At 51.0% G+C, this 258,499-nt stretch overlaps 1 protein-coding gene across 2 annotated transcripts; it reads left to right on the plus strand.

The window, feature by feature from the left end:
- Positions 1-1,788: 1,788 nt before the first annotated feature.
- On the plus strand, positions 1,789-230,709 carry GLIS1 (GLIS family zinc finger 1). 2 transcript variants are annotated; one of them, XM_060624603.3, is made up of 11 exons: positions 1,789-1,870; positions 2,921-3,221; positions 139,786-139,963; positions 146,710-147,592; positions 208,621-208,782; positions 213,358-213,468; positions 217,135-217,261; positions 221,880-222,036; positions 226,917-227,095; positions 227,715-227,882; positions 230,174-230,709. In XM_060624603.3, the coding sequence occupies exons 2-11, from the start codon at positions 2,963-2,965 to the stop codon at positions 230,329-230,331; spliced, it is 2,382 nt and encodes a 793-aa protein (XP_060480586.2). In that variant the 5' UTR covers positions 1,789-1,870; positions 2,921-2,962; the 3' UTR covers positions 230,332-230,709. The 2 variants fall into 2 exon arrangements, with proteins under 2 accessions (XP_060480586.2, XP_060480588.2); XM_060624605.3 differs by having other exon boundaries at positions 213,358-213,456.
- Positions 230,710-258,499: the final 27,790 nt, after the last annotated feature.

Below are 258,499 nucleotides of genomic sequence, written 5' to 3' on the forward strand. Positions count from 1 at the left end.
TGGCATCGAAGTGAGGAAGCCTGGATGCTGGTGCCACACCCAGTCACATCCTCTCTCCTTTGAATGTGGGGGTAGTCTAACTAAATCTCCAAGGTCCTTCTTAGCGCTATTGCTCTCTAATTGTAAGATGCTATATTTAGTCAATTACAGGAAATCAGATTTTGGAATTCTAGGATTCTAAAATCCTGGTTTCCCAAGATTCCAGGGATGCTGCTTGAGGTCTCTTACTCTGTGCAGAATCGTCTATTGTGAGACCTGACTTGTGTCATAGGGAGGGGTTCCATATACATTTTTCAACTTGAGAGCAGGGCCAAAGAGGTCAGACCGCTCCCTTCAGAGAGTGTGAAGCCAGACAGGTCCCTTGGAGCCTGCCCAGGTCCCTAGCAAACAGTGCAGAGGGGGTGAACTGAGATGAAATGCAGAGACCACCTCAGGGGCCCCACTGGGCCCTTCCAGTAGCCCTGGCAAATAGTCCAGTCCAGCTTAACAGCCCGGTTTTGTACAGGAGGAAACTGAAATTCGGAGAAGGGAACTGAGCCACTGCTACCGGTCACCCTGAAGTCCTGTTTGTGCGGTGTTCTTTCTATACATTGGACAGGGATCCCTGAGACACTACTGTCTGTGAGGAGCCCGGAATGCAGGCGAACCGGGTTCCAGGCCCGGAAGGGACTTAGAGGAATGCGTCTAAGCCTTTACAAGTCTGTGAAGATCTGGGAGCTTGCTAAAAAATCTGGGCGCTGGGGCTCTGTCCCCAGACAGATTTACAGATTTAATTAGAAAATATCGGGGCACCTGAGTGGCTTAGTCGGTTGAGCCACCCACTCTTGATTTTGGCTTAGGTCATGATCTGGAGGTTAGTGGGACTGAGTCCTGCCTCCAGGTCTGTGCTGACTGCACAGAGCCTGCTTGGGATTCTCCCTGTTCCTGCTCTCTCTCTCTCAAAACAAATAAATAAACATTGTGTTTTGAAAAAGAAAATATTGACCTGGGCATCTGTTTCTGTTTGTCTTTTTTTTTTTTTTTTTTAAACAAACATCTTTACCTTTCTAATTTTTTTAAGTAAGCTCTACGCCCAAAGTGGGGCTGGAACTCACCATCCTGAGGTCAAGAGTCACATGCTGTACTGACCGTGCCAGCCAGGCGCCCCTGTTTTTGTTTGTCTTTTAAATTTGGAGTTTGAGACCCTCTAGCCTGGACTCTAGGGTGAAAAACACCACAGAAACGAAAACGTTAAGAAAAGTGGTCTGAGATCCCTGAGTTTGCGTCCCAACGTTGCCGCTGACTGGCTTATGAAATGCGTGCAAGTGAGCCGCTTGGATCCTGCAAGAAAACTTTTAAAGCACTTTTCACATCTGTTACCTCCGCGTGTAGGTTTCGCCGGTCCCATTTGGTAAGGAGAAAACTGACCTCGGAGGAGGGAAGGGTCCTGACTCAGTCGCTGGGACAGGCGGGGACACAGCCTGGCTCTCCTGACGCCCAGTGCACTCCGCCGCCCGGCCAGTCCAGCTCGGACGACAGAGCCCAGCCTCTCCCGCCTGCGGCGCCGCCCTGCCCGGCGAGGCGGCCGGAGGGCAGCGGACAGCGCAGGGCTCCGGCAGCCGCCGCCTGTCAAACCCTCCGCCCAGCCCCGCGCCGGGCCCTGCCCAGGCCCCCCAGGCAAGGAGGCCCCGCCCTCGCGCCGCGATTGGTCTCCGCGAGGCAGCCGCAGCTAGCCAGTGGCTGGAGCGGCTGTCTGGCAGGTCGGAGCCCCGCCCCCTCCCGGGATGCCGCTCCGCAGGACGCCGCGGCAGCGGCGGCGGCTGCGGGGGCTGCGGCGCCAGTGGAGGCGCGCGGAGCGGTGCGCGCCGCGAGCTGCAGCCGCAGCGGCGAGGTGAGAGGGGGCGCGGCCCGTGACCCGGGGAGGGGGCGGGCGCCAGGGCCTGAGATCCGAGGCTGGGATCCCAGCGACGCTCGAATCCCGGGAGCTTTGGAATGGCGCGGGGAGTGCAGAGAGGAAAGGAGAGTTTGGGGGCCCCGGGCCCTTGCTCCAGGAGGGATGATGGAGGGGCTGAGACTCTGTGGAGGAGGACGCAGCCCGCGTGTTTGTGGAGTGTGAGCCAGTGACGCTGCTAGTGTTGCTGAGTGAGCGGGTGAGTGAGAGCAGGACGTGTGGCACACTGTGTCCCCGGCGTGCATTTGCGAGGGTGTATGGTATGCGTTGGAGCCAGCGTCCATGGGCGTTACAGACTTTGTGCGGGTTTGCGCGTGCGATGGGTTCATTTTCTCTGCTGCGCGTGGGAGTGTGCGTGTCTCTGTGTGCTCGTGATGGGTTTGTGTCGCGGGAGTGAGCGCCCATCGTCGGACTCGCATTCTCCTGGCTTGGGGGGGGGGGGGGTCTTGGTAAGTCTCAGAGGGTTTGCGCCCCAGGCTGGTGGGTGCACAGTCTGTGGTCCCTACGTGCAGCCGGGTCCCCGGAGCGCTCAGGAGGCGCGCAGCCTCTGACCCACCTGGAGTAGCCTCCGTGGCTTCGCCGGAGCCCTGCCCAGGGAATACTAGTTGCCTCCCGCTCCTGCCTCACTGGGTGTCACCGCACAGCCACTCTCCCTTCTCCAGGCCTCAGTTTCCCTTTTAAAGCGGGCTGGTACTGGTGGAGGTGGATTTGAGTGGGAGGATACACGGGCCCCTCGGAAAGCGCTGTGGCAGCGGGTGGCGGGGGCCCTGGACGCACCAGAGAAGAAAGTATGAGCCACTCTTGTGCCTGGAAGGGGCTTTTGCGGGATCAGGTGGGTGCGTCAGGTTAAGGTAAGTGTGGTGGAGCTAACTCATTTTAGAGACAAGAAATAAACCGAGGAGTGGTGACCTGCCCAAACCTCCCCCGGGACACCGTAGGGGCTGTTCCGTCCGTTCCTACTAATGCGCTGATGCTTTCTCCCCTCCCCAGGAGCCCGGCGCGACACCCAGCGGCGCGCCCTGCCCTGGCGCCATGCACTGCGAGGTGACAGAGGCGCACTCAGACAAGAGGCCAAAGGAGGCCCTCGGCGCCCCGGGTTCAGGCCGCGGGCCCACTGGCCTCGGCGGCACGCACATGGCCTTTAGGGTCACCGTGAGCGGCGGCGGCTGCGTGGATGGGGACTCGCGTGACCTGTTGCCCCGGCCGCCCGTGCCGCCTCCGTGCGCCCACGACCTCCTCCGACCACGGAGCCCCAGAGACTACGGTCCGTCCAAGGCCACCGCCGGGAAGGGTAAGTCTGCCCTCGCCAACGTGTCTGGCCGGAGGTGTGGAGAAATTCGGGCTGCCTGGCCTGGATACCGCACACCTTGGTGGGAATTCTCCAGAGAACTTGGTGGAACTTTCAACAGTGCTCCTCAGTTTCTTTCTAGTTGTTTGGGACTCGGTTGTCATAAAATGATGCCTGTTTAGGAAGCATCTCATTTAAAATCAGTAAGCCTATTTTGGAGAAGTGTGTGTATAGAAAGTTCAGATTACATAATTTTACTTATGTGTATTTCTGATAAAAGTTGTGTGAAACTTATCAGAATCTTATAAATTAGGGTGAATAGCAACTCGAGGATCTCTGAACCAGTTGCAGGCATATTTTGAGTTATTCCAATCTCCCTAAGTAACAAAAACCAGAAGCCTTCAGCAAGACCTCTCCCCTCTTGGAACCTCAGTTTCCCCATCTTTCAAGTAAGGAATTAATTACATCAGATGATTTCTGGATTCCTGTTAGAAAATTTTATGAATCTATGATCTGTCCTGAGTCAAGTTCTGACTTAGAAAATGGCTTTTCTCAATTTGAAGCTTCAGAAGCATAATCTTTGGTCAGAAGTTCCTTTGCAATACCTTTCCTCCACCCAGTGAAGCTGGTGGGTATAAGGTGCAGGCCCAAGGAAGGTTTATGGGCTCAAAGTCAGCGATGATGTGGGGATTCTCATGAACCTGTTCTTCTCATCACAGTTAATTATTATTGAGCCATTATTTATAAGTTTCATGCTGACAGATAATTAACCAGAAATTGAGGAAATTGTTAAGACGCTGTGTGCTCCTCTCCCCCTGCCCTTTTTTTTTTTCCTCCCTGAGAGAAACCAAGGCTTGGGATTTCATTATTTCAGCATTTGGAACCTCTTGGTTCTATCCAGGTGATTCTTAAGGAAGACAAAAAGTTTATTTGGCTCTATAGACATCACTTCTTTAGCATCAACCCCAGCAACTTAGGTAGGGTGTCTTGCTTTTAGAGATGAGAGCTTCTTCAGGGTAGAAAATATCCAACTTCCTAATTCAGGGACTGGTAAAACGAAATGAACGCAAACTGTTTTTCTTTTTAACAAAAACATCAGAGTTTGTTAGAAGAGTGCTATTTCTTCTCATTTTCAATGTCAGTCTCTTCTCCAGCAGATAGGGGTCCTGTTTGAAAGGGTAGATACAGAAAAAAAAAAAAAAATGGCATGGCTTTAGAGTATTATTACAGGGATACACATATAAAGTTCTCTTTTGCTAGGGAGAGAGGAGTGGTGTGTAAGACATGAGTAATATTTGCTGCCCTGAACTCCCTGCCTTGCCCGGCTCCACGCATAATCCTCCCTTAAACAGATACCCTCCTGCAACATTTTAAGTTTTAAAAAATCATAGCTGTCAACTGAAGATCGAGTTCTCGGCAGACCTGGTGAATGGCTCTCCTAAACATAGTCTTTGTCCTGAGCCTTGGTTAGAGACCTTTCATCTGGATGTTTTGCCTACGATCTTCCTACTTCCATTCTCCCAACCCCCAATTATTTTTATCCATACTCCCCCGCCCCCACCAATGTCTTATGTATGAGATGTTTAAGTCAGGATTATATTTGGAAAGGACAGAGGAGGATAAAGGGATGGGAGGAACAACTTTTTTCTTTGTACCCTAAGGTGGTTGTTCTGGTTAAGTGTTTGCAAGAGCCTTCTAAACTGTTTTCTTCACAGCCTTCAGCAAGGCTGGTGGGGTAGGATTTATCACACCCATTTGAAAGAGGAGGAAACTGAGGCCTGAGAGTGGAGAAAGTGTCTCCTATGTAAAAGGGCACCCAGCAGGTCTGGGTGGGAGTTCTCTGGTCAGCCTTTGCATGCTGACCTGGGCTTGAAGAGGTTTCCATCCTGGTTTCTGTCTTTCTATGCAAGTTCTTCTTCAAGTCAAGCCCTTCAGTGGCCTGAGACAAAACCAACTTCCAGCAGAGTGTCAGCAGTCCTCCTATAAATGCGTAAGGAACCGGCACCTCTTACCCCTACTCCCACCCAAATATTCCCCAGACCACGTAACCCTTTGAATGTTTGGTGTGTAGCTTCAAATCTTAGGTTTATTGGAAACAGACATAATACCAATTGAAAAATATTTATTGACTATGCCCTGCCATCTATGATTTGTGGGAGTTTGGGGGAAGTTATTTCCCTCTCTGAGCTTAGTTCCCCCATTTGTAAATTTCCTGTGACACTGACTTAGAAAGCCTCAGTGCCTGGTTACTGGGGGGATTACTCTTGTAATGTGTTTATTGTTCTCAACCTCTGGTTCTTCATTTGCATGAGAGATAATAATGTCTTCCTCTCAGGGTAAATCAAACAATGGTTGTAAGAATGCTTTATAAACTAAAAAGCTAGAAGGGATCACTTTTACTATTCATGCCAGGCACCATGCTGGGGTAAGTGATCCTTGAGATAAAGGGTGCAGGGAAAAGAGGGAGAAAGGTTTGATTTTTAAAATGTTGGATGTGAAGCGTACTCACTGGTACGCTAGCCAGAGGAAGCTGAGAGGAGCGAAGCTTCAGGTCTTTTGTGGCCACGGCTGCCCAGTGACCGGAGAGAAGACAGTATTGCTTGGTCTGGGGTCAGGTTTCAGATGATATGCCTTCTTGCTTCAGACAGACCCTAAGCCGAGAAAGGGAGCGAGCCCTTTAGTCCAGCAGCTTATCCGCAAATGCTAGGGCCCTCTGTGTTTCCAGATCTGGAGTCAGGAGGCACTGGGATGATGCGACGTCATGGACTAACATTGTCATCATTTACAATAAGAATCACGATCTGTTTATGGCAGAGTCCCGTTTATCCAGATTCCAAGCAGCTGGAAAGGCCAAATTACCAGATGCTGCATTTTTCTTTCTTCTTATTAAACACCCAACGCTCTGCTTTTGGAAGTCCTGACAAGGAAAGAAGGTAAACATCTGGGCTTTATGGAGGCAGACAGCTTTGTGGCGATGGCCCGATGACGCTTGTTCCCCGTGCACAGCGTTTTACGGTTTTCAACGTACGTTCCCACACATTCTCTCATCTGCCCTCACGCCAGCTGTGCTCTGCCTACCTCGTGGGCTGTTCGGACGGAACAGATGGAGAGCACTTTGCAGTTTTTAAGTGCTGGGCAGATACTGGCTCTTACTACTATGGTTCCCATTTTATAGATGAAGACGTTGAGTTTCAAGGATGTGCTCAAAGCTACAGACAGAAAGTGGCAGTTTCTTAGCCTTCCACTTCCAAGTACCAGATCCCGGTGCCACGGGTTGTACCTTCTACATGTGTGTGGCAGCGGCTGAGAGCTGGCGTACTAGATGGCTTCTGAACGTGCCCGGGGAATTTAAAATATTTTTGCTTTTGGTATCTCTTCTGTCTTGAATTTTTGGAAGTAGTATCTGTGCCATAGTTAGAAGACTTGCTAGTTTACTGTTTTTCCAGAGTTGCTGTTCCCAGACTGAACCAGATAATGAGCTCACTATTTAATTCACAACGACTCTCTGGGCCCTTTCACCACGTACTGAGACTGGACACGTCCTAGCAATAAAAAGAAGGCTGACGATCATGACAAATGTGGACACTGCCATTAGTAAACAGCCATCATAATATGGCTGTAAATGCCAAAAAGGAGTCAATCTTGTAACTTAAAATAATAGCTAGTATGTGTGTGTATGTATGTGTGTGTGTATATATATATATATATATATATATATATATATATATATTATTTTTTTTTTTTTTTTTTCTTGAAGAAGGAAAACAAAATGCCATTCTAGTTTGTCCGCATGGGCATTAGGGGCTGGTGACAGTGGAGAGTAAACATGATGGTTTTAGTGGCCTTACCTGGTAGAATTTCTTCATCTGAATCAGAAGCCACAGAGATGTCCTCGGGAGGCCTTGCAGGGGCTAGCGCATCCATAATAGAAAGGTATGAGTTATTTTGAAAGCATTTACCCCCTCCGGCTCTGGTGGGCAATTTGCTTGCATTTCATCCATTTTAAAGTGCTGGTCCTGCGATCCGGAAATAATCAGATCCAAATTTTTTCGGTGCTTGAGGTTTCAAATAAGGAGGGGAGGGAAACCTGCTGGCCAAATGTCAGGCTCAGTGAGACAAAGAGAGAACCGTGTATGTGTGTGGGTACACAAATACGATAGGAACATGTTGCGTCTACAGGCATGAGAGTTATGTATCCGACAAATCTTTTATAGACGTGTAGCGGAAATATAATTCCCAAAGATTCCCTAAGAATCTTGTGCGGCTAGAATTTCTCTTCCCTTCCTGCCTCCCAAGCTCTCCAGAAGCTGCTAGGACTTGGCGTACAAATGGAGAGGAGACCATCACATGAGATCGTAACTTAATTTAGGCCTAGCTGCCTCTGAGCAGTTTACCTGCCATACTTGGCTGGGCCCAGGTCTCAGGACTCTTCTAGCTGTGGAATCATATCGATAGGCTGTCTTGCTCCATCTGTGATTTGAAAACATAAGTTTCTTTATATGCTGTGGTTTTCCTTCACACTTCTCCTCCTTCTGAGAAAAAAAAAAAAAGCAACAACAAAAAAAACCCACCCCGTCTTTGAGTTATTCATCTCCCTGCGTTACATTTGCGTGAGAAGCTAAATGAGCCAGCACACTTATTTTTACAGTGCGTTAAAATCTCATTACAGGCATAAGTGCACAATGAATCATTTAAAAAAATATATTCTTATGTTCTTTGTTCTGAATGTTGCATAATTATCATCATTTTCTTCGGTTTTATTTTGTGGAGTTTGGCCAGCATCCTAGAAAAGGGGAGAAAAAGTTTTCGGTCCTTTTTTGGATAGGATTAGGAAACAACAACAACAACAACAACAACAACAAACAAACAAATACCAACTTTATTTGTAAGTTGACCAGACTATGGCTAACTGTGGCTTTTGCCTAGAGAGGGTCATTTCCCTTCCTTGTCTCAGTTTTCTTGGGAAAAAAATTCCCTTTTTTTTTGAAGCCGATGTGGTAGTATTTCAACAATCTCACCTTATATATACACGATTGTATTTAAAATTAAATTATGTGGTTTGGTAATTTACTTTCCTAATGCAGATTTTAGTTGCAATTAGTTTGGACCTAGAGACTTGTGTTGTTTCTTTTGGTAGGGGGTAGTTTATTTTTGTGCCTAAAGAAACAAAGACATTCAGTTCAAGGGGGAGAAGAAATGAAACAAATTTTGCAGTGGGCTTTGAAAAATTCAAGTGCATTATGCAGAAAGCACAGCTGTAATACCAGGGCCAGGAAAAAAAGAGCAAACTCCTGAAATATTTGTGCCGAGCGCCTTCACTGTGCTAATGATTCTAGCAGTTTAAAAACGGACTTCTTGTTTATCAACAGTGGCTGCCCGAATTAATAGTTTACAATGAAAAAAAAAAAGTGCTTTCAGCATTCGAAGCAAAGTCCGGGCTGATAGCTGAGTTAGTAAGGAAGGCAGAAAAGGGGGAGGGTGGTTGTAGCTGATTTGGTCTCCCTAGGCCTTATTTATAAGAAACTGAAAGGAAACAGAGACCTGGGGTGGGTGGGGGTGGGGAGAATACATCCCTAACCCAGTGATCTTATAGTTTAAAGTCACTGAAAGCATCTGTTTTCTTCTTTTTCCCGTCTTCCCCTAAACTCCAAAGGGTTATTCCTTCAGAGGGTTTCCGGCGGATTGAGGCGGATTGTGTTAGCATTACGAGCTGTGTTTTTAAAGTCAGCATTTGAGTCAGATGCACTGAGAGGAGACCTTCAGTCCGCTAACTGAATAATGCATTTCCTGTATGGCCTGAATTTATTTGGTGGTTATGGTTGGGCCTGTCTGGAGCAAACACATGCACCATTGTACAGCCTCAATGCATGCAGGCCATGCTCTTGGCTTTGAGTCTGTTTCCCCATCTGTAAAATGGGAAGCAGTGGGGACTGGATGATCTATACATAGTCCCTTCCTGCTCTGATGCTCCGGGATTCCCCATGAACTGGACTGGGAAGTTTGGGAAGGATCTAGGGTATGGGAAGAAGGCACCTTTGTCTCGGGTCAGGTTTAGACTTGATTTCTCCTATGAACACTTGATTCCTGAAGCTGACCACAGAAGAAAACAGAAGAGGAGAGTCAACTAATCTTTACTGAGCACCTACTCTGTGACAGTCTGGGTACATTATAGTTGTGATTGCAGTTAATGATGCCCAATAACCCTGTGAGGAAAGGAGGCATTGTTTTGGTTATACAGATGGGGCAGCTGAGGGTTGGAAAGGTTAAGTCATTTGCCCCAATAATAAGCTCACTATTTAGTTCACAGCGACTTGCTGTACAGGTAGTAAGTTAGTAAAGCCTGGGATTTGAACTCAGCTGTGTCTTACAGCAAAGCCAATACTTTCCCCCTAAAGCACAGCACTCTCAAGGACGGGCTTTAAAACCCAGGCAGTGGCACGGAGTTGCTGTGGCTGCAGAATGTGCCCCCATTTCCGGGGGGAACGTAGCGGAAGGCTGCGGGCTGGGCCAGACAGCCATTCCTGGGAGCGGCCCTTTCCGAGTCCCGGCTAACAAACAGAGGTGTGACTTTATGGGGAGACTCCCTGCATCCATCCACCTCCCTGCTGCAGAAATGGGGGAAAGACAGTGGTTCCCAGCTGTGACACGGGGTTCTCAGGCCAGGCCTCTCTGAGGCTGCGGAGGGATCCTCTAGAAGCAGCTCCTTCTCAGAAGCGGCGGCACACGCATTATGGCGGGTTCTAGTCCCTTTTTGAGCCTTTCACACAGTCTGGGGAGATTTTCTTGCCCAGACCCTGGTTGTGGTCTTCCTTCCCCTGCTTCTGAAGGCATCTGTTGATGTTTGAAGAGAATTCCTCATAAGCCCCTCCATGCCTAGGGTAGAGAATGCATGCTTCACCGGGCACGATGGCTTAAGATCTATTAAGCTATTTCTTATTCAATGATGGGACGGAGAAGGGCTTGGTGGGGAGAACAACCCGGGATCAGGGTCAGCTTGAGAGTTTGCTTGTGGGAAGCGGGGCTTTTGTATCAGATGATGAACACACCAAATGACCCCCACGGAAGGAAAAGTTCCCGCTGCTGGTTTGTGTCTGTGGCCTTGCATGAGGGTGCCTGCGTTCACGAGAAGGTGGACATTCTCAAAGAATCCTACTTATTCTGAGGATGGCTTTGCAGGAAACCTTGTTGCCCCAGGCTTCTTTGCCTTCGGATGTTGACCCTGAGTCTGAAAGGGAGAGGAGGAAGCAGTACCAGGATGGTGCTGGTTGTGATGTGGCCCAGCCCCTTCCTACTTGTGTCTTTTTAACCACTACATTACTCTTTTAGATGTTGTTGCTTTTGTTTTTAAATAACAGGTTTGATGGAAAATAGAGCTTTCGCAAGAAACCAGGGAGAATTCTAAACCTGACTTTAAAAATACAGATCCCATTTGCTGTTTTAAGCTCTCCGGAGGGCTGGAGAGTGGGTTTGTTTTGGAACGTTGCTGGACTATATGAATTACTTCTCTGAGGCTTGGGTATTTAATACCTAGTAGAAGTTTGTATAAGAGCTGATGATGTATTTTGCCGACTTTCCAACCCTGTAAATAAATTACATGTGCCGGCAGAGGCTGCCAGGATCCACTGTGTCAATTGAAGCTTAATTTTTATCCCAAACCACTTAATACTTTTGTCCTAGCGAGTAGGGAAAGTTACCCCGTCTTGTCCAGCAGCGGGCCCATTCCAAGACAGAGACAGCTTTGCGAGACCGTGAATAGGCCTCCGTGGATTCACCGATCTTGACACGGTTTTCTGTGATTAAGTAGCTTCAGCGCTCTCAAACCCAACCCTCCAGGCAGAGGATGATAGTATAATTTTAAGTGTATCGTAAAAATGAAACTCAATCGCTTCCACTCCCAAACCTGCCTCGCTCCCCTTCTCTCTGGAGAAAACGGCCGTAATTATGTGTTTAATCTCAAGACCGCCTGTGCATTTTATCTTATTTGAGTGCAAAGCCCAGGTAATAACGTTGGCATTTCCAGCACGAAACAATATAGGGTTTCTAATTTGGAGACGCTATTAAATATTTCATGCTTCAACCAAACGCAATTCTTTTTTCCTATAATAAGTTTAAATATTAATTCTCTGGAATGTCAGATGCCTAAAGCTAGGCATTTAGTGATCTGCAGTTTCAAGTATCTCGAAGAAGGTTTATGAAACAGGATATTTCACTGGGAGGGATGAGTTGTGTGTTTCAGAGATATCTGAATTCAAGGCAGCGTCTTCTGATTTACTTTTTAAAGGGAAAAGGTCATAAAATAAGTTGCTTTATGTGCTGAAGGATTAAGTGGCTTAGGCTGAAATAACAGCAGGGACTTTACTGTTTTTCCCCTTATATTTTAACAATGCTTTCTGGGGGAGGGGGTGGGTCATTTTCCCGCCTGCTTGTCTCCTCCCCCATCAACCACCCCCCCCCCCCCACCAGCCAGATGGCTTTAATTCTAACCAAATCCCACGCCGAGGCCAAATGATTGATCAAACAGTCATTTGGACTTACGTAGCGTTCTTTGTGAGAATATCTCTGCATTGGAGCTTCTCGGCCGGGTCGGCTCTTCTTCGGGCCTTTAGATGGTTGACTTCCAGCAGACTGAGGGGCTCGGAGAAGTGGGAGTGCAGGGGTGGGTGGGGAGCAGAAGCCCCAGACCTTGCCATCTAAGAACTCCTTGCTTAGAAACTTTCTGTTACTTCCCATCCCTGACAACAGGGGTATCCAAGTTTTCTAAATACAAGGACAAAAAAAATCTTTCCCCGGTTCACATGACAGCAGTTATATATTTAGTGTCTGTTGATGGATAAGATGCCTAAAGAGGTTATTAGTTTTAAGAGCTCTTTTAAACAGATTTGTATTTTATCATTCACTTACCTATCTGTAGAGGTCTCCATATTCTCCAGTCTTTGGTACACGCTTTACAGGTGGCCTCTGATATTACAACTTGGCTTATAGATTGGCAGCTGTTTGGCCAATGGGAAACATCCAGGCCCTTTGATGTGATGTTCAAGGCCTTCCCCACCAGTCCGCCTCATCTCTTGCTGATGCCTGCTTTGCTTGTTCTCTAGCGGTGTCGAACTTTTCCTTATGTAGCTTCAGACCCAGGATTTTCTCTTTACTTGTCCTTCTGTCCTTATACACTGTGAGCGTCTTTTTATTCATCTTTGTACCTTCGTGTCCGGTTCCAAGTCTGGTACAAAGTGCATATCCTAGAAAGATAGGGTGATTCTGATTGAGGTTGTGCGCATGGAACTAGGCCACCAGGTTCGAATCCTAGCACTGGGTACTAATGTGGGGAATATGGGGCATGCTGTGGAGCTTTCTGGGCCTTGGTGTCCTTATCTACAAAATGGGGATAATAATATCAATGATCTCAAAAGGCTGTTATGAGGATGAAACGAGTTAATACATGTATGGGTGCTTAAATATGGGGATTGGACCATGGTAGAATGCTCAATAAATGTTGGGATTATTATTATTGTTATTGCTAATGTAAACGTTTGGTAAACAGAACCTCTTAGAAGGGCCTTCCTTCCCTTCCTTTTCACCAGACTGACTCCTACTTGTTCTTTAAGACCCAGCTCAAGAGCCACTTTCTCCCAGAAGGCTTCCCCTTCTCCCTAGGCTGGGTTTTGCTAGAGCTCTGGCACACATAGCCCTTCTCCTTCCTTCTGCTATAGCACTGGTCTGTGTGATTTTCTATTTACTTGTGTGTTCTTGAGGACAGGGGCAGAGTCTCCTTATCCCTGCACAGCTCAGGGTCTGGCTCAGAGTGGGTGTCTAGGAAGGTTGGGAATGGAGTCCAACGCAGTCTCTGCCCTCCAGGAGCTTGTAGCCTACAAAGGAGGAGCCAAGTTGTATGTTCTTGTTTTTCCCACAAGGTTGAGCCCACGGTAAGCTCTCGGCGCATATGAGAGTCTGATTAAATGTACAAGGAGTTTTCACATGCACACACAGTCACATTCTCTTTCCAGCACCTATTTGGGGCTCTTCATAATGAAGTCTGCCCCTAGCTTGCTAGGTGACCTTGGGCATGGCCTCTGACCTATGTGGGTCTCCCCTTCCTCTCTTTTCTGGGAAGAGTTGGCTTCGGTTATCACAGACTCTTCTAGGTTGCAAGCCTATGGAGTTGCCGGGCCACGGACCAGGTGGAGGAGCTAGGGGCCTGATGGCTGTGTCAGAGTGACTGGCCCAGAATTGGAGGCACCTCCTGCTGCACACCTTCCCTCCCTCCTGGGAAAAATCAGACATTGTAAAATGTGTCCCATCATGTGGTTTAAAGAGCAGATGGTGGTGGTTGTAACACCCAGATTTCTCTACAATGAAGAAGAACCTCGGACCAAGTATTGGAACTGAGGGCCAGGAACCAGACGATGGCTCTCTGTAGTCCTGCTGCGGGGGTGGAAATTGATGTACATACGCTGAATCTCCACTCGAGGTCAGGCTTAGACAGAGCCCCCCGGGGGCATTGTACTGGCCTACCAGCTTCTCTCCAGCCATTGTTGTGGTTTCAGCCCTGTAAACTGGAAAGCTCTGCCCAAATCATTACCGTTTGTTCAATCTGCCTTTGAACAGAGGGGAAGACTAAGTTCAAAGAGGCCATGTTGTTACTTGTGCAAATGTGGCCACGTGGCTTTTGGAGTCAGAACTGGGTTCAGATTCCTAGTATACCACTTGCTGGACCTTGGGCAAATTCCTCGAGCTGTGAACCTGAGTTTTCCTCATTTGTACAATGGAGATAATTTCTGTCTCACCGGGTTGACGTGGGGATGAAGATGAGAAGTCTGTAGAGCACCTAGCTCAGGGGCTAGCACATAGTAGGCGTGAAACAAAGGTGAGCTGATGCTGTTGGTCTTGTTGCTATTATTTTTTTTTAAATATTTTTATTTATTTTTGAGAGAGAGACAGAGCACGAGTGGGGGAGGAGCAGAGAGAGGGAGACACAGAATCCCAAGCAGGCTCCAGGCTCCGAGCTGTCAGCACAGAGCCCAATGCGGGGCTCAAACCCACGAACCGTGAGATTATGACCTGAGCCAAAGTCGGGTGCTCAACCGACTTGAACCACCCAGGTGCCCCAATTTTTTTTTTTTTTCAAGTTCGTTTATTTTGAGAGAGCGCAAGTGAGAGAGAGCACATGTGAGTGAGGGAGGGGCAGGGAGATTTGGAGAGCAAGGAAGAGAGAGAGAATCCCAAGCAGGCTCTGCACTGTCAGGGGGAAGCCCCACGTGGGGCTTGAAACCCACAAACCTCAAGATCACGACTCGAGCCAAAATCAAGACACTCAACCAGCTGAGCCACCCCAGGCGTTTGTCTTACTGAGTGCAGAGCTGGGACAGGTTCCCAGTCCTGACTTCATCTGACGCTCCTCTGTGGCATGGTAGCCTATCCCCTTACTCTGATTCTTGTTTTACTTTTTTCGTGAAGTTAGAAGAGTATGGACTTCGGAGTCTAAGGACTGAGGTTCTCATCGGAGCCCTGTGGGACACAGATCTGATCGGCTGGCATCTGGGCTTCGCTTCGAGCTGGCGGTAGGTGAGGAGCTGTTGTCCTTGCCCAAGTGGGTGTGGGCTGCCTCAGTACAGCTGTCTGACAGGTCCTGGCTCTGGGTCAGTCCCAAACCCTCACTCGGCCTGTGGTGGCTCTGGCGTCCAGCTGGAGCGGGAGGGTGTCTGTGGGCCTGGTCAGGAGGCAGAGCCACCCGCCCCCTGTTGATTGGGTTGGGATTCGCCTTCTGAACAACGCCCAGGTGAATTGCTTCCATTCTGCTTCCCGAACTTGTGATGCCATAACTGTTCTGCTCCCTGCTTCCCCATGTGTGCAGGTCTGTGCATTACTGTAGTGGCTTCCATTTGTTGAGCCCTGTTGTGAGTAGATAACCTGTGAAGCCATTTAATGCTTTCTACATTTACTCTGTGTGAGGGGGAAACTGAGGCCCAGAGAGTGACCTGCCCAAAATTCTGGAGCTGGTGGCCGCAGGCCTGTCTGACTCGAAGACCCAACCTTTCTTACACCTTGCTACCTCTCTGGGTCCCCCCTTCAGGTCCTCTGGACCTCCTTGCTGCTTCGGGTCCAGTCTTATCTGTTCATCAGGGTTGAGAGGCTGCCTCTTCTGGCCGGAATTACCATTTCCTTGCTTCGGCTCCTGACTGCCCTTTGTCATTTTTCTTTCTCTAAACAGGTGTTATAGATGCTTGGGTCTGTGTTTTCCTCTGTGATGAGACCATGCGCTCCTTGGAGTTGGGTCCATAGTAAACACATCTCTGCCTTGTAGAGGGAGTGTGGCAGAGAACAGAGTGAGCGCAGAACCCCAAGAGAATTAATCTGCCCCTTTCCAGTCCAGGTTTCCGAGGGGAGTTCCTCAGGTAGATTTTCTATTTGTAAAATGGGGACGGTGATCCCTGCCCAGGCAATTGTCATGAGCATATGGGATACAGTGTATGAAAGTGTCCTGAAAACGGGGAGGGCTGTACCTGGGTTTGCTTGTTGGTTCATTTGTTCATCAATGTGTATTGAATGGCTGCTGTGTCTCAGGTATTGTGTTGAGCCCTGGGACACCATGGTGGTCTAACAGATGGAACCTTCACTTGCACGGAGCTTGCAGTCTCGAGGGCAGTGGACAGTGGGCGAGTGTGTGCAGGACCCCTCCCAGTCCTCCTCCGTGCAGCTTCACCGCCTTATCACCTGTTTACCGTCCTAAGCAGACTCCTGGGCTCCAGCCAGTCTAAGCCTCATGACCTCGGACAGTCTCTCTGAGCCTTGGTTTACAGGCTTATGAAACAGAAATATTTGCTAGCTAGCTCCCCTTGCAAGGCTAGTGAGCGAATCAGTGAGGTCCGTGGGAAGGGGCTGGACGCTGTTGGAGGGGGATAGTCAGTCCCTTTGCCAGCCCTTTCCTTGTACCAGTAGCCAGTTTTGCTTGCTTAAGCTTTCCTCCTGGAGGGGATGCCCTTTCTCATTGTCTGTGGCAGTATAGGCCAAGAACTTTCCTTTTGCAAAATCTTCAGTCCCTCCCGTCCCAGCTCACACCCCTCCTTGCCCACTCCTTTCAGTCTCTCAGTGACTCTGCCTACTCATATAGGAGAGCTCTTTGCTAGGGAGATCTGGAGGCATGTAAATTCCTACTGTGCGATATTGGGCACATAGATGGGGGCACTGGGGCTATTAGGGGCCCTTCTCCCCTCCCTCCCCTCCTCATTTTCAGTGTGCCGAAGTACCCATTTATTGAGTCCTGCCAGACACTGGATTATCTTTTTAAATTGACTACCTTAATAAAATTCTCCCCCCGCCCCATTTTGCATTCCCACATCTTTGCCAACACTTGGTATTGTAATTCTTTTTAAAGGTAGCCATTCTGATTGGTGGATAGGTGGTGGAATCTTACTGCCATTTTAACTTGCATCTCCCTAATGACCAGTGATGTTGAGCATTTTTCAAATGTGCTGACTGGCCACTACTGTACCTCTTTTGTGACATGCCTGTTCAAGTCATTTACCTATTTTTTTGTTGAATTGTTTTATTACTGAGTTTTTTCTTTTATGAATTGATTTTTTTAAATATAATTTATTGTCAAATTGGCTTACATACAACACCCAGTGCTCATTCCAACAAGTGCCCTCCTCAATGCCCATCACCCACTTTCCGCTCTCCCCCCACCCTCCATCAACCCTCACTTTGTTCTCAGTATTTAAGAGTCTCTTATGGTTTGTCTCTCTCTCTCTTTCTACCTTTTTTTTTTTTTTTTTTTTTTACCCTTCTCCTCCTTCATGGGATATTAGGGGAGTTTTAAATTTTCTTCATATGTTCTGGATAGAAGGCCTTTGTCAGATATGTGTATTGTGAGTATTTTACCCAGCCTGGGGTTTGCCTTTTCATTTTACTAAGTCTTTGGAGTTTTCTTTCTCCTCTTAATTCTTTTTTTTTTTTTAAAGATTTTATTTTTTAAGTAGTCTCTACACCCAACATGGGGCTCAAACCCACAACCCCGAGGTTGAGTCACATGCTCCACCTACTGAGCAAGCCAGGCATTACTTTTTCTTTTTCTTTAGTTTTCAAATGTTTATTTATTTTTGAGGGAGGGAGAGAGAGAGAGAGGGAGAGAGAGAGAGTGCGCACAAGCAGGAGAGGGGCAGAGAGAAAGAGAGAGGGAGACACAGACTCTGAAGCAGGTTCCGTGCTCTGAGCTGTCAGCACAGAGCCCAACACGGGGCTCCAGCCCACAAACTGTGAGATTGTGACCTGAGCTGAAGTTGGACGCTTAACTAACTGAGCCACCCAAGTACCCTTTTTGTGTGTGTGTGTATGTTACAATTTACATACATACAGTATATATACATATAGTATATATTATATATATATATTTTTAATTTAAATCCAAGTTAGTTAACATATGGTGTAATAATTATTTCAGGAATAGAATCCAGTGATTCATCACTTACATATAACACCCAGTGCTCATCCCAACAAAGTGCCCTCCTTAATGCCCATCACCCATTTAACCCATCCCTCCACCAATCCTCAGTTTGTTCTTTGTATTTAAGAATCTCTGGGGCGCCTGGGTGGCTCAGTTGGTTGAGCGGCCGACTTTGGCTCAGGTCACGATCTCGCGGTCCATGAGTTCGAGCCCCGCGTCGGGCTCTGTGCTGACAGCTCAGAGCCTGGAGCTTGTTTTGGATTCTGTGTCTCCCTCTCTCTCTGACCCTCCCCCTTCATGCTCTGTCTCTCTCTGTCTCAAAAATAAATAAATGTTTTTAAAAAAAAAAGAATCTCTTATGGTTTGTCTCCCTCCCTGTTTTTATATTATTTTTGCTTCCCTTCCCTTGTGTTCATCTGTTTTGTATCTTAAATTCCACATATGAGTGAAATCATATGCTATTGTCTTTCTCTGATTGACTTATTTTGCTTAGCATAATACATTCTAGTTTCATCCACGTCATTGCAAATGGCAAGATTTCATTCTTTTTGATGGCTGAGTAATATTCCAGTCTATATAAAAACCACATCTTTATCTGTTCATCTGTGGATGGACATTTGGGCTCTTTCCATACTTTGGCTATTGTCAATAGTGCTGCTATAAACATTAGGGTACATGTGCCCCTTTGAATAAGCACTCGTGTATCTTTTGGATACAGGGCTGCCCCCTCTTTTTTAAAGGATTATTTTGTGTAATCTTAAACTACCCTATGATGTAAGTGTTTTTGTGGAATACTCTTAACATGACAATCAATTTCAATTAATTACAATTCAGTGACATTAAAAATCCAATCCCTCGGTCATACTAGCCACATTTCAAGTGCTCAGGAGATAGATGTGGCTAGTGGCTACCCGTACCGGGTAGAGCAAAGATAGAACATTTCTATCACCACAGAACATTCAGTTGGGCAGCACTAGTTCTAGAGTATCATTCTTTAATTTATTCATTTGTTCAGCAAACACTTTCTGGAGCCCTATCGTATGCTAGGCTCTGTATCCAGCCCTGGATAAGTAGATGTAACCCAGGCTCAGGCTCTGCCTTGGGGAGCAGCTAGTCGAGAGGGCAGACAGGTGGACATACCAGCTTGGAGGTGGGGCCAGCATGCTTGTTACTAGGCCTGCTCCTGTTGGGGATGAGATGTGAGTCCTAGGGTCTGTCCTGATCTCAGAGAGCTTACGCGTCAGCACTGATAGGAGAGATATCAGAGCAGGCTCTCTTGAGAAGCAGTGGCTGAGTGGCTGGTTTCTGCTGGTTCTGCAGAGAAGTAGCCTGGAGAGTGCAGGTGGTTCATGCAAGTGTGTCTCTGCTGGTGGAATCAGCCCAGGGCTTCCTCAGGGCTCTCTGCACAGCCTCTTAGACAGCGGTGGGTTCTTGACTTATGACCCATTGCTTGATGTTCATTATCATCCTTCTTTGGGAGGTGGATTACCCTTTAAAGATAATTTGGCTTATTTTTATTCTTAATTTTTAATTTTTTTCTTTATTTTTTCACTTACATCAGTAGTGCATACTTTAGAAACATTGGAAACTATAGAAACATATAAAGATGGAAATAATATTTGCTTAAAATCTCACCCCTCCCACACAACGGCCACCATTTACATGTTGGTATATTTCATTTGTCTTTTTTTATACTTATTGTATATTAATGTATTTTTTGTATCATTGAGATCCTTCTGAATATGTCCTGTGTACTTATTTTTAAATGTAACATTATAACATAATAAGCCCCTTCCATGCTGTTAACATTCTTTGTAAACATTCAAAAATACATGCATTTTATTAAATCTGTCAAATCATTTTAAATAGGTGATACATTAAAATAGTTTAAAATTCAGAAGATCCAAAAAGGGTTCTTAGGAAAAGCCTTCTTCTTTTACCTCCTCTGCCCCATTCCCATTGCTGGCAATGACCAGTGATGCCTGGCTGCTCAGAGAGAGTTTATGTCCATACAAAAAATCTGTATGTGTATTACTTGTATACTGCATAATGCTCAGAATTTTTCACCACTTCCCCCAGTATAGATCATGCTGCAGTGGATAGCTTTATATAATAATCCCTATTTGCATCTCTGATTATTTTCTTAGGATAGTTCCCCAACACTGAATTGGCTGGGCTAAAGGGTAGTAACATTTGACACACATTATCAAATAGCTCTTTAGATATTGTACCAACGTTCACAACTGAAGGCCTCGTCTTAGGGAACTTGCTTCCTGGCATATTCACCAACATTTCCAAAATAATTTCCTAATTTGGAGGTAGAGATAACATCGGTTATCATTTCATTTTACATTTATTTGATTGTTAGTATAGCAGCACAGATATTGTGTGTGGATTCACAATCCATAGCTCCTCTTTTGCAAGTTGGTATTTTATTATTTATTTTTTTTGAAGTTTATTTATTAATTTTGAGAGAGAGTGTGCAAGCGAGGGAGGGGCAGAGAGAGAGAGAGAGAGAGAGAGAGAGATTGATTCCCAAGCAGGCTCCACGCTGTCAGTGCAGAGCTCAGTGTGGGGCTCGAACTCACGAACTGTGAGATCATGACCTGAGCTGAAATCAAGAGTCGGATGCTTACCCGACTGAGCCACCCAGATGCCCTGCAAGTTGGTTTTTAGGTTGGGGTCTGAATATTTTACTTGTAAAATTTAAACATTTACTCTCCATATACATAGAAAGTAAGCTAAGCATGTTAATTAATGCTTCGTGCATCATATTTGTTGCTGATGTTTTTATGAGTCTGCTGCTTAAACAAGTTTTCAGCGATGATTTTAAAACAAAAATTTGAAATTTTTTGTATAGTCCTATTTCCAAGACATTCCTTTCTCATTTCCTTCATTGCTTTCCTTTTTGTCATTCGCCAAGTGCTGTTGTTTGCTGTTATTACTATTTTAGGGAGCTTGTTTTATTAGCATTCTAAAAATAAATATTTATTTTTAGCAAAATAATGCTAAGCAGTTTTTAAAATCACCTAATACTATAAGACTTTAAAGAGAATGGGTTTCCTTTCCTTCGTGGTCCCACACCCAAGAGGCAGCTGCCTGTAGCCAGGGCTGCTGGGAAGTGCACCTCCAGGGGGCGCCACTTGTCCCCCCATCTATGTGAATGATGCTCCCCAGGTTGTGCAACACGGTGGTGGCCCTGCCTTCAACTTACTTGCTTATCTTTTTCTAGTATTTTCTTCCATATGTCTAGTCACAAAAACAAAAACAGTGGCTAAACAGGGTACTATGGTCCAGTCCTGCTCTAAGCACATTTCAAACATAATTCCTGTAATTCTCCCAACAACCCTGTGAAGGCGTTACTATTATTTCCCCTGATTTGCAGATGAAGAGATAGACCCAGAGGAGGAAAGTGACTGGCTTGTCCGGGGTTACGCAGCTGGTGAGTGGCGAAGCCTTCACCGCTGTGCGCTGCGGCCTCTAAGTAAGATTTGTGCGGCTATTTCCGTATCAGTTGTACCCAATTGTCTCCTGGCACCTTGTTATGAGAGATGAGGATTCCCATCTCTTAAAGCCCTGCCTCCAGTCCAGGTCTTTCCCACTTGCACACCCGCCTTCCCGCTCCTGTCCCTGGGCTGCAGCACAGTCTTTGCGTGAGCCTGTGCACAGGGGCGACTGTGCGTAACAGGATGCCCCGTGGGGATTTTGCTCTCTTGGTTGTGGCTGAGCCCCGACAAGAGATACGATGGGCACTGGCGGCTACCTTCTAAAGCGGGACTTTACTATGTTCTAAAGTGGGGGCTTTAGGTGCCTAAACTAAACTTGGGTTTTGAGATCCTTACCTGGCATACACTTGGGTTGGGGTGGATTTCTTCAAATCCTCCAAAGAGGGGATTTCTTTGGAGGGAGTTGTTGAGAAAGCTGTGACGTTTTCTTCCCCTGTGTCAGGCCAGCCGGGGTGGGGTTGCTCTCTCCTCTTTGCCACTCAGGGAGAGACCCCCTCAGACAAACAGGCACAGCCCCTGAAGCTGAACAATTGTGTTTCTCTGGGCCTGACAGTGTAGAAGAGGAAAGCAGTGGCGGAGTGAAGAGGGGTGGCTGCTGTTGCACCTGTGACGGAGCAGAGGGTTGTGTTCCGGGGGACCTGCCTGATGATTGTTCTCCCACCTACCCTCTCTGTCCAAGATGGCTTTTTGCCAGGCAGAGGCGAGAGACACTGGAGGTGTCCTGTGGCACGCAGTGGGGTAGGGGGTGTCTGCCAACCAGGGGAACTCTCCCACTGAACATCTGAGTCCACAGAGCTCCCACGGTACTGGGTAAGTCAGCCCCTTCCTGCCACCGTGATAGAGTAAGAGGACTGGAGACATGGCCCCTCACCCTGCCCAGAGCCCACAGCCCACACTGTGGGAGGGGAGGAGCTTCACTGTAAATGAAGCTCAGGGTTGAGATTACTAATCTGGATGGGGCATCTTAATTACAACTCTGAGACTGTTTCGGGGACTGATGTGTCTGAAAGACATTTTATGATCGAAGAATGATCCAGCGAGTTAAGTAAGGGGACTTCCAGAGACTTCACAGGGGAGGAGGTGGGAGTGGTGGGGAGCAGGTCAGCAGGTTGGGTTTTAAAAGGGACCGTTGGGGGGGCGCCTGGGTGGCTCAGTCAGTGAAGCGTCTGACTTCAGCTCAGGTCATGATCTCACGGTTCAAGGATTCGAGCCCCGCATCTGGCTCTGTGCTGACAGCTCAGAGCCTGGAGCCTGCTTTGGATTCTGTGTCTCCCTCTCTCTCCGCCCACCCCTGCTTGTGCTCTGTCTCTCTCTGTTTTCCAAAAATGAATAAACATTAAAAAAAATTTAAAAGGGACCTTCTCTGGGAGGTGAGACTCGGGAAGGGGGAGGTAATGATAAATTGTTTCAATAGCTCTCTCTGGGGTCTGCTTTGTCAGCATAGTGGTTACATTTGGAACACAAGTCCTGTACTATGGGAACTTTAACCTTGGAGTACAGCATCTTGTTTTCCTGGGGTTAAATATCACCTCTTTTTTCATTTACTTAGTTTTATATTTATGTATCTGTTACCATTTCTCCCTAAATATTGCATCAGTTTTGTCAAGCGCCTGTCAATCATACTTTCCTAAATGCTCAAACGCATCGGGTTGTCTTGGCTCCATGCCAAGCACCCCAAAAAAGTAGGAGGTATTTGTGCTGTACAACTGACCTCTGGGATTCCCCCTTTGAAGCTCTCCTATGCTGGATTCCCCATTTCTTGGCTCACACCTATATCATACACCGCAGCTGATTTAAGCAGAAAAGAGATTTTATTAAGAGGGTGCTGGGTGGCTCTCCTTATTTCCTACTAAGGCTGGAGAGCCTTGCTCCAAATCCTGCCACAGGGCCGTGCAGTGAAAAGAGTGGGTGGCAGACATTGGTAGCAGAGTCATGACCCCTGGTAACTGGCTATCACTGACTCCTTGTTTTTATCTGTGCAGATGGAGGCCACAAGGGAGGCTGGGAAACCATGTCTTTTCTTCATTCAACAAGTTTTCATTGAGCACCTGCTATGAGCTAGGCACTCTCCTAGATGCTAGGAAAATAAGCAAACAGGCAAACATTTCTGCCCTCATGAAACTTACATTCTAGAGAGGGGAAGACAAATTATCAAGTAAACTGGTTAAATGTAAAGTTTGCTAAATGATGATACATGCTATGGAGAAAAAGAAGGGTGTGAGGGACGGCTGTTTCACAATGTGCTCATGATAGGGTGACGTAAAGCAAAAGCAAAGGATGTAAGGGATCAGATATTTCCAGCTTCTGTATGTATTTTCATTGTGTGTGTTTGTGTGTATGTGTTGAAGTGGAGTGGGGGTGGGGTTGCCTTATAAGCTGAGCAATTTTCCCAGTAGAAGAAAGGCATTCAGATGCTGGGCACTCCAAAAGAAAGGCAAATGCCCTTTGCATTGTGTTTCCTTTTTTTTCTTGGTTTAACCCTATGATTTGCTGCAGCACATCCTCCAATGACTTTGTAGGCAAGGTCAGTAAAGATGTTTGTCTGAAAAGTCTCTCATTCCTGATTGTTTGGCTGGGGAATTTTGATAAGAGTAAGAACTAACACTGAAGTGTTTATTACTGTGTGTTAGGCATAGTTCTGCATGCTTGACGTGGATCCATTCATCCTTACAACAATGCATTAAAGTAGGAGGGAGAGACTATTATTGTGCTCGTTTTATGGATGAGGAAACTGGGATCCAATGAGGTTAAGTAATGTGGCTATGGTCACACAGCTAGCGAGTAGCAGGGCCAGGATCAGAACTCAGGCGTCTTGTCTTCAGAGCTGATCCTGTTAAGAATTTTGACAATACGGGGCACCTGGGTGGCTCAGTCGGTTGAGCGTCCAACTTTGGCTCAGGTCATGATCTCACAGCTTGTGAGTTCAAGCCCCGCGTTGGGCTCTGTGCTGACAGCTCGGAGCCTGGAGCCTGCTTTGGATTCTGTGTCTCCCTCTCTCTCTGCCCCTAACCCACTTGCATTCTGTCTCTGTCTCTCTCAAAAATAAATAAACATTAAAAAAAAATTAAAAAAAAAGAATTTTGACAATACTGTCCCATTTTCTGTCTTTCGGCTTCCCTCCTTGCTGTTGAGAAGTCTGGTGCCATGCTGATTCTGCAGGCTTTGTATAGATAGGTTCTGCCTGATCCCCCCTCCCTGCCCCCAGCTCCTACCATCTGTTTTCTAGAAGACTTCTAGATAAACCCTCCATCCCTGATGTTGTGAAAGTTTCTAGTGATGGGCCTTGATGTGGAGTTTTTCCCATTAATTAGACTGGGTGCTTGGTGGGCACTTTGTGGAGATTCAGGATTTTTGAATCATGAATCTGGAGATTCAGATTTTTTTCTGTACCACTTCTCTGTTTTTTTCTGGTTTACTTTCTGTATCGATCCTCTAATTTTCTTATCTTTTTTGTCTTTGTGCTTTTGATCTGTTTTCTGAGAATTTACTTTATCTCCCATTTTATTTTTTATTTTAGTATTTTTAGTTTGCAAAAGCACTTTCTTGATCTCCAGTGATTCCTTTTCATGCATTCTGTCTCTGTTTATGGTTGTAATATCTTACTGTGCCTCTCTAAGGAGGTGGGATTTTTTAGGAGGTGACGTTGTTAGGATTTAGAAATTTTTTAAATTTATTTTTAATTTATTATTATTATTTTTTTGATGGTTAGGATTTTAAACCATCTCCTCTCCTGTGCCTTATGTTCCTGTTATCCATTTGATTGACCGGGTTCACACTTCCAGGTCGACGGCTTTCCTCCCATGGTGTGACAATTGTCTGACCTCGTGAAGACATCCCATTACACTAACCTTCCCACTTTTCGCTGCCATCACCACTGCCCAACTCACCTGCTCAGAGGCCATCATTTTACAGTTGCCGTTTCCACAAAGCTGTTCTTTGCACCGTCAGGCCCCAGCCGTGGTGGAGACCTACATGCCCCCCCAACCCCCACCCCAGGTGCTCCCGGTCCCCTGCTTTTTTCACAGGCCAACCCATTTGGGGGTTTCCTCTCCTGCAGGGTGAGTTTCGCCTGCCCCAGTGGTCTGTGCCATCGGCGTCCAGATGTGCTGCAGAACCTACGGCCAACATCCCTGCCTCAATGGCACTCCTGTCCCTGGCCTGCTCCACCTCTGCTTCTGCTGAGGGTGAATGAAGCTTCCTAAAGGAGTTGCCTCGGTTTGCAGTCTCTCTTCCCTCAAGTTCATGTCCATGCCCGCCCCGCCCACATTTGCTTGTCAGGGTCCCCTGTGGCCTTCACGAGGCCCCATCTAGCCATCCTGCCTGCCTCCGTGCCACGGCCGGTGCGGCAGTGTTGGGCACAGGGACCACTCTGGGCTCTCTCTGCCTGCTGCCCTGCACTGGCCGTCACTTCCCTCGGCCTCCAGGCTCCGTTCCACACGTGTCTACTGCCACCTGGCCCAGGCCGCTTCCCGGTGCCTCTCCTCTGGTAGCTGTAGGAGTCAGCCTCCTGGCCTCCCTCACCACCCTTGCCTTGCTGTAGCTCATGCTGTCCCCAGCAGCTGGTGTAGGTATGATTTCAAGTGTAAATCATACCATGACACCGTTTAAAGCCCTCCTTTGGTTTTCTGTGCTCCTGCCCTGGCCTTGCCAGGCTGAGGTGATGTCCGCCCTCAGGTACCACATCGCTCTCTGCATCCCTCCTGGCACGTCAGCCATGCTGACCTTTCTGTCCTCGGAACTCAGTAAGCTTGTCCTTTTTTTAGGGCCTTTGCACAGCTTGTTCCCTCTGCCTGGTGTGCTTTTCCAGCTCATCCTCTCGTGGTGGCCTCGGGTGTCTGCTTAAACGCCCCCTCCCTGACCACCAGTTTCTTTTGTCTGATTTTACTCGGTTGCATTTTCCCCAGAGCACTTGTCATTATTGCCTATTCTCTCGTTCAAGGTCAGTCATCCTTCACTGTCAAGAACGGAAACTGGGAGCAGCAGGCACCTCGCCGGGGCCTAGAACAGTGTTTGCAAAGAGTAGGCTCCTGACCCCGGGTGGGCCAAGCGCTCTCCGGTTGCCACTGCCCGTCTCCGCAGCGGTCACACTGTGTCGTCTGTCTCCCAGGCAGGCAGGACTGCTCTTCGTCCATGTCTGTGCCCATCCCTGCACAGAGCCTGGCACAGCATCAGCGGAGGCTGGGTCACTGTAGGAAAAAAGTGCATTTCTTGTTATTCTTGTGTAGGCCTTAGTTCTGATGCTGCCTGCAGCCAGTGTAGGAGAAACAGTGGGGGCCCACGGTGGTCCTGGATTTCCACACAATCCTGAGGATGAGGGCTGCCACATAAAATGTCCCAGTTTTCTCTTCTGTAAAACGGGATGATAATCCAAGCCTGGGTTCCTGTGAGGCTCACGGGAGACACAGGATAGGAAAGGACTTTAAAAGAGCTAATAAAGAGGGTATTTATGGAACCCACTCTGCTGTTCAGATGCAGTGACCATTTATGAGGCACCTACTGGGGCTAGAATGAGCTGCTGTTCTCATGTTACCATAACTCATCAAATCTTTCCAACAGTCTTGTGAGGCTCCTGGTGATTTTGCTCCTGAAGCAGCTGAGGCCTTGGAGGAGGTGATTGACTTGCTGGTACCTCGGGGAGCTGGTCATGGCTCTGTTTTCTTAGGCTCAGCTCAGTCTCCTACTAGTTTTAGATCTTTAGACTGAAAAACGAACAAAACAAAACAAAAATCCAAACTTCTGGGTTTTTCCTCAGTTTCTTTCTCTTCTTTCTTCATTTAGTAACTTTGGGGGGGCAGGGAGGATTGGGGAAGGTAGGGGACATGAAGACAAGGTCTTAGGACTCGCCCGGCCCAGCCACAGTCCCGAAGCCAGGGGTGTATGTAGGTGGCAGGAACAGCATGAAGAGGCTGAAGCCCTCAGGGGCCACAGCGCCCTTTGGTGGGGAGGCTGCCTGATACCTTATGGATTAATGGCTTTCCCAATAGTTAGCTGCGGTCTTAGACGCTACCCCCTCTCCACTTGTAAAAACATCTTTTCTTCTTCCTCTCTCTCCTTGCCTTCTCTCTCACACTCTGGCGTGTACCCTGTCTGCCTTTATACTTGGTTCCTTTTTTCTGTTGGCATTTCTGATTCTTCCTTTTTGGTGTCTCTCTTTACACTGCTTCTGTTTCTTTCCCTTTTTCTCCTCTGCACCTTTCCATGTCTTTTTACCTAGGCTTCTTTCTGCTTCACTTCCTGTGTTTTTTCCTTCCTTCTCTCTGTCTCTGCCTTTCTAGGTCCATATTCACACTTAGGTTCCCGCTACCTGCTGTTTCTGGCAAGTACTACTTTTGTGGTTGTGTTAAGGAAGAATCATCTGTGTGGTGACCCATGACGGCTCTTCCCTGCACCTGAAGTGACTAGAAACAGAGGTCTGGTAGAACGGGACAAGGCTTCATGCGGTCCAGTCCTGGGGACAAGGTGGGAGGAGGGTAGACCTCTGTAGGTCACTTTGGCTCCTGGCCCCTGGGGGCAGGTCTGAGAATGACCCCACTGCCCGCAACCCTATTCAGTTAGGGGAGGCTCACTGACCCTCCCTCTGTGCAAGTTCTGTGCCCGGCACTGAGATACTGCCCTGCCCTCAAGGGGCTTTTGGCAGGGACACGGAGTCAGAAACGGTTTATTGTGGGGAGCGCTGGGTGGGTGATTATCAGTTATACCCACAGGAGGCCTGCAGGGGCTTTATGAATCCTGCTGCAGGTGCAGGCTTCTCAGCGGAGGGGTTGCTTGAGCTAGGCTTGGAAGGATGAGGAGACATTTTACTGGGTGGTGAACAAGGATGAGGCATTCTAGGCTTTCCTGTTCGAAGTGCGGGTTGCAGCGCAGCAGCATGGGCATCACCTGGGAGCCTCTTAGAAATGCAGAATCCCAGTCCCACCCCAGGCCTGCTGTATCAGAATCTACCTTTTTAAAAAAAATTATTTTAATGTTTATTTATTTTTGAGACCGTGCAAGAGAGAGACAGAGCACGAGTGGGGGAGGGGCAGAGAGTGAAGGAGACACAGAATCTGAAGCAGGCTCCACGCTCTGAGCCGTCGGCACAGAGCCAAATGCGGGGCTCGAACTCACGAACTGGGAGATCGTGACCTGAGCCGAAGTTGGACGCGTAACTGAGCCACCCAGGTGTCCCAGAATCTGCCTTTTAACAAGATTCCTGCGTGATTCGTGTGCACACCAAAGCTGGAGAAGGACTGCTCTAGGCCAAGACTGTGCAAAGGCCTGGTTACAGGGAGAGCCTGTGTGCTGGGCAGTGGGGAGGAATTTAGTGTTGCAGGAGCAGAGAAGTAGCTGAAAGTGGCTGGAATGAGGCAAGAAAAGAAGGTTGGACTCAAACTGTAGGGGGCCTTGAATGACCCACTAAGGACGAGAAGGGAGCTGAGGCCATGCCTGCTGCTTCCCAGACCTGCCAGACCCACAGACTGACAGACTTCACCATGTCAGTGAAGAACTTTCAGGATCAGGAGGTCCTGTCTTCCCCTGAGTTGTATGGGGGAAACTGAAGCCCAGAGACCTCAGGTGACTTGCTTAAGGTCACATAGCAAATAGGAGGGATGGGACAGCTGGCGCTGTCTGGGAATGTATTTGTTTGTGATAAGAATGACGGTTACTTAGTGAGTTCACACTATAGGCCAGGTATGGAATTGGGTGCTGGCCATTCGGCGAATGAACTAGGTCTTTTCCCTTTTGTGATCTGCGTTTAACCCGTGGGGAAGTTAAGGCTCTGCGAAATAAAGTCACTTGCCTGAGGACAAGTGACTAAGAACAGAGCTGGACTCTGTACGTTTGGCAGACTCCAGGGCCTGCTGTGGCCTGCCCCTCTGGACGACAGGCCAAGAAACTCGGGCTTTCTTCTAGAGGCAGTGGGAGGCCACAGGAGGCTTTTGAACAGGTAGGATCTGGTTTTGGGGGAGATTGCACTAGGGCAGGGAGCACTCGGCTCTTTGGGTGGCCTCGGGTGAGCACGTTCCTTGTTCTCGGTTTCCTCACCCGCGGGGTTTATGCGGCGCTTCGAGAAGAGGGTCTTGAAGGTCCACTCTGAGTCTGGCTTTGTGTATGTCGTGCTGCGATGCGTATGACAGAGCTGATGGAGGGTGGCTTGGCCCTGATCCCGTGAGGGTTTTCCCGTCGACCTGTATTAGGGTGCGGGTAGTTGCCGTCCTAGGGTGGGAGGTATTGAAACAGGGCTTCAGGAAGACAGAATGGGTGGCAGCTGTGTCAGGGGAGGAGCCGGACCGGCCCCTCCAGCTCGGCCACCATGGCTGACTCCGTCCCACATGTGATTCTGATTAGGCGGCCTGTGTAAAAGTTACCTAAACACCACTCTAATTACTCTGTTTAGGAACATTCACATGCGTGGGAGGGTGCCTGGCACTGGCTTCCCACATGTGCTGGGGGTCTGCGGGGAGTACCACGTTTGCACGAGCGTGACAGGCACCGTGTCGGAGCTTCGCAGCCACCCGGGCTCAGGGGCTCCTGCAGGATGAGCTCGGGGGGGTTCTTCCCAGGGGGCCTGGCAGGCAGTCGGGTGAGAGCATTTCCTCTCGGCACTTGGTTGCAGAGGAGGGCTTGTTTCGAGGCTCTTGTCCTTCCTGTGAAGTAGGGGGTATTGTCCCCATGGGGACTGATTCAGAGTCTCGGGGAGCGTTATCAGCTACACAGCACAGATTCGGATTCCGAGTCAGTCAGCCCGATCCTCTCACAGGTCCCTTTGCCTCTTGGAGCCTCAGGTTCCCCATCTGTCTAAGAGCGCCTGCCTCGCGGGCTCATCGTGAAGGTAAAATGAAATCAGCGTCACGTGAGGGGACTTGAAATGTGCAGCCAGGGCCGCCGTGTGGCACCGCGCCACTCGCTGTGAGTACAGCCCCTGTGCCACACACAATTCCTCACGGTTGACGTGTACGAGGCCGTGGGGCTGTTTATTTCACTTACAGTCGTGTGGGGGAGACGGCTCGGCTGGGTACGATTCAGAGTGCCCCTGGAGATGGAGAGGGAAGGCATTTAGGGGCCTGGCTGAGCGTCGGGCAACACCCAGCCCCTCTCCGAGCTGGATGGGCAGTCCCGGCAGGGGTCTGCAGCTGGGGGACTGTCAGTGTTTCCCCACTACGGTAGGCCTACGTGAGGGGGTGTGGGCAGCAGGCTCTCCTCGGGAAAATCGGGACATAAGTGAAGGTCTCTTGTGCCTTGAACTTCTCCTGCCCAACCTTCCTGTTCTGTCTCCGTACCCCACTCTCGTATATATCAGTGGATATTCCCATGTGCCTCTGCATCTGTTCCCAATAAGGCCTTCACCCATCCAGCCCCACAACCATCTTTGTGCCCGTTTGCATGAATGTCATCGGTATTTTCATACCTCTACCCAGTCACCCATCCGCCAATGTTTACCAAGCCTCATCATGTCCCCTTTTCTTGCACTGTACTAGATCACCCTCAGATGAATCAGAACTACCTCTGGTGAGGGTTCATTGGAGGTGGGTGTGGCTTTCTGTTTTCGACATCAAAGAAGGCTGTAAATTTCTTGACTCTGCTTCAGAGATGAATCAGATCAGAGAGTGAATTCTGAAGGAGTCTTTCCTTCCCAGCTTTCCTTTCCCTCCTGCCTACTTGTCCGTTCTCTCATTCACCCATCTTTCCATTCATGTATCCATCCATCTAACCACCTCTCCACCCACCCACCCACCTACCCACCCATCTGTATAACCAACCATGAAGGCCTCTAACTGCCAGAGACCACCCAACTAGCCTACTACCCACTTAGCTACCCCGCTACCTCTCAACTCATTCACCTGCATACCATCAGCAAACACATTTTTAAGATTCCAACATGTAAGAAGCACCGTATTAGATTCTGGAATAGTAGCCTGATATATGACCTGCGTCAGCTGAGTTACTGGGACTTGCTTTTAAAGCTCTGGTATTCCGGAATACTGTACATGGAAGCCCAAGATAGGGGCCCTACTCTCATTTAATCAACAGATTCATATACACAGCAGCTACTGAGTGCCCACTGCTAGACACTTTCTAGACACTTGGAATCCTGTGGTGAGCAAGACAGACAATCGTTGACCTCATGGAGTTTACATTCTAGTAGGGGAGCAAGTAAACAAAAAAAAATAAAGATTGGTGTCTGTGTTCCTGTGTGCCGGGTGTGGGCTAGGCTCCCTGAGGGAGTTGGAAGTGAGGCAGGTCTGGGATTCCCAGGCTCTGTGCACGTGTGCTGCGTTCCAAACTGGAGTGTGCTTAAACAGCGTGGCCAGAGGGGCAGTCAGTGAGGACGGCCCCAGGATGGGAGACGAGAGTTAAGCCTAGGAAGTCACAATACTGGAAAACCTGCTAAAACATGAGACCAAGTGCCCCTTGACCCTGAGGGCCATCCCAGTGCCCCCGTACCAGTGCTGGCCTCTATACCAACTTGCTGGGTGAAACTAGTCCCTTGCCCGCACTGAACCCCTGTCTAGAACCGTGAAATGAAGGGGTTGTATTAGACAAGCTGTAAAATCTCCTGGAGCATGACTCTAAGATCTATGAATTTAATTAAAAGGGAGACGTATTTATATTATGTTTTATGATAGCATTCTTGAATATACCATTTTATTTACTTGTTTATTTGTTTTGAGAAGGAGGGAGAGGAAGGGAGGGGCAGAAAGAGAGAGAGAGAGGGAGAATCCCAAGCAGGTTCTGTAGGCTCTGTACTGCCAGCGATGAAGGGCTCGAACTCACAAACCATGAGACTGTGACCTGGGCCAAAATCAAGGGTTGGCCACTTAACTGACTGAGCCACCCAGGCATGCCTTGAATATACGTTTTGAGTAATAATCTTTGTAACATTCTTGTGAGGGAGGAGGTTGCTACCTGCATTTCACAGATGAGAAAATGGACATTTCCCACTCTGTCAAGCTACCTTCAGTCTTTCCTTTCAAAGATTTGGGAAAAGCTTTTCTAGGGGTGGGTGGATGTGTGTGTGTCTAAAGGGGTACCTGAGCCCGTCTTTGTCCAGTACCTCATCTAAGATGGCAAATGCTATTTTCATTTGTTTGAGGGGAAAAAAATCAGTAAATGGTTTTGATGTCTTTTTTTGTTTTATTTATTTATTTAGAGAGCTCATGTGCGCGCACACGAGTGGGGGAGGGTCAAGGAGCGAGAGAGGAAGGGAGAGAGAGAATCCCAAGCAGGCTCTGCACCGTCAGCACAGAGCCTGTTGTGAGGCTCGAACCCGTAAACTGTGAGATCATGACCTGAGCTGAAACCGAGAGTCAGATGCTTAACCGACTGAGCCACCCAGGCACCCTGGTTTTGATGTCTTCAATTGCAGGAACACTGCCACAGAAGGTGTTATAATTAACTGCTTTCCTATCAGACAAGACCTTGGCAGCAGCCACTTGGTCTTAAATGACATAGCTGGGGGGGGGGGGGCACCCGGGTGGCTCAGTTGGTTAAGTATCTGACTCTTGATTTTAGTCATAATCTCATGGTTCCTGAGATCGAGCCCCACATCGGGCTCTGTGCTGAAAGCCCAGAGCCTTCTTGGGATCTGTGCTGGAGCCTGCTTGGGATTCTCTCTCTCCCTCCCTCTCTCTGCATCTCCCCCACTCATGCTTGCTCTCTCTCTCTCTCTCTCAAAATAAATAAATTAAAAAAAAATTGGCAAAGTTGGGACTCGAACCCAGGGTTCTTTGACTCCGCAAACCTCATCCTCTTTCCCCTATCTCCATTTCAGAGCTCTCTATACAGTCTGGAAGAGTGCCAGGGAAGAAGGAGATTGAAAGGGAAGAGGGAAGGCTTTTATCATACCATCTTCTCCTACATCCTCTATATGAGAAAATTGAGGGGAAGGCTCTTTTTTAAAAAAGTCTTTTTTTAATTAAAAAAATTTTTTTAAAAATGTTTATTTTTGAGAGAGAGAGAGAGAGGCAGAGCATGAACAGGGGAGGGGCAGAGAGAGAGGGAGACACAGAATCTGAAATGGGCTCCAGGCTCTGAGCTGTCAGCACAGAGCCCGATGCGGGGCTCGAACTCACGGATTGTGAGATCATGACCTGAGCCGAAGTCGGATGCTTAACCGACCAAGCCACCCAGGTGCCCCTAAAAAAATTTTTTTTAATGTTTATTTTTGAGAGGGAGGGAGAGAGAGCGAGGGAGGGGCAGACAGAGAGGGAGACACAGAATCTGAAGCAGGCTCCAGGCTCTGAGCTGTCAGCATAGAGCCTGACATGGGGCTTGAACCCACAGACTGTGAGATCATGACCTGAGCTGAAGTTGGATGCTTAACTGACTGAGCCCCCCAGGTACCCCTTTTTTTTTTTTTTAATTTAAGTTTTAGTTAACATACAGGAAATGCTCTCTTAAAAAAAAAAAAAAAAGAAAGAAAGAAAGAAAGAGGGAAGCTTCTTGGGCTCTTAGAGTCTTTTTGCAGTGGAAATAGCCAGGTTTTGGTCCAGCTAGGAATGCTTTGTGATTTAGCAGGTGCTGTATAGGCAGATTCTTTTGTTGAAGGGCTGTGTGCACTCACACTCTGCAAACGGGACTAGCTCCGGCCTCTCTATTAATTATGAACATTTAGAAATGTTCCTGACTATACCCAGAGTTCCCTCTCGTGAAACTCCACAGGTCAGAGGCCACACATGTTTTGATTTTCTTATTTGAGGTATTATGTGTTCAAGGTAGATTTATGCTACAACCTTTGTTTATTGACTTGTACTTTTCCCTGTGAACCTAATGGAACATGACAGACGATATTTACAAGGCACGTGTTTCCGATTAAATCATGTGAGACATTAAAGCCCGATAAATGAAAGCCCCTTTGAAAGGCCAGGTTCAGAGAGAAGGAGGCAGTCCCTGGTGGAGCCTTGACAGTGGAGTCACCCCCTCAGCTGTGACTGTAGGAAATGCGGAAGGTGGCAGGCAGTCCTTTTGCTTGAATGGGACCCGCTTGTCGCCACTTCCCAGCTGGGGACCAAGGCTGCATAGAGGTCTGAAAACATGGACACGAAGAACCCCTCTTTCTCTCAACTGTCTGGGGAAGAGAGAAGAGAAAAAACACTCCTTTTTAGAGCACCTACTGTGTGCCAGGCTCTGTCACATAAGTGCTTTCCTAGAGAGTCTAGCCGAACCTCACACCAGCTCTGAGGTTATTACCTTCTTGAAGGGGAATCAGTATGGCATGGGTTAAGAATGTTGACTCAGCCCACAGGATGGCTTTTCAGGTCCCAGATGGCTCTGTCATCCACTTTCTGTGAGTCTGGGCAAATTCCTTAATCTCACTAGGCCTTGGTTTCTTCACCAGTAAAATGGGGACAATGATAGTATCCATTACTATCTGTGCTCCATACATTAGCCAATGTCACTATCATTAAATGGAGGCAGGGAGAGGCTGAGTAGCCACGATCACTGCCAGTAGGGGGTTGTAGCTAGAACCCAGGCGTCAGGTTCCAGAGCCTCTCCAGTTGTGCTGAGGGTGCTTCGGTGGGTGGGGCTGTGTGGGGCAGCAGATGACCAGGGAGGGCAGCCTTCACCAGGACATGGGGTATTCCCTCAGCCTTCCCCAGACTTCCCCGGAGCATTAATGGGAAAGCTCGGTAGGCAGGATTAGCCTAATCGGGAGTCTTTCCATGGAGGTCAATTAAAGGATTTGGGTAAATACAAAAAGTGGAAACAGCTTGGGATAGAAGGCTTCCCCCATCCCTACCTCCTGCCTTCTCTCTCCCTCCCACCCTTCCTTCTCTCTCCTTTACCCTCCCCCCTCTCCCTCCCTTCTTCTGCCCCCTGTTGTCTCAGAAGGGGTCTGGGGATGCTGCTGACCCATGGGACTGAGTATTGCCTGAAGACTCACCTTTTTTCCCTTATCTGGACACCTGGTGGCAGGTGAGAGAACTAATGAGAACAGGTTGGATTTTTTTTTTTTTATGCTTAAAATTTCTTTTTATGACCTCTGAGTAGTTTTACTGCTTTATAGGAGTAGCAGTTGACAAAGAGGAGGAATGATACCAACTGTCCCCCCCCCCCCCCACATGGCATAATGAAAAAGCTTGCTTTTGGAAACACTAACTTCTTCTCTACTCAAAAGCCTTTATAAGAATAACCATCACCTGCCATTTTCCAGGACATGGAACTTCTGATTTCCATCCAGCTGCAGGGGTATGGGAGTAATCTGAGGCATCCTGGGGAATATGGCTTTGGAGTTGGCTAGCCTGGATTTACCCTCTAGATTTGCCACGTGCCAGCTGGGTACCTTGGGCAGGTTGCTTTCTCCCTCTGAGCCTCAGTGTCCTCAGATGATAAATAGTCTCCTTAGTTGATGCGAAGGTTCTGGACCAGGGTTGACACCAATACGACATCTGCCGTATCTTCCCAGGAGGCACCACGGGGCCTAGGAAAAGCCCTAACAAGCAAAAGGCCTCCTTCCTTCATTGCCCAGTATCCTGTTAGGTTGTGTGTTGGGAGCAGGTGTGAGTTCATGCTCACCCTGCTCATTTCCCTTCCCTGGCCTCTCTTTGCTCATCTGTGGAATGGGGAGAAGAATCCTCATAGGAGGCATATGAAAGCACTTGAAAACTTGCAAACCATACAAGTAACAGTAATGATGCTTCATGCTTCCCGTGGAAGATTACGAAGGGGCATTGCCTCCTTGAAACTCCTAGCATTCCTCTGGGGGGCGGGGTGGTGGTGTCATCTTTCTCATCGTGAGGCAGCGTTGGGAGGGGGAGGTGATTTGCTCAAGATTTGGGAACTACTGGGTCCCCCAGAGCCAGGCTAACCTGAGGTCTGTCTCCCTGCAGGTCAGGTCTGCTCTGTCCCTGTTCTGATGTCCACTCTTAGACCCTGGACTCCTGGAGTTGGAATGGCTCCTAAGCAGGTGGCTCCTCTAGCTCTCTGTCCTAAACATACTCTCCTCCTCGCCCTCTTCTCTTCCCCCTATCTTCTCCTCCTTCTTTACCGCAGTCCATCTGCTCACCCACACTGAGGGTGATATGTGGCTCAGGGGTACAGGATGGGGGTGCCCATCGAATGGAAAGCTCTATGAACAAGTGAATGACCCCGCTACTGACTTTGTGTGTCTGCAGGCAAGTTACTTTTCTTCTCCATGGCTGGATTTCTCCACCGATAAGACAGGCTAGATAATACCTGCTTAATCCTGCCACAAATTTGTTACAAGGGGGTAACAGCAGTCTGACAGTGAGCAGGTGGGACCCGGTGAAAAGTGCTGTTAGGCAAGGCGCTGGGAATGAGCACAGCGGTCCTGGGAGAATACCCCATGTTCTGCATCCTTGGCTGCGCGCAAACGTTTCTTCCAAGTGAGAAGGATTTTTAAAGGCCACGTATGGTCTTAAATGCACAAGTGGGACCGAGGGAGAGGGTTTTGTTTCTTTAGTGGGTAACACTGATTCTCAACAAGCCAAACAAATCCCCCCCTTATTGAAGAATGTTGCTCCGGGCTAGGCTTGATTAAAATCGGAAAATCTAAGAGGCTTAAATGTGTGCGGTTTGGGTTGTGGAGGGATCTGGAGTGCTTTGCCCTGCCCTGGGTCTCCCTGGCCATGGTTATAGAGTTGTGAGGCCACAGAGGGTCTGCGGTGGTGAGCGGCCCATCCGGCACCCCAGTTTACCAGCAGGGAGCTGGAAAACCTTCTGGGCTCTGACTGCCTTGGGGTGGCAGGTTTGTGTTGAGCGCCGCATGGGGACCGGGTTGCTCCATGGATTCTTTGGAACAAGGGCCATCCTAACACTCTCAAAAACCCCAAGACCTGTTCCCACCTACTCAGGGGAAGGAGGACTCATGCTTTAGAGCAGCGTTGGGTGCCAGGGCCTGTACTAGGTCCCTGTAGATGTGTCTCCTGCCCATCTGTCTGTCATGTTTCCTTCTCTGAAATGTGGGTAATAATAGTATTTATTTCCTAGGGTGATGGTGAAGGTAAAGTGAATTAATACATGGAAAGAGCTTAGAACATTACCAGGCACAGGGTAAATGCACAGTAAATGGCAGCTCCCATGTGGACTCTGCCAGAAAGGGATGGAATTGCTTTTTATGTTGGCTGTGGCTGAGGCTTACAGAGGTGAAGTCATTTGCCCACGCTGGTGAGCGGCAGAGCAGGGGTTTGAGTTTGAGTCCACTTGACTTTAAAGCCAGAGAATGTCTTGGAAGATGAGAGCTCCGATGCCACAATGCTTTCCAGGCAGCGGGGGCACCCCTGCAAGGGGACAGTCTGCAGTGGTCTCCAGTGCCACTTTCCCCCCATAAGCCCTGTGGGCAGGCTTGGCTTCTGAGCCCTGTGGGAGGGGCTTATCAGACTGGTTAGTGCTGAGTCTTTGCTTAGAGTTTTATGACCATGCAGAGAATGACACAGTTGCTCCTCGTTAATTGGGCAGGGTCAAGTTTCAGAGCCGACTGCAAAGTGGCAGTAACCCCAGCTCTGGAGAGCGGCCCCTAGCCTTGCACCCCTGCCACCTGGGGGTGCCATGAGGGGTGCCCTGGTCCTGGGCAATGAATGTGACTTGAGAGTGAGAAGGAAGCTCTGGCCCACAGCCAGGGGCTCAGGGTCAGCCACCTCTTTCTCCCCTGGTCCTATTCCAGCCGGGAGGCCTTGCCCTCCCACCCCACATGCCACAAATCTGTGCTCCCCGCATTTCGGCCAGGGGGCAGATGCAAGGGGAAGGCTCCCTATGGGAGCTGACGTTTACTGTACATTTATCCTGCACCTGGCACTGTTCTAAGTGCTTTCTTTATATTAACTCACTTAATCTTCACCATAACCCTATACAGTAGGTACTCATATTACCCCCAGTTTACAGGTGAGGAGAGAGCCTTGGTATCCTTCTGGAGAGGCAGCTTGGGGAAGGGGTGGGGGAGCATTGATCTTGGAGCCGGGACTGGACTTCTTGCGCCAGCCTCTCCTCCTCCCCCTTCTCTTCCATCTCCCACACCCCCCCCCCCTTTTTTTGTAGTCACATACTGTCACCACACAAAGTTATTACTATGTTATTGACGACATTCCCTATGCTGTGCTTTTCATCTCCAAGACTTATTTTATAACTTGAAGTTTGTACCTCTTAATCCTCTTTGCCTGTTTCACCCATCTCCTCACCCCCTTCCCTCTGGCAACCACCACTTTGTTCTCTGTATTTATGAGTCTCTTTCTGTCTTTTTGTTTGTTTTTCAGGTTCCACATATAAGTGAAATCATACGGTATTGTTCTTTCTCTGTCTGACCTATTCACTTAGCGTAACACTCTCTAGGTCCATCCATGTTGTTGCAAATGGCAGGATATCCTTATTTTTCATGGCTGAGTAATATTCCATTGTGTGTGTGTGTGTGTGTGTGTGTGTGTGTGTGTGTGTATGTGTGTGTGAGAGAGACAGAGAGAGAGAGAGAGACAGAGAGAGAGAGAGAGAGAGAGAGAGAGAGAGAGATACCATATCTTTGCCCATTCATCTATTAATGGATACTTGAGTTGCTTCCCTATCTTGGCTGTGATAAATAATGCTGCAAAGAACAAAGAAGTGCATGTATCTTTTCAAATTAGTGTTTTCATTTCTTCAGGTAAATACCCAGAAGTGGGATTGCTGGATCATACGGTATTCCTGCTTTTACTTTTTTGAGGAACCTCCATACTGTTTCCATAGTGGCTGCACCAATTTACATTCCCACCAACAGTGCACAAGGTTTCCTTTCCTCTGCATCCTCGTCAGCACTTGTTATTTCTTGTCTCTTTGATACTAGCCATTCTGATGGGTATAAAGTGATGTCTCATTGTGGTTTTGATCTGCATTTCCTTGATGATGAGTGATGTTGAGCATCTTTTCATGTGTCTGTTGGCCATCTGTATGCCTTCTTTGGAAAAATGTCTTTTCAGGTCCTTTGCCCACTTTTAGTCCAATTATTTAGGGGTCTTTTGGGTGTTGAGTTGTATGAATTCTTTATGTATTTTCGATATTAACCCTTCATTATATATATCATTTGTAAATATCTTCTCCCATTCAGTAGGTTGCCTTTTTTGTCTTATTGATGATTTCTGTCCCGTGCAAAAGCTTTATATATTGGTGTAGTTCCAATAGTTTACTTTTGTGTTTGTTTCCTTTGCCTGAGGAGACAGATCCAGAAAAATATTGCTAAGATTAATGTACAAGAGTTTACTGCCTGTGTTTTCTTTTAGGAGTTTTATGGTTTCAGGTCTGACATTTAGGTCTTTAATCCATCTTGAGTTGATTTTTGTGTATGGTAAAAGAAAGCAGTCTAGTTTCATTTTTTCTTACATGTAGCTGTCCAGTTTTCCCCACACCATTTATTGAAGAGACTGTCTTTCCCCCAGTGTACATTCTTGTCTCCTTTGTCAAAGATTAATTGACCATATAAGTGGGAGTTTATTTCTGGTCTCTGTATTCTGTTCCTTTGATCTATATGCCAGTGCCATGCTGTTTGATTACTATAGTTTTGTAATGTATCTTGAAATCTGGGATTGTGATACCTCCAGTAATCTCAAGATTACTTTGCCTCTTCAGGGTCTTCTGTGGTTCCATACAACTTTTAGAAGTGTTTATTCTAGTTCTGTGAAAAATGCCATTGGTGTTCTGATAAGGATTGCATTGAATCTATAGATTGCCTTGGGTAGTATGCATATTTCAAAATATTAATTCTTCTGATCCATAAGCACAGAATAGCTTTCCATTTCTTTGGGTCTTCTTCAATTTCTTTCATCAGTGTTTTATGGTTTTCAGAGTACAGATCTTTTACCTTCTTGTTAAATTTATTCCTGGGTATTTTATTCTTTTCGATGCAATTGTAAATGGGACTGTTTTCTTAATTTCTCTTCCTGCTAGTTTTTATTGCCCTGGCCCCATCTTCATCCTTTAGTGGGTGGAAGGGTCCACCTGCTGAAATAGAGTAGAAAGGGGTCGGAAGTATAAGTCACCTATGTGAGCAAATGCAGGGAAGGAGAAATAACATGAAGGCTGTCTGCCTGCCTCCTCTAAACATTTATTAAATGCCTGCTGTTTTCTGGGCATTGTGCCAGGGGCCGGGGCACTGAGCTGACCGTGGAGGAGGCTGGACTTTCTGATAGCACTGAGAGCTGATGGTGCTGTGGTCCTTAAGTTGACAAGCAAAGTGTGTCCCCTGGTATTGTCTTTATTGACTTGAGAGGCAGAAGATCCTGGTAGTTAAGAGCCAGGGCTCTGGAGCCAGGCTCTGAGGTTTGAATCCCTGCTCTACCAGCTTAGGCAATCACTTCTTTCTATGCCTCAGTTTCTGCATCCGTAAAATGGGGGACAATACTAGGGCTTAGACCAGTACCTGGTGCATCATGAGTACTCTCAGTAAGTGTTCCTTTGGGCAGGCGAAGAGGGTGTGGGACAGGAGGGAAATGAGGTGGAGCAGACTCTGAGAGGCTCTGAATCCCAAAGTTCTTCTTTAAGGAAGAGTTCAAAATCCTGCCCAAACCGCAATGAGACGCCACGGCACATCCACTAGGATGGCTAGAATCAAAATGACAGACAATAACAAGTGTTGGAGAGGAGGTAGAAAAACTAGAACCCTCCCACACTATTGGTGGGAATACAAAATGGTGCAGCTGCTGTAGAAAACAGTCTGGCAGTTTCTCAAAAGGTTAAACATAGAGTTAACACATGACCCAGCAATTTCACTCCTAGGTATATACTTAAGAGAGTTGAAAACCTACCTCTTTACAAAGCTTGCACACAAGTGTTAGTAGCAATATTATTCATCATACTCCAAATTTATCAACCCAGATGTCCATCAGCTGATGAATGGATAAACAAAATGTAATTATCTATGCAGTGGAATATTGTTCAGCCATTAAAAAAGATGAGATACTGATACATGTTATCGCATGTGAGAACGTTGTGCTAAGTAAAAGAAACTAGACACAAAGGGCCACGTATTACATGACTCCGTTTATCTGAAATGCCCAGAATAGGCAAATCTGTGGAGACAGAAAGTAGATTAGTGGTTGCCGGAGGCTGGCGGGGAGGGGAAATGGAGAGTGACTTCTGAGAGGTATGGAGTTTGTTTTGGGGCTGATGAAAATGTCTAGAAAATTAGGTAGTGGTGATGGGTATACAACTCGGTGAACATACTAAAATCCACTAAATAACACTCTAAACAGGCGAGTCTGTGGTATATGAATTATATCTTGATTTAAGAAAAACAAATACGAATAACAAAAGCCCTCCCTGGTCTGACCCCTCTACCTCCCCTGGGGACATGCATCTCACTGTGTGCTCTGGGCAGAAGTACCTGGAATAGCCAGATCTGTGCTTATGTGCTGCTCTGTCCCGTTCCTCTCTGGCAGGCTGTCCAGGGCCAAGAAGTAAACACGTCATAGATGATCTCACGGCAAGAAATCTGGAGCTTTGGAGCCACTGAACCTGGCACTCTTGCCCCTTCTTCTGGGTCTCCATTTCCTTACTGGAAAACATGGTGTAGGATCATTGGGAGGGGACATAAGGGCAGGCAGCAGCCTGGAATGGGCATGAAGAGCAGAGCATCTGGGCACTTCATTGTTCATTTGTTCTGCCAGGCCGGGTACTGAGTACATTGTCAATATTCCAGAATGTTTGGGGTAGTGTAGGACAATGGTGGGGCTGAGGCCCTGGCTGAGCAGGTAGCTGGGCTCCGCCATCACCCGATAGAAGCACCCTGGCTCCTCAGAGTCCCTTCTGTGGGTCAGGGAGGCCTGGATTTGAATCCCCACTCTTCTTCTAGCTGAGCATCCTATTGCATATCACTCAACCTCTCTGTGCTTTGGGGTCCTCTTTAGTAGACACAGGTTGTGGTAGGTATGCTCTGGACTGCATTGTGTATGCCCAAGGCCCCCACCTCTCAATTCATACGTTGAAGCCCTACTCCCCAGTGTGCTGGTATTTGGAGATGGGGCCTCCTCTGAATTAGGCTCCGGGTCCTCATGATGCGATTAGAAGAGACACCAGAGAGCTTTCTCTTTTCTCTCTTTCTCTACAATGTGAAGACACATCAAGGAGGTGGCCATCCACAAGCCAGGAAGAGAGTTCTTACCAGAAGCCAACCATCTGTCCCCCTGATCTTGAACTTTCAGCCTCCAGAACTGTGAGAAATAAATGTCTGTTGTCACAGCCCCCCAGCCTGCGATGTTTTGTTATGGTGGTCCGGGCAGACTAAGACAAGGCATTAACGACAACAGTGGATGTAAAATGCAGAGCATTTTCTCTTCTATAGAATGAGGTCAAGATGCTGCCCACGCAGGGCTGTGGCAAGGCTCAGGCCAGATAATCTAGGTCGAGGGGCTTGTAAACTGTGCAATGGCTTGCCTGTGGAAGGGGCTCGGTGTTTATGGAGTAGAGACGATGGGAAAGCCGACAGGAACGTGTGGGAGGAAATGTGAGCAGAGCTGTACTGGTGGCAGGTCTGAAAGGTGCTCTCAACGTGGTCCTTTTAGGAAGTGACTGTGTCGTAGCAGCACATCTGTACCCAGGTGGCAGCACTGAATAGAGATCCCTGGGCTCGGCCCCACCTGCGGGTGTTCTGGGCTCACAAGCATCTTGTCGCTGAACAGGGAGCCAGGCGGAGGGGAAGCAGGGCCCATGCCCAGAGGCAGGATGGGGCAGGGACAACCCACAGACAGCTCGTGACCTTGCCACTAGGCATTGCCTGAACCCAAGTGGGGGAGAGAGAACCTTGGCTTACAGAGAAGCCTTGCAGTCAGCGGCCAAAAGCTGCCTTTAAGGACATGAGTAGACCTGGAAGGGCTGGCTGAGTTGGCTCCTGTTTCTGCTCTGTGACATCAGGGACTCGGAAGTCTTTGGATGGAAAAGCACCGTCTGGAGCTTCTTCCGCGTCACCCTGGAGTGTGTCCCGAGGGGCCCTTGCTGGTCACATTTATCTGCAGAGCTGCGGGCTGAGTTGTCCTCCAGCTCAGACATCCCAAACTGGAGTGGCGGGAGGGGTGTGTTCCCGAGGGAGTTTATGGGATTTTCTGGTTGGTTCTTTAATGGAAGTCCTGTTTGTTTGCTGTCTGGTCTGGGCTGATGGGGTGGGTGGGGTGGGGAGTCCTCGGAATGTTGGCCTGGGCAGCACAGAAGGCCTCTTTGGGGCAGAGGAGGGCAGACGTCAGAAAACAGAGACGGGAGGTTTTCAAACGTAAGGGGTAAGGTTGCTGGAATAACTGGTCTCGCCCCACCCCATGGATCCTTGTATTTCAGAGAGGCGTTGGCTGCAGTGGTTAGCACCACTGGCTCTGTGCCCAGTTCTACCTCTGATGGGCTCTGTGACGTCAGCAAGTTTCTTAACCTCTCTGTGCCTCCATTCCCTTGTCTGTGAATTAATAGTAGCACCTACCTCATAGGTTATCGTTAGGCTGAAGTGAGGTGATGTATACAAAAGCATTTAGAACAGTGTCTGGCACAGAATTAGTGCTAAATAAACGTTAGTTGGACTGTGCAAGAGGCATGAGGACGGGTAGGTCCTTCCAGTAGAACCGTGTCTCCTTCTTCCGAGTTCCTGTTTAGTTCGGCTTCACTGACACTCACTGAGCCCTTAGTGGGGCCACGCCCTCCACTGAGAGTGGAGCCTGTTCTCTGAGCCCATCCATCCAGGAGTGCTCACAGACTGGGCAAGGGGAGGCTCAAGAACAGACAGCCCCTCACCACCCCACCGCCCCCCGCCCAGGAGGCAAGGATCAGGGAGGTAACAGTAAATTGTGGTTTGAAGGATGAATAGGGGTTCCTTGGTGGGGAGCAATTGCATGTGTAAGGTGACTAGATTAGGAGGTAGAAATGGAGAATGGGGTGACGAGGCTGGTGACTGGCTCACAAGGACCTTGAATGCCAAGCTAAGGAAGTCAACTCTGCCCAGTAGGCAGGGGAGCCACTGAAGGATTTCAGACGTTGTCTTTCCACTCACCTTGCTTAGAGGGCCAGTCATTGCATCATTCTTGGAGTCGTATGCCATGTGACTGCCTTCCCCATTACCTGGTTAGTGTCCAGAGGTTCCTTGTCCTGCCTTCTCCCGGCTCCCTTCCCCAGCCTTGAGGGAAGCAGCCTCCGTAGTTACTGAGACAATTTATTAGTTCACCCCGTAAATCTGGAGGCACCTCCTATAAAATCCTGGGCACCATGCTAGGCACAATAGGGGGGGTGGGGCAGCACGGTGTACAAAGTTGCCTGTGCATGGTGGGATAGCACATCAGAGGCCTTCTGTTCCTAGTCTAAGGTGCTTCTCTCATGAGGCTATCATCCAGGATCAAAAGGAAAGGTCTTCACAAGACCGAGAGTATCCCAGGAGTTCCACGAGCAGATGGCCTGTTCCAGCTGGGGGTGTTGGGCAAGACTGTAGGGGGGCGGGGAGGCGGGGCTTGGAGCACTGGCGGGAAGGAGATGCCAGGCAGCACCATCAGCGTGGTCAGAGGCACAGGACAGGGAAGGCAGAGGGTGTGTGTGAGGAGCAGCCATGAGCTCTGCTTGGCTTGAGCAAAGGGTCTGTGGCGGGAACAGAGAAATATATTAGCTTGCAGGGTCTTGAGTGCCGGGCCAAGTGAGGCGGGGTGTGGATGGAGAGGGGAGTTTCGTTTCCCTGTAGACACAGGGAGCCATGGAGAGCATTTAGCTGTGTTCTTGTTACATAGTATAGTTCTTTGGGGGAAGGGGCAAGAAGTGAATTTATCAGTCTTTAAGGTAGGGATGGGTAGCGTGGATCCTTTGTTTGCAGAAAGGTAACTTGTTAGGAAACCATTATAAAAATCCTCAGAAATTTCTGCCTTAATGAAGAAGGCAGTTTTTTCTCCCACAGATTCTTTAATACTTGGGTTTCAAGCAGGGAATAGCAACACATAATTTATTTCTCCTGGTGCTTGATCTGAGATCCCATGGGAAAGAACAGGAAGGAATTAGTGAGCTCTATATTACAATTTAATTGCTTGAAGGAAAAATATTATTTTTTATTGTTAGCCATTAGCTGCTTCTAGTTTTATTAAACTCAACCCTCTGCCGAGTGCAGCATTAGCCGCTTGGAGCTCTCCAGTGCCCCGAGGGAAGGAAAACCCTCAGAATGGTCCCACCTTGTAAAGCAGGGAGTTACTGCTGGGATCTGAGCAGCCTGGGATTCTTGCATTTCTGGCATCTCTGTAGCTGGAGCGCAGCCTTGTGATGGCAGGTTCAGTCCCCATTCTGTCCCTGGCACTGAGACAGAGGCCAAGGAGGGCTCAGGAAGGGTCCCCGGCCAGCGCCTGGGTCAGGCCCGAGTCTCTCCTAAGATGTGTGAACTTGGCTGTATTGCTCTGGTTTTATACACGGGGTTTCTAGGGGTAGTTGCTAGGCCTAAATGAGACTGTATGTTAACTGGATACCCTGGTATTCAGTAAGTGCTTGATAAATGCTGGTTAATGGGTCCCAGTACAGAACACTTCTGGCCATTGCCCTTTCTTTGTTTTGACTCCAGGCTCCAAGCTCTGGCCTACTGGAGCCCTGCTTGAAGGGCTAGCCCCACCTCACTCCCTATGCACTGGGGAGAGAGAGAGAGAGAGAGAGAGAGGCTCCAGCTCAGCCTGACTCTTCCACGGTGTTGCCAGCTCTGTGCTGGCCATGTGTCAGCACCTGAGAGCCATGCCTTAGACAGGCCTGGGCCCTCTGAGAGCTCCCAGCAGGATGGGTGAAGACAGATGCGTGAATTGTGATGGTGTAACGTGGCCAGCGTGGGACCTCGTCCTCCCTGGGGGCCTGGGGGAGGCTTCCTATGCATGCGCCAGGGATAGTTCTGAGGGACCGGGAAGAATGGGTTCACTGCGTCGGGGTGGGGGTGGGGACTGTCTTCATTCCCTGTCACACGGGTGTGTGTCCTGCCGTGACACACACCTTCTCCTGGTTGGAAGGTCTCCACTCACCCAGCTCTGCAGTGTCTCTTTTTGATCTCTATATCCTCCCTCACTCTGTTCCTTCACTCTTTCCCTACAGCTCGTGCTTTTTTGCACCCATCTTCTTGGTGGACTTGCACCACCGCCTTGGAGACTTGTCACTCCCTTTTACAGGTGAAAGGTCACCCAGCTGGGGAACCTGGCCAAGGACTGGTAGAGTGCAGCCGAGCAGGGGGCTTCCCTGGGCCCTTGCTGCCCTGGAAGACCACACAGAAGGCTTTTGCAGCAGATGGGGGCCTACTGTGCACTGTCACGTTTTCACTGACTTACCTTCCCTGACCTACTAGGAACCACTTGCCACTTGGCCCTGGTCCATCGCATCCCTCTGGGGAGGCAGTGAACCCTTGTTTTCAGAGTGGCCCTTGTAACACTGCACTGAGGTTGCCCACTCCCCCTCCCCACCACCCCGTGACCTTGGCTGCTCTCTGTGTCAGAGCTGTCGCCTGCACATTTCCTGCTCATCGAGTGGCCCTATGGCCTAGGATCTTCCAGGATAGCCTTCACTTAGTATGATAGAGTTTAGATCCCGCTGTTCGATACTTAATGGTGTGTGCAGGATGATGTTGAGAGCCTTGCATAACCTGGTCTACAAAAACCCTTTTACTGCAGGTCCAGGGTCTGAGCCCTAGAGTGACTTGGTCACACAGCTATTAAGAGGGAAAACTGGGGTCCCCACAGTGTCTCTCCAGCCTGGACTTTCTTCCTGTATGGCACTCCTGCCTCCTGATGTCTCCCTGTGGCTTGACCTTAATGGGCTGGTCCAGAAGATCAGGTCAGCGGAGCTCTCCTGGAACACTAGGTCCCAGCCCTTGAGAAGGAAGGCGGAAAGGGCCCATCCAGACCAGGGTCAGCCAGCTTGCCACAAGGGAGTATGGAGTCCTGAGCTTGGACCTGAATCCATGGGGATGTGTGGGGACAGGAAGAAGATGGCCATGTTCTGCCCACCTACTGTGTGCCATGTGCCATGTTGCCTCTCCTAGTCACCCCTCCCTGCCAGCGCTCAACTACCCTTACCCTGAAAGCACATGCTCCCTCTGTCTCTGTGCTTCTCCCCATGTTCTCTCTGCCTAGAGTGCCCTCCTTTCCTTCTGTATTTGGCTAACTCCTGCTGGTCTTTTTTTTTTTTTTTTTTTTTTTTAATTTTTTTTTTTTTCCAACGTTTTTTATTTATTTTTGGGACAGAGAGAGACAGAGCATGAACGGGGGAGGGGCAGAGAGAGAGAGGGAGACACAGAATCGGAAACAGGCTCCAGGCTCCGAGCCATCAGCCCAGCGCCTGACGCGGGGCTCAGAGCCTGACGCGGGGCTCGAACTCACGGACCGTGAGATCGTGACCTGGCTGAAGTCGGACGCTTAACCGACTGCGCCACCCAGGCGCCCCTCCTGCTGGTCTTTTAAGACTCATTTCAGGACCAGCCTAGAAGACCTGCCCTGACCCCCAGGCTGGGTTAGGACCCCCTTCTCAGGCCCCCTGAGCACCCCTCCCCACAGCACTGACCACTTGTGTGCTGGTCGCCTGTTCACCGTCTCCCCCACCAGGCGGTAGGTCTTGAGGTCTAGGATCATGTTCATTCTTCTCTGTCCCCAGTGTCCCCCATCCAGCTTGGCTCAGGGAAGTCTTGTCCAATTTGATGAGTAATGATAGAAGCCCCTGTATTGTCCATATTCCGAAGCATGTTCACATCCATTGTCACTTTGAGTCTCACAGCTGTCAGAGTTTGGTAAGGCCGTGGTGATAAGGTGAGGAAACTGAGGCTCAGGAATTTGCTCTGGGACTGAGCTCCAAGTCCGAGGCCTGCTGCGCTCTCCCCCTGCCTGCGCCATGCCGTAGATGGCGCCTGCTTATGATGCCCACACCCTTGGCGACCCCGAGACCAGGACTGCTTGTAATCAGATTGCCTTCCTCCCCACTGAGCTCATGCTGCTGAGAGAATGGAAATTTGCATCAGTGGGTGGGGGTGAGAGGCTGGGTTGGGGGCGGCTCTGGCTGGGGTGCCGGGAGACCTGGACGGGATGGGGGTGCTGGATGGACACAGCAGGACCAGACTTAGTGGTTCTGGCCTCTGGGCCTGAGGCCTGCTGAACACCATCCCAAGTGATTGGCCAGATGCCTACACACATGTCTGAGTGTCCTGAAGGTTTGGGATGGTCAGTAGCAGCAGGGAGATGGATCAGACTTCTCTGGCCTTTTGAGGTGAAGCTGGCCATGATGGTGGCTTCTGGGCACTGACTGCTCCCAGGGAGACCTGGGTTCAAGTTCTCCCTGGTCATGAATGCTGCTGAGTTGACATAGGGGCATGTAAGTCACTTGCCTTCTCTGTGCCTCAGTTTTCTCAACTGTGAAAGGGGACTAAAAGCATTCTCATAGGGGACTGTAGAGAGGATTACACTCTTTTTTAAATTTTTATTTATTTTTAAATGTTCATCCATTTTGAGAGAGAGCATGCGTGCACAAGCTGGGGGAGGGGCAGAGAGAGAGAGGGAGAGAGAGAGAGAATCCCAAGCAGACTCTGTGCTGTCAGCACAGACCCCAATGTGGGGCTCAAACCCACAAACTGTGAGATCATGACCTGAGCTGAAATCAAGAGTCAGATGCTCAACTGACTGAGCCACCCAGGCGCCCCGAGAGGATTATGTCATTACACAGTGTCTGAAACATACTGAGTGCCACGATTACTTCCTTCTCTGTGAAGCGGATATGTATGCTGCCCTACTTATCTCCTTGGGTTGATGTGAAGTCCAGACGAAGCTGTATACATACTATAAAGTGCCATACACTCGTGTTTCCTCAGAAGGGAGGTGGACGTAGAGGAGAGACCCTGGCTGTTGAGCAGCTTCTTTGGAAGGCTAGTCCACCTTTCTGGGGTGGCTAGGCCACTGGGAGCCAGGCTGACAAATGGGCCAGTCCAGCCAGCAAAGAATGAGCATCTTCAGCCAGAGTGCAGGCAAGCGGAAGGTGTGTTCCAGGAAGACCGTGGGGTTTATCTGATGGCAATGCCAGTGGTTTCAGCCCAGTGGGGAGAAAGAAGGTAGAGCTGGGGTGGCCTGGATTTCCCTAACTTGCCTTCCCAGCCCTTTCCTCACTGCAACCCCTAATGCTAAATCAGGGACAATAGTAGCACCCACCTTGCAGGTCATTGTGAGGGTTAATATAACCCTGTGAGATAAGGTAAGTAGTATGTGTTAATATGTATGAAGTACATGGCAAATGCTCATTAACTGTTACATATTTTTATCGTTACATACTTCATATTATTATGCCATTCTTTCCACATAGGTCCCAAGTACATTGGATATGTCTTGTTGTTTTATGGTTGTGCTGAGTACTTTTATCCTTTAGGCAATGGGGAGCCATGCAGGGCTCTTGCGCAAGGGTATGGCATAGAGCTCGGCTTTTAGATGATTAATCTAGCAGTGGGCTTAAGCCTCATTGTGAGATCTGGATAGTTCAAAAAAAAGGATTTCTTACTTTATGGACTTTTTAAAAATGACTTCTTGGGGCTCCTGGGTGGCTCATTCGGACTTCAGTTCAGATCATGATCTCTCAGTTCATGGGTTCAAGCCCAGCATTGGGCTCTGTGCTGATAGCTCAGAGCCTGGAGCCTGCTTCGGATTCTGTCTCCCTCTCTTTCTCTGCCTCTCTCCAGCCAGCGTTCTGTCTCTCTCTCTCAAAAATAAACATTAAAAAAAAAAATGACTTTTCAAATCATTCTCTTTTAGTTAGGGGGAAAAGAGAGTTTGGATGGGAAGGAAAAGAAAGCTTGTGTTAAGAAAAACTGAGACAGGGGTGCCTGGGTGGCTCAGTCGGTTGGGGGTCCGACTTCAGCTCAGGTCATGATCTCACGGTCTGTGAGTTCGAGCCCCGCATCAGGCTCTGTGCTGACAGCTCAGAGCCTGGAGCCTGCTTCTGATTCTGTGTCTCCCTCTCTCTCTCTGCCCCTTCCCCACTCAAGCTCTGTCTCTGTCTCTCTCAAAGATAAATAAACATTAAAAAAATTTTAAATAAACAATGGCCCCAAGTCAGGTTGTGAGTGTGGAAAGAAATCCCCCTGCCCCATCGGCCTCATACGTGTGGGACTTAGGAAGAATTCTAATATACATGATCTCTGTGCCTTCAGGGATGCAGACATTGGGTGGATCCAGTCTGGTGGAACTGGTGGCACTGGAGAGTGCCGCTGGATTGGGGTGGGCGTAGGAGGGAGGTTGGGACTGACCGCGAAAGGAATACAGAGGCCACTTAGAGAAACTGGAAGTTCGATAAGGTGAGCTGTGTGGAGATGAAGGACCCTTTCTTAGCAAATCCGGAGCTCAGCCAGTGTATGATTTGATGCTGGCTGAGTGGCTGCTGGGAGCGGCCAGTGGAAAAGCTGAGGGGAGGCAGGGAGGAAGGGGGAACTGAGGAAGGAGGGAAGTTCAGGGAGCTGGGGGTGTGGGCGGGCAAGGCACTCGGCAACTCTGAATGTGTGTGCATGGGACCCTGGGCCCAGGGGCCTTCCCAGGCTTCATACCTAGGGACTCTGACTCATGGAGTCCTGGGTAGACCCAGAATCTGCATTTTAAACAAGAGTCTGTGGGCAAAAGGCAAAGTCACAGGCTCTGAGGAGTACTGATTTAGGCCCACCTTTGCTTCCCATAGTGGGTAGAGGGGATGATGTGACAGGCAGCAGGAGGTGAAAGGGCTGGGCCTAGGCCCAAGGGACTCCCACTGGCGGGACAGAGGGAGGGGTGGGCCTAGCTTAAGGGGGTGGGAGCAAATGTTTTGGAGGGCTTTGGTTAGAGGCTGGTCGCAAGAGATGGCACAAATAGAGGGTATGTGGGGATCCAAGATCTGGGTGGGGACTGGAGAGGGGGTTGTCCAGGGAATCAGACTGAAGGGTCAGAAGCGGAGGTCCACAGCTAGGGAGACAAAGGAGGGCCAGAGCAAACGTGACGATGGTGTGGGGGGTGAGGGCGTGGTGGCCTTGCCCGTGGAGATAGGGCCGAAGTCAGGGCAGGACCAGTAGCCGCCCTGAGTGCCTCGCTCTGGGTTCCTTGAAAACCCTCACAGATCTTCCAGCTGGAAGCTGTTTGGGTCCCAGAGCCTGGGCGGGGGACGAGCGTGCTCTCCTGTGTGGGGTAGGTGGTCCCAGCCAGTGGTGAGGATCAGGGAGCTAGTATTACAGACGGGGAGAGATGCCGAGGCTCTCCATTCATTCATCCACTTGTTTGCTCATCAAATATGAATTAAGGGCCAGGCTCTGAATAGGGTGCTGTCACATGCTCCCTTCCTTTTTGAGAGGTGGTGGTGCCTGGTGGTTAGGAAAGAACATGCCCCTGGAGCCTGAGTGTGCATCACCCCTGCTCCTTCACCTGCTGGCCGAGCAACCTTGGGAAAGGTACTTAATCTTTGTGTTTCAGTCGCCTCATCTGTAAAAAGGGGGGGGGGAAATAACCGCACCTGCTTCAGGGGGTCGTCATAAGTACTTGGAGTTTAAGTACCTGCAGAGTGGCTAGAGTGGCACCTGGCTTTTGTTATCCCCGCTTCAGCCCCACCTTGCACAGTCCGTGCAACATGGCCAGCGTGTGTTCGTGCCGACGCCAGTCCCTCTGCCAAAATGCCCTTTCCTCCCGTCTTTGCCTTCTAAAGGCCCGGTTCGGATGTGCCGCCTCTCAGTCTCATTTTCTTAGCTGAAAATAGGAGTTAATCCTTTCTGCCCTGCCCGCCTCACTGGGTGACCCAGGGAGAAGCTTGGCGTGCTGGACCAGGCCGTGCAACGTAAGCCGCTCTGCTGTCTTGTCCTTCGTTCATCTACTAGATGTGGAAACTGGAACTGAGAGGTGCTTGTTGCATTAAAGGGCCCTTCCTCCGTCTGGGGGCTTGGCAGGTCAGTTCAGGCCAGAGCCTGACTGCCGTGTCCCGCACGAGGCCGGCCGAAGTGGTCCCCGCTGTGCCCTGCAGCACGGACCTTCAGAGCCTTGAAGATCACCCCTTCTCCATCATGTGGGGCCGGAGTGGCAAGATGGTAGACAGGGCCCATCTCTGCCTGGGGCCTTGAAGGTGCTCCACGATGGTGCTGAGCGAGTTCCTTCATTCTGGCAAGAGGTTCAGGCGACAGCTGGACCTGTCGCTGTTTGATTCCTGTTCTCTGCTCCTTCTGGTCTGTGCTGGACGGTGGGAACCCAGAGATAAATCAGGTCCAAGCCTGTCTGGAGGAGCTCACAGCGGAGGGGTTGGGCATCTGGGTATGAGATAATGACCACACAGAGTGACTTTGGGTCCGGAGTCCAGAGGGAGCACGGAGCCCAAGGGAGCTTCATTCCTGAGTAGATGGGCTGCCCCAAGATCCAGAAACCCTCCTCCCTCCCTCCCTCCTGCTGATGTCTGTGCCTCCCTGGCAGGGCCTGCCTCTGCTGGGCACTCCCTCTACCCCCTCCCCTTGAGGTCAGGACCCGGCCCGGCACACAGTGACTGCCCCCGGCATGCTACCACATCTGTCTTGCTGCCTTTACTCTGAACCACATGCTTCTTCCCCACGGCACTGTGCCTTTCCTCCACCTTTCCCTCAGCCTGGGCTGCCCTTCTTTATGTTTTTGCCCATTTCCTCCCTGATTTACACCGTTTGGCTCAGGTGTCACCTCTGTGAAGCCGTCCCCAAGACTGACTTCCCTCTAAGGGGCTGTGGCCCTGTGTGCTCCACGCCCCCCTCCTTGTTCCTGTGTTTGTCTTCCTGAAGTCTGTTGAATCCATGATTAAGCCTGGGCAATCTATGACTTTGGGCTGCTGTCAGCCTCCCCCTCCCATGGGGGTGGTGTCTATGGACAATCAAGTAATATGAGAGGAAGTACTCAGTTTTCCACAAAGTACTATTAAAGGCAAAAGTGGGATTACCGTACCAATTACGATGACTGTTTTATCTCCGTATCGATGCCTGGCATGGAGTTGGCCCCTGGGCCGGGGGCATGTGGCTAGTGCAAGATGTCCCAACACCTGGGCCTCCAAGGCTCTGCCAACAGGTGCCTGTCCCCCTAGAATTCTCAAGGTACTTGCCAAATGAATTCTCCACCATTCAGTAAAAACTTGAAAACTCTCCAAGTGAGAACATTGACTTACTCATGGACACGTTTAGCAGATTTTTGCTGAGCACCTACCCATGGTTCATGACACTTTCTAGGTGCTATGGGGCTGCCCTTGGGGAGCTGGTGGTCTAGTGGGGAAAGCACGTGTCAGACAAGGGAGGAAGCACATGCTGTGGCGGCTCAGGGAAGGAAGGCATCCTTCCCAGTAGGGGTAAACCAAGGAAAACTTCCTGGAAGAAGGGTCTTTGTTCTGGGCCTTAACGAATGGAAGGGTTTTAGCGGTTAATGGGAGGGAGAGCAGAAAGAGTGGTTGGAAAGGCCGGCACAGAGGCGGGGGGCGGCCTGGGGATGGCAGGGCGGTCGGGAGTGCTCAGCTCACTGCCTGAGCAGGAGCTCACACATCTGCACAGGGAAGGAAGGGGATCCTTCTCCGCTCCCACGTCTTCCCTCTTCCCCACCTTTCCCTTGCGAAGTGCTCAGAGCACATGTTGTAGGGACTAGTCAAAATAGAGACTCAGACAGATTTATCCCCCGTGAGCCCATGGTCGCATTCCTGGGCACAGGAGGGGCGGCGGGCCCGTGGAGATGTTTGCAGAGAAAACAGAGCCTAATGAGAGTCTGATGAGGTGCTCGCCATGAACCAGGGACTGAGCAGGCGTCGCCTGCCACACACAGGGCTGAGCTGGCTGTGCAGGAAACACTGCTTATATGGCCCCCAGTGAGGCGGCCCCCAGGGGGGGCAGGGAAGCTGGGGTCCCACAGGCTTGAGATCACTGTGTGGCCTCTGGCAGCCTGGTTTACCTTTGCAGCCGCTTCCTCACCTGAGACGCGAAGGATCTGTGGCTTTCCCGAGCCAGAGTGAGAGTCAGATACAGGGGAGGCGAGCAGCCGCCCCGGCGCCTGCACCCGCGAGCTTCCACAGGTGGGGGCAGTTGTCACCGTCACCTGGTGACATGGGGCTGCCAACCCCCGTTAACTGGAACCCCCATTAGCCAGAGTTCCTGCCTCACCATCCTCACCTTGGAGAGCAGGTGGCAGGAAGGTGTAGGAGAGACCCCTGGGCTGGTTGACAGGAGGCAGGGACTTTGGCCCAGGGTGGACCCATCATTTGTTGAGCAAGTTTCAGGGGTTGAGGAAGAGAATAAGCAAACCCACTCTCCAGCTGGGTGACCTTTAGGAAGCTCCTTGGCCTCTCCTCCAGGTGAGGGTGACAGGGATATGATAGTATCTGCCATGAGGTGCTATTGTGGGGATCAAACTGGACAAGCCCTGACACGGGGGCTCAGTGCCTCAGATTTGGCAAAAGCTGAGTTCGATGGTTGGACCAGGTGCTAGGTGTTGCGTCCAAAGTTTCCTTGGAATGGCGGGGAAGAAATAATTTGTAAAAGAACCCCACGGGAAACTCTTAGGAGATCCTTTTTTTCCTCCTTCCTGTTACCCCTCGCCCAAGACGGTATCTGAGAGATCCAGGCAGGCAGCACCACGAAGGGTGTGAAAGGTGTTAGGAGCTGGGCCCGCTTCCCTCCCAGCGTCTACAGAAGAGGCGAGTGGCCCCCTTCCACGTCTGGCTCACCTGCCTGGTTTCGGTTCTAGCTCTCACCTCCCCTTGCTCATCTGCCTCCATCCTGTGAACATCTTCCCTTAACTCTGGACCTGCTAGGTTCCAGCCCAGGCTGTGCTCCTCATGGGCTGTGTGACCTTAGCTAAGTCACTTGGTCTCTCTTAGCTTGTGTTCTCACAGCAAAAGTCCTGGCATTGGGATCGCTCTCAAGAACTTAACAGAATCCTACACAGAGCTCTGGATTCCTTTGCATGTCAAGGTAAGGGAAGGGCTCAACACTGTCTGGAAGTTCAGTCAGATGACAGACTGGGCGACCCTGTAGGACGTGGTCTGACCTCCCTAGCATGGTGGACGAGGCACTTCAGGATCTGGCCCTACAAACATACCCCTCCGTCCTTCATCCGGGCCACGCCGAATGTTTTCATCCCCTGGACACACCATGTGTTCTCATGCTTCCGCGCCTCTGGATAGTTGCTCTTTCCTTGGCTGGAGAACTCTTACTTATTTCTCAAAACTCAGCTCAAATATCCCCTCTTTGAACATCTTCCATCTTTTGCAAGCAGAGTCCATTATCCTGACTAAATACAAGCACCATTTACCCTGTGTCCTAGTATTTTGGCTCTGTTCTTTAGCTCCTGATAGGCTTTGAGCTTCCCAAAGGAAAGGAAAAGGCCCGATTCATCTGTGCCTTCAGTGCCCGGCTCAGGGTCTGGCACAGACCAAGCAAAGACCAGTTTCCTTCGCTTGTGAGTTTTGCTCCATTTCCCACCTGCTCTTCTTCTCCCCTTTGGAGGGAAGAGACAGTACTGTGAGTGAGAACAAAGCAGTGTCCTCTGTGGCAGAGGCATAGGAGCTGGCGGGAAGAGGGGTGGGGCTGAGGCAGGGAGGGGAGAGTTGTGCTTTGAGGCACTGAAAGATAAGAAGGGGCCATTATCTGACCTGCCGGTGTGCGGCCTCCATAATGGGCTGCAGGGCAATCTTCATTCATTCATTCATCCAGTGAGCATTTAGTGAGTACACAGGTGCATGTCCAACTCTGTCTGGTTCCCAGGGAAACAGTGGAGAATAAAAGAGCCCCTGCCTGCAGGAGCTCACAGTCTGGTGGGAGAGATGGAGGAAGCAGTGACCATAGGCAGGACTGGGACAATGCAGGGAAGCCCTCAGGACGGTGACGCTGAGGAGTCAGCCCAGCAGCCTGGTGTGAACTTTGGGGAGACGTGAAATAGCTAAAGGGTCTGACGGAGGGGAGGGCCTGTGTCTCACACAACCTGTGGATGAGAGTTGGCATGTCACCGGTGGGGGGTGGGGGGTGGGGGTGGGGTTGCAGGTCAGGCTGGAGGGGTCAGGGAGCAGTTCCTGAGGCCAGATGGTCGGGGACGCCTTGCTTCTGATCAGATGTGGATTGGAGGGCCGAGGAGGCTGGCGGCCAGGGCCAAGGCTGGCAGGGAGGGGAGGAATGGGTCAGGGCCGCTATTTGAGACTTGGCGACTGGCTGCATGTGAAAGATGAGGGTGAGGGAGACTGTCGCAGGCAAGTGGGGAAGTGACAGTTGTCTCAGGAAATAACTTGTTGGTAGAGAGGGGAAAAACACAAAGGGCTCAGCAGGGATCTCTGCAACTCAGGGTAATTTTGGCTTCGGAGAGCTAGCCCTGCTAATCAGATTGTAAAAATCAGGTACCGGGGTTTTTGCAGAAAATGAAGCAGATCAAAGCCAGGGTCGATTAGGCTCTGATTAAACATTGCCGAGGAGGGTCAGACTCATTACCGAGGAATGTACACAGGCCGGCAGCACTGACGGGGGATAATAACAGATCGTACCCGGCAGCGCAGACACCACGGCGCTCTGGGGACGCAGTGCTCCACGGCGGGGTGGCCACAAGGAATGGTATGTCCGCGGGCTCCGATGGGCACGAAGGTGGCAGGGGGTGCGTGTGGAAGTCTGGTCCCCCGTCTGTGGCCTCTGTGGATGGGGACTGCTCCTGGGAGCCGGGCATTGGCAGAGGTCGGCCAGAGCGTGCGCCTTGCTGTTGTCTACCTTTGCGTGCTTGCTCATGCCCTTCCTGCTGGGTGGAGAGCCTCCTTTACCCTTTTCCTCTTTTAAGGCTTCCCTCCAGGACCTCCTCCAGGAAGTCTTCCCTGACCCCCTAGCCTGGGTGAGGTGTCACCCCCTGGATCCCCACAGCTCTGTCATTCTGGGTTGTCATCATCTGCGTGGGTGTGTCTCCTCCCCCCTCCCCCCCCCCGCCCCCCCATGCACCTTGAGTCCCTTGATGGCAGCATGCCTCTCCATGACCTGTGTGTCCCGCTCAGTGCCAGACACCGAGTAGATGTCCGTTCACTCATCTGGGCAGAACCAAGTCCCTGAAACCACAGGAAAAGAGCAAAGCAGGGTCAAGCCCTGCTTACCTGCCTTAGGAGTAACCCCAGGACTTTGGCCGAGAGGTGCTCATGGGGGCGGGGGGGGGGGGGCGCTGGGAGCCCGCTGGCCAGGGTCAGAAGTCCCTGAGTGTCTCACTCTCCTGCTGCCCAAATGAGGAAAGGCAGGTGGCTCCCCCAGCCTGGAGTCCACAGAGATTCATTAGAAGGGAAGATGGGAAGGAGTCCAGGCTGAAGAGCCTGGATTTGATGCTCAGAGCAATGGGGTGCTGCTGAAGGTTTGATTTGGGGCAGTGACACAGACAGAGCTGTGCTTCAGAAGACACCTGAGCTGCTTCTTCGTGAGAATGGGGTCCCTCTGAACCAGCTGCCCAGGTGGATTGAGCTCCCACGGGCTGTTTCAGCTTGCAGTATAAAGCGAGGCACACGTGCACTGGTCCCCATGCACAGCCCTGAGGGGCCCGGGCTGGTGTTGATCACGGAGAGCCCACGTCCGGCCAGGAGTGAGAGGGAGCAGGGCTAGCCTGAAATCAGGCCAGATTTGCTTTACACCCTCCACAAACCTTCACCTACCATGTGGCAGCTCCGTGTTGAGCCCTGGGGGTCCTCTGAGGTTCTAGCAGCCTGGCTCCCTCCAGAGACAGGAGGAGGAGCTGGAATCCAGAGGTCCGGGAGGGGGCTGCCCATCTGAGGAGACACGGACACTCCCAGGGCTGGCTGGGAACGTTTGGGGTTTAGAAAGAAGGAACACGAAAGCCTGTAACCTCCCAGCTGGAATGTGGACACTTCATCCATCCTGCTCTCGCGCCCCTCCTCCAGCCCCATAAATGTCCAATTTGGGGAAAGGATTCAGCTCTAAGCCCCGGCAGAATAAGGTTGATTAAGGAACTGAGCTCCATAAAATTGTCCGTGCTCTGGCAGGCCGGTGAGTTGAGAGAGTCGCTGAACCTCAGGCTTGGGAAGGACTGTCCAAAGCTTCTCATCCCTCCAGGCCAGGCCGTCCCAGGGCCCCGATCCCTTGTGCGGCGTCCCCAGCAAGTGACCACCCCACCCCGCATGTGTTTGAGTGTCCCTGCTACCCACCCTCCCTCGCCATATACCCCTTCAGGGTGTGACACTCATTACCAGCTGAGCATTTACTGGGCACCTGGGTGGTTCTCCATTCCACAAACCTGCCCCATGCCGAGCCTTCTGCCGGTGCTGGGGACACAGTTGTTCTTACCGGGAGCCGGGCACGTTGCTGACGGATTTGTTTGGTGCTCTTATTTGATCCATGTGGGGACTGTCCTTGGTAGCTGGCACTATCATACCCCCATTTCACAGATGGGACCCTCAGAGGTAGAATAACTCACCCAGCTTCACCCACCTCTGCGCTCAGTCACTGTGCTCTGTGGCTCGTCAAGAGGGGGCCTTTGGTGCGGCTCTCAGGCTCTGGAGACTGCCCTCAGGGGTTCAAAGTCACAGCTACCACTTCCCTTCCGTGATAGGGGACTTAGTGGGTATCAGTGCTCAGAAGAGGGCCTGGCTCTTGGTAAATGCTGAGGAGGTGTTAGCGAGGTCTGCCGGCAGTGCAGGTTGGGGAGTGAGGACACGGACCCCCAGATTCCACATGCCAGGACCGAGCTTGTCTGATCATTGTTCTCGATGCAGCCCCCTGACTTGCCACCTCCAGTCCCTGTGCCAGCCCTGTCGTTTTGACTTCCTGAATCTCTCTTGAGCGTGTCCACTTCCGTGCATCTCCACTCTCACCACCCCAGGGAGAGCCTGGCCAACTGCAGTGACCTCCCATCTGGTCTCCCTGCTTCCCCACAGGCTGTTTCCCACCCTGCAGTCGGGGGGTGACCCTGTATAACACAGATCTGGTCGTGCCACACACCCTCACCTTGCTCACGGCTCTGCTAGGTTGCTCCTGTTTTCAGAACAGCACTCGTGTTTTGCACCTTAGCCCTCAGGGTCCTGGGCGCTCTGGCCTGTGGCCGCCTCTGTGGCTTCATTCTTCAGTGGCCTCCCCGCAGTCTGCGTATGCTAGCCACATTAGCCTTCTTTCCCTCCCTTCCAGGGCGCTGTTCCCTCTGCCTTGTGGCCTGTGCACGGGTCGTTCCCTGACTTGGACTGCTTTCCCTTCCTCTGCTGCAGCCTTTGCCCACATAATCTCTACTGCTCTGCGTGTCTCTGTTCAGATGCTGCTCCTGCAGTTCAGAAGCCTTCCCCGACTTCTCTCCTGGGCCCTCATAGCGCCCTGTGCAGGCCCTTTGCACCACCTGCAGAGTTCATTTTGCGTTTATCCGGGTGATTCTTACTCTCTGACCCTCTCGCTAGGTGCTAAGCTCAAGGCAGGGACATCTGTGTAGCTCATCATTATGTCCACAGGGTCTGGCATATAGTGGTCTGCAACAAATGCTTGTTGAATGAAAGTTCAAAGGAAAGAACAGGAAGGTACCCAGGGACCTTTAGGAGGAGAGGAGGAGAATCCAGTGGAGTGAGCCTGGGCCTCACAGGTGGTCAGCATCTCTGGGGACCTTCTCTGCAACAACTCTACCACATTGTGACACTTTACTGGGAAGCTCACCGATTGTGGATTTCTTTGGGTGGGCCAGTATCCTCCTTGAGCCACCAGGACCTCTCTCGGGGAGGCAGGAGGAGTTTGGACTGATGAAGCCAGCATCGACCTTTCTGCTGGGCATCCCACCTTTCTGAGCAGGCCCTGTTCCAGCCTTTGTGGAGGCCTGTGGTAGCTTCTTCTCTTTTTTTGGGCCTCAGTCTCCTCATCTGTAATATGGCAGGGTTGTCTGAGATGATCTTTGAGGTCCCTTTGTACTCTCTGGTAGTATGATTTAATGAATTACTGCTGCTCTTTTGGGTTTTTTTTTTGGGTGAAAATCCTCATAGATTAACCAGTGGTAAAAGGGCCTCTCCTAATCCTTTTCCTCCTTGCCTGACCTCCCTGGCTCTGTGGTTACTGCTCTCTCTCTCTCTCTCTCTCTCTCTCTCTCTCTCTCTCACACACACACACACACACACACACACACACACACACAAAATTCATTCAAACAGGAGCATAGAGGTATCCTAATGAGTGATGCCAGATCCACCCAGGTAAAAAGTTACCAACCTGCGACACCAGCACATGGGGTCACTGCCAGGGCCTTTGGCATCTGCTTGTGCCCCTGCATTCTTTCTGGGGACACATGTTAAAAGGTAGCCCACAGAGGAAGTCCCTGTTCTGATTATGTTCAGTTTATTTCAGTCACATGTATGGGGTGAGAGGTGAGTGACCATTGGCCTGCCCAGACTGTGAGTGAGCTCCTCACATGGGGATGCAGAGACCATGCCTGATTCGCCTCATCCCCTGGCCTGGCCCAGGGCCCGCCGCCAGGTGTCAGCCCTGTCAGTGACTGCTGGATGGCCAAAGGAGAAAAGGAATGGTTGCAGTTGGGGACAGTTGCAGAGTGGGTCGTGGGGTTGGGGTTGTTGAAGGGGTTGCAGAAAGGGAGAGAGGCTCCTCACCTTTACAACAGGAAGCATCTGTGCAGGGTTGGTGCTGAATCTGCCTGGAATGGCCCCAGCTGGCCAGATGCCAAGAGTTTATTGCATGCAACACGGCAATTTCAAATTTCCTTTATTCTCCAAGAGCCGATGAATTAGCTGAAAGATTAAGAACACTTGCAAAGTAGCCGACAAAGTGGTTTAAGTTAGTGTAGTATAAACTCAGCACAGGAGTGTATGTGTGTGTGTGTGGGGGGGGCGGCGGGTGGGGACATGGAAGGTCCCAAGACAAGGAGCAAGTGGCTGGCTGGGTGCATGTGACTCTATGGAAGGATATAATGGAAGATCAGAAAACGGGGGTTTGAGACCCAGCCCTGTTGCCTATCTGCTATGTGACCTTGAGTGTATCACTTAGCCTCTGAGCTATTTGGGAGAAGAAATTTCCGTCATAAGCTCCCGGAGGGCAGAGGCCATGTCTGGGGCCTGTCTGTTCCAGGCGCCCACACCTGCTTGTGGAATGGGTGGTCACTGAGGGGCCACTTCACCCGCCCGTCCTTAGTGGTCCTTGAAAAGCAACCCTCCCCCCGCTCCTGGAGCTGTGGAAGGAAGTCCAGTTCCTCACTTGGTCAGCCTAGAGAGAATGCGCATGTTCTCTTTCTTGGCCGCCTTTGGAGACATAAGCCCTGGCCTGCAGCATCCATTTCTCTCAGTTTGCTCACAGTTTTACATGAATTCTCCCAAATATCTTCTCGGATCCAGGCCCCTCTCCTGGCTCTGACCAGCATATTCCACCCCACTTGGCATCATCCCTTGAACAGTGAGGCCTATGAGGGTCTGTTGTAACAGCCCAGGCTAGAGGCGACAAGGCCCTGAAGCCCCGCCCTGATGGGCTTTGCCCACCACGGGCTGCGTTCCCGGTTCTGGGGAAGAGTGTGCCACGTGTCCCTCACCCTGTCCGGTGACTCACAGCTGGGCACACATCGTCACACAGCCATGGGCTCAGAAGAGAACCCTGCTCTCCTGATGCAAGTGTAGATCCCAGGACAGCAGTGGATCAGATATCTTATTCCTACTGCTTAGTTATTGGGGTGGATCAGTCTTAGAATACATTCAGGTGACCTGAACAGCTTTTGAAACGCCATTCGTTCATTCACGCACTCACCTGTTCCGCAGGTATCTGGAGCATCACAGACACACATTTGCCTGGACCTAACCCCTCCCCAGATAGGGCTGATTTGTTTTCTGACCCTGTGAGTTTTAAAACCTTCTGTGATCATAAGAGAATGATAATCCTCACATCTCCATGTTGTTTACAGTTTACAGAACACTTTCCCTACCATTGTTCCATTTAATGTTCATGAGGTGAGGGTGTTTCTTTATTTCTATTTTGTAGGAGAAGGAAACAAGCTAAGAGAGGTTAAGAATCTTGCCCCAGGTGACACAGCTCTAGAGGTCTCTGGCCGTCTGCTCTCCCCTCCATGTCCTAGTCTGGTGCTGGTGCCATCCGGTGGCAGGCCCCATGCTCGTGACATGGATAGAGCAGGGATTTCTGAGTCGATTTGGGTCTTGATGTTCCCATCCATTAAATGGATGGGATGGAAATCTCTCCCCTTGCCTTTCCTTATGAGGACATTAAGGACAGCCACCATATTTGATATGAAAAGGTTTTAAAGCTATTAGTTGCTAAGATGTGATGGACAGTCTGTGCTGTCAGACCCTTCCTGAGGCCTCCCTCCCGCCCTGTCACCTCCCTCCTTCATGCAACATGTGGCTGGAAACCCCTGCTCTGTGCTCAGCGCCGGGATGGGCACCGAGGACCCAGAGAATTCCCACTTGGTACCTGACCTTGAGGAGTTCACAGAGCTGGAGCACTCTTTTGGCCGTCACTCATTTCTAGAAACCCAACGAGCTGGAGGGGGACGTGGGGATGTGGGGCTGGCACTGCCATCACAGAGGCCCCTGAGGCCGGCACTGTGCCTGGGGCTTTCCGGACCACGGCCCGTTCTCTGCTCACAGCAGCGCAGGAGGCTGGTGTGTGCTGAGGAATGGACTCAGACCAGCACAGTGACTTGTCCTGGGTTGCACAGCCGGCATGTGGATTTTCGTGTCTGTGATTCTGCGGCCGAGACCTCTTTCTGGGACTCCTTGCCTCCGAGTAGCTCTCCACATAAAAGCGGGAAGTCGACGCGTGGAGGTGGAATGCTGGCTTTCTGGGTCCCGAATACCTTGAGTACTGGTTTGGGGCAGGAATCTGGGTCTCTGGGCAGCCCCTCCCCTCCAAGTGTGCAGGGACTTCTGCTGAAGCAGCAGATGTGCAGGTCAGACGTTCAGCCTCCCATCTGGCCTCCCTCCTCCTTTCATCTGAAACCCAACTCGGATTCTCAGTAAACAAACAGTAAATTCAACAATACAATCTTCCTGAAATGCCTTGTAGTTATTTTAAGGCTGTTTGGGGGTTTATTTTAATTGTGGGCCCAGGTCCCACAGTCATCCAACTGCTGCTAGGATGAATGTGGCCGCCGCCTCCCTCCCTGCCCTGTGGACCCCGTCCCCTTCCAGCAGAGGCCCGGGGTGGCCCAGAGGTAGTGGAGGGTGATGAAGTGAGGTATGAGGCCACTCCCTCCCGTGTCCACCCGCTGTGAGGCTGTGGTGTCCAAGAGACCAGCTTCGGATCCGGGCCTGGTGGGAGAAGGACATGGAGGTGAGGGGGCAACCTTCCAGGCCGAGGAGGGGTCGCTAGGGAAGGAGCAGCCAGGGCTGGTCATAGGTTCACACTCTGATTACCAGGATCACAGATACACCTCACTTTATAGCCAAAATGGGTTGAAAGTTGGGTCCAGATAAGCCAGATTTTCTGGCTAGGAAGTGGACGTTGGGGGTCTTGTCCAGCGCTTTCCTCTTGCAGTTAAAGGAAACTGAGGTCCAGAGAGGGAGGGGCTCGCTTCCCCTCCTCACCTCCCCTAGACTCAGAGGTATCACCCTTGCTCTGCTCTCAGCTCATCTTGTGTCCTGGCTGACAGCTCCAGGAGGTATGACCTCCCCCCGCAACACACACACCTTCATGATGTGCCATTTATTTTTTAAAAAATACTTTTTTTTAACGCTTATTTATTTTCGAGAGAGACACAGAGCGCAAGCAGGGGAGGGGCAGAGAGAGAGGGAGACAAAGAATCCGAAGCAGGCTCCAGGCTCTGAGCTGTCAGCACAGAGCCCAACGCAGGGCTCGAACCCACGGACCGTGAGATCGTGACCTGAGCTGAAGTCAGACGCTTAACTGACTGAGCCACCCAGGTGCCCCTGTGATGTGCCTTTTAAGTCAGTGGCTGTGGAAGTCAGAAGCCTTTAAGTCTCAAGGGAATCGGGCACTTGCAGTGGGTGTTAGTACTTGGACAGGCCGTGGACTATGCCGTTACTGCATCACTGCAGTAACCTTCTCGTCGTGGCCTCGGGTGGAAGGTACCAGCTTTGCAGGGAGTCTGGGGACTTGGTTTGCCGCGTGACGCCAGGCAAGTGATCTGATCTCTGGGCCTTGGTTTCTTCATGTATGTAGTGGAGCGAAACAGCCTCAGCCCACTTCAAGGCAGCACCTCCTAAGCTGTCTAAGACGACTCTGGAGCAAGGCTTTGGATGACAGGCTCCCTCAGAGGGTATAATGTGCTGGTATGTGGTGTGGGTCTCCAGGAAGGGGTATTGGGGTATCTTCAGGGAATGGTCTGGTGGGGAACAGAGTTGGGACTGGTGGGGGTTCTCACTACCTCAGGAGTATGGGAGGACTAGACTCAGCCCGTGTGTTTCCCAAGGAGCCTGATGGTGCCAGGGAACAGTAAAGGAATCCCACATTTGGGGGCCATTTTCTCAGTGCCAGGCACGATGGTAGGGACTTCAGGTTTTTTTTTTTTTAATTGATTTTGTTAATGTTTATTTATTTTTGAGAGAGAGAGACAGAATGTGAGTGTGGGAGGACAGGGAGAGAGGGAGACACAGAATCCGAAGGAGGCTCCAGGCTCTGAGCTGTCAGCACAGAGCCTGACGTCGGGCTCGAACCCACCAACTGTGGGATCATGACCTGAGCTGAAGTTGGACACTTAACTGGCTGAGCCACCCGGTGCCCCCAGGTATTTTTATTTTTACAACAGCTCTGGCAGGAAGACCTCATTATCCCTATTTTATGTATGAGGAGACTGAAGCTCTGAGGGGAAAGTAATGCCTGAGGCCCTCACAGCAGGGAGGTGGGCAGCAAATGCCAGAGACCCTGCTTCGGCCCCTGGCCTGGGGGAAAAGGACTGGGGGATCCCCACTAGATGGGCAGTCCTCCGGGTGATGACAGAGAAGAGGGAGAGGAGGTGAGGAGGCACAACAGACCCCAGAGATGGCGTGAGAGCAAGTGAGAAGTGAGGGTGCTCCACACAGCGCCTGGGGCCAGATCCAGTCGGAATGGAGCCCAGGCCCTGGGAGACGTCTGGTCTGGGCCTGGCTGAGGCCCCTCTATTTATTTGTACATCACCAGATGTAAACTAATTTGTTTAGCAAGAAAAAACACATTTTTATTGCCTTCCAAACAGGGCTGTTTTTCCTCTGGCCGGCCGGCGTGCCTTGAACGGCCAGGCTGGGGAGCAGAACTTTTGGGAACACGCTGAGGTGTTGGGGAGGCAGCTGTGTCACTTGCAGGATGTTGGGCTCTAGAGCCAGCAGACCTGAATTCCAGCCCAGCTCTGTCACCGGCTTTGGCAAGTCCTCCTGGCTGCTCCTTTTCTTACCTGGAAGAGGGGGTGACTGTGCGTCCTGCATGGAAGGAGCCCATCTGGTTCCACCAAGCTCGTTTGTGGGGGAAAAGCAGCTTCAGTGATCACTGACTTTCCATACTACCTACCCTGCAGACCGCACCCTGTTGATGGAGCTGTGGACCCCAGCATGAAGCCTGTTCTGCTGCCATGCATTTGTAATTATGAGCTGTAGCTAGTGGGGTGCACTGACCTCACGGGAACTGCACCCTGGGAGTGGGGAGGGGAGGAAGGAGACCTTGGGTTGTTTCACTAGATGCAGTCATTAAGTGGTATCATATCACTTAATCCTTGAGACCCAACAAAATAGGTATCATTGATATTCCTATTTTGTGGATAAGTCGCAGAGCAGCCTTATCAGTGTTGCACGAGAGGTAGGTGGGATTTCAAGGCCTGTTTGTCCAAAGCCCATGCTCCTTTGGGTATGAGGCAAGAGTGAGGGAGAAATTTTAATACCTTCAAGTGGTTATTAAAGTTCCCAGCCCCCGAATGAGGCCGAGGAGGGGGATACAGCCATGGCTCAGCCCTAGGCTGCGGGACCCTCCTTGGGACTTGGGAAGGATGGTGCTTCTGGCCCCAGGACACAAACGTCAAAAACCGAAAGACTCAACCCAAGGGTTGGGGAAGGAATGGGCAGAGGCCTTGCTTCTTTCAGCCTTTCATTAAGGAATTGTGACAGGCCCAGTGGGTGGGGGATTTTGGACTGAGGACTTGCTGTGGATGGGCCTGGGACTGGCATGGGGACCTGCCCGCAGGGTCCCAGTGCCAGGGGGGCGGGTGGGGGAGAGGTGGAAGGATTATCAGGAAGACCAGGGCAGGCTGAGGGAAGTGTGGTTGGAACTCTCAGGCTCAGAGGATCTAAATTGGGCAGCTGTGCCAGGGTGTCGGAGAGGGGGCCATGCTGGTTCCCTCCTGGCAGGCTGGGGGCTGGTCCAGCACTCAGCCGGGGCTGGAGGAGGAGATGGCCCTGGGCAAGAAGGGATGGTTTTCAATCCAGGCCAGGACTGATTCCTGCCTGACCGTCTTTTCTTGTTCCCTGTTCCTGAAAGCCATTGAGGCTGAACCCTTCGGGGCCTGAGGAATGAGGTGTCCCCAGTTTTTTGCTTCCCACGGACTTGACCAAAACCTCAAACCCCAAACCAGAGCAAACGGTGCTAATTTGCTGAATCCCAAACCAAACCTGAGGATTAATTTTTTTTTTTTTCCTGAACTGTGAACCAAGTCTACGATTTCTTCCTCAAAATAAAAGAAGGTTCTGTTCAAGAAGTTTTAAATCTTAGTGGTGCCTCTTATTCCCCTTCTGCTTTTGCCTGGGGATTCTTGGACAGGGTCCTGGTGGCTGCTGGCTCCAGGTTGGACTCTGGGCCAGGTAGAGAGAGGAGGTGGAGTCGGGTGGCGTGGGGGGGAGGGCCCCTGTTCCCGGGAGTGGTTGGAGGAGGAGGTTTGCTGAAGGAGGTGGCAGGACCATGAGAGCCCTGATGGAAAGAACCCTGTCTAGGAGCCGGAAGACCTGGGTTCAAGTTCGGACTTGGCTTCTGTATGCTCTGTGAGAGCTACCCGTCTCTAAACCTCTGTTAAAACGTTGCCTGCAGGGCTATGGGGAGATAACCCTTGCAGATGTCTGGGCCTTGCAGCCAGCAGTGAGAGGTGATCAGACAGTGACACCGCATGTCTGCACATCTCCTTGTTTCCATCTTCTCTTTAGATTTCTCTAGTCAGGCCTGGGAGATAGATGATATTTTCCCTGCTGACTTTGGGACATCTGGGTTCGCTCAGAGTGGGGCTGTGACTTGCCTGATGTGGGACCTAATTTTGGGGGGAGCCAGGCACAAACCCAAGCTTCTAATTCAGGGGAGTGATAAGAGCACAGGTGGAGCGTGAGTTTCGGTGTCAGACTACTCTACTCTTGAGCTGTGTGACCACAGGCAGTTCACATAATGTCTCTGAGCCTTGTCTCTAAAAGCAGAATAATAACCCAGATGAATGATTTTCTTGTCCTTGCTGGGATTAAAGCCATCTGAGCAGAGCCTGGCACACAGGAGGCACTCAGAGAGTAATTGTCGAATGAGTAAGTGAATGAATGTGAGTTTAAGAGTCAGGACTGGGAAGAAGCTGTTTTGAGGGACCCTAGGTTGCTGGAGTGATCCAGAGCCCCCACCTTTAATCTCAGTCCAACAAAGCAGGGGGCCCAAGAGAACCAACCTTCACCTTGGAGACTCTGGCTCCTCACTGTGAATGTCAGCCCACATGAGGCTCCTGGCCCAGAGCATGTTGGGAGTACTGAGTTGGCCCCTATTGTATGTGGGCAACCTGTCCCCGCTGCTCTTGGGCTGAGGTGAGTGCGGGGTCCTGCAGTGGGCACTTCTGCTTGAATCTACTCGAAATCTCCCTAAATTCCAGGCTTGGCTCATCCACAGTGCCTGGGTGACCTCCGGCCAGTCTTGTCCCTCTCTGGCCTTCGTTTCGTCCTGTGTAAAATGGAACTTGCAGGTTCCAGTAGTTTCCTAGCATTCCTTATGGGGGCAGCTTCAGCTCAATCCCAAGGGCCTCTGGATCAGCCAAGAGATTCACTCACGTGGCCCAGCCACACCACCAAACACGTCATCATACCCCCTCAGGTGTACTGGGCTTTTATCCTGAGCGTAAGCCATGGGGGGAACAGAGCTCTGGAGAGCAGAATGGGGCTGTACCTGCTACATCTGCATCCCTCCCTGCCCCTCTCTCCTGCCGGGCCCCTGGTGTAGACATTTAGTAACAGCAACACGCCTGCGACTCTCAGGAGCACGTTTATGGGCATTGTCTCCATTTTGCACAGGTGGAAACAGGGGCGTCGAAAACGTAAAGAACTCAGACCTATGATTAAAATCAGAGTTTCTCAAACTTTCTCCGGTGCAGAAAAATCACCTGACAGCCTCGCTAAAATCCAAATTCCTGGGCCCCACTGCCCAGAGAACCTGTTTTAATAGATCTGGGGTGAGGCCTGGGAATTTACATTTCCAGCAAGTTCCGAGGAGATGCTGATGCCACCTGACTGTGACCCAGACTTTGGGTAGAGCTGTTAGCATCTGCCTGACACCAGGCGTGGTACTTGGCATTAGGGTTATAGCGGCAGGAGGCTTGAGTCTTATTCTAAAGGTGAACAGTAGGCCCAAAGAATCGAACTTTATTTGTTCTTTTGTTTTTCTGTCCATCCGTCCAGCCAAGAGATACCCATTGGTGTGCCTCTGTGTAGGCTGAGCTGGGTATCCCTGACTGGGAAGAAATCCCAGTGTGGCAGGACATGCATGAGAAGCTCAAGGAGGAATGGGGCCAGTGCAGGGAAGTCAGGGAATGCTCCCCGGAGGAGGTGAATTGCCCAGAACCACATGGGCTGGTCAGCATAGCGTCAGGGCTTGAGGCAGGTCTCCCCTGCACTGTGCTGTCTCTATAAAACCCTCTGGCTCATTTTCTCCACGTGGTCTGACTGGAGGTATGGATTCGCATTGTTTTTCCCGTGTCTCTGGGGTTGGGTTTTCCCTGGGCAGAGGGCCCCAGTGCTGATCCAGGCCCTTTCAGAAGCCCTTTATCACTGCTATCTCTCTAAACCACTCCAATGTTCACTAAAAAAAAAAAAAAAAAAAAAAAATCTGTGGGGATGGTGTGGACAGGAGGTTAAAGATACAACGCTTATGGTCCCAAACTGAGCGTGGGCTCCAGGAGACAGAGGAGGCCTCAGGGGGACACAGACTGCAACGAGGCTTCCGTGACCGCTGGCGCCACTCTGCCTTTATAGACGTGAGATTGTGGAGAACATGGCGTGCTTGCCAGCTCAGGGAATAATGTACCCAACGCTGGAGTGATCTGGCAGGGCAGAGACCCGGGGACAGTCTGGCAAGACTGGGCTTGGGGGAGAGCCCTGCACGGCCTTAGCCTGGCGGGTGGGGTAAGGAGTGGCCGAGGGCCAGGCAGCGTGGCCGGTCCTAGCAGAGTAGGGTGGGGCTGTAGCTGCTCCCGGACACTCTCCATGTCATGTGCAGAGAGATTCGCGGAGGTGCTGTCCTCTTACGTGCCTAGCCCTGAGCTGGGTACTGTGGGGCATAGGAAGGAAAGAGAAACGGAGTCTTGTAGAGGGAGGTGGGTGAGAGGAACAGGTAGAAGAGCTGCTCTCAGAGGCTGTAGGCAGACTTTGCAGAGATCTGCAAATGTAAGCCCCTAAAGGCCACGCTGGTTTCAGGTTGGCACAGAGGCCTTGTCCATCCAACTCACCAGTCTGTGCGCCTGGAGATGCATGGAACCTGCTTCAAGATCCACGGTCAAATAAATAGTCCAAGGATAGGGGATGTTCTGGGTACTAGTGAAGCAGAGTAACTCACTCTCGGCCCAAGGGCAGGAGGTGATCAAGGAAGGCTTCATAGAGCAGGTGATATTGGAGCTGGGCCTCGAAGGGTGTGTAGGAGTTCCCTGATAGGCTGGCGAGAGGGCATTCTAGGTGAAACTCCACGCAGCTTCAGCTGGACCAGATGGATGGAATGGTTCCATTTTACACAAAAGTAAGCAGGGCTCAGGAAGGTGGAGAGGCTTTCCATAGGTGGAGGCCAGACCTCCTCCTGGTTCCTCATCTGCTGTTCTGCCCACTGCTCCACACTGCTTCCTAAGTCCACTCTCAGGCACCCAGCAGGAACCTTGGGAAGGCTTAGAATATGCCCTGGACTCCTGTGCCATGTCAGCACCTGGACTAGTGGGACTGGCTTGGTAGGGTAGCTTCAGGGCTGCCTGGAGGCAGGACTTGACACCATTGGCCTTGGCCCTCCAGCCCTGCAGATGGGCCACTGCCAGCTTGGCTGGGGTTTGCTGCATTCCCCAGGCCACACCATAGCTCACGGGTGGAGAAGCTGAGAATTTCCGCATTCTACAGTGGGAGGAAGTCTGAATTAGAATTCAGAGTCCCTTCTTGCTAACGGATGAAATATTTAAGATAAAAGTAGGGGGTGAGGGAAAGGAGCTTTGAGTTGGGCAGATCTGGGTTTGAATTCCTGCTCTGCCTTGGCTGGCTTTGAAAGCTTGAGCATACCGTTTCACCTTCCTAAGTCTCAGTTTCTTTCTCTGTAAAAAAAAAAAAATCTATGATAGTTTAATGAAATAATATGTATTGAAAGTACATTCCAGTTTATATGGATGCTCAGTAACTATGCGTTCCATTTCCCACAGCATACATGAGATTAAACTGCCTATCTCCTCAAAATATTCCCAGTGGAAGGTCCGCAGTCTGTCCCCAATTACTCCTAGTGATAGGGAGCTCTCTAGTTTCTTTTTTAATTTTTTTAAAAAAGTTTATTTTTGAGGGGCGGGGTGTGAGCAGGGAAGGGGCAGAGAGAGAGAGAGAGACAACAGAATCTGAAGCAGGCTCCAGGCTCTGAGCTGTCAGCACGGAGCCCAACACAGGGCTCAAACCTACAAATCGTGAGATCATGACCTGAGCTGAAGTTGGATGCTTAACCGACTGAGCCACCCAGGCGCCCTGTGAGCTCTCTGCTTTCAAGACAGTCCTTCTGTTACATGAAATCTGGTCCCTTGTTGCTTCCCCCATTGATCCTGGTTTTGTTCCATGAGGCCTCAGGCACTGGAGGCCAGTGAGCCTTCCCCTTATTCAGGAGCCACTTCCCTGGGCCATCAGCCGTGGGAACCCTTCTCAGAAAGTAGGGTACCCAAGCTCCTTTCAGGATTTGGTGCCAGGAGCTGAGTCCCCCAGGGTACTCCCCAGCTGGGTGTGGGAGGAGAGTTTTCACTCCTGAAGGTTTCTCGCAAATGCAGCTTGAGTCCTACCAACTTGTTGACTCACGGTATACAGACACCTCCATGCTTTGCAGCCCTCTCTGTCCTTTAAAAACATCCTCTGCTATTAAGACAGGCTTCCATCTTCTGTTCTTTGTAAATTATTTTGGAAGAATTCTTTTTTTATTTTTTTAAATTTTTTTTTTTTTTCAACGTTTATTTTTTTTTTATTTTTGGGACAGAGAGAGACAGAGCATGAACGGGGGAGGGACAGAGAGAGAGGGAGACACAGAATCGGAAACAGGCTCCAGGCTCCGAGCCATCAGCTCAGAGCCCGACGCGGGGCTCGAACTCACGGACCGTGAGATCGTGACCTGGCTGAAGTCGGACGCTTAACCGACTGCGCCACCCAGGCGCCCCTGGAAGAATTCTTTAAAATGAGATGCACTTTCACAAACCCGCCCCCTCCCCACAAAAAATCACATTTCCCCTGCTCATTGATCCTTTCTGTTCACATGCATGGTTTAAAAATACCTTGGATCGTTTGTTTATCAGCTGTAGCTCAATATTAAAGAAAATACACTAAAAATAGTTTGAATCATGGCATAGATGCTTTTATTTTTTTTTAATTTTTTTAAAATGTTTATTTATCTTTGAGAGAGAGACAGAGTGCAAGAGGGGGAAGGGCAGAGAGAGAGGGAGACACAGAATCCAAAGCAGGCTCCAGGCTCGGAGCTGTTAGCACAGAGCCCGACATAGGGTTCGAACTCATGAGCCGTGAGATTATGACCTGAGCTGAAGTCAGACGCTTAACTGACTAAGCCACCCCAGTGCCCCTTGCTTTTATATTCTACTTTGAAGTTTTTCTTCATGAGCCATGTCTTCTCAGAGTAATGGCCACATGGTGTCTCATTACCTGGACACTACCTGGATCCATGGACTCTTTGCTCTGTTGCTGGACTTTTCGGTTGTTTTCTGCTTTTCTCTCACTATTGTAAATAATAATGTGAGGGACATCTTCATTTAACAAAGAACCAGTAAGCTCCTCCTGCAGGCCAGGGGACATGCAGGGTGCTGGAGGGCAGAGATGAGCAAGGCACCTTGGAGGAGCACGGTTGGTCAGGGAGATGGAGGTATGAACAAATGATTAGACCAGAGTCTGGCTAGTTCTCTGCCGGGAGTTTACACAGAGGCTGGAGTTCAGCTTGGAGGACCCAGCATGTAATTTGAACCTCATCATGGGACTTGATATGTATCCCTTCAGGATTTCATCTGGCTTGTGTCCCAGGATTTGAATGGAAGGTGTCTTCCCTTTAGCGAATTGTTAAGATGTAGAAACCATAAGTTTTTGTTAAGTGCCTCTGTGTACTGGGGTCTGGGGCAGAGAAGAAATGAGTGGGGCTCGTCCTTGTCTTTGAACCAATAACAGTCTTACTGGTAAAACAGGTGGACATCCCAGAAGACGTGTTCAGAAGCTAGAGGGCTTAGAAGAGGGATCAGGTTGGAGGTTGGGGGTACCCTCACTTTTGGGGATTTGGGGGAGTTGTCGCCTCACTTGCAAAACGTGGCACCGCCTGAGCTATTCTGTCTGTGTTCGGCCAGGTGCTCTGTGACTCAGGAAGCCATCTCCGCACACGGGAGATGTGGGTTCAGGCTGGGGGAACACTCAGTTCCCGTCAGCTGAGCCATTCATACCAGATTCTGGTTGAATCCAGAGAGAGAGCCAGTCCAGAAATAGGATTCCTGCCTGGGCTGGGGCTGCTGGGCCACTTTTGTTTTATGCTTTGGGTCACTTAGATAAAAGGGGATAAAAAGCCAGACCAATAATCTCCATTTGTTGTCATGCAGGCTGTTCCATTTCCAGTGCCTGCTGCCAGCCTGACAAAGCAATGCTGGGCTGCAAGCCCTGGTCAGGAAGCACTCTCCAGACATCCCTCACCCCAGTCCTTGGATGCCCCATCTCTCAGTTCAACCAGTAAATGGTCTACTCCGGGCCAAGCTCATGCTGGGGGCAGGGCGTGGGGACACAGGGAGGAGTTAGATCTGGACTCTACTTTCGGGGTGTGCTCAGTCTTTGTGGGACAGATACATACCAGGCAGTGACCATGTTGTGGGAGGGGCTTAGACCGAGGGAACACGGGGGCTGTAAAGCTTGGACATCCTGCCAGCCCATAGGGTACATGGGGGCTGGGTTGTATCTGGCTTGTTCTCCATACTACCTGTAGCATGCTGCCTTGGACAGAATAGATGCTCAGTAAATATCTGTGAAATGAATGACTGGGTAGTACCTAACCCAGCCTAGGTATGCGAGTAGAGGGGACCAGTCATCACCTACTCTTACCTGGTAGAAAATAATCTGTGTTCTCTCCTTCATCTTTCCTTCATCTATCCCTCACTGAGCACCTGCTGGGATCCACTGAAGTCATGTGAGCTTGGAAGAGACAAGTGAGAATGTTATTTTGAAGCCTCGCTTGGGTATCAGGGTTGAGAATGGACCATGGGGCCAGGCTGGAGCTGAAGGGTCCTGAACCATGGCAGGGCTCCCCACCAACTGGCTGGGGGCCCCTGGGGATATACTTCCCTGATCTGGGCCTCAGTTTCTTCATCTATAGCATGGGAATAATGAGGCCAACCTCAGGAGCTATGAAAGGTGGTTTGCATGGGATCTTGGCCATGGTGGGGGGGGGGGGCTTATGTTCAGAGGAGGAGGGTGTGGGTTGATAAGCATCATACCTGGAGTGGACCATGTACTACTGTGGGTGGGGCAGATGCCACTGGGCTTATGGGGGAGGCCCAGGGTGGCACACGTACTTGATATGGTTCCCACAGTGCTTTAGCCCTTTGAATCTCTTTTATCCTCATTATAACACTGAGAAGTATACATTATTATCTGCATTCACTGTCCATTGAGAAACCGAGCCTCAGAGGTTCCTAGGAAGAGAATGGATGGATGAAGTAGTACAGGGATAGGGCAGCACAGGAAAGGTTCATGAAAGGAGGCGAATATGCTCTGAGGACAAAGGCCAGAGCGAGCCACATCTTGGGAGAGGACTAGTCCCTGGCTCTGGGGCAGGATGAGTCTGCAGGGAGAGGCAGCGTTGCTAGGATAGAGGCGTTGGGAGCGAGGCAGAGTCTGACTTCCTCACTCTTGCCCTGTGGCTCCCCAGCCTGGCTCAAAACCAGCAGAGGGGAAGGGGTTTGGTAAAGTGCTGTAGAGGTCGTGGGGACTGTGCCTGATTATTTCCTCCATTCAGGGGCGTGCCTGGGCTCTGTGCCTCTCTGTGCTGGACTTCAAGTGTGCTGGCCCCGGGGTTCGGGCCCACAGGAGTGGCTGACTGCTGTGGGGTGGGAGGTGGGCTGAGGACGAGGCTGGAGGGGAGGTAGGCCAGACCTTCAAGGACCCAAGAGCTGTCCACGGTGCTTGAGCTCTCTGTCAACTGGTGGGATTTGGGGACCCCAAGTCAGGGTGGTTGGCCTGGTCCCTGCCTGAACAGAGTACCTGATCCAGTGGGACCCAGGATGTCATCCTGGAAGCTATCAATGAAGGGCACAGGCATCAGGGTCATCCTGACCAGGGCCCAAATGCTGGTCTCACCTCTTGCTAACTCCGAGCCCAGGTTTCCTCATGTGCCAGGTAGGGAAGTAACAGACCTGTGTAGTAGGTGAAGGGGAGATAATGCTGTTGGGTGGTGTTTGTGAGGGGCTAGCCCCGGCACACAGCAGGTGCTCCGTAGACAGGTGGCTGTGTGTCTATCAGAGTCAGCCACAGCAGAGCAAAGTGGTTGGGACCAGCGGCCCTAGAGCCAGCCTGCCCAGGTTCAACGTTTGGCTTCACGCTTGCTGGCTCTGCTACCTTGGGCACTCCGGTTAGCCCTCTCCGTGTTTCTCTAGTTTTGTCGTTTTAAATTTGAAACTACTTGAAAAAAGTCATATTGACCTCCTAGGATTGTTGTGAGTAGGACATGAGTTAATACTCACTTTCTGTCTTCCATTCTCTCCTGGATCTACTCTCACGCACACTCTCACCCCATCGTGGAGTCACCAGTGCCCTCCGGGTTGCTGGAACCAGGACTGGGTTCTTAGGTCTCAGTGTCCTTGGCCTTTCGGTACCATCTGACACACGATCGTTCACTCCCTCCTTGAAACATGTTCTTCGTTTGCTCTGAAGACACGTCTTGGTTCTCTTCCTGTATCCCTGGCAGCTCCTTCTTACGTGCCTTCTCTGGTTCCTCCTCCTCCCCACATCAAAATGTCTGTGTGCCTGGGGTTCTCTTCTCTGCCTGCATTCACTCCCTTGGTGATCTCCTCCGCTTTGTGCCTTTAAATCACGTCAGTGAGTCCCAATTTATACTTCCAGCTTGGCCCTCACCTCTGCACTCCATGCTGCCCCCCTTTGCAGCTGCATGTCTAATAGCTAGCTCTACCTTGGCACATCCAAAGCTGAACTCCTAGAAACACCCCTGCAGCAACCCCTTTCACCCCCATTTCCCTACTAGTTGCTTAGGTCCAAAGCCTTGGAGTCCCCTCCTCTCTTCTCTCTCTCCCAAATCCTTTGGCAAACCCATTTCCAAATCTTGTTGTTGTACCTTCACCACAGAGGCAGAATCCGACCCCTTTCCATCCTTTCCCTGCTCTTAGCCTGGTCCACACCTCCCTCAATCGTTCTTCCTTGGGTTGTTGCAGTCACCTTCGGTCTGGCTCCCTGCTCCTACCCTGGCCTCCCTACAGCCGGTGTCCTATTCTGACACAAACCCAGAGATGTCACTTCGCGGCTCAGAACTCTCCAGTGGTTGCACACTAGAACTTTGGTGGACCTGGGCTGTCTGCTGGACTGGGGACTGTACAGACCCTGTCAGGGTTATTTCAGACCTTCTAGCTAACAGGGGTTCAACTTGGTGCAGAACATGTTCTGGGTTGCCCTTCTTTTTCTGAACTGGGTTCCCTGCCACCTTCCCAGTCAGCTGGGCACAAAAAGCAAAAGGGAATTGAGTGATAGGGGAGGGCCAGCCTGGGATGGGGCTCTCTGGGAAGGGGAAGGCCAGCCTGGGATAAGGCTGCCAGGGAGGGGAGGGCCAGCCTGGGAGGGGGTTCTCTGGGGAGGCGAGGGCCAGCCCGGGATGAGGCTGTCGGGGAGGGGAGAGGAGGGCCAGCCTGGGATGGGGCTCCCCGGGCCCATCTTGTGCTGCAGTCCCGGCTCCTTTAAGAGGTGTCTGGAGCCACATCAGAGGAGGCTTTTCCGGCGACATGAGCCCATAAATTGTGGCTCCTTGTAAAGGCCAGGGCTTGGGGCCACCCAGCTGCTGGCCCAGAGGGAGCCACAGCTCAGCCTCAGAACGTTTTGTCTTCCTGACCCCTGGCTCCCCCTGAGAGAGACCGCCATGGAGCATGGGCAGCCAGCGTTTCTTGAACTCCAGCTACATGCCAGAGCTAGGCCACCAGTTCCCTGATAGTGTCACTCCTCTGGCTGCCCCAGCCACCCTGCCAGGAAGGGGTGGCTCACCCCACAGAACAGACAAGGAAACTGAGGCATGGAGCAGTGAAGAGCAGTGAGGTGGGAGCACAGAGGTCAGCCTCACCTCTCACCTTGAACCGTGCCCATCGCTCACCTCCGTGGTCTAAAGGGGGAATCTCCAGCTGGTGGAGCAGAAGGAGCCTTGATCCATTGAGTGGCACAGTTATACCTAGAAGGGTCCTGGTGTGGATGAAATGGGGTCATGCATGAGAAGTGCTCTGCCTGTGCCTGGCACCCAGGGGCCATCCATTTGCTGCCCATGGCCCCAGCATCAGCTTCAGCAGCCCCCAGGCCTCCTGAGTGGGTTTGGTTTGGGTCAGTGTATTCGGTGCTTACTGATGTCTGCCTGCTTTGGGCCCAGCCTTGTGCCAGAATTTAGAAGCCTCGGAAAGAACCAGACAGGTCCAAGCCCTTGAGTTACTCGCACCTGGTGTGGTAGGCAGGTGGGAATAGAGGAGGTGCTGGTGGCCTGAACTAGGGTGGTGGCAGGTGTCACGGAGAAGGGTGGGGAGCTGTGAGACGTTCAGCACATGGAAGAGGCAGTTCATTGGCTATAGGTTGTCCAGGTTCAAACTCTGGCTCCAGTATTTACCAACTGTGTGACGTTGGGCAGGTTACTTACCTTTTCTGTGCCTCAGCTTCCACATCTATAAAACAGTGTTTTCTAGGGGGATAACCTTAAAAGGGCTTAGAACGATCTCAGCGTGTATGTGGGGCTCAGTAAACATTAGCTGTCATTGTTATTATTGGTGACCGGTCAGCTGGGGGCCTGGGACAAAGGGAGGCATGTAGGATGATGCCCTGGGTATCTGGAGGTGGAAAGGAGGAACAGGTATGGGGTTGGGGTGGGAGGGAGCTCGGCTGAATCTGGGTACCTGTGAGGCATCCTATGGAGATGGGGAGGCCTTTCTGGCGTTGACCAGGCCTGTCAGAAACTGCTTCCCAGCCGCCTCCAAACCAGGAGGCTGATGGCCCCACAGGTGACAGGTCTGCCTTCAGGATCTACGGCTTGATTATTTTGGGCCGCTTGGGATCCCCGCGGCAGGAGATGGGAGAATAGCAATGGTCATCATCACCATCATCATCATCATCATGATAATGGCAATGATAACAACTACCATTTGTGTGGGGATTTACATTTTACAAAGTGCTTTCTCATCCATTACCTCATTGGGAACACATGGTTCCAATAGAAGGCAAAGGATGCATTTCTCTCGGGTCCTGTGGGGCCCACTCCTCTGAAAGTCTGTTTCAAATGATAATAATGCGGTGCATTTTTATAGTGCTTTGTACTTTGCAAAGTGCCCTCACGTCCATGCTTGCATTTGGCCCTCGCTGTGGCTCCTCACAAGGCTCATCAACCAGGAATGAACATCCCATTTGACAAGAAAATCTGAGGCCCTGAGAGTTTCAGTGACTTGATTGAGGTGTCCCAGCTTATGAGGCTGGGACTTGAGTGGTAGAATGGGGGGCTAATGGGGTCTTCGTTTTTCAGCTTAGCTTTCCATACAAGGCAGGCCTCTCTTCTGTAGTAGCAGCTCAGCCACTTGATTACATACCTCCAGGGTCAGGAAGCTCACTACCTAAGTTGAACAGAGGTCTGTCCCCCAATCCATGGTCCTAGCTGTGTGGTCTGGTGATGCACAGCTTGGCTAAGCCATCAGGACAGGAGATTTGTCTCCCTGATGTACAGCCCTTCAAATGACCTTTCAAATGGCCAGGTGGTATTCAGCCCCATACCAACTGAGTCCTCATCTCTGTGTTGTATCTATCCTGCTGTCTCTATCTTGACCCCCCGTTAGGGCACATCCTGAACCTACCCCAGAGAGGGGGCAGAATAGAGATCACACAGGGAGTGTTGGTGAGCAGGAGCCTTGGGCTGGGCATCTGGGGTTCTGGGCTCCACTTGACCCTGAGAAGTCAGCACCTTTTAGGCCTCCTTGAATTAGAAAGTCTTTAAGGTCCCCCAGTAATCGAAAAACTCAATCATGCCCTTACCAGCCCCTTCCCTTTAAGGTTCTTCCAACTGTGTGGGCCTGTGTGGAATAATCTAGGGGATTTTAGACAAGACATTCGGGGGGTTGATGCAAGAGTTGATGTTTGGGGATTGTTTTTGATGAAAGCAAATTAAGCTTTTGGAGGAATTTTATTCCAGGACAAGGCTCAGATGTGTATCTGAGCAAACAAGCCATCCATGGTGGACCCCCCTTTTCCTTTGCCTGTCTGCCCCAGATGTGCTGCCCTCAGTCTCCCCACCCTACTCCCCATCCTGCTGCCCAGCTCAAATACCCCCTCCTCCCGGAAGTCTTCTCTGAATTTCTTGACTAGGTAAGGGGCCTTATCAGGGCTCCTGCAGTCCTCAGGCATCTCTCTTTTACCAAGCATTTGCTTTCTTGTCTTCCCAAAAGGCAGGGACCCAGCCTTGTCCCTAATGCCAAGGAGGTGCTAGCATTTCCCATTTTGCACCTCTCCCGATTGTGTCCCAGGAGTTGGACGACACCGAAATACACGCACACGTATGTACACACACGTATATCTTCTTGCTCAGCCCTACAACCCTGTGGAGTGGGCACTGCCCAAGGCCACCCCGTCGTAGAGCCACAATTCAAACGTGGGTCTGCCAGCACACATTCCACCCCACGCAGTCACCTCCCCAGTGTATCCTGCTGTGACTGTCGACTGTGGTCCTCCCTGGCCTGCTGGGAGAGGAGCTCACTGGTGGATGTGCTTTGGTTTGCAGTGACCCACTCCTCTCTTCGTAGTCCTTCCTCTCCAGTGGACCCTGGGGGGACACATTCCTATAAACCTGAGCAGGAGAGAGCTCCCGCCTCCTCTGTCTGGCCAGATGAGAAAATGAGAGGGAGGAATGTCTAGGCTGGCCTGGGCTCAGGGGTCCCCTGGGACTGCTTCCCCCCCTCTTCCTGCCCTGCTCCAGGCCGGCCCAGGCTCTCCCCTCTCCCCTTGCCAGGCCAGCAGTCAGGTGCAGGGACGTTGGTCTAGGCTCTCTCCCTCTTCTACCCTTCCTCGGCCTAGCGCCCCTGGAAGGCACCTGAGGATGGACTGTGTGCTGGAACTCTGGTGTCTTTTCTGTCATGTCCCCATGTGACCAGGGGCCAGTCACTTCCCCTTTCTGGGCTTCCTTGGCACAAATGGGATATGCTGTCCCTGCCCCTGAGTTGCTGAGACAGGTGCAATGACATACATGGAGGGCCTGGTGCCCTACCTGGCACACAGGAGATGCTGACTAGATGTTAGTTTTCCTTACTCCATCCGTGAGAAACCAGCCCCTTCCTTGCTGAGAAGGGAGGATGACTAGGGCAGACTGAGGCGTGGGGTGGGGTGAAGTGAGCCGAGAAAGACCTTGCCAGAGATCTGGAAGAAGGAAGAGGCAGGGGATCCCTGGTCTCCTGAGGAAGGCCCTAGTGCCTTTTGGATGCTCCCCGACCTGAGGTGTCTGGAAAAGGGGTGAGGCTTCTTGTATGCTAATGAGATGGCTGGCCAACACTGGGAACACCTGAGAAAACCTAAAGTAGTTGGGAGATCTTTGGAGCCGCCCAGGACATTTGCCGTCAGTCATCCAAACTGCTCACTTCAGAGACACAGGGACTCAGAGAGCGAAAGAAGCCTCCCCGAGGCCACCGAGCCAGAAGGCGGCAGAGCTGGGTCCTATCTGTTTCAGTGCCTCAAATGGTCAAAAAAAGTCAACAGCTGACATTTACCACACCTTGCAATATACCAGGCCTGTTGTGAGTGCTTTTCGTATTTAATCTCGTTAATCCTCACCTAAAGCCTTTGAGGTAGGTCCTATTATTTACATTTTACAGATGGGCAAACTGAGGCTCAAAGTAGCTGAGCGACTTTCCCAGGGTGGCACAACCTTCCTGGTGCTGCAGGGCCGTGGGGTTAGGGTTCATCAGTGGGAGGGGCTTGGTGGGGGGGTGTCTGGGTGGAGTTTGCCTGTAGGATCCCGCACAGATGCCCCTGGCTCTGCGTCAGCTGAGAAGGGTGTGTGTAGAGTGGCGTCTTGCTCTACACTCTCTGAGCCTCAGTTTCCCTGTGTGTGTGCGGTGAGGAAGCGTGAGAGACCCTCCAGCCCTGACATTCTCTGTTCTAAGGGGTTACCCTATTACTGATCACCTTGTGATGGGCAGCTCACTACCTGTCTAGTCAGCCCGTCTGTGTGCTGGACAGCTCTCCTCTGCAAGGAGCCAAACTCTCTGAGGGCCCAAGAGTTTCTCTGCTGCCTCTTCTTGGTTCCCCTGCTCTAGTGCTCCCTCAGTGAATGTGGCAGCCAAGCCCAGGGCCTGGCCCTTGGCTGCTGCTTTGGAAATGCTTCCTTCCCTTTCCTGGGCCCTTCCAGACGCCTTCTCCAGCGTTAGAGCACCAAAAGGCCTTCAGGGCCTGAGGTCATCCCCCAGCAACTCCCTGGTGCCCGGATTCCTGTTTACTGCACATCAGCACACACTACCCCGTGCCAGAAACTTCTTGCATTCACCCTGCCATGATCCCCATTTACAGAGGGGAAGCCGTGGGGTCCCGTGGCCAGGACAGCGGTGCGGTGCCTGCTCCACGGCTCCTTGGGGCATTCTTTGGGCTGCTCTGAGCGTCATCCTGCCCACAATGCCTCCTTAACCTCCCCCTCACTCATTTCGACAACTGGCCTTTGTGTGTGTGCTCTGGGTGGGGTGCTGTGCTGGTCCCTTTCTCTCAGATGGAGGAGAGACAGCCCGGTTATGATGCCCTGGGAGAGATCAGCTTGTTTCAGAGCCCCTGGCTGGGCACTGTGGATACGGCAGTGAGTGGGGAGCGGGGCACATGACCAGCACCTGTGATGCAGTCAGGGGAGTGCAGCTAGTGGGGGTCTGAGGGGCTGCCTCGGCCCAGGGGACTCTCTGGGAGCTCCTGGAGGAGCTCATGCTGACACCAGTATGGTCCTCCTCCTCTAGGAAGTCCTCTCTGACTACCCAGGCCCTAGTGGCTTATCCCTTCTCTGACCTTGAGCCAGTGGTCACTGCCGTGCTGCTTGTCAGAACTCTTTGTTGGAATTCAACTTTTCATGTTTTCCTTCCCACTTGACAGCCTGGGGCCAGGACCTGCACTGGACTTCCTGTGTCATGCATTTGTTATTGTACTAACTTATTCAGTCAAACTCTGTTGGACTCTATGCCAGGTACCATGTTAGTGCTGGGTTGATGAGAGCCCAGGAGCTTTTATGCTCTCCTCCAGCTGCTTCCCAGCCTTGTATATGACGGTGCAGGATGGTGAACACTAAAAAGGCCCAGAGGAAGGAGCCGACGAATATCCTGGATTTGAGCTGGGCACCGAAGGATGCGTAGGAGTTTGTCCAGGGCATTAGGCAAAGAGAACAGCATGTACAACAGCATGGAGGCCTTTCAGGATTGTACTCCATCTGGGGAATGGAGAGCATAGGGGTGGGGAATGGGAGTGGTGGGCAAGGTGATTGGAGAGGTGGTCAAGACCCTACAGGGCTTTGAGTTTGGGTGTGATCAGAGCCTCGGTGTAGCAAGGTCACCGGAGGCCAGGAAGAGTATGGCTGGTAAGGGACCTGATGGGAGGCTGGGAACCCAGGCCAGGGTGGCCCTTCAGGCAGAGGTGATGAGGCTAAAAGGGAGGGAACAGTGAGGATGGGGAGGCAGGGGGCAAGGACGGATGACCTACATAACAACTACCCCAAAACTCAGTGGTTCAAATCACCAAACATTTCACTATGTTCTGCAATTTTGTGGGTCAGGAATTTGAGGCAGGGCTCTTCTGGGTGATCCTTCTGCCCCACGTGACATCAGTGGGGGGGCCCTTTGGTGCTATTCAGTTGGCCTCAGGTCTGACTGGAGAGTCCAGGACAGATTGATTGTATGCTGGCACATGGCTGAAGATGGCTGGAAGACTGGGCTCAACTGGGTCCTGCTCCCTCTCATGTGGTCTCCATGGGCTGCCTCCTGCAAGGTAGTCAGACTTCTGTGGGAGCTCAGGGCTCCAGGAGACCAAGAGGCAAGTGGCCAGTCCTTAGAAAAGCAGGCTCACAACCAGGCACAGCATCACTTCCCCCATACTGCATTCGTTAAGGCAGTCATAGGCCAGCTCGGATTCAAAGAGGACACAGACCCGCTTCCTAATGAGAGGCCCGTCCGTCCACATGCAGCCCTCACCATCTCCTACAGAGAGATCTGAGCCCCTCTGAGGACTGGGAGGTGGAATCTTACAGATGCTGGGTCTCAGCCACTTGGTAGAGAAACAGAACTCTGGAGCACAGATTGAATGTCTCACCTGTTAGCACACACCTCAACCGCTGCCCCTTGACACACAGCTGAGCCTCTGGCTTCCTTCGAGATCATTAAGAGTTTAACACACACCTGCTTCCTTCAGTCTCGGAGCACACCATTGGCACCCCAGCCCTCAGCACACACCGGCGCGGGAGCCCAGGGTTGGTACACAGGTTTCCACTTTCAGCCCAGCTTTGGCCACTTACTAGTACTGCCTGGAGAATGATGTGGAAAAGGATTCTGAGCTTAGCAGAAAAGAGATGGTGTGATCTATTAGTGATGTCTGCCTTGTCTGCCTGGGGAAGGCCATTGCCACTATCCCTTGGTTCCCTGATTCTGCTTCCTCTTTCCCCTTAGCACCACCAGGACCGTTGCCATTATGAGGGTCCCTCCCCTGCTCGCGTCTAGCCATATATACCCAACGGGTCAGCAGATTTGCGTATACCTGTCCCTTCAGAAGCCCGTCAGCATGCATCTTGCCCCCAACCCTTTGCCGCAGATTGGACCTCCGACCCAATGGCATGAGTTGCAGATGCCCCGGCACACCAGGACCATCTCCTGCCAGCCGGTACCTGAGCCAGGCAGACGCCCAGCTCTTTGGGTGCTAACACCAGCCTTTATCAGTCTCACACCACATTCCTTAACTTCACCATCTCCCTCCAGCCCCTCCAAGCCCTTTCTCAACCACGGAAGGTTTAATTGTTGCAAATGGAATCCGTGTTCTACAGAAGTCCAATAAATCTGCAGTCTGTCTTCCTGGTAATCAATCACAGATTGCAAATCGCACGAGGAGAAGTCTATAGATGTGTTCTTCACGTCTAGTATGTTGGGTTATTTTCATGTCTTGTGGTTTGAATTTGGCCACTGTCATTTTAGAGGAATTTCCTGCCATCTGCGTTCAATTGAATTTTCTCACAGATTTGTGCTTGCTTGTAAATACTAGGGGCTGGCAGAAAGGGGAGCTTTGTTCTTGGTGACATTTCAGAAATCCGTTAATGCAGCCTCGCCAGCCGATGTGCAGCCTGGCCTGCAGGGAGGCGTGAGGTGAAAGGAAGGTGCAGATTCCCAAATGGCAGTGATGCTTCTCTGGCTCAGGCCAGGCTCAGCTCTGGGGGGCTGGGGTGGGGTGGGGTGGGCGGGGCCTCCAGGTTAGGGTCTCTGCCTCTCCTGCCTTTCCTGCCTACGCCCCGCTCTGGTTTCCCCTGTGCTTCTGCTAATTATGAGGGGTGTGTGTGTGTGTGTGTGTGTGTGTGTTTGCCCAGCTAATCCTTCCTTTTCTGCTGGGGGCAGGGTCAACAGTCAGGCTAAGAGCCAGTCCCTGCCCCATAGACCCCAGCAGTATCTTCTGGCTACACCTCTGGTGATGAGGCCACTAGCTGTGGGACTAAGGATCCAGATGCCTCAATGTGGACCCCAGCTCTGCTGTAGCTTGCTCTATGACCTTCAGCGACTCACTTTACCCCTCGGAGCCTCAGTTTCTCCCATTGTAAAATGGAATACTGATCCCCCACTTCAGTGGTTGTTGCAGGGATGAAGTGATGTGTGGCTCACAGTTGGGCCTCAACAAATGATGGTTCTTGATTCCAGCAGCAGATTCTTGCCCACCTGCTTCGTGCCAGGCCCTCTGCTAGACATCGGGGATGAAGGGATGAGTAAGAAACACGTGGTCCTTGTCTTGAGGACCAGGATCGCTAAGGTGGCCACCAAGACCATCTATGAGTAGGGGAGAAACACCAGAATGGGGTTGATGTTTATGACATATCTTGTTTTGGGTGAAGTAAAAGTAATGACGGTCCTATGTGTCAGGCACTGTTCTGAGCGCTGCATGCATTTTTAGCGCCTGTGGTCCTCACAATGACCATATGAGGTGGGTGCTCTTATTATCTTCCATTTTATGGATGGGGAAACTGAGGCACAGAGAGTTTTTTTTTTTTTTTTCGTTTGGGCCACTCGGCCGAGGCTGTATACCTAGCATGTGATAGAATAGTAGTTTATGTCTATGATTGATAAATGAATACGTTTTCTCCCGATAGGGATATGAGATCAAAAACATTTGGAGACTCCTGGTGTGGAGCAAGGATTGTCAGACTTGAGTGTGCCTGAAAAATATTTAAGGAAAAGGCTGACTGTGGCCTCCGGCCCCTCCTTGAGGGGCATGGGAGGTTTTTGAGGGGGCAGGTGAGGAAGGAAACTCCCGGGTGACTGTCCTGGAGATGCGGGTCAGTGGTATTCAGCCTTAGGACCCTCATCTGAAAAATGAGGGCAGGCTGTCCTACCTGCCAGCGGGGGTGTGTGGCACCAATGCACCAGATGCCCCTCACCTGCTCAAGGACGAGCCCCAGCAGTCTGGCTGGCCCTGGGCAGCTGCTTTTGCTTTCTGCTGAGTCATTCCTGTCTCTGCATAAGCAAGCTGTTCTTTCTACCATAGTGCAAAACAAAACAAACCTCTCGACCCACTTCAGCCTTCAGATCCTGCCTCGATTCTTTCCTTCCCTTTAGAGCAAAGCTCCTTGAAGGAGTGGGCTGTGCTTTTTGTTTCTCTTCCACTCCCTTCCGAGCCCACGCTAGGCTTTCACGTCCCAGCTGCACGGATGCAGCTCCTATAGTGGCCCCCGGGGCCTCTGTGTCACCCAGGCCACCACCGTCATCTCTCAGTCCCCGTGCCCGTCAGCAGCGTTAGCCCGGGCTCGCTGGCCTCCTGACCAACACCACACTCCCCAGATCTCGTGGCCCTCTGCTGCTTCCAGCCCCCTTCCCTGGTCCCCCTCATCTCAGGGAGCTTTCTCTTGCTCTCTGATTTTGTGTTGGTTGTGGCTTTGAGGAAGGTCCATTGCTGACCCTCTCATTTATGTGCCCAGCCCAGCCCCTCCCCTGGAGCTCAGACTTGTACATGTACCTAGCTGCCTTCCCTGCATCTCCCTGTGGATGTGTGGGTGACATTTCCGAAATGTCATCTCCCCGTGGATGTGTGGGCAGTGCCCCAGATTTAATGCGTTCAAAACCAGGCTGGGGATACTCTGGCCTCCAGACCGTTGTCACAGGGATGGAAGCTCTGTCGGCACTGTCCTCAGTGTTCAGGTTATGTATGTGGTCCGTCTCCCCCTCCAGAGTGTCAGCTCTGCTACCCACCTTGTTTCCGCCCCATCGAGGTGCAGGAGCTAGAACGGTGCCTGGCACAGGGGGTGCTCCCTAAGTATCTGTTGAATGGATGGATGCGGTGTCAGGACCTTGGAAATTGTGACGTGCCGGGACCACGTGGACACGCAACCCACATTGCTGTTGTGCTGAGGCGTCTTGGTCTCAGCCCACAGCCAGTTGGAATTTGGTGATGTCCCTCACAGAGGATCACCCTGCTTCTGTCCTGGGGCAGAGGTGGCAGTACTGTGGCTGGGAGACCCTTGGTGCAACCAGCGCAGTGGTCTCTTGGCACCTGTTCATTAGGGTCTGAGCCGGGTGGGGACCTCCCTTGTGTACACTTCTTCCTCCTTGCCCCTGCTGGCATCCAGAAGGTCTCGGCCACGGGAGAGCCAGGGCTCAGTACCAGCCAAGACGTGAGGTACCAGGTGGGTGGGCACGGCAGGGACTCCGGTCTCCTCTGCCTGTGACCTGCCTCTCAGCTGGGCTTCCCCCTTTGATGGGATGTGTACTTCACCCTGATCCTCTCTCACCGCTTACAAGCAGTGTGTCCCTGGTCAAAGCCCCAGTAGGCACACCTGCGCCGGTCGGAACTGAGGCTTTCACAGCAGGATTGGGAAGGCAGCCCGGTGATTGGGCAAGGGGAAGGAGAAGGAAGAAAGGAGAAGAGAGGCCAAAAAAGAGAGGCAGAGACACCAAGAGAGACAGAGGATACCCATTTCCTGAGAAAGCCAGAATGGGACAGAGAAAGTCAGAGACTTGGAGAGAGAGGCCAAAAGACAGAATGGCGCCCTCCAGGAAGAGACAGCAGACACAATGGGAGGGCCGAGCACTGTTCACAGGCACTTCCATGGGGGTCACGGCAAGAGTGTGGTTCTGGGTCTGGGTGTTTTGGGGGCAGAGCGCAGCAAACCACCTCTGTGGGAGGAGGAAGAACGGAGAACTAGAGGTTTGAATCTTGCCCGCTCCGTTGATCATTCCTTTGTTCCCATCCATATGTCCAACCATCCCGTCTGTCAGTCCAACATTTATTAAGCTTCCATTTGAACCAGGCATCGGGTTCACAGCCACCTTTTCTTTCTCCTCCGCCTCTCCCAGCCCAGCTGATGCCCAGGACCTGCATTCTCACCCCCAGGCTGACCTCTAGCCTGGGCTCATCCCTGCAGGCCACAGAGCGTGGCCCACAGCAGGTGCACAGTCAGAATCTGCTGAGAAACAGAGACAGAGCAGAGAGAGAGGAATGGTGAGCCTCATGTGTGTCCAGCACCTCTCGTCCCCTTGTAATGTCGTTGGGTCCCGTGGGCAGCGCTGGGAGACAGAGTTGCTGCTTCATTATCCCCACCTGCGGATGCAGAAGTGGGAGCTTGGGGGTGCTGTCTCCTCCTCTTTTTTTGGTGGCCTTGGGCTGTCCTTGCATCACCTTCAGTGACCCCATGAACATCAATTTTAGGAGGGGTGACCCAGGAGGCTGTATTGCACAGGGATCCAGGCTTCCACCCAGGATGAGCGTCCTCCTGAACCGTAGGAACCGTATGGAAGATGTGGTTGAGGACTCACTTGCTTATCAATAACCTTCGCTGAGTTTTAATCTGTTGCCACCCAGACTGGGCACTGAGGACTCAGAAATGAGTCAGATGCTATCCTTGCCCTCAGAGGGCCGATGGTCACAGGGCCTGGGGGATGTGGTCTGGGGCTCCCAGAGAGTCCTTGGCCATGTCGCCCCAGTCTGGCTTCCCCTCTAGCCTGTCCCTGACACCCCCTTTCCTGCTTGGCACTGGTCTGAGTGGACAGCAGCCGAGAGATACCCCTTCAGGAACGGCATAGAAGAGACTCCCCACGGGGACTCAGATCCCAGCCTCCTCTGCACCTGAGCTCCCACAACATGCCGCACCTCCTGCTCTAATGAGCTGGCTTTCCACCAGGAGCAGTGGCCGTCTCTGCATCCTGAGCACAGAGCTGGCACGGAATGGGAGAAGGGGGCCCGATGTCAAATGGCCACCTGCTGTGGTCTCTGTGTCCAAGGACACATGGAATTCAGAGAACAGCCCCACGCTGCAGATGAAGACACTGAAACCATCAAGCTAGGAAGTGGCATGTCTGAGACAGCCCTGCCGTCTTTGCCCTTCATCAGCTGCCCCACAGTGGGAGCGCTGTCAGCACTTGCTGACCACGTTCGTCTGGAGAAGATCGGGGACTTTAATGCACCCCTGAGTCCCTCCCACCTTTTAGTACTTGAACGGAGCACTGCCCCCTTCCCCAGTCAACGGGTGGTATGGCAAAGGGAGACCAGCACTCCCTGCACCAGCCCCCGTGGCACCAGAAGGCGGCCACCCCACCCCAACCCACCCAAAGACAGTGTCACAGGGACTTGGGTCGTGGTTTGGGTTGGGTCTGCACACTCCTCCTGGTTACGTGTTTCAGAACTACAACACTGGGAAAATGTTCTTGGAAATTCTGTGGTTGACCCTGTGTTTTTGTTTAGGCAGGACTGGGAGTGGGAGCCCTTATTAGTATCAGTTTGGAAAAAATACTGACGCATTCACGGCCAACTGCTTAATAGTTTTCATTGAATTAATTTTAAAATGAGAACCTTGTTTCCCTTATTTAATAGTAGAAAGTGACTTCCACATTCTGCCTAGTAACAGCCTCAGTTACAGGCTGTCCGCAAACAATGTGCACATTAAAGGCATCGCTCTGCCCATATGTGGAAGGAATAATTTTGTGCAAACTATTTATTATAAGCACACGATGCACTTAAACTTTTTTTTTTAATTTTTGTTTTTTACTGTCGTGGTGACAGATCCAGCCCAGGACTGGACTGTTAAAAAGACTCTGGCTCTTTCAGGCTGTGAAAAAATGGACTAACATTTGAGAAACGCCATAGGGCTGAAAGGAAATTGTTAACTTATTTGGCCCAATGACCAGGACTCCCTGGGCCAGAGTGCATTGCCGGAGAGAGGGTGGTGAGGGGGTTTAACAGAGGCTGCGCTAATTAGGCCAGTGCCGGCCAAAAAGAACGTAAGCACCGGGAGAGGTTGCTGGTGGATGGATGGGGTGAGATGAGCCCTGGCGGGGCGGGGGTGGGGGCATGTCCTGCTTCCTGTATTCATTTGTCCCTCCAGCTCTTTTTCCCCCCAGTTTTACTGAGATATGATTGACATAACAGTGTACTACTTTAAGGTATACAACATACCAATTTGATACACGAATGTATTGCAAAATGATTACCACGATAAATTTAGCTCACACCCATCGCCTCATATAGTTAGGCTTTTTTTTAGTGGTGAGAGCTTTTAAGATCTACTCTCTCAGCAACTTGCAAATACACGACACAGTATTAACTCTAGTCACCGTGCTGTATCTTATATCCCCGGGACTTATTTATCAGAAATCTGCCTTGTTCTAGATGCTGAATACATATCAAGACAATAATATTTATTTTATTCTGTCTTTGACAGGGCACTATACCACTCACTTGTCTCATGACCCTATGACGTGGGTGGTGGTGTTCTGGTTCCTGTGATTTCTTCCTGGAGCGTGGGTCCTTTTTATGTGCTTGTTTTTAATCTTACATGCTTAGAATTGGATTAAGCATTGTCATTTGTGTCACTGTCTTCTTTGGCCCGTTAATGTGCCCACCTCTCTCTCCCTCCCTTCTCCTCTCCCTCTTCCCCGTTTGAACACTAACGAACAAGAAAATACATTTACTTGTGTATTCTCCCCAACCTGGTCTTGCTGCCTCCAGTCTACAGGTTATCACATCACGGAATTTTATTCCTGTTATTCTATTTTAATTACACTTTTTTTTTGAAGTAAATCTTATATATATAAAATTACATAAATTCTAAGCACCCAGTTCGGTGAGTGTCACAATACGAATGTAACTGTGAAATCAAAACTCAGGTCAAGAAATGGAATATATTACCTTCATCCCAGAAAGTCGTGCTCACACTTCCTCCCAGGCACTACTCCCTGCCTCCTTCCCCAGGTACCCAGGCCTGCCTTCCAGTGCGAGTCAGTTTTGCTTGCTTTGGACTTTATATAGCTGGGGGCATACAGTACCTGCTGTCTGTGTCTAGCTTTTTCACTCAACATCATGTTTCTGAAATGTGGTCGTATTTTTGTGGAGCTGTGGTTTTATCATTTCCATTGATAGGTAGTATTACAAGTGTATTGATCTTTTTCCACTGCTGGTGAACATTTGGCTTGTTTCCAGGTTTTGACCATTAGTGGTGATATTACTATGAATACAAGTGTACGTGTCTTATCACGTACGTATATTTGCACTGACGGTTGGCTGTATATGAAGGGACAGGGATGTTCACTTGTAGTATGTAATGCCATACAGTTTTCCAAAGCGACTACGCTGTTTTAAAACTCCCACCTGCAGGAGAGCAGAGTTCCCGCTGCTCAGCATCCTTGCAACACTTGGTGTTGCTTGTTTTAAAAATTTTAGCCTTTTCTGGGGCACCTGGGTGACTTAGTCAGTTAAGCATCTGACTTTGGCTCAGGTCATGATCTCATGGTTCGTGAGTTCGAGCCCCGCGTCGGGCTCTGTGCTGACAGCTCAGAGCCTGGAGCCTGCCTTGGATTCTGTGTTTCCCTCTCTCTCAGCCCTCCCCCTGCCCACGTGTGCTCTCTCTCTCTCTCTCTCAAAAATAAGTAAACATCATAAAAACCTTTTTTTTAATTTTAGCCTTTTCTGATGGATGTGTGGTGGTATCTTACTGTGGTTTTGGTTCGCATTTTTCCTGTTGACCTGTTATACTGAGCACTATTTCACATGTTTTCTTGGCCATTTGAATATTCTTTTGTGAAGTGACTATTCAAGTCCTTTAAAATGTTCTTTAGGGGGGATGACTTGCCTTTTTGTGTAGGGAAGATGTTTATTCGGGATCTAAGCTCTCCATCAGGTGCCATACAGATAGCTTTCCCCAGGCGTCTTCATGGTGACCTTTGATGAGTAGACGCTCTTAATTTCAAAACAGTCTACTTTAGTAATCGTTACTTTTGTGGTTAGTGAGGTCTTGTGTCCTAGGTAAGAAATCTTTGCCTGCCTCAAATTGTGAAAATAGTCTCTTGTATTTTCTTCTTGAAGCTTGGTCGTTTTACGCCTCCTATTTAGCTCTATAATCCATCTGGATTTGATTTTTGTGTACGGTGTGTGGTAGGGGTCAGGTTTCATTTTTGTCGTATAGAAATCTGATTGAGCCAGCAACTTTTATTGAACACACTGTCCTTTCTCCAGTCTCCCTTGTCATAAATCAATTAAGCAAGGGGGTCGATCTCTGAATTCTCTGTTCTGTTCCACTGGTTTATTTGTTTGTCTTTGTGCCGATTTCACAGTCTGCAGTTTTATGGTAAGACTTGCTGTCTAGTTGTGGAGGCCCTTCTACTTTGTTCTTCTTCAGGATGACCCTGGCTCTTCTTGGCTTTTTGAATTTTCATGTAAATTTTAGGGTTCGCTTGGTGATTTCCTCACACAGAAAGAGCCTGCTGGGATTTTGAGTTGGATTGCTGTTAAATCTCAGGGTAAATTTGGGAAGATGAATTCGGAATTTCCAAATCCACATTTAGAATTTTTTGACCCGTGAATATACATATCTCTCAATTCATTTAAATCTTGTTTTTCTCATAATGTTCTGTAATTTTCTGTGTGGTCTTGCACATCTTTTGTTAGATTCATCCCTACGTACTTAATGTTTTTGGATACTGTTATAAATGGCTAAAAAACTTCCTTTTCTGTTTACTGGAGATAGACATGCAATTGATTTTTGAGTATGCACCCTGTGTGCATGTCTTGTGAAATTCAGTTATTAATGGCAATCATGTTTCTAGATCATTTTTGACATCTGATGGTCATCAGTGAATAGTAAGTTTTCTTTCTTTCTTTTCAATCCTTATATATTTCTTTCATCTCTGCCTACCCATCAGAGATCATTTTATGTTTGTCATTCTATTTCTTTCTTTTAAAAATTATTTATTTGGTGGTGGGGCACCTGGGTGGCTCAGTCAGTTAAGCATCCAGCTTCAGCACAGGTCATGCTCTCCCAGCTTGTGGGTTCGAGCCCCGCATCGGGCTCTGTGCTAACTGCTCAGAGCCTGGATCCTGCTTCGGATTCTGTGTCTCCCTCTCTTTCTGTCCCTCCCCCGTTTGTGCTTTCTCTCTCTCTCCCTCCCTTCCTCCCGCTCTCTCTCTCTCCCAAAAAAATAAACATTAAAAAGTTTTTTTAATTACCTATTTTTCATTTTAAGTTTTTACTTAAATTCTAGTTAACATACAGTGTAATATTCATTTCAGGTGTCCAGTATACACTTATAACACTCACAACACCCAGTGCTCATCACAACAGGTGCTCCCCTTAATACTCATCACCTGTTCCCCTATCCCCCCCCACCTCCCCTCTGGTAACCGTTAGTTTCTTCTCTATAGTTAAGAGTCTGTTTCTTGGCTTCTCTCTTTTTTCCCTTTGTTCATTTGTTTTATTTCTTAAATTCACCTATGAGTGAAATCATATGGTATATGTCTTTCTCTGACTTACATCACTTATTTAAAAAATTTTTTTTTAACGTTTATTCATTTCTGAGAGACAGAGAGAGACAGAGCGTGAGGGGGAAAGGGCAGAGAGAGGGAGACACAGAATCCAAAGCGGGCTCCAGGCTCCGAGCTGTCAGCACAGAGCCTGACATGGGGCTCGAACCCACGAACTGCGAGATCATTACCTGAGCTGAAGTTGGACACTTAACCAACTGAGCCACCCAGGTGCCCCTTATTTCACTTACTATGATAAGCATTATACTCTCTAGCTCCATCCATTTGTTGGAAATGTCAAGATTTCTTTCTTTTTTATGGCTGAGTAATATTCCATTGTGTGTGTGTGTGTGTGTGTGTGTGTGTGTGTGTGTGTGTGTATCTCACATCTTCTTTATCATTAATTGATGGACATTTGGGTTGTTTTCATATCTTGGATGTTGTACATAATGTTACTATAAACACAGGGCTGTATGTATCTCTTTTGAATTAGTGTTATATTCTTTGGGTAAATACCCAGCAGTACGATTGCTAGATCATAGGATAGTTCTGTTTTTAATTTTTTGAGGAACCGCTGTATCGTTTTCCAGAGTGGCTGCACCAGTCTGCATTCCGACCAGACCAGCAGTGCGAGAGGGTTCCCCTTTCTCCACATCCCCACCAACACCTGTTATTTCCTGTGTTGTTAATTTTAGCTATTCTGACAGGTTTGAGGTGATATCTCATTGTAGTTCTGATCTGCATTTCCCTGATGATAAGTGATGATGAGCATCTTTTCATGTGTGTGTTGGCCATCTGGATGTCTTCTTTGTCATTCTATTTCTTTAAAACAGCTTTTATCAAAAAGTTTTTATCGTGTGTTTGTGTGAGTGTGTGTGTGTGTGTGTGTGTATGCTTGTGTGCATGGACTTAAACAATGTATTGTTTAGTTTTAGTTAATTTAGGGAATTCAGGAACTCACTTTTTAACTTCAACATTATGTTACTGGTCATTGCAGGTGCCTCTGGTTCATTTATTTCCACTGCTGTGTAACATTCCATCCTAGGAACAGAACACAGTTGTTGTTATTCACTTCAGTTGGTAGATATTTGGATTGTTTCCAGTTTTTTTTTTCTTTTTGCTATTGCAAGTGGGGCTGCTACATGGACTGTATGTATTTTCTGGTGCACATATGCAAAGGTTTCTCTAGGGTGGTAGTTCAAACATTTTGGTCTGAGGATCCCTTTATAGTCATAAAAATTATTAAGGACACCCAAGGCCCTTTTGCATACATGGGTTATGTCTAATAACTTGCTAGTAAATGTTTACTAACTGGCTCTCTGAGGGGTGGGGGGGGGGTGGGAAACCTTGATTGTAGTGTTTACTGATTTCTGTGGTCTGCAGACTGCACTTTGATAAACAGCGTTCTTAAGTATCACTGAGGTACGGAATCTCTGGGCTGAAGGGCATGTGGATTCACCTTTACAAGATAATGCCCAGCTGGTTTCCAGAGTAATGCACCAGTGTGCACCCCACGAGCAGAGCACGAAGGACGCGGCGCCCATAGCTTCTCCTACACCTGGTACTGTCAGACTCACTAATGTTGCCTGTCAAACAGGTGTAAAACGGCACCTCATTTGGTCTTGACTCACGTTTCCCTGCGGTGCCAACTTCCTAAGGCATCTCACAAAGAAGGCCTTCTGTGACCTGACTCCTGCCCCCCCTCCCCTTTCCGCCTCCTCTTACAGCTGTCTATCCAGACCACACCACTCACCTCCAGGCCTTTGCATGTGCTGTTCCTTCTGCCAGATGATCCTCCTTACCTCAGCCTCCAGCCTCTTGTTCGCTGCTGCCTCCTGTTTACTTCCTCAGCACAGGGTGGGCATGGCCTGGCAGGTCTGTAGCCTGTGATTGAAAAAAAAACTGGAAGGAGCCCAGTAGGCCTGGGTTCAGATCCCAGTGCCACAGCCTCCTAAAGTCCGTGATCTTAGGAAAGGTGCTTAGCTTCTCTGAGATTTAATAGGTTTTCCTCTTGAGTAAAACGTAGATGATAACAGTTTGTGTGGTTACCCTGTGCTAACTCGCCATGAAACAGCGTGAGTGGTGACGCCCTACCTTTTGGTCTGGCCTCTGTATCCAAGGCTGTGGTTTGCAGGGGGTCTTGCTGTTTGGCAGTGAGGCCACAGCCAGCCCCTGTTGCCATACTGCTCACCGAGGTTGGACAAAACAGCAGGCAGAAAGAGTCACTCGGTCATTCAGCAAGCATTTACTGGAGTCCTGGTGTGTGTCAGCAACTGTCCTAGATGTAGGATTTAATCAGTGAATATAAGAGAAAAGTGGATGGAGACAGATAGTAAGAAAGGAAAATGCAGAGTATGTCATTTGGTAACAGTGCAACAGAGAAAAAAATGAGCAGGAAAAAAATGTAGGATGTGTTAGAGAGGGATATGTGGCATGCCCCTCTTAAGCAGTGCGTCTAGGAAAGGCCTCAGTGTTCATGTGACATTTGAGTAGAGATCTGAAGTGTAGGGGGGCGCCTGAGTGGCTCAGTCGGTTAAGCGTCCGACTTCGGCTCAGGTCATGATCTCACGATTCGTGAGTTCGAGCCCCATGTTGGTCTCTGGGCTGACAGCTCAGAGCCTGGAGCCTGCTTCAGATTCTGTGTCTCCCTCTGTCTGCCCCTCCACTGTTTGCACTCTGTCTCTCGCATTGTCTCAAAAATAAATAAACATTAAAAAAAAAAAAAAAAGGTCTGAAGTGTAGGACTAAACCCTGTACATCTCTGGGGGAAGAGCATTCCAGATAGAACACACAGTAAGTGCAAAGGCCCTGGGGCCAGAGTATGTTTGGCATGTGTGAGAAAGAGCCAAGAGGCTGGTGTGGCTGGAGTGCATGTTTGTTTATTTGTTTGTTTACCCAGTCATTCATTTCACAGACATTGTCAGAGCACCTGAATGTGCCAAGCCTTGTTCTAGGCCCTGGGGATAATGAAGATCAACTCACATCAAGTGCTACCCTGGTGGATCTCACAGTTTTGTGGAGGAGACAAACAATAAACCGACTGACAACTGAGACAGCTCTTCTTTTTAAAAAAAATTTTTTTTAATGTTTGTTTATTTTTGAGAGAGAGAGAGACCGAGCACAAGTGGGGGAGGGGCAGAGAGCGAGGGAGACACAGAATCCAAAGCAGGCTCTAGGGTCTGAGCTGTCAGCACAGAGCCAGACGTGGGGCTCAAACTCATGAACCATGAGATCATGGCCTGAGCTGAAGTTGGATGCTTAACTGACTGAGCCACCCAGGCACCCCGAGACAGTTTGCTCTTAGCACAACAGTCCGAGTGATCCTTTTATACTCTCACTTCCTTGCCATTAATACTTGCTATTATGAAATGATACCCTTTTCACTCAGAACCAGCACCTGAGTCCTCACGGTGGCCTACAGGGAGGCCCGGGGTCCCTCTGACCACAGCATCATTTATTTCCCCCCCCTACTTACTTCCCCCACTCCAGCCAAGTACACTCCTTCCTCTGGGCCCTTGAGTTACCTGTTCCCTCTGCCTGAATGCCCTTCCCTCTGATAGCTGCTGGGCTAACTACCCCCCCTTCTCTATGGTGCCCACCTCAACAACCTAATCAAGAGTACAGCCCCTCTCCTGACCCTGGCACACGCATTCCTATCACCCTGCTCAGTTTTTTTCAAATAACTTTCACAGTCTAACGTTTGCTATATTGACCATATTTATCAGGTTTATTACTTGTGATTTATCTTCCTTTGGTATGTAAGTTCCACGAAGTCAGGGACTTGCGTCTGTTTTGTTCACTGTCATTTCCCAGATGTCTATAACAGCTTCTGGTAATAGGTGCTCAGTTAATATTTGTTTAAAGAAAAAAATTGATATTGTGTCCAGTAGTATGCTATATGGTGATTTAACAAAAGAAAGGCTGGCAGGGTGGGGCTGCTATTATAGCTGGGCAGGGAAGGACTCTCTGACGCAGTGGCATCCAAACACAGGCCTGGTGGAGTGAAGGAGGGGGCCCAGTGCTCTGCGGGGAAGGGGGTCCATGCTTCTGACCACAGTGGGAGCTAGTGATTGGGGCTGAGGTGAACAGAAAGAAACAGAGGCAAATCAGCTGACCCTAAGTGGTGTCTTTCAGACAGATCTTCTGGTATCTGTGAGCTAACCCTAGGATGGATTCTCCCTGCCCCCCTCTACACTGCCCCTTCTTTTTAAAACAAGTTGGCCCAGACCATCCTCTGTCAGGGAAAGAAAGAACACTGGGCTTGGCATTGAGAGTCCAGGGCCAGGCTCCCAGCTGGCTGAATTACAGGCAAGGTAAGGGCCCTCTCCAAGCCTCATTTCTCTCATCTCTAATGGGGGGGTGACATGTACCTCCTAGCTTGTCTGAGGGATGACTTTGGACAATGGATTTAGAAGGGTCTTATTTCCACTTGTCAGCATCTGATGGCCGAGGGGGGTAGGAGAAGACCCAGGGGCATAGTGGAGAGGCTCCGCTGTGTGCCAAGTGCTAGTCTAGACCCCTCTCCAGCATTAACCCTCTTAGTGCTCACACTAGCCCTGGAAAGCAGTTGCCCCATGGTAGAGGTGTACAAAGCGGGGCAGAACTTCCATAACCTAAGTCACAGTTGGCGAGATTCAAACCCACAGCTGCTGTGCCTTCAACATTAATGCTGGCTGGGACCTAAACTCCTTCCCCATGGCACCGTACAGAAAGGGAGACTGAGGCCACACCATGTACATAGCAGAACCTGTACTAAACCCAGGTGTCTAGGCCTCCTGCCTGTGGTTCTCTCCAGGCCCCATCCTCTGTGCCTTCTTCAGGTGACTTTGACCCACAGGGTTTGCCGAGAGGGCAGGAGCATCAGAGAGCCCCCTTCCCCTCTCCTAGTCATAATGGGCAGTTTCCTGTTGCTCTGAAGGTTTGTTCTCAAGGCTTGCAGGGGCAAAGGTAAAGCTTTATAGAGCTTCTGGAAAGAAGAAACCTGAGTGTAAATCAGGTTTATGGCCTGGATAATAAAGTGTCTATTCCAACTGATATTTTATTCCTCAGTCCCCTTGATTCCTTCCATATGAAGCCCTCTGCATTTGGGTCATGGCAACCCTTGGTGGTTTCATTTGTTCAGTTACTAGAAGCTGGGTCTTCTGATCAGTCTTAGATGCAATAGAGAGGACTCAAGACAGAGTCTGTGGGCCTCGGATTGCCCTGCCCCTTGGCTGTTTGAGAGTGATTGAACTTACTGGGTGCCAGGCCTGTGCTGGGCATTGGGAACAGAGACTTTCTAGTTTGCAAACATGCAAACTGCCAATTATAGTACGGGGGGCAAGAGCAGGGAGCTGGGAGGGATGGGGCAGCATCCATGGTGGCCTGGTGGCAGATCAGGCAGAGTTTCTCAGAGCAGAAGACACCTAATCTGAGACATGAAAGGGGAGCTGGAGTTACAGCTGCAGGGGTAAGGCAGAGAGAACGATTAACATGAGAAAAGATGGAGCTTAGCTCTGTGTGAGACTGGAAGAAACCCCTATAGCAGGAGGGAGGAATGCTTTACTGGTGGCATGCTCAGAAGGCTTCCTGGAGGAGGTGGCATTTGAGCTGGATATTGCAGGATGGATCGGCACATAGAATGACCTTTGCAGAGGCCTGGAAATGTGAAGTGCTGTGGTGAGTATGGAGCGCAATAAGCAGTGCCAGCAGGGTATTACAGAGGTGGGGACCGGAGGGGTTGGCAAGACCCCACGGAGCAAGGCCTCATGTGTCGTGCAGCGACTTGAAACTCTAGCGGTGTGCCGGGAAGACAGTGCAAAAGGACCCAGACTCCTCCGGCCTGCAGTGTCCCGAATAATCTAAGTCGAGCTGCTCTGCCACTCGTTCCCCCATCAAAGAAAGGCGGCAGCCCTGATCCCAGATTGCCAGGCAGCTGATGTTTATAATTTCAGCTCCTACCGTCACAATCTTTGTTCATCAGGCTTCATAGGCTTGATTTATTTGACGGGCACTGGTCCTTGCTCATAATGGGGAACAGAAGCAGGGCAGCAGGCTGCCTGGGGATTCATCAGGGTGGGTGTGCCCTGGCCCGAGGGGCTCTGGGCCTGCTGGGCCACTGAGGCGTCTTGGCCCTGGCCAGCTGGCCCCAGGAACAGCCTGTGAGGCTCAAGGCCTGGCGGCGCCTGAGGGTGGGGTAGACGCCGTGTGAAGGAGAGCTTTGCCCTCAGCCTAGGGAGGGCGGTATGCAAAGGACAGGCTCTGGGGTGGGGCTGCCCTGACCATGAGACCTGGGCCAAGTACCTCACCCTTGGCATCAGTGACTACCTTGTGAAAGAGAGGTAATACGCACCCACCCCTCCTCAGGGCTGGGGAATTAACTGCGGTGCTGGCCGAGGCAATTCTCAGTTGCGCAGAACAAGTGCGCAGTAGTCATTAACTCCTCTACTTTTTCCCAGCACAGATGGGCAGACTGGCTCTTCCTTCCCGAGAGGAGAGGTGGCCACATGTCAGGAAGACGTGTTAGGGATCTCACCCTCACTCCACCAGCGAGGTTGCCTGTCCCCAGCATCCAATTATCATCACCACCCATCCACTGTCCTTATCAACTCAAAGCTACATAATTCACAAAGTGCCTCCATATCCTCAGTCTCATTTGATCTGTGTGACAACCGCACAGGGCAGAGTTAAGACACCCACAGTTTTTCAGGTGAGGAGCCCAAGGCCCAGAGGGGAAGTGAGTTCCCCAAGGTCACGCAGAGTCAGGACCTGCACCCAGGGCTTCACCTAGAGTGCTGGGACTCCTCTGGCTCCCCCTGCCTTCCTCCTTCCTCAGACACTACTAGAGATCCTACTGTGGGCACCAGGAGGTTGCGATAGGAAAGCTGTTCCTGCTCTGGGGGAGCTCGTCTGTGGGAGTCAGCAGATGGGCGGAGTGGTTCTGCACTGTGCCAAGCAGGACACAAGAGGGGACAGCACAGGAGCCCAGAGGCGTCAAGGAGCATGCCCTGGAGGAGGTGAACACTGGAGCAAACCTTGTTGGAGTATGAGTTCTCCAAGGGGAAGGGCTTTCCAGGCTGAGGGACCAGCATGTGCAAAAGCCAGGAGGCCAGCTTTTGTTGAAGGATGCTGGTTCTTTTCATTTGTGGAAGGACAGCTGACATTTCCAGGACTTTCTGGTTTTGCTGCTCATAGATCCCTTTGGGGTAATGCTCAGGAAGGCAAGTAAGGCTCTTTGTCTGGACGGATGGGTTGGTCCAGGGAAATGGGGGCAGGACTCACAGTCAGGTCTGGGTTTAGACTCTGCTGACTCTAGGGCTGATGTGTGTCTTCAGGCAGGTCCCTCTGCCCCTCTGGACCTCAGTGTGAGACATGAGGTAGAAAAGCCTCCTATAGGAGGAGGGCTAATGGTCTGAGCTGTCATCAGGTGAGGCCCCTGGATTTCCCTCGAGCTGGGTTGCTGGGATTCTTGGGCCCTTGGTTAGGTGTCTCTAAGTAAAAAGTGGGAGAAGGGATATTTGTTTCTGAGCTGCCGCAGAGAGAAGCCATTGGCCAAATGCTCTGAGGTCAGGCATGGGAAGAGGCGGGAGGATTCACAGGGCTTGATGGGGAGGCATTTCTGACTGTGTTGGGAAGAGAACAGGAACAGAAGCACTGTCGCTGGCAGAGTAGGGAGGGACATTGGGTAGTATGTGTGAGGGAGTGGGTACCTAACCCCATCAGGATTTCTACTCTCAGAGCCCACAGTGGTGGAGCACACTCCTGGAATTTGGTGCTTGAACCTGCTGTGGTTCCCTACTGCCTCTGAAAGCCACAAGCACCTTGAGGGGCAGGCAGAAAATGGCAAAATGACAAGCACTGAGGTCAGACATACCCGGGTTTGAGCCTCGGCCCGACCTCTTTCCATGGAAAGCACTTCACACCGGGTCTGGCTCCAAGTGTTCATTTTGCGGGTCCCAGTGCCCCATTTTCCATCCATCTGTTTGTCCATCCAGAGCTCACACAACCAGGGCGACCCTCTGGAGCCGGGAGGCCTGGAAGCTGCTGGTTGTGGAGGACCAGCTGGGCTGCTGATTGTTCAGAAGAGCTGGGGGCTCTTTCAAAGGAAACTGCAGTCAATTAGTGGAGAGTGGAATTTGAAAGGCCCAAATCCCTTTTTTCCCCAAAACTTCAAATCTGGTTTTCGTCAGTGGCTTTGAAAACAAATACCAAAAGAACCCTTTTTTATTATTTTTTCCTTCTCCCCTTTTCCCTTCCCTCTCTTGTGCACTCTTGTTTCTCAGGCTTTTTTATCTCTTTGCAGAGTCAGCTTTGGCAGCCTGGCCTGCCTGGCCTGGCCACACCGTGGTGCTGAGCAGGTGGCCATCGGACTGTCACAGCCTCTCCCTTTCCAGAGCTGGTGCTTGGCAGGAGAACCTAATGGGACTGTATTGCCTGTGATTTACGGTCCCTTCTGAGTCCCTCGGGTTCACCTCCATGTTCCCTGGGCCCATCCCAGAAAAGGAGTCAGTATGGGTGCCCTAAAAGAGAGGTGTAAGGGGAGGTGGATGGACAAAATGCTTTCAGGGCACAGAGAAGACATAGTGGGGGAAGCACAGAGCCTGGTTTTCAGGGAGGTGTTCTGGCTCCCCATCCCTGCCTCATCCATCTGTTGAATTACTAACTCATTCATGCCACAAATGTGCACTGAACACCTGTTCTGGGCCAGGCCCTTGGCTGGGGGCCCCAGGTGAATAGACACAGCATTAGCCCTGGAAGAGCCCAGAGTCTAGGAGAGGGGAGTATGTAAAGCTGTGTAACCCAGAGTGAGCATGGCTGGGGTGGAGAGAGGCCAGGAGCAGCCAGAGCCAGAAAAGGCTCTAGCCTAGCTTATAGTAGTCAGAAAAGGCTTCCTGGAGGAGGTGGCTGCTGAACTGAGTCCTGAAGGATGAGTAGGACTTTGCCAAGGAAAGGGATGATGGAAGATATTATGGGTAGAGTGATTCCGAGAGCATAGGCCCAGAGGTGGCAAAGAGCCAGATTGCTCTGAAAGATGTTGGGTATAGCTGTACCCTAAGAGCAGGTCATGGGGAGAGGTTGGCGGAGGCCAGGCTGCGGGGGCCTCGGGAGCCAGGTTGAGACCTGTGCTGTGTCCATCTTGTCATAATTCTCTGTTCTTGGCTGTTCCATTATAAGGGCAGGGAGGCCGTGTCAGCTTGACCTCTGAAACTGTATGTCATCTGGTGTTGTTTATTCTCTAAAACAACCCTCTGAGGTACGTGTTGTTATTCCCTTTTTACAGATGAGGAAACTGAGGCTCAGAGATAATAAGGTCATAGTCCTGCTGTGACTCTCAGCTGAGCCTAGACTCTGACAGCTGCTTCAGCATGTACGTGAGAGAAAGTGTGTGTGTGTGTGTGTGTGTGTGTGTGTGTGTGTGTGTGTGTGTGTAGGGGAACAGGGTAGGGGTAGGGCCAGTAGAATGGCTCAGACTGCCTGGGTTTCAAATCCTGCCTTTACATCTTTAATGACTTTGGGCCAGTTATTTAACCTTTCTGCACGATAACGCTCCTCTGTACGGCGGGCACAGTGATGGTGCTCCTACCTCGCAGGGCTGGGGTGAGGCGTGGGGTGGTCTGGGTGCTCAGCATGGTGCCGGCGCATGGTACACGCTCAGCAAATGGCCGTGGTTGTTAGATTCCACACACCCAGCTGGCGGGCGGCTGCCGATCCGGACCCCGCAGAAGGGCAGAGTGCCGGGGACCGCAGACGCCCTGCCATCCGATGAAAAACCGAGACCCAGGGAGGGGCAGGTCAGGATTTTAGCCAAAAAAGGTGTGGAATCACTGGCCTGCTTTTAAACCAAGACTCGTGGCCTAAATTTTATATTCCTCCTGTTTGGTTACAACAAAAAGTAGTTGAATCATTAACTGGTGCTCGGGTATTTTTCCTTCTTTCTGGGCATTCTTCATACAGGGTGTCTGTGGGACTGTGGAAGGGGGAGTCGGTGTTTGCCCTGCCTGAAGCCTGGCTGCCTGGGACCCGGCCGAGTGGTGCTGGCCACGGACTCTGTCTTCCGGGTGTCCCATCCCTGCTTCGTGGGGCAGGGGCCCAGCACACAGGCGCACCCATTGTGGCGTATTTTCCTTTCCTTTTCTTCTCCTTGACCGGCTGCCCCGGTGCCCCCTGTGTTGAGGGAGGGACCGGTCCATCCAGTCGGCTGCAGAGGAAGTTAAGAACGGCTTGGGCTCTGGAGCTAGCCTGCTGAACTTTGTGCCGTGACCTTGTCACAGGTGTTGAGCTGTGTTCCTTTCTGAGCACTCATCATCATACTAGTGACAGCTTATCAAATATATAAAATGTGCTGGACTCTGTGTAAGCTATTCCTGTGTATTATTTTCCTTTAGCCCTCGCCTCACTATGATGTGTTAAGTGTTCTCATCCCTGTTTACAGAACAAAACGGAAGTATAAACTGAGCCTCAGGGAAGTGTCAGACCTGGGGTTAGAACCCAGGACCACGGGCAGGAAAGCCACAGCTTTCGCTGTTGGTTTCCTCAGGCAGAGCCCCATGGGTGGCTGTGAGGAAAATGGAGTCCCGTGGGAGAAGGTGTTCGCACGCTGGGAAGCCCCACAGCGGTGCTGGCTGTCCTGGTTACTGGCTTCCCCAAGCCCAGGGGTCTATAAATATGCACTGAGTAAACCTGGGTTTGCTGTCAGCCCAGGAGAGAGGGCTGGAAAAAAAAACCCCACCCTGTCTCCGAGGTAAGACAGGAAAGAAAATATTATCGTCACCCGCTGGTGGATCCAGGCCCGGCCCTGTCAAATTCTGAATCACCTGAGAGAGTCTGGTTTCACGGCAACCGCAGAGAAGGGCCAGGGTTCCAACTCAAACAACTTGTGCGCATCTGCTTGGAATTTATTGATTGATTTATAGGGCGCCTCCTGCCAGCCCTGAGGAGATGGACAGGCCCTCTCAGAGCTCCTACCCTGTGGGACGAGTGGAGAGGGGAAGGCGAGTGGCCCTGGGGGCCAAGGAAAACTCTGACTGAAGCGGGGAAGCCGAAGAGGTTTCCCCGGCAGCCAGGCACAGACTTGGTGCAGCTGGGAGGAGCTGGGAGGAGCGCAGGGGCCTGGTAGACGCTGCTGGACCCCCCAGCCTTACCAGGCTCTCTTGGCGTAGATCTGGAGAGTGTGAGCGTTGTCACATGGCTGCTCTGCGTCTCCTGGTATGGTTCAATCTCTAGAACAGCCTTATGAGGTGGTGTTATTATACCCAGTTTACAGATGAGTAAGGACTTGTTCCAAGTTGCACGGCTACCAGAGGCAGATCCTGATATTGAGGCTTGTGCTGTCACTATGAAGCTGAAGGGCTTTGGAAGCATCTGGTCCAACTTTCTCCTTCTGCCCTCCACCCCCTGACCCCCATTTGTGGATGAGGAAGTCCAGACCCCAGAGCCCAGTGGCCCTCTTCCCACTGGTTCTGCTTCCTGTGTTTCCCAGTCACCCGGTCAGGTCCCACTTCCTTCTTCCAGTGACCTCCCTAACCACGCCCCTTCAGGGTCACTGCTGGTTTTATGTCCGTTGGCTCCTCCTCCACATCCCTCCTTTGGCCTCTGGGTAAGTGAATTTTTAGTGTTGGAAAGGGGCTTATTGACAGTCGTCTGGCCCAGACTGGCCGTGACAGGAGCTGGCCAGGGACACACAGGGGTGTGCAGCTAGGACATGGACACGGGACTCCCTGCTCCCAGGCTCCTGAGGCCTTGCTGTTGCTCCCTGTTGCCTTGGTGGCTCTGCTGAGGTTGGGAAGCTGCTGGGCTGGCGAAAGAGAGAGCTCGGATCACGTTCAGGACTGGCTTGGCCATTTCTACACTCTGACTCTGCGGTGGCCTCTGGTTAACCCCCTGTGGGTCTTGGCCTCATCTGTCAGCTGAGGGAGGGACCTGGACTCCTGACCAGCTGGGTCTGAGATGACCTGGAGGAAGCCTGTCCTTTTGAGCCAGTATCTGTTTTGCTCAGTCTTTCCTTCCTGCAGCTGACACCCATTATAGTCGCTGTGATCGTAATGAGTCGGCGGGCACCCTTGCCTTTGGATTTCTGGTGTCCGGCACCAAACAGACCTGTAGTTATTATCTGTCAAAATGAAAAAAAAGAGGGGGGGAGGGGAAACTTCCTTTCCCTAGAGATACTTTCCTGGTCTCCCCAGACCCCTTCCATATGCACTGTCTCTCTCAAGTCAGGCCCCGCCTTGAACATGACAGTTACCTCCATCATGTTGGATCCCTCTTCACACCCAACCAGAGTGATCGCTCTAAGCCCAAATTGGATTCTGGCTACCCTCTGCCTTCGGGATAGCACCCAGGCTCTGGGATCTGGCCCACAAGGGCCAGGGTGTTCAGTCAGTGTCCTGGCATCAGATCCTTCAGCCAGGCCCCCTGAGACACCAGGCTCTTTCAGGTGCACATCCTCTACTCACATGTGTCCTGTTTCAGGAACAGCCTTCTCTCCCCTGCCTGTTTGACATATGCTTATCCATTATTGCTTGGCACGTGGTAGGTGCTTGGCAATTTTGGTAACTGTGATGGTGCTCACGAGGCAGATGGTGACATTTCCCTCGCAGTGATGGAGCCACTGCAAGGCCTGTGCTGGACACACTCTGCTCAGTGCCATGGGCCAAGGCTTGCAGGACCTTTGCAAACTGGAAGTAGAGTGTCTGTTCCAGCTGGGAGGTCAGCCTTAGCCTTGGAGGGATTATTTTGAATCTTGGCCCACGTCACGGGCTAACATGATCAGCAAGTGAAACTCAGTTGTACTCTTCTTCCCTAGGTCTGGACCAGTTTGATTTTGCCATCCTCAGGAGACCGTCCAGATTCTTAGAACCTAAGGGTCCAGGATGGGCTTTAACATATGTGCACAATCTGGTGACTGTGTCCATGCATTTTTCTGGGGGGAGGGGGAGGGTCCACGGTTTCATACATTATAGGAGTGACCTCTCTCGTCTCAGTGCCCCCCTTATTCCTCATTGATGCTCACGGCGCTTTACCCTCAAGAACCTACCTGTACCTCCTCCTCCTGGGAGACTCTCCTGACCTTACAGGCTGAGTCAGGCACCTTCTTGTTCCCACCATCCCATGTGGCCACTGTCAGCCCTCCGCAGAGGGGCTGGTCTCAGTGTGCCCTCTTTGTGTCCCTAGTAGCCACCCAGTGTAGGGCAAGTATAGGGTAGCTGCTCAGTGCATAGCAGCAGGAATAGTCTCTTAAGGAAGAAAGGCAGAAGTTGATGTATGTTGGTAAAGTAGAAAGGCCCTGCCTGGGAGACAGAATTCTGCAGCTGCAGTCACAGTCCATTTATTCATTCATCGTTCAGCAAGCACTAGCTGGGACCTGCTGCATGTGCAGGGCTAGGGGCACAGGTGAAGCAGACCTGGTCCTGCCCACAAGGAGCTAAAGAAGCAGAGGGCAGGACAGTCCAGCCTGCAGAACAATACAAGAGGGGTCCCGGCCCCCAGAATGCAGTCTATGAGGAAGGGAAGTCAAACACACCATAGGTCCAGAGCAGCGGTAGGCAGAAAATATCAGGTGATGAGTGGGTTCACAGACAGCCCAGCAAACATTTGCTGAATGACTGAGTGAGGGAGTAGGGGCAGGATTAAAGACTGATAAAGGAAAACAGAAACAAAATCAGAACAAAGAAAAAAACAGGTAAAGCTCAAGTTGGAACCAGAGGTGGGAGCGCTCAGTGTGGGCTAGAAACAGAGAAGCCTGGGCGTGGATATCAGCTGTATTCATACATTCTAAATCTTGTCATTTCTTTTTCTTGCCTTTCCATTCTGGCTAGGACCTCCTTCTGACATTATTATATAGAGTATGGTATAGAATGTAATAGGAGTGGAGGACGGGGGATAAAAGACAAAGATGAACATCCTGGTCTGCTTTCAGTATCAAAGGGAAAGCTTTCAACATTTTACCACTGTCTGAAATTTACTTGTGGCTTTTTGTAACATACTCCTTATTATATAAAGAAAGTTCCCTTATTTTCCAGATTGGCTAATTGTTTTCTTTTTAAATCACAAATGGATATTGAATTTCATCAAACGCTTTTTCTGCAGTTATTGAGATGCTTTTATTATTTTTTGTTTTTAAATCTACTGATGTGGTGAATAATGTTACGTGACTTTCTAATGTTAAACCAATTTTGAATTCCTTGGATATACCCAATCTGGTCATTATATATTTTTTTCCATTTACATACTGCTGGATTAAATTTGTTAATGTTTTATTTAAAAATTTCCCATTTATGTTCACAAATGGAATTGACTTGTGATTTTCCTTCCTCATACTGTCTTTTTTGAGATTTAATAGCAGGGGTTCCTTAGCCAAATGAATTGTGCATTATTCCCTTTTCTAGTTTCCAGAAGAGTGAGAGTTAGATTAGGATTGTTTCTTCCTTGAATGTTGGGTGTAAATCACTGGAAAAGGCATCTGGACCTGGCATTTTCATGGTAGGGAGATTTTAGACCATTTACTCCATTACTTTAGTGCCTATAGGACTATTCAGGTTTTCTATTTCTTCTTTAATCAGTTTTGGTAAATTACATTTTCCTGGGAATTTGTCCATTTTGACTACCTTTCAAAATTGTTGGCATAAAGATATTCAGAATATCCTCTAAACATTTTTAAATTGCCTGTAACATCAAGTGTTGTCTCTTTTTTCATTCTTGATATTAGTTATTCATTCCACTTCTTCTCTCTGGTGATCTGTCTTGTCAGTTGTTTGTTGATGTTACTCATCTATTCAAAGAACCAACTTTAGACTAATTTACTGATCTCTATTATGTGTGTGCACATGTGTGAATATATTTTCTATATTCATGATTTCTACTCATATCTTTATCATTTCTTTCTGCTTTATTTTGTTCTTTTTAATGTTAATGTTAATTTTTATTTTTATTTTAGAGAGAGAGTGAAGGAGAGAGGCAGAGGGGGAGAGAGAATCCCAAGCAGTCTCCATGTTCAGCACAGAGCCCGACACGGGGCTTGATCCCACGATCCTGGGATCATGACCCGAGCCAACCAAAATCAAGAGTCAGCCACTCAACTGACTGAGACAACCAGGCACCCCTGTTCTTGAAATGGATATTTAACTCACGAAATCTCAATACTTCTTTTCTAAAAAACACACTAAAGACATTAAAAGCCATAATTTTTTCTGAAGCACTGCTTTAGCAGCATCCCACACGTCTTGCTATGTAGATGTTTCATTATCAATCATCCAAAATGTTTGGTAGTTTCCATTGTGTCTTTGAGCTGTAGCTAAAGGGGCATGTTTCTTCTAAACCTAGGAGATTTCTAATTCTCTTTTATATTGTGGCCAGAGAACACGTTCTGTTCATTTCAGTCCTTTGAAATTTCCTGAGGGTTGCTTTGTGGCCCAGTTTTTGGACCCTCCTCTCACTCACTCAAGGACACCTCTGCTCCAGTGTTTCTCCCCTTTCCTGCATCAGTTTTTGCATCCCTCCTGGATCATTGCCATCGGCACACAAGCCTGCTGTTATTTCTGACATCTTTAAAAAAACAAAAGCAAAATCCTCTCCTGACTGCATATCCATCTCCAGTCCCCTTCTCTTATCCTTCCCATCTGTCTTACCCTGTCTTCCCCTTGAGGCAGAGATTTTCATGCTCTGGTACAGGTAGTTTTCTTGAGACGTGATTCCAGGGAGCCCGAATGAGAGATGGAGGAGTCAAACAAGGCAGTGGGGAGAGCCTGTCAAGAGAGTCTTTCGCATGCCTAGCGGAGTGCTGTCAGGGAGGAAGTACTTACTCATGGGTGCCCATGCCTGCTGGCCAAGGGTGCTCCAAAGCATTAACCCCTTCCCACGTTAGGGTTGGGTGTGTGGAGTTGCACCGCACACACTTGTTCTGTAGGAGGCGCTGGCAGGCTGCCCCTGCCTGAAGCCCGAAGCCTGCCTGCACCTGGCCCCCGCAGCAGTGAGAGGCAGCCGGGAGGATGGCAGAGGAGCATAAGAGAAGTCTGAGGATGCATTGTAGCAAACTGAAAGAGCTGCCTATGCTCAGCATCTCGAGTTTCTCTCCTCCCGTTCCTTCATGAATGAACTCCAACCACCCCTTCACTCCCTGCCTACCCCCAAGCAGCTCTGTTCAGGGTTTCTAGCGGCTTCCACATGGCCAAATCCAGGGGATAACTCTCAGTCCTCATTTTGGTTGTCCTCTCAGCATCAGGACTCTGCTCAGACGTGGCTTTCCTTCTGCGCCTCTGGCCACCCCCATCAGCTCTCTGACCTCTACACATTGGTGTGCCCAGGCTTAGTCCTTGGACTGCTTTCTTTTCTGTTTCTTAACTCACTCCCTTGGTGGTCTCATCCTGTATCACTGAATTTCAAACACCATCCATCTGCTCTTGGTCCAAAGTTATGTCTCTGGCCCTGATCTCACCCCCAGACTCCACACTTGTCAATCTAGTTGCTATTCAGTGTCTTCATTTACATGTCAAAAAAGTCTCTCGGGGACGCCTGGGTGGTTCAGTGGCTTAAGCGTCCCATTGTCCCACTCTGGATTCCTCTTGATTTTGGCTTGGGTCACAGATCTCATGGTTTGTGAGATCGAGCCCCATCTTGGGCTCTGTGCTAACAGCAAGGACCCTACTTAGGATTCTCTGTTTCCCTCTCTCTCTGAACTCAACAACGACGACAACAACAACAACATTTGTTTTAGAAAGTCTCTCACATAGACTAAGACTGAGCTCCCAATGATCTCCCCCAAACCTGGTCCTTCTCCTATGTTTCTCATCTCCGTAAACAGCAGCTCTGTCCTCATAGGTCTTGAGGATATAAAACAGACTCGTCTTTTTCTTTCATTCCCCAAAGGTGATCTGTCAATAGATCCTGATGCCTCTGCACTCACAGCATATCCTCAATCCAGCCACTTCTCACTGCCTTGGCTGCGGCTGCCATCATCTCACTGATTGATTGCAGTGGCCCCTTAGCTGGTTTCTCTGTCTCCGCCTTTGCCCCATCAGCACAGCGGCCAGAGTGGTCTTGTTAAAGCAGTGGTTCTCAACCAGGGCCATTTTGTCCCGTAGACAACATTTGGCTACGTCTGAAGACAATTGTCACAACTGTGTGTGTGCACGTGCACACACATGCACGCTCACGCTGCTGAGGATGCTGTTAAACATCTTGCAATGTAGAGACAGCCCCTCAGAATGAAGAATTATTTGGCCCGAATGTCAGTAGTGCTGGGGTTCAAAAACCCTGTGTGAAAACATTAGTAATGTTGTTCCTCTGCTTAAAACACATCCAAATCAATCATCCCATCCAGATGTGGAAGTAAAGCAAGATCTGTATAAAGCCCTGTGAGGCTCTACGTGATACACACACACACACACACACACACACACACACACACCCCTCTCTTGTAACTCTGGTCTTAGCTCCTCCTTTGTGCCTTCAGGCTTACTTACTCCTCTCCAACCACACTGGTCTGCTGCTGATCCTGGAACATGTTAGGTCTCCTGTTGCCTCCGGGCCTTGGAACTGGCTGTTTCCTCTGCTGGAATGTCCTCCCGCAAGCCCCAACATCTCATGGCTCCATCCCTCACCTGCTTCAAGGTTTTAGCCAAGAGACACTTCTCAGCGAGGCCTTCCTTGAACATCCTATGCAGAAGTACATGTTCCCCTCAAATACTTTCCATCCCCCTCCTGTTTTATTTTTCTCCTTATCACTAACATTCTGTATAATTTACTCGCTTATTTTACATCCCCTATTAGAAGGTGTGCTCCGTGAGAGCACGTATCTGTATTATTCCCGGCTCTATTCCTAGCACTTAGAATAGTCCCCAGTGCATAGCAGGCGCTCGACAAAAATGTGATGAATGAATGAATGATGAATAACGTTTTGTAAAGCGTAAGTACATACACGTGATATCTGTGATGATTATTATTACACTGTGGTCGCTACTAAGGGAGATGGTAGAAACTCTGCCATAAGGTCTTGAAAAAAAAGAACACAGATGGGGACAATTGGTTAACTATTCGGGGAAAAAAATAAAGTTAAATCCTCACCTACATTATCCTGCAAAATACATTCCAGATGGATTAAGGAGCTAAGTGTGAAAAATGAAGCCGCACAAAAAAATTAGAAGGTATTATAGGGAAATATTTATCTTATGTCTGGTTGGAAAAGGGCTAGCTTTACATAAAGCCCGTGGAAATGATCTCAACCAAAGCCCTGTTACATCGGACTGTGTGAAAATTTAGAAGACTTTTCGGTGTAAAAATGGATAAACAACAATAAAAGGCAGTCAACAAGTTGAGAAAAGCATTTGCTACAGAGAGCAAGCCTGATGTCTTTAGCACATGAGAAAGCCACCCCAAAGCAATAAGAACAAAGGAGGAAGGACAGGAGCCGGCAGTTGACTGAAGAAGAAATACAGAGAGCCAAAAAGTGTATCCAGTTTTTTGCCCCCTTTGGTATTCAGCTCCAGATAAAAATGAACTATCGCTTCAGTCTTGCAAAGTAGCAAACGCAAAGGAAATCCTGCCGCTCCTTGCTGCGATGTGCAGTGAAGTCACTGGTGTGAGTATAAATTGGGACGATCTTTCTGGAGGGCGATATTTTCCAGGAACCTGGAAAGTATTCAGTCCCTTTGACTCAGGAGTTCCTCCTTTGGGAAATTCTCCTGAGGAAACATTCAGAGATGCAGACAGTCATTTATGTCCAGGGGTGCTCATCACGGCATTATTTATAACAGTAAAAAATTGGAAACAACCTAAATGTCTAACAACAGGGAATAGATAAATAAATTATGGCGTGATCCCATGGTGGAGTACTATGCAGCCTTTCAGAAGGGAGTTTTTGAAGAATCCTTCATGACAAGGGGAAAATGCTCATGGTTTGTGTAACAAATGCTAAATAAATGTCAGTATGTAATAAGATGCTGAATATTTGTGTATATATTTGTATGTGTGGGTACCTATAAACACAGACACATTCACACACGTAGGTGTAGTGAAAAAAAGGAGTGTGTCAAAATCTAAGCAGTCTGAGAGATGAGATTATGGAATTATTTTTAATTTGGGGAGATTTTCCTCTGAAGGTTCACCATAAATGAACATGCACAGTTAGCCATGAATGTATCTCAGGAGGGAAAGCCCAAGGCTCACACATTGCACGGTCTGTGATGGCTTTCTCAAGGCTGTGTGTGTGCGGGAAAGAACAAGAAGGCTTTCCAGGCTTTTCTAGAGTTCACTTGGTGTAGCAAAAATACGTACTGAGGCCAGAGAAACTCCCTGTCCTCATGGAGCTTGTGTTCGAGTGGGGCAGACAGACAGCAAATAGATGATATGTAGGTAGTGGCATGTGCTAAGAAGAAGATCGAAGCAGGTGAGGGAATAGTGAGTGGTGAGGAGGCCAGGGAAGGCCTCTCTGGGGAAGCGAGCTCTGAGTGACAAGAAGCAGCCATCCATGAACTGTCTAGGGCAGCGCACATCAGGCAGAGGAAACAGCTAGTGCAAAGGCCCAGAAGGAAAAGCAAGCTGCTGGTGTGGGATGGGGCCAGCGTGTCTGAGCCGTGGTGGGGAGAGTGGAGTAAGGCTCCCAGTGACGCTTCTCCTTCTCCTCTTACCTTTGGGGGGAGGCCTTCTCTCCAAGACCACCTCATGCCTCATTTGTTTCCAGAGCACCATTCTGAGCCAGGCACTGGGCCAGGAAGTGAGGCTAGCGGGAGAACTAGAGAGAGGACCTGAGGCGCCAACCTCAGGGGGGCAGCTGGGATCTGGGGGTGCATGTTTATGGGGCTCTGAGGCACAGAGGAGATCTGGGAGGGCATAAGCAGGAATGAGTTCGCCACGTTGAAGTAGATAGAAAGGCATTTCAGGAGAGAGAAGGGCACGAATCAGGACATAACAGGGGAGTGGGAAATAGCTGTTAGGCTATGACTGTATGGGGGTATGTGAGCGTAGGTGCAGAGAATCCCGGAAGATCAGACCAGAGAGGTGGTTCGGAGCCAAGGGCCTTGAATGTGCCAGGCCAGAGGTGAGACTCACTACTCTTGAGGTTTGGTGGTGGCCAAACACTAGGTAAGGCTGGCACTAGGCTGGCTGTAGCAGGATCCTCTGTAGCCCTCATAAAAGTACAGTTTCCTAGCCCATAACCCCTGAGGTTCCGATCTGATTTATCAAGGGCGGGACCCAGATATATTTTTCAGGTCCCCCAGGGTGATTCTGATGTGAATCAGAAGTTTGGAGCCCACTGCCACGGATGAGGAGTGGCTGAGAAGTGTAGACGGAAAGAGTCAGGACTCTGCCCTCTGCCCTGGAAGTCCTCCCTGATGGTTGCCCCTTCTGACCTCTCAGGGTGGTGTTTCCTGTTCCTGTATTTGAGCCTTTGGTCATTAAGTCCATCCTGTCCCTGCATTTTGCACCCCTGGCTGCCTGATGCTCAGCACATAGTAGATTGCACTTAGACCCACTACGTTGGCGAGTGGGGTGGGGCTCTGACGGGTAAGGGGGACCTGACGGGTGGCCTTGGTGCATATCCCACTTGATCACGGCTGAGCTGCCACACCTTTTGAGCCTCAGGTGGGGGTAGTTATCCCTTCCCCTAGGTTGATAGGGTTAAATTAGTATATAAAGTGTCTGGTACTTAAGCTCTGGGTAGGCTGTAAGTGGGCACCATGTCCAGTTCGTGGTTCTATCACTGGTGCTGGTACAGAGTGGGCATCAAAACGGTGTGTTGAATGAATCAGTGAGGTGCTCTAAAATATCAGCTTCCTCCCCTGGCCATTCCCCTGCCCTTGGTGGATGTGATCCTGGTGTTCAGGTGCTGGGGCAACAGAGAATTCAGTAGAAACAGCATTGACCATCTCCTAGGTGGCCGTGGGAAGATGCAGGGATGGATAGGGTTATATTTATTTGAGGCAAGCCCTCTGGGGATCAATAAGGCAAACACAAAAATGCTGTAATTGAGCACACTCTCTTGAGGGCAGAGACCCAGGCCAGGTCCTGGCCTGATTATGAGCTCAGGAAATGACTGCAGAACACAGCCCAGGTAGAGAGCATAGGAAGGCTAAAAGGACCGGTGGTGGACAAGTACAGGGGTCACTTGGGGAGATGGCCCCTCAGGGTGCCGGAGCTCATGCTCTTGCTGTCTGCTTCTCTCTTCGGAGATCTGTGCTGTCGTATTGGGCCATCTCTTTTCCTATATCCTGTTAAGTAGAAAGAGCAGAGCTTTTGAGGCAGGGAGGCCAGGCTGTGTGGCTTGGAACAAGTTATCTTGGAGCATCTTAGAGTCCTCTTCTGTAACGTGGGGACAGTATCATGTTCTTCACGTGGTTGGCATCATGGCTTAGGTAAAACAAGTCATGCCAAGCCCAGTGCCTGGCACACGGCAGGTACATAATTAATGCTGGTTCCTATGTCCCTCCTCCCTTCCTGTCCCACCTCTTCTCTGGTTGATAATCAGCCTTGGGAAGTCCCCAGTGGATTTCCCAGCCAGGCACATTGGCCCTGCATTCTGCTATCTCTTCAAGATAATAAATACGAACAAAACCGAAATCCATTATTAGCTTCTTCTAGACTGTCTGCATGATTTATGGCTTCAAAGTGTCTCTAGTTAATCTGTCGAAAGGGATTTTAAATTTCATCCGTCTTCCCTGCTGGCAGCCTCCTCTACCTTGAACTCAGCTGTTTGACATGGCTAGTGCCGGGGTCCCATTTTAGAAACATTACAGTGGGCCGGCAGGAAAAAAAAAAATCTGAGATGGAGAGGCAAGTAGGAGGCTCAATTTGGCACATCTGCTTTTAATTCCACGCATCTCCAAAAGTGCAAATAACTTGAAAGTTCGCCCAGGGAAGAGGTCCGCTGTGCCCACGAGGGCTGCCTTAGGTGACTTTAAAGGAGAGAAGGATAATTACTGAAAATGAATTGTCACTGAAATAGAACTCTCCGACTGGCCAGGCTGACCATCTGCTGCTCACATGTTCAGGCGGCCCTTTGCGCCTCCCCCTCCCAGGCTTGCAGAGCGCTCAGCGCTGGGGTTTTCTTAACCTCTGCCTCCCAGGCTGCTCAGGTAATTGTTCAAGACTCATGCCAACCGTGGTAGTGGCTGCGCAGTTCCAATGCGTGGCTGTGATTATGGGACCTGGAGTTAGGGCACAGGCAGAAACTGCCCAGAATTCAGTTCAGCAGATGTACGGTAAGGCCCTGTGACCGTCAGGCCCTGGAAAGTGTGTGTGTGTGTGTGTGTGTGTGTGTGTGTGTGTGTGTGTGTGTGTGTGTGGTGTGTGTATGAATGCTCGTATGCATGTGCACATGGCACTCCACAGTTTGCAGAGTCCTTCCACATATATCACAGGTGGTGAAGCTGAATTGCATTCATTTATTTATTCAGTGAAATTGTATTCAGCCCCTGTGGCAGGCCAGTCCCTGTGTAAGGTGCCGGATGTGGAAGTGAATCAGCCACAGCCGTGCCCTCGGGCACCTGGGGGAGAGACTGCGAGGTCTACACCTCTGAGGGAGCTGAGCAAGGGTGTCCAGGCAGATTTCACTGAGGAGGCATCATTGAAAGCTGGGCCTTCTGGGATTCATGCATGTGACAGGTATTTGTGAATTCCTATCGTGAGCCAGGCTGTGTTCTCTAACCTGGGAAGTGATCAACACAGACCAAGTCCATGCCCGCAGAGAGTAGAAAATCAAAGATGTGAACAAAGAAACAAGATGCTGTTAAAGAACACAAAAGGCCGTAAAGGTCAAATAGGACAGCATGACCGTGAGGCTCCCAGGAAGCAAGGGAAGGCTTCCTGGATGAGGCGACGTTTGTGTTGAGACTGGAGTGGTGATAAGAAACTGCTGTGTAGACCTGGGAGAAGAGAGGCTAGAAAATGCAAAGCTCCTGAGGTATGTTTGAGGACGAGGCAGGCATCTTAGTTGGTCCAGGCTGCTATAACAAAGATACAATGGGCATTTCTCTCTCACAGCGGTGGAGGCTGGGAATTCCCAGACTCCATCTCCAAATATACCATCACCCTGGGGATATTCAACATGTGGGTTTGGGGAGGACATGAACATTCAGCTCATAACAGTGAGGGGCTAATAAGGAGGCAGAGAACTTAGCCCCCAACTAGTTCAGGGGTTCCTGATACAGGTGGGGGACCATCAGACTTGGGGAATGGGGGTCCCTGAAGAAGGTTTGGAGCAAAGTTGGGGCTTCCCGGAGTGAGATGGCAGTGTGTAAAGCCTGTGACTACTGGGCTATCGAGGTCAGACTTGGCAAGAGCTCCAGAGGGGAGGTAGGGGAGGCTGTCTCCCGGGGAAGTAATGGGTTGTCTGTTGTTTGTTTATGTGACTTGCCTGTGATTGGATTCGTGACCCCACTAGCTGCAGTAATGGGAGCTTCAGTATTTGGCCAGGGTCTGGTCATACCAGAGGTGTGGGCTCAGAGCAGAGGAGGCTAGACCTTGGCACCATGCACTGCCCCCCATGCCATTCCCAAGAGCAGTCCCCAACTCTGGGCCTGGTAGTTCTACAAGGAGGCGAAGGGATAGTGCATCCACTGTTGTGAGTGGCTAGAGAGGAGAGCCAGGGAGACTGGGTCAGTGTCCTCACTACAGCTCCAAGGTCACTCAGCCCGGGCATCTGGGGGCCCACCTAGATCTCTGTGATGGAAGGTGGCTCCACCTCTGATAGGTGAGGCAGTTGTGGGCAGGCAGGCATGAGCTCTTCAGAGGCAGCATCGTGGCCACCTGTGTCCCCCACCTGTCTCCCTGGCCTACAGCGTGCACTTGGGCACCATTTCTGCACAGATGGATGGATTGATCTGAATAGGGGTTTGGGAGTCAGATAGGCCTAGGTTTAAATCAGTTTCTGATCTGAGCTTCTCATTTCTTCATCTACAAAATGGAGAAAACACGAGTATTAAATAAGGTTTTGCTTAAATAGCATCAGGCCCAGCTCCTGGCGTATAGTAGGAGCTTACTCTATAGGGGCTGCATTTCCCAGGGAAAGAGTGTGGGCTGGGAATGAGGGAGACAGGAATGTTAACAGTAGGTGCACAGTTAATGTCTGTTGAATGAATACTTAAATAAATGAAGAATGAATGGCTAATAATATGGCGTGCATATTGGGATTTGGTCCAGACCTGGGCCAAGTGATAAATCTATGGCTCTGTCATAATAGAGGATAAAGGCCAAGGTTACTGGAGTGGCCCACCAGGCCCCACCTGCCCCAGCCCTGCTCGTCTTACTTCCTGGGCTTCTTGGTCCTAGTTCTGAACACTCAAAACCCCCACAAGCCTCCTGCCGTTGCATATCTCTGGCTGGTTGGTGGTCCATGCACTTTTGATGCTCTTCTTGCCCTTTCTGGAAAATAATCTTTCAGGATTTAGCTCGAGAGTCATCTCCTCTGGAAGATTTTTCTGACTCCTTCCTGCTCAGAAGCAGGAAAAGAATCTTAAGGGGCGCCTGGGGTGGCTCAGTCCGTTGAGCGTCCAACTTCAGCTCAGGTCATGATCTCACGGCTCATGAGTTTGAGCCCCGCGTCGGGCTCTGTGCTCATAGCTCGGAGCCTGGAGCCTGCTTCGGATTCTGTGTCTCCCTCTTTCTCTGCCCCTCTCCCGCTCATGCTCTGTCTCTTCTCTCTCTTTCAAAAATAAATAAATATTCAAAAAAATTAAAAAAAAAAAAGAAGCTTAATACCAGGTATGTGATCCAGACCTGAAGCTGCCAGAAGCTGGGCTTACATTTTGCTTTCTGTTCAGAACTGTTCAACAAGAAGACAGTCCAGCAGTAGGTGTGCAGGTCCAACCTTCCAGCAAGCCAAGGTTGCTAGGACTGGCTGTCTCCCCGTTTTAATTTCCCTGGTGACTAAAAATGTGGAGCATCTTTACACCTTCTCGTGTGCATATTGGCATGTGCATATCTTCTTTCAGAGTCTATTCAAGTCCTTTGTCCATTTTTCAGTTGCACTGTCTGTCCTGTTACTGAGTTGTAAAAGTTCTTTATCTCTTCTGGATACAAGTCTTGTTAGATATATGTGTTGGGAATATTTTCTCACATTTTCTGTCTTGCCTTTTCATTTTCTCAGTGGTGTCTTTTAAGAACAAAGATTCTTAACTTGGAAGCAGTCCAACGTATCAACTTTTTCTTTGAGATATTTTCTGCTTTTTGTGTTCTGAGAAACCTTTGCCTGTCCCAAGTCACGCTCTCTTCTAAAAGTTTTATGGCTTTAGCTTTATGTTTAGATTGATGGTGTACTGTGAGTTGATTTTTGGGTATGATGTCAGAAAAGAGTCAAGGTTGTCTTTTCCATGCACTTATTTAGTTGTTCCAGAAGCATTTACTGAAAAGACTTCTTTCTCATTGGTTTGTCTTGGCACCTTGGTAAAAAATCAATTGTTCATAGTCGTGTGGGTTTATCTATAGACTTTTCTATTTGTTCCATTGATCTATATGCCTATTCTTCTACCACCACTACACTGTCTTGATTACTGTAGTTTTATAAAAAACCTTGAAATCAGATAGTCTAAATTCTCTCACTTTGTTCTTCATTTTTAATATTTGTTGGCTATTCTAGGTCCTTAATATTTTCAGATGTATTTTAGAATTAACTTGACAAATTTTGCCAAAAAGCCTGTGGGAATTTTTATTAAGATGGCATTAATAATGTTTATAGTCCATTTGGGTAGAATTGACATCTTAACCATGTTGAATCCTCCATCCATGAACATGGTATCTCTCCCCATTTATTTAGGTCTTCTTTTTTTTTTTTTAATGTTTATTTATTTTTGAGAGAGAGAGAGAGAGACCAAGCGCAATCGGGAGAGGGGCAGAAAGAGAGGAAGACACAGAATCCAAAGCAGCCTCCAGACTCTGAGCTGTCAGCACAGAGCCTGACCCGGGGCTCAAACTCACAAAATGTGAGATCATGACCTGAGCCAAAGCCGGACGCTTAGCCAACTGCACCACCCAGGCTCCCCTATTTAGGTCTTTTTTAACTTTCTGTCAGGAGTATTTAGTAATTTTCAGGGTAAAGGGTCTTATACAACTTTTGTTAACCTTATTCCTAAGCAATTTATGTTTTTTGATGTTATTATATATGGTATTATTCCTTAAATTCCATTTTTGCCTCATTTTCTCTAGTATATAGAATTATAATTTATTTTTATATGCTGGCCTTGTGTCCTGTGACATTGCTAAATTAATTTATTATTTCTGTGTTTTTGATTTTGGAGATTACTTAGGACTTTCCATGTAAACAGTCATGTCATCTGGGAATAAAGAGTTATGACTCTTTATTTTCTTATTTTCATGCCTTGCCTAATTGCACCAGCTACGACCTCTGATAAGATATTGAAGAGAAGTAGTGAATGTGGACATCCTTACTTTGTTCCCAATCTTAGGGAAAAGCATTCAGTTTTTTGTTTGTTTGTTTGTTTGTTTTGTGTTTTTTTTTGCCATAAAGCATGATGTTAGCTATAGCTTATCATTGATTTTATTTTATTGTATTGAGGAAATTCTTTTCTATTCCTAGTAAGCTGAGAGTTTTTATCATGAATAAGTATTGCTTTATTGCTTTTTTTTTTTTTGCATCTGTTGAGCTGATCATATGGCTTTTCTTTATTTTTTTAATTTAGTGAATTATGTTGATTGATCTAAAACCTTGCATTCTGAGGATAAACTTTACTTGGTCATAATGAATTATCTTTTTTATATATTGCTGGATTTGATTCACTGATTTTTTAAAATAATAGATAACAAACTTGATATCTTTAACCATAAATATGAAATTTTATTTTATTTATTCTTTTTTTTGAGAGAGCATTCAGATGGGGGAGAGGGGGAGAGGGGGAGAGGGAGGGAGGGGGAGAGAGAGAGAGAGAGAGAGAGAGAGAGAGAGAGAGAACCTTAAGCAGGCTCCACACTCAGCACAGAGCCTGATGCAGGGCTGGATTCCATGACCCTGAAGTCATGACCTGAGCCGAAATCAGGAGTCAGACAGTCAACTGACCGAGCCACCTAGGTGACCCATAAATATGAAATTTTAAAGAAAAAAGTAAGAAGTTATTTATAAGCCATAAAAAGTCCTAAACGATGGGTAAAGTAATAAATAAACTAAGAAGTCATGTACGCAGCCCTGTCACAGATGTGTGTTAATTGCCAGAGATAAACAATCTCAAGTCACTAGGTTTCTTGAGAAGTTAGCAAAAGAATCCCTTAAAAAGAAAAGAGTTGGCAAAATAGGAAATGGCATAAAATAATGATTTAGAAATATGTATATTAGATTCTTGAGGCTGCTGTAGCAAATTACCGTAAACTTTGTAGCTTAAAAACAACAGACATTTATTCTCTTACCCTTCGGGAAGAGTCTGGCATCAGGTGCTGGCTTTGGAGGCTAACGGATAGAATCCGATCTTCACCTCCTCCAGCTTCTTGTGGCTGTTGGCGTTCCTTGACCTGTAGTTGCACTGCTCTAGTCTCTGCCTCTGGGGACACATTGTCTCCTCTCCTGCGTGTGTCTCTCATGAGGATGCTTCCCATTGGCTTTAGGGCCCCCAGGATAATCCAGGAAGATCTTCCCATCTTAAGACCCTTAACTTCATTACATCCGCAAAGACGGTATTTCCAAACAAGATCACGTTCACACATTCCAGGGATTTGATGTGGGCTTATCTTTTCGGGGGCCACTCTTCAGCCTATTACACAGTGTAACTTTAAGATTTCCTGTATGAAACAATGGTACTTGATTTCTGATAATGAAATAAACTGAATAAATACTAAATAAGAAGACTAAATCAATCTATGATCCTTGATTTTGACCAATTTAATACTTTTTAAAATGCTACTCTGAACACAGAATGAAAACTTACTAAAACTAAAACTGTCTCCTCCAACACAAATTGTCATCGTTATAAATGGTTAAAATAAACAAGTTTTGGGTAACTGTTTGGGTAATTTGGGAATATTGCCATTTGGCAAAGTAATTTGTGGCTAATTGGCTTTTGACAAATTGGTCATTTGACATGTTGATTTTTGGCCAATTGGCTCTTGGAGAAGTGATGTTCGTCAAGTTGGACTGCCTCCCACATGGGCCTGGGGCTTGATGTCTAGGGCCAGGCTGTGAGGCCCACACGGGCGCCTGGCAGGCTGAGCGCCTGGTCCAGGATCCAAAGATCATCTTAGATCAGGAGGGGAGAATCCCAGAAGACCTGGCCACCCCCGCTTCATCGTGAGACCCTCCTCCAGGAGATTTAGGAGCTACAAATAATTAACAGAATGCGAGTGACCTTTCATTGACTGTGTGCTGGGCCCTGGGCTAAGTGCCTGTGGCATTTGACCCCTACAGCAAACCTGTGCAACAAGCATGATCGTCTGCATTTTACAGTTAAGGGAGGGGGAGGTTCAGAGAGGTTGGGTTACCTGGCCATGACCACACTGGCAGATGAGTGGCAGAGTGGGGATTCCAGACCAGGTAGGTTGTCTGTCTGTAAAGCCCATGCTGTTAACCACTTGGTCAGAATGAATCAGATACAGTCCTTGTTTTTAAGCAATTGCTGGTGTAGTCAGCTCATTCAGAAAGAATTTCTGTGGGCCTCATTGCAACCTGACAGTGAAGCCCTTTCCTGTTTCTCCAGATGAGGAAACCGAGGCCTGGATAAGGTGTGAGATTTGTGGAAGGTTGCACAGAGGATCAGCGTCAGAGCTGGGATTAGAACCAGGCGGGGCCTCATTCCTCCTCGATCGGCCACCTCCACCTCCAGCCCGGCTCCTGGATTTCTGCTCCTTTGTGTCCTTTGTGTTGTCTCTGAAAGTGGGACAGACCCCAGAGGCCTCCCTGCCTTCCATCCCCCAGCCCTCCTTGTTTATGTCCATGTTAATGGGCCTTTGCAGGCTGGTCCAGCTGCCGGGTGTGAGCCAGCGAGCCACCTGGCGCTGCGTCTGCCACAGAATGTTTACGGTGCGTGGAGCCGGAACGAAACAACATCCATCTTGTTGACTCTGCTCCCAAACACTGCACTCATTCATGGCCGGCCCGCTGACAGGGTCCCTGTGCTTGGCAGTGAGCTGCCACGGCTCACCCGGCAAAACCTGGCAGCCAAGCAGGGTGAGGAGGAAGCAGGCAGCCTTTGGGGACCTCACGTCCTGAGCCCAGGCCCTCCTGCCCCTTTCTGTCCCCACTCTTCTCTAGCCAGATGCCTGCGTTAAGATGGCACCCTGCAATGTCAGGGTTGGCCTGAAGAAATGATGCCGTGACACTGAGCTGGCATCAGAAGCACAGGTCAGTGATAGCCATAGGCTTCGGTGAGGCCCAGTGGGGCTATACAGGTTACCGTGAGGTGCCGTATGGTCAAAGCCAGCAGCCTAGCAGCCTGGCATCCTAGAGAGAGCCTGGGCGTGACCCCAGGCAGTTTACCGGCATGGTCCTCATTGCCTCCCAGACTTAGTTTCTTCATCTCTCCAGTAGGGTTAACGATGACCTCTGCCTTCAGAACTGACGGGAGAATCCTTGAGACGCACTCATAAACCAAGTTGTGCCTATGAATATCTTATCTCTTCCAGGAGGCTAAGGAGAGTGTTACCCCCTCCAGCCGCCATTAAGAGGTAGAAGTGAGGCACCATGGAGTGAGTGCCTCTTGGGGACTGCAGAGAACTGGGTCTGATCCTGACTTGGCCACTGTCTGTGTGAACGTGGACAAGCCCCCTTGCTCTCTGTGGTCCTCAGTTTCTTTTTCTGTAAAACAGGAGGCTGAGATTAGATGATCATTGTAATAGAGATTTTAGCCTGTTTTAGCCCTGGCATCTTAACATCAGAATGACTGAGGTGATGCTTCTTAGGATGTGTGTTTGTGGTCCCACTGGGAATGGCCTCCCTGGGCCTGTGGGTTGTCCTGTGGGTGGGGCATGGGATGAACACTATAACCCTGGCTAAGGGGTTATTCCAAGTCTAGAATCAAGTCCCAGGTCGGCTTGTTTCTAGGTGTGTGACTCGGGAGAAGTCATTTCACCTTTCCGGGCCTTGGTTTCCTCACCTGTAAAATGGGCTAACTGATCTATCTAGCAAGACTATTGAGAGGCTCATGTGACCCACTTAGCATAGTACTCTGCCCTACCAGGTGCGGACGTAACTTATGTCACGCAGTAAGGGCTCAGGAGTGGGACTCCCAGCATTCCTGGGAGCAGCCAGTCACAAGGCAGGGTCAGGAGGAAGTGGCCACGACGCTGGAGAAAGGATGAGTACCAAGGTATGCCACCTCATCCTTGGGGATGGGGGGCACTTCAGTACTGGTACTGATCCGTCCTGATGTCCTTCTGTATTTAAAGGTCCATGTCACTCACCACTGACTGGCTCCTGAGGGCATCACCAGCGTCTGGCTCATCTCAGTGTCCAGTACCCAGGCCTGGCTTGGAGTAGGAGTGTCGGGGAGGGATAGGTGCTGTTCTCAGCACATTCCAGAGAAAGCCTTGGGTTCCTTTGGGAGGTGGCAGGCCCCAGGGTAGTGAGGAGCCCCAAGTGCTAGGGCCTGGGTTGGGGCAGGGGAGGCTGGGGCCTATCCAAGACCAGCCCCTCCTCTGGGTTGTGAGGCCTTTGACAGGGAATTCAGTATGGCTGTCTGGGTCTAGAAAGGACACGAACATTTAGGGGCGCCTCCAGTGCACTTCCTTTATTTTATAGGAAAGGAAACAGGCCCAGGGGCTGGGAGCTGCTGAAGACGTGCAGTGAGTCTTCAGGGAAGCCTAGAATGCCAGGCTCGGCGTCCCTGCCCAGGGGGCCTTTCCTCGGACTCTTGACCCCAAGTGTGAGATATGGGGTCAGCACTGAACGTGAGGGCCACTGGACCAAAATACACCATTGATGCGTTTACTTTTAATGAGAACCTGCCTGCCTCCCCACGGAGGTGAAATGTGACCTCGTGGGCAGACTTTTCTGCAATCACAGCAGCCACGAGCATCCTCGAATGGGCTGTCCCTCATCAGCTGCGTTTCCTAGAAACCTCTTCCTTGCAGCCTGCAAAGTCCGGGCGGTGCAGCTGGGAGCAGAGCCCCGGCTGGGCCAGGGCTGCGTCCACCCACACTTCCACCACCCCACAGAGGCCTGCTGCTGTTTGGAATGAAAACACTGCTAGGTGCTGCTTCCCAGACCCTCAGACACGTTTGTGGATATGTTCGCTGCGTTTCCATCCCCCACTTCTCAGGGGAATCCGTGGGTTTCGGTCAGTAAAGCTGTAATGGCTGGAGCGGAGTCTGCGCCTGGCCGGCCCACCCCCAGGGGCTGAATCTTAGAGAAAAGGCTTCTTGTCTCTCTTGCCTTTCTAGATCTGCCTTTCCTGGCAGCAGGGGTTCACGAGTCATCCAAGGCCTCGTTCGTGGATGTGTTCGCTTCCGCATTTTTTCTTCAAGTTTCCACCTGAGCCACACTGCATGGTGCACGGGGAGCTCTGACGGGGACCCAGGGCCGGGGCGGGTGGCGGCACAGGGGGCATGTGTGGTGTGGGGGGAATGGCAGGGACTCAGAGGAACAAAGAACAGGCCAGGTCTGTGAGCAGCTGGCCTCAGCTGCAGCAGGGAGCATGTTGGGAACGGCGGGAGAGGGGCTGGGGCCAACAGAAGGTGCTCCGTCTTGTTTTCCTGGCTTAGACATTCAGAAGCTATCTCATGGGTTGTGGGGGCCTTGGAGGGTGAGGAGCAGGGGGGGACTGGTCAGACTCTCGTGCTTTGGAAAGACCACCTGGCTGCTGTGGGGTGCAGGGATTGCATTCAGGGAAGAGGGGAGACTGTCGTCCAGGTGAAAGAGGTCGCTGTTTGAACTGAGGCAGAGATTGAGAGTGGTTAAGTGCGGGAATGGGGGGCTGAGGGAGAGAAGAGAGCTGAGTTGGGGAACATTGCAGGAGAGTGGGGAAGGTTTGGGGTGGGGGAGGAAAGGGGTGCGGAGGTGAGCTCAGTCTCAACCCCCCAGCCGCTGCTGATCAGCCAGTGCCGGGGACTGCACCTGCTGGAGCCCCTTCTATGGCCTGCCTCTCTGGGGGCTTCCCAGAGTCATCGTGGCACAGCCCACCTTGTGTCCCCAGGCCCCTTCCCTGGGGACCCACCTGGGAACCATGCACCTGCCTTCTTGACGGTCCTTCTGGGTTCAGGGCTCTCTCTGTGTCCCTGAATCCAGAAACGGACCTTGAGATTCAAAGACCTCAAGACATGGGCCCTCCCTCTGTGTGTCTGAGCACTGTAGAATCAGACACACTTGGCCAAAAGGCTCTCCGGTACTCCCCTCACTATGCGACTGTGGAGGAGGCCTTGCTTTCCCCATCTGAAAAATGAGTTGGCTGCGGTCGGGGGTTCACATCAGCGCTTCCTTTTTCTAACAGGGCCCTTCTTGTCCTGCCTCCTTTACTCTCCTAAAATGAAATTCGCAGATAATGTAACCCGCCTACACCATAATTCTTAAAAATTCCATATAATGTTTCAATTGTATTATAAAAAAGAAATGAAAGGGAAGGAACTCCTAAGTAACGTGCATTTCCCTGCATAAGCTGAGGCACAACCGTGCCAGGAGACGGGATGAAGTCGTCAGCTGCCTGCACCTGCATGCGGCATCCCCAAACCTGCCAGCTACAGACACACAGACATCACAAGCTGAGTGACCGAGGGTGACGTGATTTTCTGAAATGGTGAACAACTCCTGGGCAAGTTCCAAACAAAACACAAGCCAGTCTTTCCTCAATTTACATGGTAGTTCCATTCCTGGAAAATTCAGTATATGTTAAGACCATGAACAAGTTGTTTATATGTAAGATGGAGCTATGTTCTAGGCATTGGTGGTGAGGTTGCTCATTTACAGTTCTTTTAAGTATCTGGAAAGGTATACAAAAGTTAGTGGAGAGCTGACCCTCCTTGGGGCCCATCCCTGACTCCTCCCCACTAAATGACAGTGACTTCCAGTCCTTGTGACCAACAGAAATTCCCCCAGTGATTTTCAGCATGCTCCCTGGGGTAGAACATATACTCTGGAGAGTCCCTGTTGCAGTGATGCCCCTTGGGCCTGGTGGGTGACAGTGCAGACTGGAACACTGGCTGTAGTTCCTCGACGAGGGCAGAGGAGGAGAGCAGAAAGGCTTCCTGGAGGAGAGGCCCTGGGAGCTGTGTGGATTCAGATCTGGGGTACCAAGGTCGGGAATTTTTTCAGAAGCCGAAGCAACTTCTATGACTTCTTCAGTAGGCTTTGCCAGCCTTTTGTGGCCTTAATACGAAACAAACCATCTTTTCCAGAGTCTGAAACTCTGATTCTCTCTGAGGGATGAGGAAAGGTTCCCTCTGCCTGCTCTGGGCTGCATCCCATGATGCACCCTTTCCTGGAGGTCGAGGTGTCTTCCTGCAGGTGGTGGTATTTTCTCAGTCAAAACAACTGATCCTTCCCAGGAAGGATCTCCCTCCTTCCAGGGAGGATGGGGATTTTAATGTGCTGGCATCTCACATCCTACCCCACATTCCCCCAGCTGCCTGGAGCTGGGCATTTCTCCCTATTGTTATGTCTTTCTTCTTGTTTCATATACTTTTGAGCACTTTGGGGGAATATTTCATCAGTTAGGGGGAAGAGCCAGCATGAACATAGAGGTTAATTAGCCTGATTTAAAGGGAAAGAGGTTTTTTTTTCTTTTTTTAAGTCAAGCATGAAATAATAAATATATGCCTCACATAAACATTTATGGTCCTGTATTTACTGAAAAAAAAGACAGATGGAATATGTTTGTCTTTGAGAAGTTTTTATAGATTCAACAGTCATTTCCTCTGAATTTCTTGTCATCCTATGACTCTTGGGCTGTTTGGGGCTTGGATAAAAAGTGGTTCTTGGTGATCATCACTTTTGCTCCCTGATGATTTGGACCAGCCAGGGTCGTGCGTGGGCTCAGGGCACTCTAGGTAGTGGCAGGACTTCTGATTAGAGACATGTGGGATTTTACAATCCCAGAACCAGAGAATCTCCTCGTGTCTCATCTGTGACATCACAGAATCTTAGAACCGTAGTAATTGAAATGCTTAGCTTTCTAAAAATGCATCATCTCAGAAGGAGAGAACTGTGGAATTTTAGAATCCCAGATGCATGGAAATTTCTCATTTTAAATTTTGGAATCTTGATGGCTCAGCATGAGAAAGTGTAGAAACAGACTTTTAAGAGATACCAGTTTATTAGCCCTCCGCCGCCCCCCCCCCCCAGTATATTTACATACGCTAAATACACATAATGCTTTCTTCAGCCAGCCCCTGGGTTCCCTCCCCACTCAGCCTGGAATCTCAGTCACTCCTGGGGAGTGGGGGGAGCACACTAGCAGTCATTTACAACCAATGTGGGTGCAGCCTTTCAGCCTTTCCCAAGGATGGAGCTGGGAGGGGGAGGGGAGGAGTAGAAGGAGAGGGTGGGGAGGAGGACAGGCTAGGAGGCTGTGAGACAGCAGGGGGAGGGCAGAGGCTCCTCTTGAGGAGAGGAAGCCCTGAGTCCTGAGGACGTACTGGGCAGCGCATCTTTCGAATCAGTTCCCTTACCTCATGTGAACATGCCTATGTCCTTTAGGGCTGTTCTCTTCTGTAAGCCATTAAGAGGACAGGTACCCAGAGGTCCCCCGGGCTGGTGTCTGGGCGTGCTCACACGTACCCTGCCCCGGAAGTGCTTGTGGTGGGCTGGGAGGGAAGGGTATGCTGGAAGATGGTCTGTGCCATGTTAGGGACAGCCAACTCCATCTTGGGTCTATACTCAAGGATGGATTTTGGCACAGATTTTTATTAAAATAATAGAAAATATTTTGGAATGTGTAATACAGAGATTTTCAAAAGAAATTATTTTAAAATTTGTGTAAGGTAAAATTTACATCACATGTGAGTGTGAACAGTTCCATGCGTTTTGACAAATGCATAGTCATTACGTCAGGAGTGCAAACACCATTACAGTCAGCAATTGGGACAGTTCCCTCACCCCCCAAAGGAATGGCGAGTTTAGAAAACATTCCTATGATGAAGCCACCGCTCTCCCTGCATCATCTACTCTTTTCCTTCTAAGGTCTATTTTCAACACAAAACTCAGATGTGATCCCACACCATAGGTGAGATCTGGTTGCTCCTGCTTTCCCCCTCTGATGGCTTCCTGATGCATCAGGGTAAAACCCAGATCCTCACCAGGACCTTCCCAAGACCCTGCCAGTCAGGTCCAGCTTGCTCATCACCTGCCCCTTTCACCCCTGCTCCATGGGCTACAGCCACCCCTGGACTTCTTGTGTTCCTACTCTGGAGAACACTCCTACCTCAGGGCCTTTGTACTTGCTGCTCTCTCTGTGGGAATGCTCTTCCTCCTGGTTCCACCTGGATCTTTCCTTCTCTTAAGTTTCTGTGCAGACCCCTCAGAGACACCTGTCCTGACCATCTCCATCTCTGTACTTTCTAGCTTCTTACCCCTATTTTAATTCACAACGTTTATCTCTACCTGATATTGTAGGATATATTTGTGTGTTTGCCTTTGAAATTGTCTTCTTCTCTCTTAGCAGAATGAAAACACTGGGAGAATAGGGATTTATCTTCCTCATTCATCCCTGCATTCCTGGTGACTGGTACCTAGAACACTGCATTTCTGGTGCCTAGTGCCTAGTCCTGGCACATAGGCATTTAGTGTACATGTGTTAAGTGGGTGAAGGAATTAATAGCATTTGATGTACATTTTGCATTTGATATTAAAGGAAATTTTGCATTTTTTTTTACAACCCAGGTTATTTTCATGTCTATGGAATTTTGAATCCTGCCCTTTCCTTTGAATATACTTCTCATAAATATTTTCCCTTCTAATTAAAGCCTTTGATAAATCCAGCAAAACCTATCAGATGCCTCGTGATGAGGCAAATTCATATAAAACTGATTGGCCGTTGCCTCTGCCCTCCATCCCTTCTCTTCACAAATGGGGCTTTGAGATTGTTCATTTCTCTGGGGCTTGCAAGGCATGCTGGTCTTAGGAACTGACCGCCTCACAACCACATGAGACTTTCTCAGTTCCTTGTGTGCTGTGTATTTTGTGGTAAATGGGCTATTCCCAACATATCTAATAACTAAGAACTTTTTTCCCACATATTAGCTGGAAAACCACCAAAAGTATAATTTTTAAATTATGTAATAACATAACTCTGTACTTCTAATTAATTATAGTTTTTGCGCCATGCTATTGCATTATGGTGAGATTTTACTGTATCATGTTTAATGGCCACGTGAAATTTCTGAAGAACCTTACTGTGGTTTACCTAATAGTTGTATTATTAGATATACAGGCTGTCTCCTACTCTTTTCTGTTATAAACAACCCTGAACTGGTAAATTAAGAGATTTGTTTGTTTGTTTTAACAAGAATACCAGACTGGCGAGGGTACAGGGAAACAGGTATTTTCCTATACTGCTGATGGTATCAAATGGTATATTCATATTACTTTTGGAGAGCAATTTGAACTGCAGGTAGCTAAATTCTTAAAATTTTGCATGTCTTTTGATTCAGCCATCCCACATCTAGGAATTTATCTTAAGGCTGTAAATATGGACGGACATGAAGACAGGTCTATAAGGACATTCATTACATGATGGTTTCTAGCTTTAAACTTTTCTTTTTTTTTTTTTTAAATTTTTTTTTTTTAACGTTTATTTATTTTTGAGACAGAGAGAGACAGAGCATGAATGGGGGAGGGTCAGAGAGAGGGAGACACAGAATCTGAAACAGGCTCCGGGCTCTGAGCTGTCAGCACAGGGGCCCGATGCGGGGCTCGAACTCACGGACCGCGAGATCGTGACCTGAGCCGAAGTCGGTGCTCAACCAACTGAGCCACCCAGGCACCCCTAGCTTTAAACTTTTCTAAACAGTCTTAATCCCAATTCTGGAGGCTAGGTTAAATAAAGTATGTACAACCATATGATGGAATACTAGACAGTCATTAAAATTATTTGCTGGAAGGGGCTTTTTACATTTGGCTATACCAAGTAAGTTTGTATAAAATATAAAAACCAACTGTTTGAAGACATCAGAGGACTACCAAGACATCCAGGGCTTGAGAAACCAACATTCTGAAGAGAAAAGAAATGCACTGATGTGGATTTGACACTCTGTACCACTTCTTCCTTTCAGGTATTTGCCAATTTGCAAGTGGTGTAGGACTAAGAGAGAGCTGAACAGCTTTCTACAACCTTACTTTGCTGGAGAGACAAAAATTGGAGTTTAGGGTTACCAAGATAGGCAGTTCTGGAAGGGCCAAGATTCCATGGAGACAGGAAGTGGCAAAATGCAAGCCTAACATTCAGTGTGTTGCTTTTCCTTTCAAAATATTTGTTGCTTCTTAAGTGGCACAGGCTAAGTGGCTGAGAAATCAACAGAGTATGGCAGTTAAGAGGTTGAGAAGCTAAGCAGAGCTTTCAACAGCTTCAAGTTCTAGGAAGACACATACTGAAGTTTAGTGTCAACCAAGGAAGAGGAGCCCTGGCCTCCCAAGCTTTTAATTGGGACCCCTGAAGGGCAGCATCCTAGGAGAAAGGATGAGCAAGACATAGATCTACTTTTACAAAGACTTAAGCCCAGCTTTAAAGCAGCTAAAGCCTAAAGTGGATAAAGATGATCTTCCCCTCTTTTAACTACTTATAAGAAGCAAAAGAGGGGCGCCTCGGTGCTTAGCTGTTTAAGTGTCTGACGATTTGGGCTCAGGTCATGATCTTATGATTCATGAGATTGAGCCCTATGTCAGGCTCTGTGACAGTGTGGAGCCTGCTTAGGATTCTTTCTCTCTCTTCTCTCTCTGTCCCTCCCCTGGCTCACACAGACTCCCTCCCTACCCGCTCTCTCTCTCTCAAAATAAATAAACATTTTTTTTTTAAAGAAACAAAAGGAAATTCTCTCTTAGGAAGGTAACATCATCTGAGGCCTGTAAAAATTTCATACACAACATTGGGAATTTAGTCAAAAATTATCTGGGATACAAGGAAACAGGAGCAAGAGGGGGAGAATCATGATAAAAACAGATTCACAGGTCCACATTTTGGGGTTATCAGACATAGCATTTAAAATAACTGTCATGAATATGTTTGAGAAAATAGAGAAATGGAGAATTTCAACATATCTGAAAGCTGTAAAAATAAATGAATTGGAAAATTAAAAGATACAATAAGCTTAAGGACTCAAAGGTGGATTTAATAGATTAGATATGGCTAAAGAGAAGATTAATGGATTGGAAAATAGATTAGTAGACAATATCTAGACTGAAGCTTGAGTTTAAAAAGATGGAATACAGAAAAGAGCATAAGAGGTTTATAGAACATGATGAAAAGGTCTAACATACATTGTTTCCCCAGGAATGTAGATGAAAGATAATGGGCAGAAGTAATATCCACAGTGATAATGGCCATCAGTTTACCAAAACTGACAGAAGACATCAAGCCACATATTTAAGAAGCCCTATGAACTTCAAGCAGAATAAATACAAAGAAATTCACATCTAGGGGTGCCTGGGTGACTCAGTTGGTTAAGCGTCTGACCCTTGATTTTGACTCAGGTAATGATCTCACTGTTTGTGAGTTGGAGCCCCACACAAGCTCCATGCTGAGAGTGCAGAGCCTTCTTGGGATTCTCTCTGTCCTCTCTCTTTGCCCCCCCCCCCCAACTCACTCTCTCAAAATAAATAAACTTAAAATAAAAGAAAATCACATCTAGGGACATCTTAGTCATAGTCAAACTGTTGAGAATGAAACGTGAAGAGAAAACTTTAAAAATAGAGATGGGGGGCAATGTAGTATCTTGAAAGACTTAAAGATGACTTTTCAGCAAAAATGATGAACTCGAGAAGACAGTGGAATGAATCTGTAATGTACTGAAAGAAGGTGACTGCCAACCTAGAATTCTATACCCAGCAAAAATATCACTCAGAAGTAAAGGTGAAAAAAGAATATTTTTAGACAAACAAAAGTTGAGAGAATTCTTTGCCAGCAGACTTAACAATTTTTTAAATACCTTCATGTAGAAAGAAATTGACTCCCATATGGAATCAGTAGAAGGTAAAATATTTGAATAAATATAGACTATATAAAACATTGATAATATCTGGTGAGGTTTAAAAATATATGTAGAATTAAAATACACACAAGAATAACCCAGCGAGAGAGCAAGAGAAAGAAAGTGTGTGTGTGTGTGTGTGTGTGTGTGTGTGTGTGTGTGTGTGTAGTCCTGAGGTTCTTGCACTTTACAGGAGATAGTAAATATATTAGTCTGTATTAGACTGCATGCAATAAGTCTACAATGGAGACTATAATTGCTAGAAAACCACTAATAATAAAAGAATGTGTGTTTAGCAAGTTAATAGATATAGAAACTGGTATGATAAAAAAAAATCCCTGATCTGAAAGATTGCAAGAGAGAAAAAGAATAGAGAGTAGGTGGGACAAATAAAACACAAGTAGTAAGATTGTAGATTTAAAGCAAAATATAAGTTACTTACATTAAATGTAAATGGTATAAATGAACTACCCAACAACAAAAGTTGTCACAGTAGATAAGAATTATTTTCTAGAAGAATATTGTATTAGTAAGGATGCTTTTTGTTTTAAGTAACAGAAAACCCATTTGAGATAGGCTTAAAATTGTATAGGAACTTCACTCTTCACACAAAACGTTCTTAGCGCCACCAATGCTATGATTTAGTGTCTCTTGGTTTATTGTTCTTGCCTTCCAACCAACTTCCCGTGGGAAGACAAGATGGCTCCCCCTAGCTGTCAGGGCCTCACGCCTCCTCACTTGCATGTAAGGGAGGAGAGGCTGCTCTTTCCCCAGTTGTCAACAGAAGTTCCAGGACTCTAGTTAAACCAACTTGCATTATGTGCCAATCACTGTGGCACTGTGGCTGGCAAGAGAACGTCATGGTGATTGGTTCAGGCTTCCACAGCCCCCTCTGGAGTGGGTTAATGAGGAAACAATGAGGCAAACACTCACATGGCGTCTACTATGTGCCAGAGGTACTATCTATCGTAGGCATTTTACGTGTGGTATAGGAACCCATTTCACCTTCATAAACCGGCACAGAGATGTTAAATAGTTTGACCCAGACAAGGTCACAGCTAGTAAATGGAAAAACCAGGATTCAAACCTAGTTACTTAGGCCCCAGAATCTGCATCCCACATGCTATCTATACTGAGTCTCCTTCTCAAGCCCCATAGATATAGGAAATATGGGACTCTGTTAAGGAATGAATACTATGTGTTATGGACTGGATGTTTGTGCTTCCCCAATCCATATGTTGAAAGCCTAACCCCCAGTATGACTGTAATTGGAGATGGGGACTCTAAGGAAGTAATTCAGGGTAAATGAGGTCATAAGGGTAGGGCCTGATCCAATACAATTAGTGTCCTTAAAAGAAGAGATACCAGAGGGTATGTGCATTCACTCCCTCCCTCCTTCTTGCCCTCTCCTCTTCTCCTTCTCCTCCCTCTCTCTTTTCTTTCTCTTTCTCTTTTCTTTCTGCATACACTGAGGAAAGGCCATACGGAAGACATAGTGAGAAGACCACCATCTACAAGCCAGGGAGAGAGCTCTCACCAGATACCAAATCAGCAGGAATCTTGATCTTAGACTTCCTGCCTCCAGAACTGTGAGAAAATAAATGTCTATCGTTGAAGCCAGCCGGGCTGGGGTGTTTTGTTATGGCAGCCCAAGTGGACTAACACACTGGGGAAGCAATCACTGCATTGCCTCTAAATCCCTTCATGATGGGCAACAACATCAGGCCAATCCTGCCTTCCAAGTCCGAGAGAGCTGGGCTTGCATCTCCCGACTCCACCCTCTGCCAGCTGCGTGACCTTGGACAAGTCAGTTACTCTTGCTCTGGAAAATGGCATTGGTAATTCTGGCATGGAAAGAGCCTAGTACTTCTCAGGTTTCACTAGTCTGAGTTCCCGTAAATAAATCTAGCTTAGCTTTAAAGGGGGAGTTTATAGAGTTTGGGGGATGTGGGATAAGAGACGATGGGCAGCCATGAGCCCGGTGTGAGGCCTTGAGCATTAGGCTCTGCGGCTCCAGAAGCCCTGACAAGATTACAGGCCCCCTGATGGCTGTGAATGCCCCAAGGTGGCTCCAGCGTGGGTGAGTGGACCTTGGCTAGCTCATCCCACCTGGTCTGTGGACATGAGAACGAATCTGGCTGTGTGCCTTCCTGCTTCTCCTCTTTCAGAAGCCCCCACCTCCTGCTGTTTGCGAGACCTTTGGGTTTGGTGAGGAGAGGGAGGTATAGGGTTCCTATACCACACATAAAATGCAGCCTGGTGAGGCCAAAGGGGTCCTGCAGGGTGGCAGTGCGGGCCCTGCTTCTGCTGTGTGTCCTGAGAGAACCACTCGCCCTTCCTGGGCCTGTGAAGTGGAGCCTCTTGTCTCCCACTCTGTGGGATCTCTAGTGTTCCTCCTGCCCTGGCCTGGCACTCCCACTACTCAGAGGGGAAAGCTGAGGCTCAGAGAGGGGGCCAGGGCCCTGCTCTACCCTGACCGAGCCTGCAGAGCCCAGGCTCAGACTCAGGACCCCATTAGCCTGAAGTTGCCCTTCTTTGGCCATTAGTGCTCACTACTTGGCAACACGCATTTCTGTCCCAAGAGACACAGGTCACCCTGGGAAGGCGATTACTCTGTCTCCTCAGCCCGTCAAGAAAGTAAAACAGAGGGGCCTTTTCTAGGGTGCTGCACCCACCGTGCCTCTAAATACATTAACTCATTTACTCCTCACTGCCTTTTTCTGGAGCTGGGATTCTTATCCCTGTTTTACATATGAAGAAACTGGGGCTCAGAAGGGTGAGGTAGGTCATCTAGGGTCACATAACCTGAAAATTCAGGGTAGGGCCAGGGCTTCAATCTGGGTGGATGTGTCACAAAAACAAGTGACAGTGACAGTCCTTCCAGCCACCCACCTTCCCAGGGTTTCCAGGCACCTCCTGCGGGTCCAGCCGTGTGCTAGGAATGAGGGGAATATCTCCAAGGGGGCCTTGGTGTCTAAAGAACCTACTTACTGTGTGACCAAGATAAGCCTGTCCTTCATCTAGGTTCATGTTTTCTGTATGTGAAGTAAGTTGGACAAAATAATGTCTCAGGAGGCATTGACATTTAGCAGCTCTGGGGCTCCACAACTCTTGTCCCGAAGGTTTTTATAGACTTGTGGGGGAGGCAGGGTTCTAACTGCACTTGAAAGCATTGGTGTGGCAGTACAGAGTGGTGTAATCTTGATTTTGTGGTGACATGGTAGAGATTTAGAAATAAAATATTTCAAGTACTTGGCATGCGCTGGGTGTGCATAAAGTACACCTTGAATGGTAGCTGTTCACAGAGACTGCTGTGAGCTGAGGTAGGGGAGCTCGGAGGGCAGGGAATATCCTGGAAGGAGATGCACTGCTCCCAAGCTCTGAGGGCCCAGAGGAGTTTGGGGGGTGTCAGGCTGTCCTCACTGGGTGGGTGAGGATGTGTGCAGCATAGCAGCAAAGCACTATGGGAGTGCAAGGTAACGCCCAAGTGGAGGGATGGGCCCAGGCTGTGAGGGCCCCCCATCCAGGCCAAAGGGACTTCATTTATTGAATGCCTGCAAGGGACCAGCCCTGCATTCAGTATTTTCCAGGGGTTTTCACATCAACTCCACCTTCTAAAAATCTCCCCGTATTACAGATGCAAGAAGGTGCGATGGTTTCATATTTTGAACCTCTGTCTTTCTAACTGCAAAAACCCTATGTCTAAATGCTGCATGAGCTCAGGGGTTGGCAGATTACAGCCCCAGAATCAATGAGCTGTTTTTCTAGATAAAATTGTATTGAAACAAAGCCCCATTCATTTATTTACATATTGTCTGCGGCTGCTTTTCACTGTTGAGTAGTTGTGGCAGACTGTGACCTGCAAAACCTACAATATTTGCTGCTTTGCCCTTTTTTAGAAAACATTTGTTAGAGTAAAAATGTTTGCTAGACTAGATAGCTAAGTCAGAAGATTCAGTGTATGTCTGACCCCTACACTTGCTGTGTGAGCTTAGGCAAATTGCTTGCCCCCTCTGAGCCTGCCCAGCCAACTCTTGACAATTGTGGTGAAGGTCACAGGTGATGGCTGCAAAATGTTTTCTATACTGTGAAGTGTGGTACCCTATCGCCAGCCTGGCACCTGGTGGACAGTAAAACTCTGCTTGTTGGTGAACGAGGAACAGTCATTGTGCAGGCCTTCCTAGACCCAGCTGCTGGCTACTCCTGGGACCGCAAGGAGGTGGCATCTGGGCCTGAGATGCTGAATGCATCATTGTTCTTCTCGTGCAGACTTGGCAGGTTTGAGCATAAATTAAAATTCTTGTGGGGAGTCACCTTATATGTGGTACCACTTTATAGCCAAGTCATTACGGTAATTTGCAAAACTCTCTGGTGTGTAACTGGAGTCATTTGCTTCAGATTTGCTGGCTGTGACCTCATTCAGGCTGCCCGGTCCTGCATTTGGTGACCCTTGAGCCTTGGAGACTTGTCCTGAGTCTGGCCTCAGGGTTAACCAGACCTGACATTCTGGGGCTAGAATACAGGGGCTTTGCCTCCCTCATGGATAAATAGGAGAAGAAAATGATTATCATTATCATCCTCATTTCTTTTCAAGTGCTGTGAGCTAGGCACCATGCCAAAGGCATTGTGTCCATAATCTCTTGTGATTGTCCTCACAACCTTGTGAGTAGCTGTTAGCACCATTTTACAGATGAGAAAATAGAGACTTAAAGAGGAAACTAAACCAAACCCTTACCTAGTCCCGGGGGTGCCATCCAGGCTGTGCTGTGGATTTGCTGCCTGACCAAGGCAGGTCCTTTCCTTCTCTGAGCCTCAATTTCTTCATCTGTTCATTAAATGAGTGGGCAGTCGGTTCCAGCCCCAACATTCTAGAATTTCTCACTAACTTATAAAAGCGAACATAGGACTTCCTCACCCTCCAAGTCTCCAGTGAAGCTTCATTTACATGGAAACCAGGTCTAGTATCTGCTCTTGGCTCCAGTGGCACAGAGAGAGACATGGCTGCGGGCATAGCCCTTCCCAGGGCACCTCCCTCCCCCAGCCTGCCTCAGAGCAGCAGGGCCAATGTGCCCTTCTCATTCCTCTGCCTGTGCAGGGAAAGACTCCGCCCTTGCTCCCTGGAGATGAAGAGTGAGCAGGGATGATTCTTGGGATGCCTTTGGGGACGGAGAAGCAAGATACCAGTAGGCGGGAGGGCAGTGGGAGGCCCCCTGGCTGACTGGGACCCGTGGTGGGCAGTGGTAACAGCATCTCTGGGACACACATTATAGTCTATGGTTTAATTTCCAGCCTTTGAGAAAGCAGGTGGCCCAGGGAAGGGTCTGGCATGGGCTTTGGGAGACCTGGGTTTGGGCCCCGACTGTGCCAGCAGTTGCCACGAGACCTGGGACAGTCGCTCGCCAGCTCTGATGCTCCCCTCCCTCTGCGAGTTAGGGAGGCTGATGCATTTATCCAGAGTGTTGTGAGGGTCACACAAGACAAGGGCTTGGATGGGCTTGGAGCCCTAAACAGTGCCAAACTGTGACCTGAGGGGCTCCTTCTTTCCTCCCTCCAAGAGCTGGCTTCTTTGTTTATTGTAGGAAGACATCTTACATATCCAGTGGAGAAGAAGCCAACGGGCCTTAATTATTTGTCGGGTAATAACTGTTTTTTCCCACGGAGGTGATGGGTTTGCATATCAGCTCTGCCCTTTACTCCCTGTGTGACTTTGGGTAAACCACTAGACCTCTCTGAGCCTTCATGTGCTTGTCTGTAGATGGAGTGGTCCTATCCTGTGACAAAGACTGAAGTTCAGGAGCCATTGGAATGGTTGTACTTTGACTTCCCACAAGACCCCCCCCAACATGATCTTCATTGGAGTCAAAGGTGGGGATGCCTGTTTGGGGGTCCCCAGTTGTTCATCAGTTGGCTGAGAAGCAGCAGGACCGAACTCAAGCTTTGAAGTCTGAGAGATCTGGGTTTGAATTGTGACCCCCACCTCTTACCCCCGAGCCTGGTCAGAGGCACTTAATCTCTACAAACCTCAGTTTTTCTCATCTGAAAAATGGCTCTAATGAGCCCGCCACACAGGGATGGACACTTGAAGGGAACCATGTGCCTCATGCCTAGGAGGGGCTTGATAAGTGCTGGGCTCCCCAGTGCCTTTCTGGGGGCTCACCTTCCATCGCTCCACACATACTCCTTAAGTGAAGGGAGGGTAAGCAACCCAGAGGCCCCCAGTGGGTCTGGTGGGTTTTTGGAGGAAGCTCAGAACCACCTCCCCAACCCAAAGACTGGGAGAAAGACCCTGGCAAAACAGCTCCGTGTGATGATTAAGCTTTCTTTGCTCCAAATGCTATTAATGGTCATAAAATTATCCACAGTTTTCTGAGGCCCAGGCCCAGGGTCTGCCTCAATGGGACAATAAAATCGCATGCAGAAACGATTTGGAAAAGGGAGAGACCGCCAAGCAGAGCTGGGGCTAAACGAGCGGCAGCCTGCTCTCATTAACTCAGGCCATTCACATTTGTTACCAGGGATTTCTTTTTAATTAAAAAACAACCAAGTTATTAAAAAATAGGCTTGTGAGCGGCTGGCCCAGCAGCAGCCGGAGCCAGCGGGAGTGAGCGTTCCTCGCAGCAGGAATGAGCCCAGGGAAGGTGACAGGCGCTTCTGAGCAAATCTTCATGCGTGCCCTCTCCAGCAGGCTCGCCTGTGCTTGGGAATGCAGAGGCTCAGCTGAGCCCCGCCTCGGCCCTGGGAGCATTGCTTCCGGGCTGCAAACTGCAATGTGCTCGGCAGGTGGATGCCTGGAACCTGTCAGAGCTGTGGGCACTCGGCAAGTTAGCACGGAGGCTCCAGCCCCCCTTCGGGTTGGGCGAGGATTAGGGTTGGGTGAGGTGGATCCTTGAGGATGGGGTTGCATTTTTGTCTAAGAGGCTACTTTTTGTCACGTAGCGATTCAGAATTGGGGTTTGGGTGCGACAGACCTGAGCCAGAGATCCAGCCCAGACTCTTACTAGCTGTGTGATCTCGGGCAAGTGACATAAGCTCCCTGAGCCTCTGCTTCCGCTGTGCCTCTCCTCATCCTCAGTCTCGGCGGCTAAAATCAGGACCTGGGGGCAGCTCCCTGCTCATCTTAACGGCTTGTCTTGCTCAGAGTTGACCGTACTGGACAAATACCTGGGCCTGTTAATAATGCTTTATCATAGGGGTGCCTGGGTGGCTCAGCCGGTTAAGCATCCGACTTCGGCTCAGGTCACGATCTCACGGCTTGTGAGTTCGAGCCCCACATCGGGCTCCGTGCCGACAGCTCGGAGCCTGGAGCCTGCTTCGGATTCTGTGTCTCCCTCCCTCTGTCCCACCCCTGCCAGTACTCTGTCTCTTTCTCTCAAAAATAAATAAAACATTAAATAAAAAAGAATAATGCTTTATCACATCTGTAGGACACTTCATGCTTTTCAGAGTGCTGTTTGACAATGAGAACAATTTCCATTCCTGGAGCTCACCCACTAGGTGCCAGCACTGTGCTGGGGGCTTTGCACCTCAGCTCTCAAAACCTCACGGCCATCTCTGGAGAGCTGGTGCGCCTGTCTTCATTTTACACCAGGGAGCGGAGGGTCAGCCTCGGGGAGGGATGTGTCCAAGGCACAGACTTGGTTAGGGGCGGTCGGGGCTCACCCCGAGGTCCATCAGGCCCCAAAGGCCGTGTCTTGTCCTCCTTAGGGTTATGGCTGCCAGGCGACAGGACAGAAAGACTGAGAACATAGCTTCCAGATTAACCCTCCTCGTGCTGTAGAAGAGAACGCTGAGGCCCAGAGAGAGGAAGTAGCTTCTAACAACTGTGCCTAACAGTTTTGTTACACTGTGTACAGTTTTTTTTTTTTTTTCAGGGTTTTCATATCTTCTCCCTCAATTAGTCTTCATAAAAACCCAGTAGGTCGCCACTGTTTCCTGCACCTGGCAGGGTGTTGGTACGTCGTCAGGGCTCAGCGCTTGTGTCAGGGTCCTTCGACTACTGGAGCTCGGCATCCACATCTAAGTATTGGGGATTTTATTCCCGATCCTGCTGCTGATTATGGAAATTAAATAAGGGATCCCCAGTGCTTTGAATGCAGCAGGGGTTCAGTTAGTGTGCTCTGTCCCACGCTGTGCCCCGGAGACTGCCCTCTCCCTGCACCCCTCTGCATGCTGTCTCCACTCACGTTGTCTCCTCTTCCTGTCTTTCTTTGCACAGTGAACGGGAGCTACGGCCACTGCACCCCAGGCTCGGAGAAGAGCCTGCTGGACCTGGACCTTGCGGAGGGCCCCGGCCCCACCTGCCGCCAGGGCCTTTTCCTCCCCGCGGGCACCCCACCACCCCGGGGCCACCCCCCAGCCTGCGAGAGGCTCCTGCACTTCCCCCACCCTAGCAGGTAGGTGCTCTATCCTCGCCCATCAGCTGCCTTCTGCGGACACTTCCTGAAGGTCAGGGACCTCACCTGGTCTGCCCGGTTGTGGGATACGCAGGGGAACTGTCGCACGGGAGGGCGGGGGACCAGCCAGAGCCCGGTAGCACAGTGGTGGCTGCCTGGTCTAGGCCTTGAACCTCTCGTGTCGCGTTGCCTCATGAGAGACGGAGATGGTTTTCTTGGGGTGTCTTTCCCCATTATGGAAGCTGAGGTGGCTTTTCACAGAGAATCAGTAATTTCAGAAGAGGACGATGCATGGTGGGATGGGGATGGAAAACCCAGCTCAGGGTTTGTATGCATTGTGCTGTCAAATCCTGGACTGCTCCTGGAGGGAGGGGCTCCTCCGCCTGGGGCCATCTCCTGCCCCAGGAGGCCATACCTCGCAGAGCCCTCCTGCCAGGTGACCTTCATTCAGTGCTTGCACATCTCCAGTGACGTCCACTTGCGGACAGATGTTCTATCAGATTGCGTATTAGGCTGGAATCTGCCTCCTGGGGTCCCAGCGGTGCCTCTGTGCCCTCTGGTTTGTGACCTCTGACAGGCAGAGGTCAACCGCCGGCAGGCCGCTGTTCCCATAGCTCAGCCCCAGGGCCTGCACCTCACCGCCTGGGCATGCTGGCCGAGGCCTGCTTCACAGATAAGAGATTCTAAAACCTGGCCCAGTTGCCTGTTCGCAATTCATTCTTTTATCATTTATTAAGTATGTGTTGTGCGCCAGGCACTGTAGGATGCTGGAGATGCCTTGGCAAAAGAAGCAGAGGGGCGCCTGGGTGGCTCAGTCGGTTAAGCGGCCGACTTCGGCTCAGGGCATGATCTCGCGGTCCGTGAGTTCGAGCCCCGCGTCGGGCTCTGTGCTGACCGCTCAGAGCCTGGAGCCTGTTTCCGATTCTGTGTCTCCCTCTCTCTCTGACCCTCCCCCGTTCATGCTCTGTCTCTGTCTGTCTCAAAAATAAATAAACGTTAAAAAAAAAAAAAAAAAAAAAAAAAAAGAAGCAGAGAGCTCCTCAGTGGCATTGATGGTCCAGTAAGAGTTTCAGGTGAGAGATATTACTAAATAGCAGGATGCTTATTCTTCCACACGGAGCCTTTTTTTTTTTTTTTTTTTTTTTTTTTTTTTTTTTTTTTAGCACATAGGATCCCTGTGGCCTTCATTGGTATTAGTGAGACTTTTGATTTCTAGGAGTGTGTTAGTCTGCTTGGGCTGCCCTAGCAAAACACCACAGCCTGGGTTGTTAAAACAACAGAAGTGTATTTCTTACAGTGGTGGAGGCTGGAAGTCTGAGGTCATGGTGTCCCCTCAGGCTTCTCTCCTTGGCTTGCAGACGGCCACCTTCCTCACATGGCCTTTCCTTTGTTTGCACGCCCTTCGTCTTCTAAGGATGCCAATCATATTGCATTAGGGCCTCACTCTTACAACCTCATTTATCCTCATTTACCCCCCCAAAGGCCCTGGCTTCAAAGACCATCCCACGAGGGGTTAGGATTTCAACATGGGATTTTTGGAGGGACGCGATTGAGTACGTAACAAGGAGCAAGCATCTTTTCGACTTCGAGCCACGTGTTGGTCGGTGACAGGCCAGTGCATTTATCTGCTTGATTATTCACTGAGGCTCCCCCAGCAGCATCTGGTTTCTCCAGGGAAGTTCTTCCTATCTCAGGGTAGAAGCTATGCTAACTTAGGGAAAGCTAAAGCAGGTGGGATTTTTCTTTTATTTATTTTGATACAGATGATCCAAAATATTTGTCATTTTGAGTGTCATTTTGACAATTTAGAGCCTGTACCTAGAACCCCACATACGCATTGATCTGAGGAGCTGCTATTTTTTCTGCTGATGTGGCAGCATCATACCCCCTCATTTTCCTAAAGCAACAGAGGGCTCTAGCCCCTGTCCCACATCCAGTTGGATCCTGTCCCTTCTCCCTCCCATTGGACTGCCTTATGTTAGGGACCCCTCCCCTCCCTTCATACTGCCCCCTTCCTGATCTCTGACTCCTTGACCCACTGCCTGGGTTCTGGGAGGCCTCCTTGCCTCCAGCCCAGCTTTCTTTTTTTTTTTTTTCTTTTTGCTTTCTTAATTTTTTTAATGTTTTTATTTTATTTTTGAAAGAGAGAGACAGGGGCACCTGGCTGGCTCAGTCAATTGGGCATCTGACTTCGGCTCAGGTCATGATCTCGCGGTCCATAAGTTCGAGCCCCACATCGGGCTCTGGGCTGACAGCTCAGAGCCTGGAGCCTGTTTCCGATTCTGTGTCTCCCTCTCTCTCTGACCCTCCCCCGCTCATGCTCTGTCTCTCTCTGTCTCAAAAATAAATAAATGTTAAAAAAAAGAATTAAAAAAAAAATTGAAAGAGAGAGACCGAATATGAGTGGGGGAGGGGCAGAGAGAGAGGGAGACACAGAATCCAAAGCAGGCTCCAGGCTCTTAGCTATCAGCACGGAGCCCGATGCGGGGCTTGAACTCACGAGCTACGAGATCATGACCTGAGCCGAAGTTGGATGCTTAACCAATTGAGCCACCCAGGCACCCCGGGCCCAGCTTTCTAATACTAATAAAAATGGCTCCCGCTTTCTGAGTGCCTGAAATGTGCTTGTGCACATCTCTCATTTAATCCTCGCTGCTAATGAGTGACAATCCTGGAGTACTTGCTATGTGCCACACACTAGGCCAAGCACTCTTCATGTTATTAGCTCACTCAATTCTCGTCTGCCAGAGGGTGGGGAAATTAAGGTTAGAGAGGCCACAAAACCAGCCTGAGGTCACCCAGCAAGTGGTGAGAGTATTAAGTAATGTCAGCAATACCTTGATTTTGTCATTTCTGTGCTAAAAATGACTACCCGCCACTGCTGTGGTCAATAGAATGTATTCGTACATGCAGTTTGAGGTCTAGCCCCATCACTGGCTTTCTGGGTAACCCCGGGCAGGATGCTACTCTTTCTGGACCTTGTTGCCTTACCTGTAAGGTGAGGATAGGAACACAGAGTGCACAGGCCCCCAGTAGTGTGGGAAGGCGCCCTGTGATCTGGCCGCTGCCTGCCCACCCATCACGTTGACCTCCTGGCTTTGGGACCCGTGGGCTGCACACTTCCCCACCTTCATGCCTCAGCCTTCAGAACTCCCCCTTGATCACTTATGTTTGCCAGAAATCTCTCCGCCTCTTAGCAGAGTTTAAGTGTTCCCATGAGAGCTGGTCCTCGATCTCCCCTGTGAGAAGGGAAGCTTCTCGAGGGCAGGGACCTGGTTTATGAAACATCTCGTGTCCTCAGCATCACAGAGCACAGAGGGAAAAGCCTGCAGAGCGACCTCACTGGCCCCTAGCCCAGGCTGTAGCCCCTGAACCAAAGGGTGCATGGACCCCATGAGATCCAAAGACACCCTCCTTTCCGCTTGAACCTCTGCCCGAGAAACACTGGTTTTCCCAATTTCAGCAGCTCCCTTCCAGGGACCAGGATGACAGACAGAGTTGGAGTTCTTGATACTCACAACATTGAAGCTGCCAGGAAACGTAATGGTCATCAAATTACATCATTTTATATAAGAGGAAGCTGGGGCCCCTGGCAGCACATTGTTGTGGGAAAATCCCAGGCTTCTGATTCAGACAATCTAGGTTCAGATTCCTGCTCTAACACTAACTGCCTCTGAGGGCTTGGGCAAGTTGCTTCGGTTTTCCGAAGTATAAAACAGATGGTGGTCTCTCCCCCGAAGAATTCAGTTATGCATTCGGCAGATACCATGCATCGGTTCTGCTGGGGTCGGGTTGCGTGGGACAGCCTTCAGGAAGGTTCCTGGCATGCAGGGCTGCTCAGCAGTTGTTTGCTCTGTCCAAGGACCCCTGCTCACAGTTTCCAGAGATGTGATGGGGGTTGTCTGGGGAACCCAGGGCTCAGAGGCAGAGCAGGGCAGGAATCGCTGCCGGCCTTCCAGGGGCTGAGGGACCCACGAGGACAAGCAGGGGGCTGTCTCAGCTAGCATTTGGAGCCAGGAGACACCACAGCCTGAGCTGTCCCCTCCCCACCCGATACTCATAGGTGCTATAACTGTTCTCTTGATTGCTTCTCCTGTTCTCTTCTGCTGATTATTTAGCCTGATGCTAAGCTGGGTTTTTTTTAATGTTTATGTATTTGTTTTGAGAGAGAGAACAAGCAGGGAGAGAGGCAGAGAGAGAGGGGGAGAGAGAGAATCCCACGCAGGCTCTGTGCTGTCAGCATAGAGACCAATGTGGGGCCCAGTCCCACGAACCATGAGATCATGACCTGAGCTGAAATCAAGAGTTGGACGCTTGGGGCGCCTGGGTGGCTCAGTCAGTTAAGCATCTGACTTCGGCTCAGGTCATGATCTCACGGTTCGTGAGTTTGAGCCCCGTATCAGGCTCCATGCAGAGAGCTCAGAGCCTGGAGCCTGCTTCGGATTCTGTATCTCCCTCTCTCTCTGCCCTCCCTTGCTTGTGCTCTGTCTCTCTCTCAAAAATAAATAAACATTAAAAGAAAAGAAAGAGTTGGATTCTTAACCGACTGAGCCACCCAGGCACCCCCTGATGCTGTCTTTAAAGGGATTATTCCAAACAGATGCTTACCTGGGGCCCACCCCTGCCACGCCCAGGATGACAACCATATGGAAAACAGCTATGCTTTAATTTTTTTAAGCTTCACAAAGTCACAACTTTCATATCAGCTCTTTAAGCTCCTCAGTGCTTTCTGCTGGCAGTGGTGGCCCAGCGTCCCCAGGCTTGGGGAAGGGGGGGATGTGCATCTGCTGTCCACCTTGGAGTGCAGGATCCTTCTGATTCCATCTGGTGGCCAAGCTCTGGGCAGGGAAGGGAGGTCTTTTCTGGGTGAGGCAGATAATTATTGGTCAAGTGTAGCTGAGAAACAGAAGGGCCTTCCCGCAAGCCTTTATCCGGGAAGTGCCTCGGGTCTACAGTGAAGAAACGCACACCTCCAGGAGAAGGGGAGCCTGGCTCCTGGCCCAAGCCCCATCACTGGCTTGCTGCTCGTGACTGTGGGCAAGCCCTGTGCCTTCTTGGCTCCTTTCTTGTCTGTGGAGTCATGAGGTTGGAGCCCATGCTCTCTGAGGGCCTCTGGGCTCTGCCTTCCTGTTTCCCGTGCCCCTTCGTTCCTTCTCCTCCTCCTGAGTAGTGCTGGGGCTGCTGCAGCTGCAGGGAGCCAGAGACAGAGGGGCTGGGGGCTGCTGGGCGGCTTGGAGAACAGAGACAGGTGATGACCCCACAGCCCATCTGCAAAGAGTTCCAGAACACTGGCGGTGATATGGCGGTCACGAAGGCACCATTCACCCTGCTGTCCCCCTTTCCAGAGGACTGTCACGGCACCTGCCGTCCCACTTGGTCCTGGTAGCCACCCTCTGAGGTAGTGAGGGTTAGTCCTCGCTTCACAGGTGAGGAAACTGAGGCTCAGGCCCAAGGACACATGGCATGTCCTAGTCAGGACAGTGGGCCCATCGGCAGGCTTCCTGTTCTGCCCAGCCAGCCAAGGGGCTTCTCTGACCCTTCATCTACATCCCCTTGCTGGTGGCTGGAGACCCTGGTGCCTCTACCTGCACTTACTTGTCCTGCGTTTGGGAAAGGCCCTCTCTACGAACGCGTGCGCCACATGCCTAAGGAAGACAGCACCATGTGCGGCCCTGCGCGTCACACCGTAGTCACACTCGGGAGAAGAACGTGCAATGAGGAAACGGGCCCAGAGTGCCTTGCCCAGCTTTGTGCAGCTGGGAGTGGCCGAGCCTGGTCTCAGACCCCGGTCTCCCACCTCCCCCGAGCTGCCCTCCCAGCCTGCCTGCCCGCCCATAGCCTCACCCCAGAATTGAGTTTCATGTAGTCACAGTGTCTGGGCTTGAAACCTGGGACCACCCCACCTGGCTTTTCCTCAGTCATTCCTAGGATGCCCCCTGTCGTCGTGACTTGTGTTTCAGACCCCCAACTTACTGATATTCACTGTGGAAAAGACAGACTGCTTGGGGCAGAATGTCACATAATTAACATTTCTAGAAATTAACGAAGATTACAAAAATTAAGAAAGATCTAAGGGACAAATAGGCAGAATTTAAAACATACTGGACCTGGGGTTCCTGGGTGGCTCAGTCGGTTAAGCATCCGACTTCGGCTCAGGTCATGATCTTGTGGTCCTTGGGTTTGAGTGCCACGTCGTGCTCTGTGTTGACAGCTCAGAGCCTGGAGCCTGCTTTGGATTCTGTGTCTCCCTCTCTCTCTGCCCCTCCCCCACTCATGCTCTATCAAAAATAAACATAAAAAAAATTTTTTTTAATTAAAAATAAAACATACTGGACCTGGATGTCCCTCAAAATGATCGCCTCAGCCTCCTTCCTCCAGAACTCACTAGAAGGTCACAGGGAGAAGGTCAGGGGAGACCCTAGGGAAGCCTCAGCAATAGGACAGGATGGCATCTGGGGCTGGAGAGGTAAAAGGATGAAACGGTGGTCTTTCTTGGCATCCTTTTCAGACCTCCTCCTTTTCTGGAACCTCTCTCCAGCCCCTCCCCTTTTTCTCTCCCCCATATTCTTTCCTGCTGACCACATCCAGCCTCTGCTTTCTCTCTCCCTCTGCCTCTAGCCCTCAACCTTCACTCCTGCTCTGGGCTTCTCCATCCTTTGGTCCCAGGCTCCCTGCTGTCTCCTGCCCGGGTCTCCCCACTGTGAAGTGCCCACCCTCTCACAGCTTGTCTGGTCACTGTCTTTCAGGTCGCCCAGACCCCAGGCCACGTATGTGAATGGTGGCCTTCCGGCCACACAGCACATCAAGCAGGAGTCCCTGCCTGACTACCGGGCCATGACGGAAGCTCGCACACCCCTGTCTGCTCACTGCCGGGCCCCGCCAGCCACTGGCCTGCACTCAGATCTGGACCTGCCGGGCCGAGGCCTCACCAACCCCACGCCTTCCTGCTACCTTCTGGGCAGTGAACCCAGCTCTGGCCTGGGCCCCCAGCCCGAGGCCCACCTCCCCGAGGGTGGCCTGAAGCGCTGCTGCCTCCTGGGCCTGCCCTCCACCTCTTCAGCCTCCCCCTCCCCCTGCGCTTCCTCCGATGTCACCTCCATCATCCGCTCTTCCCAGACGGCTCTGGTCACTTGCGTGAATGGACTCCGGAGCCCCCCTCTGCCGGGAGACCCGGGAGGGCCCCCCAAGCGAGCCCGGCCTGGCCCTGCAACCACAGAGAGCCACAAGGGCGGCTTGCAACTTGAAGCCTGCCGGAAAGCGGGCTTCCTGAAGCAGGAGCCTGCGGATGAGTTCTCAGATCTCTTTGGGCCTCCCCAGCAAGGCCTGCCGCCCCCCTACCCCGTGTCTCAGTTGCCACCCGGCTCGGGCCTCGGAGGCCTGGGGCTGGGCCTGGTGGGCAGGGGGGTGGCCGGACGGCAGGCGTGCCGCTGGGTGGACTGCTGTGCAGCCTACGAGCAGCAGGAGGAGCTGGTACGGCACATCGAGAAGAGCCACATTGACCAGCGCAAGGGCGAGGACTTCACCTGCTTCTGGGCGGGCTGTGTGCGCCGCTACAAACCCTTCAATGCCCGCTATAAGCTGCTCATCCACATGAGGGTGCACTCGGGTGAGAAGCCCAACAAATGCATGGTGAGTTCCCACGGCCACCAGGCCGTGCCCCTGCCTGGCCAAGCAGAGCAGTCCCCACCTCCGTGCTAGGAGTGGCCTACCGGGGGCTCCTTCCCTGGGGGCTGGCTGAGATCCCCTGCGGTCAAGGAGGGGAAGGATCAGTGCTGTGGATGTGGTCATTGGTCAAGATAATCAGTGCCCGTGTCACTGGGAATCTTTGGCTCCTCTGCTCACCGGGTGCCCTTCCCCCACCCCAGGGTACATGACCTGGTCAAACACACTTGTTCAGGTGGTGACAACACACACTCTGAGGTCAGAGCAGGCCCGGCCACCTTCTGTATTACACACAGATGCTCAGTGCCTCACCCACCACTGGTCGGGCAGCCTTCCCAGGGAGGCTCTCCGGGCCTTGGAGCGGCCCACAGGCTTGGCTTCCTCCAAGGAGCACTGTGTCCTCACAGGCATCTGGCTTGAGAGCTTGGGTCCCTGGAGCAGGTTTGGAGGTAAGGGGAGGGGTAACAGATAAGGCCCTGGATGGCACCTGCAGTGCCATGGCTGGGGTTGAGCCTGAGGTTTCCAGGGAAACCCACACCCACACCCACACCCACACACACACACACACACACACACACACACACACACTAACAGTGGACACCGAGGCCTCCAGCCCTTCTCACTGGTCATTTCTGTATTATGCTCTCACGGTGGTAGAAATCCCTATCAGTCTTAGTCCCTGATACCCTCCGCCGAGCTGCTGTGCCTAACCCCAAGGCCCAGCTACCCCACCGGGAGAGGCTCCCGCCTGGGAGTGGAGAGGCTGGAGGAGCCACCCAGTCTTCTAAGGCCCAGCTCCATCTTCCAGCCACTGGGGCGTTGGTGACGCAGGAGAGAAAGCAACGTGTCTGGTCTGCAAGGCCAGCGTCATAGCCGAGGTCAGGTTCCCCCACACGTGCATGCTGTCACTGATGCTGGGCGCCTCTTCATGAAGCACTCGGTCTGGGATGGAGTGCCCCTCTGTCCCTGCTCAAGGCCCAGGGTAGTATTTACAGGGGCCGGGGGAGGCAGGAAGCTTTGGCAACCAGCAGTATAAACTCCACCTTCCTGGGACTGGGTGGTCACCCTTGGGGCCCCATCTGCTTGTGGAGCTGTGGCCTGGGCATCCAGCTAGACCAGCTTATTCAGCTCAAGGGGGCCAGTTCTTGAAGAGGAGGAGGAGAGGCAGTGAACAGCCTCTGCAAAAGGACAGCCTCAGATTAGGAGGGAGCCTGCGGTTGGCGTATTAGTGTTGTGGGGAGAGGCTGAACTGGGCAGGCTGAGGATTTGACTTCATCGTGTGCCTTGGGGCTAAAGCCATGCTGGGAAGGGCTGGGGGCCGGGCCAGTCCCGGGCATGCCCCTGTTCCTCTGGGGTGTTGTAACACAAGGCTTGCTGAAAGGCATGCCCCCCCTCCCCCGCCCCGCCGCCGCCCATCTCTGGAAGGAGATGACCAGCAGACTACTGGAAGACTGAGGGTACCGTCTCTGAGACCCTGGAGCTGACAGCTGTTGAACAGTGGTCCCTGATGTCTTCTTTCCTGTGGGGGTCCTCCTGTCTGTGGGGGCCGGGGCGGAGGCCCAAACCCTGGCGTGGTACGGTCCGGGGCCTCCGCCCACCAGGGCCTCTTGTGTGGAATTACAGCATCCAGTAGTGCCCGTGCTGGACGGCAGGGACCTTGAGATAATCTAGCCTTCCCTGCCCATTTGCTGGGAAACAGAGGCCTAGTAATTGGGTCAGAGAGGCCCAGCTTACTCAGTGCGGTCTGGGGATCTTTCTCTATGGTTCTTTTTCCTGGGCCTTCCAGGATCTCATTTGGTTCAACGGACTCCACAGAACACTGGCTTACACCTGACTCCTGCCTGTCTCCGGCGACCCAGACGTAGACTTTCCAAGGTCTTTGCCTGAAGGCAGTTGTGGTCAGCAAGGGGTGGGAGATGGGTGTGGACAGGTTCTGGATGGAGTTTGCATAGACCCAAGGACAGGAGGCCCACAAGGGCTTCATGGAGGAGGTGACGTTCAAGCTGACATTTAAATCTTTACAAAAACCCTGTAAAACCAAGGTTTTACAGATGAAGAAACAACGCTCAGTGGTGTCCAGCCGGCCTTCTCCCTGCTACTATGAGAACACTTTATCTTGCCTCCTGAGGGATTTAGGATTTTGATGATAACACCAACAAACAGCTTCTGAGTGTTGACTGTGTGCAGAAGCCATTCTAAGTGATAACTCCATGCAATCCCGGGAGCAGTTCTACAGGGTGGAGACTATTAACTCCCATTTTACAGATGAGGAAACTGAGGTTCAGAAAGATTGCTGAATTTGCCCCACGTCACACAGCTAGTTAGGAGCACACAGTAACAACAACAATAATAACAGAGATTGCTAATCATCATGGTAATAATAGTGACAACAATAAAAATAACTTGCCTGAGGTTACACAGCTAGTAACCGTTAGAGTGAAATCTGAACCCACATCTTTCTAAAGTGTGATGCTTTTGTTTGTGTAGATTGTCCCGTTACACTCCTCATTCTCTGGGGTCCTCGGGCTAGCCTTGCTGGGTGCCATCATCTGGAGTGGTGGGAGAGACCTCCTCTGAACATCTCCCTGCCTGCTGTGGGAGCGCTCCCCCTTCCTGTGATGCTGGTGCAGTAGGTGACCCAGGGGAAGGGGCAGGCTCCAGCCCGCACCCAAATAAGTACAGTCTCCCTTCCCTGTAAAATTATTAATTTCTCATGACAGGCCTCTGCTACCATGTGCTGTAATAGACAAAGGAATTTTGGGCCCAGATCCTCTGGAGAACAGGAAATAGATGAGACACTTTGATTGAAGAGTAAATGGCCCACTAAAATAGCAGTTAATCCTTTTATTATCTTTCCAGCAGCCGTTTCCACAGTTCTTTCATGAGGTAAGCCTTCCCCGCCCCATCCAACTGTACCACTCCGGTCCCTGCCAGCTGGTTTACATTTAGCCCGCGGAGCCTCCGCTCACGCACCAGGCAGGCCCAGAGGCACGGCGAGGAGCCGGCTGCCCTCTGCCCAGGTTCTCAGGTCCGTCCCAGGATCGGGATCGGGCCTCGGCTGGCGGGGGCCCCCGGGGTAGGCCGCGCCGTCCATCCCCCCGCCCCCCAGCTCTGCCCTCTCCCCGGCCCATCCACGCCATCCAGAGGAAGCTCCCTAATCTCTTTGCAATATCCTGTTATGTTTCTTATGTTGTCCGAGTTGTCTTAGCCTTATTAAATTTGGGGTTTCATCTGCATTAGGATAGCGAGGATACGTCCAACCCAAATACTGCCGCGACGCCTCGAAGACGTTAACTTTGAAAAGATTAATTTCTTGCTTTCTTAGGTTGGCTCTCCCAGACAGTTGGAATCCTGATTGTCTGAGACTGCAGAAATTAGCAGGCTGTGTAGTTTGCTTTCCTCCCCATCAAGAAAAAGAGAGGGAGAGTGAAAAAGGAAAACCTTTCATAACCTTGGGTTTCATAAAATAACAATAATAATGACAGCAAGTCCTGCCTTTGTGAAGAGCTTTAACCGAAGCTGTGAGTGCAGTGTGGACGGTATGTGTAGGCAGGTCTGGAGCCATACAAACCCAGTTCCCTCCTGGGCCAGCCACGTAGCAGCTGTGTGACATCAGGCAGGTGACTTAGCCTCTCTGAACCATAGTACATTTGGTTGTAAAATGGAATGATAATCGTACCTCCCTTTTAGGATTTTTGTCATGAGGGTTTAAAGAGATGACACAGGGAAGTGCTTCGTTAGTTCTCTTGTCCCCCGTCACACTCCGTCACGTCGACCATCTCAGGAGATTAACACTGTAGCCCTGAGAGTTACAACAGGATCATTTGTGGCTATCTTACAGATGAAGAAACCCAAAAGAGCCAGTCAGTAGTGGAGCTTGGACTTGAGGTCAGCCAGTTCCAACGGCCTTCACTGTGGGTGAGGTGGACAGGGCCGTCACCCATGCCGGTGGCCTGGTTAGGTGTCTGCCAGCAATGTGGAGCACCTGCTCTGTGCCAGACGGTGTCTGCTCCGGGTGACGGGAGCTAGAAGGGGAAACTGGGGTGGGGACATAGGGAGGAGGCTCTGGTCCCTGCCTTCCCAGGCCCGGTGTGCGGCTGGAGGCTGGGCTCACGTCCTGCCTGGGCTCCTCTGGTAGCTGCACCTGCTCTGGCCGCTGGTCTCCATCCGTTACGCCCCTCTCCACCACTGGACCTGGCACCAGGGAAATACAGCCCACTGAAAGCTGAGCATTATTGGTTGGCTGTAATCAGCCAAGGAATCAGACACGAGCCACCTGGCTGGGCCTTTTGGGAGGGCCTTGCCCACCTCCTAGAAGGGCCAGCCTGGGCCAAAGCTTCTCTCCTTTCCCATAATCCTGGGGCTTCCGGCTCTCCCTTTTGGCTTTGCCTCAGTCCCCCAACCCCTGAGAAACAAAACGCAGGGTGCTGGAAGAGGTGAGGGAGGCGGAAGGAGGTGCTCTTGGCTGAGACGCCGAGATTCTAATACCCGGGCCCAGGGCTAGCCATGTCCTAGTCCATCTTCAGAAAACCACTGGTCAAAACGCTGAGGCCCAGAGAGGCCAGATCAGGTTCCAGGGTCACACAGTCGGCCAAGTGGCCGGGCACAGCTACACGTCAGATTTGCCCACCTGCCCGGCCAGGCTGTGAGTTGGGAGTCAGAGAGAATCTTGACTGGCGGTGAGGTCATATCTCATTGGAAGTCATCAGGGAGAAGAGAACTAATACATTCTGAGGTATGCTAGGTACAGCCACGCATCACCATGCCCATTCTTTCAGGAGAAATTGATGTTCACGGATGAAATGGCTTGCTCTTTGTCACCCGGCTCAGCTGCCTGGGCCACTCCACGGGCCACACGGCCCCCCACCCACCTGCCTTTGCTCAGCCTCTTCCACACAGAGGCGAGTCGGTGCTTCTTAAACCACAATGAGTGGGTCCCTGGGCATGTGCTCCCCCCGTGCCCCACGTCCTGAGACTGGCCCCGTGGGTTGGGCATGTTTCTGGGCCAGCGGACACCCCTGACTCACGTCAACATCTCCAACTCATTCTCGGGAATTTTCCTAGAGCCCAAAATGCATGCGCAGGTGGGTCTTCCGTCCATCTTCATCGTTACAGAGAAGAGACAGGGAAGACAGATCCTGAGAAGACAGTGAGGGGCCCAGGATCCCACAGCAAATGGGGCAGCTTCAGTGGACAGGGAGTTTCCTGAAGGGGCTAGTAACCAAAAGTTGGGGAAAGTTAGACCGTGGGGAAAGTGACCGCAGATGAGGGAAGAGTCCTTCCCAGAAACACTTGCCTCACCCAAAAGATGGGTGCCCCCGTGTGCTCAGCCTCATGCTGAGCTGGGGGTCCTGAGACAAAGATGAGGTGATAACGAGACTTCTGGCACCTTGGGGAGGACACCAGCCACCCTTGAGTCTCATGCTGTTATTGCTGGATGAAGGAGGGAGGGGAGCCAGACGCTGAGGATTTGAGGCCTGGCTGTATAACCTTGTCTAAGTCAGTCAAGGCGGCTGGAACATTATTGGGAATTTTTCAGCTTATATAGGACTTCCACACAGGCATTCCTCAGAGTGGAGGAATAATTCCTGGGGACTGGATCATTATCCCCATTTTACAGATAGGGAAAGGGTAGTCCGGTTCATGCCCAAGTTTAGGTCTCAAGTGCATCATAGGGTGAGGTTTGAACCCAGGTCTCAGCCTGACTCCAGAGACTGTATGCTAGCTGTGACCTCAAGCCGCTTCCCAGGCAGAGGACCATCAGTCTGCCTATAAATATGAAGAAAATATCCAGATTTGAAACTCATTTCAGCAAGCTGTCAAGGAGCATGCACCTCCTGTATGCCAGGCCCTGGTGGACCCAGGGGTCACAGAAGGGAATCAAAGCCAGCTTTGGTCTGGAGGAGGCTTTGTTAAGCAGAGAAAACCAATAGACGCTTGCATTTTTGCATTTAACTGTTTTCCCACATGAATCCCACCCCCCACCACCACCTTGAGAGCCTGTCGCAGACCCCCTGCCTTGCTGATATGATGACTCCTTTGTTCTATCTTGGAGGAGAGGGCCCTTGTGGGATGAGGGGGGAGACATTTCAACTTCTTTATTTTATTTTATTTTTTTTATTTTTTATTTTTTTAAATTTTTTTTTAACGTTTATTTATTTTTGAGACAAAGAGACAGAGCATGAACGGGGGAGGGTCAGAGAGAGGGAGACACAGAATCCGAAACAGGCTCCAGGCTCCGAGCTGTCAGCACAGAGCCCGACGCGGGGCTTGAACTCACGGACCGTGAGATCATGACCTGAGCCGAAGTTGGCCGCTCAACCGACTGAGCCACCCAGGCGCCCCCATTTCACCTTCTTTAAAATAAATAAATAAGTCACCCGAAGACAAGCTTACTTTCTGGTGAGCTAAAAAGCTACAAAGTGGAGCATGGTTTAAAACCCCTGCCCTTGAAAATCCTGCTGTAAATGAGCACGGAGAGGTCAAGCTGGCCCAACCAGCTTAGGTGACAAGTCCACCCACTTTGGAAATGGGGTCTGAGTGTCACTTTGTTCTCAGGTGGGAAGGGTCTGGGTAGAAAGACCTTTCTAGGCAAAGGAAGCTTTTAAGTTGGCATGCAGATGTGCCCTTTTCAATGACCGCGACTGGGGTACCTCCTGGGATCATAGCAGTTCTCGTGTCTACTTATTATCAGGTGGGAAACCCGAAGCCCAGAGAAGGTGCAGAGTGGCCCATTGTCACCCAGCAAGTTAATGGTAGCCGTGGGATACCTGCTTTATTTCTCCCTGCCCTGAGGTTTCCTCTGCAACCAAACTCCTAGAGAGTCTTTGCACACTCCAGCTCCTTTCACTCCTCTGGGCCTTGGCTTTTGCTGGTCTCTCTGTCTAGAATACCTTTCCCAGCCCAGCAACTCCTAACCATCCTTCAGAACCCAGTCCAATGTCCCCTCCTCCACTTCCCCCCTTTCCATGCCTCCCGCTCTCCCCACACATGTTGCCCCACGTAGAGCAACATTTCCTGGTATGGCCAAGTGTCTTGGGGACCGTGTGCCCTCTGATGTCTGGCTCAGCCTTGAGGCAGAGGAGCTAAGCCTGCCCTCTGGTGCAGAGGCTCTGACCAGCTCTGTGCGTGAAGCAGCCTGGGCACTGTCCTCCAGAGCAGTTTCCAGTGAAGTCACAAGATGGGCAGGGCCCTAAAGATGGGCACGTCCACCCTCTAGTCTGGTGCTTAAAGTTTTTCTGCAAGAAAGTCTGAACTTGACACGTGGCTTTGCTACCTGACAGCCTGTGACCGTGTGTGAGTAACCCGGCTTCTGTAAGGCTTTGCGTTCTTACCTCTGAAGTGGAGGGAGCAGGACAGCTGGGAGGCTCCCATGAGATGCCGTATGTGAGGTGCTTCGGCAGTGCCTGGCACATAGTAGATGCACAGCAGATAGTTCAGACTGTTTTGGGCAGGTTGTACTAGGAAAAGAGAAAAGGGAGAGTCTGAAACGGATAGTAGCTATGCAGTCGTGAACATCCCCATAGGAACAGAAAGGGCTGGTGTAAGTCCCAGCTTGGTCACCGACTGGCTGTGTGACCTTGGACAGGTCACCTCGCTGTGCTGAGCCTCAGCTTCCTGAGCTGTGAAATGGGATAATGTCTAGCACTCTGTGTCCAGTGGGAGCCCAGTTTACACTAGTGCCTTTTACCCTCTTGGACCCAACGCTCCAGCTCCACAGAACTTGGCTCAAACTGGGCTGCCTCCCTTTCTCCTCTAGTTTGTAAAAATCAAACTCAGGGGACTTCCTAAGGAGAGGCTTCCTAGAAGCTCTGGCCTTGTGATTGGGTCAGAGCCCTGTACAGGAGGAGAAACTGAGGCCCCCGATGGAAATGACTTGCCTGGGGGAAGGGAGGAGAACTGGAGGTAGGTGTGGGGGCTCATTCCAGCTCTCCTGCGCACTAGCTGTGTAACCTCGGGCAAGTCATTTCGCTCCCCAGTCTCTGCTTCTGTGTCTGTAAAATGAGGGCTGTGATGCTCGCCCCAGAAGAGTGCCTGTGAGAGCCAGAGGGGCCGTGATCTACAAACCGCAGAGCGCCCTTCAGGAGGGAGCCACCTGACTCCCGGGCCTCAGATGACACAGGCACCCTCATAGGCATGTTCCTCCCAGATAAGCTTTCCATCAGGCGCAGTGCTGGTTAGCCGCAGGCTCCCCAAATGCAGTTCCTAGGCTGCAGCTCTCCAGGGCCTCCTCCCTCCCTGCACCACAGCCCACCCTCCTCACTTCCACCTCCACGGCCCCATCCAGTTCCCCACCCCCTCCCCTACCTCGTCCCCATCCCTGCCCAGCCCCTTCTGCCTTATTTAAATTCTGAGTCAGGAATCCATGAGCCAAGTGGAGGCCTAACCAGCCCTGGGACCTCAAACAAGCCACGTGGCCTCTTGGAGCCTCAGTTTCCTGTGTGTGTGTACAGGGGAGACAGTTGTGAGATTAAATGAGATCATGCATGTGGAGCACTTACCTCATGCCTGGCAAATACTTGGCACTTGAAAACAGGAGCCCTTGTTCTTCTTTTTTTTTTTTTTTTTTTTTTTTTTGAGTCATCAAACCCAAGGTCTCGCTCGCATCCTAGGAGCACCAAACTTGAGGGTATGGGAACGCTGGCCAAGTTTTGTGAACTCAGTACTGCTTTATGGAATATGAAAAAAATTAAGGATAAAAAAAAAAAACCTTCTGAATTGAATTTAAAATAATAAAAGGGGGGAAAAAAAGCTTTTTAATTTAATGTAAATGGCATTGAAATGATTGTCTTATTAGAATGAGAAAGTCAGATAAAATCAACAGTGACTCTAAGAAAGTGTCCAGACCATGTTTTCTGAGAGGAACATCCTGGAAATGGTAAACTTCATGATTGAGCCTTAATAGGCGCTGTCTCCACTGGATGGCAGATGGGTTAGCTGAGCTGACTTCCCGTGCCTCACTTGGACTGCCACAGTGATGGACCTCAGGATCCTGCCCTCATCTGTGAGACGGGTCACGGTCTCACCACCCTGTGGCCTCAGTCACCGAGGACACTCTAAGACCCGGGATACTCAAGACTCCTTACCTGTGCCCCTCCCTGAGGAGAGAGCCTTGTGCTGTCTGTGTTGTCTCTTTCCTCACCCCTGCCAACCCTTCACCAGCTTTATTGACACCCATACCGTGGCAGGTTTGATGCTAGAAGCGTGGGGTGCAGCGTCAGTAAGGAATGGTGAAGGAATTAACAGAAGGGGGAGAAGGCTTCCCCCAGGATGTCATGAGAGCTGGGCTTTGAAGGGTGTGTAGGAGCTTTTGAAGGGTGTGTGCGAGGAAAGGCTTTTCAGGGAAAGGGAACAACACATGCAAAAGTTTTGAGATGTGACAGTCTAGGCCCTCAGGGGGAACATAGGTGTCTCCTTGTGCTTGGGGTGTGTTACCTGCACGGCGCTGGGAGCAGAAATGGTAGTTGGAATTAGACCGTAAGGGGCGTCCAAGTTCAGTATCGGGAGCTTGGCCTGTGCCCCGAGGAAAGTGGAGGGAGTGGTGGAAAGGTTCTGAGCAGGAGAGCAACGCAATGAGTGCTAACATGGAGAAGAACGCTGGGCATGTGGTGGGTACACAGTCCTCGGAGGGGGAGTGACAGCAGGCAGATGAGGACACGGAGGCAGGAGAGAGCCTTCTTTCCCAGGTCCACCCGCGCAGCCCAGGTCAACTGTGACCCCCAGCCAGCAGAGCTTGGCTGTCAGCCAGGGCCTGGGCCCCGCGGGCCAGGCTGGCTCAGCCCAGCAAGCCATGCAGGGGCACTGTGTCCGTAAGGTTGGGTAACCGAGCTCAACTCCCTTTGGAAGCAGCGTCCAGCACATTCACCAGTGGGAAATGGGAAAGGCATTTCCCATAATGTGGCTCTGTAAAGTTTGCACAACTGTTCTTTGTTTTCCGTCCATCCCCACAATAAATCTTCCTCCACTGCCAGGACCGGGGCCTCCGTGGTCTGTAAGTGATTACAGCACCGAATGGTGCAGCACTGCCTCCTCACGATCGCTCTTCTGACGTGGGTAGTGATAAAATGGGAGCCCATCACTGGGACTCTGTGGCTTTGTACGTGGTGATTTCGAAATAGCTAGGAGGTGGCCTCCTGAAGGGGCACAGCCCACGCCTGCCCTCCACATGCCCCCGACCCTCTGGACGAGTCTGTCACATGAGCCCGAGAGGGCAGACATGCACAGGAGTACTGGACTGTGCATTTCTTGCAGATGGGACAGTGGGACTGGAGGTTTCTGCAAGCCTGTGCATTCCTGTGGGCAAGACTGGGAAGTCTCTGCTGGGCCCGGCACCCAGTGAGTGTTCGATGAACCATCCACCAGCCTCTTTGTTTTATCAGAGCTGAAACGCATAGGGTTTTGAGCTGAAGGTAACATCTGCACCTTCCCAGGGCCCTGGGATACAGAGTTTTGGTGGGTTGTTCCCGTGCAGGACCCTGGGAATGCACAGGGCAGTGGCAGAATCCGTTTTACAGTGAGGTCACTGAAATCCAGAGCTTCTGCTACCTGGCCAGATGTCCCATCTGGGACTCCGCCTCATGTCCCTGGCTCCCTGCTCTGTGATCTTCCCACTGCCCACAATTGCCTCTGTACCCCCACTTAACCATAAGTCCGTGCTTCCCAGAATCTTCTGAACCCACGTTTCAGGAGTCCTTTTGGCCTGTGGGGTCATTTCTGACCAGGTTTAGTTGCCAACGGTCACCATAGCAATTGGAAGTCAAGAGGGTTTGGCTCCAGGGAGAAAAATGAGTCTGCCATTCTCAGATATTTCCTGGAGGTCCTCCTCCCCTTCCAAACCCTGCTCCCTGCTCCTATTCCTTCTCCCCAGGCATCCAGGGGAAGAGGAGGTGGTTCACTGAGGCTGTCAGTCCCAAGGCCTGTTTGTACTCTTGCTGTTTGCTTATGTGGACACAGGCCTGTAGAGAGGATTTGGCTCATTGAAGGTCACAGGGCAAAGGAAGGAGAGCTCGGCTCCCTCGCCTCCCAGCCCAGTGCCCGTCCCACGCCACAGAGCCACTAACTGTTGAGAACCTACTATGCGCCAGGCCCCGTGTTGAGGGCTTTTGTGCACTGTCTCCGTCTGTACCGTCTTTCCCTCCTGTATCCTGAAAGAACACAGGCTTGTGTTGCGTTTGCACCAGGGCGTCTCATCGGATGCTGCCCGCAATCCCTGCAGCACCCTCTGACGGATGGGGACCTGATGACCCGCTAGAGGTCACACAGCGGGAGATGACTTGCGGCCTGTGTAGCTCATGCCTGTCAGCATCACCTTCCCCTCCCGACAGGGTCTGGTTTGTGAAGCACTGCCCAGCAGGCTCCAGGGAGACTCTAGCGGCCAGTAGGTGTCAAAGCTCACACCTCTTTACGTGCACTGGGAAAGCATGATGATTGATCACTGGGGGTGTCAGGCCCCAAGGAAGCCTGGCTTCCCTGCAGAAGCCCGCAGGCATGCTCTTCCCCTGCCTGCCCCCACGCTTTACTTTCTTCAAGCACTCAGAGCCACCTGGCCTTGGGACCTCACTTTCTTCACCTGGGTGATGAGGTCTTTGCTTAGTTCAAAGCTCTTAGGACTCAGGACCCTGATTTGGTCAGTAGAGGTGGAGCATGGCCCACGAGTTCAGAGCTCAAACTGGGAAAGTCACGAGACCCCTTTGGGCCCTCAGTGTTCCCATCTACAAAATGGGAGGCTAAGTCTCCAGGACTTCTAAAGATCCTTTGGACTCAGATGTTCAGATATCCATCTTTATCATCCCGGGGGGAGGAAGGAGAGGGAGTACAAAGAAAGGGCAAGTGTGGGGGCCCCCAGTGAGCCCTCTGGTCTCAGTTCCTTCCACGCTTTGCTCTGCTCCAGCCACCCGGCTCCTGACTATTCCTCCAACACGCCAAGTTCATTCCTTCCTCAGGCTTTTTGCTTGGCTGTTCCCTGTGCCCCAAATACTCTTGCCCAGCCCCACCTCTGACCACTCGGCCTCTGCCCCCACGTGCAGCAGCTGCCCACTAATTCGGTCTCCACAGGTTCTGTCGTTATGACCGTGGGCCCAGAGCTGGAGGAGAACAATTTTGTATTAATTGATGACAAAAACGCATTACAGCCAAGAATGCAACAAGGGAAACGATTAAACTACCCAAAAGCAGCTACTTAAAAGTGCGAGGAAGGAAGGAAGGTGGTATTTGTTAGGAATGTGCTCTCCTCCAGACACCAGGTTAAGCCCTTTGTTCATGTTTTCTCAGTAAACTTTTGATGTTGGCTTTAGTGCCCCATTCTGTGGATAAGCAGACTGTAGCTCAGAGAAGTTAAGTGCTGGGGTATCAGCCTCTGGCCTCCCACCGCTCCAGCTTACTCTCTGTGTCCACACAGTTTTCTGTAATCAAGCATGAGCTGATTATTCCTTGTTTTCATTGAGCTCACCCAGGGAACCCCTAACAAGGAATCTTAATTCGTTACTGGGACTCCTCAAAAGCAATCACATGGAATCTGGGCTTTTCATGGATCTGGAGCTGATCCTTCCAGTTAACCTGCACTGGATGGCAGGGAGGGGGTGCTGGATCAAGAATCAGCACCATGAGTCCAAGGACTCTTCATGTCCCACTGTCTTGGCTTCTACGTGCAGAAAGATAGCTGGCCTCACAGCTCAGGGTGGCCTTGCAGGCGTCAGAGGAAGGAAGAGGTTGGGGGACAGCTGCCTGGAGCTCCAGACCCGAGAAGCGGTGCAGGAACCAGGTCAGGATGGAGGGGCTCTGCAGCTCATGACTGCATACACCGGGACAGAAGAGAACGTGGGGAGGTCTTACAGCCAGGAAGAGTCAGGGTCGAGACTTGAATCCAGGTAAGCCTGCAGGTGGAACCACTCCTTGGAGAGATCTAGACCCTGCCCTCAAGGCTCCTGGAATCCAGGTCCAGGTCCAAGGCCTTGCCTGACCCCTAATTTACCATGACCTTGGCTGGGTAAGCTGTTTGCTGGTTCTGGCCCCAGTTGCCACCTCTGTTCAGTGGGAATGATAATCCTGCCTTATCTGGGTGCAATTGCTTAGGGTTCTTCGCTCCGTATCATCCTCATAATGACTTCGTGTCTTTGAGAACATTGCCCCATCTTCACAGGAAGGACACAGGGGCCTGAACAAGCAGGGTGGTCAGCAGAGGGTCATACACGGGGCCACAGTCATGCCCAGAATCACACAGCAGGTCAGCAGCCTTGGCCAGAGTCCTACAGCGGGTTAACAGCCAGTCCCAGGGTCACACAGTGGGTCCGCAGCCAGGCCCAGGGTCACACAGTGGGTCTGCAGCCAGGCCTAGGGTCGCACAGTTGGTCCGAAGCCAGGCCCAGGGTCACACAGTGGGTCCGCATCCAGGCCCAGGGTCACACAGTGGGTCCGCAGTCATGCCCAAGGCAAGGTATTCCCCTGCCACACCTGTCCTTTGAGTCCTGTCAGCTGTTGTGCCCAGGGATTATATGGTGTCTCTCAGCCCAACCCTGCTGCTGCTGCTGCTGCTGCTGCTGCTGCTGCTGCTGCTGCTGCTGCCCGCACAGTGAGCCCAGCCCAAGAGCTGGGGGAAGACGAGGTGTGGTCCTGAGACCTGAGGAACAGAGGGTCTGCCGCCTGCAGTCAACACCTCTGTCAGGAAGTTCTCGGCTCGTGCCTTCAAAGCGCCAGCCTTTAATTGTCTCCACATTGTGAACCCAGGAAGGTTTGTCCTGACAAGCGGTTGGTGAAATCAGCCAGGAGATCCCCCTCCCACAGCTTTTCAAGAGCTGTCTGAGGTGGTTACCGAAGGGTATAAATTAGATTCACCTGGCAAGGCCCCACTTCCCTCTGGAATATTCGTAAAAACGCTCCCATTGGATCCTGTCAGACGGAGAAGCATGGATTAGGCCTGGGCCCCCAGGAAGTTGGGCAAGTGAGAAGTAGGAGCTTCCTGTATTCCCTGGTGAGGTGGTAAAGGGAACAGGGCCTCACCATGGCATTTGCCAACCCCAGCACTTCTGGCTTCAGCTTCTCCCTCCATAAAAACACTAAAAACTACATTTTATGATGGCATTGGCATAAAGACACATATTCATATTATGTATTAAAACATTTTCTTTGACCTAGAAGTTCCTTTTTTTTCTTCCTATTTTAAATTAAAACATTTTCACGAGGCCCTGAAAATTTTGTGGACTCTCGCCACTGTGCCTGCATGCCCAATGGATAAGTCAACCCAAAAGCCAAGCCCTGCAGAGGCTGGAAACGCTTGAAGTACGATCCATGCCTCGCCTTTCCCCTTCCTTCCTTGGGCTTCAGCTGCATCCTCTGTAAAGAGGAATAGATAGAGGAAACACCAGAAATCCTGTTGTGATTTTCTAGTCTCTTCCCTTCTATTCTAGTCCATCTTTTTTTCTTTATCATCGAGTTCTTGGCTTCCATTAAGGATTCATAGACATTTACAATAAAAGATCTATATGTAGTTAAACTGACAGTGAGAGAAAAGGATGTAAATACATGAAAAACCTAAGTTCGTTTAGTTATTGTGTGTTTTCTTGGAGCTTCCTAGAAGCCAAGGCAAAGAAGGCAACTTGTTGAATTGCAGAGTTCTGGCTGTCTGGGAAAGGAAACAAACCAGCCAGCTTGTGTATTGGGACCAGTTCTTTGCGCTCTCAGATCCTTTTGAGGCAATGGTGAGAGTCACCTGGATTAAATGGCTGGAGGAAGGCTGTTGAATTGATTGTTGATAATGCAGAGTCACTGAACAAAACAGTAGACCTTATTTTCGCCAATAACTTTGCTAACATTCTTTGAGAAAAGCCGGGGCAAGTAAATACTGGCAGTGAAGGTACCTTACTTGTGTTCTCTAGTCTATGTCCTGCTTTTAGTCTGTCCACCCCCCTTTTACGGATGAAGAAACTGAGGCTCAGAGAAGTTAAGTAACTTGGCCCTGATCATCCAGCAGGACCTGAATTTTTTGGCAAGTGGCCTTTCTCTGCAGATGTCACGCTTTACTACTTGGGGCATAGTCGGTCCCTTCCTCGAGGAGCTCATAGCCTAAGGGGACTCTATGGATCTTAAAAAGAGGGTAACATTGTGTGCTGTGTGCTCTGAGGGAGCTCAGGGGGTTTGGGGGGCTAGGAAAAGGAGTAGCTATCAGCCTGGGCCTAGGGGAAGGCAGAGTCAGAATAGCATCATGGAGGAGGTGAGAGAGGGCATCCCAGGAGGTGGCGCTAGCATGGGCCAGGACATGAGATGGTGACACCTTGGTCAGAGCTGTGGCAGAGTGGAGAGAGGCGGCTGCTCTGGCCGTAATGAGCCCTGTGTCCCCCCTCGCCCCCCCACCCCCTAGAATTTATCGGCAGGCCCTTGTGAGCACAGACCATCTGTCTAAGGAAAGAGGAGCGAGGCCTGCAAGCAGGGAGCCTCCACCTGCTTCTCTAAGACACCTCTGTGCTCTCGCTGCAGGGCCAAAGCTGTAGCAGGACATCCCAGTGGCCTGGCCTTTCTCTAGTCTCCCTCAGGCCGACGGAATATCACTTCCTCCTTTGTGGAAGGCATAAGGGCCCTCCCTCTTCACACCTTCACCTTCCACCCTGAGGGACTCTTCAGTGTGGGGGAAACTGGGCTGCCAGTCAAACCAGCACATGTGTCAGCTACAGAAATGATTGGCTCTGAGAGATACCCAGGAGAGACGGTGGGCAGAAGGGGATGAAGCTGTTAAACGAGGGATTGGTGCTTCACGCTGGCCTGGGATCATCGAGAGGATGCTGGTACAGCCTTAGCAGCACAGGAGAGGAGGGTGTGAGCCGGTTGGGTCCATGCTGAGTAGGGAAGTGCCAGCCGGAGAGTCCCTGGGGTTGGGATGTGCAAGAAGATGGGCATCATCAGCCTGGGGGCCGACCCGGTCAGTGATATGGGAGGGACTGGAGTGAGCCTATCGGCCTTTACAGGATAGGGGAGGCCAAAGCCAGGGGGAGAGAGGTAAGGCGTTTGGGTGGTAGGGTAGAGCACGGTGGTCGGTTGAAGAGCCAAGTGATGAACTTGGTTTCAAGAGAGAATCTTGGACTTGCTGGAAGTTGGATGAGACAGGCTGGAGGAGAGCAGGGGAGTTTTGGAGAGGCGGAGAGGGGCGTTGGAGGGAAACTGCGCACTGGGCTGGGTGGCTCGGACAGAGGAGCCGAGTCCACGCAGGCAAAGCTCATTTGTGGATTTGCCCCAAGAGTGGGGTGATGTTGGGCAGTAGCCGAGAAGCTTGGGAAGAGAGTGAGAGGCGTCTGAGCTGGGCAGGGAGGGAGATGGAGATCCGAGAAACCAGGACAGACAGGAGGCCCGTGGGTGAGCTAGTTGGAAGGAAAGGTAGCCGTGGTAACAATGCTTGAGCATTTTACATGTGTCATCTTGAACTGGGAGAGACATGTTATTACCTCTCTGTTGTGGATGAGAAGACTGAGGCACAGAGAGGTTAGGTAACTTACCCATGGTCACACAGTGCCAGAGCTAAGTTTGTCCCTGCAGTCTGGGGCTATACTCAGACTCCCACTCAGATGTGCAAGTCTGCAGCCGGAACCCAAAATGTGGTGGGGAGAGGGGGTGCGTTTGAGGTGAGCAGAGGAGGGAGGATTGGGGGCCCAAGACCAGTGCAGGGAGTCACTAAGATGAGGCCCTGGGCCAGGGAGCGAGCCTGAACTGGGAAAGAGGGACTTTGCTGAGTATGGAGGGGGAGGTGCCCAGGGACCACTTCTCTAGGAGCCAGGGAGGAAAGGGGGTGGGCGTCTGGAAGGTTGGGAAGGAACAGTGGCCATCCAAAATGAAGAGGCAGAGAAAAGTGGGCTGTTCCCACTGAGAAAGCTTGGTGGAGTCACAGGGGACAGCGAGGGCAGTGTGGCGGTGTGGGTTGTCTTGCCTAGTGAATCGGCTGGATCACATAGTACGGGATGCTTTGGGTTGTTCGCTCACCTGGGCCCTCTCGGATTCTCATCCACCCCCTACTGACTGGGCTGGCCTGTTCTCCAGGAAGAGATAGCAGTGGGCCGGGGTACCTCTTCATTCTGCTGGGATAAGGGGAGTCCTCTGTGCATCAACTCCTGCGCCGTCCCCAGTGCCTTGGGCAGGTGCATGGGCTGGCTCAGAGCAGCTTCTGTGTGTGTCCATTCACTGCCATGTGCCTGCTCTGCGCCTGCTTTGTGCTGAGTATTTTCCACACAGCATGGAGTCCTGCCCTGGAGATGCTCATGGTTAGAGGGGGGACAGACGAGGGCCCAAGTTACTAGACCCTGTGATGAATTCCCCTGGAGGAAAATAAATGGGAACCGAGAGGAGAAGATTTAATCCAGGGGGAAGAGGCTTCTGGAAGAGAGCTAGGTAAGAATTATCCAGATGCAAAAGGATGGGAAGGGTGTCCCAAGGAGAGGGAACAGCATGGAGATGAGAGCTGCAAGTGACTCAGAACATGGAATGGGGGAGAGGTGATAGGGCCATATCAGAGGACCTCGTGTGTCAGATGGAGAAGCCCAGGCTTTGCCTACAGGGCTGCAGAGACCCGAGAGTAGGTTGGAGCAGGAGGGGCATGAGGTGTGTGTGAACATACACGCGTATATGCTTCTTGTGCCTCACGAGAGCCAACATGCAGACGGTCATGCCAGGCCACTAACCAAACTCTCTGCCCCCCTCTTGTTAATTAATAGGTAATGACTTGATTTTGGAGGCTTCTCCAAGAACGTAGTGTCTTTGGTTGCAGTTTCTCAGGGTTTAATAAACCCTTTTCTCCAGATTTATATAGGCTGCTGGAGAACACTGTGCTTGCAAGCAGTTTTCCAAGTTGGCCCAAGAACTCTCGGTGCCGGGCCAGGGTGTCCAGTGAGGAACCCTTATGAGATGTCAGGGCCAGACAGGGCCGCCTGCATTGTGCCTGGAGTAATTGCACTGTGTGTCTAGAGAGGCCCTCCAAAGGAGCCCGAGCTTTGGGTCAGGTGGGCATCCCCCCTCCTGCGGGCCTGAGGTCAATCCCTGGCTGCACTCAGTTCTTCTCCTTTTAACTATATTCGTGTCTAGACCCCAGAGCTAGGTGAGGGTCACAGTGGCCCTCGTCGATGGTACAGCTGGAACCACGAGTGTGGCTCGGACACGAGGGCAAAGTGCAGCTGCTTTCTTTATTGGGGACCAGCAGCCACCCCAGTCAGATAAGGTCTGGGGAGCTGCCTCCCCAGAACTAAACCTCAAGGGCTGGCTATGCTATGTGGCTTGGGGAAATTTTCTTTACCTTTCTGAAGCTTCCATTTCTTCCTCTGTAAAATGGTGCTTAGGTGGCTGTCCCAGAAGCAGACCCTGAGAGGAAGATTTGTGTACAAGGATGGGAGGCAGGGTCTGCCACATACGGTAATGTGCCTGTCTTGCAGGGTGGAGAGGGGGTTCAATCATTCCTTCAACAGTCTTTTAGTGATCCTTAGAATATGCCCAGCAATGTGTGAAATGCTGGGGACACAGAGGTGAGTGGGGCCTACGAGAAAGACAGGCTAGGTGGAGAAGTTGCAGGGGAAGCCGACCAAAGGCTCAGTAACACTTGGGGAAACTGAGGCTCAGAACTGTGCTTGACCGGGGCCTTACAGAGAGTGACCTCGATGGAGCTCAGAGCAGGACCGCAGAAGTGGAGGTCAGAAGTGCAAATGGTCCGGAGGTGGGTGAGGCCCTGTCCCGGATCACCGAGTCCTGCTGTCTGGAGGGGGGCGGGGGGTGGGGGGAGGCGGGCTGCAAGGTCTGTGTGCACCGGCTGACTGGCCTGCAACAATTGCTGCTCTAATTGTCATTGTCGTGTAATTTGTCCAACAACTTGCGTGGCATGGAGTCGAGCAGAGGCTGTTTCTGCCATTTCTAAAAAAAAAAAAAAAAACGCCCCTCCCATGCCAGGCTTGCTGAGAGTGGCCAGAGGGAGACCTGTGGTCTCTGGCTTTAGCCTGAGCTACCCCCAAGGGATGAGTTCAGGGTCAGTCAAGTCCATCTCTAGGGAAGCATGGAGCCCTCCTGCCCTGAGGTAGCTCTGGCCCTGGCCGTCTGGCTTCTGAAGTTTCCACATGCCTCTGAGGGCCTGCATTTGTGCTTGCTGTCTCTGGGTGCTTATCACCATGTCTCTAACTACATGTACCTGGTGTGTGTGTGTGTGTGTGTGTGTGTGTGTGTGTGTGTGCGCACGTGTGCACGTGTGCACGTGTGACTGCGTGTTAGTATCTGTGGGCACGTTTGTATGGTTGAATGTGTCTCCAGGGGCCAGGTGTCGTGTATGTTCCTGTGAGTGAGTTGGTTTGTGACTATGTGACTGTATAAGGGGTGGGTGCCTGCACCTGTCTTGTGTATCTGTATTCTTCCTGGCCAGAGTGGCCAGGGGAGGACCCCTGAGAAGAGCAGGCTGGATTCGGGACCTGGAGAGTGGGTACCAGTGGGGAGTGGGGAGGCTTCTCCTCCCCACTGCCCTTCCCCCATTCTCAAGGCTCAGAGGAGGATACTGTCAGGAAGCAAGTTCAGCTCGGTACCAGGAATGACTTTCTAATGGGCAGGACCTTCCCCAGTGGAGGGAAAGGGTGAGGTTCTCATCCCAAAGTGTGGGTGCAGAGGCTGGCCTGCTGCTTGGTGATTTCAGTCAGCAGACATTCCCTGAAACTTCTGTACCAGCCCTTGCTCTGAGCCCTGAGAATAATTAATAATAATAATAATAATAATAATAGGGGTACCTGTGTGGCTCAGTCAGTTAAGAGTACGACTTTGGCTCATGTCATGATCTTGTAGTTTGTGAGTTCAAGCCCCGTATAGGGCTCTGTGCTGACAGCTCAGAGCCTGCAGCCTGCTTCAGATTCTGTCTCCCTCTCTCTCTGCCTTTCCCCTGCTCATGCTCTGTGTCTCTCTCAAAAATAAATAAACATTAAAAAATAACTAAAAATAATAATAATAGCTAAAAGCGATGGAGTCCTTACTGTGCTCGACACTGTTCTAAGCCTCTGATGCACTTGAGCCAGGTGCTGTTTTACAAATGGGAAACTGAAGGCCGACTGATGAAGCAGCTTGCCTGGGGTCTGCACAGCAAGAAGAGACATGGAACCCGCTAGGGGTGGAACCTGCATGCCCGAGTCAAGAGGACCTGAACTGCCAGCCTCCCTCCCTTGCCCCAGCTCCAGGCGATAGTGCCACCCAGGGCCTGGAAGAGGCTCATTTCTGTCCCCAGAGCTCATGTGCATCCAAGAGGTGCCCGGGCCATCCCGCCTGTTCCCTGCCAGCCATCCTCTGAGAGCTCTTAGCACTAGAGCCAGGTTATTAATCACCAGGGCCCCGAGGCCGCCGCTGCAGTGCCGGCTGAGGATTTTAATCCTCCAGGAATGTAAACGGCCCGTGACTGCATGGGGGGTGTTGGCCACTGTGCTGCCCACTGCAGCTGCTCCTCTGACAAGGCCTGAAAACTCGCCCCCAGCGGCCTAGGGACACCAGGCAGAAAGGGCAGCGTAGAAGGAACGTTGGAGTGGGAGGTGGGGGTGGCCCGGGTCCCTGCCCCAACACTATGTTTGTCGTTATCACAAGCAATACAGGTTTCCCCCACTATTGGAAAATAGTGAAAACTTTTGCGAAGCCAAAATGCAGGTCTTTGATAAATGCCAAGGGTCATAATGCAGACTTTCGGAAAGCGGGGGATACCTGGCCATAAAAATAGCAAACGTTTATTGCTTCATACATGCCAGATACTGTGCTAAGTTAGGATTGGCTCCCAACACTCCAGGAGGGAGGCGTCACTATCCCTGGTTTACAGATGAAGAAACGGAAGCTTAGGAAAGCGAAGAGAATTAGCAAGGACACACGCTAGGAGGTAGAAGCACCAGGCTTTAAACAAGCGCTGATTAGCCCCAGAGCCCTTACTCATGTTTACATTTTTAAAAATTACATCCTATTTGATACAGTCAAAAGAATACATGCAAATATGTGTACCTAATAAAGCGTAGCAAAATGAACATCCATGAGTTTCTGGAACCCCTGTTCTTTTTCTGCTTAGCATTCTCTGCTTTTCTGTACGTAGTTTCATCACACATATTTATCCATAAACAGTGCATTGTTTAGTTTTGCTTGGTTTAAAACTTTATAAAAATAGTATCGTACAGTATGTGGTCTTTGCAATTGTTCCACATAATATTATGTTTTTAGGATTTTATCCTTATTATGGTATGTGGCTGTCATTCGTTTTCACTACTGTGTAATATTACATTGTGTGAATAATCCAAACTTTAATCATTTTCCTGTTGGTGGACATTTTGGTTGTGTCGGTTTCCTGCCAGTTCATGGTGCTGCTGTGAACGTGTGTCTTTATGTGTCTTTCTAGGCCAGTGGAAGAGTTTCACTAGAATGTGTGCCTAGAAATGGAATTGCTGGGTCAGGGAATGGGAGATAGTGCCAGGTTGTTTTCAACAGTCCTTCTATCAATTTACACTTCCACTGGCAATACCAGGCCCCCCTGCTTTTCAGAAGTTCATGTTATGCCACTTTACTTTTACAAAAGACTTTATGTTAGTACCCGTTTTCGCTAACCAGAAGAAATCGGAAGACGATTTTCACTTTTATTTTTTAAAAAAGCTAAAATAATCACCTCACGCCAGTCAGAGTGGCTAAAATGAACAAATCAGGAGACTATAGATGCTGGAGAGGATGTGGAGAAACGGGAACCCTCTTGCACTGTTGGTGGGAATGCAAACTGGTGCAGCCGCTCTGGAAAACAGTGTGGAGGTTCCTCAGAAAATTAAAAATAGACCTACCCTATGACCCAGCAATAGCACTGCTAGGAATTTACCCAAGGGATACAGGAGTACTGATGCATAGGGGCACTTGTACCCCAATGTTTATAGCAGCACTCTCAACAATAGCCAAATGATGGAAAGAGCCTAAATGTCCATCAGCTGACGAATGGATAAAGAAATTGTGGTTTATTTACACAATGGAGTACTACATGGCAATGAGAAAGAATGAAATATGGCCCTTTGTAGCAACGTGGATGGAACTGGAGAGTGTGATGCTAAGTGAAATAAGCCATACAGAGAAAGATAGATACCATATGTTTTCACTCTTATGTGGATCCTGAGAAACTTAACAGAAACCCATGGGGAGGGGAAGGAAAAAAAAAAGAGGTTAGAGTGGAAGAGAGCCAAAGCATAAGAAACTCTTAAAAACTGAGAACAAAATGAGGGTTGATGGGGGGTGGGAGGGAGGGGAGGGTGGGTAGTGGGTATTGAGGAGGGCACCTTTTGGGATGAGCACTGGGTGTTGTATGGAAACCAATTTGACAATAAATTTCATATATTGAAAAAATAAAAAAATAAAAATAAAAATAAAAAAGCCAAAAAACCATTCAGGGTTTGTTTTGCAGCAAGCCATTATATGGGCAGCATGCGCCCCAAGCAGCCCACATGGCATGGCCACGCTCCTTCCCTGGGACCACACTCAGCGTCTCAGCATCCAGCGCATGGCTTTGAACTGTGTCTGTGAGCATCTGTGTTTTATCTCCATTTATTTTGTACATCTGTTAGCGGAAGGTGTCCTAAGGTACCAGAAAAACCTAAGAGAGTTTATTTTTTGAGTCTGGAAACCCTCAAAATATTTTTCTATTCATGGTAATTGCTTCTTCACTTTATGCCATTTGGGCTTACAGAAGTCTTCACAGGAATGCTCTATTTTTGCATAGCAGGGGAAACCTGTGTATAGAAGTTCTGTTGTTCCACACCCTCAAAAACACTGCACCACTTTGTCAGTCTGGTGGGTGTGAAAGGGTATCGGGTGGTATTCTTAATTTTCATTTAGCTGATTACTAATGATTACTAGTACCTTTTCATAGTTTGTGGGCCATTCACGTTTTCTCTTCTATGAAATGCCTTTAGTGTCCTTCCCCATTTTTCTATTGGCTGTTTGCTTTTTTCTTTATTAGTTTATAGGAATTCTGGATACTTTCTGCCAGCTTAGGACTTGTAATGTCTCCTTTTTGACGGTGTTTTTCTTGAGCAGAAAGTCTTAATTGTAATGAGTTGAATTTATTAGTCTTTCTTTTCATTGCTTTTATCTTTTGTGTCTGTTACAATAAATCCTTCTCTACCTAGATGTTGAAAGTAAATCATCTTGTATCATAATGAGAGGATTTATTTTCAAGTTTTTCAAGTTTTAAAGTTTAACTCTCATTTAAGGTTTTAATCCAGTGGAAGTAGTTAGGGTGTATGGTGTGAGGTAGGGACTCAATTTAATATTTTTCCATGTGGATAACCATTTGTTGAATTGCCCATCCTTTCTCCAGTGATCTGCAGTGCCATCTGTAATATATCAGTTTCTTACATTTGAGTCTGTTTCTAGGCACTTTTGTTCTATCAGTCAACTTTTCTATCCTTGGACCAATATCATACTAACTTAATTACTATCGTTTTTGTAAGAAGTCTTTGCTAATCTAATGGAAAAGTCCATCCCCCCCCCCCCCCACTCCCACTCCAGTCTCTTTTAATGTTCCTCTACTGTTGTTGGGACTTTAACCCTAGCCCTTCCATTTTTATTTTAGAATCAATTTTAAAATTTCCACGAAAGGGGTGCTGGGTGGCTCGGTTAAACATCCAGCTTCAGCTCAGGTCATGACCTCATGGTTTGTGAGCTCGAGCCCTGCATCGGGCTCTGTGCTGACAGCTCAGAGCCTGGAGCCTGCTTCCGATTCTGTGTCTCCCTCTGTCTCTGCCCCTCCCCTGCTTGTGCTTTGTCTCTGTGTGTGTATGTCTCTTTCTCTCAAAAATAAACATTTAAAATAAAAATTTAACATTTAAATTTAACATTTAAAATAAAAAAATTTTAATTTCCATGAAAAAAATCTTGTGATTTTGATTGGCATTCCGTTTACTCTATAGATCAATTTGGGGAAATGGATCTCTTTATGATATTAATTATTCCTGTCTGTAAACATGGTCTTTGTTAATGATTTTCTGCAAGGTTTTATACGTTTTCCATACATGTTTTACATATATTTCTTTTAAATATTTATTCATAGGTTTCTTTTATTCTTTGTTGATAATTTTAATTAGATCTCTTTATAAATTACCTTTTTTTCCTGGTGAATAGGAATATAATTGCTGTTTTGTATATTGATCTTATAACCAGCCATCTTAACAAGTTCTTCTGTTATTTCTGTTAATTTTTGATGTAGATTCTTTTGGTATTTCTATATAGATTTTAATATATGTGAGTAATGATAATTTTATTTATTCCTTTTCCGTCTTTATACTTTCTCTTTTATCTCTTGGAAAAGAAACAATGATAGTGGACCTCCTTGTTTTACTGCTGATTTTAAATGCGTCTAACATTTTATTATTGGTATAATGCTTTCTGTAGGATAACTGTAGATACCTTCTACAAGATGAAAAGCATTTCTTTTTTTTTTAATGGATTTTATTTTTTTAGAGAAGTTTTAGGTTCACAGAAAAATTGAGCAGAAAGTACAGAGAGTTTCCATGTATCCCCTTCCTTCCCCAGCCCCCTGACTATCAACATCCTGGACTCGAATGTGCGTTTGTTACAATCAGTGAACCTACACTGACACATTATTATCATCCAAAGTTCATAGTTTACATTAGGGTTTACTCTTGGTGTTGTACATATGTGAGTTTGGCAAAGGTATAATGACATGTATCCACCATTATATCATACAGAATGGTTTCACTGCCCTAAAAATTCTCTGTGCTATATTTATTTCTCCCTATCCCTTAACTCCAGGCAACCAGTAATCTCCATAATTTTCCCTTTTTGCAGAATGTCATACAGTTGAAATCATAAGATGTAGCCTTTTTCAGATTGGCTTCTTTCATGTAGCAATATGTATTTTAAGGTTCCTGTATGTCTTTTCATGATTTGATAACTCATTTCTTTTTAGAAGTCAATACTATTCCACTGTCTGGATATATACCATAATTTATTTATCTACTGAAAGACGTTTTGGTTACTTCCAAGTTTTGGCAATTATGAATGAAGTTTCTGTAAACATACAGTGCAGGTTTTTGGGTGGACCTACGTTTTCAACTCTTTTGGGTAAATACCAAGGAGTGCAGTTTCTAGATTATATGGTAAGTGTATGTTTAGTTTTATAACAAACTGCCAAACTCTCTCCCTGAGTGGCTATACCATTTTGCGTTCCCATCAACAATGAATGAGAGTTCCTGTTGCTCCACATTCTCTCCAGCATTTGGTGTTGTCAGTGTTTGGGATTTTAGCCATTCTAATAGAATGGTAGTAGTGGTAGTGGTAGTGTAGTGGTATTTCCTTATTGTCTTAATTTGCAATTCCCTAATGGTATATGATGTGGAACATCTTTTCATTTGCTTCTATGCCATCTATATATCTTCTTTGGTGAGCTGTCTGTTCAGACCTTTTCCCCATTTTTTAACCAGGTTGGTTGTTTTCTTATTGTTTAGTTTTAAGAGTTCTTTGTATATTTTGGATAATTGTCCTTTATCAGATATGTCTTTTGCAAATATTTCTTAGTCTTTGGATTGTCTTCTTGTTTTCTTGACAGTGTCTTTTGCAAAGCAGGAATTTTTAATTTTAATGAAGTCCAATTTGTTAATCATTTCTTTCATGGATCATGCCTTTGGTGTTGTATCCAACCCAAAGTTGTCAAGATTTTCTCGTATATTGTATTCTAGGAATTGTATAGTTTTTCATTTTATACTTAGGTCTGTTATCTGTTTATAGTTAATTTGGGTGAAGAATGTGAGGTGTGTGTCTAGATTTTTTTGGTTTTGTGGACGTCTGGTTGCTCTAGCACTATTTTTTGAAAAGACTACCTTTTAACCATTGTATTACCCTTTTTCCTTTGTCAAAGATCAGTTCATTTTATTTATGGGAGTCTATTTCTGAGCACTTTATTCTTTTCCATTGATCTATTTGTCTGCTCTTTCACCAGTGTCACACAGTCTTGATTACTGTATTGATATAGTAAGTCTTGAAGTCAAGTAGTGTCAGTCTTCCAACTTTGTACAGAAGTCTTCTCCTTCTGTATTATTTTTGCTCTTCTGTAGATTTTGCCTCTCTGTATAAACTTTCATATCAGTTTGTCAGTATTCATAAAGCTGGATTTAAATTGGGATTTTGTTGAATCTGTAGTTTAAGTTGGGAAGAACTGGCTCCCTGACAGTGTTGAATCTTGTTATACATAAACGGAATATCTCTCCATTTATTTAATTCTTTGATTTCTTTCATCTCTCTCTCTCTCTCTCTCTCTCTCTCTCTCTCACACACACACACACACACACACACACACACACACACACACAAACTGTGTAGTTTTTCTTATAGATCTTGTACTTATTTTGTTAGGTTTATATGTAAGCATTTCATTTTCAGGGTGTATGTGTGTGGTGATGTAGATATTATTGTGTTTTCAGTGTTAGTTCCATCTGTTCATCACTGGCACATAAGAAAGTGATTGACGTTTGCCTATTAACCTTGTATCCCTGTAACCTTGCAATAGTCACTTATTAGTTCCAATAGTTTTTTGTTGGTTCTTTTGGATTTTCTGCATTGTCGTGTCATCTGCAAAAAAAGATTTCATTTCTTAATTTCTGATCTCTTCTTTTTATTTTCTTTTCTTGTCTTACTTCATTAGCTAGGACTTTCAGTGTGATGTTGAAAAAGGAAAGAAGGAGGACATCCTTGTCTTATTCAAGGCATTCATTTTTATTTCTAATTTGACAAGAATTTTAGAAAATATGAGCATTGAATTTTATCAGATGGCCTTTCTGAATCCATTGAGGTTCTCATATGTATATATATGTATAGTTTACTTCAATTTGTAAATATGATGAGTAAAATTTCTAGATTTTTCTGTTAAATCATTTTTCTGTTAGATCAGTCTTACAATTCTTAGGATCCACCTTTCTCTACTTGATTATGGTGTACTTTTTTTTTTCTATTATTAAATTCAGGATTTTACATCTTTATTCATGAGTGACACTTGCCTGTAGTTCTATTTTTGCATACTTTTCTCATTTTGGTATCTTTTTTTTTTTTTTTTTTTTTGGCTTCATAGAATGAGTTGGGGAGTGTTCCTCTTTTTTCCTATTCCTTGAAAAGTTTGTATAGGATTGTAATGATATGTTCTTCAAATATTTGGCAAAACTTGCCTGTAAAACTGTCTTGAGTCTGGAGTTATCTTTGTGGGAAAATTTTAAACTACTGTTCCAGTCACCTCAATTAGCATAGAACTAGTAAGGCTTTCTATTTCTTCTGAAGTCAGTCCCCCCACCCCCGGAATTTGCCTATTTTGTGTATGTTTTCAAATTTATTGGCATAAAATTGGTCATAGTGTTCTCTTTTATTTTATGGTCTTTGCTGGATCAGTAGTTATGTCTCCCTTTTTATTCCTAACATTATTCTTTTTTTTTTGTGCCTGCTCTTTTTTTTTCTTGATTCATTTCACCAGAAGTTTGTCTCTGTTGTTAGTCTTTTCAAGAGCTAATTCCTGGCTTTGTTGATTCTTTCTATTGTGTCTTTGTTTTCTACTTTATTAATTTCTGCTTTTGTATTTATCTTTTTCCTTTCATGTTTTTGTATAGTTTATTTTGCTGCCCTTTTTCTAATTTCTCAAATGGGTCGCCTAGCACGTTAATTTTTCAGACTTTCTCTTTTTCTAGTATAATCATTTGCAAAATAAATTCCTTTTAATACTACTTTTACTGCATCTCAGAATTTTATATGTAATGTTGGTATTATTGTTGAGCTCTGAATAAGTATTTTTAATATCCATTATGATGCTTTGATTTACCCAGTGAGCCTTAATTTTCCAAACATAGGGGAATATTTTCCCTTTTTGTTATTGACTTCTAATTTGATTTCAGTGTAGTTGGAGAATATTTCTTTATAAAATATCAACCATTATGACTTATGAAGCAGTTTTTTATAAGTGTTCCATATGTACTTGAGAAGAATGTGCACGTTTTATTTTCACTCAACAGATCAACATTTTGATAGCCTTGCTAATTTTTTCTTTGTGAGACCTATTAATAATTGAGAGAAAGGTGTTGCCATCTCCCACCAAGTTGGTAGGCTCCGCATTTCAATCAATATTTGCAACAAAATTAGGTCCCTAGAAGTTTAAAACCTTAATCATTTAGAGAACTCTACTCCTAATAATTTTTTAAGTTCTACTTTATCTAATATTAATATGGCCATTACAGCTTTGTTTTGGGTAGCATTTGCATGATCTAGGTTTTTCAATCCTCAAACTTAGCTTTTTCATGTGCTTATGCTTTAAGTATGTTTATTGTAATTAGCAAATAGTGGAAGCTGTGGTTTGCTTCTTCAGTTCATTTGGGCGTATTCTCTTTTAATTAGAGCTTTGTCTGCTCTCAATTATTGTGATTACTAATGTATGTAGATATGTTGCTGGTATCTTACATTTTGCTTCTACCTCTGCTTTTTCTATGCTAACTTTTTGGTTCGTTTTGGGCTTAATTTTTGTTGTTTGTTTTGTTTTGCTTTTTCGATCGATTAAGAGAGGGTTTGTTTGTTTTGTTTTGTTTTTTGTTTTTTTTTTTTTTTTTACTCTTTATTACCTTTCTCCCTCTGCTGGTTTGGAAGTTATATACTCTAATTCTTTTGTTTTAGTGATTACCTTAGAATTTCCATCATTCATTCTTCACCTAAGGGAGCCTAAAGTGAATACCTTAATCCCTTCCCCAGTAACAGAAGGACCTCAGAACACTACCTCTAATTACTCCATCCAAGTTTATATCCAGTTGTCATACAGTATTCTCTTTCTGTCCTGGTTTCAATGCCACAAATTAGAGAACGTTATTATTTTGTAAGACAATGTTTGTTTAGCTCCACCTCCATATTTACCTGTTTACACATTTATTTGCCCATGATTATTAATTCTTGAACATTTTAGACCCTCCTTCTGCAATCCTTTTACTTCTTCCTGAAGTTCATCCTTTAGAGGTTCCTTAGTAAGTTCCTTAGAGGTTCCTTAGAGGTCCTTAGAGGTTCCTTGAGTAAGTCTCTCTTCCCCTCTCATTTGTTTATCCGAAAATGTCTTTTCTTTCACCATTGTTTTGAAAGATAGTTTTTGAAGTGCCCCATTCTGGATTGACAGTTACTTCCTGTCAGCATTTTGAATACATGATTCCATTGCCTCTGGTTCCCATTCTGTCGTAGAGAAGCCTGTTGATAGAATCGTCATTCTTTCGTGGGTTTATCTATATTTTTTCTCTATTGCTTTTATGATCTTGTACTTTGGTGCTCTGCATTTTCACTACTCTGTGAGTAGGTGTGACCTTGTTTTAATTTTTTCCCCCAGCTCTGGAAAATTCTCAGCCATTGTCTCTTGAAATATTGCTTCTTTTCCATTCTTTCCTCTTTGCCTTTGAGGCTTTGATTAAAGGTATCCATGCCTTCTTCTTCTGGCCTCCACACCTCTTATTTTCCAAGCTGTACATTTCCTTGGTCTGAATTCCTGAAATTTCTTCAGCTCTTCCAGTTCAGCTGTGTCTGATCTGCTGTTTCACCCATTTCAGTTTTTAAACATTTATGTCAACAATTATATTTTTAATTTCTAAAAATTCTACCTGATCCTTCCCAAATCTCATTGGTTGTTTTTGACTCCGTCTTATTACTTGCTCATATTTTGTGATTCCAGCCTTTATTTCTTTCAACATTTCACCCATAGCAGTTTATATGCACAGTCTGATAGTTTTAAACTGTGAAATCTTTGGAGGGAGCATCTAATTTTGTGCTTCTTTGTCTCCTAAGTTCTCCCTGTGCTTGTCCCCTAGTTGCTGGGTAATTTTGAGTGTGAGGCCATGTAGTTGGTCTTTGTCTCTGGGCACGCTTGAGGCGTGAGTTGACCTGCTTTCCTCTCTGGAAGATTAGTGTTTGCATTTGCCAGAAGCCAGGGAGCACTCAGAATCAGGTCACTCCAAACTCCAGCCAGACCCCAAGCTCAGTCTAGGAGTCAAAGGTCCCCAACCCTGCTGCTGTCCTGATGTTAACGGGACAGCTCCGCCCCTTATCTGTCTAGTCTGAGCTCATGGCTTCTTGCTTTTGTGTCTCCCCGAGCCTCTGAGAGTCTTCTTACCTTCTAGGATACAAACAACTCAACAAAAACTCTTTTATGCATAATCTGGTTCTTTGCCTGGAAGCAAAACCTCAGTTTCCTCATCTGTAAAATGTTCACCGATACGAAGAAGAAGAAAGAAGAGCTGCCCCACAAGTCGTTGTAGGAATCATAGGAAATCATATATGGCAAAGCACCATAAAAATGTTATTTGAAGTATAACCACCATATGTTGTTGATCTTTTACGGTGCTGAGTGCTTTACATGCATTATTTCATTTAATCCTCCGGCAGATCTGGTTCTGTCATCACCTCCATTTTACAAAGGAGGAAGTTGATGTTTTAAGTGGTTAAGGTTCATTTGCATCACTGTTATTATCATTGTGTTGTTGTTGGAGGAGAAGGAAGTGAGAGTACCTGTGGGTGTCCTAGGGTCTAAGGGAGCTGGGTAGGCCACCCGCCTGTTGGTTGAGAGGCAGTGTGGTGTGGTGGGAAGTTACGCAGCGCAGCTCGGACTCAGGAGGAAGGGTGGCGTTGTGGCTCCGACAGGTTTCTGCTGGGTGATCTTGAGCCAGCTCAGCTCGTGGTCTGGGGTGCTGGCTCATCCCTTAGAAGCAGAGGGGTGAGCTGTGGGTGCAGGAGTGTGTTTCAGTACATCGTGAGTCACTGCAGAGGTGTGGCTCTGAGTGTTTCACTGGGAGAGTTGCACTTCTCAGATGTTGCCAGGTTCCTTGTCTGTCTCATCTCTGTGGCCGGTGGAATTCTTGGTGCCCTGTTTTCTGCCGGCTTCTTAGCTCCTTGAGTGGCAATGCTTAAAGTCATGGATTCTGCTTGGCTCTTTGTCACCTGGCAAGGGCCTGGTGCACCGGTGTTCAGCAGACGCTGCTTCCGGGAATGGACAATGGCTCTTCTCTACTGCATCATGCAGGGACCCCACCCACATCTACAGCGTCTTCATGAGCCTCTGCTCGTTCATCTCTGGCAAGCTCCCTCCCTCCCCCCGCATTGTGTTCCGGCATCATCTTACCTTCGATCTGTCATGTTGCCCTTATAATCACCCTGGCACTTGTCATTCCTAGCGGATAGATCTTCTGGTTTGGCGAGTATCTGTAACCCGTTTGCCCTCTGAGTGCCACACACTCTGTTCCTGTGTGACATGGAAAAGGGCTCTGGAACTAGTCAGCCCTGGACCCACGCTGTGGCTTCTACAGTTGCTGGCTCTGCGGACAATAAATATAAACTCTGGGAGCCTCTGTCTCTCTAGCTTTGAAAAGGGGGTAATGAGGCCGGCCACCCAGGAGTGTGGAGAGATGTGCATGCTGTAGGTTCATGGTCAGGGTGAGTTCCCTCCAGTTTCCCTAGCTGGCCTTTGGCCCTGCTATTGGCCAACATGTTCCACCTGACCAGAACACTCTGGCTCACAGGGGCCTAAGTTCCTTTGGTTCCACTCCTTAGGATGACTGCTCCATGGGTTGCTGGGCCCATCAGCCCCTGCCAAGCCCAGCATGTTCTGAGGCTTCCCGTGTATGAGCCCAGCCCCCACCCCAGGCCCTTTGCTCTGTTCTTGACTGGCTGGGAGGCAGCTGCCAGCCAACTGTTTACCTTGGGAGTGCGATCGCCTCTCCTGCAGCATTTGCCAGCCATGGAGCGAGGGCAGATTTATGAACTTGGTCACACAGAAACTATTTAAGGCCCTGGTTGGCCAACAATAATGTAAAGACATACAGTACTTGTTTGAAAAAAGATTGCATTTAGGTGCCCACACTCTGGTCTGATTTACAGCGTAGGCTGACGATCCAATTAGCAGTCACAGTCGTCTTTCAGCTGAAATCCAGCGCCTTCCAGGATTATGCAGACTTTCCAGGGTCTGTGCTATGATGAAATTATAGCTGGAGGCTTGTAAAGTTGCACACCATTTATAAATGCAGTATATTCTTAACTGTTTTGCTGCTCAGCTTACCTGCAAGCCTAGAGCCCCTGTGGCCTAGCTGCTTGTTAAAGTGACCCTAGGAGATTATTAGAAAGGGGGACCTGGTTTCAATCCTGGCTCTCTACTACTTGCTGTGTGACCTTGGGCAAGTGGTTTAGCCTCTCTGAGCCGAACTCCTTCATCTATAACTTGACTAGGGTGGCAGAGTGGGACTTGGGAAGAGTTAAGTAGATAGCTCTGCCTTGTGGGAATCAAACAGATGAGCAAGGGCAATAGGGAGCCCATCACAGTTCTAGCACATAGGAGGTGCTCAGTGATGGCATGCACGTTCAGGCTCTTGAAAGAACCACACTTCTGGCATGGGGCTGGCCTCTTCTCTGGTACTCTGCCTGGCTGCCTGAAGCCGGATGGGGCAGGAGCAGAGGCAGACGTGGGAGTGGAGAGCAGAGTGTAATATACCACCTGTGGTCCTTCGGGCAGCAGGGCCTGGAGTCCTAAATTCACGAGCCTGTCGGGGTGGCTGCTGCAGGGGCTGAGATGGGCTGGAGCTGGGCTTGCCGGTGGAGGTTGAGCAAAGGGAGAGACTCACAGGGGCCTCAAGACCAGGACCCTGTGCCTCATTAAGGCAGTTGGGCTTGACCCTGAGGACAAGGAGAGCAACACAGTGAGAGGATGGATGGGAGGGGCAGGCCTGGCAGCCAGATACCAGTCAGAGCCTGCCAGTCATCATCCCAACCTGAAGTGGCATGGCAGGATCAGGGCAAGGCCAGAGCAGATGGAGGGATCTTTAGAAAGACAATCGCCAGGGCTGAGGGATTGACAAGCAGTCAAGGGAGAAGTCCTTGGTGAGGGCAGGGACCCAGAGTCCATCTGTCTCAGAGAGTCCCAAGTTCTGGGCCAGTTCTGGGATTGAATGCGTGACGAGGCAGGGTTGTGACTTTGTGGTCTTTGGGGCTCCGAGGTCCTCTTTCCAGTCAGCAGCCCCAGTGCCTGTCCATTCTGTGCCAAGTTGGGCTCTGAGAGGGATTGGCACAGCCAAAAAAGATTTAGTCTCTGCCCCTAGAGAAGCCAAGGTCTGAAAAGACAGGGTTTATACAAATGGCAGAGGCCAGCAAAGCCTACTGCATTATGGGTTACCATTTCTACGAAGCCCCCGGGTTCAAGACTAGAACGTTTTCTAGGCTCTTCTAACTGTGCGTCTGAGTCTTCTCTCAGCTGTGGCACACACTTAACCAGGTTGGGCTTTGTGCCTCTCAGCTTTTTGGTTTCTGGGACAGCACAGACGAGTCCAGGATTGTGCTCCGTTTACCTACAGGCCTTGTTGGCTCTGTGACAAATTCTAGGTGGCCTAGAGTCCTACAGAGTCCTAGGCCTACAGAGTCCTGAACTGCACAAGTTAATTGGCTCATCCCAGGGGAGGATGGGCATTCGTTTGCTCACTCATTCGGCCTTTGCCAAGAGTTCCTCTGGGCCCGGCTCTGGGTTGGTGCTGAGCACCACAACACGAATGGAACACCCTTCTCAACCTTGCCCTGAGTCTTGGCGGGTGGAAGCCAGGCAACTGGAACAAAGGGAGTAGACGTGCAGATTGGCCCAAGTGGTGGGAGTTTGCCAGGAAGAGAAGGAGGGACAGTGTGAGCTAAGGACGGTCATGTTCTAGGACTGACTGGGAGTCTGCTGGGGCCAGAGTATAGGGCCTGGGGTGAAGAGCAGCAGATGGGGACTAGAAAGGTCTCGCAGGGCTGGGTCACACAGAGGAGCTGGGACACGATCTTGGAGATCCAGAGGAGTGATACCATCAGCTTTCAAAAGATCGCTTTGATAGTGTCAGAGCAGTGACTTAACCCCAGGGGATGGCGCACGGTATGACACTCAGCCTGCCTCCGGGGTCATTAATCTACCTTCTCTACATTGGACCCTTTGAATGTGTCCCCCTGCCCCACAGCCCCACCCATGTGCTGTTCCATTTCCTGAGCCCAGGCTCCCGGCACATTGTTTACACATGTGTGCTTTTGACCGTGTGCCCTTCTGCCTGACAAGCATTGCCCACTGCAGGGCCTCATCCCTCATCATCTAGAGCCCTGTTCCCAGTCTAATTAGTGGCTCCATCCTGCTTTGATTGGGGCTCTCCTAAAGACATTTGATTGGCAGTAACTGGAGTCAAGCATAAGCTCATGCGGAAAGGCAGATTCTTTACGTGTTTTCTTCTGTTCTGTTAACAATGACTTCAGAGGGGCATATGGAACAGATAAGAGATTATTTAGAAATCAGAAATTTGCAAGAGACTGGAAAGAACTTGATAAAAACCGTTTAGGTACTATAACGTGCTTCATTTGAAAAAGATACATATTTACCTAGTCTGTCTGATTTTACAGGAAGTGAATTGGGAGAGACATTCAGAAATGTAATTGGAGTGACAAGATATTTCATGGTAGCTGCTTGTCGGTGCCACGCACCCATGCAATCTGCATGAACTTTGTCTATCTCAAAGCATACCTGATGGGGTCACAGGCTCTGCTCTTCCCAGGCTGGCCTCTGCCACAGGGTGTGATGCCTCTGCCTCTGGAAGCCCACTGGTGCCCCCCCCCCCCCCCCCCCCGCCAATCCCTTTCCTCCAGGACCCCAAGAGGCTTTCTGAACTCTTCCTCACTTCCTTACATCTAGTGCATCACCAAGTGCTGATGACCCGGCCTCCTAGACCTTTCTCCCAAGCCAGGCTGCTTGAGTCAAATCCCAACAGCAACTACTTTCTCTGGGCAAGTTAACGAATGCTCTGTGCTTCAGTTTCTTCATCTGTAAAACGGATGATGGTGATGCCCACCGCTGAAGCTGATCTGAGGACGCAGGCATGGCCAAACGGATACAATTTGTTTCTGGTCCCAGCCCTGGCCTGCGGGATCACCCTGGGGTCTGGGGAAGTGAGTGGGTGTGCTGTGCACAAAGCTTGCTGAGCCCCAGGCTGCTGGCTCTGAGGGTGGCTGGCTGTGAGTGCTGGGTGAACACGGTCTGTAGCTTAGCATTCTCCTCCCAGAGCCGGGAGTGAATTCTTCGCCTCATTTTGACTAAGTGCTGCTCCCCGATGTGCCTGGTGTTGAGGAGCTGAGTGGTTTTGTTCCTTAAACCTCTCCTGAAGCTCGTCCCTGGGGCCACAGTGCTGCAGCCTACACGCACACACGTGCTTGCAGTAAACCTGCACGTGGCCAGGGGAGCCATGCCCTGTCTCTTTCAACAGCCTTCAAAGCCACAGAAAAGGTCTGGGGTAGAGGAACTAAGGAACCAGGGTGGCCCAGGAGCCTCTCTTGTCCTAACACACTGCTTTGTAGGGAAGGGAATGGAGTCACCTGAATGGAGAGGAGGGGTGGCCAGGCTTTAGACCTGAAAGTCCCTGTGGAACTTTCTGGAACATGCCAGCTCTGTGGGTTGCTGAGCCTAGAGAAGCCACTCAGTGGGCAGCACGCATGTCTGCCCAGAGAGAGAGCTTCAGGGCCCTGGGAGCTGCCAGTCCTTCTCAGATCCCCAGGTCTTCTGCCCTTCTTATGAGGTCTTATCCATTCTGCACCTCAGAGAATGTCCCCTTCAAGCCTCATAGGCCCTGATGGAACCTGAGAGGATGACACAGTGTCCTTCATTGGTGGCTTCAGCAGGACCAGAAGGAATGTCAGGGTGGGGAGCCCTCCTGAACCCCCGAGGCAGTGGTTCTTAGGTTCTTAGTGTCCCTCAGTTTCTCAGAAGTGGCCAGTGAGGCCCGATGACAGGTCAGAATTGGTGGGGCCTGTGTCACTGCCTCCCTGAGGTGACGCCTCACCATCTAACCCCACACTCTTCTCCCGGTGACCCTGTTGCCCACCACTCAGGTTCAAACCTGAGTCCAAATCAGCATCAGAAGAGGAAATTTGCCTGAACAAGCTGCTTGATAAGTCCTTTGGTGCCAGACTTGAGTCAAGTCCTGGCCCCTCCTCAGATTTGCTCTGTGACCTTGCGCAGGTCGCTTCACCTCTCTGAGCTTTGGTTCTCTAATTTTATAAGCTAACGTATGTAAAGGGCTTGGCCCCTACTGCCTGTCACTACCTCAGTTGCCCAAACATTACCTCATAGGGCTGTGGTGGGATTGATGGGGTCCTCTGGACACCCCAAAGAAAGGGCTAGGGTTCAAGTCCCACTCACCAGGTGACCTCAGATGATTGTCCTAGGTCTTTGTGCCTCAGTTTATTCATCTGTTTAAAGGACATTGTCATGCTTGTCCTCCCTTCCTTGACTTTGGAATGCTCAGATGGGATTTCCTTTTTTTTTTTTTAATGTTTATTTTTGAGAGAGAGTACATGCAGGGGAGGGACAGAGAAGGAGAGAGAGAGAGAGAGAGAGAGTGTGTCCCAAGCAGGCTCCGAGCTGACAGCACAGAGCCCGATGTGGGACTCCAGTTCATGAGCCATGAGATAATGACCTGAGCCAAAGTCAGATGCTTAATCAACTGAGCCACCCAGGCACCCCATCAGATGGGATTTCAAGTGTGAAAGTCTCACAGGGCATGTAATGGAAGGGGCTGCAATAAGGTGGGGTGTGGGTTAGAGAATGCAGGGTGGAGTCTTGAGGTCTCATGGGTTCAGGATGGCATTCTCTGCACCGAGAAGTGGCCCTGGCAGGGGATCCTGGAGCCAGACTTTGGAGAGGTCTAGTGTCCTCTTTACTGTTTAGGAACACCCAGGGAGGCTGTCAAGGCTGACACTACACTGTCTTAGTGGGCCCTGTCTCCCAGATCATTGGCCAGACCCAGCAAAACAGGCTCACTCATCTCTCTAGACCCCTTTGGCTATCTTTCCCCTTGCCCAGTCTGCTCCAGCCATGCTGGCCTCCTTGCCCTGCTTTCTTTCCTGCCTCAGGGCCTTTGCATTGGCTCTTCCCCCTACCTGGGATTCTTTGTCCCGAGAGCTCAGTGTGCCTTGCACCTTCTCATCCTTGAGGTCTTGTCTCAAATGCCACCTCTTCAGAGAGGCTTTCCCTGACCGTCTCTTCCCTACCACAGCACTCCCATCACATCACAGGGCCAAGTGCTTTTGCCCACTGCACTCACATGGTCTGACATTATCTTATTGGTTCGCTTTCTTGGTTGTTATCTGTGTCACCCCACTAGCATGTGAGCTACGAAGGGCAGAGGCCATGTAGTGTCTTGTTCACCACTGTGTCACCAGCAGCTGTGACAAGGGTACCCAGCATCTTGTAGGCACTTAACATTGGATGGGTAATGGATGGGTGAGCGTGTAGATGCATGAGTCATGGTTGGATGGAAAGGTGGTAGATGGATAGGAAAAGGCTACCTCGGGTGGGGGGCACTATCTCAGCAGGTGTGTAAGCCAAGGGAATGGTTCCTGGCAAGGAGCCATGGAGTAGTTTCCTATCCTGGGGGAGGGTTGGGTGAGGTGACCCCACAAGTCCTTCCAGCCCTGGCTGTGCTTTCTTGGTGTCCTCTGGATCTGAAGCACAACCTGTGTTCATCAAGGCTCCCAAGGGTGGGACTGACTACAGCTGCCTGACCGGCCACTGCGGGCCAGCTAGGTAAGGTGAAGTATCTTAGGAAGGCAGAGAAGGTTGGTGGTCTCCTTCCTCAGCCTATGGAATCTGCTCAAATAACGGCTCTGTATTGCTTTGTCTGAGCCCTGCCACTAGTTGAGGACTTGAACAAGTTACTTATTGCCTCTAAGCTCAGTTTTTTTGTGTGTGAGATAGAAATAACAGTAGTACTTACCCTCCAGGGGGTATTATTTGTTTAAAAGGTCTGATTAAATAAATGGCAGCTTCCTTCTTTTCTGTCACTGAGGTGGTTCGTCTCTGCCTGCCCAACTCCTCCCTCCAGGGTTGATGATAAGACTAAAAATAGGAAAAGGCTTGTAGAGATAGTCCCACAAGGGGCTGTGGCCTTGGTGTGGCCGGATCCTCCTCTGGGCCCTCAGCCTCCAAGTGGGGAGGCATCCCTGGAAATGAGCCAAGCCTGCAGAGGAGAGGAGGGAGGCAGGGAGGGAATGTTTCTATTAGGCCACGGGAATGTTTGCTTTTCTTCTCCAAGAACTGGTTGTGGTCATGTAAATCACCCTGGAGGAAAATCAGAGGGTCCCCAAATGCATCTGTTGGTTTTTATATTAAAAAAAAAAAAGAGAGAGAGAGAAAGAAAGAAAGACAAAGACAACAATCTTTGTGGTTGGCTTGAAAGTATTTTAATCATCAATGAACAAGGGAAGAATAAACCTCTGGAGCAGGCAGGAATGTAGCCAGGGGACCTGAGGATGAAGGCCCAGTGGGGGCTGCCAGTCTGTGAGCCACCTGGGCCCCGCCGTGCAGAACTGGCCCAAGCATGCAGTTTGTACACAGGCTCACAGGGACCTGCCTGTCCCACTCCCATAGGGACACAGTCTCCACCCGTAGAGGTTTAAGGCTGAGGTGTGTGGTGAGGCCTGGGGAGCCAGTAGGGGAGAGTCTGCGGGGAGAGTCCTTCTTGGGACCTGGGGAGGTGGTCTGTGAAAGTGTGTATGTGTGTGGTTGGCTATACCTGGGTGTGTGTTAAGCATTGCAGGGATTAGGAAGAGAGGGGGTACACGTGTTTGTATGATTAGATCTGTGTGGGTGTGGGGGTGTTGTTTGCAGTAAGATTGGAGGTATATGATTTCAGATTATACATTTGGGATTGTGGTGGGGGCGTGTAGCGTTTGCTGTGGGATGGGGGTGTTATGCAGTTAAGTGTGTATATACTGGGGATGTGGTCGGGGAAATATATGGCTGAGACAGACATATACCATTGCACACCCCATCTGTCCCTACACATCAACACCCAGAGCATACCCAGACACCCCTAATACCACACCCAGCACCTAGTGAACACACACATCCGGCCCCTAGTGAACACCCCCTCACCAGCATATACTCACATGACACCCTCCCAAGCACACTCCTCCAATAGACGTACATCTGTGTGCCTGCGGGTGAGTAGGAGCTTGAGTTTGTGTTTGGGAGGTGTGGTATGGTCGTGCATGTGCTTATATTGGGGGAGAGTAGTTTGCGAGTGTGGTTGAGTGTTTGGGTGTGTGTTGCATGTGCTGTGTGTGTGTATGTGTTGAGTGTATAGTGTTGCATTGGGTGTTGATCATATTTTGGGTGTGCATGTGCGTAGTCAAGGCACGCGTGTGTTTGGAGGAGTGTGTTTGAGAATCTGTTTCCTGCGTGTACGTGTGTATCGGGTATGGGAATGTATGTTGATGTTGGTTTTGTGTGTGTGTGTTTAGGCATGTGATGGGATGCTGGATGTGCATCGTGTGTGTGTGTGTGTGTGTGTGTGTGTGTGTGTGTGTGTGTGTATGTGTGTGTGTTAGGTATAAAGGCGCCGGAGTAGAGCTCGCACTGGCTGGGGGAGATGAGTCTGCTGGCTCGGCCCAGCTGCAATTTGAACCCAGGAGCCTGTAGCCCCCACTCCTTCCTCCTCGAGTCAAGGACCATGTGAGGTATTAGAGGGGGCATCTGGGAAGATTTCTTGGAGATGAGCAGAGCTTAGGGTGCTCAAGAGAGCACCGGCACCCAAGGATGTTCAAGGCCAAGGGGCCAGGAGGCAGAGGTCATGCAGTGCATTCAGGGAAAGCAGGTGGGCGTGAGAGTGAGTGTGAGGTGAGGGAGAGTAGAAGGAAGTGGCGCTTGGGCCATGACGCGGTGACTCTGAATGTCAGGCCAACAAGCAGAGACGTGATTCCGTGGGCAGCGGAGGGAGAGATGGAGCAGGCTACCGCAGAGGTCCTGGGAGAGGCCCTGGGAGGGCCAGTGTTGCCAGCGGTGGTTTCTGAAGTGCACAGAGGGTCCCTGAGAAGAAAGGCAGCCACTTCATGAGGCTTCCGTTGGTCTCCAGGGCTCTGCCCAGGTGCCTGTAGAGCGACTGTTTGACCTGGCACCCTCCCAGCACGCACGGAGGCAATAGGCCAGACATGGTTGCCCCACTGGACAGATGAGGACACGGGATGGGAGGGAGGAAGCAGCCTGAGGCCTGGACGTCTCCCATCGTCTGTGAGAGGCCTCCCTCCTGGGCTCAGATGCTGAGTGTAGGTGGGCTGCCACAGTTCCCGGAACGCCACCTCATTCGTGACCTCCCCAGGCTTTGCTGCAACCCCAAGAGGCCGGGGTTCTGAATTTCTTTGTATGAACGTGACATAATCGCATGCTGGAAATTTTGCAGAACCAAAAAGAGAGAGCGGACCACTCTGGACCAGCACGGGACGCAGTTGCCTTTGGGCCTGCTCCCGTCCATGTGTGACATAGCGCTTAGCGCAGCATCTGGCACACAGCACGTGCTCGACAAGCGGTGGCTTCAAATTCATTGCTGGGATTTTAGAGTGAGAAAAGTCCAAGTCCCAGCCCAGCCCTCAAATGTCGGATGAAGTATTCACCGCTCTGTGCCGGTAGGAGGATTATTAAGAATCAGCGTAGAGGGGCACCTGGGTGGCTCAGTCGGTTGAGCGACCGACTTCAGCTCAGGTCATGATCTCACGGTTTGTGAGTTCGAGCCCCGCGTCGGGCTCTGTGCTGACAGCTCAGAGCCTGGAGCCTGCTTCGGATTCTGTGTCTCGCTCTCTCTCTCTGCCCCTCCCCCAATCATGCTCTGTCTCTGTCTCAGAAATAAATAAACATAAAAAATAAATAAATAAATAAATAAATAAATAAATAAAAAGAATCAGCGTTGATAAATTTAGCATTGTGGCTAAGGAGCTTCCGTGATTCCGTGGCACATCATAGCCATCGTTTTTCATGGCAGTATTATAGTCCATCGCGCGGATGGTGGTACAGTTCACTCCGCTTTGCTCGCGTTGTTGGATCTAGGTTGCTCCTGAACTTCCATTCTTCCTACTTCATAACAAGAACGTTTCATTAACTATCTTCTGGCATAAAGCTTGTCTGATTGCCAACCTGCGTAGGTGTCCAGAACCCAGATGGCAGTAGGGCAGTTGGAACGTGGCACTGTGTGAGTCTGTGTTCACCCTACACACAGTCACACCTAATCCTCCAACCCCTGGGGCAAGACTCTCCCATCAGGCTCGCTGCTCCTCCAGCATTACTGCCTGCCTCCTTCCTGCCCAGACTACAGAGAAAGGCCACGGATGCTCGCTTGCTAATGTGTTAATGGGCGAGGTTCCCTCTGGCACTGACGGCTCAAAACCTCATCCTTTGTGATTTTTGCAGTGATTTGATTCCTGGACAGGAGTCTGAAACCTCCTGGGAGAGGTTTTCCACCCAGTTTGAGCCTGTATGGCTTATAAGGAAACTGAATCCTTCCCGAATAAAATTGAACCCAGCTCTTCCGAAGGTGGCAAAAGAGACAGAAAATCCCCTGGCTCTTGTCAGGAGCATCGGGTCTACTCTGAGGGTTCTCTTGCCACTCTGCCCCATATCAGCCCCAGGGGCACCATGCCCTTCCCTTAATGCCCCAAAGCTTCCACTTTGCCACTTCCTAGATGGGCGACCTGAGCAGGGTACTGCTTTGTGACTCTGTATACTCATCTGTAATATAAGGATGATGATAACACAACAACAATAATAATACCTGCCTCATGGAGTTGTTGTGGGGATGAAAACACTCATTACATGTAAAGCACTGGCAATGGGGCCCAGCACATAGTAAGCACTCAGTCAGTGTTAGCTGTTGTTGCTTTAGCTTGAGAATGGCTTTACTTTTGCAATCACTTTTCTGATAAGGGACTTGTACCCGTAATATATTAAGAGACCCGTAATATATTAAGAGCTGTTACGATGCAATCGTGAAAAAGATAAATAATCCGTTGTAAAAGTGGGCAAAGGATTTGAAGAGACATTTCTCCAAAGAAGATACACCCATAGCCAAAAGCGCATGAAAAGATGTTCAACATCGTTATCATTAGCCATCAGGTTAATGCAAATCAGAACCATAATGAGATACTAGTCCACATCCACTGGATGGCTACAATAAAAAAGATGGGTAATGGGGTGCCTGGGTGGCTGAGTCAGTTAAGCATCCGACTCTTGATTTTGGCTCAGGTCATGATCTCATGGCTCATGAGGCTGAGCCCTGCACTGGGTTCTGCACTGACAGCCGGAGCCTGCTTGGGAATTCTCTGTCTCTTCTCTCTCTGCCCCTCCCCTGATTGCTCTCTGCTCTCTCTCTCCCTCTCTTCTCTCTCTCTCTCTCTCAAAATAAATAAACATGAAAAAAAAAGATGAGTAATAACAAGTGTTGGCAAGGACGTACAGAAATTGGAGCCCACATGCACTGATGAGAGGAATGTAAAATGGTTCAACCACTTTGGAAGTAGTCTGGCAGTTCCACAAACAGTTAAATATAGAGTTACCCTAAGATCTAGTAGTGCCGTTCCTAGGTATTATACCCAGAGCAAATGAAAACATATGTTTACACAGATCTTGTACACGAATGTCCGCAGCATCACGATTCCTGGCAGACAAAAGGTGTAAACAAACTGACCGTCCATCAACTGATGAATGGACAAATGTGGTCTCTCCATACAATGGAATGTTACTTGGCCATAGAAGGGAATCAAGTATTGATTCATGCTAGAGCACCGATGGACTTTGAAATCATTATGCTTACCTGAAAGAAGCCAGTCACACTAGGCGTGGCATGCCAGAGCCAGAAGGGGCTGTGGGATTATCTTCAACCCTCTTCCCTTTATTTAACAAATGGGGAAACTGAGGTCCAGAGAGGGAAAGTGGTATAGTGGAAAAGAGGAATCAGGCAGACTTGTATTCAGGTCTTAGTCAGCCTGGACTCCTGGGGTGGCTTTGAGCAAGAGTCATCTTTAAAACGTAGAGTTGTTGAGGTGCCTGGCTAACTCGGTCGGTAGAGCGTGTGACTCTGGATCTCAGGGCTGTGAGTTTGAGCCCCATGCTAGGCACGGAGGCTACTTTTTAAAAAATAAAATAGAACGTGGAGTGGTTGAGAAGGTAAAGTGAGCAAACCCAGGGTCCAGGTCGAGCTTGGCAACTGGAGGGGAGAGATTCATCCCATTTTAGCAGAAACTGCCCCAGTGCAAAGAAGCAACGAGGGAGGCAGGCCATTGGGGAGGAGTCGGAGATGCAAGAGGATTCTGTCCTCGAGTTTTTAAAAACAAATATTTGTAGAAGTTTTATACGCATATTGCGGAAAACATGGAAAACACAATAAGCATAGATTTATAAGAACATGAAAGTCCTCCCTGCTCTCCCCTCACAAAAAGACTCTCAAGCTGGACCTCTCTGGGCTGCTCCTGGCTCCTTGAGTCAAATAGAAATGGACTTTATGAACCATATTTCTAATGAGAAATTACCGTCATTCTGCTCTGGTAATCCCTGGCAGCCCAGGCTTGGCTCGGCACGAAGGGAGAGGCAGGGAAATAGAGTTTGTCAGACCTGGACTGAGCCAAGTTCACCAAGTTTGTGTTCCAGAATGTACAGTCATTCCAAAGATGATGAAAACCCACTGTGGTGCTTGCAGTTAGCAGATACACTTTAAAGCAGGGCCCTTGTGGATCCAGGCTTGAGTGGGCCTGGAGGGGCCCACCGGGGAGCCCTGGCTCTTGGTGAAGTTCTGGGGGGCTAGGTGTGTCACGGGGGCTTGGCCTGGGTCGGGGCCTGAGACATGGAACATTGCAGAGATAAGTAGCACCGTCCATCCATTAAAAGGCAGGAGCAGGCGGTGAAAAGTGGAATAGAGGTCAGGGCCCAGGAGTCAAGAGCTAGTTCTGTGAGCATGCAAGAGGAGATGACCTTGACGTCCTTTCTCTGCGTGAAGGAGGCGAATACCCTTGAGGCCAAAGGTCAGAGAGCACTAGGCTGGGAGTCCGAAGACTTGGCTCCCTGTCTTGGTATCACCACCGACTTAATGGGCAGCCTTGAGCCAATCTTTTCTCCTTCCCCAGCCCCAGTGTCCCCATCTGTAAAATGGGGGCATACTTCCCCTAGCACTCCTTCCAGCTCGGACCTTCTGTGATTTTAAAAGAGCCTTTCTCCCTACCCGAGGGTGGGACTGGACAAGGGTGACTAACAGCGACTGAGCAGATTGTTCCAGTCAGCAAATGTGCCCTGAGCCCCCGCTGTGTGTCAAGGCCGTTGCTGGGCTCTGGAGTGAGACCAGTCAGTGGACCATCCCCTGTCTGACTCACACCCCCAGCTGGCAGGAGGAAAGGGTACAGAAGCTGACAGTTATAATCCTGAGTCCCGGGGGGCTGTGATGAGGTGAAGGACAGGGCTGTGGAACCCCAGAGAGGCCTAGCTGTACCAGTGGGGCAATCAAAGAAGGTTCCCTGGAAGAGATGGCATATGAGCTGAAGCTTGGAGGATGAGCAGGATTTTGCCCGGGGCAGGGGCAGAAGGGCACTCTAAATAGACAGTGATGGGAGCAGAGGCACTGGCTGCATGGAGTGTGACTCCCGTCATTGTCATGTTGTATTGCTGGGTCGAGCCCTGTCCCAAGCCCAAAGATGGTGGGGCTCTGCCACCTCTTATCTCATTTGGCCCTTACAACAAACCCACAAGGAAGGCTTGTTGACTCTTTTCAGAAGATAGTTCTGGACCAGAGAGGCTAATTACATGCCTAAGGACACAAGCCAGTAAGCAGCAGAGCTGGGACTTGAACCTTGGTCCGCCTGACCCGAAACCCACACCCCATCCAGCTGGCTCAGAATCGTGTCCCCAGACACTCAGCCGAGGCTGTAGAGATGGGTGTAGAAGGAGCACTGTCTCCTCCCCAGTGCTCTGAGCTCTTGGCGGCTGCCGGGAAGTGAACTGCAGCCTTGCTCTCCCTCATCTGGGCTTGTGGCTCAGACTTGCCTGTGTGTCCTCTGCCCTAGGAGTGAGGCCGTCTGTCACCATTATTTAATTAAACTGTCCACTCCGTCTCCAGAGACTCTTCAGTCATCATTGGCCACTGTGTATCTAACAGCTCAGTGACATCATCCTGTGAGGAGGCATCTGTGTCCCTCAGGGCATCCAGGGGGGTGGGCCTTGGGTCCCCTGATGCAGGTACACAGCTGTCATTGTCATGGGCTTCCTCTCCCGTCGTTTGGAAAGTTGGTCACATCCATGTCTTCCTTGATCCTCAGATCCTCTCTAGAGGTCATCGTGTTGCCCCCATATATTAATGTGGAAGGAAACTGAGTTCAAAGCAAAGTCCTTTGCCCACATCACAGAGGACGGAGGGAGCACGTGTCAGGTCCAGACCTGACTCAATCTCTCTGGCTCCACATTGAGGGTGGGAGCATCCTCGGGTCCTATTCCCCAGGACGATTCCTCCAAAGCCCCATGGAGAGCTGAGAAGTCTGGTTCGGCAACCTCAATCTGGCTGTGAAAGGATTACATTGACCACTGTGATTTTTTGTTTTAACTTCCAACAAAACAGAGTAGCATAAAACATAAAGTAAAAAAATGTAAAAGTATAACCTATCAAGGGGCACCTGGGTGGCTCAGTCGGTTAAGCATCCGACTTTGGCTCAGGTCATGATCTCACAGTTTGTGAGTTCGAGCCCTGCATCGGGCTCTGTGCTGACACCTCGGAGCCTGGAGCCTACTTCAGATTCTCTGTCTCCCTCTCTCTCTCTCTCTCTCTGCCCCTCCCCCGCTCATGCTCCGTCTCTCTCTCTCTCTCTCTCTTTCTCAAAAATAAACATTAAAAAATTAAAAACAAAAGTGTAACCTATCAAGAAGTAGAAAGTAGACAGTGAAGTACAAAGAAAAAAAGGAAAAGTTACTCCTAACTACACCACTCAGAAATACCCCTTGTTTAACATTTTAGAGTATTTTTCCAGACTTTTCTCTGTACATATGATAATTATACTCTTTAGTAGAATGGAATCATGCTATATTTACTGTTTGGTTACTTGCTCTTTTTACTACATTATATTTTGGACATCTGGTTCTGTGCACTTAGCTGAGTGAGTGAGTGAACGAGGAAATGAATGAATGGCTAGTAAAGAACTGAATGAGCTGCTATCTTGTGTCACTGAAACAAGTCAGGCTTTGGGAACTGCACTCAGACTGCCTTCCCAGGGGCAGGAGCTTCTGACTCTGTCCTGTCACTGATGCCCCACCCTCTGTAGCCTCAGACCTCAGTTTCTCCATCTGCACAGGGGGGTGATGGTCGGTGTTGCAGCAGTATCTGATGCTGACTGCACAGCCCTAGGAGGGGGTGACCCTATGCTATCATTACCATTCTTGTAATGCCGACAGACGTGGAACCTCAGAAAGGTTAGATGGTTTGCAGCTCTCACGGAGCTGGAGGGGAGTTGCAACTTGAACTCAGGCCTGGGTGACTCCAGGGTACTCTATACCCCAGAATGAGCCTGTGGGAGCAGAAAGAGCCTGCCCTAAGAATCCAAGGGGCCAAAGCTAGGGCGGGGGGGCCAGGGAAGCCTTGGTCAGCCCTGCCCTCTCTGGTCTGCCTCGATGTCCCTATGTGTAACACAAGGGCCTCCAAAGGTTGGCCAGTCCTAACACTGAGTCTTGGGTTCCTACATAGTCTGGCCCAGCCATCCTGCCTTTATCCCAGGACCAGAGTGGACCCAGAGAGGTCTCTGGCCCAGGGCCTGCCTCAAAGCCCAGAGCTTTTGCAGAGGAGCCACTATTGGAGTTTAGCCCTGATGCCTGAGGGAATTCCAGGCTAAGGGAACAGCATATGCAAAAGCTGAGAAAGTACAGGAAGTTCTGGAAGCCCAAGTAGTCGGTGTAACTGGAGCCCGGAGAGGAAACAGGAACTTGGGGAGCCAGCCACAGCTGGAAGGCCTGCAGGGTCAGATGCTGGGAGGCTGGAAACACCAGGCTGAAGGCCTTGGGTCCTATCCTGAAGGCAGTAGGGAGCCATCACTGGGTTTTGAGCAGTGATAAGGACAGGCTTGCGATCTAGGAATCTGTCTGACTGCAGGATAGGTGATGGATTTGAGCACAGTGGCCAGGGAGGTAAGGAGGGGCCAGTGAGGAGAGCGGCAGGGTGGGCGCGAACCTGGCACTGCCATGGGGAGTGAGCAGTGGGAAAGCCTCACCTGGGCCCTGCGCCCCCAGCCGCCCCCCCCCCCCCCCACCGGGCTCCTAACTTGGCTTGCCCCAGGACAGAGCTGCAGACTCATCGCTCAGTCCTCAGTCTTGGGCTGGGCCCAAGTGCAAGGCAGAGATTTATATTCTGTAAATTATTGGTGCCCAAGTCATAGCTGCATGGCTCAGCACAATGGCATCCTTCTCTTTTTGTCCTCCTTAATTTTAGAAGCCAAATCTAAATGTTTTAATTTTACATTATTCCTGACATAATGCTAATGAATTCCAGGCGTCCCCCTGAGTTGGGCTCAGCTCTGCAGGGCCAGGCTTCTGGGAGGGGCCCTGCTCCCCGGAACGCCCCTCCAGCCGCCCCCCTTGGTTCTCGGCCAAGTGCCTTGCAGCGTGTTTCTCCTTAAGGACCCCTTTCTGTTTTATCATATGGTTACACTTTTTTTCAGTTCACTTGGTCTTCTTTCGTGGGGTGACCACAGGGTGTTTCCCTTTGTCTGAGGGACAGAAGGCTCCCAGGAGAGCCGGACAGCACGCCTGACCCAGCAGAAGCCACATTTCTCCTTCAGAACCGTGGGGCATTCGAGGCACAGGTGAGGGGTGGGATGCCTCCCCCAGACTCTTCCAGAAGAGTTTTCCAACCTGTGCTGGACTGAAGAGCGGGGGGATTTGGGTTTTAAGCAATCAGCAATCAGCGCTCCTAGGGAATCTGAAAAACGGCGTGGTGGCTGTTATTGCTAGTACTGCTATTTTCTGGTAAGGTGAGACACTTAATGTTTTTTGCCATTTCTTTCCCACGGCCTAGTGTTTCCTAACCATTCTGCTTTTTGTCGAATGCAGTGTAAGAGCAGGGCCAAGGGCTTTGCCCCACAAATCAGTCCCCCGTCAGTTCAGTCCCAATGCTGCCTCTACTCCACAGGTGCCCTGAGCTCAGGCTCTCTGGGATGGCCTGTCTCCTTATCTGTGAAAGATGGTGATATGGCACCTTGTGTCCAGGGTGCCCTGAAGGTCAAAGAAGGCAGTGCACCAAAAGGGTCCACGGCTAACTTATTCACGTTGGGTTCAAGCATCAAGTCTGAAAACTCCAGTGAGAGAGAAAGAAATGTAACGTGGACATTTTCCTTGAACTCCCTGCCCATTCTGAGCATCTACATGCTTGCATTTCAAGAACACTGCCATGTTTCCTCTTAGTTGTATCTAAGTTCTTGGGGGTGGGGGACATACACTGAACCGAGGGGTCCTCAGGGCCTTTGTCATGCTGGCACCTGCTGAGCTGTCCAGCATCCGGCCCCATCTTTGGCCAGACTCTGCCTGTGCGCCGTCCATCTGAAAGGCTGCCTCAGGGCCAGCTCAGACTGTCTCCCCCATAGTGCAGGGTGGGGGACCTCCTGAGACATCTGGAGCCCTGCCTGTAAGGGGGCCTGGGCCCCGCCTGGGGAGAGCCCTGCTTCAGGTCACACAAGTCTAGCTGGGGGTGCTGTTGCATACCCAGGGGTTGGCCCCAGAGGCGTAAGAGCAAAGTCCAAAGCCTCTCCACTTCCAGGGACTGCAGCCGTCTACACATCTCGCTACCCCTCCTCTGTCCCTGTCGCAGCTAGAGTGCTGTCTCAGGAGCAGGGACACAGGAAGCTTTGCTCTTCCGACAAAACCTCTCCTGACCTCTACTAATTAGGGGTCTCCCTGCCCCTCACTTCCCTCGAGGCTCAGTTGTTTGTTGCTCGAGGCTCAGTTGTTTGTTGCTTGGGTCTTTCATTCATTAACAGATATTTACGAAAGCCCACTCGGTGCCAGGTGCCGTGTTGGGCACTTTTAGGTTTATGGCAGAAAAAATCGTTTGAAACATTAACTGTGCGTGACTCATCTCTGTCTCCAGAGATCTTTCCATTCGGTCCCTGGGATGGTGAAACCCAAAAGCCAGAAATTCACTCCTGTCTGCCCTGCTTTCTACTAAGTTATCTCTTCCCTGAGGCACCTGAGTAGAAGCATAATGCTGTTCCACACATATCCATTCAACAGATGAGAATTGAGGCCCAGCAGGGAAAGGGGCTTTCCCTGGATACCTGGCCCAGGGGCTCCCCTGTGGCTGACCAGTTGGGTGCCTGGCTTGTAGCTGGATGTCACTGTGCACAGTGGGGCAGTTGGGGACAGGGCGGAGGGGCCCTGACAGCAGTCCCAGCTACAGAGAAACCCCACAGCGCCTCTCACGGTGTTGCTGTGATGCTGGTGGAGCCAACAAGAAGAAGTGTTCTGCCGACTGAGGCACTTGGCCACCAAAACAGTTTGCTGCGTCTCTTCTTGAGCTCTCATCCCCTCCATGGGTTGAGTTTCATTTGGGGTTTTTGCTTGGGTAATTTGTTCCTAATTGTAAGTGACCTTCCTTCACTAGCTCAAGTACAAGTGCAAGACTGTCACCTCTCCTTCCACCCACTGTTACTAAGAACCCATTACGAATCCATGGCAGGAGGATGTGACTTGGCCTCATTCAGAGTGTGGCCCTACGTCACCTGCACAGGGTCAGCCCACCTTGGCACCCCTGAAATGATCAGTGATGGCTGGCTAGATGAGGGAGTGGTAGTGGTGCTGAGGCGGGTCATCCTGGCCCGTTTATACCGCTGGGCCTCGGGTAGCAGGTCCAGCCCAGTTTAGAGCCAATAGCTTTGGGAGCCATCTTGTACCGTCCAAACGGTGAACACAAAGTTGCCTGGTTTTGTTCCTGAACATCGGGAACAGGCCACTCCCCTCCTCCCTGCTAGGGTTCCTCCTAACATTGAGCAGGGCCTCTGTGACTCCTCCACCGACCTCCATGGCCCTTGCTGCCCCCAGAGCTGCCCGTGCGGGACCTAGTCTGACCCAGCCTGCTCCTGCCCCTCACAGGCCTGGTTCTGAACGCTGCTCCCACCTCAAGGTGGGGGCCCGGAGCCTCAGAGGACATCCTCGGACGATCTAAATCCCAGGTGCACACTGGGCAGCTTGCTCCCACCCACCCACAACCTTAGATGGGAGCTTTGCATGTTGTACATTTGTAATGTTTCCCGGTGGCCTGATGTGAGGTTTTCTTTCAGGAGATGGGTGGGAAGTCTGGGGTCTCTTTCCCCCCCGAGCAGTCCTAGGACACTGGGAATTATGCTGCTGCCACCTGTATGACCCTGGTGCACATTCACGCCCACTGTCCCACCCGTCCTGGGCAGGCAGCCTTGGGGTGAGCCCAGGGAAGGCAAGTGACTGGTCTAAGGTTACATAGTTGGCCTCGGGTCTTCAGACCCTGATGTTTTTGCATCTGGACCCATCCCAGCTGTTGCTGTTTGGAATTTGAGAGAGGAGCCAAAAAGGGGACTAACATTACTGAGCACCTGTCCTGTATTCAGTACCAAGGGCATGGCATTCTGACGTCCATCACATGCATCTCAGGCCAGGAGCGTCACCCCATTTTGCAGTGGGAACACTGAGCCTCACCGGGGCCAACAGGAAGAGGAACCGGCCCTGAACCCCAGCTGTGCTGGTGGTGGGGAGATATCCTGCCCAGACCGGGGCTCGAGCTTATTTGGGGGAAGGCGGTGGGGTTTGGAGCTGATGGCTGGAAAGGATCCTTTTGTTCACTGAGGTCCCTCTCCCTCTTCGTCCCGAAGCAGCTCTTCCAGTTGGACACTGCAGCCATCTGCAAAGGTGTCACCGCAGTAAAGGGGACCAGGCACTCCTGCTTGGTGGTTGGCCGTGGAGATGGGGTCGGCTGCATGTGGCTCTCTGGCCTGTGCCTGCCTGCCTCCCCTCCTGGGGGCGAGTTTCTAGACACTGGGCCCAGCAGCAGACAAGGCCCCAGGGCATGTGTGGTGTCTGCACCAAGGGTGAGCAGTGAGAGGCGGGCAGTCCTGGCCTCAGCACCAGGATGGCGGCCCGGCAGAACTCAGTCCCAGGTGCTCAGAGAAGGGCGGAAACAGGGAGGGTTAGGGAAAGACTGGGGAGAGGAGCAGGCGTGAGCCTTGAGCCAAAGCCTTAGAAGACAGGGAGGACGAGACAGGCAAGTAGATGGACCTCATGTGAAGAGGACACTGCATTGCCAAAGGCCTGGAGGCAGGAAGGTGTGGCTCGTGGCTGAGCACGGGGAGGAGGAGGGAGCATTGGGCTAGAGGTCAGCACAGCCAGAGGGCGTTCTTGGCCTTGTCTTAGGGTTCTTTAAGGTCATGTGTGCCCTCCCCAAAGCCAAGCCAGTCCATCCAGCTGCCATGGGAAAGTTGGGAGATACGGTGGGCCCCTGAGGGCTGCCTAGAGCCATGGAGAGAGGCGAGTGGGAGTGGGAGTGTCCACAGGACTGGCTGGGTTGGGTGTTAAGATGGTATGAAGGCGTGTCTTTATCTACTGACCTCTTGGAAGACTTTCTGGATGTTGTCTCTGGGTGAGTGTCTTCTCCCTGTGCGCACAAACCATCATGAGGCTGTCCTGTGCCGAGATATGGGCCGGTTCCTGCATGTGCTGTGCTGTGCGTGGGGTTGTCTGTCAGTATGTCTGGGGTCTGGGGGGGCTGTACGTTTGAGCCTGTGGTGGGGCCTGGAGCTCGGTCCTTGGTTCATGTGTGGGCGTGTATGTGCTGGCCTCTGCGTCTCTGTGATGTGAGTCGTGTTTGTGTGGCCATGTGTTTAAATCGGTGCTGTGTGTTGGTGTCCTGGGTTCTGTGTCTTTGATGTGGAGCTTGGTTGGAAGGGGAGGTATCAGGCAGAGTGTGTGTGTGTGTGTGTGTGTGTGTGTGTGTGTTTGTGTGTGTGTGTGTGTCTCCAGATCTGTGGCTGGGGGCTTGGTGCGTGTGCGTGTGCTAACCATTCCGTGCTGTCTCCTTCTGCTGGCCCCTGGCCCCTAGTAGGGCCTCTTTCCGCATCTCCAATGATGTCTGGACTCCTCTTGACACCGGGAGCCTCCCCAGATCCCACCTGTCTACGCAAGCAGACTCTGAGCCCCTTCGCTTCTCCCATCCCACCTGGAGGGGTGGCATAGTCCCCTTGGCCCTTGCTGCCTGGGAATAAGAACCTGCTTCTGGCCCAGAGACCTTCTGCTGGAGAGTTCTCGGCCCAGAGCCTCCAGTGCAGTCCTGGTGAGGAAAGACAAGGGGTCTGCAGCACTCATGCCCCCTTGGAAACCTGGAGAGCCGTGGTGCCTCTGGCCCAGTTTCCCTTTGCCTTTTGTGTGCCATGTCCCCCACCCCCACCTGCCCTGCCGCCTCTCTGGATGATTACGAAGACAAAGACGCAGAGAGCTGAGCAGTTGTGAAGAGACCCCCACGCTGAGCTGAGCAGTTGTGAAGAGACCCCCACGCTGCCTCGGATCTCAGTCCTGGCTGGCCCAGGGCACAGAGCTCAGGCGCTGGAGGCAAACCCAGGCTCCCTCCCTCATGAGGTCTGGGAATCTGACCCCTAAACTCTCTGGGCCTTTGTTTCTGCCTATATAATGAGGTGGGGGGGGGGGTGGTACACTGTCCTAATGGGACAAAGGAGATCGTATTTAGGAAGAGTTTGGCCCAGTCCCAGGTACAGAGTAAATGTGATAGTTGCTGTTAGGGTCATAGTCTCCCTCGTACACACATCTGCCCACTCCTTCATTTATTCAGACGGCACTGCGTGCCCAAAGCTAGACCAGACCCTTGTGGGCTCACAGCGCAGAGTCCAGGCTGGCCCTCCAGCCTCACCTCCCAGGGATCCTTCCATATCTGTTCCTCCCCTTCTTGCCCGGACCCCCTGAGGACTGGCGAAGCACAGGCTCTGAAGAGACTTCCATGGAAACCCCAGAGGGCCTCATAGGACAGTAACCTCGGGGCCAGAGTCCCCTGCAGGGGTGCGGGAGTGAGGAGTAGACCTCAGCTCCCGGCTGGCTGGCCTTTCAAGCTGGCCAAACACAGAATTATTTGACATCTTGGAGAAGAATCTGGCACTGCACGTCCAAATCATTGTTATAAAGTAAGTTAAAAGTTTGCACAAAAATGAGAAGTTGATCCCCGAATGGCCTGCCAGACTGTTGTAACCCAATATATTTTACCCTTAAACCAGAAATGTGTTTGTTTAGAAGCAAGTCACTGGCAAATGCCAAAAGTGGAGGCATTTCCTCCCCTGCCCCCACCCATGCCCTGTTCCCCCAAGACTCCCTCCTTGCCCTTTGCGTCCAGATTCTTAGCCAGAGCATGAGAAACCAGGCCCTCGCTCCTCTTCGGGCCACAACAGCGACAGGGAGGAAACTTGACGTTCGCTAGACGCCTACCGTGTGCCAGTTGCAACAGTAGTTAGTGGCAGCCCCGTTTTAGAGAGGAGAGAAGTGGGGGCAGGGATGGGACACGATTTGCCCAAGTTGGTGACTCTCGGTGGTGGAGCCCCCGGGAACAAGCCTCTGTCTGCACGACCTTGGGGTCTGTGGCATGCGGCGTGTTGCCCTACATGTGGAACGGCACTCTTGCTCCTTTCCCAGGGGCCAGAGGGAGAGAACGGTCGTGCTCAGCACCAGAGGTGTGTCTGGTACCGTGCTGGGGCTTCCCCGAGTGATCTTGCTTAGCTGTTGATGAGGGCGAGGCTCAGAGAGGGCAGATTGCTGAGTGGGGGTGAGCCCAGGCCTGCAGATTCTGACAACTGACCCAGTGCCCTCCCCCACCCCCAGCCAGAACTTAAAGGGCCCTTTGGCTCAGCCTCCCCGGCTCCTGGGATGGCTCCCCCGTCTTTCATCTCCTGCCCTTGGTTCTGTGAGCTGCACGCAGCGGTAATGGATTGCAGTGGACTTTTTTCAATTAGGTTCTGATTCTCCCCTGCCTGTTACTATAAAACTCCAGATGGTCTAGGGCTTCACGGTTCCCGGGGTATTTTCCCCCGTTATTTTAATCTTCTCTTGTAACATGCCCCACATGTGGAAACTGGGCCTTTCAAGACTCTGCGCTCTGTGCTCTTTCTTCTCTGCTCTGCCGCCTTGTTTTTCCTTTTTGTGTGGTGGTATCTCCTCTCTTGGAGGGCGTCCTCCTCTCCCAGCGTCGGCTCTACATCCTGGGCCGGGCCTGGCCTTTGCCTGGGAATGGAACCCAGGATGTGGGCCCAGCTGGAAATCCTAGTAATAGCTGCTGAGTGCAACCCCGTTGTTGGTGCTTTACTCCTGAGGCAATGGCCAGAGTGTTTAGGGACACATAGGGACAGACTGGCACATCAGCCATCGAGATCAGACCCCAGCTCCGCCGGTTACCAGCTATGAGTTGAGCCAGTGGTGTCATCATTCCGAGCCTCAGTTTCCTCATCTGCACAGGGGGGCTAAGAAGGAGGCTTATCAGCAGAGCATGTTGTCATGATTAAATGACACAGCCCGTGAGACACACACAGCAGCCGGCCCTTGGTAAGTGTCCGAGAGGGTGTCCCCCAGTCACTTACATCATTCTGAATTCACTTGTTTTGTCTTACGATATAGTTCACGTTTATGCATTATAAAGTAAAGAAGAAATCCCTAACACCCATTTCTTTGCATTTTTCTAGACAGAAGTCCTTTCTGTTTCCTCTCCCCTCTCTTTGTACCTCCTGTCCACAGCAGCTACCCTCTCTGCTGCCCATGGCGTGTGAGCCTTTGTTTCTGGCCAGATAAATTGTGTTGTGTGTTTGGTTATTTGAGCTGGTGTGTTTCACATTCACCCCAAATAAGACGGAATGCTGCATGCACCCTGTGGTTCACAGAGACCACCCACCTACTGTGTGCCCAGGTGTGCCCGAGTGATGCCCCCACTTATGGATGAAAAATCTGGGCTCCAGCAGAATGAAGTGAACTTGCCCAAGGCCATCCAGCTGGGAAGTGTGGATTTGCATCCAGGCCGCTCTGATACTGAAACATGCCGGTTTGGAGGTGGGAGTTGGAGGGGGCGGGCACCACCAAACTGTCACCGGGGACCAGATCACACCAGCTGGGATGCCGTGGTGAGGATTTGTATTCCCCAGGCACTAGGGAACTGTGCAGGGTTTGAGCAGGGAGGGAGTGGGACAGACCTGTGGGCTTCAGTTTTCGTTCTAGATCCCAGATATCCTGTGGGAATGAGTTGAGAGAGGAGGGGCAGGAGGCAAGATGGTGGCTAGTGCAGTCACCTGGGTGAGAAATGCTAGGGGTGTGGACCAGGGCAGCGGGGCAGCGAAGAAGAGAAGGGGATGCATGTGAAAGATGGTTTAAGAGGTGGCATTTCCCTGACCTGGTGGCCGATCAGATACAGCGACCAGGGAGGAGGGAACAGGTTCCTGGCTCAGGCATCTAGGTGGAAGGTGGGAGGTCCAGGTAGTGGGGAGTCTAGCCAGCAGCAGTGGCACCGGAGTCCCCCCAGTGAATAGCCTCGGGCCACCCCATTTGCTGAGCCACGTGAGTGCACAGGGCAGTTTCTGTGGTGTCTTAATGGGATCGAAAACTCCCTAAACTTACCTCCTCTAGAATGGATCACCACTGCATGGGTGGGAATGAAGGGAGCCCCCGAATTCCCATTTCTACTTCCACCTCTCCTTCCCTGCTCCCCTTAATCTCCAGAATATTCAGCACCCCTCCCAGTCTCCCTGTGCTTCCCACCCTGTTTGTCCAAACCCTGCCTGGGCGTCAAGTCCCGGCTCCTCCAAGAAGGCTTTAGTGACCTCCGACCTCCCCAGCTAGAAGCCCCCTGAGATTAGCCCCTCCTTGGGGCTGAATACATGTCTTTCATTTGGACTTATGGGTCTTTTGTGGTCTTCTTTGCCCTGAAGTCTCAGCTCCCAGAGTGCCGCCAGGCACACAGGGGCAGCTGAGTGAGGCAGAGGATATGAATCAATGTGCAAAAAGATGAGAGGATGAGAGTGAATTCCAGAAGTGAATAGGTGGAAGCCTGGGCAGGTGTGGATGGGATACCAGCAGTGAGGGTGAGTGATAAGGTCGGGGGCAGGTGGATAGGGTGCATGAACAACTTTCAGAGTCAGGGGGTTTGTCCGACCTGCTAACCTCGGGTTGAAGATTGAGGAGTCCCTTCTTTCTGCGAGAGAGGGCAGTTCTGATTGTGGCTTGGCCCTTCTGGTACGGTAGAGACAGTTCTCCCTGTGCCCCCCTTGCAACAGGGTGAGGGATGCCCCAGGAGGTCTGCTCTGCAGGGTTCTATACCTCAACATTGACAGCCGGGAGGAAGGGGTCTGTCTGTCCAGGGCAAAATCTGCCTTTGAACCCTAGGGGACTGGAGTGTTGTGGGAGGAATGTCAGGAAGGCCCTTGTGTGTACCCCCTGGGGGACAGACCCCACCCATGGAAGCATCCTTACGTCCTTGGGTCACAGTGGCATTGCCTTAGGACCCATCTTCCACCCCACTCAGGGAAACCAAAGCTCAAAGCCAGAAACAAAGCCAAGACCCATGCTATAAGACCCTTCTGCTACAAGACGCGTGTGTCTATTCCAGCAGCATCTGTACCCCCACAACACAACAGTGGTGGGGCACCTCTCCATGCTGACCTCCCAGCCCCCACACGGCCAGTAGATGGGGCCCCATCGGGCCATTCCCACCCCCAAAAGGCTGCCTTGCTCTCATTAGAGGCTGTTGCTGGCACCCAAAGGACACCACATGGGGTTGCCCTGGTAAAACCTGACCTAGGCTGGTGTTTTTTTCTGAGGGCAAGATAGAAAGAATTACCATCACAATAACAGTAATGACATTTACAGAGTATGTCCTGTGTGTCATGCACACATGCACATCGTCTCACCCCACAACCAACTCCGTGAGCTGGTTTCTGTCTTCGTATTACCGAGAAAGACACTGAGGCACAGAGGGGGCGCTGACTTGCTGGACTTTCTGCTTTCCAAGTCTGGACCCTTCACCCCAGGCTGTGTGGCATCAGACCCTAGAAGGCCTCCAATGCTAAGGGGATTGACTGGTTGTGAGAAGGCATGATGAGCCCTAGAGAGTCTTGAGTGGAGGTGACCCACCTAAATGTGCAGCATAGAAATAGACTCACAGAGCGGGAAGGGCCGTAGGGGTGTCTGGTGACGCCGCTGGCTGTAAGGCAGCGGGGAGGGGCTCATAAGAAACTCAGATGGGCAGGCTTCAGCTTTAGGCTTCCAGATCCTGGATTCCCAGGGTAGAGAGACAAGGGGAAACAGACCTGTCCAGGATGCATTTGCTCCTGTAGAAGTGGAACCAGGACAGCCCTGGACACCTGCCCCTCAAGCCCCCATCCTGTTCCCCACTCCCCATGCTGCTCCAGGCCCCAAGCCCAGGCTAACCGCCCCCTACACCTGAGCCAAGGGGTTTGAAAGCACAGGGTGTGATGGGATGGTTAGTCCAAGCTGCCAGGCCGGAGGAGGAGGATGGGGAGCAAGGTAAGGGGTGAAGGAGTGAGAAGTGGAAACGGGACATGGGGAGATGTGGGAGCCCACCATGCCACACACACACACACACACACACCCTTCCACTCTACAGAGGGGCAGCCCGGGAGACGCCACCCCAGCAGAATGCCACCTGCTGCTTACCTGCTTGGTGACCTTGCCTGGGAGCAGCAGTAACAACACTAGGTGGGGACTTGGTGCTGAGCTAAACACTTAACCTGGCACTCTTTCGTTTCACCCTCACAGCCACCTTCCACAGTTGGAAGGACTCACCTAGTTTTACAGATGAAGAAACTGAGGCTCGAAGGCTTGGAGGGACTCCTCCCGGAGCACTCAGGGAGTTGAGCAGCCAGGACACAAGCCCAGGTTGTCTATGACTGCTGTGCTGGTCCCCTGAGCCCCAGCTCCTGGCAGGAGGAGAGGAATATTTGCCCCTAGGGCTGTGGAGGGATACGAGGTCACCCTGGTGACAATCCTGGGCCCAACAGAGAGGGTGCACCTAGGTGTGAACCCACAAGTGTGCCATCCTCCTCTCTCTGCCTCTGTGGGCCATCTGCGCGGTGCTTGAATGGGGAGGACCGAGTGGACCTAGGCAGCTGCAGACAGAGCCCCCATGGCCTCAAGGTCCCTGGCATGTCTGGGTGCTGGCCTCATGGGGGAGTTATTCTGCCGTGGTACCTGCAGCATCCTCACCCTGGAACAGTCTTGATGGGACAGCAACCTCTCCCCACCTACTGCTACTACCTCTGGTTCCACCTCGGGGGTTCTACTCCGATAGCTGCTTGCCGCACCCCAGCCTGGGACTCAGCTCTGGGAGGTTCCGCGGGTGTGGGGTTAGGACAGGGCTGGGCCAGTGTACGTGGGCGTGACACAGATATAGGGCACAGGTATCAGGGTACTTCGATGGACACTGGAGGGAAGGGGGTGCACTCACAAGGGCACGTACGTCCCCAGGCCTGGGAATTTCTGTTCGTGCTCCCATTGGCTCAAGTTTCTAACCCACCCTTTGTCCCGTGAATGAGATGCCAGCCCTGCCGTCAAAGGAACTCCCAAACCCTCATCCTAGAGGCATGGTGAGAAGTGAGTGTGCAGCAAAAATCTTCTAACCCCTAAGCTCAGGGTGTGACCAAGGAGCGGCCACGGAGGTTGGGGAAGCTTCTCAGAGGAGGTAGTGCTTAGCACCTCTAGTAGACGTCTGCAAGATGAGTGGAGGGAGGGAGAGGCATTCCAGGCCCAGGGAACAGCTCAAGCAAAGGCCCAGGGGCATGAAAGTTCCTGACACATTGAGAATCACACTCCCATGCAGCTATAGCAGGACACACGGTGGGTGTGCAGACAGGAGAGGCGTCGGGGCTGTGGTGGAAGGCCATGAACACCAAGCTTGCAGATCCGAGGCTTTTGAAAAATGTATGAATTAGAATATCAACGAATTTGAAGGGAAGGTGGGGTACCCAGGAGGGGTACAGCTTGAACGGAGCAACGCTGCCGAGACGGAGGCTGGCCAGCGGGGAGAAGATGAAACACCGGTCTCCAGGGTCTGGTGGACTCCCCCAGAGTCAGGAAAAGCACACAGCACATTAGGAGTCACTGCCCCTCGGCCTTAGATGTCCACCCTTCTGGCATGGGCCAGAGGAGGAACAGAGGGACCGGCTGAGCGCCAAGAGGCAGCCCGCTTTCCAGCCGTGGCTCCTCCACCTCATTTCAGGGTGAACTTGGCACAGGGCCATTGCAGGAGAGCAAGGGAGTAGTTGTGGCCTATTTATTCCCCAAACAGGATTTCCTCCTGGTTTTGATGCATGGAAAAGGCGCACCATCTGGGAGAAGGGGGCGGGGCAGGCTCTGAAACCCGGCTGCAGGCGGCCTGCCCCGGATGAGCCCCAGTAGAGCTCCCTTGCGGCCAGGCCTTCAAGGGAGAGACAGACGTGAAGGGAGTTCACCCGAGAGAGAGTCATTGTCTCTCGAGTCTCTGTCCTCGTGTCTGTCCTGAGCTGGGGGATGAAACTAATGATTTGGGCAAAGGAGCTGGTTCCTCTGGCCTCGTCCTCCTCAAGGGTCACCTCCCCCTGCCCACCTGCAGGGAGTGGGCGTAGCAGAGCCACCTGGGCTTTGGCGTCAGTCGTGGCCTGCACCCTGTCGTTGCCATGTCACAGCCCTGTGATCACCACACGAAGCGTCTGTCCCTGAGGTGTTGAGGCCTCACACTTCAGAGTGATGGTGTGGTTCAACACCTCACACCACGCCTGGGTGGACAGAGCAGGTTCGGGTGTGTGTCGGTTCCTCTTCCCACCCCGTGGTGCCCACCACAGGAACACCGGCCTGGCTGGGCCCCCCAGACACTGAGGAGAAGCAGGAAGGAGCAGCCGGTCACACGAGGGGACCAGGGAATGTGCCATGGGGCAGCATTCAAGCTGGACTCTGAAGGCTGAGGGGAGATTGGATGGATGGTTATGAGAAAGAGGACGTACCTTGCTGAGCAACTTGTGTGAACTAAGGCTTGAGATTGCCCGGTGGGCTCCTGCCGTGTTGAGGGTGTGGGTGGGAGTCGGGAGGGGCAGGAAGGTGTGGAGGGTGCAGGGCTTAACTTTTTTTTTTTAACGTTTATTTATTTTTGAGAGAGAGAGAGAGACAGAATCAGAAACAGGCTCCAGGCTCTGAGCTGTCAGTGCAGAGCCCGACTCAGGGCTCAAACCCACGAACTGTGAGATCATGACCTGAGCCAAAGTCGGACACTTAACTGAGCCACTCAGGCATCCCAGGGCCTGAGGTGGAGCAGCGGGGTCCTGTTGTTACCTCAGAGACCTCGGCTGGTCACGTGGGGAGGAGTGAGCAGTTAGAGGATTCTGGGGTGGCAGGTGGGAGGTGGACAGAGGCTGTGGGACGGAGATGGGGCAGCCTGCGCCATGGGAGGAGGCGGTGCATTTGTTGCTGTCCACCCCCACTGCGGCCAAGGGCATCGCTAGGTCTATGCTGTACCCGCTACATGCCCACCGCATGCCCACCAGCATGGGGCCTGGTACATGGTGGGCACTGGACAAATAGCCAAATGATAAATCAAAGACCCTGAGTTTACACATATGGTTGTTACTCTGACAGCAATCAGCACCGATGCCGCACTCCAGGTGGACAAAGCCCTTTGACAGTCATCGTCCCCCCACCCTGAGGCCCTCATATCAGCCCTGGGTGGTGACCACAGGGTCTCGAGTTTGTAGGCAAAGAAATAAGGGACAGGGAGGTCAAGGGCACTGCCCAAAGCCTCACTGGGACAGAGCCCCACTCAAATCCAGGCCTTAGGTTCCGAATGCGGGTTGTCTGCACCTGCTGTCCTGTCTGTCCGTTCAGGGTTGCCAACAGCGGTGTGTCCTTTCCACATGCCACTGGGATCCTTCCAGATCCAGAGTTGGAAAGACCGCTTTCTTTTCTAGCACCGGGAGCCATCTCTAAGTCAGGGGAGTACTTTTTCTGGACCCACCAGGGCTTCCCAGATATAGTCTGGGTCCTGATCACTTCATGGGGAGCTGAAACAGGGCACCTGGAGGCCTTGGGCAGGACTGGGGGCAGAGGAGACGGGGGCCATTTCCAGGCTGAGTAGTGGGCCCTCCGGGGGCTGCGGAACGCCCCTCACCAGACTCTCCTGCAGTTCGAAGGCTGCAGCAAGGCCTTCTCACGGCTGGAGAACCTCAAGATTCACCTGCGGAGCCACACGGGCGAGAAGCCATACCTGTGCCAGCACCCAGGCTGCCAGAAGGCCTTCAGCAACTCCAGCGACCGTGCCAAGCACCAGCGCACCCACCTTGACACGGTAGGCCCGAGGACAGAGGCCGAGGGGGAAGGGGTGTGGGAGGCGTGCACAGTCCCTCGCTCGTCTGATGCAGGGTAGCACCCAGGGTCCTCGCAGAAACCCTGCCTTCATCCCGAGCGCTGGGCGTTCTGGGCAGGATGACGGCATGCAGGGAGAGGGAAGTCTCATCCTTGTAGGACAGTTAGTAGTATCCCTGGCGTCCAGCCACTAGACAGGTAGGAGCAATTTTCCCTCTCCCAGTTGTGGCAGATGTCTCTCAACATTGCCAGATATCCTGGGGAGGAGGAAGCAAACTCTCCCCAAGCTGAGAACCACTGCTTTAGTCTGTGGATACTGGCCCAGGCACCAATGGCCAGGCACGTCCCCATGGAGAGAGTGGGCTCACCACCCTCTTCCTCTCCCCAGGCCTGTCAGCCAGCCCCAGAGCAGGCCTTCCCCGCTCCGCCCACCCCACGCCCTCCGTGCAGACAGTCCAGAGCCTCTCCAGAGCTGTTCTTTACCCCCTGAGCACGGTGGGTGAGGGGTTGAAGTGAGCAGGGCCTGAGACTCTAATTCTGGTCCCCAGATACCTGTATGTCCACCCCCTTTCCCTTGTTTGGGCCGAACTGTGACAACCTGCAGCTCTATCAGTGTCAGTCTCCCCGTTTTCTCCCAGACCTCAGAGGTTAACAGGGCACTTTCTAGAACATCGTGTCCACCATCTCATACTGACCAGGCCAGTCAGTCACTATGCCATTTGACAGATGGAGGAAGCAGGGCTCCAGGAGGTTTAGTGCCCCGAGCTGGGCCTCACACCCCTCTTACAGGGCCTGTGTGAGGGGGTGTGTGCAGCCGGGTAGGAGCCCAGCCCCCATGTACGGCAGGAGATAGTTCCACAGCCGGAGCCCATGTACCTGTGCTCTTTGGGCAGATGTTTGGGGAGCTCTACTGGTCGGGGGCTGGGAGACCCGAGTGGCCATCCGGCCCAGCCTGTCTAGTACCAGATACACAGATGAGGAAACAGAGGCCCACAAGGCCGACTAACCCCTCCAGGGTAAGTTGGAGGCCACAAGACAACAGCGGTCAGAGCTGGAGACCCTCTGATCCAAATCCTTTATTTGGATGTGAATAAGCTGGGAAAGCCAAGACCCAAAGAAGATGGTGGGGAAGAGGGTGGCAGAAAACATAGGGAGGTCACTGTTTTGGGTCCCAGCCAGGTCCTGGGCAGAATGTTCTATACATTTTCTTCACAATCAGTATCACGTATGCTCTCCTCGAGTTTAATGTTGGCAACAACCCACAAAGGGGTTGGGCCCTTATCCTCATTTTGGGCCTCATTAAGGGCCATTATCCTCATTTTGCAAGGAAACTGAGACTCACGTTAAGTCACAGACTGTCACGCAGCTCCTAAGTGGCAGAGTCCAGTGGCCCTTGCTGGAAAAGCCAGTGTATCGGCCACCCTGGAGAGGTGGAATGGAGTACAAGGGACAGGGTAGGAAGGAGGAGCCCTGTCCCTGGCTGAACCCGACCCTTCTCTCCACCCCTCCCCTCTCAGGCTGCATTATCACAGGCTTTGTTGGAGACACAAGTGAGGAGGCATTCTAACAAACCCCTGCCTTCATTACCTTCTCAGAAGCCCAGCCCCTGGGGCCCATGGCCCCCACCCAGGTCCTGAGGGGCACAGTTTGTGCCCAAGCCTCCTGGTTACATGTCCCAGAGACCACAAGGCAGCACCCACAGCACCAGGCCTCTCTGCACGCCCCACCCCCAGCCTGAGCAATGTCCCTCCAGGCCTCTCAGGGTCACCTACTCTGACTTACTCCCTTCCTCCCTCCCTCCTTGCTGCATTTCCTGGACCCAGCCCCAAAGCAACAGGCCTCTGGCCCCCACTTGGTGTGTGAACAGAGCTCTGAGGACTAGGTCAGGTCAGGCCCAGAATGAGCCCACGGGGTTATCTCAGGCCTTCATCTCCCCAAAGGTCCTGGTGAAGCCTGTAGGTACAGCCGCCAAGCCCTGCACCCACAGCCCAGAGGCCAGTGGGTCAGGCCCATGCAGGCTGGGCCTTGTTTTCCAGAAGGGACCCCGTCATGTTCCCAGCTTCCCTCTGGCGCCAGAGATCGGAGGATTCTCCCCACGGGCAGGAAAGTGGAAGAACAGACTAGAGAGAGCCAGCCAGGTTTTAACTCTGGCCCTCCACCTGGGCTCAGACCTCGAAGAAATGCCCCTAGCCTCTCTAGGCCTCCATTTCCTCAAACACCTACATCATAGGGGAATCAACTGAAATGATGCAAAGACAGGCTTGACACACGGTCTGCACGGCAAATGTGAGTCCCTCCTTTCCCTCCTCTGACTCGCTGACTGAATGCTGAGCAAACCCTGCCGCATCCCCAGGCACTCAGTGTGGGCTTTCAGTCCTGACTGCCACGGCCCCAGGGGGCGATGGTCTCTCCTTTGCCCAGACGAGAGGAGGCCTCCTAACAGAGTGTCACTGGCACACTCTTACTGCGAGATCTTGGACAAAGCCTCAGCCTCTGTTTCCTCATCTGTGCTTCGGCTGTGGCACTGTGTCCTTACTACACCGTCACGAGTGTCCTTGTTACTAACAAGGCTTCGGAGCTGGGGCAGTGACTCCAGGCCTGGGGCTTGGCTGCTGCTTGGGACAGCCACAGGGTTTCCTGAGGGCTCACGGAGGAGCGGGGCTGGAGGAATGTTCTGCACACGTCAGGCCCTGGAAAAACAAACACAGAGATGGGCCTCGCGCCCTTTCCAGGCAAGCGCGCCTGCACACACGGAGCTCTGTTTGTTTGCTTTTTGGCAAAAACGTGTGGATTTGTATCAGCATCCCCCGGGGATGGGGCCTGGGGCAGGACAGGGCAGGGCCCACGAGAGAGAATGTCTCTGTGTATGTACGTGCATGTGTTGGGGTGGGAGCAGGCCCATAGCGTTGTGTGCATGTGTGTGTGCGTGTGTGTGTGCACGCATGTGTGTGTGTGCAAGCATGTCTGTCTCAAGCGGCTGAGGAGGGCACGTCTGAGTGTGCCTTCCACCCTCCTGCCCCACACCTTCCTTTCAGCGCGGCAAGCCTCTCACTTCACTGTCTCTTTCTTTTTGCTCTCCTCCGTTTCTTTAACCTGGCAACTGTCCGTGGCAGCACCAAGGTATGGTCGTCTCTTTCTGCTTGCCCCTCCCCATGAGGTCCCTGGGTCTGCAGTTGGACTGGCCTGTCCTCAGGCCAGCAGGGACAGAGTTGCCTGAGGTCTGGGGTGGGGGAGGGGGGCAGTTCCACATGGGCATGTCTGACAGGGACATAGTGGTCCCCGGTACTTAATGTGAGAGGCACCACATCCTGCAGACACCCTCCCTGCTAGTTGCTAGAGGCCGGAGGGCCCTGAGAAATCAGGACTACTAGGTATAGTCAAAAAGGGAGGCCTTAGGGAAGGACTGTTTCAAGCCTCAGCAGGAGCCCCTAAGGGAGAGCTCAGAATTCAGTTGGAGCAACTTCCTGGGTCAGTCCCTGGGACCTGAGATGAATCCGAAGGGATCATCCCCCGAGGAAATGCACCACCTGGTAGAGAAGGACACTGAACAAACCCAGCATTGCTGGGTGCACAGTGGTGCCCTTGGGAAGATCAGGAGGTAGAGACAGAAAGAAGATTCCAGGAGGGCTGGGTGGGTGGGCACACAAGGACAGGGGCAGGAGGAGAGGTGAGAATTTCAGCAGGCCCAAGTCACAGCACGCCCTCAGTACCGGGAGATGGGCTGTGTCCGAGGGCACGAGGGAGCCATGGAAGGATTTTTCAAAGGTGAGAGCATGGCCAGGTCTGTGAGAAAGGCTCTCTGGCTGTGGTGGGAGGGGAGATGGGAGGCAGGGAGAGCAGCATGAGGCCCAGGCAGGAACAGGGGAACAGGGGAGGTGGTAAAGGGTATGGATTGGTTCTACATGAGCAGTGGGGGCCCATAAGAGGAAGTACACAAAGGGCACAGACCCCCAGCCTCCCCAGGCCTGTGTCTGAGATCCACCTTCCCCCAGCTTCCCGTGATCATCGGAATGAGGATCTGGTTTTCTCATGGTCCAGAGAGCAGTCTGGCATCTCTGGACCCACTACAAGGTGTGATTAGTCACTCCCAGCCTGGGGCCCTGCCGTACTCCAGCTTGGCCCTGTGCTGTCCCCTCTCTTCCCCTGCCCCTCCTCTTCCTCTCCAAGGCCGCCACCTCACTGTACTCCTTGTCCACTCGCACCTTCTCTGCAGCCGTGGGCTCCAAGGGTGTACTCTTCTCAGAGCCACTGTCAGAGCTGGGAGAATCCTTAGAACTCAGTTGGCCCCATTTTGCAAGGGAGAAGAGTGAGGCTCAGAGATGGGAGGCGACTTATCTGAGGTTCCAGCACGAGAGTAGAATGGAGACACAACCCCTCCTTCACTACGAGGCTGTGGGCAGGGCTGGCACAGTTGGATCCTTCCTGGCTGGGGACAGAGAGGGAGGGACAGGGTGTGAACCTGCTGCCTGCCCCCTCCCAATTGCAGGTCACACAGTATGACCTTGGGGCCTGGCAGATGGCCCTGACTCACCCCACCTCTACACCTCTGATGTTACAGAAGCCGTACGCCTGTCAGATCCCTGGCTGCTCCAAGCGCTACACGGACCCCAGCTCCCTCCGAAAGCACGTGAAGGCCCATTCAGCTAAAGAGCAGCAGGTGCGTAAGAAGGTAAGACGGTCTTCGTTCCAGGCCCACCTCTGCAGATGCCCCGCTGGCCTCCCAGACACCTGTCCAGCATCCAGCCAGGTGCCCGCACTCCTTACGTGCATTCACCCACACGCCCGAGGATGGTCCTGTCCATCGTCCAGGATCTGCCTCCCACCTGGCCCCAGAGTTCACTTCCTTACCTCCAGCCGGCCAGACATCTATCTGCCCACAGACCGTCCACCAGCTTCTCTGTCATCCATCTGCCCACTTGCCATGGCTCATTTAGTAAATACATGATGTCGGGCCCTGTGTAGGCATCGAGGATACAAAAATGGAAAACCAGAGATAGACATAAAGAGATAATTCAATATAATATAATAAAGATGGCAATGGAAGGATGCAGAGAATAGTCAGGGTGGGAGCAAGAGGGTCCATGGAAGAAATGACATGGGGGACAGTGGACTGCAGTTGTGTGTGCTCTGGAGCCAGCCTGCCCGTGGCCTTGGGCACATCTCTTAGCGCCTTTCTTCTTCATATTCATCAACTGTCAGATGGGGGCAACAGAGGACTTGTGTAGAGGGTTGCCGTGAGGCTTAAACTAGTAAGGGTGTAGAACAGTACTTAGCCCAAAGTAAAAGCTCCGAGAAGAAGTTGGTGCATGCATGTTGTCATTAAGCAGTGGGCAGGCCAAGACAGCAAGGAGAGCGTTCCCAAGAGTGACTAAATCTTGAAACAGCAGGCACCTTGCCTGTCTCGAGGCCAGGCAGCTACGCAAGGAGGAGAGGCGTCCTGTGGGGAGCAGACGTGACAGGCCCAAAGCTCTGCCGAGGAGTTTGGGCCATCCTGAGGACAGTGGGTGTCATCAAGGGGTCTTAAGCAGAGAAGGGACATGTCACCTTGAAAGATGGCTCTGGGGGCCATATGGAGAATTGGTTGGGGCTGGTTGGGAAACCTGAGGCAGGGAGGCCACTGCTGGGAAGCAAGAGAGGTGGTGGGGGTGGCTTGGGGCAGAGCGGGACGGCGGGTGGGGGCGGGGAGAAGGGGGTTGGCAGAGGAGTAACAGAAACAGATTCTGGGGGGCAGGATGGTGGTGGCCCCCTTCACCAGGACAGAGGGTCTAAGAAAGAAGCAGGCTTGCGGGAGAAAGCATTGAGTTCTGTTTGGACAACAAGTGTGTGAGCCACAGAGGGACCCAGTGCAGCAGGGGGATGGGACAGCTACTTGGTGCAAAGCCCACCTCTCGGTTCATCCCGCATCTCCAGAAGAGCACCAGGGCCATGTGCGGTGGGTACTTGAGTGCAAGGGAGGACGGGGTGGGGGTGGGGGGTGAAGAGAAAACCAGGGCCAATCCAGGGACATCAGCATGACAGTGGAGAACAGAGCAAGGAGAGCCTGTTAATTTGCCCTGCAAGATTTATGGAGCACGTACTGTTTTCTGAGATACAGCTGCAAATAAAGCAGAGAAAGTCTAGAGGCTGGAGAAAGAAAACTACTTCAGTCCTGTGGGGTGGGGGCGTACAGAGATGGGTCTGGGACAGGCAGGCCTCAGCTGGGAAGACGTTGCAGGGGCACAGCCAGGCTTGAGGCTTTGGTCTTCATCCTGCAGGCAATGGGGAGCCACTGGAAGCAGAAGAGGAGAGGAGGGACACCGTCAGAGTATGCACATGAGCTTGCTGGTGAAAACACCACATGTGTATTCACTCTGGTGAGGGAGGGACGAACCTGAACCTGAACCCAGTGCTGAGCCTGGTGTTTCACACACCGTATCTCATTTAGTCTTCTCTATGAATCTAGGGGGTGGGCAGTTTTTAATCCCCCATCTTAGACGTGGAAACTGAGGCCCAGAGAGTTAACAAATCTGCAGGGTTGTGCAACGCAGGAGTGACGGAGCCAAGGGTCCCACCCCAGACCTGCCTGTCCCCGGGGCCTGAGCTCTCTCTACTGATCTCAGGTTGAAGGGCCTGAGCAGGGACAGGGAATGGCCCGGGCTCCATGCCAAGGAGGCCTCTATCCCAAGCAGACTGGTGCCCGAGGACCAGAATCCTGCCCTGGTTTTCCCAGGCCCCATGCTTGGCTCGCACTGAGCCCCAGGGACCTGGGGCCGCAGATCTGCAAACTTCCCAACCATAAGCATCCATTAGGAGCCATCGGGGACGATGTATCTTTCTGGGTAAAGCGACCCTTGTATTATGACAGCTCCTTGGCAGCCCTGCTGCGTTTCAGAGAGAATTAGAAATGCTTTTCTTCCTTAATTCTCCTCTCCTGCTGCTCCTAATCCGATCGACATTGCGGTCTGCAAGAACATGCCTTGGCCCTCTTTTGCCAGAAACTTAATTTACATGGAAAACAGCTGCTGGGTCAGGGAGCCGAGGGCCCATCGGGAGGCTGGGCACACCTTCCCCAGGCCTGGGTGCTAGCCCTTCTGGCCTGGGAAGGTGGAAAAACCCTTGGGGTTGACTCTCAGCTGCGGTGTGACGTCGCACAAGGCTCTCACCTTCTCTGGGTCTGTTTTGTCCCAGGTGGAATGAGGATCTGGACAAAATCTTCAGGGCTCTGAGAGTCAGGCTTGGGGACTTCCCTAGGAGAGGGGCCCCTTCCCTTCCAGATGAGCTTTTGCCTCATGGCCCGATGTCCCAAGGGCCTCAACTGGCCACTCCCTGTCCCCATCTGGCCTCTCTGGGAAGGCGAAGACGTTCTGGGCTATGGAGCTCGAGTCTACCTTAAAGACAGCTAAGGGTTGTTGGCCAAGGATTTGCCCACCCAGGCTTGCTCTCAGCCAATGACCTCAAGTCCATGTATGGATCCAGCATGCCTACTGTCACATGACCATGTGGGACACGGCCAGCTGGGGTCAGCCAGCCCTTCACACAAGCTTGTCCATACCTGTCATCTCCTTACTCCACCTAGCAGCCTGGGGGGTGGTGGTGGTGATTGTCATTGCTTATTACAGGCAGGGGAGAGCCAGAGAGGTTAAGGTGTTTGCCCAGTGTCACACAGGGAGGAAGAAGAGATGGGAGTGGAGTTTGAACTCGGGTTGCCCTGGACTATTTCCATCATGCCTCATACCAGGAAGAAAGGAGGATGGGGGCAAGGGGGAGAGAAGGAAAGACACTCCCTGGGTGCCCTCTGTATGTTACTCTGCCCACATGAGTTCATTGTGGGGCAGCCCCGAGAATGGGCCACACGGAGCTCTGGCTACCTGCGGGAGGCCCCAGCTGCTGTACTTTGACACCCTTCTGGGCACATGTGTGAGGCCATGGCTCCTGTAGGCTGCTCCCAGCCAAGGACTGAGTGTGGCAGGCCCTGCAGAGATGCTGATGCCTGGGAGGCACAGGACCCCGTGACTTCCAGCACACTTCAGCTCCCTGAGGACTCCTAGTCTAGAAGCTTCCACCAAACTCTTCCTCCCTCTTCCCTTTCCCAGACTGCCCAGGTCCCTGGTTTTCTCTCACGCAGGCACTTCCCCTGTTAAAATCCTTGCGTGTTCACTCCTGGTGTTTGCTTCTCAGACCTGAACTAACCCAACGTATACAGTTCGCTCCATTTTACAGATGAGGAAACTGAGATGCAGTGAGGTGAAGGGTCTTGCTCTGGAGCCACCATCCTTGCCCTGTCCCCTAAACCGAGGGTTGCCGGTGGGAAGATGGTCTCGCACTAACACCCTCTCTCCCTCTGCTTGTTCCTCAGCTGCACACAGGCCCTGATACTGAGGCTGACGTTCTGACCGAATGTCTGGCCCTGCAGCAGCTCCACGGGTCCACACAGCTGGCGGCCGGCGAGAGGAAGGGTGGCCGCGCCCCGGAGCTGCTCCCAGGTATGCGTGTGGGGAGGCAGCGGCCAGGTGCACAGCCCAGGAGGGCTCTTTCACAGCCAGCCAGCCCTGCAGGAAGACAGTGATGCTCTGTGGGTGCCCAGGGGCCGGTGGGGGGCACCCGCTCCTCTGACATACCTTCCTTCACACTCTCGTGTGGCTCCAGTGCCCAGGGGAGGAAGCCCAGGATCCTTTCAGCCTGGCCTTCGGGGCCTCACGGGGCCGAGGCCCTCCTAGCGGCCTCCCACACCAGCCTTGATTGGCACGTCAAACATAGTTCCTTGGACATCCCGTGCTCCCTCTTGCCTCTGAGCCACCGTATACACCCTGCCGCCTCCTCACCCCAGCCCTTCACTGAGGCAGCTCCTGCACTTTCTTCAGGCCCCACCTCAGGGTTCAGGCCTGGGCCTCAACCTAAAGACCCACATGCTCCCCACCAGGACTCCATACCACAGCTTCCGGCTTCAGAGGAGAAAACCGAGGCTCGGAGAGGGTGGGCAAATTTGTCCGAATCACTTCCAGCTTATTCAATTCTGTGGCCTAGAGGTGGAGCCCCTCAACCCCTGGGACCCTTCAGGGCCATCCAGCTGGACACTCAGAGCCACTGGTCCAGCCGACATAGGAGGCCTCCCCAGGAGGCCGCAGGCCGGGAGGCGGGTCTCGGGTCCGGCAGGAACGCTTCACTGCGTGGCTTGCGATGTGGCCCGCGCGCGGATTCCAGCTGACAAGACTTGTGCTCTACCCTCCCCATCCCACAAAGAAACCACAGTATCAGAGCAGAAAGCTCTTCCCACCCTCTGGGATTTCTTGAATTACTCTAACCATTTTAGACATTTTTTATTTTCTAATTTTTAATGCTTTCCCCTCAGGGTTGAGGTAGCAACAGATTTAAAACTATGTCAAAGCATTTACCAAACAGCCTCAGGGAGAGAAGGTGTTTACACTTTTTCTGGGTTGCCCTTACACTTTTTCTGGGTTGCCCTACCCTCACATTGGTCCACAAGGGCAAGGACACCCCGGGAGGGTGGATCTATGGAGAAGGAATCACACCCTCCTTCCTCCAGCTAGAGGCCCCTCTGCCATGGCTGTTTCTCACAGCATCAGATTTGCTAAAATAGCTGGCGACAAAGAGACCCAAGGGATAATAGGGATGTGTTGAGGATACTGAGGCTCGGCAGAAAAGAGGGCTGTGACTGATTAGCAGTGGCTTCCTTGGGGAAGAAGTCCTGCAGCCCCATCATTTTTATCCTGGGAGGATTCAGGATTGGGCAGGAGGAGGACTGACCCAAGGTCATCTGGAGAAGTCAGCAGCAGATCCAGGCTAGAAGCCTGTTCTCCCAGATACCAGGCCAGGGCCTATCCCAGGGAGAAGGGCTAGGCCAGCAACAGCCACCTCTTGAGCGCCCGCATGGGCTGGTCACTAAACAAACATCATCTCATTCAGTCCCCATGAGCCCATGCTGCAGATGAGAAACAAAGTCACTGAGGCCGCAGCATGGATGGCGGGGGCATTAGGGTAATACACCTATGCAGGCCTGCTCCAATAGCAAGCGAGTGGTGTCCTCCTTGCCTCAAGCCTCAGTTTCTCCCCCAGACTTGCTGTGACAACAGATGTGATTGTGACGCCATCACTTATATAAACCCGCTGTGACCGATAATTTTTGTCATCATTATTATTCTTGCTCATCGTGAATGAAAAGAGGAACCATTTATTCACCCATCTCCTAATAATTTACAGCCAGCATTTATTGAATATTTTTCACCCCAGGAAGCCATTCTAGGGGTTGTACAAGTACATGTTCACAGAATCCTCATGTCGGCCTCATAAAGTACATGCTACTATGCTCTTTCTTTTCCAGATGAGGAAACTGAGGCCTCGAGAGGTTAAGTAACTTTTTGCTGACGTCCCACAGCCGGTAAATGGCAGAGGCCAGGCTTGAACCCGGGCCGTCTGGCCACAGGCCCTGCCCTTAATCAGAGAGTCTGCTGCCTCCCTGCTGTTGATGCTAGATCTCACCATCCTGGGCACCTGCTGTGTGCCAGGCTCTGTGCCGGTCCCTGTCCTCAAGCTGCTTCCAACACAGCAGGGAAACAGGGACCAACCAGGAGAACCCAGAAGTCCTGGATCCCTCTGGGTTTCAGTGCCAGGTTCTTCCTTAGGCAACACTGCAAATGCTTGAGGCACAGTTGGGAACAGATGTTAGGGCCAGAGGTTAAGCGCTCATGGCTGATGATTGATGATGCTGATTTATAGCCTCAAATGGTGCATTTGGGGAAGAGGCCAGCAGGCTCCATGGCGTCCTCCTCCTGCTGCCCCTCATGATGACTCCCTCATTGCCATCCACTGTCTGTCCACTGCTTGACATGCCTAGTTCACACACTCAGTGGCCCACCCTGTGTCTGTCTGCGTGGGGCTGGACAGTCAGGGCAGAAGGCAGGGGGAAACGGGACAGATTCAAGGAGTGTTAGGTCAGAGAAGTCCAGGACAGAAGAGTTGAGGACAAGGGAGGAGCTGGCAAGGATGACCTCGAATTTTCGTTGTCTGATGGTAGGAAACTTCCCCAAACCTGTCTCTCATCAGGAAGGACGAACTCACCTCACAGGAAACCCTCAGGAGTTTTTCTGGCAGGCTCCTTTAGCAGACCCAGGTAACGTGATGGGCAGCGAGGATGTGAGAAGCACGAGGTCGGCATGGCTGAGGGAGAGAAAGCAGGATTTATCAGGATTCTAGGCCTTCCTAGCTGTCAGGCCCCCAAATTGGTTCAAGATGGCAGGTGAGGAGGTGCGCCAAAAAGTGGTGAGCAGAGCAAGCCGTGAGCAGCACCGAGCCAGGCTCCATCCACAAAATCTTCTCCAGTGCCTTCCTGACAAAGCTGGGGGGTGTGGGGGGTGGGGGGAGGATGGGTGGTAAAGGGTGGTGGTGGATAGATGGATGGGCAGGGCTGTCCGTGGGCAGAGTTCCCTGAGACAGAGGGGTAAGGACTGCAGAAGGGAGGAAGGCCCCCAAGAGCCCATTTAGAGCACTGGGGTCTCACAGCCCAGTGAAGCCTGGACCATAGGACCCTACCTGGCTATCTAGGACGTAGCCTGAGCCGGAGCCCCAGGCCATTTCCTGGGCCTCGCTTTAAACAGACTTTCTTTTGGTATCACTTGGGAGGCCTGATTAGCTGCGGTTGAAGATTTGAGCTTGCAACCCCTGCCCTGGCCTCCTCAATCCCTGGTCGTAACTCCCTGAATTGCAGGCCTGGGTGAGAGGGGCCAGCCTGAGACAGCCTAGCCTGGAACGGCAGCCATCTGACAAGGTGAAACTTCCTTCTTTATGTGGTTTGTGCTCAGATGGTCCTTGTGATAGGGAGCCTTGGGTCTCGATCCGTGATGACCAGAGTAATATTCAAAATGTAACAGCTGGCCCAGGTGAGCTCTGACTAATCAGCATGGACACCGCATCAGGACGGCTCTGCGTGTGGCCCCCCGGTCTGCAGAGTCTTCCCAGGGCATCAACTTGATGGGTTGATTTCTAGGAAAAGGATGTCAGTTTCTATTAAAATGCAAATAAACGTGGCCAGATTTAAAAAGGGGAATAAGATTGGCCCCATTTTTTTTTTCAGATAAAATGGAGAAAAACATGGAACCCTTGCTGAGTCCCTCCCAGGCTCCAGTCCCAGAATAGGGGTCCGATCTCCCCTCTAATTGGGGTTCCTTGGTGAAGGCATTTGGGAAACACTGGCATCAGTAACTGCTCTCAGACCGTCAGGCCCCTGGAACGACATCTGACTATGACCTAATGTCCCCCATTTGATTCTTCCCCCACCTGTCTTCTTAACAAGGGTAAGGTGCTTAGGAGTAAGAGGTGACAAAAGGTGGTATCACCCTGCAGGTGTCTTCTAGAGGTTTAGAATCGTAGACTAGAGCATGGCCGACTCCTCTCCTCAGTCAGGACCCTTGTGCAGCATACAGCCTGTGCAACCATCTCTGGTTGTACAACCATAGGTCTCCTAGGCCGGCCTGCCATCTAGCTAGCACAGCCATCCTCTATTTGGGGTCCTTCACAGTGGACATCCAGGCTGTGCTTGCACATCTCTGGGGATGGGTAGTTCATTTCCTCCAAAGGCGGCCCATCACCCTCCAGCGGCTCTGCCCGTGAGAAGCCATGGCCAAGCCCTGAGTTCCTCTCAAGCTTCTCTCCATTCCAGGACCCATGTCTGCCTCTGGGGCTGCACAGAGCAAACCTCTTCTTTCTCAGAACAGCCCCAGAGACTTGAGGCAGCTTGCTCCATACAACCCTCCTCCCCCAAACACACACGTGTGGGCACACACACGCGCACACGTGCACACGCACACAGCCTGACCACCTAATGCCTCTGACAGCCCCTGGTAGTCCACCACCTATCCTGCTTTCAGGGTAGGCCTCAGTCCCACATGCAACCCTTCAGCCAGGGTATGAACCGCAGCGTGGAGCCATCGTCTCCCCATTTGGGCCCCTAACCTTCTGTTAATACAACCTTGATGGTTTCCTTTTGTGTCTTTCTCTTTCTGTCAGCAGGCACACAGCTCCGGGGTCATTCACAGCCACCGCTCGGGAGTGGCCGAAGCCCAGTGATGTTTGTTTGCTTTCCTGCAGGCGTATATCCTGGCTCCATCACCCCCCATAATGGGCTCGCATCAGGCATCCTGCCCCCCATGCACGATGTCCCTTCCAGGCACCACCCACTGGACGCCACCACGAGTTCCCACCACCATCTGTCCCCCCTGCCCGCGGCCGAGAGCACCAGGGATGGGTATGTACAGCCAGCCAATCCTCCTCCGGCATAGCAAGCAGGCACCTGCGTGGGACGAGGGCGAGGACAGGCATCCCACGCGCTAGGGGGTCGCTACTGACCACGAAAGTAGCCAGCATTTATGCGGCACATACTGTATACCGCACCCTGTACCAAACACCTCCCGGGCATCATCTCATTGGCAACTCACGGCGACCCTAGCAGGTAGATGGTATTGGCATCTGAACTTTGTGCCGCCTCCCCTCGTGTGCGCCTCCCCTGTGAGCGCAGCCGTGGGAAGACGCTGTGCACCCGCACCGCATTCCGGACTGCCGTACCAGGCCTCCTTGGGAGTCTCACCCTGGCTTCTCTTCGGCTCAGACCATGCGTTTGGTGAGCAGACTGCCCGCTGCCCACACCAGAGGTGCTCATCCTGCCCTCACCCCCACTTCTGGCCGCTGCAGCCGTGATCATGGTTCAGCCTGCCGGGCTGTCCCGGGGCCCTTGCTGTAGGATCACTGCAGAGAGGAGTAGCCTTTTCTGTATTCAATGTGGTTCCCATTGTGGCCGCTTAATTGGCTGGAAATGGTAAATGTGCTAATTGCTGGTCCCTAATGCTGCCAGAATCTGTTTTCCTTGCAGATGGGCAGAGGGAGGTCACATAGCCCCACCGCCTGCCTTGCCTGCCACTTTCACTTATCGCTAGCAGGACTTGATCAGACTTGGCCCCCAAGGCCTGACCTCAGTACCTGCCTCCTCCTCTGCCCTTCCTCCCTAAGGCCACAGCCTTAGCCTTGGCATTGGCCTGCCTGTGCCTGGGACCAGCCCGGCTTCATCACCAAGTTTGTGGCCCAGGGCTCCGAACTAGGCTCCTTCTGCTACTCACTCATCCATTCATTCGGTGTCCGGTTCCTGCGTCCTTGGTGTGGGCAGGCCCTGGGCCCGGTGCTGGAGCCGCCGATGAGCCCAGTCCTGGAGGAGCTCACCATGAGGAGGGGAGATGGAGCCGCAGGGATTGACCACGCAGGACAAGTGCTCTGAGGGAAGAAGCAGAAGGGGCTGTGGAAGCCCAGAGGAGAACCCAGTGAGCTGGAGGATGTCAGGGAAGGCTTCCTGGAGGTGATGCTAAGCCGGGCCTCCGAGGTTAAGTAGGAGTTGACCGAGTGGAGAGATTGGGAGGGACTAGCAGCGAGAGTGTAGACATGGTGAGAGCTTGGCGTGTTCTGGGAAACATGAACCTTCGTGTGGGGTGACAAGCTCAGGAGGGAGGTTGCTAGGGCCAGATCACGAGGCCCGCGGCAGGAGTGTATCCGAAGGGTGCCGAGCAGAGATGTGGTCAGTCCGGGGAGGAGAGTGCAGCCTGCAGTGTGGGGCTGGTTGCCAGGGCAGGCATCAAATGTGGGTGGATGGCAGCCTGGGCCAGGGCTGGTGGGTGGGGAGGAGGAACACCAGGAGGCATTAGTGACAGAGCATAAGCAGGGCTGGGGAAACTCCCACTGGGCGGGGAGAGGAGGAGGGAGGAGCCACCAGAGATGAGCCCCTGGGGAGGCAGAAGTGCTGTTCACGGAGCAGGGAAAGTGGGAAGACTGTGAGTGGGGGGAGAGGCACGAAGAGGCTGCCTGATGGGGCTCAAAGGGGGGCCCAGAGAACCAGGCCTCCCTGAGCCTCAGTTTCTTCCTCTGTAAAATAGGTATTAAAATACCCTCCTCTAAGAAGGTGGTGAGGATCAGCCATGACTGAAATACACATGCCTGGCATTGTATGTGTCATCTGGGACAGGTTCCACGGACACTACCCACCTCCCCACCCACCGGCTCAGGCCACCTGCTCACCCACCAGCCGGCCCCAAAACATCTCCAACCAAGGAAAAATAAACCACACAGGCCTTTCCCTGCTCAGGCCCGTGCTCTCTGCTCTGCCTCATTCATCACCCGCCTGCCGCCTGCATAAGTGCCGGTCAAGAATTCCTGCAGCGAGAGGCAGAGTGATGACAAGACCAGGACAACCGGGCCCGCCATCCGCCTGCCCTTGCCTACGGGAGTGGGAGCGAGGGCTCGGGTCATCCCAACAGCCAGGCGCCTCAGCTCCTTGGGCTGGGCTGCAGGAGAGGAGGGCCCACAAGCCCGACACCAGGCCCAGGCCCGGGCCCGGCTTGAATGGGTTTCTTTTTTCAGCCCCTGAGAAGAGAGGCAAGACGGGGAAAAGGCCTTCAGCCTCCCCTTCCTGCCAAAGTCAACAGGGAAGGCCACTCGCGGCTCCCCGGTGGTTTGCTGGGACGTTTAAATAGCTTGACAGAATTATCTGATTCACTCAAAAATATGCTAAGAGGGCCTGACTTCATGACCAAATTTATTTACCCTGGCTCAGATTAGACGCCGAATAGGGCAGTTTTTTTTTTTTTTTCCCCAGCCCCATACGAGGTATGAAGCCCTCAGTCTGCCAAGCCAGTGAGGTTTTATATTAATTTTTATAGGTTCCAATTGAAGCAAAAATATTTGATTTAGGAATCATTTGCATGACTCAGAAGAGGAGCTCCAGATGATCTTTTTTTCCTTTTAAAGAGTTCAGGTAGAGCAGCGTAACCTCAGCCTTCACGTCTGCTGTGGAGAGTCGTGTTCTGTTTAATTTCACTGGCTGTGAAGGTGGCAAATGTGAATTTATGGCAGGTTTGAGACAGGAAAAACAAACTTTGAGAATGCGTGGTTTTTTTCCCCCTTCAGATCTGGTTCTCCTTAATTCTGCAATGCTGTTAATCTCTGGGTTTTGTAGCCGAGTGATTAAGAAACCCATTTGTTAGTATTTATCAGCTGTTTGCTGTGTGTCAGGCCCAGTGCTAAGCACAGAGTGCCTCAGAGGCAGAGACCTGGCCCTCCCCACGAGCTCCCAGGGGAGGGGACGATCAGGAAGTCGGGGAAGAGCTGTGTATGGGTGCCAGGATGGGGTGGGCGTAAGGCCAGTGGACCCCATGAAGAGGGCTTGAAGGAGGACCCACCCCCCTGGCCACGCCACGGCCCAGCCTCTCTGGCCTCAGCCAGAGAACTTGTTGTGAGGACACACAGCTTGTGCACAGCCCTCTACAGTTTACAGACTGCAGTGGTAGACCCTGTCCCACTTGACGGCCCTGTGAGAGAGGCCTAAAAATGTTAATGATGACGATAACGAGAATTTATGGAGCTTCGATGAGGATTCAGTTCATTAACTTGAGGTTGAGGGGTACCTAGAGTGTGTTAGATGTTGGGCTGGGGACTAGGGACCCAGGCCTAAGGCCCTCCCTCTGTCTTCAGCACGCTCACAGTGGTGGGGTTCCAGACATATGAATGATGGCAGTGCAGCCAAGGGGCAGAAACGGCAGGATGCCCAGGCTGGAGGGAGCAGATGGGGACCCAGCAGAGTTACAGACGTGGAGCCCACTGGCCTCTCCCCAAATCTTTCTCTGTTTCAGAGAAAGGCACTGATCTGTCCCTTTAACCCATCATGTTTTAGAGGGTAGGCAAGGGTAATATTCCTGGCCTGAAAAGGTCACCTACAGCTGTGACATTGAATTTATACTATATTTTAATGTGGATGGTCCAAAATCCCAAATGCCAACAAGAAGATGGACTCTTTGAGCTACCCCCCACCCTTTCTGCAATGCATGTAAGTGCTTTGTAGGCTAGGAGCCTTCAGCCTGGTCCCAAGAGCCCCTAAGTCCATCCGACCTCAGGGCCATGTTGGTTCCTGTGAACAGACTCCAGAGGCTTAGGTGGCAGCGTGAGGAAGGAACCTAGTTCACAGTGATATGCAGTCCAGTTAGATGACCCACATGGGCTCAGCTGGGTTCAAGGTAACTAAACAGCTCTACACTACTACAGCCGTGTTTCAGAACATGAGCTTCCAGAGAGCCCAGACTTGGGCCTGTACCACCTCAGGCTCTGTATGAATGGAGGTGGTGAGCCCCCCATCACAGGATGTATGCAAGTGGAGGGGAGATGTCCAGGGATGGAGACAGAAGGCCCCTGAAGGCACACTGTGCAGGGGAATAAAGCCCAACTTGGACATCAGACCTATCTTCTAGTTTTCTTTCCCACATCTTTAGAATAACGATGACGATTCGTGGAGTGGCTGAGAATACCTCTGATGTCATCTTGGGTACTTTGTCTATTTTGATTTATTTAGTTTTACCCTTGTCATAACCTGTGAGGTCAGTGCTGTGTGGCCAGGAGTTGGTGAGCAGCCTCTCTTAACCTTGGTTTTTTGATCTGTGAGGCGGACACAAGAACTTCTCTCATGGGGCCTGAGGCGAGACAGAGGCTCAATAAGTGGGGACTGGAAGTGCCATGGAATGTTCTCCTGCTAAGGAAGCACGAGAGCTTTCAGTGCACCTGCTCCTGGGCTTGTCCTCCAGAGGCGGCCGGAGCGGCAAGCACAGAGGGAGAGTGTCAGGATCCAGTGGGGGAGGCTGGTGGTTAGCCCTGGGTGATAAGAGTAGTAAGTGCACCAGGGGGAGACACAGCCACACTGTGAGGAAACCAAGGCTTTAAGAGACATTAAGCAACTTGCCCAAAGTCACATGGCCAGTGAGAGCAGATGGGTAGAAAACAGTTTTGTCGACTCCAAGGCCCATGTTTATAACCAGTGTTCCTTGCTGATTTCCAGTCCTAAATGCCAGATAGAAGTTCTTTACTGATTCCTTTGGATTCTGAAGCTCAGAGGACTTTAACATTTAATTCCAGTTTGAACAAACTCAGAAGTAAAAGCTTCCTCTTCTAACTGCACTGTCTTAAGTCAGAGCGGAGCAGGTAGTGAGCTCAGCGTTGCTAGAGGGAAGCAAGCAGCAGCAGCCATGCCTCTGGCCCCCACTCCCCACCCCACACACTGCCCCCAGAGCCTCTCCTGCTGATGGCCATCTCTGTTCTCTCCAGGTTGGGACCCGGCCTCCTCTCACCTATGGTCAGCCCACTGAAGGGGCTTGGGCCACCACCATTGCCACCATCCTCCCAGAGCCATTCTCCAGGGGGCCAGCCCTTCCCCACACTCCCCAGCAAGCCACCCTACCCGCCTTTCCAGAGCCCTCCACCCCCGCCTCTGCCCAGTCCCCAAGGTAAGCTCTGGCTGAGGGCCTCTCCATATACCTCCACTGACTCCTCCAGTGTCCAGGAGGAACAAGGCACTGACCTAGGGCAGGGAGGTGGGGACTCGGAATGACGGAGGGCACTGAGGGCCACCGTGAGAGAAACCAGGAGTCGGGTGACCCGACATACCTTGTCCGGGGCACTTCCTGGAGGAAATTCCACCTGAGGGGTGAGGAAGCGTTTGTCCCATTGACAAGGCATTGCAGGGCTCTCCCAGCGGAGGGAACAGCATCTACACTGGCAGGGGGGTGGGTACAGCCTGCTGCTTGGAGGAGGTGAGTGAGCGGGCATCTCAGGAGGTGGGGATGGAGGGCCAACGGTCCCCTCCCTCAGAGCACTATGTCAGCCACAAAGTCCAGCGCAGCCACGTGAGGCCGCCTCGCCCTACCCCCTCCGGTGCCAGACAGAGCTGGGAAAGGGGCCCAGGACCCCTGGCACCTTCTCCACCCTGGGGCTCTCTTCTCTGCTTTGCACCCACCGTGCCTGGACAGGACAATGCGGGAGGCTGGACAGTGCAGCGGGATGGTCCCCTCTCTGCCCTGGGCGGTTTTCCTTTGTTAACGCATCCCCTGCCGCCTCCCTTTGCAGGGTACCAGGGCAGCTTCCACTCCATCCAAAGTTGCTTCCCCTATGGTGACTGCTACCGGACGGCCGAGCCAGCAGCCAGTGGGGACAGTCTGGCCGGGGAAGCCCACGGCTTCAACCCCCTGCGGCCTAATGGCTACCACAGCCTCAGCGCACCTTTACCTGCCACAGGTGAGCCCCACTTGCACGCCTCTCTTCCCTGGCCACCTACCAAGGCCCAGCCCTGTGCTGGGTACTTGTGCACATTGTCCTGAAGCCTTGGGACAGCCCAGAGGGGCAGAGTCCTCTCCATTTTACAGAAAGGGAAATAAAGGCTCACACAGGTCCCAGGACCCCACAGAGTTGGGATTTGCACCCTGTCTACCTCCAATGTCAGTGTTTCTTCCACACTGTCACACAGCAGGTGTGTGATACGTGTCTGGACTCTGGCAGGTTTCTGAAGACAGAAGACTCAAACTGGGCGCTTGAAGGCTAGTTGAGGTTTCCCTTTAAATATTTAGTGAGCACAGAGTATGTACACAGTTGTGGACCCTGGGGAGACAGCAGGGAAAGAGACAAATACGGATCTCTCTTTAACAAATAAAGAAAATGAGGCCAGAGAGGCCACCCTACCGGGAAAGACAGGACCTAGAGGTTGTGCTTGTTCCTTGTGCTGCATCCGTGTCCCCTACAGGGCCCTGGGCCTTCCCCACATAATGCCCCCTGGCTGGGGTGGAGAAACCCAGTGAGAGGGAGGGCTTTGCACAGCCCAGGGTGGAATCAGGCTCAGACCAGCGGGGCCAGTGCTGATCAGAGCAGGGGCATCGGGTTGGGGGTGGGGGGCGGGGCGGCCAGACCCTCCCTGAGTTCCCCAAGCCCAGCTCCACCCCGAGTCAGCCTCCAGGCCTGGGTCCAGCTGGAAGTTATAAGTTCTGGGCAGGCTGGGGGCCCCAGACAAAGGGGAGCCTGAGACCCTGTGCCAGAGGCCCCTTGGGCAGCTCTGGGTGTGTGCAGCCGGGGATCGAGGATTAAGGACATAGGGACAGTAATGAGGCCACAGACAAGCCTGCAGAAACCTGTGGGTCCATCTGCGTGAGGGTCCATGTGTTCCTGTTCACACACAGGTCCTCACGTCCACGTACGTCTTCTTTTGTCACGTGTTTGTGGTCCCGTCTGTGTGGACACATTGTGTGTTATCCATCCCATGACCCGTGTGCACAGACTGTGTTCAACCGTGGTGTAGGTGTGTCTGTAGGTGGACGCGGGTCACATACATGCACCATAGGCAGATGTGTGCCGATCACAGGGTGTGTGCGGGTGGGTGGGGCGTGTTCCGCGTGTGCACATGCGTGGGTTGGTGTGCGATGAGGCCCTGGCTGCTGTTCCCGGCACTGCTGGCTCACCACCTCATCCTCCCCCTGCTCCATCCGGCCTGCGGCGAGCTTTCTTGGGGTTGAGCAGCAGAAATAGGTAACTCTGATGGGCAAGAGGCAGCTTCCATGCCCCCACAACAGGGTAGTGGATTCTTCCGGCCTCCCGTCTCCCCTGCTATCTGGGTGGCAGCCCGGTGTTCAGTGCCCGTCCCAGGCCCCGTGCATCTGCCTGTATGTCCTCTGCCAAGCTGAGAATAGACACGCGGGATTGATCCAGACTGATAGGGTGGGGCTGTGGGGCCTCGGGGTAGTAGTTCGTCGTGATCCCACTGCACAGATGGGAAGACTGAGGCCTGCCTGTCATGGGCTACGCGGATTTGTGACAGCAACTCAGGGACAGAGCCCTTAGGGCAGGGACTGGATAAGACAACCTCTCCAGGCCCCTCCAGGGTAAGGGCCTCTGAGCAGCGGAGCATGTCCAATGGAAGAACCAGGTGTCTCAGGGCCAAATGGATCTGGGTTCAAATCCCAGTTCCCCCACTTACTGGCAATAGGACCTCAGGCAAGTGTCTTGGCCTCTCTCAACCCATCTTCTCAGTTATAATATAGAATAATGACTCCTACCTCACAGGATTGTTGTGACTGAAGGGAGGTAAGACTTCAGTGAAACCTGGGTAAGAGCCCAGTCAGTGCTGGTCCCTTCTTTGGGTTTCTCCTGTCTGGTGGGGTGAAGGAACCTGAAAGGGTGGGGGATGCGCTGTGCTGCTCTGCCAGGAGGGGCCCAGCCCCCGAGGACAAGAGCTGTGATAGCCCATCCCACCCTCCCCCACATTCGGCCCTACAGTCCAGCGCTGGGTGACGGACTGCTCCAAGCCAGCCAGCTGTCTGTCCAGCTTGCCCGGGTCCCTTGGCAGTGCAAGGCCTGGAGCACCTCCTCCCACCCAGCAGCTCCCCTGTCCGGAAGAGCAGAGGCTCTGAGCAGGCCCCACTGAAGGGATACTGTGTGAAGGGACCCTGGACAGGAAGGTGGGGTCAGGGGGCTGGGAGACAATGACAAAGCATAGCCCTTGCATCCTCCAGCCCGGACCCTGTTCCCTCCCACACCCACAGGCTACGAGGCCCTGGCCGAAGCCCCATGCCCCACAGCATTGCCACCACAGTCATCTGAAGACATTGTGTCCAGTGGCCCCGAGGACTGCGGCTTCTTCCCCAATGGGGCCTTTGACCACTGCCTGAGTCACATCCCGTCCATCTACGCAGACACCTGAAGGAAGGCCCAGCCTGCACCTGTCCTCCCTCCATCGCAGACACTACCTTGCCCACTCGCCATCTGTCCCCACCCTCTGTGCACCCAGCCTGAGCCGCCAGGCCAAGGCTCCCCACAAACTCAGGGTGCTGGGTCTGCGGCGGCTGCCCTGCGCTGGCCAGGGACAATCGCCTGAGCCCGAGCTGGGTGCTCAGAGGTACCCATCAGGATCCGTGACCCCCCGACATTCCCTTGACTGTGCCTTCCTTTTTTTCCTCCCCAATGGTTTTGAAATCACAGACCTCGTGTATATAAAATGTACAGAACTTGTTTTCCATTCCCCTTCCAGTTTTATATTTTGGGTTTTACAAGAAAAACATTAAAAACTGGAAACGAGTCATGGGGGCCTAGTTTTGCCTGTGAGCCAGCAGAGTAGAGGCCGAGACCAGCCGCGTGGCGGAGGGATGTGTAACAGAGCCGGTGTGCGAGGCTCGGAAACCAGCCCAGGCCCTGGATTCCGTCAGCGGGGATGGGCGCCCACCTCACGCGGCCCCCACCATGTGCTAGTCCCAGGACCGCGCCGCAAGGCAGGTGAGCCGACCAAGGCTAGGGCTAAAACTGGAGCCCGGATCACCTGACTAGACCTTTGTTCTCTGCACTGACTTCTCAGCTGGCGGAAGAACGCACTTAAATTCTGGCCCGCGGTTGGGCCAGGCTGCAGACAGCATCCCAGGTACACAGAGGTCCACCCCGCACCGAGAGGTCTGGGAGGGGGGAGAGGAAACCACTTCTGAGGGCACCAGGGCTCACCCCCTGCCCGTCTCCCTCCCCATCATCCAGGCCTGTGCAGATGGCCTGGACGCTGTCCTGCATCTCACCGTGTCCCCCTGAAGGTCACCTGGTAAAAGAAAAGTCCTCCAGGAAAATTTCTGCCTCGTCGCCGCCGAAGTGAAATGAAACAAGGGAAGTCACGTGTACTGCATGCCTACTGCGTGCCGGGCCCTCCTCCTCCAGCAGCTCTACGAGGATCTTCCTAGCCCCTTTAGCTGCGGGCGAGCAGTCAGGATTCAGAGCCAGGTCAAAGGAACACCTCTGTGTTCCCTGTGGCTGGGTTAGGTAGGCAAACCAGATGGAAAGATCTAGCCAATCCCTCTTTACATAGTGCGAAACTGGGGTTCAGAGAAGCCACCCAGTCAAGTGGTGACAGAACCAAGACTGCACCCTGTGTGTGTGCCTGCTCTCTCCCCGCGACCGAGGGAGGCCGCGAGTGCTACTCCGTGTCTAGGGCTGACCTGTCAGCCCTTCCCTCTGGCTCCCAGCTGGCTCCAGCCAATGAGGAGCCCAGCTTGGGGTGCGGGCAGAGAGCAAGAGTCCCTGGGCAGGCCCCATTCTCACTCAAGGTCCCGGCTCCAGTCAGATGGCCCTCTCCACACTGCAGGTCACCGCAGCGGCCCCCTGTCCTCCCTCTTCAGGCATGGGCTGGGGCTGGAGCTGCTCCCACTCTTAGGAGAGTCAGACCCCGCACTGTCCCTCATTTGCCTGCCACTGGCCCCCACCGTTGTACGGAGTCCTCTCCTTAAACCCTCCTCAACCGCCCCACTCAGAGGGCCGTCTGTTTCCTGCCAGGGCCTGACGGTTATCCCACTTTACAGATGCAGAGACTGAGGGACCGTGAAGGGAAGTAACGTGTCCGTGCCGCACAGCCAGCGGGTGGGAGAGCAGGGATTCACACCTGGGGATCGGGCTCCGGAGCACATGCTCTCACCCACCGCACTTCCTACCCTGGAGGACTCTGGGCACCTGGCTCCCACCTCTGGCTCCCAGAGCAGGCCAAGTCCAGGCCCGCAGTGGGGAGATTCTGATCTCGTGTCACACAGCATCCCTAATGTCATCAGGGATGAGGACCCAGGACTCCTGACTCCCAGGCTCCCCTGGCCCCCTCGTCCCATCCTCCACTGGTTTTATGGAACTAATTAGGTCGTGGCAAAATTCCTTTAACAGGGATGCTCAGGAATCAATACTGCATGTCATTGTAAGCACTTAATCCACTCCAGATAAGCAGAATTAAGCTGTACAATGAGGACATATTTCTATTAATAATGAAAGGGCTGAGCCGTGAGCAGGAGAACACACAGGGAGCCAGCAGTTGGATCCCATTTAGTTTCTGAGAGACAGAGAGAGGGAGAAAGGGGGACAAAGGCAAAGACAAACAAAAGAGAAAAAGACAAGTGAGCTGGAGACAAAGGCTCGGCACACAGTAGGGATTCAGTAATAGCAGCTTTTATCATGCCCCTGAGCTGTAAATGTGACTATTCCCTTCCCCTGCTGGGGTCTCCTCTGAGCCTCCGCTCCTCCTCTTGGCGCCAGGAGGCCTTCCTCCCAGACGCCTGCAGGTCTCCATCCTGGTCGAGTGGGCACAGTAGCCGGTGGGCCCCTGGGGCAGGACCCGCCGAGAGACTGGATCCGAGCTCCCTTCCCAGCCATGCTTGCTTCGTCCCTTGTTTAGAAAGCACTGACCACCGAGGCCCCTCCTGAGCTCTGCCCGAGTGCCAGGGACTGTGGCCAGGAGTGCGGTGCCGTCACAGGGCGGGGTGATTACTGCCAACCTTCACACAAGGGGCGTTGGGTCAGGTGGCACTTCTTACCTGGAGAGGCCCCGGGGGATGGGCCAAGGCTTTGGGCACTGCAGGGTCTGTAGGGCAGTGGAGCTAAGTCTGCCCGAGAGCCCCTAAAGGGGGACCCAGGGTACCGGCATGGTGCCCAGCCCTGCCAGGGGACCACACTGCCCTTCCAGCCCAGCCACTCCAGGCGGCCCCTGCCGCCCTGCCCTCCATCCAGTCCAGGCTCATATTGGCCTGCCCCCCACCTGCCCTGTCCCCATCTCCATCAGAGGCCCTCTGTCTTCCATCTCCCCCTGTCCTGTCTTGCGTCCCCTGTCCCTCTGTCTTCTGTCCCCCTGTCCCTCTGTCTTCTATTGCCTGTTCCTCTGTCTTCCATTCCTCCCTGTTCCTCTCTGCTTCCCCCTCACTGCTACCCCTGGTCCCCTAGCAGCTCTCTGCCCCTCCAGCCCTCCCTCTGTCTCCCCATCTCTGCTGTGCCCTTTTGTCCCCCTCCCAATTCTCTCCTTCCCCCCTTCCTCTGCCCCTCCAAGTTCACTCCTTGTGTCTCTTTTTCTTCTGTTTGTCTTTCCCTTGCCCTCTTTAAACTGCAGGTCTGTCTTCTGTGCCCCTATTCTCCTTGCCTTGTCCCCCTCCTCACTGGCTCTTGCCTCATTGTCTGGGGCCTAAGGCAACATAGAGCCTTAGTGGTTACAAGGAGGGGAGGCCAAAAAGGGGAAGAGTGCTGGTGAGACAGGCCTTTGGGGCAGGGGTCTGTGGTCACTTGACCCCCTCCTCAGCCACCTGCCAGGGGTCTCTGGGGAGAGTGGGTCTCAAGACCTCCCCTTCTGCCTTTCATGACCAGGCCCAGTGTCCCCTGATGCTGGGCACAGAGATTCCCCATTCCTGGATCTGCCTGGACTCCCTCTGCCTCCAGAGTCTCTGTTGCTGCTGGCCGTCGGGGTCCCCCATGACCCAGACCATCAGAGCTAAGAAGCCCACTGAGGCCACCGGCACCGCCCCCTCTCACTCCATGGATGGAGAAACCCAGGGGACATGGAGAATGGGACACCAAGCAAGGGGGGAGTTGGGGTTGCTATGCCCGCTTTATCCCTCAGGACGCCCTCCGCCCGCTGCTGTGAAGGGAGCGGGCAGGGGGAGCTCCCCCTGGACCATGGGCCCCGGGAGGTGGATCCTGCTCTGCCCTCCTCACCGCTGACTGCCCAGCCCGCACAGCACATAGTAGGTGCTCCGTACTTGTTTGTTGAATACATCAGTGGAGCATGAGAGCCAGGAGCAAGGGAACCAGGGCCCATCTGCACAGAACCTTGTGCAGATTAGGGCCACAACAATCATTTTTGAACTCCCCACCCCGTCCAACCCCTTGTTTTCCAAGCAAAGTGACACAACCAAAGTTACAGAGCAGGTCAGTGACCCACAGGGGACAACCCAAGCTCCCTGGTCCCCAGCCTACACTGTGTCCACCACCTCCTGTCAGTCAGCCTGAAAAATGACAGCATCCGTGCTTTATGGCTCCGAGAGAACCTACGTGACATCATCATGACACTCCACAAGGTATGTGCGATTAAGCCCATTTTGCAGAGGAAAGAACTGAGGCCACCAAGAGAGTGAGGGCAGAACTGGAATTCCAGACCAGGTCTGTGGCACCAGCGCCCGGCCCACCCTCCCCTGCTGACTGGGGTCCAGGGGAGCAGCCCGAGGAGTTTTGGCGCACTCCCTTCTCCCCCGTCCGGGGGGAATCATTAGGCTTTTACAAGTCCTGATTTATATACTCGCCTGGGCCGTCAGCCCTGCCAGGGATTTATAGGTTTCTCAGTGATCGTGTCTCTGAAGGGAAACGCCATCGGAACGTGAACCAGGAAGGAAAGGCCCGCTCTCATCAGCCCTGCGGCTCTGGAGCCAAAACTCAATTTATTCCCAGGGGCCCCAGGCCTGTGGTGCAGCAGGCCGAGCAGAAGGCCTGTCAAGGGGCTGGTGAGGAATCAGGCCTCCAGGAAGCCACGTGCCAGGCTTTACCACCCAGGAGTTGTGTCCCAGTCTCTGCAGGAGGGAGGGAGCTGCTTGAGCTCCCACAGGGCCAGGGAGCGGGGGACACGGTGGTGGATTTGGTCCAGTGGGTGATTTTAGGGCAGAGCAAAGAACTGGGGCAACCAGGCTTCAGCATAATTTGGAAGAGAGTGCATGGAGGGGATAGAAACAGGCTTTGCCTCGAGTTGACAATGCTAAAGCTGGAGGACGGGCCCATGATACTATTTTCTGTGGCTCGTTATATTATATCCTCTGTACTTTCAAGTATGTTTGAAATCTTCCAGAAAAAAAGCCGACCCAGCCCCAGTGTGGCCAGGCCGGGGTTTTCTTGCTTGTCTGGCAGCCTAGATGGGTACAGGAGGCAAGTTCAGGCTAGCGCTCTGGAGGACGGTCTGGGGCCCAAATTCACCTTTGCCGTAGGACTGTCTTGTCACAGCAGGACCTATGTTGGAGGCCTTATGTCCCCAGGGCCCAACACAGGGCCTGGAATGCAGTTGGTTCTTTGGGTTAATTTGCCAGTGACAAATAAAAGTCTGTGCAGAACAAGGGCCAGGACAGGGAGAAGTCTGCTCACCTCACACCTGAAGGTGGCTGCAGAGTACGGGAGACTCGGGGGCGAGGTGAGGTGGGGGGGACCTTGAACACAACCCCAGAGCTCAGCAGAATGCCCTGAAGAGAGGGTGCTGACAGTACTGGGAGACCCCCAAGTAGGCTGGGACCCCAGGGAGTGGGGCTGAGGGGCAAATTTCAGATTTCTAAAAGGCAAAGCCCTCTAAAGTAGAATGGACTACTTTGGGATGAAGCGAGCTCCCCATCCCTGGGGGTGTGCAAGCAAGAGTGGGCAGGATGCTATGAAGCAGTCCTGCCCCTGGGTCAAGGGCTGGGCTGCACAACCTCCAAAGGCTTCTCAGGCCCAAGCTGAGACAGCAGCTGTCTCATGCCCACACAGGCAGCAGTGGGGCCCGCCATGCCGGCATCGTTCCTGAGACTGGACATAGGGCAGAGCGTGTCCAGGTGATTAATTGCACGTTTGCAGGGAAAGCAGGTGGCCAAGGCTTGGGTTACTGCCTAAATATTTTCTCAGAGGTTCAGGGCTGGCAGACCTCACACCCAGGCAGCTCAGGACAGCAGGAAGGGGCAGCCATGATGGGAGCCTCTGTTCTCATGTTTCCCCAACAAGGAGCCCATGCGTTAGGAAACTAAACCTTGTCTGGAGACTGCAGGGGAAGAGCGGTGTTGATGTAGGGCTGCAGGCTGGAGCACGTGAGCTTCTGTCGGTCTTTGGAGTCTGGAAGGCGGCCAGTCCACAGGTGGGACAGCATCTCACCGGCATTTCTCCTCACAGATGGGGAAACCGAGGCTCAAGAGGTCAGACTGGCCCCAAAGGGTGGGGGCAGCGAGGGACGGTGGTTATTTACAAGAGAAGAAATTAAGTCGCAGAGAAGGAAAGGCTGTGCCCCAGACAGCTTACCCATCTGCAGGATGAGTAGCTAAAGCAGAACCATCTTTTTACTGCCGGTGACTACACATTAGAATCATCTGGGAGTTTCCACACCTCCACACGCAGATCCTGCCTCTGAGCAATGGAATCAGCTCTCTGAGGGAGGGCAGGACTCCCCGGCAGGTGCCCAGGGAGGGCTGGGAGCATTGACTGGTTCAGAGGCTCCACCTGCTACAGGCCAGGCAATGTCAGTGCTCTACACGTGCTAATCATTTAACCCTTACACAGCCCTGCAGGGAGGGTCTTGTTACCGTCCCCATTTTACAGATGAGAAAACTGACGGCCAGAGAGGTGGCCAGCCTCACACACTGCCCAGCCAGGCTTCGGACTCCTGTCCTCCCGACTGCAAAACCCTGCCCTTGGCCAACCTCTGAGCCCCAGCACTTTGCTGTCCCTAGACTCCCGACAGTGCACTGGGATGCCAAGTGGTGACAAGTTCCCAGAATCGGGCGACAAGTTCCCAGTTACGACCTGGGGGATCAAGAGCTCTAGTGGAACGGGAGCCACGGCCTTGTGGGCCGTGCAGGGCTGTGCCCAGGCAAGCTGGTGTTTTCACCCAAGTTTGGCACTTTGCCCTCACCTGAGGTTTCCTCCGTGTCGGTCATGCCACCGCCAGACAGTGAGCAACTTGAGGCCACACCTGGAGGGGGAGTGGAGTCTGATCACCCAGAAAAGAAGGGCAGGGGGGATCAGGTCTTCTGCTAGGAAGCAAAGAGGGTGAAGTCACTAAGTCCTGCACCAGGTGTGTGCCAGGCCAAGCAAGACGCTGGGTGTTGTGCAGCCATCTCCATGGAGATCGGCTTTACTAGGTGGTTCCGTGCCCCAGAGAGGTCTGGAATGTGACAGGCAGATGCCTCTCGATTTTTATTGATGGAGAAACTGAGGCTCAGGAAGCTTGTAGCTCTCAAAAGATGGTGAGGCCCAGAGTGCTGCCAGCAGGGATTCCGTTGTCTCCAGATTTGCTCAGAATTGTAGACAGGTCCCCTCGCTGAGTCTGTGGTTCTGCTCTGTAAGGTGAGACAATGGCCCTCCCTCAGGAGGCAGATTTTAAATGGGACAATACTGTCACATAGTAGGTGCTCGAGAAATATAACCATGGTGCTTCCGTTTTAGGACTGCCCGTTAAGACAAACGCCCCAAGTATTTTCCCCATAATTCTAAACCAAGCTTCATGTTGCAAGTAGGGAAACTGAGGCCCAGGAAGATGGTCTGCTTGGCTGGGGACATGTGGCGATTTGGCAATGGATCTGATCTCAGGATTCCCAGGGCAGTGCTCACAACATCCCATGCTATCTTGGGCAAAGGCCTCGCGGGTCAGAACACCCCAGCCTGTCTAGTCAGGTCCTGCAACCTTGATTCAAATTCTGACTCTGCAGCCTTACGCAAGTCACATGTTCTCTCTGGGCCTCCGTGCCCTCACCTGAGAAATGGAAAACCATGGTCACACATAGGGCTGTACTGAGGACGAGATAAGAAACCAGATGTGGTAGCATCTGGTGACCATGAAGAACCACAGTATTGGGGGGAAGGGAGGTGGCCTTCATTTATCAATTCAGCAAGTGAGTAATTCATTCTACCTCACTTTGTTCTAAAGAAGAATTTGAGGCTTCTTCAAGAATTCATCTACCTGTCCAACAAGGGTAGGCTTCTCTAAACGTGTTTCAGGGCCCAGCACCCAGAAGTGCCCCCAACATGACCTGCCTTCTCGTAGCTTGCGAATCTCTGCCTTCTCTCTCAATTTCTCTCTGTGCATTTAATGTGCTCTTGAAATAGACTTTCCTCCATGGAGCCCTCTTGATGGCCATTTGGACATATGCCCAGAAATGGGCACTGCTTTTACCATCTCCCTGCATAGGCTGATAATTGGGGAGGGAAAAACCATGCCATTGCAGGAACAGATAGAATGTGAACCTGCCCACTGACAGGCCAGGGCTGTCTAAAAGCAAAGCCGTCGCTCCAAGGTCAAGACGTCTTCTACAGTCCGTGCCACCTACTCCCTCCCATTGGCCGAGAAAGTGCCTGCCTCGGTCTCGATAACTTCCAAGACTTGCTCGTTGGAACCGTTTATTAAGTGCCTCTGTGTTCCAGCCACCTACCTATGTTAACTCATTCTCTCTTCAAACAACCTAGAGAGAAAGAAAGAGGAAATCCAGGCTCAGAGCACCAGACAGGCCCACTGGACCGTGAGACCCCTCTTCTTTTTACCAGGACAAGCTGCCTCTCTGAATCCTACTTCCTCCAAACTGACCTTCATTGTTTCGTCCAGTTCTGCAGCTACGACCACCAGAGCATAGTCAGTGCTCAGCAATCCACTTGGATGGTGTGCAAGGTCTCAGGATGAGCTCATAGGGTCACAGGCTCGGGACCAGGAGAGGCAGGGAGGAGTGGGGCCTGCCCAGGCCACTCAGCAAGTGGAAGAGGGGTAGAGGCTGGATTCACAGGTCTCCAGACGCCTAGCCGGGGCCCCAGGACTCCCACGGCCCCACCCAGCTGGTTAGCCTTTCCCTAACTTTTTTTTGAGGTATCTTATCTCCCAATGACAGGGAGTTGCTCTAGGTCAAGTTACCCAAGTCTCCCATCCACACAACACAGCACTCAGTATGTCACACGGCGTAGATGCCAACAGGTTGGCTGGAGACTCCCACACAGCTGTCATCTCCTGTCTGCCCACCCCCGCCCTGGGAGATGGCCCCAACTCCCGAGTCTCCAGTCTCTAAGGTCCGTCTGTCAGCAAGGCCTAGAGTTGCACCCAGGCCATCTCAGAAAGGCCAATCCCCATTTTACAAAAAGGGTAGGTGGGAAAGTTGCCCCTGAGTGTAGAGCCCAGGTTGGGACACTTCTGTCACAAATCCTTTTCCTGAAGAGATCCAGCCCGGAGAGACTTTAGACTCAGCTGTTTCTCATTTCCCTCTTGCGTCCCTTGGCTCGTGCCGATCAATTCATCAAACTGTCTCCACGTCTTCTCTGAGCTGGGCACAGGAGAGTGGGATTCGTCAGTCTGGTCCCAGCCCTGGGCGGCCTCACAGTCCTGGGGAGAAGACAGGCTCATAAACAGCCCATTAGAGTCCTTGTCCCCGTGTGCGAACCAAGTGCTGTGCTCACACACTCCCACTGATAAGGTGCTTACTACCAATGAGGGGGTCTCTTTCATCTTTGTTCAGCTCCAACTGTGAGGAAATCCTTCCTTCAATATTTTGGGTACATTATACAGTGAAATAAGGCAGTACATGCGGTGTAAAAACAATTTCCTAAAAATATATACGCACCCAGAAGAAAGTTCAGACAAATGTACTTCCAAAGGTTAAGAGTGGTTTATCTTTGGAAGATGGGGTTGATGGTGACATTTATTGCTTCTTCATACTTACTCTTATTTTCCAAATTTACTCCAGCTTTTTTTTTTTCAGCCTTCATTTCCTAAGCTATAAAATAAGGACAAAAATGTCTACCTTCCTGGCAGCTATATAAATGGGATGAGACATCTGAAAGTGCTAGAGATAGAGTAAACATTTAAAAATAACACAGTAATAATACTAGCTACAGAATGCTAGAGTCCAAAAAAGGCTGCGGAAAATCTTAGCGACTCTAGGTCCCAATCCTCTCATTTTAAAGGAGAAGACACTGAGGCTTGGAACTATTGCTCGAGGGAGAAGGAGAAGGGGAGAGTGACCCTTTGACAGAGGCTGAGATAGGCTTCTTATTTTCCTTGCCTGGAACCCAGCAGGAGCCCGTGGAAGAAGTTGCTGTTCTAACGTCTTTTGTGCATCTGTCCAAAATCATTTTTAAACAAAATTGAAAAATTGTTATCAGAGACAAAGGGGTACATGTGATAAAAGAGTCAATCCATCAAGAAGATATAACAATTATAAACATATATGCTCTGAACAGCAGAGCCCAAAATACATGAAGCAAAACCTGACAGAATTAAAAAGAGAAATAAATTCAACAATAGGGGGAGACTTGACTACCTCACTTTCAATAATGGATAGAATTAGGCAGAAGATCAGCAAGGAAATAGAAGAATTGAAGAATACTATAAACCAGTAGACCTAACTGACTTCTACTGGATATTAGAGGTTCTAGCAAGGGCTATCGGGTGAAAAAATAAAAGGCATCCAGTTTAGAAAGGAAGTAAAACTACTTCTATTTGTAGATGACATGATTTTGTATATGGAAAATCCTAGGGAATCCACCATTAGAGCTAATAAATGAGTACAGCAACGTTGCAGGATACAAGACCAATGCACAGAAGTTCATTGAATTTCTATGCATTTGCAATAAATAATCCAAAGGTGAAATTAAGAAAAAAATGTCCAATAGCATTAAAAAGAGCGAACTGCTTAGTAGCAAATTTAACAAAAGGACAAAATGTGTATTCCGAAAACTACAAAACATTGTAGAAAGAAATGAAAGGAGACCTGAATAGATGGAAAGACAACCCATCATCATGGATCAAAAGACTGGATATTGTTAAGCGCAAGACTCCACAAGTTGATCTACAGATTCAACACAGTCCCCTTCAAAATCCCACCTGGGTTCTTTGCAGAAATTGACAGTCTGATTATAACACTCATGTTATCGTCCAGGAATCCGAAACAGCCAAAATCTTCTCAAAAAAAATAAGAACAAATTTGGAGGACTCACACATCCCAATTTCACAATTGACTACAAAGCTATATAGTAATTGAGGCAATGTGGTACTGACAGAGATACAGATCAATGGAATTAACTTGAGGGTTCAGAAACAGAGTTTCACATTTATGGTTAATTGATTTTGGGCAAGGATGCCAAGACAAATGAGGGAAGGGATAGTCCTTCCAATAAATGGTGCTGGGACAAATGGATATCTGCATGCAAAAGAATGAAGTTGGACCCCTATCTTACATCATAGACAAAAATTAACTTCAAATGAACCAAACATCTAAATGAAAGAATTAGAACTATACAACTCTAAGAAAAAATATGTATATCTTCATGAGCTTGTATCAGGCAATATTTTTTTAAATATGACAGTAAAAGCATAGCAACATAACACAACAAAGATAAATTACACTAAAGTTAAAAAATTTGTGCTTCAGGGGTGCCTGGGTAACTCAGTCAGTTGAAGGTCCAACTTCAGCTCAGGTCATGATCTCACAGTTCGTGGGTTAGAACCCCACGTAAGGCTTTGCATTGACAGCTCAGAGCTTTCTTCGTATTCTTTGTGTCCCTCTCTCTCTGCCTCTCCCCTTCTCTCTCTCTCTCTCTCTCTCTAAAATAAATAAACATTAAAAAAAATTTTTTTAATTGTGCTTCAAAGGATACAATTAAGTGGTGTCTGGGTGGCTCAGTAGGTTAAGTGTTCGACTCTTGATTTGGGCTCAAGTCACGATCTCATAGCTTTGAGATCGAGCCCCGCATCAGGCTCTGTGCTGGGTGTGAAGTGAAGCCTGCCTAAGTTCTTTCTCTCTCTCCTTCTGCCCCTCCCCTGCTCACGCACACTCTCAAAACAAAAACAAAAACAAAGGACACAATTAAGAAAATGAAAAGACAATCCATACAATGGGAGAAAAGACTTGCAATTTGTGTATCTGGTAAGGGTAAGGGACTTGTATCTAGAGTCTATAAAGAACTTTTACAGCTCAGTAAGAAACAGACAACCCAGTCAAAAAATGGGCAAAAGATCTGAAGCAACATTGCTCCAAAGAAGATTTACAAATGGAAACACACACACACACGCGCGCGTGCACACACACACGCACACACACGAAAAGGTGCTCCACATCATTAGCCACCAGGGAAATGCAAATCAAAACCACAGTGGGATACCACCTTACACTCACCAGGATGGCTCTGAAAAACAGTTTGGCAGCTCCTGAAAAAGTGAAACCTAGACTTAACATATCACCTAATCATTCCACTCTCAGGTGGAATAAAAACCCAAGGGAAATTAAAACCCAAGCCCACAAATGTACAAAATGGACAAAATCTCGTACGTGAGCGTTCACAGCAACATGACTCACGATGGCCGAAAAGTGGAAATGACTCAAATGCTCATCGTAAACATAAAACGTGGTATATCCATACAATGGAATATTATTCCGCAGTGGATAGAAATGGCGCATTAATATTGCCACCGTATGGGCAACCCTCGAAAACACGACGCGAAGTGAAATGAAGCCAGTCACAAAAGATCACGTGTTGTGTGATTCCATTTATACACAGTGTCCCAACTAGGCAACTATATAGCGGTAGAAAACAGATGCATGTTTGTCCCGGAATGTAAGCTTGAGAGGGAATGGGGAGTCATCACTAATGAGTATGGGGTTTCTTGTGGGGGTGATAAAAATGTTCTAAAATTGATTGTACTGACGGTTGCACACCCCTGAATGTGCTAAAAGTCAGCGAGGTGGGGCCCCTGGGTGGCTCAGTCGGTTAAGTATCTGACTTCGGCTCACATCATAATTGCACAGCTCCTGAGTTCAAACCCTGCCTTGGGCTCCACACTGCCAGTGCAGAGCCTGCTTGGGATTCTCCCTCTCTGCCTCTCTCTCTCTCCCTACCCCCCTCGTGCTTTCTCTCTCTCTCTCTCTCTCAAAATAAATAAATACATTTTAAAAAATAAAATAAAATAAAAATCAGTGAGTTTTACACTTCAAATGTTTATTTATTTTAGAGAGTGCAAGTGGAGGAGGGGCAAAGAGAGAGGGGGACAGAGGATCTGAAGCAGGCTCCACACTGTCAGCAGTGAGCCCAACGTGGGGCTCGAACTCACGAATTGCGAGATCATGACCTGAGCCCCTCAGACACTCAACCACCTGAGCCCCGCAGGCCCCCCAGTGAGCCATACACTATAAACGCGTGAATTGTATGATATGTAAATTATTATCTCAATAAAGCCATTATTTTTTTAAAAAGAGAGTGTGTGCTGAATTTCTTACAAACCTCTTAATGATGGCAAAGTCCATGCAGTCTAATAAGTGTCTTGGCAGCAGCAAATGACTAATTATGACTTTTCCCACTGGCACTGTGTTTCTCATCAGTATGGAACCCTTCCCTTGCTTGGCCAGCTGTCTCACCTCAGAGACAGAAAACTAACAGGTCCGGCACAAATTATTTTTAAAAAACAACTCTTGGGGCACCTGGGTGGCTCAGTCAGTCAAGCGGCTGACTTTGGCTCAGGTCATGATCTCACAAGTGTGGGTTCGAGCCCCGCGTAGGGCTCTGTGCTGATAGCTCAGAGCCTGGAGCCTGCTTCACATTCTGTGTCTCCCTCTCTCTTGCCCCTCCCCTGCTCACACTCTGCTCTCTCTCAATAATTAATTAATTAATTAATTAATTAAAAAATCTCTCCTATAGTGCAAAAAAAAAAAAAACAGAGGAATCACTAGGAAGGGTATACAAACCTTTTATACAAATCAAAATTATTATTATTATTAAATGTTTATTTATTTATTTTGAGAGAGAGAGCAAGGAGGAGAGGGGCAGAGAGAGAGAAGGAGAGAGAATCCCAAGCTGGGATTCAACCTCATGACCGTGAGATGATGACCTGAGCAGAAATCAAGAAATCGAGAGTCAGACGCCTAATTGACTGAGCCACCCAGGTGCCCCACAAATGAAAATTGTTAAAGGAAAAGGTTTTATTTCTAGAGAAACCACAAAGAAAGGCTGTGGAGAGGTGCTCCTATAGACACAAAGGATCATGGGAGGTGTGTTGAGGGCTTTCACCCCTGCCTTAGGAAGTAATCTTTATTCTTACAAGCAAGCTATCCCCCAATGTCTTTTGTTCCTATTCCAGGGGAACCACCTGTGCAAAGGTATGGAAGTGAGAGAGAGAATGTGGGGTGAGCAGAGTACTGGACATGGTTCAGTCCAGTGCAGTGGGGAGGGGTGGCGTGGGGGGGTAGGAGGCTGGAGAGGTCGGCAAACCAGGACCCTATCCAGGGCTCTGGCTCTGGCTGAGGAATTTGAATGGCTTCACTGGGTGACCTTGGGCAAGTCCCCCACCTCTCTGAGCCCAGTTTCACATGTATGATTTCCCTCCTAGGGGGTAGTAAGAATCCCATGAGACAATACATGGTCACATACTTCATAGTGCTCTTGGGATGGAGCAAGCTCTGGACAAACATTGGCTGTTATAATGACAATGACGTTTCTTTGGCACCTCTGATTGCCTGACACGAGCAAAGTCTAACTGAAATAATGGAGAGAAATTAGACATAAGTGTTGATCTCATCTCCTTCTAAAACGCCGTGAAGGTGACGGTACAGAAATCAAAAAGACCATGAGAATGGGAGAGTTGCCAGTGGAAGATGTGGCTGGTGGCGAGCAGAGCCCGAACCAGTGGGCCAGAAGCAGCTCCATGTCTGTGGGGGGAGCATTGCCAGACATGAGCAGGGCTGCCCACAGAGCCCCAGAATGGCTCAGGACTCACAGGCACCAGATACCGAGGAAGGGGGAAGGGGCAGGATTAAAAAGAAGGGGGCTGATGGCAAGTCAGTGTAGAAGCACTTAGACTCCCTGGTACCTCGTTTCCCAACTCGCGCAGCCACTCCCAGGAGACTGGGAGATGAAGGTCATTCTCCAGAGACCAAACCAGAGGGGATCCTGGCCCAGAAACACCCAAGCAGCCGCAGAAGACAGGAGGATGGAGAATCTTCTCTGGAGTAATTGGCCTCTGGAAATGGGCATTTGGAGCCCTCCTGAAAAAGCTGACTCACCACCAGTTCACCCCAGTGAAGCCCACAGCCAACAAGCCGTGCTCCTCCCCCACTGAAATCAGGTGCAGTTTCCTATCGGATTTTTAGTGCCTGCAAGAACACATGGGGGGAAACCCTGGAGGAAACAGAGTCAAGCAGGCAGAAGAGAAAAACAAATAAACCAACAAGATAACTGAAATCAAATCTTTGATAGACATTTTGAAAGGTAACATGAAGGAAATTGCTCAGAGAGTATGTAAAAACACATAGAAATCAAGAATAGGAAAAAATAAATAAATAAGAAGGATTGAGGGTCAACCCAAAGAGTCAATATCTGACTAATAAAGGTTCCAGAAAGAGAGAAATGAGAAAATGAAGAAAGTAATCAAAGAAACATAAGAAAAATTTCCAGAACAGAAGCATGTGAGTGGCAGCTTAAGGGGTTCACTGCATGCCCAATACAATGGATGAAAAAGCCCCTCACCAAGGCACATCATTTGAAAACTTCAGAAAACCAAAGATAAAGGACATAACCCTAAAAAGAGTAGATGGAGAAGAAACAGAAAGCCCCATACAAAGATAAGGAATCAGAATGTCATGGAATTTCTCAGAGCAACACTGGAAGATAGACAAGTGGAAAGCAAAAGTCTAAAACATTCTGAATGAAGACAATTTTCAACCTAGAATTCTACACCCAGCTAAACTATTAACCAAGGGTAAGTGTAGAACAAAGATATTTTCAGACATGCCAAGACTATTTTTCGAAAAGTTACTGGAGAATGAGCTCCACTAAACTGAGAAAATAAAACAAGGACAAGGAGACATGAGATCTTACCAAGAGGGGGTCCAGTCCAAGTGACTGTCAAGGAGAAGGCCAAGCAGACAGTAGTGCAGCAGGGCTGCGGGGGGAGTCAAGGGCTGAATTGGGGCTCTGACACGTGATTAGGAGAGGGGGTGTGTGTGGCTATCAGAAGGGTTAGGGAAAGGGGTACCTGGCTGGCTCGGTCGGAAGAGCCATGTGACTCTTGGTCTCAGTGTTGTGATTCAAGCCCCACTGTTGGGTGTAGAGATTATTTAGATACATAAAACTTTTTTTAAAAGGAGGGTTTGGTTTGGGAAGAATTAGCACTAGTAACATAGAAAACCAGGGGCGCCTGGGTGGCTCAGTCGGTTAAGCGTCTGACTTCGGCTCAGGTCACGATCTCACGGTCCGTGAGTTCGAGCCCCACGTCCGGCTCTGGGCTGATGACTCAGAGCCTGGAACCTGCTTCCGATTCTGTGTCTCCCTCTCTCTCTGCCCCTCCCCTGTTCATGCTCTGTCTCTCTCTGTCTCGAAAATAAATAAACGTTAAAAAAAATTAAAAAAAAAAAGAAAACCAGACAAACGAGAAAACAAGGCAGTTATTTCAGAAAATGGTAAAAGTAGGAGAAAAAGAAAGCAATCAGAGTACAGCACTTGGAGGAGCTGAGTACAGTTACACGGTCATGATTACATAAATCCAGAATATCTATTTAATGAAAATGTATGTGCCCCAACTACTGGGAGCCTGGGGACAAGGGAAGTGGTGGCAGCACCAGAAGAAAGATCATCACTGCCCTCCCCAGGAAGGCAATAGAAATACCTCAAAGTGAGGAGTCAAGAACAAGCAGTTAACATTGCTTGTATTGGTACATGTATAATACGTATTGAAGTTATCAAAGTGAGTAAGAAAAAATGGCATCAGGATTTGAATGGAGCTGCCTCTGGAAAGTGGTGGTACTGGGGTCGGGGCTGGGCGAGCGGGATAATGTGGGGACTGGTGATTTTTGTTTGCAGCCCATACATGGTATGCTATTTGGTTCTTTGAAACAATGTGTTCATATTACTTTGAGAAAAATAAAAGTGAATGAGCAGGAGGTATAATTAATCCCTGTTAGGAGGAGAAGACAATGAAGCTTAGAAGACACTGACACTTGGGTAAGGAACTAGCATGGCCAAGTTAGGGCAGGAGCCAGGGCCTCCTCTTCCAGGCAGCCCTCGGGTGCCCATGACTGCAAGTGATGGTCACAGGAAAGATGAAAACTGGAACGTTACCGCACTGAATCTGGAAGCGAGTCTGCTTGACCCTCCAATGCTGGAAGGATGGTTTGAAAAAAGTTCAATCCACTTATGTTATGGCTAGTGAAGTCAGTTGAGTTCAGAAGAAACGTAGGACCATAATTTACATTTATTTGATCCAAAAGCCTTACTTTCAAAGAAGGGGAAATATGGGACCAGGGGAAATTCTTCTCAATGACCGTGAATTCCCAGGCCACAGAGCAGAGGAGACCATTTCCATAATATTCCACCTTATTCTATACACGTTTCCAAGCAGCCTTTGATGCTGAAGTTTAGGAAAGCAGCACAGAGCCTCCCGCTCTAAAACAAATCAGCTGCTCCCTACCCTCCCTCCCCACTTCCCCCTCCACCCCCACCTCACTGCCTACTTGGCAGCCTCAGCTCCCACCCCCGCAACTCCACTGCCCCCTCCCAGCCTGCTTTCCAATGGGGACAGCTCAGCACTAGGGGGCAGAGTTTTGGGGGTACCAAGGGTGGGCTCACACAGTTAGCAATGGGAGCCCCCAGGCTGGCGGGAGACTTCTGAAAGAAAAGACAATTGCAGACCAGTGTGAGAGACATCCAAGCTCCCCTACCCCCAGCTGAAAGTTCAGAGGCCTTCGTGAGGCCTCGGGTCCTCCATATCAGAGGTCCTCCTTGGCCCTCTTCCCATCACACTCTCCCCTCCCATTCTTTCAGTTCTCCCTCTTGCTTCCAGGCACTTGTTCGTGCTGTTCCTCTGTCTGCAACATTCTTCCCTGGACTTGCCAGGTCACGGCACCAGTCACATTGCCCTGCATTGTCTGTAGTAGGTGGGCGGCTCCCTCCTAGGCTCTGCAGGCAGCGGTTTCTCTCTGAGTGCGCTGGCACCGGGGTGGTCTCACCAGGAGCCGGGTCAGTGGGGGAGTGTCAGTTAATGCTTGTTGAATGAAAAAAGAAAGGAACTGAAGTGTGACTGCTGAGCTTGGAGGTGCGTCTGGCCTGGTGCCCGTGGACAAGCTACGTCCACCTACGAAGTGGTTTCTCATTCGGTGGCCTTCAGTCCTCTGGTTCACAGCCATTTGGGGCAAGTGCTACAAATGCAGATTCCCGGCCCCTCTGAGGCTCTCTAAGGTTGGCGGTCATGTTCCATGTTCCAGGGCTGTGTCTGGGCTCAGTGCCCTTCTTTGGGGCAGCCTTCTCCTGGTGTGATGAGTATCTTTGTGGCGCCTAACCCTGGTCCTAGGGGATTCCTGCCTCCTGGGCACTCCGAGCAAGCAGGGAAGAAACAGAGCCCACCCTGGGCCCAGGGCCCAGAGTGCAAAGCTGTGGGCATTTTCAGGCAGGTGAGCTTGAAAGCATTCAAGCTTCAGTTCCCTGCACCTCAGTTTCCACACCAGCAGAGTCAGGACTCCTGCCCTGATTTCCCAGAGGGTTGTGAGAGTTGGGCCAGTGTGGAAACATTTTCAGCAAACCCCAGAGCCCTACAGAGCCTGAAGACACCCTCATGACCAAGAACACACGAATGGAGGCCTCCACAAGCAGTGGGTGGGTGGGGCCAAGCACACGATCACTGCAGTGTGTAGGGCAGTGAGGCACGGGCAGTTTCGGGCCCTCTCCTTCCTTCACCCACCCAAGTGAGTAAGATACTACCGTAGACCCAGGGGAAAAAGGCCCAGAGAGCACTCAGTAGGACTGGCACGAAGCCTCTGGCAGAGCTGGGAACGGAGCTGGGCCCCCTTCCTCCTCTCAAGGACAGGAGAAACCCTACACCATGATAAAATTAAGAATTCTCATTGCAGCTAACATCCCCTTCGAAATATATAATAAAGACCACAAGCACTCTCGCTAGAAGTAGCTGGTTGGCTTGGGTCATGGCGCCCCCTAGTGGCTGTTCCTTCAGTTTTTCCCACAGGCACTTTCCCCACTGGAAGCGCTGGTGGCAAGAGACTGGGGGACCCAGACAGGCTGCGGGGTGCTGCTCCTGGTGGAGGAAGGGGCCAGAGGACTGGACCTCCTTGCACTCACGCGGAAACCTTGGACAAGCTCTTAGACACAACCAAACCAATTCATCAGAAGGGACTTTGGAGATTACTAATCTCCCACCAACTCAGGACTCCAAGAACACAGGGCTGCCTAGAGATGCCAGGCAGGTGTGACATGTGCCCGGGGAGTAGATGCAAAGGTTCTGGGGAGGGTGCAACATCCTGCACTGGCTGGTCCTGGAGAGGGGGCTTCCAGAGCCAGGGAAACCAGATGAGAAGCCAGAGCCACCCTCACCAACCCCCTACCCCTGCCCCAGGGGCCTCAGAGTCCTCTGGTCAGCCACTCCCCTCTCCCCCTCTCCCCCGCTCCCCCCACTGCCTCCACCATCCTCCCTCCCCACAGCCTGACTGCCAGCTGCTCCTCCTGCCCCAGACCCCCAACACTGCCAGGATGGACACTAAGGCTGAGGGCCAGCTGGGATTCACATCCCAGCCCCAGGGCTGCCCCAGTCTTGGGGCCCGGGGCCCCTCCCCCAGGTCCACACCCCTCCACCCATTCAAGGCTCACACCGCAGAGACCCCCACGGGCCAACCCTGTCTAGGTGCCGGCGACAGCCTCTACTGGAGCTCACAGCAAGCCTTCTTCCGTCTTCCTTCTCTGTCTCCTAGACCCCCGGCCACAGGCCTCTCCTCCTGCTCCCCCAGACCCACCATCTGATGGCCCTCTTGTGACAACTGGCCACAAAACCTGGTCCTCCCCTTCCTCCACGCCCTACCTCCCGTCCCCTCCATCTGCAGCCTTTCTTCTGCCCTTTTCTGATCAGCACTTAGAGTTCTCAGCTCGTCTTCACACACACACAGACCCCCTGCCCTCACCAGCTACTTCCTATCTCTGTCCTCCCTTCAGAGCCCAGTTTTTAAAAGACAAGTGTTCACTCACTAACCCTTCCTGCCTTACATTCACTCCATCACCTTTTTTTTTTTTTTTTGAGAGAGAGAGAGAGAGAGAGAGAGGGAGAGAGAGAGAGAGAGAGAGAGAGAGAGAGAGAGAGAGAGAGAATCCCAAGCAGGCTCCACACTGTTTGCATAGAGCCTGATGTAGGGCAAACTCACAAACTACAAGATCATGACGTGGATGGCAATCAAAAGCTAAACAGATGCTTAACCGGCTGGGCCACCCAGGCGCCCCACTCCATCACCTCCTGTTCCTGAGCCCAGTACACACTTTTGATCCCATTCGCCCAATGAGCTAGCCAGGCTCACACCTCACCAAGCCCTGCTCTCTTGGGTCTCCAGGACTTTGCACGTGCTGTTCCCTCTGCCTAGAACACCCTTCTCTCCTTTCCTCACGAAGTAATACCTTCTCATTCTTCAACACCAAGCCTGAGTGTCGCTTCCCTTAGGAAGGCTTCTGTGATGCCCCAGGCTGGTTCCGGCAACCTCTAAGGGCAGCCCATGATCCTTGTGACCTGGCTCCTGGATGTCTCAGGCCCAGGGAATTTCTTTTGGTTTCTCAAGTGTGGAAACCTCTTTCCAACCTCAGAGCCTTTACATGTGCTGCTTATCTGCCAGGTCCCATCTCTGTCCACCTTGTCCCCATTTTATGTGTGGAAAACTGGTGTCCTCTCCTCCAGGAAACCTCTGTCTGTCTTCAAGCCAGCCAGTGGCCTCCCTGGGTCCCTCAGGTCCCAGCTTCCTCTGTCATAGCACTTATCCCTCAAGGCGTCACAGAACACATACATGCCTGTCTCCTGTAAGAATAACAGCTCACTCTTCCTGGGCACTTTCTAAGCCCTATGCATATATTAATCCTACAGTGTATAGAATAATCCTATTGTTATCCCTGCTTCACAGATGGAGAAAGTGAGGCCTTGCGTCCTTCATCCAGGGCCAGAATCAAGCACACAGGCTGTACCAGGCAGGGCTTCCCAGACCCAGAGCTCTGCAAGAACAGATGCCTCCAAATCTGGTTTAAATGGAAACCAGCCTCTGAGCCGCTCCCCGCCCCACCACCAGCCCTGGATGAAGGCTCTGCACCGCCCCCCCCCCCCATGCTGTTTATTCTTTTGAACAAATTGTGAGTTTTATAAGACATTCAGGGCCTGTGGTGGCAAACACATGTTCCCATGGAGAGACCTCTCGGACCTGCTGGGCCCCCAGCTCCGCTCCTGCCCCTGTTCTTCCATGCACTGAAGATACGCCCGAGCAGGCCCCCACCCTGCCCCTCGGACTGCCGGAGACAGGGGCCACGGCTTCTTCACCCAGCGTCCCCTCAGGTCCACGGCTCCCCACCCTGCAGAAGCGGGGCCCTCACGACATCCTAGGACAGGGCACGACCATTGTGTCTGTTCAGCAAAGGAGGAAACCGAGGCTCCAAGAGGGAGGCCAACGTGCCCACAGTCACACAGCTGGGTATCGAGGATGCTGGGAATCAGAACTCAGGTCTCCTGGCTACAAAGCACACAACTTCATTCCTGCCTTCAAGGCCAAGAAAGCAGAAAGGTTTTGCGTCCCTTGTGCCTGAGATGCTGTTCTCCATCCAGACTGTCCTGGAAATGCCTGAAGATCTAGGAAGCAGGGACGTTGTATTCTAGGCCTGGGTCTGCACTTCAGGAAGTCACCCACCTCCCCCGGCCTCAGTTTCCCCTCCTGAAGATTGTCAGGTCACACCCCTCTGAATGGCACTCTGCCAGTGATAAGGTTCTCTCCATCTCTCTTTTCTACCACTTCTCCAGATAATCCTCAGAACTGCCAGAAACGCTGGAGCTTGTTTAGTCCAATGTGCATTTCGCAAGTAAAACCTGCGTTTTCAAAATAAAGTAATTGAACAAGGGCCTCATAAGTGTGAAACTACATAAAGATGCAGATATGAGGCAGCCCTCTCTCTTCTGAGGGATAAACTTGGGGGGAAACCCACTTGCCTTATATTCGAGTATATATGGTAGCTGCCCCTCCTCAGAGGCCTGGGGGAGGACCTTAGCGGCCTTTCTGCATCTCTCAAACAGCGTCTGTGGCCCACCCCTTACCCCAACACTGTGCCCCCATGCTCCAGCCATCCTTCCCTGAGCTGCCCAAGACTTTGGGCCCATGGGGACTGTTCCTGGGAGGGGAGGGCTGTAGACACAGGTGAGCCAGGGAAGGCATCTGAGAAGGTAACATTGCATTGAAACCAGAAAGATAAAAAAGCAGGGCCAGCAAAATCATTCCAGGAAGAGGGAACAGCAGGTGCAAAGGCCCTGGGACAGGGATGAGCTCAGAGTGTGTACAAAGAGGCCAGCATGGCTGGCATGTGGCGCGGGAGGGGAAGAGCGGTAGAAGGGGAGGGGAGAGGTAGACCAATAGGGGCCTGGGTGGTGATGTCCTCAGCAGCACTGCCCCACAGCCGAACCCCCACGCCCGAGTGCCAGCAGGAGGGAGAGTGTGAGAAACCTGGGACGCCACACAAGAATGTCATGCGGCGGGTGAAACAAATGGGCCACAGCAGCCCACAACAACATGGATGAGTGTGAGCAATATAATATCCAGTGAAAAAAGTTTGCTCCAAAGACAATAGCCTAAAATAACTTTAAAAAGCCAACCATTTAGGAATACATATGGATGTGATGAAATAAAAAAAGGAAAGCGAGCAAATGAGGCCCTGGGATTCAGGATGCTGGTGACCGCGGGTGGGGGAGGTGAGAGCAGGATTGGGGACCAGATGGCTGGGTGGAGGGCTTTTGTCTGGAGCAGTGGATTCATGGGTACTTATCACATGATTAAAAACAAGCGAGCAAATCAGAGTGGCTCATGCATGGACCAATGATGAATTTGTCTCGTGGACCAGCCCAGGTGGGAGCCATTTGATCTAGAACCTACCTCGGAGACCAGGCGCGGGGGTTGGGGTTTTACTTGAAGAGCAACGAGAGCCACCGTGGAGTTTGGGGCAGGGGAGTGACTTGAGTGGATTCCTGGTTATAAGGATCACTCTAGCTGTGTATGAAGAACACGGTGAGGGGTGGGGAGGAGAGGGAGGCAAACCAGCCAGTTAGAAGGCCACAGCCATTGTGGGGGGGGGGGGCGCGATCTGGGGGGGTGGGGGCAAGCAGTGCTTGTTAAAGTGAGAGCTCTGTTTTGCCCCTCAGGTTTGAGATGTGGGCTGGTTGCCCTCCCTTTGCCTCTCACACACAGATCCCTTGTCCACCCTGCTTCGTGTCCACAGGGGCTGATCCCTACAGACAGCACCTCCTGGGCTCCCTCACTCTCTGGCTTTCAGTAGGAGAGCAGAGGCCAGGAGGAGATAGGATCTGGAATATCACCTCTAAAATGAAAGACCTCTAAAATGAAAAATCTTTTTGGATTTTGGAAGTTGTCTACACCATACCTGGGGGCCAGCTCTGACCCACTGACTGGGGAATTAGCAAGCTGCCAGTTTGGGATGGGCCTGAAGTAGGAGAGGGCTCTGCATTTTGTCCAGATTATGGTACCAGCTGCCCTGCCACACAGGCTTCGTGGCCCAGCAGATCCGGCGGGCCGTGGAATGTGGGGGTGCGGCAGGGGTGGGATCCCCAGCATGTCCCACAGCATCAGCACAGACCGCTGAGGTCCTGGAGCCCAGCCTGCTCTCCTCTACTGGCAGTTCTTCCGTATTAGAAAAGCAGCCTGGCCACTTGCTCTGGGAGAGACTGGACCCCACAGCCTCGGGACACCAAAGGGCTATGTGACCTGAGCTGCTGGCTGGTTGTCCTCCTGCTGCCCACGTTTCCCTGTCCCCTGTCCTCTCCCCTGCTCTGTGCCCCAGGAGGCCGACCTGTGGGGACTGTATTAAGGGGCTCCTTTGCCCTCTGGCCTCTGGCTGAGCTTACCACTGAGGAGCCCTGGCAGGAGACTGGAGAGGGGAGTGGGGGTGGCGCAGGGGGCACAGCAGTTATTCTCCCAGCTCCCTTCCTCCAGGGTGTCTCTGGGAGAGGTCACTGCTCTGTCATAGCAGACTTCGCTACATGACTGTCTCCTTCCAGGTCCCACTAGCTGCTCTGTCCCTCATTCTTTCAGCCCTGGGGATGCTAATGAAGCTCCTATTTATTGCACTAACCTATGCACTTTCCTACTGCCTACCAGATCTTTTTATGAGTTCCCTTATCGACACCTCCCCCTTAAATGATCTCAGTTTGAGCATGCTGTTTCCAGCTGGAACCCTATGAAATGATAGGTGTGCAGGCAGATTTCTTTTTTTTTTTTTAATTTTTTTAGTGTTTACTTATTTTTGAGAGAGAGAGAGAGAGACAGACAGAGCACGAGTGGGGGAGGGGCAGAGAGCAAGAGAGACACAGAATCTGAAGCAGGCTCCAGGCTCTGAGCTGTCAGCACAGAGCCCGACTCGGGGCTCGAACCCACAGACTGTGAGATTGTGACCTGAGCTGAAGTCGGATGCTTAACCAACTGAGCCACCCAGGCGCCTCCAGAATTCTTAAATGAGCCCAAGAATCCTGCCCCCTAGTGTATGTGTCCTGTATAATCCCCTTCACTTGAGTCTAAGTATGATGCAATCGTCTTTCCTGTGATTGCCTTATGTAAGACCCTGTCCTAGCTGACTGAAGAATCTCCTGCTGGCTTTGAAGAAGAAATTAGCATGCTGGGAGAGACCCATGTGGCTAGGACCAGAGAGGAGCCGGGAGGAGCTGAGAGTGATTCCCAACCAACAGCCAGCAGGAAGACGGGGACCCCAGTCCTGCAACTGCCAGGAACCAAATTCTGCCAACAACCTGAATGAGTCTGGATGGGAACCCTAAACCTCAGATGACATCGCGGTCCTGGCTGTCACCCCGATTTCTGCCTGGTGAGACAGCGGGCAGAAAACCCAGTTGTGCAGTTACCCAATTTCCAACCTACAGAAACTGTGGGGACATAAGTGGGTGTTGTTTTAAGCCACGAAGTCTGTAGCGATTGGTCACGCTGCAGCAATAGCAAAGGAACGCACTGATGTCGATCTGCTCCTCCGAACTGTAAAGCTAGGTGCAAGCAGCAGCATTTCTGCATTCGATGCAGATGCGTGTCCAAACTGAGACAAGTCAGTCAAAGAACACATGGCTTTGATGCCCATGGAACCTCGTGCCGCTGTTCTGACAACCCCTTGGGGGAACTCCCTTCCACCAGTTAGCAGAAGAGAAACCACTAGGAGGCAGGGTCACAAATTAGTGTGCGTTGGAGTGGGTGGAGACTGCGTTACAGCCCCAACTCGGGGCTGCCTCAAAAGAGAGTCGTGAAGGGAGAGCTTCCCGTGGGCAGAACTTCAGGTGGTACCTGACCGCCCCCTCCAGTGGAAAAAGAGATAGCCCGAGGTGTGGGTCCACACTGATTCGTGGGCAGAGATTCCTGGGTTAGCTGACTGCACAGTAACTTGGAAAGAACAAGATTGGGAGGCTGGGGACAAGGAGACAGGTATGTGGACCAGCCTCTCGAAACAGGCCGTGTGTGAAGACATCCATCTCCCATGTACATGTAACCACTGCAGAAGAGGCTTTCACGAACTAGAGGAACAAGATGGCCCATCCTCGGGATGTCAGTTAATCTTTCTCCCCAGCGAGTCCTGTCCTTGCTCCATGGGCTCATGAGCAAAGCGACCATGGCAGCAGGTGTATTAGTCTGCCTGGGCTGCCTTAACAGACTGGGTGGCTTAACCAACAGAATTTCACTAACCATAGTCCCGGAGGCTGGGAAGTGCAAGATCAAGGTGCCGGCAGGGCGGGTTTCATTCTGAGGCCTCTTCTCTTGGCTTGTAGGTGGTGCCGTCTTCCTGTGTGCTTACATGACCTCTTCTCTGCGTGCATGGAGAGGAAGAGAGAGGGAGCTCTCAGTGTCTCTTCTTATAAAGACACTACTCCTGTGAGATCGGGGGTCCACCTGTATAACTTCATTTGACCTTAATTTCCTCAGTAGAGGCCCCATCTCCAATATGTAAATTACTGGGGGACACAAACATTCAGTCCATAATGGCAAGGGTAGGGGCTTTGCATAGGCTCAGCAGCATGGACTTCCCCCTACCAAAGCTGATCTGGCGACTGCCGCTGTTGAGTGCCCAGTCTGCCGATAACTCGGGCCAAGCTGCCCGCTTTGGGCACCGCTCCCCAGGAAGCCATGATGATGGCACATTGATCACATTGGGCGTCTTCCATTATGAGGAGTGCATCCATGAATCCTCATGGAATCTGGGTATAGAGTCGCCTTCTCTCCCGGACACAACTGCCAGCACCACCATCTGTGACCCTGCAGAATGCTTTATCTGCCACCAGGGCCGCCACATTGTATTGCCTCCAACCCAGGATTGCAATTAACAGGGAGAGAAGCGTGGCGGTGGGCTTGCACCTAGCAGCTAGCCTGCAGGGGCGGCGGGGCGGCCTTCTGAAGTTTCCTTTACAGCACCAGCGGGAAGGGAGCACCCGGGGAGGTAGCAGATCTGTCACATAGGATGGGAAGTGTGACTTAATCAGTGACCAGTGGATGGTGCTGTCTCCCGCCAGGAGCATCCCCGCTCACTTTGTAATTGAAATAACAGCTTTCTCGTATGGAATTCGCATGCCGTACCGTTCAACCATTCAATGTGCACAGCCCGATGGTGTTTAGCATATTCCCAGTTGTGCAACCATCACCATAGTCCACTCACTCTCACACCTCCATAACTCTCTGCCATAACTCGTTTCCCATCTTTGCAACACAGCAGATCGTATCGAACCCTGCCCAGCTTCCCTCAGATTCCTTTTTTCCATGTTTGGGCCCCTCCTGGCTTCAGTGTGTTTTTGCGTCTGACAGATGGATCTGAGGCTGTTTTGCAGAGACCATCCCCTGGGCTCCCAGGACCTGTTTGGCCCACAGGTCAGACGGTTGGAGGTGCCTGGGCATGTACATCACCCCCCAGGGCAGCCCTTGACCAGTGACTGAGGGCGGAGGGGCGCAAAAGCCCGATTCTCTCACCTAATCCAGATAACTTGGAGGCATAATGTGTACTCCAGAGCTGTCACACTGAGGCTGAACGCTTACCTGAAATGGCATCAGCCTGGCTTCTCTCTCTTCCCTGTCCTCCTCCCCACTCACCCTTCCTGGTCTCCCCCAAGAGTACTTCTTTCATAAATCACTTCTCCCCCAAACCTCACCTTGTGGGGGGGGGGGGTCTGCTTTTGAGGAATCCACACCATGATAGCAGCCTTTGTCTCAGCAGGTTTGGGGGAGCTATTTCCCAGTAGCCTTTCTCAGTGGTTTCCACTGGGAACCACAGCCATGATTCCACTAAATTAAGAGCTAGGCTTCCTCTTAGCCACCTTGACCCCCTCGATCTATAGAACTAACAGGCAGAGTTGCCATACTGGCCTGGGTGGGGGTGGATGGTGGTCCTGATTCCCAACAGGCAACCGAGCTCTGCTGCACATGGGGAAAAGGAACGTCTGCCTGCAGCCTGGGTACTTACTGCGGTCAAGGAGAGATGCTTCCATGTCCTCTAATGGCAGCCGGGGGGAAGCTGCAGGATGACCGAGGACTCAGGCCCCGTGGGGGGCGGGGAGGGGAGGCAGTGCTCAGAACTGGGTCACCCTATCACATACGGAACTCCCACCAGCCCTTACAGAGCATAGGGGGACATAGAATGAGGGCTAGAAGAAAGTAGTAATGATTCCTGACTTCTGCCCCTCAATCCACTACAGACATGGTGACTGCAACCGCTATCTATCGTACGTTGATCGATCAGTTTCCTTCCCCTTTCTTGCCACCTAGCTCGTGCTCTAGTTTAGCTTTCAGGTGGGAGCATGACTGAGTGACAGCACTCCATGGCGATACAGCAGCTGATGCGCTTCCTGCCTCGCCCCCCATTTTGAAGATGAACGTCTCTTGCCCTGAGAGAAGAGCAAAGACACTGAGGGGCACAGGGGTGGACTGCCATAGTGACTCTCTGATTGCCCCTCTCCAGCCTATCCTCTGCCCTTCTCTGCCCTATTCTGTGCTGAGGGGCCAAGCCAGATGGCTGCAAACAGCATCACGCGGGCTCCTTTGCCCTCCAGCTTCTGGCTGGGTTTGGCCAATGGAAGACACTCGCAGGAGGTCTGAGGGCGGGAGGAGATCAAAGCAGGGCTGTTTCTAACTAGTCCCTCTATGGTCTGGGCTACTTTTTTGGGCTGAAGTTCTATCCCTTTATGACCACAGCAGGCTTCGGCGCACTCGAGGAACACTACTTGTGAGCCTTCCAAGTTGACTTCTGTTTCCTACCAGAGCCCTCACGGCCAGGAAACCTGTCAGACATGCAGTTAGAGAGGTCATGTAGATAAAGGTGTCACATGTCCGGAGCCCAGGCTAGCCCTTACCACGTAC

The sequence above is a fragment of the Panthera onca genome, chromosome C1 (assembly GCF_046562875.1).
Source record: "Panthera onca isolate mPanOnc1 chromosome C1, mPanOnc1 haplotype 2, whole genome shotgun sequence".
NCBI classification, from domain to species: Eukaryota; Metazoa; Chordata; class Mammalia; order Carnivora; family Felidae; genus Panthera; species Panthera onca.

What these genes read in the sequence shown, in the direction of transcription:
- GLIS1 (XM_060624603.3), top strand. Translation starts at nt 2,963, where the DNA reads ATGCACTGCGAGGTGACAGAGGCGCACTCAGACAAGAGGCCAAAGGAG. An exon ending in GCCTCTGCCCAGTCCCCAAG is followed by an intron (nt 227,096 to 227,714) that starts GTAAGCTCTGGC and finishes CTCCCTTTGCAG; the next exon opens with GGTACCAGGGCAGCTTCCAC. An exon ending in CGCACCTTTACCTGCCACAG is followed by an intron (nt 227,883 to 230,173) that starts GTGAGCCCCACT and finishes CCACACCCACAG; the next exon opens with GCTACGAGGCCCTGGCCGAA.